At 35.8% G+C, this 288,358-nt stretch overlaps 1 protein-coding gene and 1 pseudogene across 1 annotated transcript; one reads left to right on the top strand and one right to left on the bottom strand.

Moving 5' to 3' along the window:
- Positions 1-70,390: 70,390 nt before the first annotated feature.
- On the bottom strand, positions 70,391-70,574 carry LOC129239906 (U2 spliceosomal RNA; annotated as a pseudogene).
- Positions 70,575-90,683: 20,109 nt separating this feature from the next.
- Positions 90,684-279,319, top strand: LOC129236832 (protein sidekick). The gene is made up of 15 exons (XM_054871084.1): positions 90,684-91,230; positions 126,732-126,833; positions 185,118-185,865; positions 188,041-188,168; positions 188,576-188,881; positions 236,047-236,166; positions 240,922-241,077; positions 244,902-245,330; positions 254,575-254,772; positions 260,931-262,434; positions 262,684-264,404; positions 264,470-264,748; positions 277,002-277,322; positions 277,390-277,724; positions 278,679-279,319. The coding sequence occupies exons 3-15, from the start codon at positions 185,120-185,122 to the stop codon at positions 278,919-278,921; spliced, it is 6,486 nt and encodes a 2,161-aa protein (XP_054727059.1). The 5' UTR covers positions 90,684-91,230; positions 126,732-126,833; positions 185,118-185,119; the 3' UTR covers positions 278,922-279,319.
- Positions 279,320-288,358: the final 9,039 nt, after the last annotated feature.

Genomic DNA, 288,358 nt, shown 5'->3' with positions numbered 1-288,358 from the left:
GATATAATATTTATATATGTGCATATTATGCGTATGGTGGCAATGCTTGCACAGAGGCTACCATCACACACATGAATTCCAAGAGACACACCAAGTAGAAGAGTGGTGGATAGTAAATATAACTTCTTCTGCAAAAACAAAAAAAAAAATAAAAATAAATGCGAAGAAAGAGCTTGGCAAGGAAATACAAATTAATGTACTCGACGCTCCCTGTAGCAAATATTTTGTCTACTGGACTATAATTAAGACCATTAAGACTGCCATTCATTAATTTACACGGTTAATGCAAAAAACTGCGCAACGAAGCCCCAGCGACACCCTGTAGTGAAATCTGCTTCTTCTGAGTAGCTCGAATTCTACGAAATTTAAGATATACTACTAGTTTCTTCTATAAAAAAATCCGCTGCTCTCATATAAAATTCTTCCAAAAATTCGAATGTGCGTATCTTTCGGCCGATGATCACCCAAATTTTTAAATGAATTATTAAATTATTGTATTAGTTAAATTTAAATTAAATTAAAAAATTATTATACGTACTTATTTTGGAGCACTCCGCGCAAATGGTGTATTATTACTATGGAACTATTTATTTTTCTGGATAAATTTTTTAGTAATAACGTATTCCAAATAAAGGGTGGTTAAGTTTCAAGGGCCGTTGTTGATTTTGAATAAATTACAATTTTTTTAGGAAATTATTGTCATTTCTCTTTATTATGATATTGGTATGGCTCAATTACGTGTGGAACAAAATATCGGCCAAATGGCCGCCGCGGCCTCGGCGGCACACCTCCATCCGATGGTGCAAATTTTCGATGACGCTGAGGCATAATTAAGGTTCTATGCCGTTAATGTGCCGAATTATCTCATCCTTTAGCTATTGAATTGTTGCTGGCTTATCGACGTACACCTTTTCTTTAAAATAACCCCAAAGAAAGAAGTCCAACGGTGTCAAATCACGTGATCTTGGCGCCCATTGACATCGCCGCGGCGTGAGATTATTCGGCCATCAAATTTTTCGCGTAAAATAGGCATTGTTTCGTTAGCTGTGTGACAAGTGGCACCGTCCTGCTGAAACCACATATCGTCCACATCCATATCTTCCAATTCGGGCCATAAAAAGTTCGTTATCATCTCACAATAGCGAACACTATTCACAGTAACTGCCTGACCGGCCTCATTTTGGAAAAAATACGGCCCAATGATACCGCCGGCCCGTAAACCGCACCAAACGGTCACTCTTTGTGGGTGCATTGGTTTTTCGGCAATCACTCTTGGATTATCATTCGCCCAAATGCGGCAATTCTGCTTATTGACGAATCCACTGAGGTGAAAATGTGCCTCATCACTGAAGATGATTTCCTTCGAAAATTGGTCATTCACTGTTGCCATTTCCTGCCACCATTCTGACCATTGACGACGCTTGAAATGGCCAAGAGGCTTTAGTTCTTGAGTCAATTGCACCTTGTAAGCGTGTAAATGCAAGTCTTTATGCATAATGTTCGTCAACGACGAGCGTGAGAGGTGCAATTGTTGGGCACGACGACGAGTTGAGGTGGACGGCTCTTCAACCACACTATCGCGAACAGCAGCAATATTTTCTGCAGTTCGAGCTGTACGAGCATGCACTGGTCTTTCCACATCTCCTATAGACCCGGTTTGCTCAAACTTTTCCACAATTTTTCCGATTGTACGCACATTTGGACGATTAAATTGACCGAAAATATAACGAAGTGTGCGATATGCATTTGAACGCCCCTTTTCATAATACGCCTGAATAACTTTAACGCGTTGCTTAATTGTGTATCTTTCCATGGTTCAAATTGAGTTAGTCTGAAATTGGAAAATGTCAAATGAAATGCAGAAAAAAGCTTGACGTTTAGGTGTGGTTCATATTCAACATCGGCCCTTGAAATTTAACCACCCTTTACTTTTCATCGATCTAGTTTTTTTCAATTATCGGTATGCCAATTTTATTATTGATTACTATTTAGGCTATCACTTATTTATTTAATTATCGATTCTTTACTATTATTACCGATTATTCGAAATATGTACTAAGCTGCACCACACAAAATATTTTTTAAATAAAATATTTTTTAAATTAATTTTAATCGATTTATTATGTTAGCTATCGATTATCATTTTAATCACCAATTGATTATTTTAACTATCGATTATTTATCGATTTTAACGAGCGATTCGTTATTACTATAATCGATAGCTAATATATTATCCAAAATGTGAAAAACTTCTATTTTCTGGATTTGGCAGCGAGAACTATCTTAAGAAATTCAAAATTTTCATAGATGGAAATCAACAAAAGCTTGTAATACGATTATGCGAATTTCACTAACTATCAGTGAATAGGCCATACTGGAAGCATATTTTCGTCAGGTGCAGCAGCTAGTCTTAATTTTAAGATTGATACAAGGAGAATTGTGTGCCTAAAAATGCTACCTTTTGAAATTTTTCACTTGCTGATATTGGCCACTAAATATTATTTTAAAAGTGCAAAATAAATGCTTAACCTTTTTCTGTGTTTTAGAACAGAATAAAAGTATGGTGTTTAACAAAAATTAAAAAAAAAATATTGGTAATAAAGAAGCACTCTTATGCATACACATAAATGAGTTCCCCAAATTGTTTCCCAAAAAACTGAAACTGACCAATCCTGTATATGATAAGTGCCGTTTTTTTTAATTTTTATTCCAAAAGGGTAAACAGAAGCGAGTTAGCTGAATCAACTGAGTTCATAGTCTGATGAAAAACTGAAATTGCTTTAAAATTTATTGAAACAATTTCGGCAATAAAGCACATCTTTATTAACGCTACAAAAAAATTCTTTATAAAATTCACTCTTTATGCCCTAAAAAATTTCCCAGCTGAAGTTTTTCCTGCAGGGCAGTGATCTTACTTGTATCTTCTTCTCTGCTTCAACTACGCCTATACTTCCTCTCGAAAGTTACCTCCTTCATTGTCAGCCTGCTTGCCCGACGGCAACATGCCACATTTTTTCAAACTCTTCAACTGTCTTCTACAATTGTCGCTGTCGTTTCCGCCTTCAAGCTCGATTAAGTGCCTGAACGACGATAACTCCAAAGGGGACTACCGAATTCCCATCCCTTTCATTGTCTCATTTTGAGTGCATTCCGCTGCTTATTTTCTTCGATGGAGCTGATACTTTCATATAGATGTGTAAATGTATATGTGTAAACTTCATACTAAGAGTATGTATATTATGTATACAAATTTGTGTAAAGGTACAGGCAACATACGCTCCAACGGTACTTGGTGAAGTTTTTAACTTATGTATGTCTGGCCTGCCTGTATCACTATTCGTCAATTTGTCTTACTGGTTAAAAATACATAATAAACAAATAAATGAAAAGGCAGATTATCAGATGAAAATAAATAGCAGGAGCACAGCAACAACAACTAACTAAAACTGTTGCTTGCAGCGGTGGCAATTGAAGTTGAGTAATTGTGGAATTGTCAAAAGTCAACTGCTATACGAATAGAGCTTGAGCCATGCCGCAAATTTGGCATTCTGACAGGAGTTAAAGTTAGGATTAATGACGGAATGTTGGTCAACGCAGCGGAGCTTATTTTGCCAAATGAAAGGTTACTTATTTATTTCGGGTAGAAGTACTCAGAGATGAAAGAGAAGATACCACATGGGAAATTACATGAAAATTATTACTGAGTGAATACAAATTATGAAAATGATTTCAATAATGATTGTAATTCTTATCATATTAAGCACTAGTATTAGTAAGCGTAACTACCATTCGGAATTCAGAAGGAATTCAAAATGAAGAAAATTTTTTTTAGTAGCGGTCGCCTCTCAGCAGGCAATGGCAAACCTCCAAGTGTTTTTCTGCCATGAAAAAAGCTCCTCATAATAAATATCTGCCGTTCGGAGTCGGCTTGAAACTGTAGGTCTCTCCATTTGTGGAACAACATCAAGACGCACACGACAGATAGGAGGAGGAGCTCGGCCAAACACCCAAAAAAAGTGTTTAGGTCAAGCTTCTCCTTCTATATGAAGTATGCGACTTATTGTACAAAAATGAGGACCTATTCTACTATGGGTATGTCGCTTTTGAATGGCATATTATTTTTTGTTTTTTTACAAAACGCGCTCACAGGCTTGTCATTGTCTTTCTAGAGGCAACCAGGCCCTGCTAGGCTTTTTAAAGTTTAATGTCTACATTTGAGATCGTTTCAGTTTAAATTACATGCCACAAATCATAGCTATTTTATTCTACAAATAGTATTTCTACGAAAATTCCTTATTAGCATTCCTGCTAAGAAATGTATGATTTTCTAAATGGGCAATTCTGGTCTACTCACCCTCGATTCCCAAAAAAAAAGGACTTTTTACAAATACAACAAAAAAGTAGTGAATAGTTGTTGAAAATATATTTTTTTTAATCAATGTACAGTGTACTCTCTCTTAAGCGGACAAAATTTTTTCGCTTATGAGACAAATACAAACGGAGTTCATAAAAATGTGTAAAAGTTGTATGTTTAAACAGTTTTATTTCCAAAACAAGAATATTAATATACACGACATTTTTTTTCAAGATTTAAAAAACAAAATTTATGCCAGATATTTGAATTGAATTGGCGAGTTTTCCTTTAGTTTTAATATCTTGAAAATCAGGAAGCACTTCAACACCCTTAAGGTCATTGTGGTTTAAAGAAAAAGCTTTTAGTTCCTTCATAGCTAAATAAGCCTCTTTATAGGAAGTTAACTTGTCGGTAATCTCATTTTCTGTTCCAACTTCAGACGAGATAGCCAACGATTCTTGGGAAACAGTTAACACTTCAGTATTGATATTCTCTGAATAAATAAATTAATAATTGATGGCCTAAATAATAGTAATCGATAATGAAATTTATATACCGATAATTAACATAAAAGTCGATACAAATTAATAACCGATTGATGAAAGATGTTGTGTGCTAAAGTTTAAAACATATTTTGGATAATCGATTAACAGGGAATAATATTAAAACCAAACCGATAGTTAAAATAGTAATGATTATAAAAATAATGTACCTATAATATACCGCTCCAAAACGCTCCAAGGAGTAGAAACAGGAATAGTGGGGCCTCGAGCACACAAATCCCTAACACTAAGTACAAATACCACAGTTTTCCATGCGGAGCTCTTCACCATAATGGAAACAGTGGAAATCATATCCAAGGTTCGAGAAAGTAAAAATTAAAATACTTTCAGACAGTCAATCTGTTCTCAAAGCCTTGAATAGCTCCACATTCGAGTTAAAAGTCCTGATAGAGCGTAACAATGCGCTCAACAAACTGGCCACTCATAATCAGGTCTCATGAGCGACACGAATTAATCGAGAAGACAGACTTTCATGCCAAAAGAAAGGCAGAAGGGCTGTTTATTGGGCCAACCCCATTTTTCGGCTTTAACAAAAATAATATAAACAGCACAAGCAGCCTTAATCACTCCAAAAAGTTTTTGAACTTCAATGCCAACAGAGCAAAATCTGCTCTAACCCTAGATTAAAAGGGCCTCAGATTACTCTGTAGAGTACTTACAGGTCACTTTGGCTGTACTAAACACTTTAACACAATTGGATTATCTAGTACAAGATTATGCAGATTCTGCTGTGATGAAGAGGATGATCTACGGAACACTTAATCACCAACTGTGAGGCATTAGACCACAGGAGACACAGAATCCTAGGCTCGTACCTACAATTGATCCTCCTAAGGAGCTGGTTCGATTCCTCCGTATACTAAATAATTTAATTAAGTAATTAGGGGCGCACAGTAGATCAATCTGGTAGCAGTGCATAAAGACCTTAGCCTAACCCGTAGAAACATTACCATTACCGTTAATATACCGATAACTAAAATAACTAATCGACAACAATTAGGAATTGAAAAAACGTTTTGATAATAAGATAATAATATGTTTACACTCCTTTTTGGATGTTTGGCCGAGCTCCTTCTCCTGTTTTTGGTGTGCGCCTTGATGTTTTTCCGCAAATTCAGAGACCTACATTTTCAAGTTGACTCCGAACAGCAGATATTTTTTATGAGGAGCTTTTTCATGCACTCTATCTGAGGAGTTATATTGGGTTGGGGAAAAAGAAATATCGTATTTGTGATCGAAATTTGACGCTTCATTTAACGTACTTAGAATTATCCGATTCAAGTCAAGTATGACCCGTTTTGTTCGCAAACTTGTTGCCATTTAGAAGGCAACTTCATTATCCCCCCTTTATAAAACCCCCCTCCTTATTTGCAAAAAACTCAGACAACCAGTTTTCGCAAGCCTCTTTTGAGTCCAACTTGGTATCACCAAGGGCGTTTTGCATGGACCGGAAGAGATGATAGTCACTTGGTGCCTGGTCCGGACGATATGGTGGGTGCAATAGGATATCCCATCCGAGCTCCCGTAGCTTCTGGCGGGTCATCAAAGATGTGTGAGGACGAGCGGTATCCTGGTGGAACACAACACCATTCCTATTCACCAATTCTGGCCGCTTCTGGTCAATCGCCTGCTTCAAACGGTCAAGTTGCTCACAGTAGAGAACCTAATTAAGGATCTGGCCATAGTTGAGCAGCTCATAGTGGATAATTTCCTTCCAATCCTACCAAACACACAGCAAAACCTTCCTGGCGTTCAATCCGGGCTTGGCGATGGTTTGGGCCGGCTCGCTGCTTCTCGACCACGATCTTTTTCGCTTGGCGTTGTCGTACGTGACCCACTTTTCATCCCCAGTCACCATCCTCTTCAAAAATGAGTCAAGATCGTTCCATTTTAGCAGAGAATCGCAAGCGTTGATTCGGTAAAAGATATTTTTTTGCGTCAACACGTCTGGCACCCAAACATCCAGCTTTTTTTGGAATCCAATCTTCTGCAAATGGTTTTGTAGTCTACACCTAGTTCCTGACTAATCGAGCGAATGTTTACATGCCGGTCTCTTTGGATAATTTCCACGTGAAATAGACAGCTGCAGTATACAAATGGGCAAGGAATGGAGCACGTAAAGATCACAATAAAGATGTCCATCTCTAAAAATTATTATATTTTTTATTTATGAAAAAAGTGATTCAAAAACCAAATTGGATGATTAATTTTGCGCCACCTTGTACAATGTGGAGCGATATGAATATTATATTAATGCTTTTCAATTTTAATTTTAATTTAATTAATTAAAAAAAAATATTTTTAACGTTTTCGCGCCTCCCTAAAAACCTAATATTTGTATTTACTATTTTACTGCAGTTCACAAAAGGCTATAATTTTGCTTGTCTTCTGTGTAAAAACCATAAAACCATTAATGAACAGCGCAAAGCGCCGAAGAATCATTTGAAAAAGTACGCGAAATCGTTTTGCTGCTGGCCATAAAAATCTACTGAATACTTGGGAACTCGTAACCAAAAGAATGCGGAAAGATTCGAAGCACTAACAATTTTCCTTGCGCCGATAAGACAACAGTGCAGAGAACAAACCGGCTACAGTCACAATAAAATTATTGCAACATCACCAAAAGGAACAAAAACAAATACATATAATATGTACCAAAGTATTTAGTTGGAAAAGCAAATGCATGAATGCCACGAGCAGCAATCGACCATTTAATTTGTGGCAACCTAACACTAGATACAACAATGGCAAGCGCGAACACTGCGCTAGCATAGAATTTTGTTTGGAAGCTGTCGTTGCTCTGTTTCTTTTATACTTCTATTGCTTCTTTCTTCTTTCCTATTGCATTAGCAGCCCCATGCGATGTTGCTATACAAGTTTCTGGTTGCTTGTTGCTCATAAGATTGCAATCATTTGAAGCTTGGGGAGGCTCGACGCACTTGATGGCGGCGAATTCATGTACCGCAGCAATCACTTTTGCTATTGCATTTTCCGTACAATATTTTTCTTTATCTTATGCCGCGTCGTTTTTCTTGTTTTTCAGACGGAGCCATAAAAAAATCTATTAACGCACCTAATGCCAGAATGGAGCACAATAATGCGGTTGCATTTTCTTCTTCTTCCAAAGCAAATAATGCCCGAAACGTGCTTTATTCAATTTTGCTGCCCTCGCCAGCATTTTTGCCGTAAGCTTGCCACCGTCTATGTTTCGGTTGCGTATCAATATGGAGGAAAACTGGTTACTTTTTGTGGAATGCTACAGAGTTAAGTTGAACGCCTCAGGCCAATGAAGTTTTCACAACTCCCGCCGTTGCAATTCGTTCGTTTCGTCTGAGTTGCTGTTCGCGTCTAAGCCGGTTTATGATCAGGCAAGCTGCTAAGGCCGAAGTGCGGTCATGGGCCCGATCATTTTGGCTTCGTTTTTTAATTAGCTCTGCAAAAATGATTCTACGAAATTTGTTATTTTATCTATGGCAGCTGAATCTGGTATTTTGTATTTGCGGGTGTATGTGTGTTGGGATATTATATTAACGTTCTATCAAAAAAATATCGGCAATTGTTCCCTTAAAAAGCGCGCGTTATATATATGTATGTCTACATTTTTTCGCTGGAATGCTGTTTTTGGCATTTAATTATATCAGTCAACCGCAGGTGAGCTCTACGATTTTCACTATAGGCAAAAATATCGAACAAAGAATTTTTCTTAGATTTTGTGAATTTTTGAACGGGATTTCGTGTGCCGAATCGTTGAAAATGTTGCAGAAAGCCTATGGCGAGTGTGCTTTATCAAAAACACGGATCCACGAGTGGTATGTGGCTTTTGCAGAGGGCCGAGAAGTCATGGAAGATTTGGCCCTATCTGGTAGCTCATCAACGTCTTCAATAGATGAAAACGTCGAAAAAGTCAAGCAAATGGTTCTGGGTGCTGGAAAACCATCATTTAAGTTTGAGGGAGGCGACGCTTGGAGTGTTCGAGAGAAAGATTCTGCGTAAGATTTTTGGACCTTTGCACGTTGGCAACGGCGAATATCGCAGACGATGGAACGATGAGCTGTATGAGCTTTACGACGACATAGGCATAGCGCAGCGAATAAAGATCCAGCGGCTTCGTTGGCTGGGTCATGTCGTCCGAATGGATACAAACGCTCCGGCTTTGAAAGTATTCGATGCGGTACCAGCTGGTGGTAGCAGAGGAAGAGGAAGGCCTCCTCTGCGTTGGAAAGATCAGGTGGAGAAGGACTTGGCTTCACTTGGTGTGTCCAATTGGCGCCGGTTAGCACGAGAAAGAAACGACTGGCGCGCTTTTTTAATCTCGGCCAAAATCGCGTAAGCGGTTATCGCGCCAATTAAGAAGAAGAAGTTTGAGGGAGGTAGCTCGTGACCTTAGTCCAACATTTTACACCATCAATTGGGCATAAGACGCGTGGCTGCTCGACTGGTGTCAAGAGAGTTGAATTTCTTTCAAAATATTCATCGGAAGAAGGTGGCTGAAGACATACTTGAGCAAGTGAGTTTATCCAGCGCATCATAACAGGTGATGAGACGTGGATATATGTGTTTGACATGCAAACCTGTCAACAAGCGGCTGAATGGCGCTGTCCACATGAGCCACGTCAAAGTCGGTCAAAAGTGAAAGTCATGCTACTCGTTTTCTTTGATTATCGTGGTGTTGTGCACTCGGAATTCGTTCCAAATGGTTCTTCGTTAAACAAAGAATATAATTTGGAATTTATGCGACGTTTGAGAGAGAATTTGCGTAGCAAACGACCCAATTTTTGAAAATAAAACTCATGGATCTTACACCAAGATAACGCACCGTCTCACAAGGCTCATATTGTGAACACTTTTTTGACCAAAAACTCGACAAATATCATCGACCAACCACCGTATTCACCGGATTAAGCCCCCTGTGACTTTTTCCTTTTCTCAAAACTTTAATTGCCACTCCGCGGACGCCACTTTGAGGCGATAGAAACGATTAAGGAGAATTCGCTGAAGGAGCTGAAGAAGGTCTCTTCAAACGCATTTAAAAGGTGCTTTGATGACTGGACTAAACGTTAGCATATATTTTGAAGGCGACAAAACAAATTTTGATGGTTAGTCAATTACTTAGCGTTTTATTGAACAATTCCCAGTACTGTTGAATGTATTTGTAATGGAGTTAGTTGTTATTATCGAAGTTTCAGAGCATAGATTTTTTTTGTTTGTTTAAAAGGTGCCTACCAAAGGTAGGTGAATACCAAAATATTCAAAATAATTTTAACAAATAAATATTTTTTCGTATTTAATTTTCAATTACAATTTTTTGAACTTTGTTAAATGTTTGTGAATTTTTAGATACGATTTTCATTGTAGAATGCCTCTACTTTTATAAAAAAAAGTTGAAACTTAAGTGTAATTACTTATATTTTCAATTTAGACTCAGCCCCTCTTGGTTCAAAGTATACCATATCGAAAACATTAAAGCATTTTTCTCGCTACATTTTTTAAATCGGCCGGACTCACAATTCGAACGCATTTTGACGAATCATTAATTAATGTTTCAACCGACGTGTCTTAAAAAGGCTTCATGGACAGAAAGCTGTGTAACCTGCTGAAATCACCAGGACTTTCACACAACCTTTTTCTCCTACGCAAAACTTTTCAATTTCATACAGTTGTGAATAGAAAACTATTTCCATTTCTAGCTTAATTTCAGCCATTAAGCTCAAATAATTGTACTTGAAAACACCTTTACAAAGGGAGGCGAAAGGTAACATCCGATTTTCTTTATGCATGCGATGCTTATTAATAGTTGAATACAGTCCCAGATCAGCTTGAAAATAACTTCATTGTTTTCAAGGCATAGAGAACCGCTCTGCTATCCATTGTATGTACTTAGATCGCTTAGGTCGCCCCGTAATCTGCAAACTACCCCTGATCTAGTTCTAAGATTAGTTCCTCAGCCTGAAAATCACAGTTGCCTCAGTGAAGATACTTACAGATTTATGCTGGCTCAGAACAGCAAATTTTTTTTTATGAGAAGCAACTCAACCGCTATTTGAAAAACTTTTTTTTTCTGCCTGCATATTAAGCACAAACACTCTAAACCGTAGCGGCTTACTAATAATCGAATTATGTAAACAAGAATATAATTAAATCGGGAAATTTTGATCTCGCCAATAGTGCAAAAAGTGTAATGAAATTTTTTCTTGATTTAATAACGCACCACTATACAGCATCCTTGATTGTATGATGCAAGACAATAATCTCTCTTTTCCAACAGATTAGAAAAAAGTAAAACAAAGAAAAAAAATAATAAATGAACCACACCGTTTTGTTTCAAGAGAATATTGCTTAAATATCTTTTGTATCGCTATACACACAGCAGTAAATTTGCGACCAGCACCTTTGGGAAACGCTGATTACGAGCAGACCCTCAACAAGCAACAAGCAAAAACGAGTTACCACAATTAAAAATAGTAAAATGTTGTAGTTGTGAAAATAATGTAAAAGGATGCGAGTTAATGACCGCTGGACATTTGATTCGACCTCAGAGTTGAAAAAATGCTGAAAAATATTATCGCTTGGACAGGCATTGCAGCACTTGCATGCAACATGCAGCAGCGGTAATCATAAGAAAACTAGTAAAGCAAAGCATACTTGCATGCAACAACAACAACAACAGCAGCAATAGTAAAGTCTGGTTAGAGAAAATAAGCATGCTTTTAGTTGTACACACAAACGTAGGTGTGCGTGTGTATGCTTTTGGTTTAAAGGGCTTGCCGTCACTGAGTGCAGCTACCGGACAACCAGTCACACCAGTTTATTTAGTTGATTGCTGTCATGCACTCTTTTTAGGCTGTTCTTTAACGTTTTTTTGTTTTGGTAAATTCCTCAACCTGTTTTTCTTCATTACTTCTTATTCCGTTCTTGCTGCTTTGTTTTCTTTGATCCTCGCAGTTTTGTTGAATATTTCTCCCGGTTCTATTTGCAGCTGATTCAATGTTAGCTACCTTTTGTGCGTACATAAGTGCATAACTTCAGTGGCGCAATCGAACTGCTCTCAATAACAGCAGTTAGTGAATGACCAAATCTGTAATAAAGCGTGCTTTTGTTGCTTTAGCCTTCGGCACTTCTGTTCGGCTGCTAACAGCAACGTTAAACTGATTACTTTCGCTAAGCCTAACAGCCTTTGGCTATTGCTCATCAGCTGGTACAGTGGGCACGCACAACGCCTCTGTCTATATGCCCAATTATGGACTTTGTTGTTGGTTCAGAGAGCAATGTCAACACAAAAACAACGAAAAATGCTTAAAACATTGGCAAAGCCTTCACAGAGCGCCTTGGGGTCATTCGTTCATTTTAGTGCTTACTCGTTACGCCCAGTCGAAGGCGAACTCGGAATCTGTCACTGCCGCTGTCGCTGTTAACATCATTGCGCTTTCCCAGTTTACGTTGAACGCCCGGGTGCATGGCTGACAAATTGTCTTGTTGACTGGCTATCCAACCCAAAGACTACCTTCACTGGTTAACTGCATTGTTGCTGCGCTAAATTTTCATTTTGTTGTTGTTTTTCGTTATATTCATTGTTTCAATGTTTCGTGTTGCTTTTCATGTCATGCCAAAAACAATTACTTCTTAAGTTCTTTCTGTATGTTACACCACCTGAAGCTATAGCCATAGTTGTGTTGTTGCACCTTTGTTTTCCATTTTGTAAGGTCGAACTGGTTTGTTGGGCTTGTACATGGGTATGTACATATATACATACATTGTACAAGCATACATACGAATGTGGGGCAGTCTTTTTTAATGAATTTTTAGTTTTGGTGAAAAATTCATTGTGTATTTTCATGCATGCATTTTGATAACAACTTTTTCGATATTTATTAAAAAAAATCATATATCATATCCGGGTTTTGAACGCGTAACTTCCTATACATAAAAACTGTTAAAGAAGTTTATTCAAAACTAACATTTTCGTTGTTTCGCGATATGATTTTTTTTTTTCAGATTATACAAACATTTTTCATTTTCAATTTTTGCATGAATAATTGCGATAATTCATAAAATAATAGAAAGAAGAAAAGAAGCAGAAAAAAGTGTGCTTAATAAATTTTGGAAAATATTGTTGTTCTTGTTCTAGCGCATAAACATTCCCCATACATAAACAAGTAATTCTGCTGAAGTGAGAGTCTTTGGTCGGATATAAATCCGGGTCGTTCCGTTAACGTAGAACCTACTGTCCGACTTTTTGGAAAATTATGTTGTTGCTATAGCAGTTTGCTAGGCCCTACCAGTACGGCTATTGTATACGGTTAAACTGTACCGTATTCTTGGATTCGCGGCAAGCTAAAAAAAGTTTGGTTGAGATTAACCATTTCGTTTTTGTTGCTGTGGAAGCTTACCAAGCCCTGTCTGTGCGATGTAGTCACCGGTCGTCTTCGTCTAATTCATCTAACGGTAGCCCCAAGAACCGTACTGTTTCGACAGGTCAGTTCCAGACGGATTGAGGTGCTAGGTGAGCAGGTTTGAGAGGGCATCTGAATATGGTAATATGGAATATTAGTAACGTGCGGTGTACCTTCACATGCCGGACATATATTGAGCATGCCGGGGTCTATTCTGGTTGAGTGAGGAGCTTAACCTACAATAATATCCAGGCCGTAATTGAGCCAAAGTTTTGGCCCCAGTAAACTAGTACGCTGAACCTTACCCCTCGCAAAGTAAACAGTTCCAGCAACCTGGCCCTGACTAGTGCGCTGAATCTTACCCCTCGTCGTTGGAAAATGATCGAATCACCCGCCTCATTAGGTAAATTATTTTTCATTTTATTCAGTTCGAAAAAAACGGTTTCTTTTTTTTATAAATATTCATAAAACTTATAATTTAAAAGGGGTCGTATTATTGACCTTAAAGCATAACATGGAAATAACTGTCGACCGTTTTATTCTTTACGCTCTATTCGCGAACACAACTGAAAAAAATCATATATACTCGCTCTCGCTCTAGCTCTGAGCAAGAGACTTCGTTTTCACTTGAGCGCATTGAGTTCAGCCATTCGTGTGACGCTCTTTTAAGAACATCGTGTAAGAGATACGATTAACGTTCGCAAAATGAGACTCAGTAAGTGAGCAAATAACTAAAAAAGTCAATGCGAACGGTATTCACATTAATTTGCCTTTTAGATAAAAAGAAATTAATTTTTTTTAAGAACAATTTAAATTTATTTCCAATTATTTTGCTGTTTTTTATGTATCATTATATACATATATATTTATTATTTATTAAGAGTTGAGCTTACGAACTAATAAAGCGTTATTGGGTTCATGCCAAATGATTCATAAATTGGATCCATTATTTCTCTAAACCCTTCACTGTCCAATTATTAATATTGAATAAGCAATTGAATTTTCCCTCGGGTGATACGTCCATTTTCTTTTTTTCACATTGTTGCATTTCGGTGTCCTCGTTATTGTCCCATTCATTAAAAATTTCAGCATGTTTTGTAGTTAAACGTCGTTTTAAATTTGTAGTATGAGTGCCTGACAATTTCAAACCGCATATACTACAAATTGATTTATTTTCTTGCGGATTAAATTTAAAGAATGCACTTTTTTAATCAAATCTCTTCCCATTTTGCACAAAATGTAATATTTAACCGCACACACTCAATTCACAAACGCAAATAATATGTTTAGCCAAAGCAACATACGCAAAAGACCTTTTTCTTCATTTCACCCAACCAAACGGTTGGAGAACAACCAGAACAAAGCAAAACAAAAAAAAAGAGGTTGCTCGCCGATTACGAGCGAGCTCGTTAAAGATCCGTTGCAATCGGTTACTCTCTGAGTCTTTTCTCTAAGTTTGAGTAAAAGACACTTATTTGCAGACAACGAGAAACGGTTAACAGTTATTTGCGACCTCTGCCTTAAAGTGACTTTGAGCAGTTTACTTCAAAGTTCCATAGGTTGCAGTATCTTTCAAGGTTATTAATCATCTTTTGTAGTTTGCCTGGGTGATCCGATAACAAAATGATAGTATCCGCATACATAAGAAGTCTAATATATTTCTCTTCTATGTTTTATCCTCCTTCTAAGCTTTCATGTAAGTCGTTTATGTAAAGAGCAAATAGTATTGGCGACAATAAGCATCCCTGTTTGACGCCTGAGTTTGTATTGAATGTATCTGAAATTTCTGTGCCATTCTATACAACTGTCTTTTTATCGCTGTATATAATTATATATTCTGTATGAACTTCACTAGTTTCTTTGCAAGCCCAATATGGTGCAGTATATATATGAAGGCGTTTCTTGAGACTCTATCAAAAGCCGCTTTAAAGTCGTCAAAATACACGTAAACTTTCTTCTTTTCTTCGAACTTTAAATGGGCAATAGCCGCTAAATTGTGTATATTGTCGACTGTGGTGTAATTCTTTCTGAAGCCGGTCTGATACTCGTTTAAAATACTGTTCCTTCCCTTATTCTTTCTTTAATTATGCCCACCATAACTTTAGCAATGCAGTTTAGTATAATTGAAACTCCTCTGTAGTTTCCTACTAGGGCAGGATCCTCTTTTTTCAAGATAGGAAAAACTACGCTGGTTCTAAAAGCCTCGCCTACTTTGAATTTTTCATAAAAAAATGTGTAGGCACTTGCCATAGCCGTAAACATTCCCCATACATAAACAAGGATTTCTGTGAGCCCTTGGCCGGATATAAATCCGGGTCGTTCCGTTAACGTAGAACCTACTGTTGTGGGACTTTTTGGAAAATTATGCTGTTGTTGTAGCAGTTTAGTAGGCCCTGCCAGTACGGTGTGGTCACCGACTGTTATCGTCTAATTTATCTAACGCTAGTCCCAGGAACCGTGTTGATTCGACAGGTCAGTTACAGACCGAGTGAGGTGCTAGGTGAAAATTTGTGTAAGCACTTCCCATAGCCGTAATATGAAAGTATAAGGGGGATTTATTAAGAACTTTTAAGGAATTCTATCAATCCCTGGGGCTTTGTTTAATTTAACTTTGTTAACTTAAGAGACATAAAGGCAAAACACACGTCAAGATCTCAAAAGCACATTTGTTTCGATTTGCATAAAAATACACTTAGATGGCGCACATGTGGCACTTTGATCCCTGCCTCACGCTCAGTTGCTCTCTCTCGGTAAAAGGTAAAGCACCGCAAACCACCATACAACGGCTAGTTCTGTTTTCCGTGGGAACCTCCTAATAATTTGTATTAGTTATGGCATAAGGTCAAAATGGAACAGTGTGTTATTTAAGAATTAAATTATTACTTTATTATACTCTAAGCAAAAACTGAATTTTTTCAAACCGCTGACTTCAAATACCAGTTGTTGTTGTTGTTGTTATAGCAGTTCATCCAGCTCTGCCAGTATGATATAGTCATCGGGCGACATCTAATCGTAGGCCCAGGAAACAGGAAGCCATGCTGTTTCGACGGGTTGGGCTTACAGGGAGAAGGGTATTAGGTTAATGGGTTTAGGGGGGCATATGAATCGGTGGTTAGTATCGTAAGGAGTACCTTCACATGCCGGACATATGTTGAGTATGTCTGAGTCGATACTGGATAAGTAGGTGTTTAACCTGCTGTAATAACCAGCTCGTTATTGTACCTAATTACAAGGCAGCTGAAGGTTTCGTTTGCGTTGGCTGGGGCTTGTACTCTGATGACTGAGTTAATGACCGATGAATATTGTTTAATGGCTGTTTATGAACTGTGTGATTTAGTCTGGTCTCTCTGTCTGGTAATAGTAGATTTCTGCGGTCCTGGAACTCGTCGGTGTAGTTAAAGAGATGCCTGTTCAACTACATCAACTCTTCTTCATTACTTCAAAACACCTATCATCTGAACTAGTTCAAGCAATCATTCACGCAAGTATTATCACAAAAACGAAAATGTTGTCCTGAACTGTCTGGGTGCTTTGAAATATATTAACCCACACAAAAAAAATACTCAGCAGACGCTGTAGCTATATTATATAACTAAAAAGTTGTTGTTTAGTCCAAAAAATCAGAAAGTGAATTAAGTCAGCACATTTGATTGTTGTTTATATTTCCATTTGATTTCAATTTAATTTGTCAGAAACCTGTATTCTAGTCGAATGACAAAGGAATGACTCATATGCATAGGTGGGTCAGTGCACACGGTTTGTTGCTGTTATCGTTTAAACAGCCGTATAATTGGTACTGGTATAATTGCCATTGTTTACCAACCGACCGATCGACAAGAAAAAGTGTGCCAAAATTGACGCAGAAATCACACAAACAATTACATGTGTACGCACGTGTACACACACATATGCCCAAATGCTTATGTGGAAGCAATGCACATACAGCTTTGTGTGCGTGTTCGTGCTTTTGCATTCATCGAACTGCAACTACTGTTTCGTACCGACCAATTGTTGCGCTTTTTTTCTGCACAATCACCAGGCTGCGTAGTCCACTTATGTTCTCAACATTTACTCTTTTTCTTTCAACAATCCGTATTTCCCTCTTTGCTCTCGCCATTGGCACAGCAAATATGTTCGCCCATTTGTTTGAGGTCGTTCAATGCGCTTTGGCATTTTGCAACGTAAAAGGGGCAGTCGGTTTTTGTTTCCACTTCCATTCTACTTGTTTGTAACTTTTGTGTGGTTATATGCGCTGTTTGGTGCAATAAAAAAGTGGGTGAGTCCACTTATGAAGAGGCTTTCACATACCTTTTAACAACTGCCATCAACTACATATTGGCGCTAAAATATAGGCTGCATGGCTTTTTTTCTGTTTAAAACTGCATTTAACAGTAATTGCTTTTCCACAAGACATATTTCACGGTATATAACTATTTATTTTTTAAGAATAAGCAGGATACATGTTTTTCGCCGGTCGCAGAGTGGGAAACCTATCATCGACCAACATGAAACACATCTACCCTCTCAGCTGCCGAAGCCGAGCAAGTTGTAGGATCTACAGGCAATTTTCAGTAAACGGCAGACTAATAATTGGAATATCAAACCGTTTTTTCTATTATTTTTTTTAAATAAAATATTCTCTATATGGCTATGTACGAGCAATATTTTAGCATAAAATTGTGCCTTATTTCATTATTACTTTACATTATCTAATTCCAGAAATGAATTTGGAAGTTTTTGTTCTTTAAATATTGAGTAAAAATGTTCTTTTTTACAAATATAATATTAAAATTTTCTTCTTTTGTATACATCGTGCTAAGTATAGGGTGGGCCATGTAACCTTTGCTTTTTGAATCGGCTATAAAAAAAAAAATTATTAATATTTTTTCAAACTTTTTTTTATTTTGAAGATTGAATATTGTCATTTATGAATGAAAAATAATATCGTTCAAATGACTGCCACGACTGGCTTTACAGTAGGCCATTCGATCAACCCAATTTTTAAGCACATTTTCGATTGTTTGGGCTCCAATTTCATGAATGGCAACATCGATGTCGTTTTTTAAAGCATCAATCGTCTCTAGATGGTTCGCATAGCATTTGCCCTTAAGGGCTCCCCACTAAAAATAGTCCAACGGGCTTAAATCACAGCTCCGAGGCGGCCAATTGATATCGGTTTTCAAAAACGGTAGCCAAAAGTTCGAGTGTAACTTTGGCAGTGTGACAAGTTGCACCGTCCTGCTGAAACCAAATGTCGTCCATGTCATCCTCTTCAATTTTTGGAAACAAAAACTCGTTTAGCATGTCACGGTAACGCTCGCCATTTACTGTAACCGCGGAAGAAGAAGAAGACTCATCACTTTGGAAATAGGTTTTCAATATTTCCCAATTTTGTTCAAGCGTATAGCGTCCCATTTCGTAAATGTCAAACCTTTAAGTAAATTATGAACACATTTGACATGTCATTTTTGTTACCATTCTCAGAAAAATAGGTGGTTCAAAAAGCAAAGCAAATAAATTATACTGTATATTATATGTATGTATGTGTATATATAGCAATTGTGTGTATTCTGTATGAAAGAACGGAAGAATTTTTTGCGATACATTGTTTAATGTTTTTATAATAAAATGCTTTTGTTTTTGAAGTTTAAAACTTCTTAGGCGCCGATTTACGAGCGAGAATGGAGAGCAAAATTTCAAGATCATGCAACGCTTTGGGCATTTTCGTTCCGCGAGAGAGAAAAAAGATATAAGGTAGAGGAAAAGGAAAGCGAGAAGTTATACCTTATATATATCTCAGATACACTTTAGGCTACTTTTCCTGAGTTTTTCCTTGTGGTTGCTAATTTCTAGTTAGAAATAACACTGCCTACTTTTTGGCGCTTATTTGTTGGTGCAAATTTGTAGGAAATATATTTTTGGTGCCTACTTTTTGGCGTAAGGTCGTGGAGAAATGAAGATACGTGTCTAACAGCTAGGCTACTATGGCCGCGAATAACCAAGAAAAAAACAAAGGAATTGCTTAGTCTCTCAAGAGACAATATCTCAAAGGTCGTGGCTTGTTTAACCGGTCACTGGCTGTTTGGCAGGCATTCCTCGAGACTGCGAGTTTTCTGCCATGAATATTGCAGAAGTTGCAGATATGAGGAAGAGGAAGAAACAGTCGAGCACTTCCTTTGAAATTGTCCAGCTCTAACTAAAATCAGAGCAGGTTGTCTAGGAAAATACTTTTTTAATTCTCTTACAAAACTGTCTGGCGTGGGGTTGTCATCAATACTACGTTTCATAAGAATCACAAAATGGTTCCACGAAGGAAAATGAATGAGGTTCCCGTGTAGCACAGTGGTATCACAACGGACCTGTAAGATCTAAGTGAGTTGGTCGTGCAGACCGAGTACCACCAGAACCTAACTTATATTTCCTTGGTGCCTACTGTTTGGGGGGTTTTTTGGTCCCAAGTTTTTTGGTGTGCCATTGCTGCGGTCTTGGAATCGCTGTGTTTGTGCGGGTGATAAACGCTCGGAGTAGTGCGCGTTGTTGTCATGGTTTGTGCCCGGCGTTTACCTACATCAGTCGACGCGTCTCCGTTTTTTGTAAATTTTGTCTCTGCAAATGTTGTGAATTTATTTATATATATATTCTTTCTCTCTCTCTCTCTCTCTCTCTCTCTCTCTCTCTCTCTCTCTCTCTCATTCTCGCTCGGGGTTCTCCCTCTTTCTTTGTGTGCCTTGAAAGTTTCACTTTTGTTATGTGTTCTACGCTACACACCCTTTTTTTAATGGTCAACTTTTTGTTCAAACACGCTGATTTAACGATTTACGATTAACGCCAAACACGTATACTTCTTTTCGATCTATAAATTTTCTATTTGACAGTGAAACCATTTTAAGTGTATCCCATAAAAACATAAACCATTGGAAGCTATTAATTTGTAATAACCTATTCCCAAAACCTGCTAAGTTATTAAAATTCCATTATAAGTTTTTGATTTGGATAAATTTTGGCTTTTCGCCCTTTTTCTCGAAATTAATACTCAATTAGTTACGTATTTAAGCACATATGTATATTATTATATTTATATATAACACTAAATTTAAAACGCGTTTCAGTTCATCAGGCACGTTCATTTTATTTCGCTCCATACGTAATCGAATGCGCGCGCTTTACCCTCAATAACACATCAAAGTAATTGCGTCACGTTTTATTACCGAAATCAATTTTCACAGCCCAGATTGTTAATTCACTTTTCGAAAACACAAATATGTATGCCAGGTTGCTTCATCGCCAATTCGCATGCAATATACCCAAAAAAATATTAATCGTTTGAAGTAATTTTTTTTTATTTTTAATAGAAATGCACTTGAAGTAGTTTTCAGCGGCAATATTCAGTCTTCTGAGTTTATTCGCTAAGAGCTACTGCACTTACTCGCTATCCGTTTTTTTTATACTCTTTAAAATGAAATTCTCAAAAAATAGGAGCTTATTAGCCATGGAAGTAGCTGTAGAGTTGAACGAAATTTGCGTACTTTAGCAAGAGAAACTCAACTGAACAGCAAAGCAGGTAATCGCTTCAAGTGTAAGCAACTGCGAAATAAAGTAAAAAGTAGGTAAAAGTTCATGTTTACTTTTGCACAGTTATCCTGCATGAGAGTGACTCTATGGATGTGTGCATATCTCTACTCATACTCATACCATAGTTGTTGTATATTTATATGTCTGTATGTATGCATGTATGTTTTGCTACTTCTGTCACGTTCCGGCAATACAATCAATGTCCAGCCAACGAGTGTAACTTCCGCTTGTAAACAACTCTCGAAATGCCTTTGACGCAGTCGGTTGAGTTTCTTTGCTTTTTGATGGGCGCCACAAAAGTACAGAGTCACATAACAGAAGTGTAGCAGATAGTGCTGGTTGACAGAGGATGAGCCATTGTAAAGAGCAATGACCAGCTGATTAAGTTTCGTCCTTTTTGTGTCAAACATGTCGCACTGATTGCTCAAACCGAAAAGTAGAAAATTCTAGGAAGAGTGTGCTCAGTGATTACTGAAAGTGTTCGTTTGAATTTTTCAAAACAGTGCACAAAGTTTTTGAAAGTTTAACTGTCTATCGCACAGTCACTCGCTCATGTAAAGGTTTAACGTTTATGAATATGTAGTTTCAATGAGAACGAGCTGCTGTTCCACTTAAGCCGTCGTGCATAACATTTCCTTGGAATCCATTTGCTACTGTGTGCCATATTCTGTTATTTTATTATTTATTGATCAGATTTTAATTTCCATATAACCAATTAGGGTTGCTATTCATGTAGTAAAAATAATGATAGTGTAGAATATATGAACCTACTATTTTTACTTTATTTTGCTTTTATGTTTTTCCAATGAGTTCTGTGGTTTTTCGCTACCTTCCAACTACGGATGGCTCTTCTAAGAATTGTTTCCTTTAAAGGAATGAACTCAGATGTTTGCCATTGCCGACCATGTGGCCTCTTTAATTAGATTGCACCTTGAATATTTATAAAGGGTGGGCCATGTAAAATTTGGTTTTTGAATCGGCTATAAAAAAAAAACTTCAATATTTTTTCAAACTTTTTTTTATTTTGAAGATTGAACATTGTCATTTATGAATGAAAAATAATATCGTTCAAATGACTGCCATGACTGGCTTTACCAAAAAAGAACATTTTTCTTTTTCTACTTTAAAAATAGCATAAAGCAGATCAAAAATTCCATAAATTTTTTTTTTATTGTACAAGAGCCTGATTTTATAACTCCAGCAATATTTGCCTTTAGTTTTGTAATATATATCAGAGCTCATATCTGGTCGCTATTCCGTTTCTGTAATTTTCAGTAATAAAAAAAATTTTTGTTTTTACTTTTTAGGTTTCAGGTTTTATAACCAGCATCTGCATTATCACAGGAGCGATTCCATGTCAAGTGGTTCAAGTATTTGGGACATTATCGTACATTCTTTTAATTTAGTTTCTTTGCTGGCTTGATTATGAAAACAAAGTAAACTGCGAAATTTTAAAAAAGAATTTAATAATTCTGAGATTTCATTAATTTTGAAAAGTTTGATATAGAGTTTTTAAAGTGAAATTTATAAAATTTTTTTTAAACATTTTTATGATAAAAAAATTGCAACATGTAAAAAATTAATTTTTTCTGTATTTTTTAGGATAAAATATACTTTCTAAACAATATGTTTTCTGGAAAAAAGTGTATGCTTTTAACCAAAATAGATTTAGCTTCGAAAACCGGAAAGGAACCATGAGAATAATACCAGGCATGTATGGAGATTTTAGTTCCTTAATTTTTTTCTTACCAAAAATCTTGTCCTCTCACAAAAACAACAAGACAAACATGGCCGTCGTACAACATCCAGTGGACGAATTACCTGTTAGGATGCTCTCGCCCCCAAGCATCTCATATATTACCGTAACCCTCACAGCTCACTGGAAGGTAGGGGATTATGCAGCCAGACTTAACTTTGCTTTCAATCCCATTTGTAGAAGCTGTCAGGCGGAGGTAGTGAAAGAAAGTATTTTCCACTATTTATGCGAATGTCCAGGTCTAAAGAGAGCAAGACTTCGCTCTTTCGATAAGCCTTTCTTACAGCAAATTAATGAACTCTCAGAGATGAAGATAAAAAGTTTGATACTCTACTCCCATTATGAAAAATATTGGAGGTTTCGTATCCGCCTTCAAACTAAAGTCTCTTTTGACGCATTTCATGATTCCCACTTTCAATTCCTAGAAATCATATCTAAAATGGGCTACTAGCAAGACAAAATTGAATAACAAATTTTAGGTAAAAGCGTAAAACAAGTCGGCCAATTCGCAAAACAAATGTTAGATATAAGTTGAATGCAAGTCGGATCGTAAAAATAGTCCAGCTCAAAAGCACGTTTAATACCTATTTTTTGGTAGGAATACAAATTTTGATTTGGATTTGGTTTTTATTTGGACCTTTAAGTGTAGAGAATAGGACAGTTCAGGCAGTGGTTTCAACAAGAAGTTGTTCCATGGGCTCAAGCGATTCAGCACATCAAAAGTCTTGATTCTGAATATTAATCAACATTTTTACCAAACCAACTACTTATTAAAATTAATAACTATAGTAGAATATTTTTTTCGCATACATTTTACGTAATAGGTCTCATTCCATGGACGATTATTTCGAAACAAAATACTAAAGAATTTAAAATTTAAATACTCAAATCATTTTATTTGGGAAGGCAAAAATGCAGTACAAATTTTGCACCATTAAACTGAAGTGTAAAGAAAAACAGTAACTTTTGAGGCATGAAGTTGACTGCTCCTTCATATTTGTTTTTGCCGTTGTTTTTATGTTTTGCTTTTTTTGTGTTTTCCTAGTGTTATTTAACAAGTTAGCAGAAATACAGACTTGTTTATTTAAACATCTGTCAGACACACGCAGTCGAAAAATGCTAAATCCACATTTTTGAATGCACATTAGGGTGGCCCATTTTTATATGCCAAAATTTTGCATTGGAAATTTTTGTACACCAACACTACAGAAATGCTAAATTGTATTGAGCGAGAGATAAATAATAAATAATAAATAATAAATCAAAATTGAATAGTAGCAATAACTTTAACTAGGTTCGTATAAAAATCAAGCAAGTCCTGGAATCACATATGCGGACATTAACAGTAAAGTTCTTCCTGGTATATTTTTTTTAGGTCCAAATATGGTCCATTTTATGAAAGTTTATGCTTCAACTCGTTAGCTAACGTGTGACGTGAAAAGTATAGTATATGGAATCCCATTATAAAATTCTTATGGATTACTGATCATCTTTTCAGCTATTAATGAACAATTTAGCAGAAATTTTAGGGTGAGTGTTTTTCATAAATGTTTTTCGAAACATTTTTTAAAATATATTAGTAAACCAATTTGTTTTTAATATTTTATCCTAAAAAATGCGAATATACTTAGTTTTAAAAAACGCCATACCAAAATTTTCAACATTGAATAAATCTCAAAATTATAATTTTTTTTTTTAGAATTTCTTCAGTTTATTTCTTATTATACTCAAGCCTACAGAAAATCGTAAACCAATTTTCAGACAATTTTAAGACCATCTCTAAAATACTTAGACCAAGAGGCTAGACCAACGCAAGGCAGCATTTACCCTAATTAAGTTACTCGGTTGAGTTCCGGCAAAGAGTTTTTTTTTTGTTTTTCAAAATTTATATAAGTAGATGATATCACAATGGATCGGCAACGGTCTAAGTGAGTTGGTCTACAGGCCGAGTGCCACTTCTACCTACCTTAGTAGATGATGGAAGACTCTAAAATGGATGATAAATATTTTACAGAATACAAATAGTGTAAGCTTATTGTTTTGCGTCCTTTTAGATTTAGTGACCGATATTAACTGATATTAACTGTGGGCAAAAAGTAAGGTGAATTTAGTTGTCAAACTTCGCGGGATTCAAATTTCGCTCTAGTTATTTTTTTCATGAGTTGGCAGCACTGTTAATAACATCTGGGCCAACTTTCATGTGAATGTCATTATCAGTAATATATTTACGCTTGTGTTTACCAAACGATTTTTACAATGTCTGATTTGATTGAGCAGAGAAGTGCCATCAAATTTTGTTTGCGGAATGAAATTTCGGCTGCGGAAACATTTAGCATGTTGCAGAGGGCATTTGGTGATTCGACGATGTCGCAGAAAAATGTTTGTAAGTGGTACAAAGACTTCAAAGAGGGTCGAGAACGTGTTCATGACTTGAAGCGCTCCGGACGACCATCGACGTAAACAGATGACCAACACGTCAATAAAGTGAAGGAGTTAGTGCTCAAAAATCGTCGGTTGACTGTTAAAGACCTTACTGATATGATCGGAATATCAGAAGGATCTGTGAAAACCATTTTGAAAGACCATTTGGGCCTATGAAAAGTCAAATCTCGTTTGGTACCGAAAACTCTCAATTTCTTGGAAAAAAGTCGTCGCGTTGATGTGTGTGAAACAATGCTTTCAGACTATCAGGACAAGCTCAAATGCATCATTACGGGAGATGAGAATTTATACTTACGACCCTGAAACAACCGACCAATCAAGCGAATATCGTGCTAAAGGCGAGGCCAGACCGAAAAGAGCGTCAAAGTCGTTCAAAAATAAAGTTCATTATGACAGTTTTAAATAATAGATAGAAGCTGAATCGAAGAAGGTGCTGATGGCTATACCGGAAATGGACTATTTGGCATGTTTCGGGGATTGGAAAATCGTTGGCATAAGTGTATTTCATCGAGAGGGGATTGTTTTGATGGGGATGAAATTTATTTACAAGAATAATTAAAGATTTTTAATTTTACAACCAAATTCACCTTATTTTTTGCCCACAGTAGTATATGTACTATATCCCAAACTAGCACTGCTGCTCTAGTTGACACAGACTCTGCAAGTTAAAAAAAAAACAGTCAAACGCATTAAGCCTCAATAAATAGAAAAATACTTGTGTTAAAGAAAGCACGGATAAGTTTACTTATTCTTTGCATGTACAGATACCCATAAGTACGAATATGATTTGAAGTAAAAAGTTCTCAAAGCTTTCTCGCTTTATTTCAACGATGAAGTTAACTATTATCCTTAAGTAAATGGTTCCAAGGGGTTGTTTGACAAATTCTTAAATTCTGGACAGTTTAATAAGAGTTCATTATTCCGGAATCCAAGCTTTACTGTTCAAAATACGGGTGATTTCTCATAGGCAGATACATATATACATATACCTGCGGGAAAGCAAACTTCGTTTAATGTTGATTGAAAAGTCAGTGCGAAAATGACAAACTCATATGGTTATTTCATTCCATTTTTTATTGACATGTCTTGTTAACTCAATTAAGTATCAATTATTTTGCAAGGAAAGTTCATTCAACTGCTAAAGCTGTCAAGCACATGGTGCAATGTCAATGAAGCCGGTGAATTCAACAGCGATGATATTATTAGCGTTATTGTTCAAACGCTTGAGGTTGATTCTTTCGGTGCCATTGTCTTTTCACTGTTCAATCCCAATAAAAAGCACATCTTCACACATACACGTGCATACCTTTCACTGTCAGCTTGAATTATTGAAGTCGGCCGACTAGCAATCTGCAACAAAAGCATCGCCATGCTTTCATAAGCACCATCCTCCAATCGTCACTGCATAAGTATACTCGTATGCAAATAGCGCGAAAATCACAAAATTTCTGTAATGGCAGATTCTTAGAACTCAAGGTTTTTCCATAGTGACGAAATATAATCAGCTGTTTAAGTAAAAGCAGTGGGTTGTCAAATTACTTAGGACGAAAAAGTGTATTTGCGAAGTATTACCAAAGTTTTTCATCAAATAAAGCTTTAACAATATAAAAGGATCCATTAGGAAGTCATATAATTTAATATATTAAGTAGGTACTAGACAATATTCAGTCACATTTCCGTTCGCCTCTATGGTGGCTTGTATGAGCCTGGTGATGCTTTCTATGCAATGCTTAACACATCACATCACCTCTTTGGCTATTTCCAACTCGGTTATCTAAAGGGTGATTAGGTTTCAAGGGCCGGTATTGATTTTGCATAAAATACAATTTTTTTAGGAAATTATTATAATTTCTCTTTATTATGATAATACTGGTATAGCTCAATTATGTATGGAATAAAATATCGGCCGAATGGTCGCCGCGGCCTCGGCGGCACACCTCCATCCGATGGTCCAAATTTTCGACGACGCTGAGGCATAAGTGAGGTTCTATGCCGTTAATGTGCAGAATTATCTCGTCCTTTAGCTCTTGAATTGTTGCTGGCTTATCGACGTACACCTTTTCTTCCAAATAACCCCAAAGAAAGAAGTCCAACGGTGTCAAATCACATGATCTTGGCGGCCAATTGACATGGCCGCGACGTGAGATTATTCGGCCATCAAATTTTTCGTCCAAAAAAGCCATTGTTTCGTTAGCTGTGTGACAAGTGGCACCGTCCTGTTCAAACCACATATCCTCCACATCCATATCTTCCTATTCGGACCATAAAAAGTTCGTTATCATCCCGCGATTGAGAACACTATTCACAGTAACTGCCTGGCCGGCCTCATTTTGGAAAAAAATACGGCCCAATGATGCCGCCCGCCCATAAACCGGCAATCACTCTTGGATTATCATTCCCCCAAATGCGGCAATTCTGCTTGTTGACGAATCCACGGAGGTGAAAATGTGCCTCATCACTGAAGATGAAGTACGCGATATGCACTTTCATTTGAACGCCCATTTTCATAATAAGCCTGAATAACTTTAACGCGTTGCTGGATTGTGTATCTTTCCATGGTTCAAATTGACTTAGTCTGAAATTGAAAAATGTCAAATGAAGTGGAGAAAAAACTTGACGTTTAGGTGTGGTTCCCATTCAACATCGGCCCTTGAAATTTAACCACCCTTTATTACTACCTACTTATATGTATGTACATAAAACAAATCAGGACCTTTTTTTACCTACGATTATAAAGGCGTGAAGGTAAAAGATTGTGTTTCGTGATTTAGTCGCCATTTAAACAGCCGATGAGAGAACAGCGAAAGTATGTGAAAATAAAATTGTATCAATTTTTTGTCTTTTCTTTATTTTTGCCTACTACATAAACTACTTTTATTTTTCTATTAAACATATGAAATATTTTTATATCTAATAACTTATTTATATATATGTATGTAATAGGACTATGAATAAGTTCGTGCGGTTTTACAACAGGTGGCGTAACTTGATTATTATTCCATCGATTCACATTTCCAAACATTCATTGGAGAGCTACTGTCGTAAGGCACAAACGTCAGTATAAGTTTTTTATTTGAAGCGTAAACAACAATATTTTTACCACACTTGAAAATGTCGAATTTCGTGCCAAATAATGTGTTTTTGCGGGGAATTCTTCTTCATTATTTTAATATGAAGAAAAAAGCAGCCGAAAGTCATCGTATCTTGGTGGAAGTTTATGGTGAGCATGCTCTAGCTGAGCGAACGTGCCAGAAGTGGTTTGCACGCTTTAAAAGTGGTGATTTTGGCTTGGAAGACGAAGAACGCGAGGGTGCGCCGCCAAAGTTCATGGATACCGAATTGGAGGAATTGCTCGATCAAGATCCGGCTCAAACGCAAGAAGAGGTTGCAAAAACTTTGGGAGTTGATCAATCAACCATTTCCAAACGTTTAAAAGCCATGGGAATGATCCGAAAGGTAGGCCATTGGGTGCCGTATGAATTGAAGCCAAGAGACGTTGAACGCCGTTTTATGGCATGCGAACAACTGCTTCAACGGCACAAAAGAAAGGGTTTTTTGCATCGAATTGTGACTGGCGATGAAAAGTGGGTCCATTACGACAATCCAAAACGTCGGGCAACGTATGGATACCCTGGCCATGCTTCAACATCGACGTCGGCGCAGAATATTCATGGCCTGAAGGTTATGCTGTGTATCTGGTGGGACCAACTGGGTGTTGTGTATTATGAGCTACTGAAACCGAATGAAACGATTACGGGGGATGTCTACCGACGACAATTGATGCGTTTGAGCCGAGCACTGCGAGAAAAACGGCCGCAATACGCCGATAGACACGACAAAGTTATTTTGCAACATGACAATGCTCGGCCACATGTTGCACAAGTGGTCAAAACATACTTTGAAACGCTCAAATGGGATGTCCTACCCCACCCGCCGTATAGTCCAGACCTTGCGCCATCCGATTACTATCTCTTCCGATCGATGCAACATGGCCTGGCTGACCAGCACTTCCGTAATTACGATGAAGTCAAAAAATGGATCGATTCGTGGATTGCGGCAAAACCGACCGAATTTTTCACAAAGGGAATCCGTGAATTGCCAGAAAGATGGGAAAAAGTAGTAGCAAGCGATGGACAATACTTTGAATATTAAATTTGTAACCACTTTACGTCAATAAAGTTTCAAATTTCGAAAAAAAACCGCACGAACTTAACCATAGTCCATTACATACATACATATCTCAATAAACCTGCTTTATACTAACTTTTACCTCAAGCAGTTTTCGCCCCTGCAGTTTTATCTGCTTTCGATTTTCATGTTCTGCTAACGTTTATTCTAAGAAGATTTTGAATGAAATCTCTTGGCTGCTAAATCAAGGTAAACTTCATTCGCTGCTGCTTTTTTTTAATATTTACCACCACCGTCTATGTGGAGATGAGTCGTAAACTTAACGCCTATACCGAATGATGGGGGATTTTTTTTGGGATCGGGAAAGCCTTTGGCAATGCCTGCGATTGCTTTATCAATATGCGCTCAACTCCAGTGGAAATTAGAGCGCACTTCGTTAGCTGACATTTAAGACGGGGGATAAGTACACATCACTTTCTGTACGTACTCAAATGTGTCTACTCTTATAAGTATGGACGTATGTATGTAATAATGCACATTTTGCATGTGGAATGTTCGCTCGTGCAAATGTGGCATTCGATGAAGTTTGCATTTTAATTAACAAATGGCGTGTTGCGCTCGTTAAGTAGCATAATTGCCGTCTAAGTTTGTTTGAGTGCATCGTAAGATGTTGTGGCAAATGCTACCGCAGCAACATCGAACTTCATAGCAAACAACAAAAAGCATCAGAATTTTAGAGTTGCAGCGCGTATGATAAGAATTCAGCCCCTTAAATAAGTACGTACATATAGTTTTTTTCTTGTTACATGTGTATGTGGGTATGTTATCTATGGCATTTTGATGTGTTGCTGTTACTATGTACAAATTCCTACATAAAATAAGGGGTACGACTGGAACGACTTTCCATACTTAATGTGATGTTCTGATTGTCCCTCCGCCTCAACAATGCAAAGCATTGAACATTCCTTTCGTTTAGTGTGTAAAATTATTTTATAATGCATCACGCACATTTTTATGTATGCGTATAGTGTGTACATGTGTTTGCTTTGTTTTGATTTGGAAATTTATGTTGCACGAAGTGTGTCTGATGTGATAGCAGAGAAAGAGTTAATTAGTAGAAAAAATATAAATATTAGAGTTATGGAAACTGTTCGCTACTGAGAGACTGAGCGACACTTCTCAGCGTCGAAAAGAAAAAGACTATGGGAGAGATGAGTGACACCCAATGTACAGAATATTTGATTAGTCTTACTTATTTATTAATTTAATTAAAGTAAAAATTAGTCAAGAAAAAAATGAAATACAGATATTTCTGAAAACATTATTTGATTGAATAACTAATATGGAATGTGGCGCTCTGCCAGCAGACCAGCAGACATGGTGTAGACCGGGTTTTGGTGCATTGGATTCGTCCAATGCTAGCCTAAAGAATCGTCACGTTGCGGGCGGAGGAGGATCTGCTGGTGTCGTCCGGGGCTAATAGAGGCTGCCCCCAAGGTGGTATGCTGTCTCCATTGCTCTGGTGCATGGTGATCGATCCTCTACTCACCACCTTAAATGGTGCTGGAGTCTACACACAAGCATATGCGGACGTGGTTGCCTGTTTGATAACGGGCCCTTCGCTTATGAACATCTGTAGAAAAGTGCAGAACACTCTAGATATGATTGACTCTTGGTGCTGTGCGAATGGGCTATCGACAAACCCCACCAAAACTGGTATTGCCCCTTGCCTTACCAGAAGGAGGAAACTTGATGGACTTGTTCTGCCTAAGCCAAAAGGAGTCACAATCGAGATATCCAAAGAAATCAAATATCTTGGAGTAATCCTCGATAGTAAACTTCTTTGGAAGTCACATGTTGAAACAAAAACATCCAAAGCACTGACAGCCTTCTGGCAGTGGAAAGGTGTCTTTCTCCTAGCAAGGTCCTATGGATATACACGGCTATGATAAGACCTATTATCACCTATGCATCAGTGGTCTGGATGAGTAGACTCTCTCTCGTGGGATTCAGGAGGAGGAGGATCGAGACTACAACGCACTGTGGCCATCTGTTGCACCGGAGCTTTTCCGACTACTTCAGGCCCGGCATTAGATGCTCTGATTGGTTTGCCACCACTTGGTGCTTTCATCCAAGGAGAGACCTTGAAGGTCATCTGCAGGCTGAAACACAATGAAAGCTGATACGGCCTCTATCCGGCATTGGAACACAGAGAAGGCATGGATTTCGATCCAACGATTCTCTCCATGCCATCAAGAGTCGTACTTGAAAAGAGATACAGTGTCTATATGTGTCTGCAGCGACAGCCAAGCTGCGCCCATGGCCTTAGACAGCCCCCCAACCACATCAGGGGTAGTCGACTCCTGTAAATCTAGGCTGAACTATGTCGGTAGACATAAAAGCCTGATGGTAACATGGGTCCCGGGACACGTGAATATCGTGGTTCCTTAGTAACTTCTTTGACTCAGAGCCCGTTTTGCCACTCACTTGTGCGGTCATCAAAGCCACGGTTAGCAAATGGGTTACTATAACCCACAAGCGAGCTTGGCAGGCTGAGAGAGGATGCAGATGGCATAAACTGATGTTACCTGTTATGTCCGACCAACTGTCGCAAACCCTCCTGTCATTAAGCAGAAGGGAGTGCAGACAGCTGGTTGTGTTTGATGATAGACCACTTTCTGTGGGCGAAGCACATGGAAAAGGTAGACATCTCAGACAGTGTACCCTACCCAGCTTGTGAAGAGAATGATGAGACGGCGGACCACTTTCTGTGCGTCTGCCCCGCCTTCGCTCGAATCAGGTTTGAGGTCTTTGGGACTGATGCGTTAAGAAGCGACCACCTTGGCTCCTTGGCACCACAAGATCTACTCAGATTTCTTCGGAGATCGGGTAGATTTAAAGAAAATTAAAAGGGAATCCAAAAAAAACTATGTAATGAAATAAATCACAATACGCTGTACTTTTATTACTTATAGGTATAATTAACGAGGCTTATAAAACAGCATTTTGAAGACGCAAAATGAAATTCATAAAGATTTATATATTGTATAATATTATAGTCAAGATGTCGAAAACTCGCGTTTTTGATTTTTTTTTTTTTACTTGACTTAAACTTTTTAAATTGAAAATTGCGATGTAACAGAAAATATAGCTTCAATGGAAACACAAACCTTCAGATATAAAAACAATAAAAACTTAAGCCTATTTTAATATTTGTGGATGTGTTCCCAATTTAACATCTCCACATCCATTTGTTGTGATTTCGGTTCCTTTGTTGTTAGTGAAATAAAAATATAGTGGAAAAAGGCAATTAAATGTGCGATTATTTTCCAGTTCCTACGGGCTTCCACCGTAGCCGAAAGGTTTGGTGCGTGCTATCATTCGGACACACAGGTTCGAAGTTTTTCTCAGAAGTATGGTTAAAAAATGTGACACTTAATTTAAAATTTATTGAATTTTTTTTTTTAATTTCCACAAAGTTTAAAAGTTGGATTTATATAGTTTTTATAGGAGAATGAATTACATTTACGATTTAAAGAAAAAACTTTAAAACTAAATAACAAACATATAATTTGTCAAAACCTATCTATAAGTCTTAGTATAGCTATAGTTATTTAACGCGCAGTATGTATTGCTTTTACTGCTTAAGTATCAGGTTATTTAATTTTCAAAGATTCACTCTGAAATATTTACAAATTTCTAGGTCCTTTTTTTTAAACTACCGCAATCGTATCTAGAATTTTCGCATAGTTAATGAAAATTTAGTGTTTAATGAATTTCTAATAGTCAATCAAAAATTTTAATGCAAAATTTTCACATAATTCCATCTCCTCGTTTTATGTATGAATGCATCTAAAATGCATCAGTAATGAATGCCACATTCTTCGTTAGTTGCCAACATACATATATTTATATATTTTAGTGCGAAATCTGAGCATAATTTCATTTCTTCAATTTATATGGGTTAAATCTAATATTTTATGGTATTACAATGCAAATATAAGTCAGCAAGCAAATGCCACAAAGTATGAGTAATCACAGATAATCATTTCACGGCTCATCCGTTTCACTTTGTTCGTCTGCCATCGCTCGGATGCTGGAATTTAAAACCGTCAAAATGACGTCACACCAAAAACAGCATCAACACAATGCGCTCGAGTGACTAAAGCGACAATAATTTGTGTCACCGTCGCGACACAGTGCAAAACCAGTAAGAAACTAATTCGCTCTAAACGAAAGTGACATCGAGAGAGAGAGAGAAGATAGAGCTCGGTGGTCAGCACAAAGTGCAGCAGCTGGCAACCATCCGACCTCCTATCGTGCTCATGACACACACACACCCTCATATATATGCATACACACATACTCCCATTGACATAGTAACCACATTGAACGCCACAAAAGCTTAAGCTGATTTAGCAGGAGGGACCTGTAGAGATGGAAGCTGAGCTGTGTGTGGTAATCTTGTTGCTAATGTTGCTAATTTTTTAACTGACAACAACAAGAATAACAATATATTTGAGCTGTCGTCGTTGGCTAATTACAAGTGCACATAAGCTTATAAACGCTGATAAGCATAACACAAACTGAGCACACATATACAGTGGTGTAGAAAAGTTTTCGGCCTTCGAGAAAAATAGTAGATAATGTTATTTAAGAAAATGCTTTCAAGACACTTCATTAAAGAATAGTGTATTCTAGTAGATTGAATTTAAAAAAACTTTAAAACAAGGCAACTTGGTTTTTAATTGGTCAAAATTATGCGTCATTTTTTTAAAGCTTTGAAAACGAAATTTGATTAATTTATGCATAGAAAATGTATGTATTTATTTATAACGAAAATGGTTGCAAGTTGTAAAGCATTAAGGGGTTACGCCACTGTGGGGTGTCAAAAAACAGTCGATTTTTGGGAATGTAAGTACGAATGATTATTCGAAGATCGGACAAAAGGTAATTTATTATATATATATTAAACTATGTATGTTGATGTAAATTTAAATTAAAAAATATTGAAAATTTACAAATTTATGTAAATAAAAGTAACGGGTTAAAAAAATGACGTCATCTGGTGGCAGCGATACAGCAGTGAATAATCATCTGAAACCAAAAAACCAAAAATTTTATTGATCTGCACAATAGTGGCTATCGTTGTACGTAGCCGTAGCCCAAAAAAATAGTTATTTTCAAAATTTTGAAAATCGGCTACGTACAACGATAGCCAATGCGATAACAAAAATTTTGAAAAAAAGAAAATTAAAATCAGTGCATTAGTCTTCGAGAAATCGTTGCCACCGTTTAAAAAAAGTCGTTTCGAGAAAAACGCGTTTGCAACAAAGCATCGTATTGTAAGCGCTACGGGACCGAACCGACGGGCGCTCACTTAAGTGAACATAGAATCGGGAATAAACCGAATTTCGCTTTAAAATTTTTACCACATTTTCCTGAGTAGTTATACTAACAATTTATGCAAAAAAAATCGATGTTTTTGAATTTTCACAGTGGTGTAACCCCTTAAAAACATTTATAGTCGGCAACAAATGTTAAATGATCAACACTTTGTCCAGTTTTGACTATTCTTCTTGTTATTTTTATTTTTGATAAAAGTGTAGCTCATTGTTCAATTTTAGAAAATTCCAAAAACTTTTGATCGCAATTCCACAGCTTTCAATTAGTATTGTTAGAGAAATTTTTGGTATGCAGTTTTAGAGCTTATTAAATATTTGTATTATAAAGTGCCAGTTTGAAATTTCTTAAAATACTCGTCGATTACTGATAATTTTTTTCCTTGACAGTGATGCCAATTTTCGCTATATAGCGAGTGCCAATTTTTTAATTTTTCCGCGGAGTGTATCTACGGCATACCATTTAATTTATATTTTCATAGAAATCTTTGCTTGTGTGTGACTCCGCTCTGGAACAAATTTTGTTTTTGTTTGTTCTTTTTACAAAATTTTCACGTTTTTGCGGCGTAATTTGACAATGTTTTGCCAGAACAGAAGAATGTTTTTTTCTGAGAAAAGTAATTAAAAAATTTCTGAAACACTCTCTCTCTGGTCTACTGTAAGGCCACTACTATTAAGATCAAAGCAACTATTATACTTTATCGAATTCTGTGACGAGCAGCATAATCATTAGTTAAAATTTTTTGCTTGAACGGCAATTTTTAGAGGCAATATTTGTATGGCATCCATAATTTCCGGACACATGAAATTTGCTGAACGTGTTATAACGCCTGCGTCCAAAAAAAATAATGTTAGGTTATAAGTATCCAATGACATTGTAACTTTAATACTATCTTGACTGTTGTATGCAGCTTATAGGGTTTCCTTAGACATGATTAATTAGTAATGCCAGTGCCACCTCAAATTCGATACTTTGCTTGCCAAGTAGCATCTTTCATTAGAACGCACTCAAATTTTCTGACTGATCTATCAAATAGTTTTGTTGTGAAAAAATACCTCCGAGCATTTCATAGTAATAGAAACAATTTTTCGATACAAAACAAACAGCTTGAAAATTATTATGGGAACTCTTCGCCAACACTTGGGACTACTCACTGTTAATTTGTTCTACTTCCGTGCGATATAGGCAGAAAAATCTACGGCTTAATGCTGAATGATCTGCCGAGTGAAGTTGTGATCTCCTGAAATGGCTGGAGATGCGTCTCTGATCTCAGCTTTACATAGAAATTTGCGGTCGTAGCCGAAGAAGGGTGTGACTACCATTCGGCAGTATATAGGTTCGAATCTGCATGCACGAAATACCACAATGATAGAACACTTTTTTTCGAATAGTAGTTTTCGCTAGGAAGACAATGGCAAACCTCCGAGTGTATTTCTGCCATGAAGAAAGGATCCTCATAAAAATATCTGCCGTTCGGAGCCGGCTTGAAACTGTAGAACCCTCCATTTGTGGAATCACATCAAGACGCTCACCACAAATAAAAGGAGGAGCACGCCAAACACCCAAAAAGGGTGAATAAAAATTTGAATACGATAAGATCCTCAAGATGGCACAGCGGACAATAAAACGCAATCTTTTGAGTATTTAGCAATATTTTATTCCAAACCGGATGAATTTTCGTGCAGTTTCGTAACGATTGATGATGACGTTTGGACTCAGCACAATCCACCGAATGTTAAATTAAAAAAAGAAAATGATAAAACTTATTATGGAAAAAAATAGTCAACTACGCCTAATAAATAGGATTCATAATTGAACTCTTTAGAGGTGATTAAACGCTCTTGAATTTTACTGATACGGATTTATATGGTTTTTGAAGGAGAATGAACTCTAGCCTCAGAAGAAAAAAAATTAAATAGGAAACAAAATTTAACGCAGCACTGTATATTTGAATAATTCTTACATAGTTGTAGTTGTACTGCACGATTATGTATTGCTTGAACTTTCAGCTGAACTGGGAAGAGTTTTTCATTCCTTCCAGTTTTTTGTTTATTTTACATTCTCATACACTGACACATACACATAACATAAAAATAATAATAAATTGTGGTTAATTGCTGACTGCTTGCAAGGTTTCCTTCTTTTCCCTCAAGCATGGCTGCTTCAACTTCTCCTTATTGCTATAAATTAGTCGATGCAGCAATTGCAGATAGCTGCTGCCCTCGTCAATTGAACTCAACAATATTTTCTTTCTTCTGTAGAATAAGAAATTATGATATGCACGCGCACGCATCAAGCGAGAAACTTGGGCGCAACAGTGGCTGCTATTCAAATAAATTAAAGCGTTGCATTCTGCAGAAATGGAACAATGCAACGCAACTCAACGAATTCGGTGCGCACTCAAGATTGTATGAGTGTGTATGCGTGCATGGGTGTATGCGACCGCGCGAATCTTTCTAGCAATAGCATTTATCTCTGTCTTTTTCTACCACGATTTATTAAATTTTGCTTGCAAAGTTAGTGCCTTTGCTAACGAGCACCACTTGTTACTCTTCCTTGGCTCCTTTAACTGATAGTTGCTGCTTTTTAACTTTAATTGAAGTATTTAAGAAAAGCAGGTTCAAACTGAAGCCCTCTGCCACTACTACATTCAACCCGTTTCTCATTGAGTTTTTTTCTTTTCCTGCCGCGCATCTAATTTCTATACAAAGACAAAGAAAGAAAAAAAAGCAGAAAATGGGAAAATGCGTGGGAAGAAAATGTGGCGTAAAAAGCGACAGCATAAATTAATATTTAATGTGTACAATTAAAAGTTTCTTATGATAATTCAACTTCCTTTTCACCTCGTTCTCTCTTTTTTTCAATTTAGACGGACTTTTGCTTCTTGTAAGTGAGGATTTTTTGTTTTGTAAAGAAAATAGAAACTAAGTTACCAGGTGGATACCTACATATACTGTTATAGTATTTATTAAAAAATGCACTTTTATTTGGCGATAATAGTGGAAAATATTTTATTTTAAGAGATGGCTTTTGTTATTTGCTCTTTTACTCATAGCTTAGGTACCCACAGTTTTATGCCGACTTCGATCTTTTATTATAGTCCGGGAGCCAGGGATCATTTTAACCTCATTATTTCAGGCCGACTTATTTTAATACTAAAGGCAGATGCCATCCAATGGATGACGCAGCTGACCATCATTATCATATTTTCATATGTGTCCAAAATTATGTAAAAAAATTTCAATCGGCATAAATAGTTTTACTTTTTAATTTATTTTACAAGTTCGCCTGTTCAGCTGACGTATTTTCCCCCTCTACCGCGCAGCTGACTATTTTCTTTTTTATTCTACTGAATGTCAATAATACATGAAAAAAATTTCAGCCGGTGTAAAATGAGTTGGTAGACATTTTTTTTCGACACGTTTCGTACCCTTCTACAATCACAACCACCGCGGGTGTGTCAGATGACATTAACTTTCGTTATTCATGAAAGCATAGTCAAGAATTTAACGGTATAAAAACACAGTCCAAAATCGACCCCTGGCTCCCGGACTATTATGCCTTTTATTAAATGGTAGAAAATATTTCAATTGATGTGATGGACATTGCCTGATACACATTTTTCCAATTTTTCAAGTACTTACGGTATTAAGACCCGCCAAGGAATGAACACAGCGAACGGATTTATACCAAATATTTTCTTGCTGGCTTTTGGAGATTAGTCATTAACCGCAAGGAACAACAACGATTAGATAATATCCTTCTCGAATTTATGATTGATAAGATGGGCAATACCCAGAAGTATACTTCTAACACTTCACCAACTGAATAGTAGCCATGCACAATCCCGGGCAATTGACCCGTCGAATCTGAATCTCTTAAGTGAAAAAAGTGTTGGATCAAACTCTTAATTACATTTTTTACATTTTGGCAAACCTTAAAGTGCTGCTCAGCAAAGTCGTGCCCCATTGATAAAACAAAATTTTGGAGCTCAATCTGGGGAATAAATCGCATGAAGTAATGTTTCTCAGCTAAGTGCCTCTAAAATTTATTTGTCGCGCTGTGCTCGATGCGATGTTAGTTGATGAGCCACGCATTTTATGTCTGCAGTTAAAACAAGAACGTATCGTTTTAAAGTGGAGTAGTCGTGATGAAAACCCACCTTCTGGTTAGAGGTTAGATATCCGTTACTTTTCATCACGCCCTATGAGTCGCTGCGACGACAGTTGCTCTACGATACTGGAACAACCAGGATTTATATCCTGCCAAGGACAGTCGCTCCAGCAGCATTCCCCGTACATGTTTGGGGTATGTTTCTGCTACTACAACAACAACAGCTCGTTTGTAATAAAAATGTGTAATAATTGCGAGTAAGTACTATTTTGTAAAAAAGAAGTCTCACACATTTTAAAACCGAATAAGAGAGAGAGAGGTAGACGGATGCCTCTTTTTTTAAACCACTGCCAACTGACACATTGCAATGCGAAATTTCGATAGCCCCAAATGAGCTTAGAAAATAGCCTTTATTTCAAATTAAAACATAAACTCGACTACGGTGCATCTGCCTTGCTTTTTTAGAGATGAAGTTGTGTACTCTTGCTTATTTTTTTATAACAAAGTTTTTCGTGTTTAACCCTTCGTTGAATACTTTTTTAAAACCTTCGGTTGTGCACCCAGATCTGGTCTTTTTTCATCCTGTTCGAGGATCCTTTTTTAAAGGTTATATCCATAAATCGATAGGTAATTTAATTTTAGAAAGCTACCTGGATGATCAAGTCGTAAGGTATAATTGAAATATGTTAAATTCTCATCCAAAGTCGAAAGATATGCCGGGTTTAATGGCTACAATAGGATAACAAAATTACTTTTCTAATGTGTGGCGTTTCTTCATAGACTCATCAAAACGGAGTCTAAAATGCGTTCTCTTGCACAATGGGAATAAATTTGACAAAAACGGAAATTGTTCCTTTTTCCATCAAAAAAGTTTCCAAAACTAAGTGCAGAAAAGATAGGCGGGAATTTTTGATGATCAACAGATAAGATCCTTAATAAAATACTCACATTTTACGAACGTTATGGCAGAGATTCGAGAACAACGCATGGAATGAGTTTGTTTTACTTGTTCAAAAATTGTTGGGGAATAAAAAGAGTTGTGATTATTTCCAACACGTCGAAAAACGAATGAGTCACTTTCAAAGTCTTGGATGTAGCATGAGCATCAAGTAACACTTTCTTCATAACTTTCTCGACTATTTGCTAATCATCTGGATCTAAGTGAAGAACAAGGGGAGCGATTCCACCAGGTCCATTCAGAACAGCTCTCTGCCTTCAGCTTCAAAAAGATAATCAAACAAAACAAAGAATTATTTAACTTACAAAATAAATAAAATATGATTATCTTTAAATATTAGTGTTTTTTTTATAAAAAGATTTGTGTGTCATATTTTTTTAACAAGACCTGATACTGAAATTTCAGTTACAAATTTTAAATTCTCATAAAAAATTAGACTAAGATCATGTGTCATAACCCAATCAACCATTTGGAAGTTATGCGACGTTTGAGAGAGAATGTAGGTAGGACACGGCCCAATTTGTGGAAAGAAAACTCATGGCACTCTTGCACCATGATAACGCACGGTCTCACAAGGCTCATATTGTTAACACTTTTTTGACCAAAAACTCGAGAAACATCTTCTAACAACCATCGTATTCACCGTATTTAGCCCCCTGTGACGTTTTCCTTTTCCCAAAACTTAAATTGCCACTCAGGGGACGCCGCTTTGAGTCGATAGAGGTCATTAAGGAGAATTCACTGAAGGATATCTCTTCAAACGCGTTTAAAAGGTGCCTTGATGACCGGACTAATTGTTGCCATATGTGTATTGCTTCGAATGGAGCCTATTTTGAAGGCGACAATATAGATTATTTTCCGTTTTATTTAACATTTCCCGATACTTTTTTGACAGAATGTATAGTGATTTCTGAGCGATCCCCGACCTTCTTTGCTGTTTCTTTTGGTTTCCAAACCTTTTTCTATATACTTATGTTGATTTAGTGCGACATGAACCTGGAATCATAAAATACGAAATTGGAAACGATAAGGACTAATGTGAAACAACTCTTGTCGTACGACTTTGTGCGACGTGGCACGAAGGGTAGAATTTAGTGTCGCACAAAAACATGCTGAATATGTTAAAGACTTTGTTTATTACTTGATCATTTAAACCGATAATTAGAGCCAACTTACAAATAAGGCTCAGGGGTTCCGAGATGGCAATGTGCCATCCACAAGGCAGTTAATAACACGATAACTTTACCTTATTTTGTACGCAAAAGAACGATTGTTCGATCAGCTGTATGAAATGGTGCGCCAAACTATTCTAATCTATCCGCTATTTAAAGTTATTAGTTTGCAATGTTAAACTACTGAGAACAAGTTGAACTTGTGACTTGAAATCATAAACTTTACCCACCAAAATGTCAGCTGTCATCTAAATTGGATTTCTAGCAGTATAAAAATGGAGCAATGATGTGACTCTCAACAAAAGGCATTCCTAAGTTTTAAAATTCCCAAATTTGATGAGATTAAAATTCGCCTCGTTCAAATCTTCTTTTCAAAAAGCGTGTATTTTGGGCAGTACACCATTTACTTTGGAAATAAGTACACAATATTGCTCAGAAAGAATAAGAATAATAAAAATATTGTTCAAGGGCAAAGCGACTTTTTTCGTTCTGCGCCAGTTTGATGCTGACTGAAAGTCAAAACTTTATCATCTGTTCCAGCACCCTTTATCTCGAGCTAAAATTGATATATTTTGTCCAAGATTTTTTGGTATTAAAAATGGACGAAATCGGTACATAACCACGCTCAACCGTAATATAACCGTAATTCTCACAAAGAAAAAAAAATACCAGTCTAACGGTTAGACGCGATAGAAGTGAAACTTCCGTAAAACAAACTGAGAGAGAATGAGACGAAAGCAGCATTAGGAGCGGGATAATTATAGGTTCATTATAATATTGCTATAAAGTTCATATTTTATTTTCTTCATTTTATTATTATTCATCCTCAATGTTTTCAATTTCAACAAATGATACGAGTGGCTTATGATAGCTAAAATATGATACAAATGCTTTGGTTTCGATGTTGTCAACATATCTTTGAAATACCGCGTCAATTGTTGTTTTTGATCTCATTCGCTCTCAGTTTGTCTTCCGGAAGGTTTCACTTCTATCGCGTCTAACCGTTAGACTGGTATTTTTTTTATACACATGTATGTATGCTATACTATGGCCTAGCCTATGTACGTACATACATATTTGTGTTCTGAACTTCCAGCAAAACAATGCTTATTAATATACACATATGCATCTACATACAACCGTACACACAGGCCACTCACTTTATTCCTGTAAATGCGTATGTCGTCCAAAGCTAAAATTCTATGCCTAGCGACTACAAGAACAAAATGCATTAATAGGCGCAGGCGTAGCGACCATCATCCTAGTTGCCATAGCGCTGAACAGTCGCGGCGGCGCCGAACAGTTTCAACTACCTATTGTACTGTGCAACAAAAACTCATCATCAAAAAATTGATTTATAAATTCGAGCTCATAGTTCTAAGAGCAAGTACTTTCATTCATAAAACGAGCCGCCCATATGCTAATTTTCTCGACAATTCGAAAATAGTCAATATTGGAATATTTCGCGTAAAATTATTTGCCAATATTCAATTTTTGTCAAGTCGAGTGCCAGCGGCTCCGTAAATATGTTTGCACCCATATATGTATGTAAATATATGTTTCTAAATGCTCGACAACCGCAGCTGCCTGTTCAAGGTTACTGTACATTAGGCCGGGTCGATTTGTGGGAAGGCAAAGGACATCAGAATTCGTTTTAGAGGTATGGTTCTTTCGGCAAAGCAATGCTGTGCCTATGAATGCGCGCTGGATTTCTTGAGAAATTTTACCGTATGTTTTGCTGTGGCGAGGCACATATGTACATACACACAACATATATACATATATCCGCATATATACATACATATATAAATTCACAAATTTAAATTTGCTTATGCCATCCTTCTGTGTGCCTGGTAATGCAGCATTTACTATACATACATATATATACGTATATCTTTTTTCTTCTTCTTTTTGGTGTCGCTTTTTCGTTTCACTTGTTCTCAAATCACTTCCAACGATTCTAAAGAAGTTTTCACTTCAAAAAAGTGAAATACGACGCAAGTAAAATTCTGAAAAATGGGCGATGTCACTGCCTACTTTTGCATAAATGCGTGCATCTCGATAACAACACATAAAATTATTATTGAGATCCGATAGAACCCACCAATTTTTTATGTGTTGAGACTAAACTGTTCATTGTCTGTTCGAAAAAGTAACAGCCAGAACAATTAAATTTGACGAAGATATGACGTTCTTACTTATTAATTATTTATGCCATTTAAATCCTAACATACAAGAGATACGGCAAAAAGCAGCCATTGTCTAAATAACATATTATATGATTTAAAAAGATGCCTATGTTAGAATCACCCTTTTTATAAATACATTTAGTCTAATTCAATAGAGAATTTTAAGCTATCATTCTTCGACAATCACTGCAATAACCACAAAAGCCAGCTATTGATTGTAGTTGCGGTCTGCCAAATGGTTATTTTCGGCTTTGTGGATGCCCCAGTAAGAAATTAAAAGCGTTTTTGTTAAAACTTGTTGACGGATATAAAAACACACAAAAGTATATTAATAAAATAGTTTCCTATTCTATCTGAACGAAGAAGAAGGTGTGACGCATTTTATTGGAAAGTGTCCGGTACTCACTGAGTATTTCAGAATTAACAGAAAAAGAAATTATAAGCGCATTAAATGAAGAAAGCAATGAAAATTGGAGAAACATTTTAGGTTTTTTGTATTCAGCTTTACGCTATAGAAATTATTCGATAGCGGAGTTTGGCCATTTTGTTTGACTCTATGGAGTCCAAAGTAGTACTTTATGGTTAGACAGGTTTTCTATTAGTTTTCAAGATTGATGTTCATTCCCAAGTAAACGAAGTTCTCTTCTACTTCAAAGCTATAACTAATTTGATATAGAACTATAAAGTTTCGCGTGACGCGCTGACTGTTTGCTTGATGACAGGAGAGACTTTGCCTTGCTTACGTGCAAATCCAATTTCTGAGTTTTTTTTAATCCAGGTTAGGACAGGCGAAAGTAGCCAGACTGTTGTCGAAATCCATGGTATCACTATCAATACCCTTATGATTAATATATGCCACCCAACAAAAAAAAAAAACAAAAGAAGAGCTATGCTCTGTTTCTAACAAAATAGAGCTGACTAATTTTAACTACATTTTTCGCCATGTGCCACACTAATCCTATATTTATATTGTATTTTCTACATTTTATTTATTTACATATTGTGTAAAAAGCTTATCCCATAAAGAAAATGTAGAGTGTTTAAATTGTAAGCTTTAAAACGTTCTCGACGACTGCCATCTCTGCTCTTGATATTTATTTAACCGTTGGGTTGAGTTATTTACTGGTGTACTGAGTACGGCGAACCCTGGCCACACTCCCCACTTTTTGCGGTTATTCAAGCGAGAGAGATGTATCAAAAGAATATCCAGTTACAAAAAAACTTTTTTAAAGTAAATAAAAACACTGAAAACAGCAAACGTATTTTTATTTGTTAAAACTATGTAAGAATGAATAAGAAGAAAATAGCAAAAATTTGCCATACAAAGCTTCGCATTTAACTTTTCTACCATCAACAAGAAAACTTGTTTGTTTACTTTTTCCGACACATACACATGCAATCCTTTACATGCATGTGTCCAGATATGTTGCATTTTCCTCACTATTTTCACACATCTTATGAAATAATAAAAAGTATGGCAGACATTTAGGGTTTTTGACGCCACTTTAAAAAAGTTATGACTGAGAACATGAACAAAAATAGTACAGAAAGAATACAAAATAAATGCGAAAAACATATAGAGACGAAAAGTATTTGTTTGTTTACTCTTCAACGCTCGGCGGTTCGTTCACATTCTCCGTTATAATAAATATTTCATAATGTATGTGTAGTACCAAAAAATTCTTTATATTTATATAAATAAAATGCAAGCAGTTTTCCTTGTTATTGAAGGGCTCAAAAACTATTGAATGCATTTAAATACATTTTTTTGTTTGTTTATTTCTTAGACGTATTATCTAGACATAGGCCACAAACTGATCCTGTAGGTGGAGCTGTGGTCGAGATATTTAGAAAAATCGATATATGGTCAGATTTAGTTTAAATTCCGAAAATTGCTGAAATAACGCAACTCCAGCGAAATCCAGTAGATTAATAAGGAAAAAGTATATCTTGGGTGAAATTTTTTTTCACGAAAATTGTGGTTTGCTTTTTTGTTTTTTTTTCCGTAATCTACCTATAAATGAAACGTATTGTTAATGTTGAAAATCACACAGATGGAATTGCGAGCATCAGGATTACATCGATTACAATGAAAATGTTGCGAATTGATTCGTGAGACACATTAAGGTCACGAGCTACCTCCCTTAAACCTAAATGATGGTTTTCCAGCGCCATTTCCTTGACTTTTTCGACGTTTTCATCCACTGAAGACGTTGATGGGCGACCAGATCGGGGCAAATCTTCCGCCACTTCTCGGCTCTCTGCAAAAGCCGTGTACCACTCGTAGACGTCTGTTTTTGATAAAGCACACTCGCCATAGTCTTTCCGCTCAAACTTTTTGTTTATGCTTGATAATTTTTTCCGCTAAAGATGTTTCGTAATTCGTAATTAAATTTTATTGTATGATATAAAAAAGGCTGTACGACTGCGTATCTAAATTTTTCTCAAAAATTGTAATTAAAAAGTTGAGATTTTTACGAAAATTTCTCGAATTTTTATAAATATTGTGCAAAGTCTGAATAAAAAAATAACTTAAATTGAAAAATAAATAAGTAAGTAGTAAAAATTTATGAATATGTGGTACCGTTATAACAAATTCGTCACGTGACTAGGCCGGCCGTCGCTGTAGCTGAATAGGTTAGTGAGTGACTACCATTCAGAATTCAGAGAGAACGTAGGTTCGAATCTCGATGAAATACCAAAATGATAGAAACAGGTTTTTCTAAGAGCGGTCGCTCCTAGGCAGGCAATGGCAAACCTCGGAGTGTATTTCTGCCATAAAAAGTCTCCTCATTAAAACCATTTGTCGTTCGGAGTCGGAAATATCATCACGACGTGAGGACCTCGGCCAAACACCTAACAGAAGTGTACGCGCCAATTATTTATTTATGAGAAAATCGCTATAAACACCCTGTATTAAACGATATTTAAATACTTACGTTTGTAAACATCTAAAATGGTTTTATCGTCCAAAAAGATTTCTATTTCAATCGAATATTGAATTCATGTAGTGGAAAATGTAATAAATATTTCAATTAGAAAAGTTTTGCCACAAAGCACCAAAGAGAGAAACCAAAACTAGGCAAATAAAATGGAAAGAGATAACTTTTAGCAAACACATTGAAATTTTTAGCATCTGCACATCTGATCGATCAATACAAAAGTGATAATTTAATCCATCATGGGGAACTTTGTAACGACAAACTTATTCGAGATGAATGCACTGCGTTTGAAGGACTTGTGTGCAAAGGACATGTTGCTAATCATTCTTCACGTATGTACACATGTATGTATAATATCTGTAAATATGTATATACAGTACGTAAATTAGTATCACTGGTACTTTTTAAAGGGACACAAAAAGTTTCACAGCTTTCAATAGTTTTACGGATAAATTTGCTCCATTTGCTTTTAAGTTGCATACCTTGAGGCGCACTTTGTGAAATGAAAATGAAATAGAGTTGCTTGCAAAGTCTTCTAAATTGAATTTCTATTGAACAAAAAGGCAGGTAAGGAATCTATGAAGTGCAATTTATTCAATAAATATTATTGTGTACTGAGTGCAAATACAAATAAACGCATATAGGTATGTATGTATGTGCATAGCAACATCCAATATTGTCAATGCCATAAAAGGTTCGGTTACAACTTGTTGACGGATGGCTTCCAACTGCAATATCTCACCGAATGTATATACCATAAACAGGTTATGATACAATTGTGCGAATAAAAAGTGACATACTTTTTATTGAAATAAATAAAATCAATTGGATTATTTAATTAAAAGTTATTGCATTTTAATTTGAGTGAACATTTTCATTGCTTTATGATTTTTTGCTTTAAAATGGTGAAATGTAGTGTAAGCGGCTTGAAAGATTGCAAAATGCGTTGACCACTTTCAGAATGATAATTTCTATGCAGAAGATGTGACTCTCTGTACCGCTAACTGCGGCTTATCTGTGAATCCTCTCAAGATGGCACACTAAGCCATTCTCTTTCATCTCCGAGCCATCCTCTCCGGGTACCGGAATCAGGTTTTTTCCCGCCCAAGGGTTGCCGCTCTAGTAAACTAGCCCTAACTAATCTAGTGCGTTGAACTTCACTCCTCGTCTAAATGGCATTTTTGAAAAGATAGCCTTTCATTACAAGCGAAATTGGTGCAATAATACTATTGCAAGTTGAATTTTGTTTTACTGAGTCCTCGCTCGTTAAATCGAACTCGCTAAAAAACCGGCGCTGCTTAAGCAGCTGGAGAGAATCAAGAGAGCTGCCTTCGTTAAAATCAATGAAGCGCTCAGGACCACTCCTACTGCAATCACTAACGTAATGCTCCATTTCGTAGTATGATACTTGATGGCATCGCGGATCGCAATAAAGCTGAAAAGCACGCAGCTACAGGTTGGACTTAAGTTACAGTCTCTCCAGGATTGTCAAAAGCTTCGAGTTTATTCACTCGAGTGCTGGCCAATGCGTGCGAACTAAGAGTGAACCATTTGGAACCTTCCCCACCCACAGCCACTTAAGGAAAGAGCGTTTTTTTTACGATGAGGAAGCATAACCCCATCAGTGTGGGACTGCAACCCAAACTAATCCTCTTACCGTCAAAGTACCGATCCCGTCGATACTACCGTTGAGTTTTTCGTCGTCTCTCAGCGTCCGTTTCTGTCCTGATGCAATACGTCGAAAGTTACTTGTTAGCATCCACTTCTTAAATCATTTGATGAGAGAGGGAAGGAAAGAGTGGGAGGATTGCAGCATCTGCACACAGAGTTCTGTGAACCATTAACGAATCACTCGAATTTGGACGGCAAGGTTGGTGGAACAGGTGGAGCTCATCATTAAACTTGAGCTAAGGCTGCCGAATCACTGTGGTGTGTTTTCCAAGTGGAGGTAATTGCTAACAAATAAGCTCTTGTTTGCTCGCTTACTAGTGGACCAACATTTCAAAATAGGAAGAGTAAAATAAGAAGCTACTCCGACTGATAAGTGACAATTGAGATCGCTGATTTTGCACTCGAAATTAGTCAGCGAATGCCTGACTTCGCTTTCTGTCATATATTAGTACTTTTCTAACAAGTTCGCATGGGTACTAAGCCGCGGGGAAATCGCACGAAACTACATGTCGAATAAGCTGGTTAGGCAGAGGGCCCGCGAGGTGGTTTTCCCGTGCAAAGTGAGGATAGGGTATCCATGGTCTGCACCTGGCGAAGTAGCCTACGTGTGAGCTAGCGCTGGGCAAGAACACTAACTAGTGAGCATTCACATGGCAGCCGCTTCTACGTTATCGCAATGACTCGGGGTTTTTCCCGACCAAGGGCTGCCGCCCCAGTAACCTAGCCCTGTCTAGTGCACTGTACCTCACACCTCACTAACTTTTGAGGTCACAGATTTAAATATATATGCCGTGGCCTCTAAGACCGGCTTTGTACTCATGGTTTTAAAAATAAAATTATGAAAAATATCAAACTCATATTTATAATTAAACCTAAAGTAGTACAGCAGTAAAAAATTGTGTATGGAAACTTCTGATGTCCTTTCCGCCGTTTCCTATTTCAACTGTATATGAATCAGGCTTTGATGGAGCAGAAGTGATGGTCATATACTTGTATTTATGTATGTATGTAGTAAGAACGGGAATATCCGTAAATGGAAATGTAAATAAATATATCTACAAGCATTATTAAATAATCCATTACGGAGCGAAGTGCACGAAGTTCGAAGTTTTATCGCTTCAAGCTAAATCCTTTGGTTGTTGGTACGTTTAATGAACTTTGGAATTTATTTAGGAATTAATTGGCTCAACGCAGCTGTTACTTTAACTCAGCTCGTCAACTTGTCATTAATAATTATTTAATCGACTGCCATTTTATTTCTTATCCTGCATGCACTGACCCCACCTCAACTTAAGGGGGGACCCTCATTTAGACGGTCGAAAAATGCATCATTTTTGGGAATTTTTTTCTCAGGTAAAATAACTTCAAACGTTTTGTAATTCATAAAGTACTTTAATAAATGTCTTGACTGTCTACAAAAATTTTCGGAGAAGAAAAAAAACATTTTAAGTATGGAAATATACACCTCGTCCATGGCACCTCATTCTATCTGTGTACATTCTAGCGCTCTGAATTTTTTTCTGAAATAAAAAAACCAAATTTTTTTTAAAACTTTAGGATAATACCTTCGATGTGACATTTTGATTTAAAAAAAAAAATGTCGAAATTGATATTTTTTACCCAGTTTTATGTTAAAAGTGATTTTTCATGCATAAAAATTGACTTTAAAATTACAAAAAAATATGAAAATCTTTTTTTTTAAAAAAACACTTAATGTCACATTGAAAACAATTTAATTATCTTTAAAATGAGCTATTGTAAAGCCTGATTGGTTCAATACAGCGTTCTCAATTGTGTACACAAAATCGAAAAATGATGTTTCGAGAAAAACGCGTTTAAAGTTTTGGATACAGGCGATCAGGCCACCCGTCGCGTCCTGTTAAAAATTTTGTCACTCCTTCAAAAATACAGATATCGACTTGAAATTTTGAAAGTATATTCTTAAATAGTTGTAGAATAGATTAAAATTATTTCCAAAAAATCGATTTTTTTGACCCGATAAATGAGGGTCCCCCCTTAACTCAACTTCTGCTTCTGCTCCTGCTTCTACCCCCATTATTTCACATAGTTTCATTTCCTATTTGCAAAGCATGGCCCTAATTGGATTGCCTTTCGCAAAAGTGTGCAACTCATTAATTTTTGCTTACCTTAAGAAATCAACGCCTTCAATATACAACTTTATTATTATTGCCTTTTATAATATTAGCCACGTTTTTAGTATTTTATACCATTATATTCGCCAGTTTGCATGCGATACTACTAAAAGTCATTATGCAAATAAAATATTTTATATTTACGTCCGCCATTCAATTTCGTTTTCCATTTGTTTGTTCTGAAAGTCGATTATAATGAAGTTGATGTTGATAGCATTGGCTATAATGGCGCCATTTTGAAAGGGTTAATGTGCTCATCAATAAAATAAGTTCATATTTGTTGTTGTTGTATACACACTTTAGCCACTTGGACGTTTGCATTGCCGCCATTTTTAATTACCAGTGCTTACGTCGAATTTATTTAGGCATTTAAAGTTTTTATGATTTAATATAAATAATCTATAACTGAGTAGAAGTGAGCGCGCGAATGAGTAAAAAGCGAAGGGAAATACGGAGTGAAAGTTCTTATGGTAATGCAACGAAATGTGTCATCCACTTTGCTTTGAAAAGTACTAAATCGACTTCGAGTCAATTTTACCATTTTAATTTCTTATATCAGTAAAATTTTCTAAATACAGTTTGCTTCATCTAGCATTTGGAATTTAAAGCGACAATGAATGAAAGATACCTTAACATATGCCAATAAATTTGCTTACATTTGGAAGAGTAAACCTTGAAATGGGGCATGAAACACAGTTTCAGTCAAATGACTTTCACGGCTGACTTTACAGCGACGCTTTCTGTCAGGCCAATTTCCCAGTACAAGAGTTAATTTCGTTATTTTTTTTTTTTAATTTTAAAATAAAATAGAAGCAGTGCACTAAAATTTTTTGGATGGACTCCAAATTGTTTTTGTTAAGATTATTTACAATATCTGATCAGTGGTTAAGAGGTTTTTGTTCTGTATTACGTTTCATCTTCTATTTTTCCTAATTTTTATTTTGGACGCACTTGAGTAAACAAATGTGCTTGGAAAAATAATAATAGAAACGTTAACTGTGTGGTACCAAGTGCTGAAACTCGAGGAGGAAAATGTAAAATTCTGGGAAGAGAAAACAAAAAGCTCAAAATTAAACAGTTTAGTCATCAAGCGAGCCTAAAACTGAGCTAAATTTGCCAGTTACAATTCGGACAGTTCGATACGGGTTGGTAGAAACCTGTATAACAGTAAGAACACCCAAAACAGTACCATTGTTGAGTTTACAGAACAAAACCAAAGACTTCGCTTTGCAAGAAAAAACCTCCTCCATCGCAAGTGAAAAAATGTACTACGGACAGATTAAACAAAAGTAAATATGTTTGGATCTGACGGGAAACAATATGTTCGACGGACCACCAGTACAGCATTTGATCCCAGATATACCAAAGTGCAGTAAAGTACGATAACAAATTAAAAATGATGTGGGAATGCTCTCTAGAGGAAGGAGTAGGTCAAATATTTAGGATAAAATATAAAGCGTATGCGGTGGACTATGTGAGAATATTGGATACGGCTGTGCTTGCCCTTGCAAGAGAAGAAATTATCCTAAAATGGAAGTCTACCCAGGATAATGATCTCAAGCGTTCTACCAAATTAGCAAAAAAGTGTCTTAAAAAAAGTGAATGTCTTCAAATGGCCGTCCTGACGTAAGGCTCTCGCCTCATTTGAAAAGGTGTTTTTGGGTGTTTCCTTAAAAGCGTGTAAAATGGAAAAGAAAAACGATTTTTATTTTGTTTTCAGAATTAAGTTTTTTGATTCATTGTCAAAACAGTAAAAATGTTTTTTGGAGGCTGACAACTTTTTGAAGAACCTTGTATGGTCAAAACAAAATTTTTATTTTTTAACAGTGGATCAGAGAATAAAATACTCAAAACAAAAATAAAAAATCTTTTTTCATTTCCGTCTAACACGCTTTTAAAATACACTAATTAATTCTCCATATGCAAGCATTTTTTAAACACCGATTCTCATTGATTTGTATAAATTCCTCTTAAAAAAATTAAAACAAAGCACACGCTTTTTTAATGAAAACAAATAATTGGAGGAAATAAATACATTTAATGGCACGAGAACAATAATTTGATTTCGACTCGTCGCTTGTTTTGAGCAAATTTTTCTAAAAAATTTTCCACATTGGGAATTTGAGTCTCTATAGATATACATTTTTTACACAGTTTTTAAATTTTATTCATATAGTATTTGCAATAAAATGAGATCAATAAATGACTATAAAAAATATTAGAAATTCAAAAATAAATATTAGATAACCGAAAGTAGTCAGAATACGTGAAGCTTCTATATATAATATTTTACATTCGGTAGTCATCTCTATAAAAAATATGAAATTTTTAAAATTTTGTGAAAAGTTATACTGAAGATTAGATCGGGAAAAATTTTTTGAAAGCCATACTAATTTCCAACCAACGCTTATAGAAATCGGCCAGAAGTAATTCGTCAGCCTGCAGTTTTTGTGCAGCAATAAATATAGTTTCCAGCAAATTTATAACACTTTCTACACACTCTATTCAGTTTGAGAAGGATTCAAAGATGATTAAATTAAAAAGTAATTCGGTCAAATTACCCCTATCCGTCTTTTAAGGTAAATACATTTTCCAGTCTTTCCACTGTTAATTTATTATGGAACTTTGAACTTTTTATGAAAAATACTATGCATCACAAAATAAGATATAGAAGTTCTACTATATTTTCCACACTTAAAAGTCTTAAAGTGATTTTTGAACGATTATTAAATTTACTGTCATATATTGACTTCTCTTTTAGGGCGAAAAAATAAAAAAAATTACAGAAAAAAAATATTGAAAAACATATTTTAGACTAAAAAATTAAAAAAAAACCCGTTTAAATGCTAGAAAGAACCCAACATATTTTACTTAAAAAAACTCTTTTCCAAATTTTCAACATTGAATAAATTTCAAAATTATTCATACTTTTTTTTCGATTCAGTTTACTTTTTATTGTACTCAAGCCTACAAATTAACTGATTTCCAGAAAAATGCACGACAATGCCACAAAGACTTGGATAACTTGGCATAGAATCACTCATCTGACTTTTTTATGTATTTGGTTTGCTGTAGTCATAGGAAATGATTATTTTTATTAAATGGTAGTAAAAGTCACAAAACAAGTAGTTTTTAATTGCAAAAAATAATGTGCGAAAGAATAAATTTAATTTCAATTTTTGAAGAAAGAAAGATTTTAAAGAGAAAGAAATTGAAAGAATAAATTTAATTAAAATTTGTCTAATTTTTCATAAATAAAATCAGCCTCGATTATCTGTGAAAGTGAGATAAAGAAAGAAAAGTCAGATTTATGTGCATCTATTATATAATTAAAATTTGTGTTGTTAACAACGATGACGATAATATCTATAAAGCGTTTGCCGCAAATGCAATTCCGCAGTTCTGTTTATTAAACTATTTTCTCATTTATTTACTTCATATCATCTTCGTTTACTCAAAAAACTGTAATTAAAATATTTGAATATTAAATTCGTTCGTTAATCGTTCATTGAAGCTTTAAGATTGTGATTACTTAAATTCCAATGCGAATTTTTCGGAAATTGGGTTCAGTGCAAATGTAAGCTGCATTCAATGTACGATTACAGTATTTTAATATAAACTTTTTTTTTAATTTTTGTTTTTTGAAATTGCGATAAGCATAAATGTAATCCTAAACATAATCGATGGCGCATGTATAGTAACGCCCAACTCAGGTTGCCTCCCCAAGTATTAACTGGAACTTCAAATTAAAAATAATATTTACTATTGAACTTTGTTCTAATAACCCTGCAAATATCCTGATTGATGGACCAGCTTGTTAAATATGTTTGTAGTATGTGTTTGCATACTCCGGCCGTTCAGAGCAAATAATCTCTGATTTAATACATATTTACATATGCATTTATCTGCTGCAGTAATTTCCTGAAAACAGAATAGTTATGAAAATTATCGATGTAGAAATATTTGAAGCAGTGATGTGGGCATAGGAAGGATGAGGCATCTCCATTGGCCAAAAATGAGAACTATCAAACATTTTCAATTGTACAGGGCATTTTACTCTTACTTTAATAAAGGGTACATGCATATTTTTCAGTCATTTGTTTTTTTTTTTTACTGGAAATATGCAACACAATTTCGCGGTTAGTTTGGCAGCTGAGAGCTCACGCTTTCGGTACATATTCGCGTGTTTCGAAGCTTATCTCACCAGTAGCAACTTCGATTCCATGTTTCATCTGTGAATAGTTACGCAATATTCATTTTTAAAGGCGTCCCGCAAAGAAAAAGAGTATATCGGTGTCAAATTGCAACTGCTAGGTGACCAATTGACAGGCACAGGTTCGGTATTCGAGTATTTTCCAATTTCGTTCAAGAGAGAAGTGAGACGAATCTATTAAAGGTGGTATCGGTGGTGTCCATGTGATTGTCAGCATAGAATAAAACAAGGCCATTCATTTCTTTGTTATTTACCTTACCCACACTTTGCCGTATCAATCAAACGTACAAAATATTATTGTTGCCCTAGTGCCACCACTTTAATGAATATATATACATATATAAATAATTGACGCTTACATCCCTTTTAGGTGTTTGGTCGAGCTCCTCCTCCTACTTGTGGCGTGCGTCTTGATGTTGTTCCACAAATGGAGGGACCTACAGTTTCAAGCCGACTCCGAACGGCAGATATTTTTTATGAGGAGCTTTTTCATGGCGAGGGGGGACCGCTGTTAGAAAAAACCTTTTCTACATTTTCGGGTTTCACGGAAACTCGAACCAACGTACTCCGAATGGTAGTCACGCACCAACCCATTCTCCTACAGCGGCTTTAATGAATGCGCCCTTGCGAAAAGCGATTTATTTTGTAAATGCCTGTCAATAAACTAAATTTTTGGTGTTTTTTTAGCTGGGAAGTTTGAAAAATCAATCCAAACTCCAAACGCTAGATGGACCACCGCTAATTATTAATTAGAATTTTATTATAGCAGCGATATTTTGAAACTGGGTCAACGTACACTGGTTTTTATGTCTTGTACCATACAAGCCGACTCAAAATTTTCGATAGCTTTTTTTCCGGGCGACCGAAGTTCCTAGATCCATAATTTTCTTAGTGTGCTTTTGTTTTTTCTGTACGCTTCTCAAACAAAGCCGATTTTCCTCAATACAAGTTTACTGTGACAGCTGCCGATGCACAAAACTGCTTTAAAAAACTCGAACTGAGATCTTTTGCCCAATAAATATATTTTTTTATATGCCAAAATGTGTTTTAATTCATTAGTAAAGGTAGTGATTTATTTCTGGGAAAATTTAAATGTTTAATATTTTCCAAAATAATTTTTAAATAAATTTTACTAAATTATAGATTTTTTATGACAAGTATGAAAACAAATTGAACTTCAAACTTTAGTACCATAAAACTATAAATTTTGTTATAAACATTTTTTACAACAAAAAGCCAATTTTAAGTTAACATGATTTACTTTTGGCAAAATTTCAAAAAGTTTGTCGCATTCCAAAATTAACAAAGAAGGAAAGGGTTTCCTTTTTTAAATGTTTTGCTATTGTTTAAAAGTCTTACTTTAATTTGATTTCCCGAGAATTGAATTGAAGCACCAAATGCGATATTTCAGTAACTAAGAAGAAAATTTTGCTCTATTTTATTATTGTAAATCACTAGGTATCAGATAAAAATCACGCCTGTTGTCTATTCGACAGAAACTAAAATTTCTATCCATGCGTCGGTCGATTTTTTTCCAATATTATACCTGATTGAGCACTTCGACATTAAAAGTCTGGAACTCTGTTAGCCGAAATAGGTAACAGATGATATGTCAAAATGATTCTTTCATAATTTACGGGTTTTTATGAGGAGTTTTTTCATGTCAGAAATGCATTCGGAGATTTTCCATTGCCTGTTGAGGGCAACAATTATTAGAAAAAACTTTTTATTTATAATTTGGTGTTTCATATCCAGGTTTCGAACCTGGGCACTAAAGAATGATAGCCACGCATCTACCCGTTCAACTACGACGGCTTCATACTCCTCTGAATATACATTTTTGTTTGAAAAAAGGTTTTTCGAAGTGACGCCTAGATATCAGTAGTGAATAATTCATAAGACACCTTATTCATAGACAGTACCTTTTGTTATGTCATCTTTGACATTTGTCAAGTAGATAGCTGTCCAATTTAAACCATTAAACAAATTTCGTGATTTCTTTGGTGGAAATAATCGTCCAAATAAGTCGACAATTCAAAGGTTGTTGCAAAAATTTCAAGCAACTTTTTCTGGAATAGTAAAAAAATACTGTCAAACGAAACACTAGACGTTCTGCTGTAGCGCAAAGTGTTGCTGAACAACCTCAACATCAATACCTGGCCATCCTTAACAATTAGACATTCATGAGTCGACTGTTTGGCGTATTTTTCCTGTAGACGTGCTCATGGTGGACATTTAAAAGATGATATAACCTAAGGTTTTGTTATTGGCTATGGTTTGCTATTTGGCTATGGCAAGGTTTGCTATTTGGCTATGGTGAAAAAGAAAATTGTGAGGAAACTTTGGCTGCCACGTCACTTGGGGACTCAGCAGCCGAATTCTGCACGATCATTTCACATGTATTCACACACTCGTCCAATCAGTCGTTGCTCAGACAGCAACGAACCAACATGAGTGAAGGTTGTGTTGATTTATTTTCGTATGTCATCAAATCAATCGCATTGTTTTTGTAAACACGCCTCAAGTGTCGTCAGCCCATCAGCTGATTCTGTCAAATTCGCTCACAGTCGAATAACGGTCTGTTAAAGAGCTCATTTTTGAAAGCTTTTCACCATGATTTTTTATGATATAATTATTAAGAGCCGTATTTTGAAGGAAAATGGTCAAACCTGAAATAATTTTAATATTCACATGTTTTATTTTAAAACAACATCTGGGCGCGTCTTTTGAAAGACCCGTTATTATATATAATAGTGTACGATTTGTTGGATATTAGTTGAATAGGAACTCATTCGCTTATTTCTAGACCGAATCAATATACCAAAACTTCATGGCTAACATTTTCTTACTGTTTCTGTGCCATTAAATATCTGCTTTCTTTGTGCTTTCTTTATTCGCCGGCAAAGTACAAAAAGACTCATATGTGAAGGAGGTAGAAGGCTGATATATTTCAAGCAAATTATTCTCGTGGTATTCCACATAAAATTGTTAAAGATTTATTATACTTTGGGTAGAAGTATCTTCTGACTTCATATGCCGTTTCAGTCTAAGAAAGGGTAAGCTTTTGACCTCTTTAAGGAACCTCAGGCACAAACTTTAAAAGCAATGTGTGACAGATATTTTTTTTTAGTGCTATTTATCAAAAGCGTTGAGGAACTCTTGTAATTTTTACAGTCTAATTTTGATCGTATTAACAGGCAATAACAAATTAAAAAAAAAATAAATAAATGGCGGTGTTTGGCCGAGCTCCTCCTCCTATTTGTGGTGTGCGTCTTGATGTTGATGAAGGGACCTACAGTTTCACGCCGACTCCGAACGGCAGATATTTTTATGAGGAGCTTTTTCATGGCAGAAAAACACTCGGAGGTTTGCCATTGCCTGCCGAGGGGCGACCGCTATTAGAAAAATGTTTTTATTAATTTTGCTTTCACCGAGATTCGAACCAACGACCACTCCGTGAATTCCGAATGGTAATCACGCACCAACCCATTCGGCTACGGCGGCCGCCACAAATTAGTTGGCAGTAAATATTGAAATATTTAAGTTTTTCAGATGGATGAGGTATAGATACCGCTGATGTAAATTTATTGTTGACCCCTTTTTGATGTCAACGAGCATTCATAAATACTTAGGGCGCGTATATTAGAGTTTTAGTTCCTTATGTCACGGTAAACTATCAGCTATGTCAGACAGTGGGTTTGCTGAGCTTTGCAGTCAATCGAGGAGAAATACAATATTTAATCAGACAAACATACATACTTACAACAAAGAAGAATAAAAAAACGCATGACTTGCATGCTTACCTAAAATTCTATGTTTCTACCTTCTTAGGTGTAGCAAAACAGAAAAGCCGCCGGTACATGCCGAAAGTGGTAAATTTAAGAATTTTAAAATGTAAAATATTTTCTGAGTTTAAACAGTTCAATTGTGAGTTCAGGCATTCGTGTATTTTCTAAGTTGCACAACCATATGTATTTACATATGCGTCTAAATGTGGTGCGCATACAGCAACACACCCATATCCCAAGACCTACGTTCTTCGTGCCATCCCACTGACAAGTTGAACATTCTCTTTCCGGATATTTATTCATGCATTTATTTCAAGCTTATTTGTTTGTTTACATTGTTTTGGCATATGCTGCATGTGGCAAGTTGCAATCGTGCTGTTACCGGTACGACAACCGAAGCTACTGCAGCAGCGATATATCAATTCATCGAAGCATGCAGATGATTGTACAACTGCGAGTACATATACAGTTCAACTTGGATAAAACAGCATCTGTTACTCGTTTATGGTAGCTGTGGATTGGTTTTTCCCATATAAAGTTGAATTAGAGGTGCCATAAATCTGCTAATAGAACCAACCTATGGACATCACTATAATCAATTAGAGGTGACATGCCATAATGTGAATTGATGTTTGGTTTTTGTTTGTAACCATAAACAACTGATTACGATTAGCTGTCATGTGGTATGTAATGCCTTTAAATAAATTCCTAATTTCCTCCTCACTTCTCAAGTTTCTGCACTTTCGAAATGAACAAATAAATGAAGTTGCATGTAAATATCGGCTGTTTATGGCTACGTTACCAATAATAGATGACAGTAAATTTCGTTATTGCTAAAAGCACGGTTATGGCGTTATGGTATGGCTCCTCTAATTTAACCTTTAACGAAGTTCGAAGAATGCAGAGAAAATCCTATAGCAATGGATCGGCAAGGACATAAAAAGATTGAGCTTATTAAATGTAACTGTACACTCAATTGGTAGAGCGTCTTAATAATGAAATAATGGTTATGTTCTACAACCACTTATCAAAAATTCCAAAATCTGTTATAGAAGTGCCGACGCTCTCCTATATAAATTTCTACATATTTTCACCTCTAGAGATTTTCGAGGATTAATTTGGCAGGATGTCAACTTTCGGTATTTTATTGTCCCTAGGATCTTCGGAATTGTTTTTTTGTAATCCCGGGATTCTGAAACTGTCCTGAAATTAATTATTTTTCTATGAGATTTCAAACTTTCTATGAAATTTTTCATGGTAGGATGCTTCTTTTTGCAAGCAAGAAAATTTCAAGCAAAATACATGCTTGCATGGAAAATGAGGTGTTGTACCTCAGGCAAAAGAAATTGTCAAACATTAACGCTATTTTTTAGTCACTTGAAACATGCACAGGCTAGATTTCAATGTGCTACAAAATTGCATACCCAAAAAAATTATAAAAATTTTGGTCTTTCTTTTTGTCGGGACAACTAGCAAGTGCAGACATTAATTAAGTCCATTGTATAATACTACACTTGGATTCCCTTTTAATTTTCTTTAAATTTACCCGATATCCGAAGCAATCTGAGTAGATCTTGTGGTGCCAAGGAGCTTCTTAACACATTCGTGCCAAAGACCTCAAACCTGATTCGAGTGAGGGCGGGGCACACGCACAGGAAGTCGTCCGCCGTCTCATCCTCTTCACATGCTGGGCAGAGTACACTGTCTGAGATGCCTACCTTTTCCATGTGCTTCGCCCACAGAAAGTGGCCCATCATCAGTCCAACCAGTTGTCTGCACTCTCTTCTCCTTAATGACAGGAGGGTTTGCGACAGTCGATCGGACATGACAAATAACATCAGTTTAGTCCATCTGCAGCCTATCTTAGCCTGCCAAGCTGCGGAAGGCCATGAGCGCAGGTTGACTATCGCTGCAGACACATATAGATTTGCCTCTTTATCTGTATTCCACTACAAAGTTCATCGCTTCTTGAACAGCGTACACCTCCGCTTGAAACACAGATGCATGCATTCCAAGAGCAAAGTGCAGCTTTGTCCTGCTGGATTCCACGTAGACCCCAGAGTCGGAGCCATGCTCGGTCTTGAAACCATACGTAAAAATGCGAAAACAGTGTTTGCCGAGCTCATTTTCAGAGTTTGACCACAACTGAGCCTCTGGCAGCACTAACTGTATCTCTTTTCAAGTACGACTCTTGATGGCATGGAGTCAAAGGGGCATGGAGAGAATCGTTGGATCGAAGTCCATACCTTCTCTGTTTTCCAATGCCGGACAGGTGCCGTACCAGTTCCCATTGTGTTTCATCCTGCAGATGATCTTCAAGGGCTCTCCTTGGATGAAAGCGTCAAGTGGTGGGAGACCAATCAGAGCATCTTATCTCGGGCCTGAAGTCGTCGGAAAAGCTCCGGTGCAACAGATGGCCACAGTGCGTTAAAAAGTTTAAAGTTTTGAAAAATTTGAACAAAGTTTCAAACATTAAGTGGAAAATGTGAAAATCAAGAGCGAACTCAATTTTGTGTCTTAAAATATAAAAGGTGATCAATTTAGAGGTATCGGTTTTTAAATAGAAATAAGACAACGAAAATTCAAATTGATTGAACAATATTTATTATTTTAGTGTAGAACTATTTATGACATTTATGTTTTACCTTTGAAATGTTGGCCGTAAATTGGTCATCCGCAAACACCAATTTTTAATGCTTCGCTGGAGAGCTTCGGCCGGTATCTTGTGAATAACTTTAGAAGTTTTTGCTTCCAATACCTCAATCGAGGCTGGTTTATCTACGACGCATTTGGACTATACATACTTCCTCCAATAAAAGTCCAAAGGTGTGGTATCACACGATCTTGGTGGCCAATCCACTCGTCCGAGACGAGATATAAATTGCTCACCGAAACGACGACGCAGTAAATCCATTGTTTGATGGGCTTTAAGGGGTTAAGTGGGTTACAGAGGTTCAAAAAAAGGGTATTTTTACTATTTTTTTTTAATATATACAATCATATATTTTATTTAAACAATTCAGCATATCAAAGATACATATTTAAACAGTATTTTGTGAAATTTTTATTTAAAAATTCCGAAAACTCAGCCGTTGGTACCTCATCTCCCTTAACGTCTCACAAAAAAATGCTCTTGCCGTGGACAGCATAACTCATTATTGGTTCATCTAAAATCAAAAAACCAAAAATATTTCGTTAGTCCATGGATAAATCTCGTTACTGGACGAAGGAAAAAAAAAAATTTAATTTGAATTTTTGACAGACTTTAAACAAAAAACACATTTTTTGGTCAAATTTTCGTCATGTGTTGGCTCGAAAAAATTAGTTGTAATAAAAAAAAAAAAAATCCTTCGTTCAATAACTTGATAATATTATTCCAAAGATGTGTGCAAAATTTGAACAAAATCGCTTCATAACTTTTCGAGAAATCGTGTCCACCGACTTAAAAAATCGAGTTTTGAGATAAACGCGTATACCTGCGAAACGCTGCACTGACATGGCCTGATGGGCGGAACTTCTGGAGGGTCTATCTCGTAGAATTTTACTCGGATCAATTTGAAATTTTAGGAGAATATTTTAAACATATTATACTATTTAATAAGACAAAAAAAAATCGATTTTTTGAAATTTTCAAACCCACCTAACCCCTTAAAGCAAGTAGCGCCGTCTTATTGGAACCAAATGTTGTGGGGATCACGGGCTTCAAATTCCGGCCTCGGCTTTGAAGAAATATGAGTCGATGATTTCTCCAACCCATAGGCCGCACAAAACGGTGGTTTTCAAAGATGAATGAATGAATGAGGTTTGCACCTCGATCTAATGATCTTTTGTACCCCATTCAATAGATGTGATGGCTGTACTTGAATACTTTGGGTTGCACTTCAGCGCAAATACGCCAATTTCTCCTATTGGTGTAGCCCATTAGCCAAAATTGGGTTCATCGCTGAACAAAACTCCTGGGCTGAGCGCGCGAAGAACACTTCTCACAGAGTTCGATTTACGTTATAAAATTTTGCAATTTGTAAACGTTGTTGAAGCGTAAGTCTTTCCATGATGAAATGTCAATGAATACTGAAAAAAATTACATGTTTAGTTTGACAGTAGTCACGGGTCATCTGTCAAAAAACAAAACACTATTGGAAAAATTACCTCCGATCTGATCACCCTTTGCATATGTACATGTAATTTCTAATAAAAAGAGTTGCAGTTGTTTATATAAGAAATAAAATTGCAACTAAATTATTGAAATATAACCACCCAGCTTATCAAGAGCCTGATACTTTAATCAACGTTCGTTGCACGGAATTAAACGAATTATGCTCTTTTTTGTATTTAATATATCAACGAATTACTTCTTTCGACTAAATTACTGTTTTGTTTTGTATTAAAGTGTGTTCGTAAGGAAAAAAGGCATTGTGAGTGTTGTTCTTCAAGCATAATCTAAATTTATTGCTTATAAAGCCAACTCAGAAGCACTTTACTGCTTCAAATTAAAATGCTTTATGCAGTATATTATCTCTAGTACCACCCATAACCATTAGACTAAGAAAAATATCAATTTCTCTAAGCAAATATACGACTTTCTGTTAACCCTGAAATTTGCCAACTTCTAGCTAAAGCCCTATGCAATTTATGCTAACTGCTCTGCGTGAAATTTTTCCTAACTGCTGCGAGTGCCGGTAATTTTTTGGCCGATATTTTTTCGTACTCTTCAAACACAATTCTCCGCGAAATACAAACTCAGCTGTTTTATAGAAATTCGGCATTACAGGCGTCCATATCTCCGCCAGTGTGGCAAATAAAACTTTTCGCTCCTCAAAAAGGTGATTTTATAAAGAAAATTGTATCCTTGGCCTCGGGACTCGCATCCTTATTGTATTACTTAATTTCTTAGTTCACACTTATAAAGGTTTGACTGTACTAAAATTCATCCGTTCGTATGTATGTATGCTTTTATTCCAATTTCGTAAAGTTCCAACTTAGCAATGCACAGGATGCATATTAACATATATACACCCATACATACATACTTGCACATAAGGCCAATTGAATCGATGCGTACACGCGTGCCTACTAATAAAACAGTGAGCCAACAAAAAACCCACACCCATATGTATGTTTGTATAAAAATTTTGTTCTTTGTTTTTCCAATGTTTTCAATTTATTTTCAATTGAAGTACAACCGCAAATGTTGTAGCCGCCAATACCAAATCCCGCTTCCCCTAGTCACCTCACTTTTGAGCATAGTTCATTCGAAATCTACAGAATATAATATACATGCATGCATACATACATACATGAACATAACATAAACCATTCTGAAATTTCGTAAATCAAATATGTTGTGAGTTGGGGGGCATGTGAATGTTTTCGGTTTTTTCTTCTTTTGAATACTAAGCTCCAGAAATGTTGTATTGCATTAACGCACGAACTTTTCTTTAGTAAATTTCCAAATAATGTTTTTTTTTGGTTTTCTTTTTTTTCTGGTTCTAATTATTCATTATTTTATTGGTAATATCAGCCTCAGAGTGGGCGGTAAACTTGTGTACTCCCTCTATTCCAGCGAAAACGTACTTTTTGCAAATAGAAATCACCGGAGTATATTTTGTGATATATTATTATTTATTTTTTGTTTTTTTATTAATCAATCATGACCCTTCCAAGTTATGATGGCAAATAAGTACATTGTAGTTGTTGTGTTGGCATGGTGCTTTTCAAACGCCCAGGTTATTTGCATTTAATTACGAACTGTACTGATATACTTATTCGCCTTCCTGTTAGCTACAAAGTTTGGTGCGATTTGCAAATTATCCAACGAGCCATTTACAGTGACGCGACTTATTGAAAAGTTTTGACTATTTTTTTTTTCTAAAAATATAGTTCGTATTCCAACAAAAACAATATAACTCAAAATTTGAAAGTTTGTAAAAAATTTGGAAAAGTCCAACAAAATTTCAAACTTTTTAGTCAGAATTTTTAGAAAATTCTGGTTATGATTAATACGCGTTCAATTTTGATTAATACTGTGCAGATTTAAAGTAGCTCAAAATTCGCGTTGATTTTTAACAATTTTTTTTTCTGGATAATGCTGTGCATTTTCTTCCATATAAGCATTCGTTATAGGGATAGTAAACTATTGTGCAAAACGTATATATGTAGGTATGTCGCACTGCTATTATTATGACCGCTATTGTATGTTTTTTCTGGGAATATTATTTGGGACACGGGTCACAGAGTGGCACATGGATACAATTGATTCATGACGCTTTTCTTTCATTGCCAAATCAGGCAAATACGCCATATGGTGGAACGAAATGTTTTGCCTTTTTGTATGAAATTCACTCACACCATTTGAAGCATGAGATTGATGGCCAGCTTGGTTGTGTGACACAAATTTGAATTTAACTTATGAAGACCTAAGGACTTCATCAAAATGGGAGTATTCAGCCAGACTTCAATAACATTACAATTTGGTATTTGGTACAACTTTCTAAGTGGACCCGCTCTTACTTTTTCCTTTTCTGAGTTGCTCTTCAAAGACTATTTTAAAGATATCGCTGCACTTTCCGGAAATAGGTAAGTAGTTGCCCTTTTTCGGGAACTCCATATTAGTTTATTCGTAACTTATCGAAGTCGGTCTGAAGAAGCCTATTATTTTTAATGAAATCACGCACTTTATGGTTATTTGTTCTGGGCATAATCTACTCTGTGGACGACCTAATCTTTTATTCTCACTTCCCGATTTTTCTACTCATTCGTTTCTTTACCCGATCGAAATCGCTTGGAACACTCGTGAATTGCTACATCGGATAAGCAAACCGAACAATGGATTATTTTTAAAGCTTTTGGAGCGTTTCAGTACAACATTAACCAAGTTTAACACAAAAGTCAGTCGTAGCTCTTTCTGCTAGAAACTCATTTTTACCCCAGCACAAATCAGATTAACACGGATGACACAATAACTGAAGTCATTTATAAGTATCTGCTCGTATATACAAGTGTCACATTTATTTCATAACATGGCAATACTAGACTGATGTACCGAAAAACAGAAATTTTTCAAAAATATGGTGCCATAAATTCTTTTTTAATTTAAAAAAGTTTCGCCTTTTTTGTAATGGGGGCGTACAGATCTGGACTAAATGCATAGAGCTGCTATGGATTTTGCTGGATACTATTGGGTTTTTATTGAAACGTCATGAGTTGTATTTCATAACTGATACCCACCACTAAATTCATATATATCCTTGCTTCTCACTTACCAGTATCCCGAAAATGGTCTGTTAGCTCAACTGAACGGTAAATTTAAATTTGAACTTAAATTTTTTAAATGACTGCATACTACAAAAATCACACACCAGTTCCCAATATAAAATCTTAATCTAACCCTTCCGTCATAAAACACAAATACCTTTAACAGTCGTCCCAAGAGCAGAGCTGGATTTTTATTTCTCAAAACAAAATTTTCTTCACTAAGGGTGACAAAAATTTAAAAATGAATTGTTATAAAGACTGTTTAAAAGAATCATTCAAAAAAATAATTTATTTCATCTTAATTCACATTATTGACGGGTTTTTGCCGAAGTCATAAAAATTTCTCGGCGATCACAAATTCCCGGACTTCAATGAAAAATAAAAAAATATAATAAAATCGATGCTGAGTTTTGTAAGTGATGTAAATGGAGAATATTGTCGTTGTAGAGTTTGAAAAGGCATTATCTGAGGAATATTGTGATTGCAGAAACAAGTTAGTTTTCAAGTGGAAGTGTATGCCACAGCTTTACGCAAATGAAAATAAAAATCCGCAGATACTTTTTCATTACTAAATCGAGCGCAGTGAAACACTTTCATTCATACACCTACGTATATACATAAAAAATGGCGCAAAATTAAAGATCTTATTTTGTTTTTGAATTACTTTGTTACTAACTAGAAAAAAACAACAATTTTGAGTGATGGAAATCTTTATTTTTACCTTTACGTGGTCCATTGCTTGTCTGTTTGTATTCTGCAGCTGTTTTAGTTCACAAGTGTCAAAAATGATTAGCATTTGTGAAAATTATAAATTTTGCTATAGGGTCCATACAGCTATGTTTCAAATAATAGAAGCGAGACGAATTAGCAAGTTTTAACTAGTTTGTTTTTTTGTAAAGTTTTTTTTTACTTTTATTTTTGTTTTATAAAAGTTTAATGCATTCTATTTAGATAAGGAACTATTTGCATTTGGTGGTCTTTTGAGGTGCGCCGCCGAGGCCGCGCCGGCCATTTGGCCGATATTTTGTTCCATACGTAATTGAGCCATACCAATATTATCATAATAAAGAGAAATGTCAATAATTTTCTAAAAAAGTTGTATTTTATTTAAAATCAACACCGGCCCTTGAAACTTAACCACCCTTTATAATAAAAAATACATGTCTCAAAGCTTTAAGCTTTTGCCACAATTCACAAATATTTAACAAATTTACAAAACATTTTTCAACTTTTCAATCAGAATATTTTGAAAATTTTAAAGTATAAAGTTCTATAGCCAGCCCATTCAGTTTTAGCAAAGTGTAAGTTTGAACTCGCTCACTCATCGCTTTGATTAACAAATTTTTTTCATCGTTGTTGAGAATTTTCTTTCATTCGAAACATGTTTTCGAAATGACTCAGCCACAAGGCAATTTTTTTATTTTCACAAATTTTGTAAATTTGATTTATATTGGAACATAAACGATATTTTTATAATTCTAATTATTACAATCAAAAATAATTTTTTTTGAATCCATTTCTTTATTGCGACTTGGTTTTTAAACATTAAACAATATTTTTACTTAAAGCTATATTATTTAATTCATTTAAGAGAAAACACATTTATGGAATCCACCCAGTAGTGCAACCATTTACTAATTTTATTATAAATAATAATTAAGACTAATTTATGAGGTCTTTTGATTTTCTCAGATTTTCTCTGAAGTCCGGTGAATGTTATGGGATTTGCAATTACTCCTGTGACAAGAGGGTTTGAGTGCGATTGTAGTCGTGTGTTGTGTGATGTGGCATATTTTCTTATTTCTTCAGTTATTGTGGGTACTTTGAGATCACGATGAACTTGTGCATTTGTGACACAATAAGAGGCGTTTGAGATCATTCTGAGGGTTTTCGACTGGCATCTTTAAAGTATTTAGATGTTGGAGTTAATTACAGTGGTTTAAGTTGAATGCCAAATATCTATATCGGTTTCAAGATAACTGAGCAAAGTTAGATCTTACTTTCAAAAGAAGCATGGGAATTTCGATGTACTAATCAATTAAGTTTTATTTGTAGAGCCTTCCGTTTGGTGAAAATATGGGTTGTTTTCCATGTGAGTTTGCTATGAAGATGCATGCCGAGATATTTTGTGACGTTAGTTTGGGGGATGATTAAATTATTGAGCTCAACTGGTGGGCAAGTTTTCCGATTTAGTGTAAAAGTGAGTTGGAAAGATTTCAATCAATGAGTTATTTTATCAAGTCCTTTCTGGAGTTTTTGGGAGGTCACATAGGGGTGGGGGTCAATTGTGATTACGGCAGTGTCATCCGAGAACGTTTCAACTATTGGTTCTTCAGAAGCTGGTAGATCGTATGTGTATAGCAAGTATAGAAATGAATAAGAAAGAAATAAATTTTCAAAACTCGTCGATAAGGCCCAGAGCTACAGTTATGTAAAGCAGTATATATTAGCTTTAAGATGACCAGTTGGAAATTTTAGACTGTAAACCCCGTGAAAAAATAGTATTTTATTTGCTGGATGAAATTTGTTTACGATTGAATAATTGAATCGTTTTCTATTAATATATATTTATGTAACTACAGAGAATAAATAAATTCCAAATAACTCAATTAGCTTAGAAATCTTGCTTACAAATAATTATTTTGCTTTTTCTTTACAGGTAATTACTGATGCTGACGTGCTGATGTTACAGGCATTACAGTAGGCAAAAGGCCAATAAGTTCATAATTGTAACGTATGTATGAACAAATACTTGCTTAGTATTAAATTGTCTCCTCTAAGCTTAGTATTTTATAAATTTTCCGCGAAATCACTTTTCTCGGAACCAGTCACTTTATAATCAAAAGAAATCCCTTGTAAACAGCGTGAACTATTTCCAATCGTCTATCTAATCGCTTGTTTAAGGTAATAACTGCGACAGGTCGACGGCATAAAAGAAATAAAAGAATATGATTCAAAAACGCAATTCGTTTCAAAATCTAAAAAGATGTACAGGCACTCATACCGTATTTGATGCAGAAACGATTTTTTTTTTGTAAAGTGTGGAATCAGTTTCCGACCTTTCTTAGCCAAAGTTACGAATTATTTAAACAATTAAAGAATACATGATATTATGTGAAGTAAGTGTCATTGGAAACTACAACTTTACTCCATCTTTCAGGCAGCATACGAATTCGTTCCGCTGACGATAAATTCGAGGTCTTTTCACTTGATCCATTCATTGAGCCAATTTGCGTTGCTCTCGTAAGAAGTGCATCGCTCTCCATTAAAGGCTAACTGCACTGATCGGAACAGATGGTAATCCGAAGGTGCAATGTCTGGGGAATACGCCAAGATTTCCCAATTCAGCCCTCTAAATATTTCTGGACCAATTTAGCAACGTATAGCTTGGCGTTGTCATGCAGCAAAATCAGGTTGTCAAATATACCGTCCAATTCCGTCCGCTTTTCTTGGAGAGCTCGAATCAAACGCATTAGCTGCAGTCGGTAACTATCAGCAGTGATGTTTTAAGAAGTTCATAAGAGGTGGCACTCTTCTGATCTCACCAGATGCACAACATAACCTTTGAAGCACGAATATTTTTTCCCGCTGTCGATGAACCTGGTTCACCTGACAGGCTCCAACATTTTTGGCGTTTAAGATTATCATAATACATCAATTTTTCATCGGAAGTGATGATGCGATTCAGAAAACCTTTTCTTTTTTGCTGTTCAAGAAGCATCTCACACGTCACCAAACGTCTCTCGATATCCTTCTACTTCAATTGTTGTGGCACCCAGTTACCTGCTTTCTGAACCATTCCCATCGCGTGCAAACGTTAACCGACGGTTGATCTGTCAACATCCAACTCTTTAGACATATCATCAAGGGTTCGATATACATCTTCATCCAATAACTGTTGCAGTTGAGTATCTTCGAAGTTTTTCGGTGCCCTTTCGAGATCTTTATCATTCACGTCCAAATTTCCACTTTGGAAGCGTCGAAACCGCTCTTTAAAATTTGTATTTGATGGAGCGTAATCACCGTAAATATTGATCAATATACGACACGTTTCAGCTGCTTTTTTCTTTAAACGGTAATAATGAAGCATGACTTCCCGCAAATGCTGGGTTTTCGGAGCGAACGTAGACATTTTTGATGTCAGATGTTACGCTTGAAACAAATGTCCTCTATTGCGATCGAGACCTCACATAAACACCTTCAAATCACCAGTATATTACTGAAGTGAATACAAAAATAGTATCAGCAGCGACACCTCTTTTACGAGGGCGGAAACTTATTCCCATACCCAATATTTTGCGCACATGGAAAAACAGAATATGTAAGCATCTTATTTTTTTTGTTTTATTCCATTTCTCAACATAAAATACAAAAAAGCGTTCACACATTCATTGTAATGCAAAAACAACAAAAACATACAGAGAATTTACGCCGTAGCATAAATGATACTGGTACAGTTAAAAAAAATACCAGTCTAACGGTTAGACTTGATAGAAGTGAAACCTTCCGTAAAACAAACTGAGAGAGAATAAGACGAAAGCAGCATTAGGAGCGGGATAATTATAGGTTCATTATAATATTGCTATAAAGTTCATATTTTATTTTCTTCATTTTATCATTATTCATCCTCAATGTTTTCAATTTCAACAAATGATACGAGTGGCTTATGATAGATAAAATATGATACAAATGCTTTGGTTTCGATGTTGTCAAAAAAAATACCCAAACGGACCGAAGAAACAGACTTACAAATTTCTTCCATTTTCGTCTACTTGTATTCATATAAAAATTTATGTCTCTTCCCACCAAAGCTAAATGTATTAGTATATTTTTTCTTGTATTTATTCAAGGCTGAAATCCAAAAAACTGTTTTCAATAAATAATCAGAAATGTCCTACAATGCAAATTTCAAAAAAAAAAAAAAATTTATTTCTTGTGATTCGAACCAAGAATTTTGGATCGGAAGCTCACATTGCTAGCCGCTCGGCAATCGCGCCATACTGTCGGTGTTGGCCTAAAAGTTATTTAGTTCGTCGCTACGTTTATATGTAATTCGTTTCACTTTTTCCCAAATCACTCCCAACGATTCTAAAGAAGTTTTCACTTCAAAAATTAATGTACGAAATATTTATACCGATTCACTTAAACTGACTTTCAGTATCTAAACCAAAAATAGAAAAGCCAAAAAACTGTTTTCAATAAATAATCAGAAATGTCTTACAATGCAAATTTCAAAAAAAAAAATTCCATTTTCGTCTACATGTATTCATATAAAAATTTATGGCTCTTCCCACCAAAGCTAAATGTATTAGTATATTTTTTCTTGTATTTATTCAAGGCTGAAATCCCGGCGGTACTGCAATACCGGGTCAACCCGTGGCAGAGGCGGAGCAAGCTCATAAAACACTCCGCGCATTTCCAAAAATTAGTTTAACATTTGTTGTCCTCCGATGGAGGATCTATCAGATGTTAAGCTGATAACCACACTACCTAGTCAATACATTTTAAATAATAAACCTAATAAAACTTTTGAGAATTACACGCTCACAAAAATTATTTATATCAACATATAATATAACGCTTCGTAACTAAATAACTTTTAGGCCAGCGACGACAGCATGGCGCGGTAGCCGAGCGACTAGCAATGTGAGCTTCCGATCCAAAATCCTTGGTTCAAATCACAAGAAAAAATAAAAGTTATTTTTATTTATTTCGTCGCTACTTTTATATCAACATATAATATAACGCTTCGTAGCCAAGTTGGTCGCTTTTTTCGTTTCACTTTTCCTCAAATCACTCCCAACGATTCTAAAGAAGTTTTCACTTCAAAAAGAGCAACTATTTATTTCTAATTTTTAATATTTGAAGGTATTTACGTGATATGGAGTAAACCAATTTTTTGGTGTATTCTGGACTTATTTAGTTCCATTCTTCAAGTAGCGCCTTTTTACTATCATATTATGATACTATTTTTGCAAAATATTGTGAAATATATAACACTTTACCAGAACAAAATCGATATTTCGAGCCTTGTATAATTAAGCACAGATGGGAAAGATTAAATTGCGGACATAAAAACTCGCATGCCATATAAATATAGTTAGTTTTTCTCTATTACTCAGTCACATGCGAATATTTTGATGAGTTTTTCAGTTGAACTGTAGGACCCTCCATTTCAAAGAAAGCATAAAGACGCACGCTATAAATAGGAGGAAGAGCTCGGCAATATACCCAAAAAAGATGTCAGCGCCAATTATTATTACTATAATTTTTTTCTTTTAATAGTCACGTGAAATATTTTATTAAAAAAGACAGATTCACTTACATTTGCTTTACATTCTCAGTTGGAGATAGAAATAGATTTTTGTTAGAATTTACATAACTTGGCCTATATTAATACAAAAAAAAAATAAATCCATCGTTTGGGAATAGAAGATATGCTAAAAATAATTCTATTAATGTTTTATCGTCCTTTCCTTAGCTTATATAATATATGACACCTTCTTAATTGCTTTTATTCACGGAGATGAATAATTTTGTTTTGTAGTGTGAAAACAATAGCGTCTCGGCATTTTTGTCTTGCTAGCGACACCGCGACACATTGATACAGAGCTGACCTGCAGCACTGACCAATTGCCAATTAACTAACAGTCCATGCGGAAACAGATAGATATTTTAAATACTTTTTTTTTTGTAAACAAAATGCAGCCAGGAATCGAAGTCGCAGTATTCAAAAAAAAAAAATTCACAAAAACTAAAAATTTATACAATTTTTGAACAAAAAAAACTAAAAGAGTGTTACGCCAAAGTTTGCTCTTTTCACTGCCGAAACCGAACCAAACATGTGTAGCCGACGTCGAAGTTTGGTCGCTATATAGCAAATTTCTGAAGACTTCCATGTATATACGCTTACACTTTTTGTTTTGGTGTTTGGCTGAGCCCCTCCTTCTCCTATTTGTGGTGTCCCATTCATGTGTTTTTCATGGAGGGACCTCAAGTTTTATGCGTCTACGCCAGGTCGTTTTTTATAAGCTTTTTCATTGCAGAAATACACTCGGAGGCTTGCCATTGCCTGCCAAGGGGCGACCGCTATTACAAAACAGGTTTTCTCTTTTTCGGTGTTTCGTGCCGGGTTTTCGAGAACGTGCACTTCTGAATCGTAGGCACGCACTAACCCATTTTGCTACGACAACCGCCTATACGGTGTAGAAAAAATTCTATATTGTGTACTTAACATTTTGGAGAAATGACAGAACGCAGAAATAACTTGTAAAACATTTACCATTGATATTGCTCATCAGTCTATCGCATTATGCCATGCCCTGATATTATTGCACAAAACTCAATGTTTTTAAAATAAAACAAGCATATGGAAAATACGACAATTTATAATAAAGTTCTTCATACCTCGCCCATTGTAGACACTGGGCTAGACTAAACAAACTATTTTTGATATCCACGAATGCAAAATTTATAGGCAGGCATTAAGCGACATTCATCGCTTGTCTTTTACCACCTTTCTAAACTCCCGACCCTGAATGTTGTCTTCGGAGTCCAACCACCACCCAGCGCAGACGAAAAGCTTCAGCTGTCTCGTGAAGTTCGCGTTATCTAGGCACAATTACGTTCGACTCCGACATACCCAACATATGTCCGGCATTTGAAGGTACCCCGCACGATACTAACCACCTATTTGCATGCCCCTTTAAACTCACTAACAAAACACGCTTCTCCACCCAACCCGTGGAAGCAGCATGTTTCTTGGGGCTACCGTTAGATGTGATAGAGGATGACAGCCGGTGACAACAACAACAAGAGATAACAGGCAACAGGTATAACAATAATACATTGAAATTTTCAGACAGAAGTTATTTTATTTATTTGCTAAAAAATTAATTATAAGAATTGCCGGCTCTAGACCCAATTACATTTGAAAAGTAGATTCATATTTTATAAAAACTCTGTGGCTCAAAGATGAAAAGAAAACCGAAACCAAACCAAAACAACGCCAAGACTTACTATACATACATATGTACCTCTATGTAAAAGAGCTCTGAAAAATCCAAACCCAGCAAACGAAAAAAATACTAAACATGCAAATGCACTCCATAAAATTTTTTATTATAAAAAAGTGTGGTGATGGAAAATAAGAAAACAAAGTCAATGTACATAAATGTTAATACCGCATAAAAGAACGAAAAACGTGAAGGAAAAACAAACAAAAATGTCAGTCGAGAAACGTAAGAACACGCAACATAGGGCGTATAAGGCACCACACAACATTAAAGTATCCCTACAAATCTACATATTTACAGACATGCGTATGTCCATAAAAAACCTTCTAGTTTCACTTGCCGGCCTATGTAAACTAACACGTGAATGAAACAGTACTTCGTGCATTTATGTGATTTTTAAATAGTAGATATTAACATCTGGTGTAATCAGGGAATCGACTCATGCACGAGTGACCACAAAAAGTGAAGAGTCGAGAGTCGAGAGGCGCAAAGGCGCTGAGTAGCAGCTGGTAGTACTAGTATTAAAAGGCAACCGAACAGGCGATGAAGAAAGAACATTATAAATACAAATAAACATGCAAGAATAATAATCACGAGTAAGTGGCACAAGCAAAAATAATAACAACATCCATGTGCAGCCAGTAGCAGCAAAATTACCGAGCAACTGTAGAAATTATTTATAGAGCGGCATTATCATAGCACCAAAACGCGGCTAAGAATGGAAGTACTAGACGTCAGCTTTTGAAAAGCAGCAGCAGGAAAAGAAACACATAAACCAGAATCAAAGAATGCACACATATACATATTTACATACATACCTAAATACATGTGTTAGGGAGATGATGTTCTAAGAAAAGCGCCATGAAGAATGCGTATTTTCGAGAGTTACGGCGGCAGCTCAGCTTCACCCCATATGAGTGCTGCTTCCAGCTATTTATGCTACAACTCAGCTTCCTGATGCATGATGCCACAATTTCAAAATATTGTATAATATATTACAGCATCTGTTTGTTTATCATATTTTTATGCTTAATGAATTTTTAGGGTATTATACGAGCTGTCACTGAGTGTGCTGAGATTTACATATCGAGTTGGTTCTTTTTTGTTTGCTTGTTCTGTTACAAAAAATAATATAACACATTTGTGCATAAAGGTGTCATCAGACGTGGCAAGAAAAAAGTGCTGAAGCAAGTGGATCGAAATCGTGAAAAGTCACGCCAAGTATGCATGCATTGCCAATTAACTTTCTGAGACAAATTTTTAGCAGCGATTGCAACTTTTTTCCTTTGTTTTTCCCATCTATCTAAGTCTTAAAAAAGATGCGAAAAGGAAAAATATAATTTTTTAATAAACGCAAGATTACTAATTATACAGGGCAAAAACATTTAATTTCTCGAAAACTCTATAGCAGTTTTTACAAATGGTGCAAAATTAGCCACACTAATGGCGTTGTACGTCAATCATATTTGACACTTGTGAACTATAAATACACAGCTGTAGCACACAAAGAGGCAAGCAGGGGAACGCGTAAAGATGAAATAAACGAAAAGAAAATGAATGATTGATCCTTAATGTTGTTGCATAAATGGAGGCACCTACAGTTTTAAATCGACTTCGAATGACAAATGATTTTTATAAGGAGCTTTTTCATGGCAAAATTAACTCGGAGATTTGCCATTGCCTGCCGAGGGGCGACCGCTACTAGAAAACACTTTTTCTATGATTTTGGTGTTTCAACCACGGAGATTCGAAGCTACAGATTCGCGAATGGTAGTCACGTACCAACCCATTCGACCACAGCGGCCGGTAAATTCTTTTTACGAACAAGAAAATGAAACTCCGGTTTTTTTGGTTTTCAGTTTGCCCATGCCTCCAAACGCCTTGGAAATTACCATTGAATTTCCATGGGGAGAAATTAAACTTTTCCGTAAATTTCGTTTAAGCTGTTTACAGATCCTTATTAGTTATCTCCTCTTTTAATTTCTATTCCTAAATGTCAAAGACAATCATTTAAACTATTTTGATGGGAACCATAGAAACAACGCAAAGTTAAAAAAATGGCAAAAATTAAAAAAAATGTATTTAGGTTTGAGAAAGAAAGTTGTAGGTTTTATAAGGAAGTTTTCCGTGATCGAAATACACCCGAATGTCTGCCATTTCCGAAGGGCAGGTTTAGAAAGACAAATAAATAATTGGGTAACAAAGTACGGCTATAAGGCGAATGACACATTATTTTTTACCTTTTAAGTATGCAAAAACTCTTTTGTATCAGCCAATACGAGTGCGTTACTTTACCTATGCATCACTACTCCCGACGGAAATTCGTCTATAAAGGAAAACAATGAGAACTAGCGAAATGTTTGAACAATCGTCAAAAATGGAACAGTTCAGACTCGCCCTTATGCATCTTTTAATTCCACCAGCAACACATAATCACTTTTTGCCCCATGCATATTCAGCTTCTAAGTCTACGCGCCAGCATTTTTAATGCACTTTTTTAGTATTTCATAAAATAAATAACATTTTTAGAGTTTGATTATAAAAAAAACGATTAAGCTGATTTTAAGTTTAAATTAAAGATCAAGGGTAAAGGCATAAGCAAGATTTGAAAATAATATTTATAAATATTTCTAAATACTTAAGATAAATATTTTCAAAATTTATAAATATTTTAAACAGTTTTGAATGATTTCAGATATGATTTTTGCCACAATACCTCCGATTTCATACATGTAAAATAAGACCTGTAAATTTTGAGAATTAAAATTACAGAATTGCGTTAAAATTTTTTAGTAAATTACATATCGTATTATTTTCCATAACTTATCGGAAAAATGCTACAATTTTGTTTTTGAACAACTTACAACTTTACAAAATAAAAAAATGATTTTGAGTGAAGGAAATATTTTTTTGTGGGAAGGAAATATTTTTTTGACTATAACGCGCTCAATTGTGTGCCTGTTCGTATACTGCAGCTGTTTAGTTCACAAATTCCAAATATTTGTTTGGGGAAAAAGAAATCCAGTTTTTTGCGCAAATAGTTTAAAACTGTTTCATGGTCGATGTTTAGGTCCTGGCCGATGCTACGACTACTATCGCTAAACTTCGATTACTTCTGGGATTTTATCGACAATTTCGACCACGGGCCTGGCTGTGCGAGGCGTGTCTTTAACATCAAAAATGCCTGACCGGAATCGATGAAACCCAAATTGCACGTAATTAGCTGTTACAGTATGGGCACAATAAACAGCATTCATAATTTCAGCGGCCTGGCTTGCATTTTCGTCTTTTTCAAAGAAAAACTGTGAAATGTACCGAATCGTTTTTTTTTTTTGTACTTACATTGTTAACACCATGTAACTCTTGACAACGAGCATGGACTTTAAATTGTTTGATCGAAACCTCAAACACTACTGCCATCTACCGAAAAATTAATGGATTTCTTCTTCTCCCAAACTAATGTGATTGGCATACGACGCCATTTAGAGACACTCCAAAGATTACATTGTTACACTGTGTTTTTCATATTTTACCGTAAACTTTTATTGGCACTCCACATTCAGTTCCAATTCGCCAACAATGTCACCCGCTAGTGATGGTATGCTTTGCAAGCACTTTCCAAAAAAAATGAGTAGCGTGCACTAAGCAATGCCAAAAAGTTGAAAGCAACTTTTTCAAACTTCTTTGCAAGTGCATGCAAGTCTCTGCCACACAAATAAATGCTGAATGGTTGAAAAGAATTTTCCCAAAATACTCACTCGATGAAAATTGCAGAATTTGCCAGGTCTGACCTTATCCTAATGTGGTAAATTTTAAAGCCTTATGTGACACTTAAATTTTATGTGTAAAATGCTCGTGAAATATGAACACATGTGTGAGTATGTTTTACCGCATGTGTTCATGGTTATCTAATGCTCACAGGAAGCATGCCGGAAGCCAGCAAGCATAAAAAACAGTAAACTTATCCCTCGCTAATTACTCAAATATAATATGAAAATTCAAGGCTAATTTTATTTCAAGTCAAACACACACAGACTACTTTCTTCAAGCAGCTATGAAACTCAAGTTAAACTCCCACATACATTTTCTAGTATTTAGCACACCAGAATAAAATGAATACTCAAAATTTTCACGGAAATACCATATACCTCGTAAATGTCTTTCTTATGAAATTTTCATCACACAGAGATGCCATCAATTAGCTGAAGATTATTAAATTTATTATTATTAATTTAACATTATCAATTTGTCATACATGCCTCAATTTTCTTTAGTTAATTTTGTATAAAAGCAATCAATCAATTAGTGTCATTGTTATTCAAACCCGCAAAACCTCTGGAATCGGAAGTAATCAATTGCCAGTTTCCTCCAATTGTTGTTAATATGGTTACAAGTGAATGTATAAGTATATGCGTATACATACACACATCCATACACATAGACCGTATTCCCTACCTGCTTTCAATCAAATCAATCATTACTGCAACTTGCATATTCAATGATTTCGTTTAAGTATCCACACTCGCATATTAGAAGCTTACCAACTATTTGACTGCAATGCAGGATAAGTTAATACTTAACATTTTAGGTTCACTGGCATTTACGATATTTTAAAAGGAATTATGGTAATTTGCATGCAACGAAATATGTACGAAGAAGCGAACAGGTTGTTTAAGCCATGGCGCATATGTTTATACGTACATATGTATATAGGTGTTTGTACAAACCTACACATAGATGCATGTATGTGGAAAGCCGTTGCATGTTTGTACGCGTATGAAGTTTTTAATGCAGCCATAAAGCTATGCAACGAAAAGAAGACAAACGCCAACTACGAAAGCTTTGCCGGCAGAATGCAGAAGTTGGCGAAACAAACACAGAAAATGTAATTTGTCACGAAGAGCACGTCGCGTATATCCGAATATTAAGGTATTGTCAGACGTGCCAAGGAAAGTGTTTTGTGAAAGCCTGCCAAATATAAGATTTAGAGTTCGTAAAGTAAAGTTTCCAAAAAGCGATTTTCATGTTTTCAAAACTGCTTTTTGGGGGTTTAATCATCTTCTAAAGAGCTTAGAAAGTCGCCTTGGTCAGTAAAACTTTACTGCTGTATGATATTTCACGTGAAGTACAATAAGTTTTAGTGAATCTTGCGCGAGTACTGCATGCGCGCACTTTTTCGATTGGAGTCTCACAAGTATAGTAAATAAACAAGATAGAAGTCCACTTAGTAGAAATCAACACGCTTACCAGAGTGGAAAATCAAGTGAATCAGCCTTACACGATCTTGTTAGCAAGATTGAAGCCGGGTTGGGAGCTGACGAATACACAATGGGCGTGTTCGTGGACACTGACGGGGCTTTTGATACTGCCACTTTCGGCTCGATATGTTCTCCTGCCGAACGGCATGGAGTTAATGAAACCATTGTAAAATGGATATATTCCATGCTCTCTGAGAGGCTGTTAACCGCAGTGACGAACTAATCACCGTCAGGGCTAAGCAAGGATGTCCCCAAGGAGGTGTTTTTTCTCCGCTGCTGTGGTGCTTCGTCTTAGACCCTCTACTAACGGAGATGCAGGAACTCGGTTTTCATGTCCAAGCATATGCGGACGATGTCTGTGCGCTAACATCGGATAAATCCTTAAGGAGGCTTTGCACGAAAGTGCAGAGGATTCTTGACAAAATCGATGACTGGTCTTTCCGTTAATCCGAACAAAACAACCATAGTCTTGTTTATGAGGAAACGGAAATTGGATGGACTTAGTCTTCCAATACTGAAAGGTGTGCCACTTGGTCTTTCCGACGAACTTAAATATCTAGAAGTTATCTTGGATAAGAAGCTGACTTTGGAGACACTCGTTTCACTGAAGGTGAATCGCGCATTGAGGATTTCTCAGCAATGCCATAGAGCCTTTGCTAAAACCTGGGGTCTGAAATCTGCTGTGGTCGTATGGATAGACACAGCACTTATCAGACCAATCATCACTTACGCTTCTGTGGTCTGATGGCGACGGAGCATGGTTAAGTCTACAATCCGGGAACTATACAGGCTACAAAGAAGTGTATGTTTATGTACCATGGGTACTGGTGATACCTTAAATGCTATGCTTGATTTTCTTCCCCTGGATGGGTCCAAGAATGAAATAGGGTCTGGAGCCGGATGGTACTTAAACGATAGTAATAAATATCACTATGCTATGGGGGAATGGCAATTGTTTTCCATCCTGAAAGTAGCCGAATGGATAATCCACAGAAGATGGAGCGGGAAACAGATTGGAGTTTTCAGTGACAGTCAGGCTGCACTGAAGGCCCTGGAGAACGCGGAGCAAATCTCGAATTTGTCGCCAGCTCATAGAAAATTTGTTTAAAATATATTTCGAAATTTAAAGCTTGGCCCTACGCTCCATCCGGAGTTAAAGGATACCATATTATATTTAAATCTAAATTTATCCCGAATAGACAAGAACGAAAACAACCTAGTAAAATCATTTTGAAATATACTTTATAAAATCACAATACTTATAAATATGTAATATTTAGTTCCTGAAGATTAATTTTATGAATAATGCGGTTGTTTCCTTAAACTTGAAGCCATTTCAAAAATTACGAAAACTTCGAACCTTCCGCTACCTCAAAATTTGTATGAAAGGTGCATTTCTCGAGCTTCAAAGGCTTGTCAGGAAAATTGATCGCGAAAACGGGCTCGAAAGTGGTCTCTTGTAAGTTTCAGTGTTGCAGTTACACTCTTAAAATCACAGAAAACTATTTAGAACATGCTAAAACAAAAAAAAAATATTAAAACGAACTTTTCTTGCCGTGTCTGAATGCACCTTAAAGAAAGTCATACTCAAATTACAAGTGCATGTACTTACGAATACTGCACATGGATTGCCATTTAATATATAATTTACATGGCATGCATACAAAAGCAGCAAACTTAGCCCACATTCTTAAGCGAATAAAGAGCTTGCGCGGAAAAGAGACTAGTTGCTCGTTGATTGTTTGACTAGTGTATTGTAGACTAGTTACATGCTTCACCTACACTCAATTTTACTAAAGTTGGCGGTTATGTACTCAGCGTATTCACCAATATTTATGGCTAGTTTAGAATATGTGATTTTGAACTAGTTTTTTATGAACCAGTGTATGACTAGTTGCTTAGAAAAAGCGTATATATCATGCAAAATTAATTAAATTTGTGTAACTCAATTTAAAATTTAGAAGACTTTTTATTTAATGTGCATATTATACTACTGCTACAATTTGGCGTCGAACATCTGCCGCTTAAGGCTTGCAATATTAAAATTCAAACACTTTGAAGTATTGCTTTAGCTATTACTATCGCATATGCTCAGCTGCGCCAAGTCTTGAACTCATCACAAATATCCTTTCAAACAGAAATGAATCTATTTAAATCAAATGTCACCTCAGTACTACTATGCGAGGCCTGGCTGGTACCCAACCATCAAAAAAACATCTGAAATTGAAAGTTTTGTAAAATGACGTCTTCCGCATATTCTCAAGGTATGGTGGCTAAACGTCATCAGCAATGATGAGTTTATAAAAAGAGAAACTTGCAGCCAATGGCCAGCTATACAAAATAACGAAAGCGGAGGTGGATAGGGCACACACCTCGAAAAGATGCAGCGGAAGTCTGTCGACAAGCTCTTGATTGATTGGAAACCCCAAGAAAAGCCCCCCGAGGGCTAAAGGGCGGAGATCGTCGATTAATGCGGGAAATCGTGGAACGGACTAAAATTGCTACCCAGAAACGGTACCAGGTGGTAATGCTTTATTGAAGATTTATGCTCCAATGGAAAACAAAGGAAATGATGTTGATGACATTGCGTTGAAAAATGTTTTATTGAATATATTTTCTACAATCTAAATTTTTTACAACTCGGTAACTTATAACATATATCTGTGTACTTTTAACAAACGCACTTAAGTCGACTTAGCTCTTTTTTCTGTAAGGCTTTAAATCTACTGCTTTTGCTGAAATATTCAATCCATGAATTCCTCATAGCCATTAGTTAACATCTAAATAAAATTCATTTAAAATACTAAATTTGTCTATGATAGATAAGAACTAATTGGTCTTAAAGCAAATCCTGTTAAATTCACATAGGTACTATAAGTTCTTTTGCCTAAAGCCATATTTATTTTTTATTTTTGTTCTGATCCTAAGAAATTTTGAGCTCTTGACAATGATACCATAGTGTATACCTATTTATCCTTACCAAAATTGCGCGAACTTACACTTATGAGCAGTAGGGGGGATCTATGGAACTTATGCCCAACAGAAGACCCATCAACACATCGTCGACAATTCTTCAAATTTGCGTAAAACATTTTAACCTCTTAATTGATTTTTTTTCGACCTTTCATTCTAGTTGTGTTAAGAGCGGTTCAAAAATGTCCCGGCAAATATAAGTACGTGCTAGAGCTTTAAAATCTACTAAATAAAATAAAACGATAAATTCTACTGTAGAAGTCTGAGAGCGGAAATTTTATTTGGAATATATGTTCAATAAACTAGTTGCACTTTCGGCCAAAATTTTAAATCTTTAAACCCCTGTTGAAATAATATCCAACCCTCTCGACTACTACTGTTTTTGGCAAAGTTGGTCAGGGAGGCCTAGTCCTTCATAATTATTAGCGTTTGTTCGTGTTTGCTAACCACTATTGGACAGTATAATTAATTTTTTATAATAAAGTGTTTCCTGAACAATTATGAGCTTAACTTTTCTTTCAGATATTTTAATAAAATAATAATAATGCTAATAAACAGGCGCATGCATCCGTCAAACTTATTTAGACTTCGCTTTTCATCCAATAATTAAAGTTTCATTTAAAGTAATACCTAATTGGTACTGATCAAGAGTATTACTATCTTACGGTTATCTATATCACGATAAGATCATGCTGGAACATTTACAGTGTCGTTGCTTAGCATTTTGCAGACAACGATTTTTTTGTGGTGGGTGAGGAGGATTTAAAATGCCTTCACACTTACAGCGACCGTCGTCAACTAAGTCGAATGGTGTAGCCACTAAAACAATCCCTCCTCCTCTTCTGGGGAGACTCCTTTCCCGGAACTACCTTGCATTACTTTGGGAAGGCCCAGAACAGTGTCCATTAAATGGACCAATACTATTCACCCATGTCTGGGTACACCATATTTGTAGCCAGCTTCATGCTATAGCCTCGTTTTCTAATGTCTCAATGCCGTCATACCAGTGGTATGTGTGGCATGCTATCAGGTTTCTCTCCCATGGGCGTATGAATGTTATACGCTATCGAGGTTTCTTTTGGATCTGCAGCAAAGAAGATGTGATGTTGTGGTAATATTATACCGTCATGAGCACGTGACTCGACCGTCTGTTATTTGTCGTCAGTTCGTAGACAGTCCACTTTCTATAGAGGGCCGATTTGTTTTTCCCCTGCGTTTTGCGCTGCCACTTCGCGCGTTGCAGGCGCAGCATAATCCTCTTTGCAAATTATTGTATAGCCAAGTTTGTCGATTACATATCTGTATGAGGTTTTAGGATGCCCATTTCTGTACGAATTGTGCGAATAATCGATACAATAATAAAAAACTTAACGTTCCAATCAGAACCTCCTTTAAAATTGCTGTCTAGTGAAACCAAAAGAAGCAGTTAAAAGTTGAGAGCCAGTACGTTCTAATCAAGTTTGGTGTCAACTCTACACTTGGATTACATCTTACCTATGCATTATGCATGGCTACTCTCTTCCAGCAGCAGCTATTTATGGTATGTAACCAACGATTTATGTAACTCGAATTCAATGCATCAATTTCTGTATTACCATTCACTTTGCCTTAACCTTTGGTTTCTACCTTTTGATGTCGGTCGTCTACTTCACTCTTGTCAACCACCTGTTGTTTATGCTTGACGCCACTCTGGCTCAAGGCTGCAACGCTAGCTGATATTTAGCAAAGATAGCAAAGCCAATTAAAATACAAAATGAGCTACGTACACCAACATGCAAATCAAGGAGAAGGATTCGTACTCACCGCTACCTTTTTGCCAAGTTGAAGTTTCAGAATGAGGGAAGTGAATAAAGTGAAGTTTGCATTGAAATTCTTGGCACGAAACATGCGAATAAGACACAGTAGCAATGACAGCAGACATGGAAGACAGTAGCCAACGAAAGCAGAGATAGCCAGCCGGGTGTTGGTTGCACAGTGCCAGAGTAGAGGTCCAGCACAGACAGACATCAGCTGACTGGGGCAGCACAAGCAAAGTTCAAAAGCCTTCGTAGTGCAGCGCATACTTTTAATATTGATTTTCAGCATGAACAGGAATGCGAGAGAAGCACATGTCTGCATGTCTAAGCATTAATGTTGAAATTAAATCTGCTGTTGAAGCATGCAGTAGCCAATTTGGTACATGTAAATTCATTAGGGTGCCCTACCAAAAAAGTTGATATTTTCCTACCGGAATTATAAAATCTTTTGTACTCTAAGACTAAGACTTCTGCTAAAATGTTTCGGAGAAATGTTAAGATTTACGTGAGCTGAACCGTTTTGAAAATACTGCAATAAAGTTTGTTTTTTATAATAAAATTTGTTTCTAAAGCATTGAATATTTTTTTTGTTTTTTTCAAACAGACACAAACAGAAGCATTAAACCTTAAAAGGTCTGCATAAAATTGTTCAAAAATTGTATCAATGGATGGAAAATAATGACAAATTTTATTGGTACCCTTAAATCTGAATATTTTTCCGAAATATTTTCACGCAGATCTTAAAATATAATTAATTTTTTAATTATAACGGAAAAATAATACCGATTTTTTAATGTAAAGTGATTGCACCCTAATTTGTATAAATATGTACGTATATCCAATATGAGCTGAGCTGAGGAGAGAAAGACCACTTCAGGCCTAAAGTTGCTTAGGTTACATATGTAATATATTTTTTGTATTTAATACTTACATGAGGCACAAATATTTGTTTTATTTTTATTAATCATTATATATATAATTGTCGCGTACACCCTGTTTGGGTGTTTGGCCAAGCTCCTCCTCCTATTCGTGGTGTGCGTCTTGATGTTGTTCCACAAATGGAGGGACGGACCTACAGTTTTAAGCCGACTCCGAACGACAGATATTTTTTATGAGGAGATTTTTTCATAGCAGAAATACACTCGGAGGTTTGCCATTGCCTGCCGAGGGGCGACCGCTATTAGAAAAAACTTTTTCTTAATTTTTTGATCTTTCACCGAGATTCGAACCAACGTTCTCTCTCTGAATTCCGAATGGTAGTCACGTACCAACTCATTCGGCCACGGTGGCCGCCATTCCTTCATTAGCCTATAATTTTGAGGCTTATAAATGGAATACCCAGGAAGCCAAAATCAACATTTTCGACAACTGCTCTTCTTTGCTTTTCATCGGGGTCACAAAGCTACCGAAGCAAACCGAGATATTTGCGACGTATGTATATAGAGAAGGTGTCATAGGCGAGTCTATAGCATGGAAATGGTTTGCAAAGCTCAAAAATGGCGACTTTGAATTAGCGCAAAAATGAACTGCGATCATAAAACGATTCTCAATCACCTTCGTTCAATAGGATTTACCGAAAAATTAAGAACCTGGGAACCTCACAAGCTCACCGCCTTCAAATTGCTTCTCAGCATCTCGCCCACCATCAAGCAACACGCGGTCATAAACAGCGCGTTTGTACCGAATCGTCACGACAGATGCGAAATGGTGCCTATACAATACAATATGAAGCAAAGAAGGGAGTAGGTGGCTCTAGGAGATACGCCAAAGTCAAGAATCAAACCGGATCTTCAGCCAAAAAAGGTCATGATATGTGTTAGGTGGGTCTGAGAGGGCATGGTGCACTAAGAAATGCTCGAAAAGAATGTCACGGTCACCAAGGAGTTCTACATTGTCCAGCTACACCGCGTGAATGAGGCTATTCGACTGAAAAGACCTGATCGACATGGTCAAATCATACTCCTTCACTAAAACGCCAGACACCATGTTGCACAATTCGTCAAAGCCGCACTGCAAGAGCTCGAATGGGAATTTCTTCAGCATGCATTGTATTCTCCTGAACTTGTATCGGCTGATTACCATCTTTTCCGCTCCCGGTTAAACCATATGAAGGGCATTACCTTCCATAACGCATTGGTTGAAAAATCTCCACTTTTCAGGGCAGGATTCTACACTTACTGTTTTGAGGAAATGTTTCAAGTTATAAATGTTGTGAGACACAAATATGTTTCGCATGTGAGGTGATAAATGCTGTTCATCATCTTGGCATTACAGTTCGGGGTGGACCATTGCCTTCTCTACAATACGCCTTCATTCTTCTCGACATCCTACTTTCGCTCTATGTTGAGAGATTCTCACCTTTCGAATATCGTCTTCTACGTCTTGCAACGTCTCCTTGGCCGGCCTCTCTTCCTTGCTTCTTCAAGATTTGCTTCAAATACTTTTTTGATCTTTCTGTCGCTGTGCATTTCCTCCCGCGATTAAAACACTGAGCTCGTGGTTATGCCGTATACGGTATGTACCGTCTTCTAATCGTATAGGACCGAATATTCTTCTAAGAATTTTTCTTTCAAATTTCGTCCGTAAATTGATGTCATTAATTTTAAGAACCCATGTTTCACCACCGTAGGTGAGAACCGATCTTATTATAGTTTTGTACGTCTGGAGTATTTGTTCCTTTGAATGAATGACTGGTAACTCTGGTATAAAAAATATCAAACAAGGTATTGTACATTTTATGTTCCAGGTCCAGGTCACAGTTTTTTAATAACTTTTAAATGAACTACAATTTTGTGGCGCTCTCATCGATTGATTGCCACGTGCAACGGTGTATTTGTCCTGGAAAAATTTCATACGCACGTGAAACTATAGATTTTATATGGTAATGTTGCATACTTAGTTTTTCATTTGCTTTTGAATTAAATTTTTTGAAGGACTTTAAATTTCGAAGGGCAGAATTTTCCAAAAATTATTTTAAATACTCATTCACTCTATGTTATGATATTAACTCGGGCATCAAACAAAAGAGGATAAATGCAGCTTTAACAAAAAATATTTGTTTACTTTTCAACTATGTTCGACTTGCTGTTCTATAAAAACGCAATAACGTGTAAAATAAAATATACGCAGTGGCTACTATAAAAATTTATATTTTTCCTGGCGAAAAGTAAACAACAATTTTTTAATATAATATATCCTCTTTCCTTTGATGTTCATGTTAATATCATGGTTTCAAACCTATTCGTTGTAAATTTAGTCCTTTGAAAATTTTATTTAAAAAATTACACTGATGAGAAAATGAAAAACTGAGTATGCCGCATTGCTATGCTAAATCTCTAGTTTCACATTCAAAAGAAATTTTTTTCTCGATAACGAAAAAAGTTGTTTTTGTCACAGGACGTTATATGGCATTATATGGCATTTCATATTTGCCTTTTCCTTTGGACGAAAACCTGCGGAACTCTCAAATAAGAGTAACTGGAGAATTGCTATTAAAAGGTAGAGAATCAAAAAAAAGTAACTCTGGGCTGTCAACAAAATATTTTTAAAGCATTTTTACTCATCATACATATATTTTTATTCATTCGTAATGCTATCACTCGCTTAAATTATGTCCGCATTGTTGTTGTTGTCTTTGTTGCAGTGGCATATCACCGTCAATGTGGCCATTACTACAGTTAGCCGCGTAATTTTGTGGCAGATTTTTTTCACTCCCATATTTTCAAACTGTTTGACGCTGCGGTAATCAAAACGCTTGTCATACCACAACCTTGACAGCCTTACTGGTAGTAACTCCTAACTCACAAATACGCACGTTTAGCTTAGCCTCAAACGGCTGCGTTATATAAATGTGGCACCTCCCATTCCCAGATATGCTTCGTCAGTTAAGCGCATTTCTGGTGTTCAGGTGTTTGCGCTTAAAACTTTATCTGTGCCGTGACAACAGCTGGCATTGGCAATTAAAAGCTCAAGCGCCTTTTTTGCATTTCCTTTTTATATGTATGATGTGTGTATGTATTTGAGTTATTTGTTTATATGGATGAGCTAGGAAAGTGTTCAGAAAAAATTCTAGTTTTTAAATGGAGATATATGTTTATGTGTATGTGTGTAAAAAATGGTCATGCTAAGCACACGAAATAAAAGTCGAAAGGTATTTTTTTAGTCAATCATTTTTTTCATGACCCGGAGATTAATATTCGATTAAAATTAGAAATTTATGATCAAAATGTAATTTAATTATAATTACTACTACTTATTGTATATTATTTCTGGTTATTCGTATAACTTTAGTAAAATAATTGTAAGTTTTAAGCGGCTGAAAAATCGCATTTAATTTTAATAATTTTTTTGCTGACTGCCTTTGGTCCTTTATTTCATATGAAAATGAGTGTTTTATGGAGAAAATGCGTAAGACCATTGGAAAGCAAAAAATTAATAAATATTAATTATTATTTTACTAAAATTTCAAAAGCTATAAATTGCACTTCCTTTTCTTAAGTGATCATCGTACAAATTTTCTTTTACGCCGGTTAGACAGAAAAAAAGGCAGCGGAAATATTTGGTTTTTTAAAGGATATTCTTGTATTATATAATATAAAATTTAGTTCTCTCTTATTTTTTCTTCTGAAAAATTTTTAGGTAAGCTTTTTGTTTAATTGCCACGTTTTTCTTCTTTCATCTGATACCGCGTGGAGTTTAAACCATTTTTTTTTATTAAAAAATTTTGTGTCAAAAACTAGAACAATGATAACAGTGCATGTGTTAATCACTTTAGATTCATTACTTCAAGGCCTATTTCAACTATGGCTTTCTGTGACATTATGGGCGAGTCTTTAAGGACTCTTATACTATGAAAATGCTATATAATTCCCTAAAAAGTTAAAAATGGGAATATGCCTTAGTCATTTGGAAGCCAACTTATCGTATACTGTTTACTTCCGAATGATCGAAAGAGTTCAACACAGCTTTGTCTGGTTTGCTCTACAATCTCTTCATTTTAGCGAGCAGCGTCCGTGTTATAGGGTCCGTTGTATGTTAGTAAAATTAAAATTACTTTCCTCAATGCGTATTTTATACTCACTAATGTTTATCTATGACATTGTCCGTATCATTGGTTGCTCAGATTACTAGAGCAGACAAGCTTCAATATTCCGCAAATTGTTTGCGTTTTCACTTTCCATTGTATGTCCACATTTTTAAATCAAATTAGTTAGATTAATTATGCACCCATTACAAGGTTTCTTTATAAAATTAAAATAATTTTTAAAAGAATTGATCTCGCCCTTCCTAGATCTTTGTTTCTGAATGAATTTAAATAAAAATGTTTTGTGTGCTCTAGTGAAGATGAAACATTAAAATTTTGATCCTCTTCCTGGTTACATGGAAACTATTCTATACTATAAATAGTACACCTATTGTGAAATTTTCAACAACTTTGAATATGCCTTTAAAAATTGCTGTGATATTTTCTTCGATTTTGCTGCCTCTCACAAACTTACATAGATACGATAAAATTCTATGAAAACAATTTATTAATTATTAAACATCAGTAATTGCCGTGAATTCTCTTTTATATCTTCAGCCGACTTAAAATTGGTACTTTAAAATCAGGGTGCAATCATTAAAGCTGATGGCACTAGACCAACAAAAACGTTTTGTACATAGGAACGCCACGACAGAAAAAGAAGAGAGCGAACTGCGTTGGACAACTGACGTGCATTTGAACGGCTTTTCGTCATTTAATTTTGTGCGGACATCCGAATATACGCTTCGAAATATATACCTATGTATACATACATATGCCTCATGATCTGAAAGTACCGAGATTGTTTAAATAAAACAAAACAGAGTTAAATTTCAGGCAAATGTATTTTATCTCCTTGATCCGTCTGAAGCAACACACATATGCCAACGTTTAACCCAATCCTCCATGCACCCCTGGTAGGGCGACGAAGGGGTGGCCTTCAACTCCTTCGTCGCATTATCTTTGATTTCCTCTATCGACTGAAATCTCCTTCCACGAAGTGTTAACTTCGACTCGGGAAACAAAAAGAAGTCGCACGGGGACATATCAGGTGAATACGGTGCTTGCACGATAGTATTTTCCATACTTGGTGTTTGGTTAAATAATCCAGCACAATTTGGGCTCGGTGCGATAGCGCATTATCAACATGCAAATCCAAGAATTGTTTGCCCACATTTCCGGCCGGCCAGGCAGACACTAATGCTCCGAAGGCGCCCAAAAGTGGCAGATGTGTGTCTTACAGTCTTACCAACATAAGAAAAATTATGGACCGGTTCCCACGTGCGCGGTTCGTTTTTGAATTAAACATTCCCGGTACTTTCTGATCATAGGGTATGTTTTCCTTTAACTCCTTATGGGGCATAGGGCGCAACTGCTTGGAGGTGTAGTTAGTTCGTTTAACTATCACCAAGCTAGGATAGGCGGGCTAGCAATTTACTTATTCAAACCTTAATTGCTAACGAATCGCCAAAACGCGGCGAAAGAAAACAAAAAATTAGCTAGTCTACTGATATCGGCTTTAATATTATAGATAGCCTTGTTAAATAGTGTAATTTGAGTTAAAAAAAAAACAAAAATTAAAATTAAAAAATAAAATAAATAATTGGCGCGTACACTTCTGTTAGGTGTTTGGATGAGCTCCCTTTCCTATTTCTGGCATGCGTATTGATGTTGTTCGACGAATGGAGGGACCTACAGCTTCAAGCCGATTCCGAACGGCATATATTTTTTATGAGAAGCTTTTTCAAGGCAGAAATACACTCAGAGGTTTGCCATTGCCTGCCGTGGGACGACCGCCATTAGAAAAACCTGTTTCTATCATTTCGCTGTTTCAGTCACGAATATTCAAACCTACGTTCTCTCCGAATCCTGAATAGTACTTAACCATTCGGCTACGGTGGTCGCCGTTTGTAAAGAAAAAAAAAACAGCCGGAGCCGAGACACAATACATTGAAAGGGTATTATCAGGAATACAAATGATTTTTTTTTTATTTTTTGGACATGGAAACATCAAGAACTGTTGGCATTTCATTGTTTACGTTTGCAAATGTGAATTGGACGCTTAAAATAAAAGAATATGAGTGTTTTCCCCCACATAAAAAAATATGGAGTAAATGCACAAAGCAGCCAGAAAAAATTATTTAAAAAAACCAACACGGTTTTCAGGCCTTTTGCAAACTGTACTTTATTATACAGAATTTAATATACTATAAAACTACGTACTCGATTTGCTTTTTTTTTCATTTCATTTTTAAAAAATTTCTAGAAATTAAAAAGTTGAAAAATGTTGATTTTTACAAAGTTTATGCATCAATTATATTTCCATACAAACATTGTCAAAATTTAATAAGAAATTAATAAAAAGTGTAAAAACTTGTCAATAAGTACTTGTGTTATAGTTAAAAACCGCACTGTTAAAAACCGGATTTTAAAGAAATAGTCACGAAGAATGCATACAATTTTAATTGAATTTTTTACTGTTCAAAAACCAATAGTTTTTTCTACAAATGTCGTTTATTTTTGGAACTCGTTCTCTCACAAAATCTCTTGCAAAAAAAAATTTTTTCCTTTCAAACTTTGACAACCGATTTAAACGGAAATTTTAAATTATCAATAAACGAAAAAACGCACAAAAAATGGAGAATAATAAAAGCTACAGCGATAATAGAAATACCGAGGCTGCTTTGAAAACGCAAAAACTAGTGGAGCGGCGGTGGAAAAATCGTTAATGAACCACAAAACCAACCACAGCTAAACATTAAGGACAACAGCCACGGTTTTCTGTATTTCAGAATTTGTGAATCTCATAGTTTTCTGTAGCCCACCGTCACCCAGATTTCGTGGATTTGCTGGAAAAAGAGGGTGACTAAATTGAAATTATTCGGTTGTTATCATTTGATTGTTTCCGCAATTTAACAATTTGCTGTTTGCTTGTTTACCGCACTTTATGGAAGAGTTGCAAAACAGAATGCCGTTAGCAATGATACTGACATGTCTGGAAGGGTGAGTTGCATTTCGTGAGGGTGCTTTTGCTTGCTTGCTCGTTTGCTGGTAACTCAAATGCTGATAAGCATTGAATTCAGAGACAACGCTAAGTATTTATGGTAAGACATTTTGCCTGATTATCGATTGCACACCACATTGCACCCAAAATACACACTGGTAATGGCAGTGGCCTTTATTGGTAGTCGAAGGGATGGTGATAACGATGCCCGTTTGTTTGCTGACGAATGCGCTTTGGGTTTTTTTAGGAGTAGAGTACATAAATAGTAAATAGATTATTCTGAGTATCTGTACAACTACAATTTTACGCAAATCTCTAAAGCTTATTTTTGAAATAAACTCCACTAAATTTATTTTACACTCAGTTTAACAATATTGACTGATTCGGGTGTATCGTTCGATAGAAGGGACTGTAAAACTTTAGTTGATGTACTAACAGTATCTGGAGCATCTCCTATACTGTTGTTTGGCACTCTCGAAAACTAAACTATGCTACCTGGGTGCTCTCAATTTTGAAATACTGGAATGTATCCCTGAACTGGAGCGTAAGCGACTCGTAAAATTCGCACATCTTGATCGACGCATGTTTTCGCAAAAAAGGCCTCAGATTTGGTATCGTTAAAGGTTCTGCGTGGATGCGGCCAGCCAGTATAACCTAACCTAACCTAACAATACTGACAATACATGTTTTATTCAAAGGGTTTTCCAATCGGTACGCTCGAAATTGGAGAATGTATAGGGACCATATTTTTCATTTTTATGGCGGCCAGCTTGATGCAGCTACAACTGTCACAAATTTGGCGGAGGTGTTTATTTAGTCTTGAAATTTAACCATGGAACGCTACACGATTTAACAACGCGCTGAAATTGCTTAAATTGATAATTAAACTCAGTATTATGTATATTCGCCAAACGTTTCTAGCGCTTACTTTAGGTAATAAATCCTTTTGAGGAATAAGCCTAATTTTGGGTTAAGTGACTTCGTAAAGAAGTAAATTTGAATTGAAGCTACAAAAATCCAAAGAAGATTCATCAGGTGCCACTAAATTCAAAAAAACTCTCTCTTTAGCTAGGATTTTGATCGGACTCAATTATTAGGCCTTATTTCTTTGGAGATACCTTAGCAGTTGACCTCACTGTCAACAGCAACCAATATTGAATGATAATAACAAGTTTTTTGTAGTCTAAGATAAACGGTATAGACCACACAAGCATGTGCTTTAAACAGAACGGTGTCACTTGTGCATGGGAAATATCGAATTTATTGGTTGGGAAGATGTTGTTGTTGTTGTAGCTGCATACAAATTCTGCTGAATACGCAATCCTTGGACGGATATAAACACGGGTCGTTCCGATTACGTAGAACCGACTATCGTGGGAACGTGGTTGAGAAGCTCGAGGGCTTCGCTATTTCTCGTGGTAGCGGAATTCACTGCCCTTCGAACTCGTGCGACTTAATACCACCCTACTACATGCAATCTCTAGTCTATGCAAGGAAACCAACAACCCTAAAAGCCAACATAACTCGCGTTTTTATGAAATTGAACCCCATTTGGGCGATTATGTCATCTAAATGTAGTTCAGTAGCATGCGCACCTATAGAATCTACAGCGGAGCTGCGGCGATGCTTTGCTCGAAATTATATGCCGTACATAATATCAGGAAACGCGTATGAAACCTATACAAATAGCAATACCGCTCAAAGTATTTATTTTTTTAATACAAATTTAAAACCTGATTGCTCTTAATGCAAGACCATTTGTTAAGTGCACAATGTGAGTATTATAGCTATTTTAGCGAAACTAAATACTTTTATATCTTTTCGAGTCTAAAAGTTTCACGAAGGTATAAAAATGTTCATTAGACCTCAAAACTTCTTAGAAACAACTCAAGGACGACTCTAATATTCTCAGCTTGGTGCAGATTTATGGCATCAAATGTAAGTCATAATTCACTCGTAGCGCATGTGTTGCCTCTAATTTTATTAGTCAGATATACTCGTACACACATGGCTCTTCTACGCGTTATTTCAATCGTCTACTCACTGCCAACCTTTGAAACTTAACAAATTTCCACGAAAGCTTACTAACTAGTAAAAAGTACATTGTTAACCTCAATATACCTCTGATTTCTAAATTGCGGCATTACTTAGTTAGCATTTTGTACAACAATGCTTGCAAAAGGCTTCGTTGGAATTACCGGCAATAACCGACAAACAGCCATGAAATGCCAAACTTCAAGTAGTTTTGCGTGAAAGGAACTGTAAAGGAATAAAGTTCTGCTTATCAGCAGGAGGTGGAACAAAGGTGGTAGCAGCGGCATGCTTGCCAACACTTTCATAAATAGTAAACTCATAAATAGTTAAAAAGCCAAGCAATAAACTTTGGCACTTTGAGCGAGTGCAGTTTGCTAAGATTAAAGATTTTTCAACACTCCGGCTACCAAGAATGTAAAACATATTTCATAGCTATAAATCTGTTAAAGGTGCGAGCCAAATGCATAGTAATATGCCTTTGAAGGTAATGCCACATACAGACTAGGCATGCCATTTTTTCGATTTTTATGATCCCGAGATTTGTGGGATTTCGGTTAACGTAATCCCGTGATTTCGAGTTTAGTCCCGAAATTTCCATAATTTTCAGCAACTTAACTCGAAAAAAATACAGCAATATTATTTGTGAAGCCTTTCTATCAGATAATAAATATTAAATAAAATAGATTTTAAACATATTTTTTTTTATTTAAAGTGAAAATTATTTCATTATAAACTAAACAAAAGAAAACAACTAAACGTATATGTTTGTAATAATATTTGGGCTGTACATTTCTGCTAAAGCTACTTAAGAAAAAAAGCTCGATGCAAACAAAGATCTTAGAAACGGAGAGGAAGTCCTCTAGCTCCGCTTCGTGCTGGACGAACCCTGTGTAATATGGATTGCACTTGAAATGGTAAAGTCAGAACTTAATTTTATTATGTACATCGTGTCCGGTGGCAGAATTACGAATTGAAACCTAAATTAAAAGGGAATTACTAATGATAAAAGTTGATTTCAAAATAGATATTACGAGGACAAGTAGGAATTTCTTTTCTTAAAACCGGATCCCTAAATCGGATTCACTCTTAGAATCTTGCCTCCGTACTTCGTGGCGCTTGCTGGAAAAGTAATTGCGAGAAATAACATACCCTAGACGGTTATTAAAAAAATGTGGTCCAATTATTCCACCGTTTCACAATGCAAATCAAATCGCTACTTTGAGGCCGTGAAGTGGCTGCTGATATTTTGATAGTGGGTGACCAATAACTGAATTTTTTTTTACTTATAATGCACTTCTCTTTAATCACTTATCACTCCAACATTGTCTCACAGAAAGTCTAAAGCGTTTTGATTTTGAAGAGATGAAATCTTCAATATTCCATGAATAATAGTTTTTTAGTAGTCCCAGGGCATCAAACTTGCAAACTTTTATCAGAGAGTTCAATATTTTTATTTATTCTCGATATCCGGATTGACCTTAGCCGTGGTTATTTGCCACCGATTTTGTTGCCCGGAACGTTCGCACCCTTTAACGAATGAAATCGTCCCTGAGGGCATCACTTAAACATCGAATATTGTAACATGAGCAAAATCTATGACGTGCAGGCAGTTAGGTAAAATACTACTCTGGCACTCCCCAAGTAGCACTAAAACGCCGTTTTGATACCATTATGAATTCTACAAGAGCAAGATATCTACAGCCAACCAGAGCTGTTGATGTGACCTTAACCAGTGACCTTAATCATCTAACTGGCAAACCCGGACCCCGTTTATTGTTTTGGGACCAAAGAGTTTTCAAAATAGCACATAAAGAATTGGTGCTCCGTCTCTTCTAAGCTTTCTTGCGAAATAAGTTGTGCAATCCCCCTTTAACAACACTCTGGGGAATGCCGATGACCAAGTAGGAGGTTTCAGGGACCAATTTAGTCCTCTTTCTACGAAACTCATCAGCAATTTCATTTCCCTCTATATTCATTTGTACTGGAACCCAGATCAGAGAAATTTTACCTATGCACCGAAAAAATGTCGATTGGATCTGCACCATGGCGTCGTCAGAGCCTTGATCGCGGCGGCTTGACTATCGAAAAAATATGTTAATATCTCCCTTCCTCCCACGTTCCCTAAGTGTTTTGCATGCCTGCAAGATCGCAAAAACTTCTGTCTGAAAGAGAAGAAGCAGAATTCGGTAACTTTAAGGAAATAGATAAATTGGCTGATTTTGAGAAAACCCCTGCTTCGACTCCCCATTCCATCTTGGTCAGTGAAGACAGAGCTTACAGCTTCGATGCAGATGCTCCCCTCTTTTCAGTCCTGCCTACTTGGAAAGATTGCCTTAGCACGACCCTCAAACTCCAGTTTGCAGATAAGGAGATCGGTCCCAAGTTCAGAGAAATGCGGTATTAACTGCCTAAAAATGCTACCGTGACCCTTGAGAAATTGTCTTCAGAGGCCGACTTCCTTTAACCTGATTGCACTTTGAGCAGCGATGGAAATAACGTAAAAGTCGATGGGAAGTAAGTGCAAAACGAAATTCAGAGCAGCAGTGGGGCAAGACGACGTAGTTGCCAGCGAATCATTGGCCTGAATACGTTTCGATTGCGAAAGCACGTTGTTCACCCATATCGTGAGGCTAACGCAGTCTCCTCCCCACACATACGCTCAGCGGTTAGGTAGAAACTCTAAATTTAAGACCTAATTTTGCTACCGAACCCCTTTATATAGCACATCCCTGAACTGCATGTGCATCCACTCATATTATTTAAATTGTTTTTTTTTTCCTTGTTCACTCCTCTCGGGAGCATAGGGGCTCGGCAAGACTTGTCTTGCATTGATTTCGTTAATCTATTTTATTTCTGACAGGGTAGGTGATTAGCCTGCAGTTATCAGTCCTAAGTAGTGGGAATGCCTACCTGTCATTGCTTAGGAACAACGCCTTCTTACTGATTGGAGCGCCATCTGTGTGTGAAGTATTTCTGGCAAAAGGATCCCACAGATGGTTGAGGACTTCGCTAAATTTGGTGTGTATGCGATTGCCCGCTTCCTCTTGCTGGCGCCACTGATGCATTGTGTAATTCTGTGTTTTTCTTTGTTTTTGCTTGTTTTAGCAGCCACAATGCAAAATGCGCTGACCATTGTGCGGGAGTAAGGATGAGAAGAATAAGTTTTTGGAGTTGAGGAATGAGTTTTTTTTCCTGTTTGTTTTAGAAAGAGGAAAGTAGGTGCTTTACGTGGGGCTGTGGTTTACGTGGGATTCGACCTCTCTCTGGAATGGCAGGCTAGTGCGCTTACGCTAGACTACCGAAATATTTAAATATTATGTATTATTTTAAAAATTACTTGCATCGGGAAAAAAGTATCGAGTATTTACTTGCAAGGTATCATTAATTATTGACAAATAATCCCGATATATTTGGGACTCAAAAATACCAGAACTAGCACCCCTAATACTGGCATATATATAATATATATTTATGTATATCAAAGTCACCGGTTCAACTTGAGAGCCTATTCCAAAGAAACATATTAATATTAAATTCGCTATGTGCATACATATGAAAATAAGTATTCACATACTTTTATGAATATCCAAAAGTTTTGCTCATGAGTACAAGAATTGTATTACTTGTATATTAACTCATGTAATTGTATGTGTGTCATTAATTTTCGTTGTAGTGTAAATCCAACGCCCTTCTCCGCCCACCTGTGAAGGTAGCGCACGCTACTCAAGTCATAATGCCATGCATTGGTGGTATGTATGAATGTAATTGAGCTTTGCAGCACTAAGTTTTGTGTGATTTGCCTCATTTGGCAATGCATCAAAATTTAACAGCCCTCAAAACACCGCCCAAATTGCAAATAACGAAAGAAATTATATGACTTCAGTGAGCGCTTTACGTTTGGGACATTGTGTGGGATTTGAGTTTTCTAAAGTACTACTTTATGTAGATGTATGTATGTATATGCACGTAAGTATATCCCTGAAGTGGGGTGTTGGTCATCATATTCTGCAAAGGAAGTGTTTGAACCGAATCCTCTTAAATGCAGGCCTTTTACCACAAATCGCAATAAGTAGAGTTTGTCACGAAAAGTGGTGCATAATTTGTATACTTAGTTAACTCTAAGTAGCCCGCTTTACACACCCATATAGTCCCTTGAGAAAAAACGTGAGGAATTGCATTTTGCTTTAATGCTTTGCACAGTGTTTGTGACTGGGAAAAAAATTGTGCAACTTTTGTCATTGTAGTTTACCATTTTGTTATAGTTGATAGATAACAACACAATCACGCAAGTAATATATTTAATAATAAATATACAAGGTGGCACAAAATTAATCAACTTTTTTCATAACTTTTTTACTAAATAAAAAACAACCGATTTTGAGTGATGGAAAGTTTTATTTTGACATTTACGCGCTCGTTTGCTCATCTGTTTGTATAATGCAGCTGTCTAGTTCACAAGCTTCAAATATGATTGACGTATGACGTCATATGCAAAAAGTAGAAATCAATCACCCTCTGACTTTATGTGTTTGCTGCGGTACAAGCAACAAAATTTTATACATTCATTGCAATTTAAAGAGAACGAATAAAAAACGTTATTTATTACATATTTCATGATATAAAAAACATAGTTGCATTTAATGACAATAGCAACCATGTTTGCCATTTGACTTTAGTTGGTACTTTGACATCTTCATCGAAATATAACTATCAGATTGATAATTGTAATTAATTTTTTTTTTCAACTGTCTTCAATTCAAGTCAAATACAATTTTATAAACTAAAATAGAAGAATAAAATAAGTTGCGCGTTTGCAAGCTCCAAAAAAACAAGCTGCCAATCCAAGGAACTCGCTGTACAGTTTTTGTTACACAATTTTCAGATTTATTTTCAAAATTTATTGTTAACTATTAACAATGTGGGAGCTTAGTATATGAACAAATTATGAACTTTTGAAAATTCTTTGTAGCTCTCAAAAAATTTAAAGTGAAACCTCCTTCTTTTTTATAACTTTATATATTGTGGATATTTTATTTATATGAAACATGAATTAAAAAAAGAGAATGTTTTCACGATTTTGTCAACCTGGGATATGTTTTAAGAAAAATTGAAGTCCAGACACGATTTTCCCGTAACAAAAAACACCTTAAAACAAGTTTTGATCAAAAATCTCTAGCACCTCTTTTCCACTTTTTAAATAACAATTTTCGCGATTTAGCAAACTCGAAGTTACTTTCAGACCCAAGTTTTTTTGATAAAATTGCCTAAACTTTTACGTAGAGTACAAAATAGTCATAGTGCATAGTACATAGTCAGAACAACTTTCCAAAGAAATTGGCCAACAGTAATATGACACAGATACAAAATTAAAACAGCAGCTCATATAAAGGGTTTTCCAACAAGAGGTGTTATTCAATGTTAAGATCACGTAGCGCCGTCTTGTTGAAAATAAACGTTGTCCAGATCAATACCATCCAATTCCGGCCATAAAAATCGTTAATCATCTCTCGATAGCGCAATCCATTCACCGTAACTGTTGCTTCAGCTTTATTTTCGAAAAAGGAAGGACCAGAAACAGCACCAAACAGTCACGCGTTGAGAATATAGAGGCTTTTCAACAATAACTCTTGCATTTTCTGAGCCCCAGATCCGACAATTTTGCTTGTTGACGAAGCCACCGAGGTGGAAATGGGCCTCATCGCTCAAGATGATTTTTCGATGGAATTCCGGATCATTTTCATACATTTCAAGCAAAGACACGACGTTGTTGATAATCGGCCGACTTGAGTTCTTGTGTTAACTGGACTTTATAAGCCTTAATACCCAAATCTTTATGCAAATACGGTGTAATGACGTTTGTGGAATGCCTATTTCCAAAGAACGACGAGGAATGAACAAACCTGGGTTTTCTTCAACACTTTCGTCTACAACAGCAATATTTTCGGCTGTTCTTGGCGACGTGCACAGGTTTTATTCTTCACATCACTAACTTGTCCCAACAGCCCGAATTTTTTCACCATTTTCTGTATTGCGGTACGACAAGGTGCTTCACGATGACCCAAAAAAGTTCGAGTTTTAGGATCCGTCACTGCCAAATTTTCACCATTTTTCTAGTGAATTTTAATAATTCCAATGCGTTGTTTAAGTTTTATTTTTATGATGGATCTTCGAAGCTTCTTAATTGCTAAAAAAGTGATTAAAAAATTGAAAGCAAATGTACTCAAATGTGGATATTGAACAAAAAAGAAAGTAAAGAGCGAAAACGGAAAAAATTCTTACACTATTTTGAGGGAAAAAGAGCCACAAAGTGTAGTTAAAAAATTAATCCTTGAGTATTTTTTTTCGAATAAAAATTACGAAACTTTATATAACTATACCCCATTCTCGATTTTGCCATCGCATATTAATTTTAATTTTCACACCTCTTTAAAATTTTTAATATTATTTTGAGGAAAAAAGAGCCACAAAATATAATTCAAAAATTAATCCTTGAATATCGAAATTAAAAAAAACACATTTCAACCAAAAATTATGAGCTTTTATGTAACTGTACCTCATTTTCGATTTTTCCATCGCCTTTGAATTTTTTTCGTTAAGTACACGTGTATGTGTCTCAAACTATGTAGGAAGGTTTTCGAAAGTGGCAAAACTTAATTCTTTTGTTATTTTGCGGAAAAAAGGCTCCAATTCAAAAAGATTTTCTCGAGTAGACTTGAAGAAATTCCAAACTTCACTTCGAATGAAATATGCGTCAACAGCTTATTTTTTTCTCTCGCATATCCAAAAGTTTCAACGAATGTGTGAATTTCGTGTGATTGTTAAAATAAATTAAAAATAACTTTTTCCCAAAAAAATTTATATAAAACCCTTTTCAGCATTACGACTCAGTTTGAAATGTAAAACGATGCGATGTCTTCCCTTTGCTCTGTTGGTTTCATAAATTCTGAATACGATAGAATTCTTCTCATTCCAACGACTAAGAGGCAACATTTTGAAACGATTCGATCGTATTCAAATTAATGAACACATTTTGCGAAACCGAGAAGCAGAATAGCCCTGCTATTCTTGCTTAAAATGTGTTTGCCTGCATGGTACATCCAATAGTTTCGTACATTCGTTGCATGGAGAAAATGCGCGACACCATCACGGAAGAAAATTATATGTAAGGAATCAACAGGATTTTAAAAAAACCTGAAACTTGCCCTTTATGGTAGTTAAATTCAATAAGCTATAAAACTGCATGCCATTAATGTTTCTAGAAATTCGAATTAAGAACCGAGGAATTGAGATGGGAAAATTGTAGATTTTTCTAATTTTTACATCAAGTTTGAAACTTAGGTTTATGTGGTTTTTCCTAGAAAAAAATAATGAAAACTCAAACAAAATATGAAAAATAGCCAAAATTGGTCAAATGGTTTTCTGCTCTATTATTTGTTATTTTACATACATCATTAATGGTCTAGGAAAGTCTAAGACCTTTTTACCGCCGGATGTGAAACCTAATTGACGATTAGATTTCCGGTATCAGTTCTGTTCCCTTTCTTTAAACTTGAGCTTCTTTCTTGAAAAAGCTGCAGCTATTCCGCACCTTGCAAAAATAGAAATAGGACGTACCCAACCATTTTCAGTAATTCCTATTATTTTTGGGCCAATCTCTAATCCTATAATAAAAAATTTAAGTTAATTTTGTAGTTACTTTTTTATATAATATTTATTTAAAAGCAAAATTTGATTTAGGAAAACTTTACAGTTGTTATTAATATCATTTCCGCTATTCTGTTGTCTTCACATTATTTTTGAATACTTTTTGACTCACTGACGACACTGTACATCACGCCTAACTAATCCACGGAATCCAATAGTAAATATCAGCTCAAGATTCAGTAAGACCCTTAGGTATTAACTGAGCACTAGAAAACTACAAGTGCCTTTAATAAAAAAATGTTGAAATTATATATGTCTACTTTTTCTTTTTCTAATGCGCGGAAAATTAGGTTTTCATTTCTAAACACCACGGCTCTAATGGGCCTGTCAAAACCACCAATTAATGTGGTTTACTTCTTGCTTGGGTGAGAGTATTAGCTCGTTAAGCTCTGAGCACAGCCATTTGCTATAGATAACGTGACGAAATTTAGGGTGGATAGGCTGGCTGGGTGTGGCTATAATCCGCTTAGGTAATCATTTAAAATTAATTTCTTTTGGCAATACATAAAAGGAAAATATGTCATCTATTGCAGTAGTGATAAAGCGCAGGCTGCATTTGCGCTCTACATGTTCGGGTACTACTTGTATTTTAGTTGCCCACATATACCAATGTACTTGGTATTACAAATGTATGTACATAATTATATGTATAGCTGCTAGCAGATATGAGCACCACGCCAGCAGGGAAAATCTGAAGCAATGAAATAAGGTACTGACTTTTTGTTTTTAGAATCTTTTACAGAATTTTTTTAGAATTTAAAATATTTGAATTTAAATTTTATTTGAGGTATATCGATAAGGGTAGTACAAATTTTTGAGTGTTACTATAATTAAGAATACTGAAAAATAATTAGAAATTATGAATAATAATTAGAAAATCTCTAGATTGTGGCGCAAAACTAATCATTGATTTTGTTTTTAAATACCTTTTTTACTCAATAAAATAAAGTTATTTTAAGTGATGGCAATCTTTATTTTGACTTTTACGCGCTGCTTTGCTTTTCTGTTTGTGTACTGCAGCTGTTTTAGTACACAAATGACAAATATGATTGACATATGTATGTAGGACTCCATTTACATTTATAATATAAAAAAAGAGGTTGTCTGTAAAGTCGGCTTACTGACGATAGTTTAACGTGATAACGTCATAAGAAAATACTAATTGAATGGTTGCATTTTTCAAAAGAAAATTTTAATTTTATTTGTTTGATAGATATTTTGTATGGATATAGAGAATGAGTTAACATTAACATAACATAACATAACATAACATAACATAACATAACATAACATAACATAACATAACATAACATAACATAACATAACATAACATAACATAACATAACATAACATAACATAACATAACATAACATAACATAACATAACATAACATAACATAACATAACATAACATAACACAACATAACATAACACAACATAACATAACATAACATAACATAACATAACATTACATAACATAACAAATTACCCCGTATTAAAGCACTTATCAACAGCTTTCATTTGATACCCATATTGTACATACACAACCAAAGGTTACCCGGGCCCACGTTTTGACCTATATCTCGAGACCCCAGTCACGGAGCGGCATGAAAAATACTTTGTACTAAAGCATTCACCAACAGCTTTCATTTGATATCCATATTGTACAAACACATTCTAGGGTCCACGTTTTGGTCTCTATCTCGAGACCCTAGTCACGGAGCGGATGGAAATACTCTGAACTAAAGCATTCACCAACAGCTTCCATTTGATACCCATATTGTACATACACATCCGAAGGTTACCCGGGTCCACGTTTCGATCTATATCTCGAGACCCTGTCTACCAATAGGTATCCAAACTATACGGAAACCATCTTCAATACCTCCTTAATAATGTGTGTAAGTTTGGTTTAATTCGGTGCAAAGACACGGCGAGTCCACGTTTTGGAATATATTTCCAGACCCTAGTCATCAATAGGTATGAAAATTACCCCGTATTAAAGCACTTATCAACAGCTTTCATTTGATACCCATATTGTACATACACAACCAAAGGTTACCCGGGTCCACGTTTTGACCTATATCTCGAGACCCCAGTCACGGAGCGGCATGAAAAATACTCTGTACTAAAGCATTCACCAACAGCTTCAATTTGATATCCATATTGTACAAACACATTCTAGGGTCCACGTTTTGGTCTCTATCTCGAGACCCTAGTCACGGAGCGGCATGAAAAATACTCCGGACTAAAGCATTCACCAACAGCTTCCATTTGATACCCATATTGTACATACACATCCGAAGGTTACCCGGGTCCACGTTTTGACCTATATCTCGAGCCCTATTTCCAAAATAAAATATAATCCATGTTACTCGCGGATGATGTAGCTTTCGAATGGTGAAAGAATTTTTAAAATCGGTCCAGTAGTTTTTGAGCCTCTTCATTACAAACAAACAAAGTTTTCCTCTTTATAATATTAGTATAGACAACATATCTTATAAGGTATATGGTAAATATTACCATACATTTTTTCCTTCATATATAATAAAAAAATTAATAATAATAACATTAAAAAAAACAGGTATTATTAACAAACTTGGTTTTATTTTAAATTCTTCAAGTGAATCAAATTAATAATAATCAATAAGAAGGCATATGCAAATACAAATACGTGAATTTATATATGTACATATGCGCATATACATACATATATACGCTCACTTAAATAGGAGAGAGCAAGATGTCGAACGTTGCCGTTCGTTTGCTTTGTTTGTTTTGTCGTTCGTTCCGTGCTTTCGCTTGCAGTTCATTCAATGCAATGAGCAAGGTAACTAATTACATATGAGCAAGGTAACACTAATGAGCAAGGTAACACTAAAGAGCAAGGTAACACTAATGAGCAAGGTAACTACATATGAGCAAGGTAACACTAATATGAGCAAGGTAACTACATATGAGCAAGGTAACTACATATGAGCAAGGTAACACTAGTATGAGCAAGGTAACACTAATGAGCAAGGTAACGACACATTTTTTCGTGCGTGCAGCCTGTTAAATCGAATTATAAGACGTTATCACGTCAAAATGATTCGCAAAATGTGTTGGTAAGCGCATAACTCAACAACGCATGGACATGTGTGCGTGTTCGCGTTGGAAGATCTAATGCGTTCACACAAAAGTGATAATATCGTGAACCCGACCAAATTGCAAAGTCAAAAAATGTAAAAGCTATGGATTTGATTGGCCTCGCAATATTCTTTCTTCTGTTTTAGTTTCGGTAATAATTTCATTCACAAATAATAAATAAAAATAGTTAAGGGGGTGGTAGGGTTTAGCGCTAAAAAAAAACACTTTTTTTTGAATTTTTTACAGAAATATGGCTTAAGATACTGTAATAAAATCAGTTGCATGTTATTGTACATCTTTTCAATAAGTTTTTAAAAAATATTAATAATAAAATATTGACAAATAAGCCCATGACAGAGTTTTTTTGGAGATATGTTTTTCGAGAGGTGTTCTGCGGTGCCAATCGGCATTCGTCGTAGAATCATCTGAAACTAAAAAAGTCGAATTTTTCAGTTAAAGTATGTCGTAAAATATGTCAACATTTCTTGCACCTATTGACACGAGTGATTTCTGAGCGATCGTAAATTTTTGCGGCATCCAACCCAATCAAATTTGATTGGCTATTAAAACGTTTATGGAACATTAAACGCATGTCAGTAGAACTAATAGACCCATCACCAAAGGTCCGTTGCGAAATGAATTTGACTGACAGCAAAATAGATTGTGTTTATTGGAGTCGAAGGCGCCACATGCGTACCGTACGTACGCCGTGCCCGAATGCACAAAAACTGCCGAAAATGACAACTTTTCAAAACTGTTTTTTTTTTACATCAAATTAAATGCAGAAAATAAATGGAATTTAAATTAATTGAGTCAATTATAATGCTTGAAAAATGAATGTGCGTAAAGATCTCGAAGTTATGGTCACACCCACTGTTTGCGACTACCATAAAGTCTATTAAAAGCCCCTTTCTCTTCAATAAGCATAAATTTTATAATATGTTTAACAACCAACAAAAACCTGTTTATACACAATAAAATAAAGGGTTCTTTAATAAGAGGTGTTATTCTGATGTTCAAACAAGAATGCTATTTTTTAAAATAAATGATCGGATCGGATGTTTATCTATACTATAAAGGTGAATGTCTGTACGTTGTCCGCGCATCACTACGAAACGACAACACCAAATGACGTAAAAATTTTTATAATATACATTCATATTTTCACCCAATGAAGGTTATAGGCATGTTTTTATGATGCAACTCCCTTCCCACAGCCCCCAGGCCGCGCCACAACTCTCATTCGTCACTAATAATCGAATATTTGCTTAAATTTAATCTAAAATTTTTTTTCTATTTCCCAGTATTTATAACACACTCTAGACTTCATAATCCGCATAAGCTGTTCAACTAAGACCCAAATGCCAAGTTCAAAAACGGTTTGAGATAGCAAATTAATAGAAATAATTCAGCTTGATATTTTTCTGATTGGTTGTTTCGATTTTATTCAACGAAGCATAGCAACGGATGCCGGGTTTTGTAATATTATGGTTATTAAAAAAAAATTATTTTCTATGAAATTATTGTTTGTAATTCTTTTATATACATATCCTAAATCCCTCAAAACTACTCCTACGCGAGCGGGGCCGCGGGTTAAAGCTAGTTTCATTATAAAGAGGAAGGTATGCCGTTAATAGTGGAGGTTTGAGGTTTTGAATCGACCCTGTGCTGTTGGTGTAGACCTACTCTTTCATGTGGCCCCAAAGAAAAAAGTCACAAAGTGTTAAATCACAAGATCTCGGTGGCCAATTGTGATCACCTCTTGGAGAGATAACACGGTCCGCAAAGTTTTCCCGTAAAAGATCAATGGTTTCGTTGCTTGTGTGGCAAGTAGCGCCGTCTTGTTGAAAATAGACGTTGTCCAAATCAATTCCATCCAATTCCGGCCATAAAAATCGTTAATCATCTCTCATAATAGCGCCGATAGCGCAATCTATTCACCAATAACAACTGTTATTGGAAAACCCTTTATAATATATGCTTTCACGTTCTTGTTTTTTGTTTGTTTATATGCGGCAATACTGTCATTGTGGCACCACAGTACATTTTACATGGCACGTCAGTCAAATACGTTGCCGCAACGGGTCCATGGTGACAGACCTACAGTATAATGCTTACTCATACCTCATTTTTATGGTGAGCGATTCCATGTCAAGTGATCCAAAAACTATATTTTAGACATTGTCATTTTTGAAAAACACCTCCTCCTCAGGTTTATATTTTTTTTTATCAATACATGGCTGAAACTATGCTCCTTATTCCCTGACTTTTCCCAACTTTTCCAGTTATATTCAAATATAAATGTACAGCAAACCAGCGAAAAATCAATGCAAAATACTGAGGGAGCGTGTTTGCCGAAAATGAAAAAAAAATTTTCCCTCGACAAATTTTTGAAAACAAAAAAAAAAATTTAGAAAAAAATGTTTAATAAATATATTCTGCCTTAAAAAAATAAAAAAATTTCAATTTGTTAAAGAAAAATGAAAATACTCCATTTTAAGAAACTCTATCGTAAAATTCCATGTCCAGCATTGAATAACTCCTAAAATTATAAAAATTTGTTTCAAAATTTTTCGGATTTACTTTTTTTTGTACTACAATAAAGTTTTAGAAAAATTTACGGCAATGTCCCAAATGCTTGGACAACTTGACATGTAATCGCTCAAAATTTAAGCAGACAACGGGCTTCGAGAACGAGTTCTAAATTCGTGGAATTCCCTGCGGGGCTGGTATAAGTGCTTCTTGTATGAGTTTGTGACCAAATAAATTCATTTGTCAAATTTTGAATTTAAATTGCAGTTAATGCTGCGGTTAACGAACTACATCACATCATCGGCTGTAAGCGTATTTAATATAAATCCCACAAAGCAAAGCAGCAGCACGTCATAATTCGTATGCATGTTCTCTCATCCGCTTACGCAGATTGTGTTACTACACCAAGCCCGCTTTGTATGCACATCTGCAACTGCGATGCACGTATGAGGATATTTCATGCGAACACTAGCAATAACCATCTGCTGCCTGTAAAATAGTGAAGCAATAATCACTCACGGAATAGTTTATGCCATCAGCTAATTTTCTAACAGCATGCACGGAGTCATATGCTGCAATAATTACACGATGCAACGAGGTATATATGTGTGTGTATGCATGCGTGCACTTGCGTACAGATGGTATTGTATTCCGTAAATACATTTATTTTGAGTGTTGTACTGAAGTACCTACCGATTATAAAATATGCAGCAACTTTTAAGTTTATGAAAAACATTTTCATTTGCGCAGGATCTTTCAAGTTCGAATTTGTTTGTTAGCAGCTTTTTGTTTTGAAAGCACCGTAACAGCTCGATGGAGTCTCATTTGAAGGATGTTAAGTAGGAAACGTATAATTTGTAATACTAAAATGAATTCGATTTAGTTCGTGAGCGCCATAAAAGTAGTTAAAATCCATTACCTATAGATTAGCTAAATTTTGTATCGCTTAGAGAAAGCTAACTTCCATTGAGTAGTTCATAATCAAGCAAAATTACGGTATTTGTTACTGTTTGGCACACTTTGTGTACTGACTTATTTGCTAATTCTTATACGAAAGTGCTGCTGTGGAAATGCATTTACTATTAAGGGATTGCTATTATGCATATGAAACAAATTTTTTTTCAATTTTAGTTTTTGCCTCCTAATGAGACACTTTTCACTACTTTGCCAAGCAAACACTAAAACGAAACTCGCGGGAAGATTTATCGGTATTCTATAGCACTCAGGCCTACAAAACCATTCGCTTTGATGCGATTGAACTATTCTTTCTGGTATCATTTCAAGGCGTTAGATACCATCTATTGTGAATAAACCTGAAACAATTGAAGTTTAATGTCCGAATTGAGCCTAAATGCCTGTCGAGTATTTAAGAGAAGACTAACTTGAAAGATCCTGTATGTTTTCATGTTCAGTAGCTTTTGTAGTATCAATGTTTGTATATGTATTTTAAGCACATTTTCATGTTTTATTATTCTTTTTGACGAAAGTACTTAAACTCAATTTGAGTTCTTAGCCTAAGCGCAAAATTTATTAATCAAAATCAATCAAGGAATCATTCCGCATGATCAACAAAATAAGTTAAGTTAGATTATATGGCGCTTTTGCTCGCTAACCTAAATACGCCATTTCTTGGGTTAGGATAGCCTTGTAACAATTCCAGTTAAATCTACCTAATCTACCTGAACTCTACTCAACCTAAGCAGGTTTTCAAAGAAGGCATCTCGAAAAAAGATAACGATTGGCTGTTATTGTTCTTGTTGTTGTTGTTAAAGTGGTTCAGTATTTCAACTGATTTAGTCCTAATTAGTGACTAGCGCCGTTTTACGTGAGATCCAAGTATGGTATACCAGAAAATTTTTTATCTCTATGTCTGTGATTTCATTAATTTGCTGTAGGAAAGGCTTACCGAAAGAGCTAAACCATGCTCTAGCCAGACCTGGGCATTCACATAAACAATGGAAAAGACTTTCCTTCACCCACTCCGCTTCACAGCTTGTAGAGATGGAATTGAAATGAAGGTTCAGTCTGGCTGCGATCCCCTACCTTCAAGTGACTTGTAACGGTTGCAGTGATACGTGAAATGTTTGGGCGAGAGCATCTTAACAGGTGAATCGTTATTGTGTTGAATGGGGTAGCAACTGTCACTGACTCTATTATGTCTGATGCCGAACCTTTTCTTGCTAGCTCATCTGCTATCTCATTACCCTCTAGGTTCCTATGACCGAGAACCCATATGAGAGTAATTTAAAGCCCACGACTAAGAAATTCTAGTACCTCTCTGCACTTTAAAACTACAGAGTTCCCATTTCTTTATAGTCTTTTAGTGATTTGCATGATTCTCTGATTGCTAATAGATGATTGCTGGTACAGTCAGAAAGTCGAATTAATTTGGATAAATTGGGCGTCTCCGACATGTATGGGACATGCTGCTGAAGTGACAGTCCTTGGCCGGTTGTAAATTCGAGTCGTTTCAGTCATGTAAAACCGACTGTCGTAGGAGCGCACTAACGATTCGTCAACGTTATCAGTTACTTTTCCCTTGAAGGATCGTTTAAACTCGTTCGGAAACCTTTTTTAGTTTCCAGTTTACTTTCACTCATAGAACCAACCGCCGTTAGCCAAAGTTGGCTAGGTAGGAAGTGTAGTCCACTTGCCGTTGGTTACTACTGTAATTTTTATGGTGACTTATGAATACAGAAAACACAATGACACGGAAATATTTAAACCTGATTTGCTTATTTATTTTTTATTAATTTTTTTTTATTTCTGTTTTTAAATATAAAATTTGTAGTTTATGTTCAAACAAAACCACCTAACTGAAAGTTTCAAACGTTGTAAAATAACTTTACAAATTCAAAATTTAAAACTTTTTAATGAGAATTTTTTGAGAAATCCTGGATATGCAGCTTTGTAGCGAATTAAATTTTTTTTTTGTTTTGCTGGCTTTTTTGCGTGCATTGTTTACTATATGGAAGAAAATGCAAGACATGTATTGTATTTCTCTAATGGGATCTAATTTCATGTTTCAACTCTTGAATCTCGAGACGGTTGGGGCAACATGTACATATATTTAATGCGCCTTACAAATTTTCGAATTAAGTCAAATCGCAATATTGACATCTTATGACAATTGCCAAACGCCAATATCGTTTTAGCTGATTATTAAATATAAGAAGGCAATACGCAAAAATCGAATGTAAGGTTGATACCGCCCTGCTATTAAAACCAAATACTGTTTGTATTGAAAAATAAGAAATGACACAGCAAGGCTTTGTAGCTTCTTGGCCATTATGAACAATGATGAGTTCCAAACAAAAATTTGCACCAAACCCTCACTCGTTGTAATAGCATCGGCTTCTTCATGACCAGTTATAGATTTTTCTATTCACAAAAGTTCTGTTTGTTAGTATAGCCGCCGTGGTCACATTATGTTTGATGTAAAAGGATCATTTTTGGGTAAATATGCTCAACTCCGCTGTATTTAATCGAAAATCAACAGATTTTGTAAATGCAGGCACTTCATGAATGCCCTTTGAGCTGTAAAAAAAATTGCTAGTTAATATTTCAAAAAGTTATATGGGCTACCCTGTATTATCACCGAATAGCGCTTACAATAATTTTATAGTTTTGTGAAAAAAGTGGACGCAGTACTCCATTGTGTGATCTACCAGCTAGATAATTTATATATATAATGCGGCCACCATAGCCGAATGGGTTGGTGCGTGACTACCATTCGGAATTCACAGAGACAACTTGGCTAGAATCTCGGTGAAACACCAAAATTAAGAAAAACATTTTTCTAATAGCGGTCGCCCCTCGGCAGGCAATGGCAAACCTCCGAGTGTATTTCTGCCATGAAAAGCTCCTCATAAAAAATATCTGCCGTTCGGAGTCGGCTTGAAACTGTAGGTCACTCCATTTGTGGAACAACATCAAGACGCATACCACATATAGGAGGAGGAGCTCGGTCAAACACCCAAAAAGGGTGTACGCGCCAATTATATATATATAATAGCAATTTTTGGGCAATACTGCTGGAGTGACAGGTATTGTTTTATTATATAGGGTAGGCCATGTACAATTTGCTTTTTGAATCGGCTATAAAAAAAACTAATCAATATTTTTTCAAAATTTTTTTTTTATTTTAAAGCTTGAACATTGTCATTTACGAATGAAAAATAATATCGTTCAAATGACTGTCACGACTGGCTTTATAGTAAGCCATTCGATCAACCCAATTTTTAAGCACATTTTCGATTGTTTGGGCTCCAATTTCATGAATGGCAACTTCGATTTCGTATTTTAAAGCATCAATCGTCTCTGGATGGTTCGCATAGCATTTGTCCTTACCGGCTCCCCACAAAAATAGTCCAACGGGCTTAAATCACAGCTCCGAGGCGGCCAATTGATATCGAAATTCAAAAACGGTAGCCAAAAGTTCGAGTGTAACTTTGGCAGTGTGACAAGTTGCACCGTCCTGTTAAAACCAAATGTCGTTCATGTCATCCTCTGCAATTTTTGGAAACAAAAACTCGTTGAGCATGTCACGGTAACCGCGTTTACTGTAACCGCGGCTCTTCGCTCATTTTCGAAAAAAATGGCCCGATGATACCGCCAGACCAAAAACCGCACAAAACAGTGACTCGTTGTGAATGCATTTGCTTCTCTACAGTAACGTGTGGATTTTCTGAGCCCCAAATCCGACAATTTCGCTTATTGACTTAGCCACCGATGTGAAAATGAGCTTCATCAGAAAGAAGAAGAAGACCCACCACTTTGGAAATAGGTTTTCAATATTTCCCAATTTTGTTCAAGCGTAAAGCGTCCCATTTCGTAAATGTCAAACCTTTAAGTAAATTATGAACACATTTGACATGTCATTTGTGTTACCATTCTCAAAAAAATAGATGGTTCAAAAAGCAAACGCTATATGACCCACCCTGTATTATAAATATTATACTTGCCATTTCTGTAGCATTGACCCAAATGTTAAGCCAAAAGTCACTATGGATGGTTACATTGATAAGACTGTCAAAAAAAAAAAAATTATCAAAACTCAAAGCGAATTTTGAGTCACTTTGAACTGCATGCCCAGAGTTTTTCTCAAATTTCTAACTAAAAGGCTTCAAAGTTCTTTAAGATTCTGTAATTTTTCTTTTTACTTTTGTACACAGCATAGAACTTTACGTTGAGATTTTTGTTGGACAAGTTGGCGCAAAACTAAATACACCATTTTGTTTTTTGAATAACTCATTTACAAAATACAAAAATGATTTTGAGCGATGGAATACGGCGCCATAAAAATTATACATTCTGTCAAAAAAGTATCGGGAATTGTTCAATAGAACGCACAATAATTGTTTAATCATCAAAATTTATGTTTCGCCTTCAAAATAGACTCCATTCGAAGCAATACACATATGCCAATGATTAGTCCAGTCATCAAAGCATCTTTTAAACGCGTTTGGAGAGATCTTCTTCAGCTCCTACAGAGAATTCTTCTTAATGGCCTCTATCGACTCAAAGCGGCGTGCGCACAATGGCAATTTAAGTTTTAGGAAAAAGAAAAAGTCACAGGAAGCTAAATACGGTAAATACGATGATTGTTCGATGATATTTGTCGAGTTTTTGGTCAAAAAGGTGTTCACAATATGAGCCTTGTGAGACGGTGCGTTATCAGGGTGCAAGATGCATGAGGTTTCTTTTCACAAACTGGGCCATTTCCTACGCACATTCTCCCTCAAACGTCGCATAACTTTCAAATAATATTCTTTATTTACCGTAGAACCATTTGTATCGAATTCCAAATGCACAACACCACGACAATCAAAGAAAACGAGTAGCATGACTTTCACTTTTGACCGACTTTGACGTGGTTTTTTGGGTTTCGGCTCATGTGGATAGCGCCATTCAGCCACCTGCCCCTGTTGACTGATTATTTGCATGTCAAACTCATATGCTCCCGCCTCGGCACCTGTTATGATGCACTGGATAAAAGTTGGGTCCGAATTCACTTGCTTAAGCATGTCTTCATCCGCCTTCTTCTGATGAATTTTTTGAAAGAAATTCAACTCTCTTGTAACGAGTCGAGCAGCCACGCGTCTCATGCCCAATAAATGGTGTAAAATGTTGTAAATTGATTCATGAGACGCGCTAAGGTCACAAGCTACCTCCCTCAAACTTAAATGATGGTTTTTCAGCATTACTTCTCCAACGTTGATAAGCGACCAGATCGAGGCAAATCTTCTACGACTTCTCGGCCCTCTGCAAAAGCCTTATACCACTCGTAGACCCGTGTTTTTGATAAAGCACACTCGTCATAGGCTTTCTGCAACATTCTCAAAGATTCGGCACACGAAATCTTGTTCAAAACACAAATTTTAAGACAAATTCTTTGTTCGATATTTTCATCCATAGTGAAAACCGCAGAGCACACCTGCGGTTGACTGATATAAGTAAATGCCAAAAACAAGATAATTGACAGATCACGCTCAAACTCTGCGACACTATAGAGGACAGTTGTACCAACATTCAAGCAAAAAATTTTAGACATACATACACATACTCGTATGTGTAACACGCGCTTTTTAAATGAGCAATTCCCGATATTTTTTGTCAGAGTGCAACTCTTCGGTAATTTTGCGCCTCCTTGAATGACTATAGGACTATAGTATGAACTGTATTATTATAAAAAAAAATTACAATAATAAATACTTAAAACTTTGCCATACGTCGCGCTGCTATTGTTATGCACATAGGTGTAGATAGTGCTGAATATATTTTCACACATCATGCATCTTCACTATAGCAAACCAATTTTATTCCATACTGTAATTGTTTTTACGATTGTCTTGCTCATGTGAAAACCCTCACGACATAATTTCCACGAAGAAATTATTCGCAATTTTGCACATTCATTATTAAGTGTAAAGTCCGCGTTCCCTTTTGAAATACTCCGAATTGTTCAGGTAAAAGCACACTTAGGTAAATGGTTTTACATTGCGGAGGTACAATGAATTTAACGCACCAGTTACGTGCGTTAATTAGCAGTATATTGACGAGGCTTCTTCGTTTCCCTTCCTCAGAATTTCATAGTTATTAATTTTATGCAAAATTCAAATTAGCATTTTTTTAAATTTCACACAATATGCGCCCCATCCACTTAACACACAAATATGTTGTGTATATGCACAAATACATATATATGTAGGTATGCGTGTTAAACATCGAAATTGGTGATTTTTTTGGGCGCACCAGTAAATTGGAATATTCGTGAACTCCTTTCGGTATTCGGTCTGTTGAACTTCGTTAACAAGCACAAAGCAACTGCCTACTATTCCCTATCCTATACAGGGTACTCAGCACAATGTAACCGGATAAGTTCCAACAATATTTGCATATGAAATTGTGTTGACGATGCCAGTTGATGTTACAACGAGTACTACTGTTGCTTCTGCTTTGAATGCTGTTGACAATGCCTGCCAATAGTTTTATTTTTTCTTCCATTTGTGGCTGCTGCTGGCAATTGCTCGTTCGTCACATTTGATGTTGTTTCTTGCAAATATGTACTTTGTTGTTGATGCTGCCGCAGTGAAATGCAATACATCTTGTGCAAGCAAATGCTATTACTAACACAGTTACTTACTTACATATACCAAGCAACATATTGCCCTATATACGAATGTGTTCATACAAATAATGTTACACTTCGTTGCCTTCGGTTTACCTAACTGGAAATTAGTATAGTTGACTAAAAAGACATACGTACGTGTGTATGTGCTCGTATGTTGCTGAAGAAGCTCATAAATGGGTTATGCAGAAGTAGCTACTTCATGGAGCACTTCAGCAATTGCGCATTTCTGTAAGTACTCGTCCTAGTGGTAAATGTTGCAAACATACATACATATGCAACATATGACTATCAACTCCACATATCACTTACTTTCATGCGTATACTGTACACTTCATGTGGGTTATGAATATGAAATTGAAGCATAACATTGTCCTAACAAAGTGATCACACTCTGGCACTTCGTCTTCTCGCCTGACTGTTGCTTTTGCTGCAACATATTGTCTTGGGCAAACAAATTATGATTTTTCATAATAACAGAGGTGCCGTAGAACAGCGTTAAGGGAGCGCAGTTAAAAGAAAGCAGCCAGTGCTTGGAGTTGGCAATATGTATGTATGTAAATGTAATAAAGTATTTTGCTGTTATAACCTCAAGTGTGCGGTATATTTAAGTCGAAGTTCAGCAACAAGGTTCTCAACATTAACATTTTAATCAATTTTGGCTATTTCTCTTTTTTTTAATGTCCATGTTTTTGCTTAAAAATATAGCAAATTGCCTAACAAAAACCACTTCAATCTAATTTTTAATTTTTACGCAAAAATTAAAAACATTCCGGAAAATTTCATCCCAACTCGGCCAACTCGGCCATCTTCGTTTTAGTTTTATTAAAGGATGTCGGTGTAATAAGAAAAGCCGCCCTGTTGAAATCATGTTTCGTCTTTCATCTTTATGCCTTCCTCATAAATTTGGGAAAACGAAAAATGGTTATCATGATGCAGTAAGTTCGCCATGGATTGCAACGGCGGTTTTTATCTGATTTTCGAAAAAATAAAGATCAAACTTATTTGATATATATATATATTTATCAACTTATTTTCAAGATCAAGACTATTTGATAGAAATAATTTATAAAAAATGTTGAATTTACGTTCGTCACTTTAATGCTACAATCTATAGCTCTCACTGTCGATGTGTTTGTTTTATTTGAAAAGTAACAGCCGAGCCAAATTAAACTTTACTAAACTTTGCGCGGTTGTATAACGTTGGGTCCGGACTTTTTTTAGCTTTCCTACTTCATTATGTGTTTATTTCATTTGCCCAACCACTCAGTCACAGTTTGTTCAATGTGCGAAAAGGCAGACCTCCGATTTATTGAATTTAATGAAACCGCTCACACTTCTTCGCAAAGTAAAAGATCCCAGAGTATGGCTAGAACTTGCAGTATTAGCTTCCATAAAATTAGTGTACTCTATACATTGCCTGAAATCTAGCCCAAGAAAGGGGGCACCTGTTGATAATGCGCGCAATTTTTTTTGTATGAACATCAGTTTCAAAATGCATCTGTTCGTTGAAAGTGGCGCATGATTCTTATTAAGAATAAAAAGTTAATTATGTGAATTTTCAAAATTTTCAGATTTTGTTGAGCAAATAAGGTGAGTTAGATTTTATTTGTGGAATGAAATTTATGTAGTAGAAATATTGAGAATTCCTAAAATGCCTGTGATCAATAGATACAAAATAAATATTTACAAATAATTCAAAGAAGATAGAGAGCGTGTTGAAGACTATGTTCGCACTTGGCGACCAACCCCTACTATCGGAATCAAAAATCGTCAATTCGCAATGCGAGTCTATCGCTGATACTGTTAACATTTTTTTCTGAATCATGCCACTCTTTGGAAGGATATTTTGCGCCGGAAAAAGAGAAACCTCGTTTGCACCCAACATTGCACTGATTCTTCGAAAGCACTTCCCTAAAAATTAAATATTACGTATTGTACTTTATCTATTTTCTTTTTTTATATTAAAATTTTGTTTTAGTTTAGTTAATTAATTTTTTTTTTTTTTTGCTGAACTATGTTTTGATTTATCTTTTGTTATTGTATTTCTTATTTTATTTTATTTAAATAAATTTTTTTTTTATTATTTATATTTTTTACTTATTTGAAGTTAAAAAACTCTATATTAATCTAATTTATTATATCGTATTTTTTAGTTTTATTCTTCCATTTTATTTCACTCATTTTTATTTCATTCATTTTTTTATTTTTATTTTATTTATTTAATGTTACTAAATTTTATTTTTGTTTTGTTTCACAATTTCTTTTTTGTTAAAATTAGTTTTAATTATCTCTACGTCGAACGGTTTGGTGCGTGACTACCATTCTATAGTATGTAGGTTCGAATATCCGTGCATGAAACAGCAAAATAATAGAAAAAGTAGTTTCTAATAGCGTTCGCCCCTCGGCAGGGAATACCAAACCTCTCGATGTATTTCTGTTCGGAGTCGGAACAGAGGAGGAGCTCGGCCAAACGTCTAACAGAAATGTACGCGCCAATTATTTATTTATCTCTCAACTAATTCTGTTTTTTTTTGCATTTACTTTTATGTTATTTTATCCTATATTTTCGTTCATTTTATTTTATTGGATTTCTAATTTTATTTGACCTTTTTTATTTATTTTAATTTTTATTGTTTTTTTTTGTGTTTTTTTTTTAATTTTAAAAATTTTTTATTTTTATTTTGAGCCTGAAAAAGTAAAACCTCGTTTTGTGCTAAGCATTTTATTTTAATTTATATATATTTTTTTATATATTAATTATTTTAGTTTATATGTTGGGGTTTTTTTCGTTGCACTATTTAATTATTTTTTTTTATTTATTATTTAAACTTTTTTTATTTTTATTTATTATATTTTTATTTCAAGTATTATTTTTTGTATTCTTTTATTTTTTATACTTTTCTATTGTTTTTGATTATATTTTTTATTATTTCAGTTTCATTTATTTTTATTTTATTCATATATTCTTCTTACTTTATTTCATATTATTATATTTTATTTAAGTAAATAAAAACTTTTTTTTTATTTATTTATTTTCATTATATGTTTATTTTTTTATTTTATTTATTTATTTTTTCATATTTATATTTTTTTATTATATATTATTTGATTTTATTCCATTTAATTCTATTTATTCATCTTTTATTTGGTTTATTTTCTGTATTCAAATTTTTTACTTTTAGTATTACCTCAATTCAATATATTTGCATGTTCATTAAATTTTCTATGCTTATTTCAGTTTATTCTATTTTATTTTTGTTTTTATTTATTTTTTTTATAACTTATCTCATTTTTCTATTTTATTTTCTTGTCGCCCATTTTAACTAATTTTTTATAGTTTTTATTTTTCAGTTTTTAATTTAAATGTATTTTTATTATAGAATAAGTTTTTATTCTTATTTTGTTTCAAATTATTTTCATGTTTTATATGCAATATTTTTTTAGAGCTTTATTTAATTTAATTTTTTCGATACTATATTTATTTTATTTAAAGTTCTATGTTTTTCTTTATGATTATATTCTATATATTTTATTTTTTTTTTTTAATTTTATTCATCATGTTTTGTCTTTAATTTTGTTCTAGACTATTTCAGTTTGTTTTAACTTTTTTTGTTTTAATAATAATGGTACTGTTCTATCATGAAATTCTTCGTGAGCTTTTGTAACCTAAGTTTTGACAGAAATATTTTAGTCCCAATATAATATGAATTGAAAGCAATTAAAGTAGTTTTAAGTCGTTTCTAACTGCATTTGCAACCGTCTACACAAATATTTTTAAAAGTTTAATCACTTTGGATGTCCCACTTTCGATGTGATTAAATAATAACTTCCCTATCCTAACTTATTCAAGTAAATATAAATATCTGAATCTGCACCTATGGGCATACATATACGCACTAACAAATCTCCGCGCCATTATACCCGCCACACCAAAGGGAGCAATATAACAACAGCAGGGTAACAACTGAATACCCTTAACTGTCCCATTTTAGGTGATATTACATTTTCTCAACTCCCATTTTATGCATAGAGAATGTAAAATAATGCAAGCGTTAAATTGGTAACGTGTGCAGCTGTTGCAGCCTCCTCAAGAACATGGTTTTATTGCTTCCACGGTTTTTGCTGTTCCTGCTGCAGTTCTAGCGTTTGTTGTTGTTGCATGCTTTTATCTTCTCTATTTCGTTGGCAACCTTCTTGCGATACTCTCGAGTGCTCAGCGATAATGGTGTCACCGTGATTGCTTTGGTTAAGATGGTGTGTGTGTGTGTTTACTTTCCAGTTGATTGCAAGTTGTTTACTTCAGATACATTACATTAAATTACGCTTAACGCTTACGTTACCCTACAGTCGAGTGCAGACGCCCCGTTTCCCGCTTCAGTTGAAGATATACGTTACCTTTGGTAGCTGCTTCCACAAGTATGTTCTGTGAACAGCAGGCGGCGCACAGCTTTGCGGTTTTCCAATACATCTGCTTTGTGTAATGGGCGGCGCGCTTGCGCAACTTCCAACATTGAGCAGACCTTTTCCCCAAGCTCGAATGTGGCAGATTATGTTGCCATCGACGATTAAGGCGGGTTTCTTCGCATGCGTTTATTTATATAATAATCGTTTTTGTATGCATTGATGTATTATCTTTTTCTTTTCTTTTATGTTTCTTGTTGCCCCCTAGGTTTTGTTTCATCATTTATGTGTCATGGCTTTGCGTGATTGCGTACGTGTGGTACGAAATGGTTTCTTGTTATTTCTTTATATTATCTTTCAGTTGGTGATGCATTATTTGTAACTCGATCGCTGCAACTGATTGCAACGCACTTTTGTTTTTGATTATCTTGAAAGAGCTGAAAAGTTTATCGATGTCCAATCCGCTCGCTTATTCTAAAAATAGAGAAAAAACAGTGGTTTATTTATTTGAAACTTTCTAGTGCTTTCCTTGTAAGAATAGTAAAAAGGTTTAGTTTTTCCTTAAAACAAAACCACTAAGAAAGATCTTCAACGATGCCAAATCACATGACTTAACAGTTAATTCACATCCTCGCGGTGCAAATTAAAAGTGTTCCAATTCCAACAAACAAGCAGCAAAATCTCGTTCTTGCCGATCAATTGGGTGTCGATTCGACTATGTTCTTCTTCGGCTGTGTTCTCGTATGGGACCAATTTTTTCTTGCCAGTTACCATCCGCTCCAAAAATAAATCAACGTCGTTGCGCACAAAGAATTTCCGGGCAAATAATTCGGTCCATTATTATCTCGGATTATTTTGTGTTACCTTATGCAAATGGTTCCAAATGGTTTTCTAGTTAATTTTAATCTTCCTGGGATTCTTCATTTTCCATGTTTTTATCAACGTTTTCGACGATTCATCTAGCAGAGCGTACCTCTGCTTCGACATCCATATTACATATGCCAGAACTGTATCGTTAGAACCACCGCTGTCTTATTGCATTCGATATTTTAGTGAAAGATGGCGTAATGGACGGAAGCACCTGCAGACACTCAATGCTACACTCATAGAATCTTTGCTAAGCCAAAATAAGCTTAGTTTTAACACACTCATTTCCATTATAACGGGACAGTACTTAATAGATAGACACGCCTAGAGGATGTTTTACTCTATCTAGACGTAGATTCACTAATTTGGGTAGACAATTTTGATTAATGAATTGGAAGATCTCTGTACTGTAGATATCGGGGATCTTCTAAAATTCTTCTAAAGCTCACACTGATTTCAGGAGATATAAGTTCCCTACGCGGCATCACAATGGGCTACGAGCCTGAACGTGTCCATAATTAACAACCGCACGAACCTAAATATAAAGTAATCAGATTGTATTCGAAATATATTTACTCCATTCATATAGAACTGCTCACTCCAAGAGAACATTTATTAATCTTAAGAAAAAGTCGAGATCAGACTGAAGAGGAAAGGAATCAGTCTAATCTATTAATATAGGAGGAAAGAACTACCATCATCATAAATAATACAATATAATAAAAACAAGCCTGAAAAGAGATCCGCTGACCAGTATTTATCACTTAAATAAGATTTAATCCGCGCCAAAGAATCAGAGTGAACCCCCATACAAGCTAGTTTTTTGAGCAGAATTTTATGAGAAACTCTGTCAAAAGCCTAAGCAAAGTCACTGTAAACTGCACCGTTTTGATACCTAGCCGCTAAACTTGCCAGACCTGAGATACTGTATATATTGGTATGGGAATAAGTTTCCGCCATCGCTGCTAATACTATTTTTGTGTTCACTCTAGTGGTATACTGATAATTTGAAGGTGTGTACGTGAGGTCTCGATTGCAGTAGTTAACATTCATTTGAAGCGTAAAGATCTCTTTTTATCTGACGTCAAAACTGTCAGCGTTCGTCCCAAAACAGCAGCATTTGCGAGAATTCATGCTTCATTATTACCTTTTAAATTAAAGTGCAGCTGAAATGTGTCGTATATTGATCAATATTTACGGTAATCACGCTTCATCAAATGCAACTTGTAAAAAATGGTTTCCACGCTTCTAAAGTGGCAATTTCGACGTGAGTAATAAAGATCGCGAAGGAAGACTGAAAAAATTCGAAGATACTCCACTACAACAATTATTGGATGAAGACGTATGTCGAACCCTTGATGATATTTCTGAAGAGTTGGATGTTGACACGTTGGTAAATGTTTCCACGCGACGGTAATGATCCAGAAAGCAGGTACCTGTGTGGCACATCTATTGAAGGAGAGGGATATCGAAAGACATTTGGTGACGTGAGAGGTGCTTCTTGAACGGCAGAAAAGCAAAGGTTCTCTGCATTACATCGTCACTGGCAATCTACTATGATAACTCTAAACGTCGAAAATGTTGGAGCCAGGTCCATCGACAGCGAAAAAAATATTCATGCTTCAAAGGTTATGTTGTGCATCTGTGCTGTGACCTGGCGACTGCAGCTAAAGCGTTTGAATCAAGCTCTAAAAAAAAACGGCCGGAATGGGACGGTACACTTAAAAAACTGATTTTGCTGCATGACAACGCCAGGCCACACGTTGTTAAATCAGTTCACAAATATTTAGACGGACTGAATTGGAAAATCTTGCCCCACCCACCGTATTCCACCGATCAATGCAGTCAGCCCTTAATGGAGAGCGGTTCACTTCATACGAGAGCATCGCAAACTGGCTCAATTCATGGATCAAGTTGCCAGAACTCGAATTTTTCGTCAGAGGAATCTGTCTGCTGCCTGAAAGATGAAGTAAAGTTGTAGTTTCCAATGACACATACTTCACTTAGTATCATGTATTATTTAATTTTTTAAATGATTTGTAACTTTGGCTAATAAAGGGCGGAAACTTTTTCCCATACCCATTATATAAGTATATAATTGGAGCATACGCAATTTTTGGTTGTTTGCCTCCTTCTCGGTGGTGGTGAGCGCGTCTTGAAGAATGGAGAGGCCTACAGTCTTACGCCGCCTCCGAATGGTGGAGGGTTCTTTATGACGAACTTTTTCAAAGCAGAGGAGCCGAGGAGCGACGGCCAGTAGAAAAACACTTTCTATCAATTGGTGTTCCGTGATTGAGGTTTCGAGACTTCCGAATGGTAGTCACGCACCAATCCATTTGGCTACAGCGAATATCAGGGAATATCTCCACTCTTTTGCCATTATTAAAAACAATAAACATAGTGTTGCCCGCTAACACGCATGAGGTTAAGAGAAGTGAATTGCAACACTTTTTCCACCTCGAACCTTTTTCTACCACCTTCTAAAATTTTCGAACGGTAGCATGGCCCTGGTTATACTATACACAAATGAAAGTGTTAAATTAGATTTGTACGTATTGCCTTCTTTGTACAAAAGTTTGCCAAATAACAAAATAATTAAATACTCAGTATTTGCATATTTTTCTTTTCACAACTGTAATACTACGAGGACGACAAATTTAAGAGGCTATTTTAATAACTAAGTTTGTTATCCGGTTTATAAATCCAATTACATAATTCAATAATAAAAGGTTGTGTGAAGTTTGATAACTGATTGCCGATGCTACTTAATCCATTGATGCAATTTGGCAGTAAGGGGGAAAAAGGAAAAAACTGTATCCCATTTCTGAAAAGGTAGCAAAAATTTAAAAAAGGTCGATGTAAGCCATGGAATAATTTTATGTTATTTTATGAATGGTACTTAATTATTTATATTTCTAACTGAACCATGCCGGTGGCTTTTTTCACATATACTTATATTGCTTGTAAAGCTTTACTTTAGTAACGTTTCACAAATTTGGTATAAGATGAGATAAATATCCTAAATTCAAAAGCTCGTAGATTGACCAACAAAACCATGCAGAACTTTAATACAATTGAACTTAGTATTTTCAACTTTATTCCTGGATTTTAAATATTTCCGCAACTTTCTATACACAAAACGATATATTCCCATTCCCATTCCCTGTACGTATTTTGGATATTGCCTGTGTAATATCGTCCCAAGCCCAATGAATTGTTTTGGTTGGGTCTTCCAACTTTTTAATATGCCCCTCAGAAAGTATTTGACTAGCGTGGGATTTGAATTTATCCAGTTTCACAAGTCGTTCCTTAAGAAAAGTCAATTTTTTCCAGATGAAACACACGAAAATCAGGACAAGATCTAACTCAAAATTGGTTTAAAGAAAACTACACTTTTTAAATAAAAAGTGGTCAGATTGGAGATACTTCTTCCCACGCGTGACTACTGTCAAACTAAATGCATCTTTTTTTTCAGCATTCCTTGACATTTCCTCAAGGAAAGACTTACACCTCAATAACGTGCAATTGTATCACGAAAATTGACGCTCTCTGAAAAGTGTTCATCCCGCGCTCAAACCAATTTAAGTGGTACAGCGATGAGGCGCATTTTTGGCTTAATGGCTAAGTCAATAAGCAAAATTGCCATATTTGAACTGAAGAACAACTCGAAGCCATTCAAGAACAGCCAGCCATTACATCCATTGAAAACAACCGTTTGGTGCGGCCTATGGGCTGGAAGAATCATCGGCCCATATTTCTTCAAAGAGGAAGCTGTCGCCAAAGTAACAGTGAATGGCGCTATCGATGAATTTTTGATGCCGGCAATTGAAGCCTGTGATCTCCACAACATTTGATTCCAACAATACGCCATTACTTGCCACACAGTCCATCAAACAATGGATTTACTGCGTCATCTTTTCGGTGAACAATTTATCTCTCATCTCAGACTGGAGCATTCGCCACCAAGGTCATGTAATATCACACTTTTGGACTTTTATTTGTGGGGGTACGTGAAGTCTAAATGTTTTGCGGATAAACCAACTCCGATTGAGGCATTGGATGTCAGCATTACTAAAGTTACTCACGAGGTATCGACCGAAGTCCTCCAGCGAGTCATTGAAAATTGGTGTTTACGGATGGCCGAATTACGGCGCAGTTGCGGCCAAACCAGAGACTATTAGACAGCTGAAGCAAAATATTCGAGACGAAACACCTAGCCTTCAACGAAAAACATTATGTGGTGTAATGAAAAACGCGTTAAAAACAGCCAATCTTTTTATCGAGAAAAATGGTGAACATTTGTCTGACGTAATATTTCATACATAATTTCCATAAAATATATTCAATGTATAAAAACAATTAACCAAAATAAATCATTATTGCAAAAGTTATTTGTGTAGTATTAGTAGTTATTTGTGTAGTATTAGTAGGTCCTATTCGGCCCACCCTGTATTTACTTCGTCGCCGTTGCAATTTATCTCACGTCTCTGACAAGTGGGTTGGCCACCAAGATCGTGTCATATCACACCTTTAGGCTTTTATTTGCAGCGTTATATATAGTCTGAATGCTTTGTGAATAAACGAGTTTCGATTGAGGCATTCGAGGCCAACATTACTAAAGTTATTCACGAGATACCGACCGAAGTCCGGCCAGTTGCGGCCAGCATTTGAAAAGCATTATCTTTAAAAAATAAATGCCGTGAATGGTTCTACACAAAAATAATAAAAATTGCCCAATCAATTCGAATTTTCATTGTATCATTTCAATTTAAAATCCGATACGTCTAAATTGATCTTCCTTTAAAAAAGGATTTATTCTGCTCGAGTAGAAGCATCAACCAAAGGATGTGCCCGTTTCGGGAATGCAAACTTTCGATAGTCATCGAAAGCGCATTATTAGACAATTTCGCCCGTTTGTGATAATCTCGAATTTCGTTGCCGAAACATGATACACGCAAGTGATTTCGCCTTGTTTCAGAGAAGTACCGCGACATAAGCAAGCTTAACACCCACTTTTGCCCACGTGTTGTGGCACAACAAAAAAGTATTGCCTGATATTGTTTTTAGCAAACCTTTTCCTTTCTATGCTTTTGAGCATTTTTTGCTTAGAATTTTCTGTGAAATAAAATTTAGCTTTTCCATGACGACATCACGGATTTATTAGTAAATAGATATAGGAAATTAGATATCTTACATCCCCGTTAATTATTGGTTCATGAAAAATGATATACATTAAAAAATAATAATTATTAAATTTGTCGAAATGTGTATGTTCAATTGTTAGTTGTATTCTCTGGCAACGGCAAACTTTTATATGTAAATAAAAATGCTGGTTAAAACTCGAAGGTCAAAGGTGGTGTTATAATTGTGAAATGGCTTGTATATAAAGGGTGGTTAAATTTCAAGGGCCGATGTTGAATGTGAACCACACCTAAACGTCAAGCTTTTTCCGCATTTCATTTGACATATTTCAATTTCAGACTAATTTAATTTGAACCATTGAAAGATACACTATCGAGCAACGCGTTAAAGTTATTCAGGCTTATTATGAAAATGGGCGTTCAAATCAAAATGCATATCGCGCACTTCATCTTCAGTAATGAGGCACATTTTCACCTCAGTGGATTCGTCAATAAGCAGAATTGTCGCATTTGGGCGAATGATAATCCAAATGTGCTTGCCGAAAAACCAATGCACCCACAAAGAGTGACTGTTTGGTACGGTTTATGGGCCGGCGGCAGCATTGGGCCGTATTTGTTCCAAAATGAGGCCGGTTAGGCAGTTACTGTGAATAGTGTTCGCTATCGTGAGATGATAACGAACTTTTTATGGCCCGAATTGGAAGATATGAATATGGACGGTGCCACTTGTCACACAGCTAACGAAACAATGGCTCTTTTGCGTGAAAAATTTGATGGCCGAATAATCTCACGTCGCGGCGATGTCAATTGGCCGCCAAGATCATGTGATTTGACACTGTTGGACTTCTTTCTTTGGGGTTATTTGAAAGAAAAGGTGTACATTGATAAGCCAGCAGCAATTCAAGAGCTAAAGGATGAGATATTTCGGCACATTAACGGCATTGAACCTCAATTATGCCTCAGCGTCATCGAAAATTTGGACTATCGAATGGAGGTGTGCCGCCTAGGCCGCGGAGGCCATTTGGCCGATATTTTGGTCTATACGTAATTGAGCCATATCAGTATTATCATAATAAAGAGAAATGACAATAATTCCGTAAAAATGTATTTTATTCAAAATCAACACCGGCCCTTGAAACTTAACCACCCTTTATACATATATATGCCGGCATTGGAATGAGCAATACTTCTGCCATTGAACATTCTTTTGTTTAATACATTAACAGTAAACATCAATAACAATTTACTCAGTGAAAAAGTACGTTTTTATAATGCATGAAAATCGACACGTTTGTTAATTTTTTTAAAATAAATTATTTGATTACTTGCCTTTGTCGATTCAAACTGTTTTTTGTCATATATGATATTATAAAACTGGTAATAAATAATATATATATTTTTTTTGCCATTATTATTTTTCGTTTCTTTATTAAAATAAATTTTATTACCGTTTATTTTGCTCTCATAAATAAAAAACCATCTATAATTTATTTGGTGGTTTCTTTCAATAATACATGAGTGGTTTCGTATTAATTGCTGAAATTAAATTTTTACCATGTACATATGTATGTATATGAATGTAGTCATATTTAGTTGTAGTCGCCGAGTTTGCAAACCGATGGTGTCACCTCAATGCATTCGGAGAAAAAAATTTCGAGCTATGTAGTAATTATGTGTGAGCAAAAAATTTGCTCCCGACAATTGTAATAACCCAAATACGTCAGTGTATTTAATGGAAATACAATTTCTGAAAAAAAATAAAGCAATCGTAAAGAAACAGTGCAAATAAATAGCACAGAAAAACACAGTAAAACAAATTTCACCGCAAAACAGTTTGTAAGCTTATCAAACATTTACGAAATTGCTTTTACTTTTTACCCATTGAACTCAACTGGAAAGTATTAAAAGGACACTCGTATGTTCATGTACATGTACCTATATAGTTCAAGTGATTTGTAGAGATATATTTCAACCGCAATTTAGCCATAAAATGCAGCACCTGCGCTCGCTTCACTAAGTTTTGTGTCAAATATTTACTTTAGTTGATTTAAAAACAAAGTGCCACATTTTTCCTTGATATTTTTAGCAACTGCCTTTTGCTGCCCTGCAACCAAGAAAATATTTTCTTAATGTTTTGCTTTTGTTTCCTTTGTGCTTACAGATAGCCCACAATTGCAGGCGCCGCGCTTTACCACACAACCCTCGTCATCCGGTTCGATAGTGAGTGAAGGACGCACGAAAATCCTCCAGTGTCATGCCTTGGGTAAGTACTGTCCGTTTGCCAACATATCTGCGTGTACGTATGTATGTATGTAATAGTATGTTATAAATATAATATTGTAAGTATGTGTGTAATCCACTAACATCACACTGCGCCATTGATAAAATCCCTGGAATGCCATTCAAAATGTTCTCTATATACATATGTATTATAGTTCTTACTTACAAGCAGCTACTTCCCCTTTCAATTTCTGCATAGTGTTACGGTTGTCGCATTCTTTTACTAGTGTTCAAGGATATTCGTGTATATTTGATTGTTGGTAAGGGCTGCTTTTAGTTAAGCCCCTCGCAACATGCGTCCATTGAACGAGCATCTACCAGCTATTTAACTGTCCAAATATCCGGGCGGATGAAAATAAGCAGTCGTTTACTGGAATTCCTACTCTTCAACTGCACTGGCTACTTTTACCCGTCTACTTATAGTCACACTTTTACTGCCTGTCGCACTGCCTGATTTTGCCATTCTCGTGCTGCTTGGGACATTGTAAGTCGATAGCCGTAACCGCCTCTTCATCTCGCTACTTTCTTTACTGCTTCATCGTTTTCTTGCAGCTGAGTTGCTTAAGAATAAGCCAACCAATGATTTTCGACGACAATATCCATGCCAGAGCAACATTGTTCTTTTTTCGGATAATGAAGTGGAAAAATAATAACTTTTTATGAGGCTTCTTGTGGCTGTTCAATACATGTTACCTCCTACCTTACTCTTGTTTCGCTTGCTGCTTTTTGAGTTCGAAGTGGCCACCCACATTTCATTTGTGTAAGCTTCTTAGTCATTTTTGCAGATACGTACCATATAAGTATATGTATTACACCCTTTTGACATTCGATATCCAATTTTTGATTACTTTCATTATCTCCATTAATGTATTGATGTGCACAAGTAAATATAATATAATACAATATTTTCAGTCAGTTGAAAGATGAGGTGCACTCGTTTTTGATCCTATACAAAACTGCTTACATGTGGCCTCATCTGAGTTTAGGTTTTCAGTAGTTTTCTGTTTAATAGAAAAGAGACTGGCGCAATTCAGACAGACTACCGTTGTACAAAAATGTAAATGCCGTTAAATAGGCGTATCCTTCTCGCAATACGCGTTGTACTATTTTCAGTTTTGTGAGAAATTTAGAAAGCGTACGTTTTTTTTTTGTAAAATGAGCCCCGCGTATAAAAGACGCTTTCAAGCAATCTTCCTATGTGCGCATCCTAACGGTCTAAAAATGTCACGCGCATCTGCAGCAAATTATTTGAAAAAGTGAAGGCGTTCATAATTAAATAGATGCAACTGTATACCAAGGTTAAGGGGTTTGGGGTAGTCAGAGGCCCGAAAAAATTATGATTTTCAATAATTTTTTTTGCTAGTCAATTGCTTTATTTTACACAAATAAAAAAATTACAGTAATACATCATGTTTCGGCTTGACTTTAGCAATATTTAAAAAAAATATCAATAATTGTAAAAGTTATCGCTGTTTGTGTGGGGCCCGTTTCTCCAGAAGTCACTCGTGGTGGCCATCACAAGTGCTCATCTATAATCAATCGGACAAGAGAAATTAGTTTTATTAATAGATAATCTTGTGCCTGATCAAAGCTTTTTTTTTTTAAATTAACAATATTACGGCCTCAGGAATATTTTTCAGATTTTAGAGAAAAAAAACCGACAATTATTTATTTAAGAAAAACGGAAATTTTTGAAAAAAAAAAGAATCCTTCGATTAGGTACGAGTTTTTTATTTTTTTCGAAAGCAGTATAAATTTTATTGAAATGTACAAAGTGTTTTTTAAGGTGCAATGATTACCATTTCAAAAAACATAGTTTTGCTAAAAACGCATTTAAAGTTTTGCTATCGTTTTATGAGCGCCCGAGCGCCTTTTGTTAATTGTTGAATAACTCGAAAAGTATTTGTCGGATTCACTTCAAAATTTCACACAATATTTTTAAGATATAATATTTTAAGGAAATGCAAAAACAAAAATTTTGAAAATTCTGACTACCCCTAACCCTTTAAAAACGTTAACAACTTCACACGACGAGACCCAAAAAAAAGTCGGTCCTGGTGTACTGCTGATCATCGGCAACTTTAACGAACTGAAATTTAGCCGTTATTTATGTTTACCGCCGTACTATAGGTAGGTAGGTAGGTTAGATGGCAAGAGTACCTCAGGTACACCACAAGTAGTACTAACGTTTTGATACCATAATATGGACCTCCTGCGAAAAAAAAAAATTAGGGAAGAAAAAAACCGTCTACAGCCATCCAGTGCTATTGATGTAGTGGAGGAGAGAAAAGGGATCTAGGCTGGAGAATTTCTTCAAGCCATCCCCAAAGGGCACGCTAAGGAATCTCAAGCGCTTAGCTGCCAGAACCGGACATTTGCAGAGGAAGTATTCAACAGTCTCTTTCTTTGCAGGATCCCCACAGCTTCTGCAATAGGGGTTGTACGCAATTGCAAGCTTCTCCGCATGAGTACCGATCACCCAGTGACCAGTGAAAACCGCAATGAGTTTGGAAATTAAATAGCGGGGGATTCCCATCACCTTAAGTGTTCTGTTTTTATCGTATTGGGGCCATAGTGTTTTCGAAACAGCACACGATGAGACAGACCTCCATCTGTCTTGCGTTTTTGTTAGAAAGAAATTGTGTAGTTTCCCTTTAACAATGGCCAAGGGGATACCGATGTCTGAGAAGGGGACAGCTGCAACCGGTTCTGCCGACCCTTTCCTGGCAAGCTCATCGGCAATTTCATTTCCCTCTATATTCCTGTGCCCAGGAACCCAAATAAGAAATACTATAATCAATATATACCTATAATATACTAAATTACTATAATATACACAAAGTTCCATTCTTACTTGGCTTTTGAGAACTATGAAAAATTTTGGGAAAATTCAGCAATTTCATTATTCTTCGGCTAACATTTTATTTGGTAAAATACAATTTATTGAGTCAATGGCCGTAAACAATATCGAGAAGATGGTCACCAATTCCAATGACGCATACTTCGGCGCTCTTTTCAGCATTTTTCGCGAAATTTTAAGTGTTTGAAGTTTATTAGTGGACACCTTTCCCTTCAAGTATCTAGTTCCACAGGAAAAGGTGCAACGCTGTGGAATCGGTGAACGAAAAGGCTAGTCAAATCAACTGGTTTTGCAGATGAGCCAATGAATAATTAACCATAAAGTGGTTTTCGGTATGTTTAATCGCGGCGAGCAATGGCGCAACAAGGTCCAGCCGGTACTTTTTATTTGCCATTTTCGGCTTCTAACAATCTCATGATATTCGGGATGTACCTGCAAGGTACATGAAATTAGGAGGGCCGCTCAAATTTAGGAAAAAAATTTAAAAATTTTAGTTTTTTTTGTCTTATTTTACAATATTTTTTTGTATTAATTTTGCAGAGAAGAAGAAGAGAAATTAAAAGAATAGTATCGATCTGTAAACATTTTATACAAAATTAACGGAAAAGTGCATTTTTTTTTTCAAAACATATTGAATGATAATTTCCAAAGCGCTGGGTAAATATTAAAGAAATAAAAAATAAAAATATAAGTGACTCATTTTTTTGGCCGTGTCTCAAAATGCTACCCCAATCAAGAAAAAACATTTTTTTGTACGTTCCTAGTGTACATGTGTTCTTCCATTTCATTTTATCCAAACATTCGTACATAGCGCAATTATGTGCATATTTCGATTTCCATTCAATTTTCTATCCCTTTTGACAGAACTTTAATAGGATTATAAAATTGCTACTTAAGTAATGCGGATTCAATACAATAATACCATATTTTTTACATGTTTATGTGCATACAGTTAGGACGACTTTAGAAAGTAACTAATATTTCACTCAAATATTAATGTGGTCAGTGTTGGAAGTAATCAGAGGTCGGAGCCGCTTAGTTAGCTATTCATTAATCCTTAGCAAAAATTGGTCTCTCTGTCTTGGGTACTAAGCTTACCTAAAAAGCAATGAGATACAATGAAGTGTTGTTGTACTTAGGAGAGAGAACTTCAAGGATCCTCATCCAACTTCACATTCTAATAATCAGATTTCTTGAAAAAGCCGGGTATTTCGATAAGTTAAATAGATGCACTGCATGACCGCTTTGACTTCGCTTCGTTTTCTTAATCAGTTCCCTGCACGAAATGAACGAACAATTAGGCACTCGCCTGGGCGGTGAAGATATCGCTGATGTGACAGAAGGCATCAGAGAATGTTTACAAGCATCGACGAGACAACGCTGCACATAATTTGGCATGATTACACTATCGGTGTGTCGAATTTCACTTCAAAAGCTGAAGATCTTCCCTTACAAATGCATAGCATTACTAATTGTTGTCTGCTCACCTTCAATCGAGGTTTACTTGCTCCCATGCTATGTGTTACAGTCTGTGTCAGAAAAAAGGAATCACGATTATTCATTAAGTGTAGAAGATATATATTTAAACCTTTTTTTACATGAAAGTATGTACAAAACTACGTGTCGCAATTACTCAATAAGCCGAGTAGTCTCCATTGTTGTTGAGTATAGCCTGGAATCTTCTCGGCATGCTTTGCTCGTCGACAAAGGCGACCATATTTTGCGAACTTGATGCATGAGGTGCTTTAAATCAGTGACTGGCTTTCCGGCAAGATGCGCTTTCCTAATTTCCTACACATTTTCAATGGAGTTGGCGTCTGGGAACTGAGAAGGCCAGTCAAATAGCCTTCCTCCTTGTCGGAAAAATAAACGTTTACTGCCTGCCTTGAGCTGTTGTGCGTCAGGAAAATTTTTTTTCCACGCAGATGTTTCTTTAAATTTGGGAACAAAACGAAATCAGCAACGGATCAGATCTGGGCTATAAGGTGGGTGAGTGATTTTTTTGAAGCCGCAATCTCGAGCAGCGGCTTTCGAAAAACGCGTGTTTGAACCAAGGCATTGTTGTGATGAAGCAACACAGTCGTAATCAATTTTCCCTCTCCACTTTTTCTTTAAGAGCTTCCTCTGAAGCCCTTTTCGGTGTACGCAATAAAAAAATTAATTTTAATGGGGTCTGAACCCTTCTTATACCACGTCCTAAAATGTGGGTTACTTCCGGACTCAGAGAGATGAACGCATTTTTCTCATCTTTAGTACAAATACGATCGAAAATATTTCTTGAATTTTCCCGCAGAGCTCCAAACGCTCCACAGCATTCCACTCACGCTTGATTTTTTGTTTTGTTTTTTGGAGGTGCCGTGAGTATTCTCGCTCCCCACCTTGCACTCGCTTTTGAGAAATTAAGATGATCTTAAAGAAGAATGGGTTAGTCTTATCTGATAATAATTTAGCCTTTAATCGTCCTCTAGTACAAATATCGCAATTTTTTTACATTTTCTGCTGTAGGGCCGATAACGGAACCGGTTGAGCGAGAGTTATCTTGAAGATCCTTTTAATTAATTTCACTACTTTTCAATTGTTAATAACAAAGCTGTAAACAGCCACCGTTTGTAACAAAATGTTTTTTAACACATACTCAGATTCGGTACCCGCGCTAATAGTCTGATTTGACATTTATATTTGCCGAGTACTAACCGATAGAAAATGATTATATTATATTTTTATCCTTTCTTAAGACTCCTAAGGACATGTATGTTTAGCTGAAGGCAATATTTTCTATATATATTTACGTTCTACGTATATTTACCGCCACCAAAATTCTAATACATAGATTCCACGTACCATGAGCTCAGTGCCGCTGTAACCAAGAATGTTTATTTGTTTCATAATGTCCGAATATTCCTGGTTCGATGTTATCAAACCTGCGTCACGCAAAGGTGAATACATATATCCGTTCCGGCGATAGTCAATTCTACGTTACCGGAGTGACCCGGATATATGTATATCCGACTAAGGACGGTCACTCCAACAGCTTTACCGAAATATTTATGGCAAATGTTTATGCTGTTGAAACAACAACATATCCGAGTATAAATCTTTCTATAAGGCAGTCCCGTACGCATTGCAGTGGAAGCTTGGCTTGCTCAACTTTAATGGATATACTATATGACCAAGTCTGTTATTTTTATATCACTCGTTTGCTGAAAAGGTGTTTTATGCGGAAATGGAATATACAGAAATAATCACTGGTATTCGTTTTATATAAGGTGTTTTTCTAAGAGCTTTACACTTAAAATAATAATATAAAACAGAAGTATTTTTGGAATATTGGTGTTTTTTTTTTTTTTTTGAGCAAAAATTCATTCGATAGCGCTCGCCATGCACCTTAACGGTCATTTCGGTCATTGCGGAACAAATAAGGAGCGATGATGCCGCCAGTACCCTATGAGCTTTGCGAATAGTTTATTTATTTATTATTACTTTTTTTTCAAAGTAAATTTCCACAATTTGGAAGCATTGTTCTGGCGTTAAACGTCTAACGATGACTTGCCAAAACTTGCATTACTGAACAGAAATCTCAACACAGTTTGCCTTTCGCAGCTGAAACTATCTTAGTTGTCGATGCCAGTAGTTCTCCTGCAGCTAAAAAATACATACAAAATGTATCTTCTCATTTGAGCAAAATGTTTTTGGTTATTTTTACTTAGAAAGATAGTTAAAATAGAAGTTTTAAAAGCAATTTCCTTCATATTTTTTTATATGACGTTTTTCCAGCAAACACGTGTTATTTTCATTGCGGAGGAATGCGAGTATGCTTGGCTTATTAATGTCAAACAATGAACCCAATATCTAAAAAAAGTAATTGGTAGGATGTCAGGGATAATTAAAAGTTCACGCGCCTCTTCAATTTTCCAATAAAAACTAATAAATACATAATACATGTAAAAAGTAGCTATAATTACAATTAATAACTTTCTATCAACCAGTTATTGATTACTATGTGTTTTCCCCTATAATTATCATTATACAAGAAAAGTTCGAATTTTGATTTGTTAATTTTTTTTTTTTGTTTTTGATGCCTTTTAACACAAATTAGCACTAACAACTTAATTATGAGAAACATATTGTGGTAGCAATTACCAGATTACCAATCGTGGTCAATTTATAAAATTATATTGATTGAAAAATTTGTTTAAAAAATGTGAATGAGATAGTTAAATATAAAATGAGTTGAATGTCTATATAGTCATCTTGTTTCAAATTTTTTTCGTTCTTTTTTTTTTACTTATAAGTGAAAAGTATGCACGCCAATATTGAATTTACTATTGTGATTAAATTAAACGCTCCAATTAGTGGCAACTGAGTAACTGCAACTGCATATTGACATACATATTTATACATACTCGTGCATACATATACATACATATTAATTATAAAATTGTTAAACGATATAGTTGCGGAATACTTCAGAGCTGGTGGAATTTGCAATACATGAAATAATTCATATACGAATATGTAAAGGGGAAAACTATTTGGCGCTGATTAACGAGTGAAGTGCACATTACAAACATGTCTCTCTTTAAATTTTCCATTATTATACCACGAATATGTTGCATTTCAAACAATTCACAATCAGTCAAACACTAACTTAATCACTACTTAATTAAATCAGCTACGTGTGAATGCACAATGAGCATTTTCTCCACAAATGAATAATGACAAAAAGAAAATGCATTTACAATTACAACCAAATGAAGTTTGAAGAATAACGTGTCACAATTTTGCTTTAATGCCTGCTTATGTTGATGATTTCGTAGTCAGGCAATGCATTTCTAAAAAGTTACTCATACGCCATGCAGCACGACGCGCGCTGACTACATATTCAAGCTTATTTTCTGATTTAATGAAAGTGCAGATCTCTTATTTAAATATGCATATCAAAAATTAGACAAATATAATCACTGAATGCCACGCTTTATAACAAACAAGCAAATAACTGCAAAGGAAAACAATTAGTATATGAGTTAGAAAGTACTAAGTAAAGACGTGTCTAAGTAGGGGCGGAAACGAAACGGGGCCTCAAAATCGATTTTAGAGCTATGCTCCAGTGTACCTTCTTTGTTAGAATTGTATGTAAAATCTACTTAAACGTAAGCAGAACCACATCTAATTACTGCCACGTCTCTTCTATACTCATCCTTTTTGGACCGAGCTCCTCTTCCTATTTCTGGCATGCGTCTTGATTTTGGTCCACAAATGGAGGTACCTACAGCTTTAAACCGACTCTGCATGCCAGGTATTTTTATGAGGAGCTTTTTCATGGCGGAAATACACTCGACAGTTTGCCACTACCTGCCGAGGGGCGACCGCTATTAGAAAAAAACTCGGTGTTTCACGGAGATTCAAACCTACTTATCCAAATGATAGTCACGCACCAACCCACTCGGCTACGGCGGCCGCATACATACCATAAAATTACAAAAAAAAAAATATACAAAATTAAAAGAACTTAAAAAATAAATATGTTAAAATTATGAAATTTTAAAAATTACGTTCCTAGATAAAATGTTAGTCCGTTTCGAGACCGAATTTTTAATGTCATCCCATAACGGCTGTGGAGCAGCATATATCCTGAGTTGCATTCAAATATCTTATCCGATCGAACCGACAGACATGGCTGAATAGATTTCTTTCATCATTTTGTATATTCCTAGTTCACATATGTTTGTATACATCTATTCCGATTTCTCTAGACAATAACCAACAACCGTACACTGGCGTATACAAATTTTAAACGAGAAAGAACCAGCACACCTCACAGGCCCGACAAAACTACTTACTAAAGAATAATAAATTGAAAGTAAAAGCAGGAAGTACGAAAATAAGTAAAAAAACAAAAACATGTTGAAAGTCTGCTTAGTAAACTGCCGCTGCTGTTTGCATCATTGAACTTCCTCCTTTGTTTAAAGACAAACAACCGGCGGCAACAGCAGCCGCAGAGTAGCGCATTCTCGTGCAACTTGCAGCAGTCAACAATTGTTATGAACATCAAAAAAATTGCCAGCGCTCTTCATTTTCCTGTCTCATATATTCGCACAACTGCGGTGACTATTTCCTCCGATGTGTCAACGCTGCAAAAAAATATTTGCAAACAAAAAGAGCGAACAAGGCCAGAGGGAAATATGAATAGGTGCAGCTCGTAGTATTAAAAATAAAAATTTTACATTTAAAAACTTTGCAAACTGCATATAAATAAAACTCCCTTTAAAGCCTTTGGCGGAAAAGTAGTTTTGTCGCAGCAAATCACACATTGCCACAAATAAATAAAAACTTACACGTGCTCGTACAAGTTACTTTTAAAAACTCTCGCGCCCATAAAAAAGGCAGTCAACTTGCAATATTCTTTGATCAATTCGACTGCTGCTATGATAAATATTTCACATATTAAATATGTAAATTTCAACTGCGCATAATTTCAAATTCACTTTATCAGAAGCAATGCTGCCAACAAATGATGCCACGAACACGCGTAGACGACAACAATCACGCAAACAGACGTACCACAGTCCCACCCTGAGCCATTCAAAGTCTAGAAGTTTGTGCTCATTGATATAGAAAACAACCGTAACGAGTTAAAGTTGGCAGGCGCTCAAGTTTTTCGCGTTTTGTGTGTAGGAATATGCACTCACTTTTCCGTTATACACTGTGGAGCAAAAATGAAAAGATAAATATATATAATGAATAATAAATGGCTTCTTAGAGTTAATAAACAAAATCTCGAATAATTATAGTTTTAATAATACTTAGCTGCTTGCTCCCATTCGGTTAAAATTTACTTTTCTTAACTTTTTTCTTTCATGGCATTTATCGTAAAACGCATTATTTATGCTGTTAAATTTGCGAATTTAAAGTAATAGAAAATGAGTAACTCTGCTGAATATTTAATGAATATGGGAAGGTTTGCTTAAAAATTTCTCCTTGTTTAATTTTGAGCATTTATTAAAGTAAAGTACGTGCAGTTCAATTGTCCAAAAGAATCTTTAAGATTGCCATTATTTTCTTCCTTATCTCAGGGAATTTTTGAATTCCTTAGTGAAAAATAATCTGAGTTTTAAGCCACATTCAGTAATTCATGAAGTGAACGACTTTTTTCTGTCCTCGAAAGGACGAAAAGGCGACCATCTAAACCCACTTGGCTTCCCTCTACCTCGAAAAAAAAACCGTAGCTACTATCCTTATTGAAACTTCAGCATCCCTAACAAGAAATATAGTGGTGTTCTGTGAAAATGAATCACCCCATCAGAATATTTATAAATTTTGCAAATGGCAACGTACATCAATCATATTTGACTCTTATAAACTAGGCAGCTGCAGTATACAAAACACACAAGCAATGGAGTGCGTAAAGGTCAAAATAGAGATTTCTATCACTGAAATATTTTCTTTTTGCTAAAAGAGTTATTCAAAAACAAAATTGGATGAATAGTTTTGCGCCAGCTTGCACATATATATGCCATGGAGTTTCGCGCACAAATTGTTTTTCACATATATTAAAAAAAATATGTACGACATGCTGACACCTGCAGAGAAGATCCTTAACTCCTAAATATGCTGGAGTAATAAAGATAGAGCGATGAAATTTAAGTTGGTAATAGTGCGTAGAATAGTTCACAAAATATATTTTTGTTAATGGATTTCAATGAAAATCGTCAGAGATACTTAAGGATAAAATCTTTAAAATGCTTTTTGAAATTTTTTACCATGGAGTAACTATGTGCAAAGAAATTCTTAGGATTTCGAGCACTGTCCTCTTTAGTTGTTAGCGCCTAATCTAAGTTTCGTGCAGTAACTTCTTATACAAATAATTAGCACCTACACCCTCTATTGGGTGTTTGGCCGCGCTCCTCTTCCTATTTGTGGCGTGCGTCTTGGTGTTTTTCCACAAATCTAGGGATCTACAGCTTTATACCGCCCCCGAACGACAGATGGTTTTTATGAGGTGCTTTTGACAGAAATGCATCGGAGGTTTGTCATTGCCTGCCGACCAGCGTCTACTATTACAAAAACTTTTTCTGTCATGTGGTATTGCGTGCCCGGGGTTTCGAACCCGTGAACTTCCGAATGGTAGTCACGCGCTAACTCATTCACCTTTATACACTTAGATTTTGACGAACCATCGACAGTAATAGAAATACCAACCATCCAAAAAACAAAATTACCTGGGCGAAGCGCAGGACTGCAATTAGAGAATTTTAGGCAGCGGTTCGAAATATTTGCGTAAAATGAATAGGAGCGCACCAGCACTTAAAACTCTAAATCGGTAAATTGCAGATGAACTCGTGTTTATTAAATACCAGAGAGGACTTACTCGTTATCAATAAACTTTTTTCTTATATTTTTCTAATTTTTCAATATTTGTAATAGGACTATGAATAAGTTTGTTTGGAAATGTGGATCGATGGAATAATAATCAAGTTACGCCATCTGTTGTAAAGCCGCAAGGAACTTATTCATAGTCCTATTAATATATATGCCATGAATAATATTTGTTTGGCTGCATCCCAAGCATTTTCAGCATTTTCGTGAACTGTAACCATTCACTTTTGCTCCATAGTGTTTACAGCAAACAAAAAACTGGCTAACCGCACAAAAATTCAGATTTAACTCTGTAAAATTGCCAAAAGCCATATCGATGTACGAGTATTTCAAAGATTATGCAAATTCCATAGATAATCGCTTCTGCTCACTGTTGGAGACATTCGATAATATTATATTTATGTAGTTTTTTAATAATTTTCCTTGCGCACTGATATGAGTTGTGATCTTTTTTTTTTGTAGCAATTGCGATATGTGACTGAGTTTGGGCTTATGTATGTGCATTTGCTCCCAGAGCTCCCCTTCAGGAGTCATAATCGTGTTACATATCTGGCTGTAAAACATTCAGTGAATCGGTCAAATGGGGCAGTGAAGTGTAACTAGTTGCCGTCCTGCAAGTTTCGAGCTATGAAAGTAGTTTGTGCCAAGATACATAAATAAAGGCTAAGGTGCCCCAACAAAAACTTAGTTCCAAATAAACTCTATTTCCCAACCATCGTAAAATCATTATTCGGTCTTTCCTATCGCAGAACATAAACCAAAATAATTCTGACTAAGGTCAACTCCAAACATGGCCGTTTGAAATGGCTTCTTTCAGGTGGCGAATTCTGGTGATGCGTAGGCCTTCACTGCTTTATAGAATATAGTAAAACGGCTTTGCCTTACATCCTCGTGCTGTGAAGAGGAGAGCGATGGTGAAAGGATTATTTTTAGCTTGCTGACACCAGGATGGTGTCGTTTTATGATTGATTATATCTTCGGAGCTGGAATCGTTTCGAAAACAGATCACTTTCAACTGCCTCTCGGGTGTGCTGCCTTAGCAGTCTACTGTTGTCCTAATCACGAAATTTATGACTTTAAAAGAGTACTTCAATGGAATTAATGAAAGAGACTCGGTTAAATGTATAATGTTCCTAGAAGAAGGCCATTGTCACCGAGAGGGATCGGGCGTGCCATCCATTCTACCGAATTCTCGTGTTCAAAACTCACTGAAACTCCGTGAAACACCAAATAGTAGACAAGCTTTTTCTAAAAGCGGACACCGCTCGGCAGGTAATGGCAAAACCCTAAGTATATTTCGGTCAAAAACAAAGCTGCTCACAAAAAACCATCTACCGTTCGGAGGCGGCTCAAACTGTAAGTACCTCCATTTGTGGTCAACATTAAGACGTTTTGGAGGAGGATATCGGCCAAACACCTATCAAAGGATATAATCTCAGTTCCTAGAAGAAGATGATACTTCGTTTGCAGATTTACAGATTTGCATGTCCAATCCTTGACCGAATAAAGTTTTCCGAGAGGACGACCTTCATAGGTACTGATCCCATGGGCGTCTTTCGAGTGGACCTTCTTCATTCTGCGAAAGCGGCGCTCCGTCTAGTTGAGCTTTAGAAATTTTGAGAACATGCAGGTGAGCGATTTCGTCAGCAATGATATACGCCAATCTGAGATGCTTGTTTGACAGGATAGAGAAACTTTGCCGAAGTAAATTCAATGGGCAAACGTTTAAGAGCCTGTTACTCTGTAGTGCTCCTAATCTCTAAAAAAGCAAAATAGTCGGAGGAATACTTGACTCCCGGTTGTTTTATAAGAGAGTACTCAAAAGCACTGTGACAAATAGCACGAAATGAGTATCTTAATATTGAAGAGCCGTATACAATCGATGGTTTTTGGTTAACACTGAAACCCAATAAAAAGAGCTACTTAATACTGATGTGCAAAATGTCGTTGAACTATGTAAATAACTCTTTCGGAATTGGGAAGAGTTTCTCTAATAATTATAGTTCGTGTCATGTTAGAATTTCGTGAATAGTTGGAATTTGGAAGGCATGTGTGCGCTTTACTGCCTCGTAGACCTACTGCAATGAATGAAGATTCAGCAGCAGCGCTGGCTAGGTTTTATCATACGAATGTATGTATACAAATACACCAACCCTGAAAGTACTCGAAGCGTTACCTGCTATTGGAGGCAGAGAAAAGAACCAGAGGGCTCTTCTGTTCTTGAAAAACCAAGCGAAGAAGGATATGGTTTCATTTGGGGTGACTGTCGTGGTTTGTTGAGCCCGGTGATGCTTGCTTAGTCCATTATTGCGCCACTCACTTAAAAATATACCCAGTATTCTTTACATGGAAGAAAACACCTAACACCCCACACCAAACAAAAATTGCGAAAAATCAATGCAGTTTTTAAGCTACTCGAAACTTCTACTTTATTACACTAAAGCTCAATGGACTATAAAATTACGGCCTTTTTCATTGGTTACACTTCGAGTACCGCACCCTGTAAAGCTCAAATAAGGATTTCCATCACTCAATGTAATTTTTTTATTTAGTATAAAAGTTATTCAAAAACAAAGTTGGATGATTAAGTTTGTGCCACCTTGTACGATGCCAGAATAAGTTAAATTTGTCATTGGTTTTCAAATGTGCAATTGCCAAACCGTGAAAAATTAATCCATACTTACATAACATACACACACACATCGTATGCATTGGAAATGTACATATGTGTATATGATATTTCAAGCAGAAAACTGAAGAAGTGTCCAAAACACACATACACATATACATATATTTATTAGAGGCACATATACTAAAGCTGAAGCAAACTGTATGTATTCGGTACTGAGTAACGGGTGCGCTCTCTAGTACCGAGTAACGAAACGTTACACACGAATATATTCCGTTACTCAGTTCACGTAGGTAATAAGTTTATTCCGTGAATGTTGGCTCTAGTACAAATTTGAAAAAGCATCTCATGAAGAAACACAGACCAACATGTGAAACCATCATTCTGTGCCCGAATCAAATGCGCTAGCCCTGGAAGGTCCTATACCACCAACTTCAATAAGCGCAGAGTCTAATCCTGAAACTAATCTTGTGATTAAAACAAATGAAACCAATTCGAAACAGACTTATTTAAATGCCTTTATTAAACTGTCCAATAGGTGTAGTAAGAGGAAAAAGAATTAATGAATTAATTTTTAAAATGATAGTTAAAGACATTCAGCCTTTTTCTGTAGTTGAAGACGCGGGTTTTAAAGATCTTATTAATTACTTCACCTTCTACCTTCAAGATATATATTAAACAATACTTTGTTGGATTCTTACTACTCCGAAGTCCAAAAAAAATTAAAACTAGAATTGGAGCGTGCTAAATATGTATCGATTACCACCGATGGCTGGACTTCAAGAGCAACAACTTGTTACCAAGCTGTAACAGTCCATTATTTATTAAATTGGGAGATTAAGTCTGCGATACGAGGATGTTTTGAATGCCATGAGTGACATACGACCGAATACATCAAAAATGAGTTGCATAAGTTGCTCTGCTATTGGGACATACAAAATAAAATATTTGTCTGCGTTACAGATAATGCAGCGAACATGAAGGCTGCTATACGATTGACAAATTATGAGCATTTACCGTGTTTTGCTCATACTCTTAATACTCTGATAAAAAAAATAAAAACTATTGTGGAACATTTCCACAAGAGTCCAATAGCTACCAAAAAGCTAATTGCCATGCAGGAGTACCTGAGGCCTAATTAAAAACCATTAAAGCTTAAAATGGACGTGTGACCAGATGTAACAGTACCCTAGATATGATTGAGAGGATTTATTCACTTCAAGAAACTGTAGAAGCGTCTCTTGGAATCTTACACAACCCAGTAGAAAATCTTTCAGAAGGCGAATGGCAGACGCTTCCAGAAATAATAAAAAATCTGAAGCCATGCAAAAAATTCTCTGAAGAAATGTCTTCAGAAAAATAGGTGACTGTTTCAATGGTCCTGGCTTCGACGGAAGGTATGACCAGAATTTTGGTTAGTTTAACTACGAATATAATAACAGATACAGGAAAGAAAGTAGGTTTAAGAATTGTTACAGGCACCCTGTGTTATCTAAAGCAGCACTTTAGTCCCGCGTTTTAAGAAGCTGGCATTTGGGTTTGATTTATCAAGTTATGAGTCTGCGAAAGATGCATTGAAAACTGAGCTGCAAAACGAGTTCAACTTTCATCAGCAATCTATAGAACCTACTGAATCAACTACTAGCAACGCTGTGGCGACGTTAGTGTCAGCTTCAAACTCTGTAGTTAACAGCAGTATTATTACTATGAGGCAATATTTAGAGGAACGAATTATATCTCGAAATGAGTGTCCTTTGAAATGGTGGCAAGCACGGACAATTCTATACCCGGAGCTCTCGAGCTTGGCTGATAAATATTTATCAGTTATGGCTTCTTCTGTACCATCTGAAAGGACTTTTTCGAAATCGGGCCAAATATTAAGCGAGAAGCGCAGCTCTATTCAGCCAAAGAGAATGAAAAAATTTATTTCTTAATATGAACCAAAGATTCTTGCAATAATTTTTTTTAATATATTAATAATTTAGTTTATCAAAAATATTTTTTGTTTTGCCTAAAATATGTTTTTATTTAATGTTTAATTTCAGTTCAGGAACGAAAGATTTTTGTTATTTAAATGTTATTGTCAATAAATCATTTTTGACACCTATTTGTTGCTTTGTCATTATAATTTAGGAGATTCTGCCAATACTTCATTTGCAGTTCTACACTTTCTTGTGACGTCGCAACGTCATACTATACGCGTACCATACGATACAACAAATTCGATTCGTTACATTATGGATAAGGTATCAAAAGTACCGAGTAACGTAACGATACGATAGTAACGAGTACTCATCGTTATAGTAACAAACAGTTTGCTTTTTTCGTTACTTTTACACCTCTAACATATACATAATAGGTACACACATTTCTAAACATGCACATATTTACATATCTCTAAAAAGCAAAGAAATAAGAAATATATTTTTGTTAAGAGTGAATATCAGTCAATGATAGAAGTTATTACAAATGTATGTAATGTTATTACAAATGTATGTAAATTTCGATAAGCGGATTTTATCATTATACAATTGCAATTTCGTTATAACTGTGCGTTGCGAGTATTCTCTTACTCAGCGCCGGTAAATGGAATGGAAGTAACGATTTGTCACTGTTGGCTTATTTAATTCCAAAGAAGCCACACTAAGGCAACATAAATACATTAGTAGATGAACATACATACATACATACTTACATAATAAATATTGTAGATGGTGGCGTTGTGTGTAAAGTAGATGATGAGTATGTGACCGTATTTCACGTGCGTACCCAGTAGAAATGGGAATCGTCGTTCGAGTATTCCTTGAGTACTACGATGCGAACAATAAGAGGGCACAAAAAAATACAATTAACCTCTAATAGTAGTAAAGAGTTGGTAAATAAAAACCTTCATTGAACACTTAAACGAGCAATAAGGACTACTCCTAGAAGAAACAACCCGTGAAACGCCTAAACGCGTAAGAAGAAACTACTGAGACAAGTCCATTTATTTATAGATAATATCCTAATCTATGGATAAGTTCGTGCGGTTTTACAACAGATGGCGTAACTTGATTATTATTCCATCGATCCACATTTCCAAACATTCATTGGAGAGCTACTGTCGTAAGGCACAAACGTCAGTATAAGTTTTTTATTTGAAGCGTAAACAACAATATTTTTACCACACTTGAAAATGTCGAATTTCGTGCCAAATAATGTGTTTTTGCGGGGAATTCTTTAATATGAAGAAAAAAGCAGCCGAAAGTCATCGTATCTTGGTGGAAGTTTATGGTGAGCATGCTCTAGCTGAGCGAACGTGCCAGAAGTGGTTTGCACGCTTTAAAAGTGGTGATTTTGGCCGCGCCGCCAAAGTTCATGGATACCGAATTGGAGGAATTGCTCGATCAAGATCCGGCTCAAACGCAAGAAGAGGTTGCAAAAACTTTGGGAGTTGATCAATCAACCATTTCCAAACGTTTAAAAGCCATGGGAATGATCCGAAATTCAAATTTCGAAAAAAAACCGCACGAACTTATTCATAGACCTATTATATTATTAAATTAGCTTATGCAATACTAAGTATCCGCCGCCGTAGCCGAATGGGTTGGTGCGTGAAAAACCAAAATGAAGAACAAGCTTTTTCTCTGAGCGGTCGCCCCTCGGCAGGCAATAGCAAACCTCGGAGTGTATTACTGCCTTGAAAAGGCTCCTCATAAAAAATATCTGTCGTTGGGAGTCGGCTTGAAACTGTAGATCCCTCCATTTGTGGAGCAACATTAGCACGCACGCCCCAAATAGGAGGAGTAGCTCGGCCAAACACCCAGAAAGACTGTACGCGCCAATTATATATATATAAAATTTTAATGTATAAAATTTTTAAGTTTTTCTTTAAACCACCGATTTTGCCTTATAAAAAATAATCTTAAAGCTTTTTTTTATAATCTACAAAAATAAATCTTTGGAAACTTCTGAGAGAGTGCAACATTTTTTAAACAAAAATTAAAAAAAAGCTCAATAATATACTAATATTTCTTACCAAAAAGGAACTTATTCGACAGGTGAAATTTTTTGTGAAGACAAAGTTGAGTTGCATGCCTCTTTGGCAAATACTTACAAAGATGATAATGGCTAGGTGGCTGATTTGAATTATACAGCGAATGCTATAGAACGTCCTGCTCTGAGCTTAACGATAGCCAGGCGTAGTCTTGATGGATCGCAGCAATCTTTCTGTTCTCCAATTCTGCTGTTAATGAATATTTTAAAGTCCGAATTAAACTCTTGGCCTGATAGGAGTCGCTGGTAGTGCAGGATCCCTTTTCAATCCCACGAACCTTACAGCAAAACTTTCTCTATCGTTAATCCGGACCTAGCGATCATTTGAGCCACTTCTTGTTACCATCTGATTGAAAAATTGGGTCGAGTTAGTTAGGTGAGAACCCCCTTGATAATGGAGGGCCACCTAAAATTTGGATGCCCATTGTGATACCAATATTTTGTGGTTCAACTTCCCCCTCCAATTGGAATATCGTTACATGTATCAAATCTGTCAGACATTCAAACGAGTAACAGTTTAGAGAGCGATGTCACATTTTGGCAAGAACGGGGCAGTGGCAGAGAATGTGTGCAACACTCTCCACCTTCTCCTCGCTCCTGCAGCTGCAACAGAAGTCATTGGAGCGAAATCTCACACGTTCCTCACATATTCCCATTAGGCGCAGTGATGACGCCAACCATGGGTCTAATGGAAGGTCGATCTAGATTGATGCGTCATCTAGTTCCGGGTTCACTCCTTCTAAGACAAACTTGTCTAATTACCTCACAAGCGGCGTCCGTGGTCTATCTACAGGTGGTATACGCCATGTAGACCAACCTGTCCCAATGCTTGCTTGAGGTTAAAGGCATGTCCTCTTACCGAGTAGAGTTGACTGATTTAAGATCAGTTTCCTTCTTTGGCAGCTCCCCCGCAATAAAATTGGCACAGATATAACTGTCTCCTAGAACTCAGACAACGTTCGCGGTGCACCGCTTAGCCAGCTCGTTTAGAATAGAACTGATGGTATTCACTTCATTTCTCTAAAAATATCAAGGCGCACACCACAAATAGCAGAAAGAGCTCGGTCAAACACCAAAGAAAAGGTGTAAGTGCCAATCAAATTTATATATCTGAGTCAATGATCGATTGTGCTGCAACGAACGAGCCCTTAACCTTCAATGCTGCCTCTTTTGTAGATGTTGCCTCAGCTTGAAAGGACTCCCCGTAGTGAGGTAGTCGCAGGCTTAGGTTCAGCAGCAACTCTACTGAGTGGATGCCACTCTCTGACGTACAAACATCGACTTTCTTCTTCAGACTTGCCTTCTGTAAATGTTTCGAAATATTAACTAGCTAACAGTCAGTTTTTCGGCAATGGATTAAGAGCTCACCTAGCGATCCAACTTCACGGTTTACATGGTTTTATAGAAATTTTCAACGCTTGGTTTACCTGATCGTGCCTCTGCTTCGACGCTCACATTACCAGAACGGTATTTATTGACTTTGCTCTTGAGGTCGTTACTGTGTTAGGTCCATGAATAGTACACATGTTTTACGACCTGCTTTGACTTTTCACCTTGATCATTGTAATTCTGAAGAATTTTTCGAATTTTCTACTTTTTACCTTTATTTTGGAACCCTATAGCACACAAACAACCGACTTCATCCAACTGTTTTGTTTTTTTAAAAAGTTGAATGCCACCTTCAATTGCCGCTTAGTATGGTCTAATGCGACTTACCGCACATCGTTAGATATGGCTCACTAAAGATATCTAGCGAAAAATGGTCAGAAGTTATTATCTCACCTCCAAATTCTACCTCTTATCCCATTTTCTGTGCCAGAACGAGTAATAATGGAGTATAAAAAACAACTAATTTCGGCTTTGATTCAAAATCATTTCAAAAGAATTAGACTCTATTCAAACTGCCCAATGACTACTCGTAAGTTTTAAATTGCGTCCTTGAGTTTGGTGTTCACACACATACGATTTAGCTTACGTAATTAGTATTAGAAAACTGAAATGGTTTCGATTTGGTTTACGATTAAAATGGAGAAAACTTAACTTTAGAACTAATTTTATTGGTCTACGAATGACATATGTATAATAGATGTACGGAACTTTCCCAATCATAATCGAGTTTCGATTGCAGCCTGGCTCTGTTCAGAAAAAAATAGAAAGGTAACTTGCTAATTTCTAAAAGCTTAAAGAGGCAGCAGCTATTACTTCTTGCAGCATTAGCAAAATTTAATTCAAAAGTCGTTCGTTGCGTAATGAAATATAATGAGTTTTGTGTATTATCGAATTTGTTTAAATTTACTTTTCATCAACCTTGTTTACCATCATTGTTTTGTTTTTCTCTATTTGACTTTAATGTCTTTAGTTTTTTGTCATTTCGTTTTCGTTTCTCGTTTTCTCATTGAACAGATGCTTTGTTCTTCTCATTAAACAGCCGTTTTGTTATTCTCATTAAACAAACTTCAGGGGGTTGCATAGAGAATATGGCACAAGTTCATTTTCAATGCAATATTAATGGGTGAGTTACAATTAATTATAAAATTGCTGAGATATTCGTAATAGGATAGATACCGATTCGAATATAGTCTTACTCTCTTAGTTCTCGGTTTGGGCGATCAAAACAAATAAATCTGGTTTATTGCTCCGAAATCATTTCAAAAGGAGTACTCTTTACTGCTTGCTTTCGGATATCTGTTTTCGGGTTCAACTGGGTAAATTCAATAAATTTTGCTTTAGCAGCTGCGAATTATCTTTTCCAAGATATTTTATTTAACCAGCGACTTGCACGCATAGCTGATAACTTACGATATTACTAAAAGCCATATTTATGGCTGATTAAAATTGATTGAATAGAAATTTACAACACAAATTATTGTCTGCTAAAACTGTATGGTATTATAATTTTTTTATACTAGTACATACATACACATGTGTCTATTATATTTATGTATGTATTTTCTTTTTTATGTACTAGCTGCCATTGATATTTAACATGGCCTGCTTTGTAAATATTCACTTATTTTCTTGCTTTGCTCATTGCCTTATTTATGTGTGCAGAAGTATCATTGACCTGCCCAGATTTATTATTTTTTATTATTTATTCTCGCACATATTTTACGAGTTAAACCTTAAAGGCTTTAAATCATTTATGTATGTGCATACATATGTGCGCTTAATCCTCAGTTGTACGTACTTGCAATGTTTTTAAATAATATTTTACTACATTTTTCCTTCAACTTCACCATCACACTTTAGGACAACAGCACCTTTTTACTATACATAGTATTTTTCGCTTATTTTTCTACTTTATTTATTTGGTTTTTATCCCAACTCGACATCAAAGTACTTGGCAAATATTTACTCTTTTCTCGAATGCACTTGTCACCAAGCAAAACAACGTCTTTACCGCCAGTCACCACAGCCCAGCTGAGCCAAGTGCTTTGATAATGCGGTGGCATTTGGCATACAAACAACAAACATGCATATGTAGATATATATGTATATAATAGTGTTCATACATACATACATACATACACTATATGCGGCTCGTACATTCTTTTGTGGATAGTGGCATATCGTCGCGGCAAGCGAATATGGAGTAAAGACACCATTCACCACAGAGTTTTGCTGTTGAAAGCATTTTGTGGTGCAGCCACCTTCGGAACTATGAAAAATTGATATCCCTAGCACTTTTTAAAGCATTCCGTAATATTCGTAGTATTCGCTGAAAATGTTTGTCTGTCTTCTTTCACTATTTACACCAGCAGTGCCGTTACTTATGCTTCCGTGTGTGTGTTGTGAGTTTGTAAACATATCTCTTTGGTATTTCTGATGTTTATCCACTTTCAAAGAATGTGAAATTGTGAAGAGATTTTCTACTTTTCAAGGAGTTCTAATGCTATTGATTTGGAAAAAGCTGGTAAATTTTGTTTTTTTTTTTTTTGCTGTAATTTTGAAAAAATGTGAGATTTGTTTGAGTTTACCTAATGTAGTGCATTGAATTATTAACTTGAATCGATTGATACTAAATTGGAATCCATTAGAAGCAGCACTGCTTAAAATATCAAACTGTTCAGAATTGTGAGAAGATTTAACTAAGCTCATTGAAGTATGTACGTATGTATGTATGTATACACGTTCATTGTGTATGTTCATATGTATCTCCGAAGCGAAACTTAAGGAGTCGTAGGTTGATTGATTGATTCTTGTCTTGTTTGAAAAAATTTTAGTGGCTAATACGAAATAGTTGATTGGGACTTGCATAAGTAAACTTAACTTCAGAAATTTTACATTTATGAATATTCGATTTAGATAAAGAAAAACAATTCTGTTTAACTTTCAATATTATTTATTTATTTATTATTATTATGTTTTTTATATTTTTTTTATAACTCTTTTCAAATTTTTTGTATTTTAAAATAAATAATATTTTAGTTCTTTTTGGTTCTTTTTACCTTGGCAGAGGGGCAGTGAAGAATGTAATTTATTATTTTTCTCTATTTCACTTTCAATTTAAAACACTGTATTCCACAAATGGCCTTGAAAATGCTCCTCATAAAAGCCAATTTGCCGGTCGGAGACGGCTTAAAACTATGAGTACACACCACAAATGGGAAAGGGAGCTCGGTCACACACCCAAAGAGGGTGTAAGCACTAATTCAGAGTTTTCAGACAGAGTAACCTGATATGGTGTAGCTTCTTTTACCTGGTGCTGGAAAAGATCGTGCGTGCCGCAGAACTTAATCGCTCAGGTACAATTTTTTATAAGAGCGTACAATTGTTGGCGTATGCCGATGATATTCATATCATCCGCGCTGTTAGTTCTGTCTCACTATTGACAGTTATGATTTCGAGTTTGTAAAAAACTTCGTGTATTTAGGAACCAGCAATAACACCGATAACAAAGTCAGCCTGACGTAGAATCTCTCCTGTCAAGAAGTGCTATTTTAGACTAAGCTGGCAGTTGAGTAGTAAAGTCCTCTCATAACGAACAAAACTCACACTTTATAAGGCTCTCATCAGTTCCGTCCTAACCTATGGCGCAGAAGCCTGGACTATGACAGCATCTGATGAGACGTCCTTGGAGTGTTTGAGAGAAAAATTCTGTGGAAGATTTTTGGACCTTTGCACGTTGGTGACGGCGAGTATTGCATTGCTTTGTTAAACTCGGCCAAAATCGCGTAAGCGGTTATCGCGTCAACCACGAAGAAGACGATTTATTACACTTGCAGAAGAAGATTTATTACTATGCATACTTAGTCTTGCCATAAATTATGTGACAAATTCGCAGAAAAAAATTGTTCCAAGGGTTCAGCGTGGCCCCCATCCAGCCTTCGTAATGGTTTGGCGGGAAGGGTCTTGTAAAGGCGTGACATCTCTTCTTTTCTGCAAAAAAGGAGTTAAGACCAGGGCAAACGTGTATCAGGAGGATATCTTAGGGGACATGGTGAAGCAGTTGAGCAATAATCTCTTGGAGAGCGTTGAATCTTCCAGCAAGACTCCGCTCCAGCCCATAAGGTAAAACCCGCCCAGCATTGGCTAAAAAATAATATTCCTGGGGTATGTGAGAGTTCGGCTATGAGGGAGTCAAGTCCATATCGGAATCCATTGGACTACAGTTTGTGGTTTGGAGAGTCTCAAAGAATCTTTGGTTCGAGGAGCGACGTCAATATCCATAGAAATCGTACGTGGTGCAATAGCTGAAAGGCCGAATCGTATATAATTGAGTAAAAGCAAATAGTGACCATTTCGAATGAAAATTAATTTCTTATTTACATGATAGATTTAAATTAACTTCAGAACTTATGGCAGTACCAAGTATATATTTTATATACATATATGTACATATGTATATGCCTCACAACAGGCTGCACCAAACTGAAAATTATCATAGAATCCTAATGTGACTTTAAATCGCCCTTTAATATGGACCGAAGAAAGGTATGGCTCTCTATAGACATCTAGCGGAAAACTTAGAGCTTTTTCACACAACATATTTTAGTTATAAGTCGTCGCGAAAAAAAATTTAAAGTTACGAATGTTGCTGGAACTATGTATATGTATTTTTGTTAGTAGTTATTCAACTAAATTTATGAACACTTATTTATTAAAAAATGAGGTTCATATTTTATCAAACTAAATTAAATATCTTAGAATATGCACAAAAATATAAAAAACATTTCTTAATTAGTTTTTATCGTACCTTTTCTTGTGATGAAAATTTTCAGTGAAATCTGAAATTGGTTCTTTCAATTGCCATTACTAGAATTTGCTAAAGGCGAAGCATGCTTGAAAATACTCAGCATCTGCACTGCTGCAGCTACATGGTATTGTTTGTACAAAGCTATTCATTACCGCCGATAGGTACTCGTATAAATGTAGAATCAGCTATATACTGCTGGTATTGCGTACATATGTATGTTTGTATGTATTTTTTAATAATTCACTTAGCAACTTTTGGGAACACAGATTTTGCCGCATACTCATCAATTATTTGAATGACTAATTACCAGAGCGTTGCGACAATACATTAAACTCGTATGTCTCTGCATGTTATAGGCGTACATACTACATGCAACAACAATAATTAAACAACAAACTTGTGCTCAAACCATATGCATCAATGAGTTTCACTGAGCGTCAAGATTGATTTAATTGCAAATTAGAACCCACTTAGGGATGTCAAAAGTGCCTATTTGTGTCAATATTGTTGTACGTTAAAAAGCATCTACGCTATTCTGGTCTTACCTAACAAATACATACAAATAATGTATGAGGACTTACACTTACGGACAAAAAAATGGGATATTTTGGCCAGTTTTGATTCCTTTTTTTTCTTTTTTTTTTTTCTTTTTTATCCATTTTTATAAACCTATTGCTTATTCTACGACAAGTATCATATAAATAAAAACTCTGAACCTTGTATTAATACAAGTTTATAAAAATTTTATTAAATTAACAAAAGAAGTATGTCTTGCTTTTGTCACATAGAGAAAATTCCCAACACCATCTGGGAAAAAAATTATCATAAAGTAAAGAGAAATTATCAAAAGTAATTGAGCAACTTCGAACTTTCATTTTATTGCACTGATATTTAATGGGCTATAAAACTGTGTACCAATATTTTGTTTCGTAAATTCCGGTTAAAAAATTATAAATTTTTATGCATTTCTTGCATTTTTTTAATTTGTACAAAGTTTGAAACTTCTATAGGCATTGTTTTTGTATTTGAAAGTACTGCAGTTTTATGAAATAATTATTAAAATGAAATAATAAACAAATAAATTGTCAAATCGTGTCAATAAGTCCTAGTGCTGTAGTTATTTAAGCAGTAAATATATATTTTTTTTTGTAATTATTATTATTATTATTTTTTTCTTTTGTATAGAAAACCCGAATCTCGAGTTTTATTTAAAAAGAAATTTATTTCATATGCAATATCGCAAGACTGAAAAGACCCAAATGATAATGTGTAGTACAACGTGGCACAAAACTAATCACCGTATTTGAAACTTATGAACATCTGAATAATACAAACATGAACATCTGAATGCATAAAGATTTCAATCACTCCAAATAATTTTTTTATTTAGTAAAAAAGTTATTAAAAAAAATTGGATAATTAGTTTTTTGTATAGATGGCAAACGTTCTGCTCCTCATCACAGTTCAATAAATATTTTGATTCTAATACACTTTAAAACTTCTAGCCATTGAAATGATAGGGATTTTCTGAAGAATATATCATTAATAAATTTATGTGTCGATCTGATATGGAATACAAGTGAAGGACATTTTGAATAGAAAATTCAGGGGCATTTGTTCAAAAATTTGTTTAACATATTGCATATTTTTTGGTCATGTCACAGTAGTGGATTTATATCTATAGATACACATAATAATGCATAGCTTTACAATATTCTCTTTTCTGTTTTATTTAAATTTTTTCTTTATATATACGAGCCTTGTTTCCGATGTATTTTTGTGCGCTGAACACGATTTTCCGATTCAAAAGTACGCATATTGAAATGATTTTGAAAAGAAATATGAGTAAAAACCAATAAAAACTTTTTCGAAGGTTTTTTTACCTATCCTTTTCCCAAAAATTTAACGAGCTAGAGACTTAAATGTACAAGGTGAAGTCCAAAATAAACAAGACTGGCGTCATAAAAATGTTTTTCGGTTCAGTGGAAGCGAAGTTATTGGGTGTAAAGTGTCAGTTTGTTTGTGTTATCGGTATAAAAATGAGTCTCGATCAAAGAGCTAATATCAAATTTTGTTTTAAAATCGGTAAAACTTTTACCGAAACATTTGAATTGATGAAAAAAGTTTATGGCGATGATTGTCTATTTCGTGTCAAAGTTTATAAGTGGTTTACACATTTCAGAGATGGTTGTGAGGACATAAATGACAATGAACAGATGAGCCCAAAATCAGTAATCTCCGAAAACTCCATCGAAATTGTTCGTAAGTTTATCAAAAATTCATGGAATCGGAATTGAATATCTCCAAAACATCGATTTATCGCATTTTAACTAATCATTTCGGCTTAGGGAAGGTCTGAGCACGTTTCATTCCGCACAAGTCAACTGAGAACCAAAAATTGCTCAGAATTCAAAATTCGAAAGACCTCATTAAAGAGGCGAGGAAAGACGAGAACTTCCTCTACAACAGTGTAACTGGTGCTGAAACGTGGAGTTTCCAACATGAACCTGAAACTAAGCGTCAAAGTGCCGAGTGGAAGCCCCAGACGAAACACCACCCAATAAATCGCCTTTGAAGAAGTCAAAAATCAAGTCGATTCTCATTTGTTTTTACGATTCCAAGGGAATTGGTGTTCATGCTAACGCTAATCATCAATGCAATTTTCTATCTTGGCGTTTTGAAGCGTTTGTTGCATCGCATTCGTCGAATTCGCTCTGAATACCGCGAAGGAGGAAGCTGGCGCTTATTGCATGATAATGCACCATCTCATCGATCCATTCTTGTGAGTGATTTTTTTTGACTAGAAATCGCATTTTAACCATCAATCACTCACCGTATTCACCTGATATGGCTTCCTGTGACTTCTACCTATTCGGAAAATTTGGCCATGAAAGGAAAAGGTTTTGCGTGCGTTGAGGCCATCCAAAAGGCTTGTACCGACATCCTGAAGTCAATGACCTGAAACACGACAAGCTTTTAGATGGCGCAAAACAGTGTATCGAGGCCAGAGGGGACTATTTTGAATAAATAAACTCGAAGTTATAAGAACAAAGCTGCTGTCGTTTCTATTTTAGCTCAGTCTTGTTTATTTTGGGCATCACCATGTATAGTATACTTAAAATTAGATCTTGAATCTTACACTACAACACTATAGCCATCTATTCAAGTTGCAAATAAAAAAAAGCTTTGAATAAAATGGCGTTACTTTTATGTGTGTTCAGTGACTACGATACTAAAAATTACTACTAGAAGGTTTCCAGGATCGCTGAGCACGAGTTCGATGTCAGTTTTTCAAAATTCAAAGTGTCGGTTCTATCTGATTAGCTTGGCATAACGTTTCGAGTATCCGAAATTCTTGATTTTTGTTTTGCTTAAAATTTCTATATTGCATGTCGCATATAATTTTTTCTAGTTCTATATTCGCTTTTAATTTTTTATTTTCATTTGTTTAGTTTTTATTTTATTTTATTTATACTTTTTTATATTATATTAGTTTTAATAATGAAATTGATTATTTTTTTTTTGCTTTTACTTTATTTTGTTTTGTTTTACCTGCTTTTGTTGTTTTTAGTTTATTTTTATTATATTGCATTTTATTTTGTTTTACTTTATTTTTTATTTAATTATTATTTATTTTCATCATTATTTATTTTCTTTTATTTGAATTTTTTATTTATTTTTACTTCATTTATTTTAGTCCACTTTCTTATTATTCATTTTAAGTTTCCAATTTCATGTTATATTTTTATTTGTTTCATTTCACTGTATTTTTTATTTTGATCTATTCCACTTTTATTAACATTATTTTATTTTAATTTAAATTACGTTATTTTATTTTGTCTTATTTTATTTTTTGTTCTCTTCTTATCTCGTTTCGCTTTACTTTATTTTATTTACTTTTTATTTTTTTATGTATTATACATATTTTTATTATATTAGCATTATTTTAAATGAATTTAAAGTATGTTTTTTTTATTGTATTTAATTTTTTTTTTATTATATTCTTCTGTCGTTTGCTTTACTTTATTTCATTTTATATTTTTTACGTTATTTTTTCTTTTTATTTCTTGTATGTTTTTTTTCTTAATTTTTCTTATTTAATTTTTTTTAATTACTTGTATATTATTTTGTTTATTTATTTAATATTTATGCTACTTTATTTTAATTTATTTCATTTTCTTTTTATTTTACTCTTTTTGCTTTATTGTTTTATTTCATTTAAAATTTTTGTCTCATTTCATTTTACTTTATTATTTATATTTATTTATTTATTTTATTTGGGTTTGGTTTTTTATTTCTTATTGTTTTATTTGCTTCTTACTTTGTTTCGGTTTACTTTATTTTATTTCACTTTTTTTTCTATTTATTTTACTTCCGTTATTTTATTTCGTTTTACTTTGATATTTATTTTTAACTTACTTTATTTCATTTTTTTCTTATTTTATTCGTTTAACACAATTTTCTATTTGAAATTAATTTGTTTTATTTTTTGTTTCATTTCATTTTACTTTATTTTTGATTTTTATCAATTCATTTTTATTTACATTATTTTATTTGAGTTTATATTACGCTATTTTATTTTGCTTTATTTTATTTAACTTTGTTTATTTCACTTCTTATTTTGCTTTGCTTTCATGTGGTAGATTTTTTTAAATTGGTTTTGTTTTAATTTATATTGTTTTATTTAATTTTTTATTTCATTTTACTTAATTTTTTATTTCTATTTATTTTGATTTTCTGTTACTTTGTTATACTAATTTTTATTATTTTATTTTATTAGAATTTCGCTTTACTTAATTTCTTTCTGTTTTATTTTCTTCTCACTCTATTTCGCTTTACTTTTTATTTTTATTGTATTTTTTTATGTTACTTCGTTTTTATTATATTTTACTTTTATTTTTATTTACCCTATTTTATTTCAATTTATATTACAATATATTATTTTATTTTCTCTTTATTTCATTTCATTATATTTTATTTTATTTCATCTCATTTTACTTTACTTCTGTTTTCTTGATCTCCACTATTTCGAGGCGATATCCGTTAATAATTTATGTATTAAAACAATCACAGCATCACCAAGAGTCTAATCACTCAGGCATAGCATAACAAGTGAACTGCAAGCAACCTGCCATTCAACACTTCTCCTTGCATTGTTTATGCCTATGTATTCCTGTGTTTGTTTCAATTTGCAAGTGATTGCCTATATGTTATGCTATGCTGTGTATGCAAATCAAAATGTATCGAAAACAAATTTACACATTTCAATTCCCAAAGGAACAAATTGATGTGATTTCCTCTGCTACCTTTACAATGAACTCCACTTAAGTGGCGCAATGTAGGTAACAAGCACAATCATACCACTACATAGGAGGACACTTTTGTTCATACTTACATAGCATGAGACTGATGAAGTTAGGCATCCATCGCCATATGCTTACGAAAAAATGCGCCTGAGTAGAAATTTCGCACTGTGAGTCGATTGAGTCCGGAAGTAAGAAGGACTTTACCACATTTAACTTTAAATGCTTCTACAATAGTTTCGATACTATCAGCTCAACGCAACCAACACCAGCAATTTGTGATCGCAGTAGTCAAAATAGCAGCAGCAGCATGCATGGAAAACCTTTACTTGCTCCTTACAAATGCTGCTGCCACAATAACGAAAACAATAATGCCAAGCTGTTAACACCAATAACACAGCCAGTGTCCTTATAAGAAATTTATTATAGCCACTTTATCAATTTTACCCACCAGTTCATGCTCGTCCAAAGCTGCATGCCGTGACGTTGCTGCTAACATAACTTTGCACTGTGAAGTGTTTCTCACTTATGCAAAGAAGAAGTTATGTTTGCTTGTTTGTATATGCACCCCACGGCTCCTGCCGCAATGCAGTTCAGTCAGCTCGTAAACACCATAAACGACAAGCACAACAAACAATGCGAGTCACTTTGAGTCAGTTGGTAAACTAAGTAAGTGGCATGGAGAAGAGTTGCTGCTACCCATTACAAGCAAAAGCTACCCAGCGAACATTATTTTGTAAAATTCGCTTGAATTGTTTTTCATCCAACAGAAATTACGTCTAATCAATTAGATTCGGGTTCTAAGAATCAGAGCAAATTTCTAATAATGAAAGAAATGACAAAAAGGTTTTTTACGGGTTTAAATTATTGTAGTATTTCTAAAATGATTTTTGGTATGCAATTTAACGGTTTCTTCAATTTCCTCCATACTTATAACAAAAATCCTTCCTACTTATAACAAAAAATTTAAATTAAAAACCCATAGAATGGTGATGAAAAGTTTCTTGTATTTTTCAAATTTTTATATAAAGTTATAAACTTGAATTCATATCGTTTTTGTTATGCAATGAGATAAAATAGTGAATATTAAAAAAAAGTTAAACAATCAAAATTGGTGCAAATGTTGATCCACTACCGTTTTGTTGCGGAACGTACTTACACATGTCTTATATAAAAAAGACAATAATATTTGCTATTTTGTCTCATAAACAAGAAATTTTCAAATTGGGTTAGGCATAAAGCTGTATACAAAAAACCGGACTCTAAATGCCTGTCGGTCTTCCAAACACTTTTCTTTTGGGAAAATTACGTAAGCAAACTTTTGCTCCAAATGAAAGGAAAAGATCAAGGTTTAGCGCGTTAGACAGGGCAGTCTGTTATTAAATGATATTCATCAAGAGTCTCGTATCGCCTTCTCAAACTCCAGACGCCGAATTTCCTCACCGGAGTCGAACTACCACCCGTCGCAAAAGAAGAGCATCAGCTTCCTCATAAAAGCCGCGTCATCTTGGCACAATTACGTTCTGGATAGTGTAGCAGATTAAACTCTTACTTCTCCAGAATCGAACAAGTCATACTCAATATATGTATGTCCGACATGTGAAGGTACTAACTACCTTTTCAGATGCCCTATTAAACCCACTCACCTAACACGCCTCTACCTTAGACGAGCTAGACGATGACGTTCGGTGACTACACCGTTCTAGATGAACGGCTATAAAAAGAACAAATAAATTTTTCATAGAACACCTTTTGCGAGCACAGATGGTGGTAATTTCAGATTAGTCCAAGTTTACTCTGAATTTGATCAGAAAGTTATAATTTTTTTAAACTGTGATTGGTCAAAGAACTACCTCTTTCCAAAAAATTGAGTTCCAATACTCTGAAAATTTTATAACAAGCTTTGAGTAAAATTACTCGACTCATTTTTCACCCTTTTCTAAAAATTTGCGAAGTAATTACTAAATTTAAGAAATTCGTCTTTAAAACCATTCGTTTGAGGTATCGAAGAAATGAGGTCGCTTTTGAATATATAGTATACAACATGAACATCCAGCTCGGGTTTCAAGTTGCTAGAAGTCGATACATAGCCATTAAATTAATCAGTAATATAAAAGCAATAGCTAATGACTTAGTGGCCACGAAGAAGCTCGCCCATTAAGAGGGGATTACATAAATGGGGACTGTTAAACTAAGGGATTACATAAATGGGGACTGTTAAATATGATTCTTAATTAATCTGTCTTAATCAATCCCGTCTAAAAGTGTTCATGGCGGTACCAGTTGGTGGTAGCATAGGAAAAGGAAGGCCTCCTCTGCATAGAAAAGATCAGGTAGTGAAGGAGTTGGCTTTACTTCTTGTAACAAACTGGCGCCGGTTAACACGAAAAATAAATGATTGGCGTGCTTTGTTAAACTCGACTAAAACCGCGTAAGCAGTTATTGCGCTACTCGAGAAGAGAATAAATTTGTCTTGAATATACATACAAATTTCGAAATCCCGAAGGTTAGGCGCGGCAGAGGGCAAGGCATGTAGCGAAGATGATAATGAGGAGTGGCGCAAAGATGTAAATAAATTTTATATTGATAACTCGTCTGTAGTCTCCGAAGAATTGCTTATAGTGCAATCGTAAGGAACATTGAATCCTTTACACGCCACTATTGTCATCTTTCCACAACACCTTTACGGTGCTACATGGCTGGACACAATGTGTCTGCAAAGGGGAAATTTAGTTTATGGTAAGTAGCGTAACGAGTAAGCCAAGTGAGCAAGCGCCAAGCAGCCTTGCTGCTGGAGTGAGTGCTGCAGTGCGAGAAGTCAAAGTTCACTTGTCATCCTGTTAACGCGGCAGACAAGAAATAGACAGCCCGGCCAACTAGCAATCGTTTATTCTAGCAACTGAATGTACAGGTCACGTCAGAATGTGGCCAACTGCAACCCATAGTAGAGTAGGTGATTATTTCCGTAGAAGAGTCCTTTGCGTGCGCCACGGAAATGGGAAATGCGGAATGCGGGCACAACAACTTAAAATCGAATGCAGCCTTACAGAAAACATAAGGTAGCAAGCATGTAGGAAGAATAATATTAAAGTAAGAATTTCAAAGAGTGGGACAAGCCTCAGCAAATTTGAAGAAGAAGAAGTTATACCTAGTAGGGAAAGCGTATGCCCGCACCTATCGGAATAAATCATCTTGACATTTTTATGCTTAAAAGGCGCAACAAAGTTGCAACTTCACAAGTTACTTTTCCACACCAACATAGTTCAGAAGAAACTGTGAAAGCAATAAAATTCGTGAAGATAATTTTCGTACACAGTGAGTTCAGGCAGAGCTCACCAGGAGCAATGTTAGTCAGTCGCACTCTGAAATGCATAAATGAAAATTCGCATGATTGGCAAATGGAAAGAAAATTACATTCGAACTGGTTGCACAACCAACTACTGACGCGTTGACGCTTCAAGAAAAGCTTGGGCACTTCAAGACAATATCTTTTAAGTGATTTAATAAATTTGACGTTTCACGCACATTTAACTTTTACTGCGATTTTTTTCACTTTGCTGCACTTTATTTCACTTAAATGAAACTTTTTTGGTTATAGAATCGCAACTATTAGAAATGAATATGCAGAATAAGAGTGTAGCAACATAACACATCGGTCAATAAGTCCCAGGCCTGACCTCTAAATGGCGCCACTAATAGCATATCGATTTTGTTATTTAATAGTGCTAACCTCTAAAGATAAACTATCACAATTTCAAGACATTTGGTTTATTATTTACCAAGTTACAGTGCCTTTAGTGACGCTACTTTTGCTATTTTTAAAAACAATGAATTCAAAGCAATTTCGCGTGTTGATTTATCATTGTTTTCTTATGAAACAAATACCGCTCAAGCAAAACAATGGCTGGATAAACGTTATCCGGACTCTGCTCCATTGGAAACAACCATCAAACGATGGTATGCTGACTTTAAACGTGGCGATGATGCTGGACGTCCTGGTTATCCAAATGAGGCAGTTACTCCAGAAAATATTGAAGAAACCCTCAAAATCATTATGGGCAATCGCAAAGTGAAGTTGCAAGAGATAGCTGACATCCTGAAGACATCAAAAGGCTAAGCGTTTACTGTTTTGCACGAACATTTGGATATGAAAGAGCTGTTGTCGAAATGGGTGCCGCGTTTGCTCATGCCGGAACAAAAACAACAACGAATTAATAATTCAAATCGCTGTTTGGACATTATTAAGCGGGATAAGTCTAAGTTTTTGCGTCGATATGTAACAATGGCTGAAACATGGATCCACCACTACACACCAGAGTCGAAACGGCAGTGATCTGAGTGAACTGGACCCGGTGAAAGCCGTCCAAAGCGACCAAAGACGCAACGGTCAGCTGGAAAGGTTATGGCGTCGGTATTTTGGGATTCGAATGGTACAATTTTCATTAATTATTTGGAAAAAGGCGAAACAATTAATTCTGGTTATTACTGTGAATTATTGGAACAGTTGAAGCAGAAAATCGCAGAAAAACGGTCCCATATGAAGACAAAAAAATCCTCTTTCACCAAGACACCGTGTCACAAATCGATGAAAACGATGGTCAAATTGAACGAATTACGTTTCAAACTGCTTCCACACCCACCGTATAGTCCAGATTTGGTCGCAGCGACCACTGGCTGTTTTTAGACCTCAAAAAAATACTCCGGGGAATGAAATTTCAATCAAATGAGGAAGTTATCGCTAAAACTGAAGCGTATTTTGAGGCCAAAAATAAATGTTCCACAAAACAGGCATAGAAAAGCTACAAGTTCGTTGGAACGAAAGGGGACTACATTGATGAATAAAGAAGAATTTATGAAAAAAAACTGTTATTTTCTTATCCAGGTCCGGGACTTATTGACCGATGTGTTACTTAAGTAGAAAAAAGTTGTATCTGTGTGAAGACCAAATACAGTTTTCTTGATTTGTTTCCTTTCATAAAATGTAGTTTGTACGCTTGGACACCAGAGGCAATGCACATGGTCTCTTGGAAGGCTTCTCTTCTCACCGCCGTATCCGGAAGAATAATTTCTTTGAGTTCTTCATGGAAGCGAGAGACCTATTTCGGAAGATGAGTCCAGTGGTTCCATAACTGCACATCGCAACATACTGAGACTGATTATACGTGGGTTGTTACTTATATTTCTGGCACTGGACACTTGCACTGTTGTCGGGCGTCATCTGATGTTTTCATGGAGAAGTTTGACATATTTTACCATGAACGCACCAGAACATTTTGATGTGTGAGCCATATTAGTCTTATTTATAGTGGCTTTCAAAATTAGGCAACAAAATAGAACTAAGCCTTGAACAATTGTGTGCGATTAATTTGTACAACTTTTAACGTGGATTAACATCAATAAACTAAACTATTTATACGGCAAGCAAGCATCATCCTTTAGCACCATAAAAAACTGACACAATGAATTTGCTCGTGGTCGCTGCTCGCTCGTCGATGAATTCTGGGAAGGTCATCCTTTCGTGTTGTGCCCGAAAATATCAATGCGTGCTCGAAATTTTGAGCAGGAACATCAGGTAGTATCGTGAAATTGAGAGAGCGTCACATCTGTAGCTCAGAAAACGTGGAGTACATCTTTGAGTTGAAAGCCTAAGGAAGATCTGGTGAGCTCTATGAGTAAGATGACCAAATATTCTAACCGCTCGAAGCACAAGACAGACACTCTAAGCCAGACGCTGCGAACTTCGGGAGGATTTCTAATTGAGACCAATAAAAATAAATCAAGTACAATATTACTGCTGAAGTTTCGAAACACCGTTAGATGGAATAATATGATGCATATTAATTTTCGAGTCTTCACTTGAATTATCAAAAACCCTTGTGGTTACTTTAATAACCATTTTATTCCATAAAAGTGATTGCCTATAATCAAGTGAACCAGACTGTACGTATGTATACACGTCTGTTTAATTAAAATAAATTGAAAAATATTAAGACTTAGCAACACAACAAAGCCAGCCGCAATAACTTCAATCAAAGTTCAAAAAAAAAAATCTAAATATTAATTGTTTTACGTCCTTATGACAAGCCTTTCGCATGATAGTGGTTATACACATACATTTATACTTACATATATCACAATCTCAAATCTCAACAAGGCATTCCAGAGAATAATTGTGGGAGGTGTGATGCACACATGAAAAGCCAAACAAAAGTCAAGCCAACAAAGGATTAAAAAACATAAAAGTTGGCTTGGCTCTGAGCGTTGAAAACAAATGCATAATTCAAATAGTTACATTGTACGTGTATGTGTATGTATGTGCGCTTATGCCCTTCCAATAGTGTTAAATGCACGCAAGCCAAGGCAAAAATATGTAGTATATGTGTTCATATATAGAAATATTTGTTCTATTACTCCTTCTGGTACGTTTATTTTAAAATTGAAAAAAAAAGAAACACACACACGAAAAATCGCACAATTACTGCCATAGTCAATAGAAGCAATTCTTTCGCTGCCTGCATACTTTGCACGCTTCTGTATCGCTTCAGCCAGTGAAATGACTAGCAGTTGCTACAATTTTGTAAATGTAATTGAAGTGAAAGGTTAATACCAGCTTCCATTGCTTCTGCAAGAATTTGCTAAAAACCGTTGAAGGCTATAGCGCTCTAAATACGCTAGCTCTGAACTGAACTTTGACTGACTGCAGAAATCCCCGTAGACGTTTCTACGCCGCCTATCTTTTCATCTCCAATTTTCATGCCATTGCAGCTTCTATTTTTTCATAAAGCTGCAATTTTCTCTTTTTCCTTCTTTCCATCTTCATTTCGGTCTTATTACGCGTTTTCTTTTTAATTTTTTTTTTCTTTTTTTTTCTTTTTTTTTCTTTTTTTTTGGTTCGTTCCACACAACCCCTTTTTAAATGTTCTTTGCTCCAAACCACAAAAATTGTATACCACTTGGGTGAAATTCTCAACACGCTATCATGCACACATATGAACTCTCAGGTGCAGTATGAACCAGCAGCCGTGTGTAACTGCAACGCAGAGAAATCCATTCGGCTGTTGCTGCAACATGTGCGACTTTTCGATTACAAACTCCCACTAGCAGCAACAGCCTTAGAGTCACAGCTTCCTTCCTTCCAGTCGGTTAGCTTGCTTCACTGCCTACTTGGTTGGCTGCCTTTTTTGCCAACTAAGTTGCTGGGCTCCATGTCGCTCCTGTCTTCCACATGAATTATTTTTATTCAGCTCCTATTCGCAGTTTTGCTTTTATATTAATTCTGTAAGAAATCGGTTTAAAATAGAAAACGTGCAGCATTCAATGCTTTGGCTCACATACGTGCACGCGTGCGGAGTGTGGAAGTTGTAGGACTCGCACACCTAGTTGGTGTGACGCAGTTGCTGAGATGCACGTGAAATGGTAGAGTAACCCCGAGAGAAACTAAGTGCGCACCTTCAAGTGGTGGCATCTATGTAAGGGAGACCTGCTTCTGGCTTCGAGGTCTCTTGAGGTAAGGCGGCTGTGGTTCCTAGTAGAATTCTTGCTGAATTTGATGGCTATGAAAAAGACGTCAGTTGGGAAAGGTATGATTTTGTAGGAGTACTTAGCACTGCGCCAAAAGTATTTCTCAGGAATGGTGGGGTTAGCGTAGTCTCAAATTATCAGTGCTAAAATTCTATTTTCGAAAGAAATGGAAATTCAGTAATTTAACATAGCACAAAAACAAATATTCCCTATAAGACAAACAGATTTTAATAGGAAGTTTGAAAATGGAAATTACCGAAGACTGGATGCAGTATACGAGGAGTGCCTTTTAAATAACGAGACTGACGCTGTAGAATATTTGAGTTGGATTTCATAAACGCCGGATGATCCATATAGTGTTTTAATCGCATGTTATTTTAACAATGACAGCCCTTTCCTGCTTAATTTTTTCTCTTTTTTTGCACTTTAATTTTTCCTGCGAAACCAGAAAGTTTCAACTTCTTCACAGGTGTTATGCACGTATCTGTATTTCAAGAGTAAATGAATGCTGTTCAAGAACGATGAACTTTGTTGTGGAAAACAGATAGAGTGGCAGATCTGTATGTGTCTGCAGTGGCCTCAAAGCTGCTATTTTCTTCTGCTACTTCCTTCTGAAACCATCAAAGCCACGGTTAGCAAAGGGGTTACCTTAACCTACAAGCGAGCCTGGCAGGCTGTGAGAGGCTGCAGATAGACAAAGCTGATGCTACCTGTCATGTCCTACCGACTATCGCAGATCTTCTTGTCATTAAGCAGAAGGAACTGTAGACAGCTGGTTGGACTGATGACGGGCTTCCTTCTATGGGCGAAGCACATGGAAAAGGTAGGCATCTCAGACAATGCACTCTGCCCAGCATGTAGAGAGGAGGGTGAGACGGCGGACCACTTTCTGTGCTGCGTCCGCCCCGCCTGCGCTCTAGGCCCAGGTTTGAGGTCTTTGGCTCTGATGTGTTAAGAAGCGACCGCCTTGCCTCCCTGGCACCGCAAGATCTACTCAGATTTATTCGGAGATCCGGTAGATTAAAAAAAAATTAAAAAGGGAACCCGAGTGCCGTGCAATGGACTTAATTGTGTCTAAGTGGTGTACTTGCTTGTCTTTCCCGAAAAAGAATGGTTTGATTTTGTTGTAGGACGAATCGTTTCCCTAATAAAAAATTCAATACAAAAAATATCCCTACTTGTGCATTGTGGTTGCTCATAAACGATCAATCGTTTCGTTGCATGTGTGGCACGTAGTGCCGTCTTGTTAAAAATAAACGTTTTCCAGATCAATACGATCCAATTCCGGCCATAAAAAATCGTTAATCATCTCTCGATAGCTCAATTCATTCACCGTAACTGTTGCTCCAGCTTTATTTTCGAAAAAGTAAGGTCCAATGACTCCGCAGGGCCATAAACCGCACCAAACGATGAGGATAGAGAGGCTTTTCAATAATAACTCTTGGATTTTCGGAGCCCCAGATCCAACAATTTTGCTTGTTGACAAAGCCACCGAGGTGGAAATGGGTGTCATCAGTCAAAATGATTTTTCGATGGAATTCCGGATCATTTTTATGCATTTCAACGACCCAATCAGAAAAGATACGAATTTGTTGATGATCGGCCGGCTTGAGTTCTTGTATTAACTGGACTTTATGGTATAAGCCTTAAGACCCAAATCTTTATGCAAATACGGTGTAATGACGTTTGTGGAACGCCTAATTCCAAAGAACGACGAGGAATGGACAAACCTGGGTTTTCTTCAACACTTTCGGCTACAACATCAATATTTTCGGCTGTTCTTGAGCGACGTGCACGGGTTTTATTCTTCACATCACTAACTTGTCCCAACACCTGGAATTTTTTCACCAATTTCTGTATTGCGTTATGACAAGGTGCTTCACGATGACCCAAAAATGTTCGAGTTTTACGAACCATCTCTGCCAAATATTCACCATTTTTATAGTGAATTGTAATCATTTCAATGCGCTGTTTAAGCGTGTATCGTTCCATTTTTATTAATTGCGTAGTTTCTACTTGTCAAATATCAAAAAATGACAGCTTCACAAGTGACATCTACCGAAATAGCGGGCTATTCAAAATAACACCTGTTATTGGAAAACCCTTTACAATTCATTGCTTGTCTGTTTGTATACTGCAGTTGCTTAGTTCATAAGTGTCAAATGTAATTGATGTTCATCGTCATCTGCAAAAATTCTAAACCGTCCAATAGAGTGATTAATTTTGTGCCACCATCATTTAGTTTTATGGCGTATAAGCCTTTATCAAATATTCAGCTATTTCTCCATTTTCTTATATGCGATTGGATGTTGCCGCCAAAAATAAGGGCGCTCTAAAATGGGATAATTGGCATTTATGACAACATTTTTCACCACTTAAATGCGCACCGAAAACACATTAAACTCATTTTCTATTAGGCATTTGTGCATTACGAATCTTTAGTTATTTCCATTAGGGCCACCTCAGCGGCCTGGTAAAAAATATGCCCTACCTGCTGCCCCAGCTGTACGGCGTAACTGAAAGCAATCGTGTGCGCATCACATGCATGCAATCACTGTCATCCCTATTACAACCATAGTTTTTGCTGTTGCATGTGGCACGTATCAAGTATCACTTAAAGCATTTGCCAGTAACTCATTGAAAATCGCCGACAAACTTTCCCATACAAATATAATGCAATGCTGCTAACTAAATAGGCCGTAGCGTTTAGCAGCAGCAAACCATCAGTGCTCATAACACAACCATAGAACGATAGCAGCATCAACAGCATACTTACAACTACCTTATCCTTAATCGTAACTGCAACAGAAATGGCTGCTTTCAGCTGAAATTGAGGCGATATTCGAACTTTTTAGGTTACCTATGGATTAATGCGGTCGTAGGTAGCGTAGAATGTGGCACATGGCAGAGCAGCAGGTGGACGACGGAAATGGAGTAGACGTAGCTACATAAGCGCCCGATGACGGTGGACTCTTAAGAAACCCATTCAAAATTACATTCGCCTGTAATGAAAAGAAATAGAAAATAGTAAAAAATATATACATATAAAATGAAGAAGTAAAAAGATAAGTACGAAAGCTAAAGGAACGCTTAAGCACAAAAGTTGTGAAATTTGCCAGGAAGATGCACACAGCAACAGCGACGAGGCCAGAACAAGTCAGGTATTGAGCAGCAACAGGAACGGCAATAGCAGTAGCTAAGGAAGCAATGGCGTAGTAGCAGCTTAGCAAACCTTATATTTTATTCATGTCTTCATTAGGCAACTACAATGTACGATCAAATAGAGAATACAAAAAAAAAAAAACTCAACGCAATTCGCCCGCGCCCCAAATAACTCTACTATTCCCACGTCCATGAATCCACCTACTACCCACACACTCGCACACACACACCCATCTCATTTGGATGATACTGAGTTGCAAATGGGCACACTTGTCGTCTCCGCCTCCGTTGCATTTTGTCGCTAGTCGAGTCTTTTATGCACGAAGCCGGAAAATGTAGTGCGAAAAAATATATCTAGCAATTTGTGTTTAAACTGAATGCATTGAAAATGCAAAAAAGGAAGTTGGTGGTGCGATGCAGGAGAAAGTGGGAAATAAAGGTAGACAAGGAACTGACAAAGTCATTGTGATGGTTTCAAAGTAAAATAGAGTAGCGTGTACTAAAAAGTGAACAGCACACACACACACACATATGCACATAACTAAACAAATACTAAAATTTTGTATAAATACTACATTTAGTATACGAATATTTAATGGTTTCGACAGGAGACCAAGGAGGCGCCTCTCTGCTGATTCGATGAGTGGTAAAAGAAAAATGGGTTTGTGGCGTTCAGATGTGAAATGACCGGCAGCTGTGTCTTTTAATAATGGCTGCTGCCATGAAATACAGCTATTGCTGTGATATGTATGTATGTATCTATATACATATGGATGCACATAAATGGCAACTGTGCTCATCTGGTGTATGTGTTTGTGCTCACGGAATAAAGTAAGCTCCCATTTATTTCGCATTTTACCTGTTCTCGTAATTACACATTAAATTGTATTGTTCATTTAATTTTATGTTGGGCTATTTTGTGGTCACACTACTTATATATACGAATACTTGTACTGTACCTACATATGTATGTATGTATGTGTTTTACATCGCAAAAAAATGTATGCATTTTTTATAATTCATTGTATTTTCACCCATACATTCGGTACTTGTAGAAGTTATGCGCGTGTGTCCACTAAATAGTTACGAGTAGGTAATGGTTGCCTTTAATGTCACGTTCACTAGTGGACAGATAATATGAGTTCAGTAGTACATAGTAAAATAACATAAGTGTAGGGAAAAGCAGAAGCTCCTGTATCGGCCCGCTCAGTTGCCTTAGCTCACCTAACCTATTTCACCACGCAAAAACTCAATTCATTGCGATTTTAATCTTATTCTATTTGAACGAAGTGGCTTTTCGCGTTTGTAAAATAAGCTAAGGAAGTTAAAAAAACGTATGAAATATGCTGCAATCGTCGGGGTGGAAATTTCACCACACAAAAAATTAATTAGTTTTATGTTGTTACAAATTGATTTCGCTCAGGTTTTTTGTGCTGGAACTCTCTGGCCATAATAATGCCGGTATTCAGTAAGCAGCAACTGGTATTTCAGCGGTGAAATCTCGTTTTTAGACCAGTTGCTATTCAGCAAGCAGTTTCTAATCTCAAAAAATAGTCTACACCTAATCCATGACCCTTTGAAAATGTGAAAGAAGATATACCACCTTGATCAAAAAGTTCCCGGAATATATTCAGAAATTTCAAAATGAAAATTTAGTCTTCAAAAGTGGTATTATCGCCTTAAAGGTACTCCCCATCAACTGCAACGCACTTATACTAGCGTTTGATCCAGCTTTCGCAACATTTCTGGAACTCTATTTTCGGTATATCCCTCGGAGCCGTCTTTAATTTTTCTCTTACTCCCTTTCGGCTGTTAGAATCCATTCCACGTAGTGATTTTTTGACTCGATCCTGCAGGAAAAAAACGCAGGGCGCCATATCAGTTGAATTCGATGGCTGGTATTCGTTTCGTTCTGGGTCAAAAATTCACGCATAAACATGGCACTGTGTTACGATGCGTTTTCAAAATCCACGAGTTGTTTTCCCTCAAACCCCTCTTATTTGGCAAATTGCTTTAAGTACATAAATGTCCCATAACGCCCAAATAATAGTTCTTATTAACCGAGTCGGACTCAGCCTTGAAAATCATGTCTTTTGCCATATCAACGCGGTTCTTTTTGGAATGAAAATCAGGTTCTTTGGGACTAACCCAAATAATTAACTAAAATGTACTGAAAGAATCCATAAGCAATGTTCAGCTCCTCTGCCAGCTCTCTGATGGTTAATTTGCGGTTATTGAACAACTTTTCTTTCACTTTATTGATTGATGCTTGATCAATGTGGTTATTGCATTTTATTTGATATAACAAAAAACACGAAATATGATAGAAGTAAGGTAATCTTATCTTTGATATAATTTTTAATGAATATGAATAAACAAACATTTGTTTATCTAATGGAAATGCCCATAGGAAAATTCTGACTGCTTTATGAAGTACGGAATACCCATTTTTGCTAGAAGAAATATGTTCAACGTTTTTTTTTTTGTTTTTTTTTTTATATTTCCAAATTCATTGTGCTGGGACTTTAATCAAGAATTGAAATCGCACAACAACAACACTGGGAAATTTAGAATTCAATTTTTACTGCGAGTTACTTAAATATTTATACACAGAAAGACGGCGCCGGCGGTGTGGTGCATTTTCTCCATATCACGAATCCTAAAATTTTTGTATGTGGAAGAAAACACCCAACACCAAAGTTGTTAAAATCCAGTAGCCAAAAGTTGTCAATAAATGTCTGTGCTATGATTTTTTAACGCAATGTATTAATTTTCAACAAATGCTGGGTTCTCAAAAACCCACTTCGATTGTCGATTAAAATCTTGGCTTTAAATTACTCAGGTCGATAAAAATTACTTTACGTTCAAAACCAAGAACGGTTTGAAATTTGACGAAGGTTCTTAATTTGTTAAATCCGAATCTGATCATAGAAGAGCACTTCTGCTGTATTTCGGTGTTTACTTAGTTACAGTTCCTTGAATTCTTACGAGCATCGCTAACACTGTAAAGTGTCAACAGGCGATGCCTCAGCGGCCAATAAATTGTTCATTCTAATCTAAATGGATGGTTCTTTGAAATACTTTTACGACACTAAACAAATATGACTCATGATTTGATATAACCTCAATTATGACTAAAAATAGGATTTTTTGCGTTTTTAAGCCAGAATAATTATGATATATCAAAAACCTGACGTGCGAAAGCAATTTTGCGGGAGTACGTCAAAAACTTTTGGAAAAATGTAGTATGGTTCTGGTTTGAAAATTTACCTTTACCTTTAAAATAAAAAAATATTTACCAGGCGAAATAAATCTTCGATTAATTACCTAACAATAATTATATAACATATCTATGAGCTTGTGCGAACAAATTTTTATTATTCTTTATGTTTTTTTATTATTTTTCTTTTATTATTTTATGGTTTTATTATTTTTTTTTATTGTTCTTTTATATTTTTAATTTTTTTAAGAGCTTAAATAAAATAAAGTTGTTAGATAATCAAAGAAAAAAATACGCAGCGAAGGCTTTCAACAAAAAATTTAGAGCAATCGATTCAGTCGATGATGGGAAAGGAAAAAAAAACACGCATTAAAAGCACTTTACTCTTATTTCGAAACATACGCTCAAGGTCAAAATAATGAATACCATATATTTTTAACAGTTTCGACACCTTTTCTTTTTTAATTTTCAGTAACTTTTTATAAAAACAAAAGTTCGTTTTTAACAAATTTAAAAAAATCGTGATACAAATTCCCAACATTTTAATCAAAATGTTTAGAAAAATGTATGAAAAAAGTATGCAGTTTTATAGCTCATCGAATTTTAGTATAATAAAGTGCAAGTTTGAAGTGGCTAATGTTTTCGCCTGGCCGTATTGAACAACTTTCCTATATACCTTTTTTATAGAGAATTCGCGCACACGAAAATATTGTTTTTGTAGGTAGTATTTGCCTAACTCCGTATAGTCCTTTAAAATACTTAAGATACTATGGCAACTTGACCAAGTTTGAACTCTCGTTTATCCAAGGTGGCGCAAAATTAATCACCCTATCGGAAGATTTATACTTTTTGCTAATGACGCTGTACGTCTATTATATTTGACACTTATGAACTAAAACAGCTGAAATATACAAAAATGATAAAGACTTCCAGAACTCAAAATCATTTTATTTTATTTGGTGAAAAAGTTGAGTGATTAATTTTGCGCTACCTGGGATGCATAGAGATTTTATAATATTCGTTATCTTGAAATAGAATATGTATATATTTTATTTTTACTTTATTCTTTATTGTAATAACATTGATTAAAGAAAAAAGATTTCGAACACTTCAAATGATTTTTTTTATATTTAGTAACAAAGTTACACAAAAACAAAATAGGTTCTTTAATTTTGCACCAATTTGTACTTGCATAATATTTAGTTCACTCTAGAGATAGAAAAAAATTAAATGCTAGTTTGTTTCGACCTCAGCCAAATAAATTTAAACATAATTTTCGGTGTCTGTTAGTTGCGCCCTTTCTCTTTTAAGCTTATTTCAAACGCCGGAAATTTAAATGATTTTACAAATATTTCGTTGCACTTCATTTTCTAAATTTGTACTGTTACATCAAGCCTTTTGTTTTCATATAGCCATCGTTTAAAAATGTGTTTCACTAGTTTACGTTTTCCCTGCAGGGTACTTATGTGTGCATGCCTAGAAAAGGCATGCGGCAAATGCAGTAAGAATTGATTGCCCAGGGCCGCACCAAAGCCAACAAGGATAGTAGTTTCAATTGCAAACATACACTCACTTATTTGACACAAATTTGTATTTAAACATGTTTGGCATGTTTTGACATTAACAAGAAATATTTTTACAGTGAAATTGAAATTTTCAATTTTTTCAATTTTAATAGTTGGGAAAAGATGTTCTACTAGCTCTTGGCAATTTAACTTTAGCTCTCAGTATATGGTATACGATTATATACGTATATACATACATACATATGTATACATGTATGTATATGCATATTCCTAAAATAGCTAACATACACCAACTTAAAATGCTCTTTTAATACACTTTTATTGTGTAATCGTCTCGAATTATTCAATGGTTGTCTCAGACGACGGAAGTCCCAAACAAATATTGATAGTCCTTAATCCGACTACATTCTACATAACTGTTAACACATATGTACATGTGTATGTATGTGCACATGCAAATGTTTGCAACACTCCGAAGTGTAGGTGTAGGTATAGGTGTTAATGTAGACAGTTGGTAATATCCGTTCTCTCCAGAGCAATTTCGCTTGTCCCTTTTCTTTCTCGTATTGTATTTCCCTGTATTCGTTCAGTTTTATTATTTTCAATTGATTGATCGGCATTTAAACTAGCATTGTGTATACTTGCACATACATATGTACCGTATGTGTTTGAATAAATCGTTTTATAAATAAATTTTTAGCAGACGACAATAAATTCCACTGAGCTTTCATTATTTGACATACTCTTACATGAGAAGGCACTCATACTGAATTTTCTACATAGAAATTCAAAACTGGCAATAGTTGTTTGGATATCAAACACTGCATATGAATACGAATATATATTTATTTATTGCACACTGGTGCCTACAATACGAAATTTTAAAATTGAATAACAATAGAATGGAAAATTTGCTTGCATATGTGGGAATTGTAGCTTGCTTGATTCTGTCAACGTTGCATTTTATTCCTAACAAATATTTTTATGGAACTGATGGGTTCATGAGGATTATGTTTATATGTGTATGGATATGTGAGTAAATTCGTTGCAAATAATTTTTTTATTAAGTAACAAATGCGTTAAGTGGGGCATATCACCTCTTTCTCTTTATAGTCGCTTATCTGCTCGTTTGGGCTTGCAATGTTTTCCAAACTTTCTAGTATGGCTATAAATAACAAAAAATAGTTTTCGCAAATTAATTCAACCAAAATAAATTCAGTATGAAACCAGCAGAAATTAGAAAAATGCAAAACTGTTTTATTTGGTTTTTCAATACAGGTGTGCTGAAGCGGAACAAAAATACAAATACGAAGTTATTTTTATTTTTTTAAGTTCATGTATGTAAACCATAATGTGTGGACACTTTGCGACCTCACAGGAATGCGCAAATCCCAAAAGACGAATTTTCAAAGAGTTCGCTTTATAGCTCTGGCTAAATTTCAGCCTGGATTGTGGTGATTTTAAGAACATCAATAGATATCGACCTAGATTAGATTAGGTAGTGATGGTTGCCTAAAGAGTGGGCCCACTTGGGCGATAGAAGTTTGGTTCATGCTTTGTGATACCATTGCAAGAGGGGAAAAAGAGGTGAAGGAAAAAAGGACGAAAGAGAAAGGGCTGGGGAATGTTGAGTGTTTGTGGACTACGAACAGTTACTAGTCTTCGGTTCATGAGATTTTTGTTTTCAAGACCTGCTATATCAGCAGGCGCAGAAAAGAAGTGAGAAACAAGATGTTTGGATCTTAGTCCCGCGAAAGCTGGTCAGCTGAGGAGCAGGTAGTGAGATGATTCCACCTCATCCTCCATACAGCTGACGCAAAAAGGACTCGAAGTAATTCCGAGTCTCACGGCATGTATACCCCGCGGACAGTGCCCTGTGAGGATGCCCACGAAATTTGAGAGATGAGATTTTGTCATCCTCAGAATATCCCTCGAACGCCTCCTATCTAAACGTGGCCAGAAGGGCTTCGCGACCTTACACGTTCGTGTACTTGCCCAGCGCTCGCTGAGTTGGTGCAAAGCCCATCCTTCCAGAAGTAGAGCGCAGGTTGTCAAGTGGATCCCGAACCTCTCCTTTCTCGGATACACTACCTCACAGGTCCCTTGTCTGGCCAGCTCGTCGGCTTCGACCAATAATGTCACTGTGACCAGGTACCCAAATTATCTTTATATCGATGAATTCTGATGTAATCTAGGTCAGGTCAGGCATTCCCTGACCAGTTTCGAATGCACCATAATATAGCCTAGGGCCCTAATTGCCGCTTGGCTATCTCGACATAAGATTTTAAAAACCCTAAACACATCTCAATGGAAAGAATTTAAATGTAGCGGCTTTGTCAACTAATTTTAGCAATTTTTTTGGCAGATTGCCAATTATTTCGAAATGTATTGGGTAACACTTTATCAACTTCTGCCGATTTATGCTTGTCAAATGTTTCTAGAAATTTCGTTGATATTTTTATGTCTCCTCATCACACGTTACACCCCTATTTTTAGTTGATATCTCAATTTAGAGATTTTTCTTGTGAAACAATTTTTTGATTTCATTTTTGAGAAACTCTCTTAAGAAAAATCTTAATGAACTTCAGCACTTTATGGTGTAACGTTTTTTTTGCGTAAAATAGCTGGCTTTGATAAAAGCATGCAAAAAGCACTTTTCATATGGTATGAGATATAAAGATGGGAGAGAAGCAACGTAAGTAAAATAGAAGATTTTTATATGTCAAAATGTTTCTATTGCTGCATTAGTTAATTTCTACACCCTCTTCCGCTCACAAAACTCGAAAAGTGACTGGTTCCGAACTGGCCCTAATTAGTCCTAATTGGTTTTCTGGGTTGTGAGATCTCCTAACCTGGTTTTATGAGCGGGCTGTGAGTGGCATCTTCTTGTCCTTATACGTTCATTGGAGAACGCCTTTTTGGCCGATAAAAAAAACGGTTAATGAAATTGCCACACTAGTATAGGTACAGTGATAGTCCTTTTCTTTCGCTTATAAAAGGAAATAGCTAAAATAAAGCAAATTGGAAACTTGTTCTTTCCAAAATATTATTTCATATTAATGGTCTATTTTCATCAAAACCTTCACTGCAGTTAAGAAACGAACTAACACAGAGAACTTAAGCTAATGATTTTAGTTAACATTTGAGAGTAGTGACAACAGATGGCTAACAGAGCTGTCTGTATTTTTGTGTAAAGAGTGTTTGCTAATAACAGATGACTAACAGAACTATCTGTATTGTTATGTAAAGAGAGTAATCTGCATGCGTCATGTTTTTTTAAGTTTTTTTCTACTTATTTCGAACATATAATTCATTTATTTCTATTTCGTTAAAAAATTCTACTACACAGAATTTTATTAGTCATGACCTTTTTGTCTCAGTGATTTCGGATCTGACAGCGCTCGAAAGTCAATGCATACATATGTTATGTCATCTGTTGAGACAGCAAAGTTAACTTACATATTTCCGTTCTAGCACCGAGTTTACGAGCTGTGATATAAAATCAATTACATGAGGGATTGGACATTTAAATGCGATGCTTATCCGGAGCGTAAACTGCAGTTGAGGGTCGATGAAAATACATTTCGAATTACTTATATGACATCAAAAAGAGAATCAACCTTATCGCTTGAACATATGAGTCCCTTAAATTACAATTTAGTACAAAAATATCTAAATTTATTATTATTTAAATAACAGTCAAAATTAATTATTATATTGCAAATTCACAAAGTTGTATTAAGTTTTTCAAAGCTAAGTAATGACTATAATTTGTTTATATGTAAGTAATACTTTAAATGTCCATTTGTATAATTGGCAACTTGTTGTAAGTTCCGAGTACCGGCTGAATATTCTAAGCTTAAAAATAATGGATTACAAAAAGGATAACAAGAGCTAAGCTTTTGCTATAGAATTAAGTTTCTATGCATGACCCAACATACATACATAGCTAAACAAATAAGTTGTCCTTCTCACGGATTACAGTGACAGTATAACTTTATTTTTAGCACAACCCCAACGCACGGCTTTGCATTATCTGGGGAAAACCTAATTTCCATTCAAATACCACATAAACCCAATACACAACAGCCTTTGTATTGTGCCAAGTAATTAGACACTTTATTTTCCTGTCCTTTTCAGTTTTCATCTCTTCTCCGGCTCCTTTTTATTCACAGCACCCAGAATGAGCGCATTGCTGTTCTATTTTAATTCAAATGCTCATTCAATTGCTGCTCTATTACTTTTTACTAAGAATAGTTTTTTATCTATTTTATTTGCAGGATATCCCCAGCCCACATATCGGTGGTTAAAGGATGGCATACCAATTGGCGATTTCTCTTCCAGCCAATATTATCGACTGCAAAAAACTCGTCGTGAGGATGCCGGCAGCTATCAGTGCATAGCAAAAAACGATGCTGGCTCGATATTTAGTGAAAAAATTGACATCGAAGTTGCCTGTAAGTATACAATACATACTTTTGAGTGTGCTAGAAAACATTTTAATATGAAAACGGAAAACAAAAGAAAAAACATTCTGTGTGACAAAAGCAAATCACTTCAAATAATGGTTTCAATAAAAAATACAATTTAGTTAAGGAAGAAGATTTTCTATACGAATAGGTAAGAGAGTAGAAATAAAATATTTTCATTAAGGCTCCCGTGCTATTCCACGGGCATAGATAACTTTTTATGTTGGAGTAAATGACGTGGCTTCATTGATTAGTTATTAAGTTTCATAAGTTCTTTTAGTAGCGATATTTTATCCAAGGCTGGAGTAGAGATATCGCCGCTGAAATGAAATGTTGTACGTCTTTGTTCAAAACTAATCTTATAAAGCCTTCATTTTAAATTGCATGGCATTTAATGTATTTGTTTTCCAAATATTACGGATTTTTGTGAGAAATTTTAACTATTTAAATAATAAGAGAAAATATGTGTGCCGGGTTTGGATTAAATATTGCACCTAAAAGTTATTGAAAAATGCACCACATCTGCCCCTTCAATGTGAACCGTTAAACGTTTGCGGTTATTATTGCTGTAGCAGTTGATCGAGCCCTGCTAATACGGTGCAGTCACCGATCGTCATCATCTATCTCATCTAACGGTAAGCCCGGAACGGGTTTCGTTCAAAGGGAGAAGGGTGTAAGGTGAGTTGATTTGAAGGGGTATTTGAATAGGTGGTTAGTATCATGCGGGGTGCCTTTACATGCTGGACAAATATTGAGAATGTTGGGGGCGATTCTGGATAGGTAGGAATTTAACCTGCTACAATACCCAGAATGCAATTGAGCCAAAGTGACGCAGTCCGTCCTCTGCGATGGATGGTGGTTGGACTCACCACCACCGGTCTCCTGATGAATGTCGTTTAATATCTGTCTATATATTGCACGATGCCACCTAGTTCACCTGGGAGGTGGCTCTGGCTCTAGCAGAAATAGCTTGCTGAGCATCTTGCTGTACTCTTTGACTGAGAGCATGGGAGCCTTGCAATGTTGCACTGCTGCAGGGGAGGGGAGATATAGCTTTATCCACTGTAAATCACTCATACTAGGCGGCCAGACAAATACAGCGTAATTCAGAACAGACCGGCCAATTGCCTTAAATGTCGCCACAAACATGTGTACTCTAAATGTTACCGGCTTCCGATTTGATGTATTTGTCACAGTTTTAGACCTTAGCGACAATTTCGGTTGTATGCGCCGAGAAGGAGAGCAATCTGTCGAAGATGACCTCCAAAATGTTGCGGTTGTTGCTGTTGGCATTGGTATGTCGTCGACTTTCATCCTTAACTCTGGTTTGACCTCCTTCATACAGGTGGTAAAAAGTGTCGCTTTAGTGGGGGAAAGTTGGAGGTTCCGCGCAATGAAATAGCGGTTTTATATACCACCATAATAATAAAAAATTCCAGTATTTAGCAGTTTTTGTAACTTCGAGATTTCAATTGCCTTTGCCAAAGCGTTCAAGCCGTCCAGAATCAAAAAAGCAAAAATACGAATGCGCAATGCAATTCAGATTATATCAAGATATCCTTTAGACGATTTTTTATCGTTTCCAATACAAAACTGTTCACTATGCAGAAAATGTTGATCCCGATAATGTAGGGAAAATGTCCTTGATCGCAATCAAGCAACGCTTCCAATGAACTTTTAGGCTGCATTATTTCATTCAAATTTTTCATTCCACCAGCCCATATTTAGCTCAGTTTGCAGCAGAATTGTCGGTAAAACTCGTTAGTTTTGATGAAATTATCATCTATTTTTTGTAGACCTTAAGCTATTTTTGACATATTTCCAAAGTTAATGAATCACTTTCCTATATCGCTGATGTATATAGTTCTTCAATAGGAGATAACACAACGCGTTCAGAGCCCAATGGAAGAAGTATTGACACTTCAAATGATGAACAATTTTCACCCCCGGTGTTAATTTTATATTTTAATGGTCGAAGCCAACACATCTTTCCACACAATGTTGGCTGAGAATTTTCCAGTTCCTGTGAACGATGTGGGATTAACTGATTTAGCTCATTTTAAATTTCGACCGGTAGTTTGTCTCACTGGTACAAGAACACTCATTACTAAATACGAGTATTTTGCTAATTAGTTTGTCTTCTATTGCACGCATAGTCTGTCTAGCGGGACGATTATTACGATCGATTTAAAATGGCAACCAATTTGCAATCGTTCCTCCTTCAAGAACTTCACCATAGTAAAAATGTAATCATTAAGCAATATTTTGACAGTGTCAGATCATAAAAAAAAACTAAAGAATAATTTGCTATTTAAATAAATAATTTTCATGCCCCTATTCCGATATAAGAAATCCGATAAAAAAAAACCTGAATTAAATACCGTCACACGAAAACAGCTGCAGAACAAAGTACTTGGGTCTATATACTTTGTTCTTGAGGAATTTCACGAATCTTTTGCCTACCGATTATCCTCTACAGTTCGCAAGTTATCATTGCTCTCAATGATGTTTGATGCTCTCTCAATGCACTATCGTTAATATTGTTTGTTGGTCTTGCTCTGACTATTATACTAGTACTGATTTTTTTTTTTTCCGCTAATCTCGCAATTTTTGTCTTCACAACTGCTAACAATGGCTAGAAATAAATTCTTAGATATTCCATTGAGATTATCTTGGTACCTGGTATAGGAAACTCCTGTTGCGGGATGTGGTGTGGGTGTTTGAGCTAGGTTACCTGTGATGGGGTCTCCCCGCGAAATGAGAGTATTGGTAGTCTGCTCCTAAAACGTTGGACTTCGCGTAAACTCAGCCAGATATGAACAAATACACAAACTTCTAAGATCGCGAGATCCTTCTGGCCAATTGTGAGCTCTAGGGAACTTCAGCACTCGAGTTTTGGGAGTGAATTATGCATGCTGTAAAACTCCGCATTACTTCGAGTCCTTCGTTGGTTTCGACGATCGTTAGTTTGCGAAATTTACCTTCTCATGTATTTTCTCTCAATGCCAACTCATTCGCCTATACGGTTGTAGGCCTCTGTCATCCCTTTTAGCAAATATAACACTTGGAAGGAAAAACGCTAAGTAAGCCAGTAAATTGAAAGTATCAAGTTTTGATCGTCAAACTTTTGTTGTAATGAAATCGCATAATTTTTAACTAACTCAACTGCTGTCATTCTCTTAGTCGAAAGTTAATTCGAACACTCCTTTGGGTTTAGACTTCACAAGATCAGTTTGGTTTCAATATTCTATATATACATTTTCTTTTTGTTTAGTGGAAAGGCTTAGAACATTTTCCACACATAGTGCCCCAGTAGAAGTTTCTCGTTTGTCTGTTCTGGCTGATGAAGTTTAGAATTCGAAGAATCACAAAGTGGTTTGATTAGCACTAAAAATTTCTTCATTTCCATGCAATAATAAAAGCGCACGGCAAAAAGTGTGAAGTACTTTAGTACGGCTGTAAAAAAATAACTAGCCAGCATTGACATTTCGGGCTTTATTATTAACTCGTACATGTCTCTTCAATTTACTGGAATTTAATTAAATGTGCTGTATGCAAAGGAACTCAATTTAAATGCATCATGTTCACAGGAAATTAAATTGGTTGCTGTGTGCAGCTGCGTCATAACATAATTCTGGGAATTTCTTTAGTGTGACAAAGTTCTTGTTACACGCAAAAACAGCTTTGGTCATTTAATAGCTAAAAAGGTAGTAAAACTGCATAATAAAGGGTGTGGTCAGATAGTTAAGGTTTAACAATAAATAATCGCAAATCTCCAAATTCCTAATGCGGGAATACGAAGTCTGCCTTTTATGTATTGCTCCTTTGCAACACTGAGTGTAATTCAATATTTTTATACTAAATATTGGTATTTTTTAGTGTAAACTTACATCTAACATTTTGACTTACAAATTAAAAAAAATGTAATCTTGCGATGATTTATTATGAATTCCTAAATGAATTATTGAGTCAGTAGTATATTCAGGCGGCCGCCGTAGCTGAATGGGTTGGTGCGTGACTACCATTCGGAATTCACAGAGAGAACGTATAATTCCCCTTAAGCCCCACTAACTACAATACTACGTGCTATGCTGTAATATAAATTGTCTTGATATGCTACCGCAACAGTGAGCTTGCAATGAAAATCAAGCAGAATAGATTGAGAGGTAACATTAATTAAAATACCGGATGCAGCTAAAGTTAATGTCACAATGTAAACGAGCCTTAAATTTACCAAATGGCGTTGAAGCTCATTGTGTTTTGACTTTTATATTTCACATAGAAAATTACTTCGATACGATTCAAACTATTTTCGTAATGTTGTTTTAATTTCATAACCGGCCAACTCCATACTGTATGTTAATCTCAAATTCGGGAGAACGTGAAGAGAATTCAAATATATATATATTTATATTATTGATGTTTTTTTTTTAATATTTATAGTTAATCGCTATGGTTCATTGTCCAGTTTTGGCTTTGATGATCTCTGTGCGCATAATAGGTTAGGTTAGGTTTACCTGGCTGGCTGAAAGCCATCACATGGCCTATTGATCCTTAGTGGTACCAAATGGAGATTGACCCTTACGTTTCCTTGTAGTAGGCTTCTTGTAATAAGCTTGCGTCTTTTGCGAGTCTAACCCAGAGAGACATTCTACCCTCTCGTATTGTAAAGCTCCATAACATTTCATTCGGGTTATAGCTAATGCAGGGCAAGACCATAAAAGTGTTCTAGCGTTTCCCTCTCTTCTAGTTCATTGAAAAATCTTCAGCTATCATTGTTTGCAATTCTCATCTTGTATGCGTGGGCCGCTAACAAATTGTGTCCTGTCAGTATACCTACCATAGTTCTGCTTTCCTTTCTAGACAAGGCTAGTACGAATCTGGCGTATTTGTCCGGATTCTCTGTACACATGATTTTCGCGGTTTTGCAAGAGGCTAGATTATTCCAACTCCTGTCTATCCTTGCTTTCATGTCCTTAGCGATGTCATTGTATACCGTATTTAAAGGTTTCGGTATGTCGTTTTCTTATTCGAATTGTATGTAAACAGCGCTTTTGGCAATCTCATCTACAATTTCGTTTCCTGCAATGCCCTTATGTCGGGGTGCCCAATAGATGTGCAAACGTCTGTCTGCGGCTAGTTTCTCTATGGCTTAGCTGGTCCCATGATCGTCTTTAGATGAAATTTCTTATGAGTTTATTGCCTTTATTGCCGCTTGACTGTCAACGTATATATTTATGTTGGAAGCGCTCGATGTCTTTGCTAGTGCTATTTCTGCAGCCTTTCCTACCGCAAAGACTTCTGCTCGAAAAATACTACAGTGGTCAGGGAACTTAATTGGACGCCTGATGTCCAACTCTGCGCAATAAATCCCTGCACCAATTCCGTACATCATTTTCGTGCAGTCAGTAATCAAACTACCAACCTAATACTTTTCAGAATTTTAAAACTAAGGACCAAAGTGACCCACGAAAGTAAGAAATTATAGGTTAAAATATTTCACGAAAAATATGCGCCATTAAATTTTATTATAGACCTTTAAAGACAATATTAATAGTAAATGAAGTTGATTACAAATAATTTTTAAATAATTTAGATCAACTAAGACCAAGACGTGACGTTAAGGGACAAGTGGTACAATATTTTAAAGCTCTTTCTCTTTCTTTATTAGCAATACTGCATTCTTGTCTTTTGATGGCTGCTACACAGTGTTATTGGCTAACATTACACAAATAAGAGTAAACACTCAAGTGCATTTATGGCTTCAAAATATTTTCAAGGTACGCAACAATCGTCTTAAGGAATGCTGCCAAAAGCTGGTATTTTCATAATAAGCTGACTGGAAAACTCAAAAAAAGGTGGCAGGCAGAAAAGCTGCATAGAGTTTATCCGTAAAAAATACTTTTAAAGTCAAGGTTATTCTGCTTGTGTTGACTGATCTGCAAACGGTTGTAGCTATATTTAGCTCTTTGGGCTGAAACCCAGAAATTTCCTCTCTTCTGTGGGAAACTTTCGTCCAAGGCAGTTCGCTCAGCGAATTAAGTTTGTTTACACTTTGGGATGGGCAAATTTCTCTGATAGGAGTACCAACTAGTTGAAGCAAATTTAGTTTATTTGTCCCTTAGTGATTTAAAACAAATATAAGGATATGAGACAACATAGGTTTATTGTGTTTAATGGTATGGCTTTCTACTGATCCCGGAAATATTTCCTTTCCCCGTTAATGACATACTGCCGATGGCGGCACCGACTTTTATGAAGACTAGCGAATACCGCCACTGTGGCAGAATCATTACACTGCGTTACAAAAACCAACTTTTTTTCTGTCCTATGAACCAAATATACTTTTTCGGAAAGGGGAGAAAAAATAAAAATACACGTGTATCGGCGATTTTCATGTACACGTCAGAATTTTTTTTATGTATAAAATATAGAGCTCGTAGTCCGCCGGTGTGAAAAACTTTGGATCAATTTTTAACCCTTTTTCCGTGATCCAATCGCGCTGAATTTCTGCAGGCAGACTCGTGGAAATGTTTTTATTATGTAAGATCAAAAAAAAAAAAAATTATCAATTCTCAGATTTTCTTAAATTTTTTTTTTTTTTTTTCTAATAAAAAATAAAAAAAAAATTGTTTCTAAATTTTCGGCATAACTTGAAGGGACTCCAAACTTTTAAACAACTTATTAACCTTTAATTTATTGTTTCATACAACACACTCTGTGCCGTTTGTGTGTTTGTTACAGTTCCGGAAGTTCCGATCATCTGACAGTTGCGCTACTAGGAGACGTATACTTTGACAATTGTTTTAAGTTCTGTTGCGCGAAAACGTCTTTCTGTATATTTCATCTTAAGAAAAATGCAGTGACCGACTCGAAATAACTTTTGTTACGTTTGCGGTTTATCCGCACGAAGTAAACATTTTAAAAATATTACGAAAACAGTGGTTAATTCGTTTCAGAAAATATTCAAGACAGCTTATGTTCCTTACTTGTTGTATACTCCGGAAGTCGTGTGCGACTATTGCTATAGAAATTTATGCAAGTTTACTGACGGAAGGTCAACAATAAAGTACTCTGTACCAACAATTTGGCTACCACGTCCGGAGCACTGCAGTGAACTGTGCTACTTTTGCGTAACTTTTACTCAAACTAAAGGGTACCAATACTTTCGCCGCAATAAAATTCGCTACGCTAATGTAGAATCGGTTATTCCAGCGGTTCTGTGCTCACCAGAAGAACGTATAGCGACTTCAATGGAGATTTTTGATGATGTTCCCGAATTAAGGGACCAACAGAACCAACAGTAGCACCAACAATGCTATCAACATTTCTTGCATCGAATGCGAGATGCGGGGAACCAGAAGTATCGGAATTTGTACCAACACCCAGTGAACTTGGGACTGCAGTTCCGCATTTAGTAACGCAAGCCGACTTCAATGGCCTTGTACGAGAAGGAAATTTGTCAAAGAGAACAGCCAAACTCTTTGCATCACGTTTTAAGCAGTGGAATATAGTGGCGGCTGATTTTAAAATAACAGCCGCTCGTGATCGACGTAGCAGTATTCCATATGACGCGCTTTAAAGGACAAGACATTACGCATATGCTTGGCGAATACTGTTGGTCTATTTGTCGCGATACTGATACAAATGCTTACAAACGCAAAAATAAAAGGCCGAAGTTTCTGTAAAAGCATTAAAATTTTTAATGTAACAATTTTTAATTTTAATATGTATAATAAAATTAATAAAAAAATTGGGGGTTTTATATCTCTATTGTAATGCGGAGTGAAATACCTTTCTTTTGATACCCACATGGGCATATCTCATGGAATTTTTTTTTTTAATTTCGAACAGGTGGCAAACCTGTGAAACATTGTCAGTGGCAACACCTAGGTGAAAAGTCTAGAAATGTGATACACTATCTGTGTGCCCAATTTCATTCAAATCCGATATCCGTAGATATGCATACAAGAATTGCTCGTTTAAAGTTATAAAATACAAAAAAAAAATTGTGACGTGTACATGAAAATCGCCGTTACACGTGTATTTTTATTTTTTATCCCCTTTCCGAAAAAGTATATTTGGTTCATAGGACAGAATGTGTGTAACGCGGTGTTATCATAACCTTATGAAAATATGACTTGTTATGGTTGTTCTAAGGTCAGATTCGCATTCAGCAGAACAAGAATCTTCGGAAAATTATAGTCTGGGTCTTAGAGCTGAAAGTAAATATAATTTGTTCAACCAGTTATTATACGCATAGAGATCATCAAAGCCAAGACTGCACAATGAGCTCTAACGATTAACTATAAATATTAAAAAAAAACTGTATAATATCTGTACATATGTATGTATATGTCTACATTTGGTAATTAATAGTGTCAAAGGGTACCCCGAGAATTAATTTTTAGGCAGAGTTACATACTATCTATCTTAACTAGCTATTTCTTTCTTAAAAGTAAAGAAAGGCATTGTGTTGATAACCGCATGACACTTAAATTAATTAGTACACTCTTCTTAGGTTTGTTCGTTTGTATGTCACATAAATGGATTTGAGAGTGAGGTTGGCGGCAGCTCAAGTTGTCAATTTAGAATGCAACGAGAAGAAAAAACTGGCAGACTGATTACATAAGCAGCCCTTGTTTTATTGTATGTATTTCATTTACGGCTTTCGTCTTTTTATGTCCCCAATTTTTTTCACTGCCTTAATAAATTCTTGGAAACGGCGACCTTTAATTGATTTCGTGACATTAAAGTAAAGCTCGTTTCTCAGCGTTTGTTTTGTTTCTTTTGCTCTTGCTAGTTTTATTTCTTGTTCGTCTTATCCCGTCAGTCAACATCCGCTCACGAATTAAGCGATTCCGCTGACATCGTTTGACGGCTACAAGTAACTTAATTTTCTGAACTTCTCCCTATCATGCCTCACTTTATTCACTACTGACAATTTCTTTCTTTTACCTTCAATTTCAGATATGGGCATCTTCGAGAACACTACACTTGGCCATCTCACGGTGACGTCAGGTCATCCGGCCATTTTTGATTTACCACCTATCGAATCGCAACCGCCACCTTCGGTGATGTGGCAAACGGTTGAAGGTCCGCTGAACTATGACATCAAATATGCCGTAACAAAATCGAATCAATTGATAATACTCAGCGCAGACGAGGACGATCGCAAAGCATATCGTGCTCGTGCCATAAACACACAGTTGGGCAAGGAGGAGAATAGCGCTTTCATACAATTGAACGTGAGTGGAGATCCGTATGTTGAGGTAGCACCTGAAATTGTTGTGCATCCGCAAGACATGAAAGTGAAACGTGGCGAACAGGTGGCCGTATTGGAATGTATCGCGAATGCGCGACCCCTGCATGAATTGGAGACTCTGTGGCTAAAGGATGGTATACCCATTGAGAATGCTGGTGTGCCGCACACACTCAACGATCCTTGGAATCGTTCGCTATCCCTGCTTGCTGCTAATTTAACACATTCGGGCGAGTACACGTGTCAGGTGCGGCTACGTAGCGGTGGCTATGACACAGTGACAGTTAGCGCCAAAGTGGAGGTGTTGGAAGCTCCCACCTTTTTCACACAAATGCGCACAGAAACGTTTGGTGAATTTGGTGCACTGGTGACGTTGCCATGTGACGTGGTAGGCGATCCAATGCCGGTGATGAAGTGGTACAAAAATGCCGAAATCATCGATACAAATGATGGAAAGTGAGTATGGGCACGTAAGAATGCATAGTAAGAATAATAACTCATCTGTTAGAAATAAATTTAAACTTAGTGTAGACTACGTGCATTGTGTGCATTAAGTGAAGCCGCAATAATGCTATACGGGGTCGATATATAAGTAGGATTATATTTTTGTTTCAATCATGTGTTATTGTGACAATGACAACTCCTCCCCGCTGAAATCTTACCAGAAAATCAGTAGCATGTCTCCGTGAAACGTAAAGGATCACTTAACGCTTACACAACTTTAAGAAGTATTGCAAAGTAAAGTTGTTGCTGAATTAATGGGTTTGTTTAAAGGAAGTCAAAATCAACTTTTCCGGCGAAACTCATTTTCATTTTGACGGCTATGTTAACAAGCAAAAATTTGGGGATTGGAAAACCTGCATGTGATTCTTGGGAAGTCATTGCATCCTCCAAGGTTGCCAATTTAGTGCAAATTTCGGAGCGGTGGCATAATTGGCCAATTTTTCATTCAAAACGCTGTTGGAAACGCCATTTCCGTCAACGGTGTAGTGTTCACGGGCATGACACACATCTTTTCTGATCGTAAATTGAAGATATGAACTTGGACGATCTTTGGTTTCGTCATGTCATACAGCCCAAATTTGTGCCCCAAATTCGGTAATCGTGTTATCAGCTATCTCTAAGTTAACAGGATGCGCTACTGCAAAGCTTCCCTATCCTACCACAGGAATAAAATCGTGGTCCATAGGTTGGTTCCATAAGGGGAATGTTTGCTCTTTCGAGTATATAATATAATATATATAATATAAAGTATATAATAGAATATTTTTGGATGTTTGGCTGAGCTCCTCCTCCTATTAGTGGCGTGGGTCTTGATGTTGTTCCACAAATGGAGGGACCTACAGGTTTAAGCAGATTCCGAACGGCAGATATGTTTTATGAGGAGCTTTTTCAAGGCAAAAATACGCTCGGAGGTTTGCTATTGCCTGCCGAGGGGCGACCGCTATTAGAAAAAACTTTTTTTTTCTTAATTTTGTCGAGATTCGAACCTACGTTCTCTCTCTGAATTCCGAATGGTAGTCCTGCACCAAGCCGGTCGCCTTGCTCTTTCGAATAAACCAATAATATACCGAAAATGATTTGATTTTTGGCTTTTTTTTTTTGATAATAACAGGTGGCGCTAAAGTAATCCTCCTATCAAAAAATGCTATAAATTTTGCGATTAGTCCCTAATGTCAGTTCTGTTTTGACATTTGTGTAGTAAACACATGCGAAATACACGTTAATAAACAATGTTACGCTACACTGCTCCAGAACGCGGAATATTGCTGACTATTTATTTGATCAATAATCGGTCGGTGACTTTGGCACAACGTGAATTTCGTCGCAGATTTCCTCGCCGTCCAACGTCTACTGGTGATATACTGCGACGTTTAGCCGCTCGCCTCGAAGAGACTGGCACAACACGAGATATGGCAGACCCCGGAGTAGCCGTTCGGTAGAGAATATTGCTGCTGTAGCCGAGGATGTCATGGAAGCGCCGTCGACATCGACCAGACGACGTGCCACGCAAATGGGTATCAGTCGACGGTATTTACAGCGAATTTTGGTACAAGATTTGAAGATGTTTCCGTACAAAGTCCAGACGGTGCATCAGCTGTTAGCTGCTGACCGCCAATCGTGTCTAACATACGCTCAAGCCATCCTTAATCACCACCAATGATTTTTCATCAAAAATAATCATGTGTGATGAGGCTCATTTCCATCTTAGCGGGTACGCAAATAAGACTTCTTTTGTGGGGCTTTTTGAAGTCGCGGGTTTATGTCAAAAAGTCCTAGACTCTTGCAGCTCTTAAAGACAATATCCGTCAAGAATGTGAGGACCTATCGCCGCAAGTTTTGGCCAAAGTGATGGAAAATGCCATAAAAAGGGCTCAAATGGCAATCAAATGTGGCGGCGGCCATTTACATGACATCATATTCTCGACTTGATGTAAAAAAAATTAAAAGACCAAATAAAAATAATCCACAAGAAGAATCAAAGTTTTTCATTTTTTTTTTAATTAGAGCCAAAAAACATCGCAAGGTTACTTTTGCGCCACCTTGTATAAGAATAAACTACTATATGGACCACCCTGTATAGCTTTTATATGTAGGCGGGTAATTGTATTTCAAAAATTTCTTTTTCAGATACACACTTCAGGAGGATAATTCACTGATCATCAAGAAACTTACCCTAGAAGATGCAGCCATGTTTCAATGCCTCGCCAGCAATGAGGCAGGTGAAAAGAGCGCCTACACTTGGTTGCGTGTCAAATGTAAGTACATTCAAAGCCAGTGAAATACCTTTAATAATAAGAGTTCAATTTGTGGTGCATTGAGTACTCATACATACATATCTACATCTAAGAAACATCAAACATGAAAATGAATACATCCACAACTTATTCTCATTCTGTACATAAATATGTATATATATGTAGTATAATATGTTTGTCCAACACGAAATGCTTTTCATGCTTTCCCATATACACATACAGATATTTCATATTTCTCTCATACGCTCTCTCTTCTCTTTCTTCCTCGTTAATATCTTGCATATGTTCATGTGGGAAAACTCTAAAACAAAAAATAAAAATTAACTAACAAATAATTTCCAAATATATTTTCCTCATACTAAATGCTCGAACAAACTAATAATTCCCTTCGATATTCTCAACGGTAGCTGCAATGGATAATCATGATAAAGGCTTACTACCACCACCACTCAAAGAAACCGCAACTACTACAACTTCCACTACTAATTCAAAGCATAGTGTACGGCGCATGTCTACAGCTAATAATAATCGACCGAATGCAATTCCGGTGCATTTTGTTGAAAAGTGTAAATCATCGTCATCGCAAGGGTACGTGCGCAGTTTGTTGCAACGCTTCAAGCGTCTAGCACAACCGCGTATTATCCAGCGTGTAAGAGCATCATCATCGCATTCTGGCATGAGTACTGGCTATCGCCGCAAGGATTTTCGCTTTGGTATGGGCGCTAAAAGCTATTTATCATAATTCTATACCTGCACATCCATACTTTCCATTCATTCATTCGCACGTTCTATTATTTGTAAGCAGTAGTTGCGTCTTGTTCTGCACAAATTTTTGTATTTATATGCTTTTGTTTGAAAATGGCGTTATACTTTTCGATTTCACTGTAGTGAGTTGGATATTAGTTGCCCGGTTGCATGCACAATAACGTTTAGTTCTGAAGAACTTGTTTTGGTTTTTTATAAATTTTAAGCTTAACATTAACAAAGTAGCAATGGTGGAAGAATTTAAAAAACAATTCACATGCACATACATACATACATACATATGTATTTGCCAAAATGATAATTTATACACTTGCATTTGTTATTAAATATTATGTACAAAGTTCAATGAATGTACAACTATATTTTAGAAATTTTTTTCTAGCTTTGAGTCCATATTTAAAAAATGTTTACAATGTACGAGTATTTTATACAAAGTTGTTTCTACCAGAACTACAATTTTTTCTCATCTTTGAGTGTGCGCAAAAACGCATCGATCCAATTTCCGATATCATCAAGTAAAGTGAAGCATATCAGGGCATAGCATTTTGTATTGATCGAAACAAATGGTAGTCAGAAGGCCCAATATCCGGGCTGACCTGAGGGTGAAGTAAGACTTGCCGTCCGCTATTTTTAAGATTGGTTTTAGCGGGTTACGTATCATACAGCCAAGCATTATCATGATGGGAAATATGACTCAGGTTTGGTCGCCCCTTGCAGAAGCTCGCTGCTCGCTTTAGTCTAATGAGTTGTCGGTGTCGTTCCCCATTAATGTTTGCATACCATTCTCATTTAACCAAATACACGGCATCAGCTTCGAACCACGGATATTCGGCTTCGGAGGACTTACAATAGCCCCAAGCGAAACTCATACAGTTCAAAAAAAAATTATTTTCATAAATCATAAGTAAAAAAACGGTTCAAAAAAGTTATTGCACATTTTATTACTACAGTGATATCAATCAAGAAAAAAATAATTAAACCCAAATTTTTAATTCAATTACATTTTAAGTGAGGTGAAAAAATAAAATTCATGTAATTCAATGCCAAACGCGTGCATTATATAAAAGTAAAGTTAATGTAAATATTAATATTTCGTATGCGCGCCTTTGTTTCTGATAACCATTTGTAATCTACTTGGCATACTTTTAACAAGTTTTCCACAAAAGCTGGGCTCAATTTTTTGCCATTTGTCTTGAAGGACTCCCTTCATGTCATCCTTTGAACTTATGTTATGCTGGCGAACTTTCCCATTGATATAGCTCCACAGTTCTCAATGGGGTTTAAATCTGAACTGGTGTATCTAAGATATGCGCGCTATTATATAGCAACCATGCTTATGCTTCGGACCATTGTCCTGATAAAAATACAAATCTTCCCCCAGACCAAATTTTTCTTTACAAAGAGGCAATTTTTCTTTTAAAATGTTAAGATGCACAGCCTGATTCATAATACCCTGCAATTCTTCCGGCCCAGATGTAGAAAATGAACGCCACACCATTACTGAACCACCACCGTGCTTTCCTGTAGGGTTCATATTTTTGGCAAGTAACGCTTCATTTAATATTCTCCATATATAGGATCTGCCATCTGAACCAAAAAGGTTGAAGTTTCTTTCATCAGTGAATAGCACGTTCCGCCAAAATGAGAAATCTTTTGATTGATCTTGGCAAATCGCTTCTTCTTGCTTTACGATTACGTTCGTTGATATATGGTTTATGCCTTGCTTTTCTGCCCTTGATATTAGCCGTACTGAGTATATTTCTAATTGTCTGTGGGCAACATTTTTCCCCCAAATCGTTTTCGGCAATTGTTGCGAATTTCGGTGCACCTAAAAATGGATCCTTTTTGACTTGCTGTAAAATATATTATTCATCACTCGGAGAGAAAATTTTGTTATTTTGCAACTTTTAGTTTATTTTTAACTCTTTTATCTGTTTTGTACCGTTTTATGAGGTACTGTACGGTGGATCGGCTTCGATTTACAATTTCAGATATTTCCCGAAGCGATTTTTGTTGTCTGATCAATTAACACTGCATGAGTTTGACTTTTGCGTTGAAAATGGCCACTTGATAAATAATTTGTTTTTATTTTAATAAATTTCAAATTTTGCTTTTGCCGTTTAATGCACTACTCAGTACACTAATTAAATAAAACAAATTAGTTTCTAGCCCCCTATTTAATGTAAAACCAAATATCTAGGTGGATGTACGAGTTTCGCTTGGAGCTACTGTAGGTGTGTCGGTTTGGCCGGGCTTCACATGAATAAATTGTTTGCCCACGATGCAAAAAATACTTGTCTTTGTAATTAATTTTGCAGCATTATAAATTAGTATGATTTACCTTTTCTTCTTTAATCCAAAACCATTGTTTACCGACATCTCGAAAACTACGTTATAAAAAAAAATTATGTAGATTTTCGTACTCAGAGACCGACTTTACATAGTGAAGGTCTCTATCTTGGGTGATATCATTAATCATAAGTAAACCTGCACCATTTTGCTGGTTTTAAAATGTAAAAGAAGCCCGGAGGCACTAAATTTCTTAGGAATTAAGGCTGCAGCCGTATAAAATCAAACTAACCCAAGAACTTAACATAACAGATCCCGCCGGGTGGTCGGTGATTGAGTCTAACAACAGTTAAATGTTGGCCTAAATTTTGCCAAAACAAAAATCATATTTAGCGATAAGGCTCGCTTCGATAAATACAAATGAAAACTAGCAAAATTGTTCACTTCGAGGCGATAGCAATTTGCACGAGATACTCTGACCCTAAATTCATGCCCATAAAATGACTATTTGGTGGGGATTTTAATAATTGAGCGGCACATCCTTTGAAATGAATCGGGTGAGCCCTATTGATTGATGATAAGTAAAAACTTTTCGAAGAGTGAACACCACAAAATTTTTCTGAGTTAGGTTAGATTAGAGTGCCCACTTGGACGAAAAAAATCAAATCCCTCTTTTGTGATACCATTGCACAGGATAAAAGGAAAAAGAGATAATAGGACAATTAGAAAAGAGGGGCGTGGGGTTGATTTGTAGATGGCGTCCAAATTGTGACTGAATTGCGGTTGCGTTAACAACTTCATGCTGCTGATGAAATTCATCAAATGGCTAATACCCTGGCCTGCTATATCAGCAGGCACAGCAAGGAAATGAGAGCCAAGATACTTTAAATTTAGCTGCGTGAAAGCAGGGCAACCAAGAATAAGCTGCTGAGCTGAATCCACCATACGGCTGATCCTCAAAGTAATGTCGAGTCTCACAGCATGCATACCTCGCGACAATGTTCTGTAAGCGCGCTTCCACAATTTGAGAGCCAAGGCTTTGTTAGCTTTAGAACCATGTGGTCAGAAGGATCTTCTGACATTACAAATGTGTGTACGTGTTCACATGGTGTAATTACCAGGAGCAGACCACAGGTAGTCAAGGAGATCCCAATCCTCTCATTCCGCAGGGAAACAACCTCAACCGCTAAATAGCTGGCTCATCTGCCCCGCAGTTTTCTACAATTTCACTGGGGTCAAGTGCCCAGATGAGCGTAATATCAAAAGATTTGATAGTAGTCCGATAGTATGAACTTTTCTTAGTAATATATAAGTATATACTTTGAATTACACCCTTTGTTGGGGGTTTGGTCGAGGTTCTTCACCTCTTTGTGGTGTGCGTCTTGATGTTGTTCCACAAAGGGAGAGGCTTCCAGTTCTAAGCCGACTCCGGACGACAAATGTTTTTTGTGAGGAGTTTTTTCATTACAGAAATTCATTCGGAGACATTCCATTATCTGCCGAGAATCAACCACTAAAAGAGGAGAAAACTTGTTGCACTTTCTAATCGTAGTCACTGATTAACCATTCGGCAACGGCGGCCGCTTACATGTCTTACTTGCATACATTTAAAAACCCAACGTCTTTGTTATTAGGTCCTTCGTATTAGCGTATTACTTTTATGAGGTGAGCAATATTTCTAACCATAAAAGAATATTGCATACAATTTAGGTGATTTATTATTATCACAATTTTTATTTGCCAGAGCAAATTAATTTTTTCGGAAAATTTGGTGCATGAAGCGTGTTCGTGAAGGTCGTTCCAAAATTGCTGAATTTTGACCAAAAATAACGTCTGAATGACGTCAACGATGATACCGATTTGCTTAAAAGGGTGACGAATCATGGGTATATGGTTATGACATCGAAACCAAAGCCCAATCGTCCCAATCGAAGAGTCCAAGAGAGCTAAGTGTCGATAGCAGAAAATCACCGAACACGCAAAACACTTGTCTTATTTGTGCCTCTCACAAACAAACTAAACCTGCTATGTTGCTAAAAGAAAATAATAATCGAAAGTGGAATGTACGTAGCCCACGAAATTTGAAAATTCGCCTTTTATATCGAACACACCTCGTATTCAAGGTGGTGCGAAATTATTAACCCTATCGGAAGATAGTTGATTTTTGTAAATGGCGTCGTACGTCAATCATAATTGACACTTAAGAACTACACAGCTGCGATGTACAAACAGACAAGCAGTGGAGCGCATTACGATCAAATGAAAGGTTTCCACCACTGAAAATAATTCTCTTTTTATTTAGTAGCATGCACAATTATATACACAAAAAAAATTAAAACCAAGAAGATATTAAAAAAAAAACACCAGTCTAACGGTTAGACGCGATAGAAGTGAAACCTTCCGTAAAACAAACTGAGAGAGAATAAGACGAAAGCAGCATTAGGAGCAAGATAATTATAGGTTCATTATAATATTGCTATAAAGTTCATATTTTATTTTCTTCATTTTATTGTTATTCATCCTCAATGTTTTCAATTTCAACAAATGATACGAGTGGCTTATGATAGATAAAATATGATACAAATGCTTTGGCTTCGATGTTGTCAACATATCTTTGAAATACCGCGTCAATTGTTGTTTTTGATCGTGTTGTCGATTCAGTGCGATTGTTACACATTTTTAAATTGAGTGTTGTATTGAGAGATTAGAGGAACCGCTGTGTCCAATGCAAAATTTACGTTAAAATCGCCACTTAAAATCATTGGAACTTTATTGTAATCTTTTCTAAGTATCCGCGATACTTCTGGTGTATACTTTATTAAATTTTCGTGAATGAAAATATTTACGAATATAAAAATACACACGCGGTTGCTATTATGAGCGTCCCCAGCAAAACCTGCGTGACCGAAACTCTAACACAATTACATTTTTTTGAATGTTACAAACACATATGCACGCAGGTTTTGCTGGGGCGTGACCGAAACTCTAACACAATTACACATATGCACTCGTATTTGTTTGAAAATCGACTTTTTTTTTTGGTTCTCCGTCACCTTTGGAAAATGTGTAAACAGTAAGCAAACTTTATTCATATATTTTTCCTCATTTTTGCATCAGTAAAATTAAACAAACGCCGTAGCCGAATGGGTTGGTGCGTGACTACTATTCAGAATTCACAGAGAGAACGTCAGTTCGAATCTCGGTGAAAACACCAAAATTAAGGAAAACTATTTTTCTAATAGCGCTCACCCCTCAGGAGGCAATGGCAAAACACCGAGTGTATTTCTGCCATGAAAAAAAGCTCCTCATAAACATATCATAAAATAAAATAAAATAACTGTATAAAAAAAATTTTTTTCTTGTGATTCGAACCAAGGATTTTGGATCGGAAGCTCACATTGCTAGCCGCTCGGCTATCGCGCCATGCTGTCGGCACTGGCCTAAAAGTTATTTAGTTCGTCGCTACGTGTATATGTAATATTCGTAGCCAAGAGTGTCGCTTTTTTCGTTTCACTTTTTCTCAAATCACTCCCAACGATTCTAAAGAAGTTTTCACTTCAAAAATATCCCTAATGCAGTTGCTTTAATAGAGAAATTCCATACACTTTTTTAACATAAGATATAATTAAAGTTTTTGGCATAAAATCAAAAGGTATACACATAAAGATTAATATTTATTAAGCAATTAAATTCCCCATAAGTTATTGTCATTTTACTTCATCTTCCAACTTTTTTTGCGCGCTTTATGGGCACTCTCCTGTGAAAACAGCACCACAACGCCATCTGCTCATTAATTAATAGTTAATTGCGATAGTTATACAGTGCCACATGAATATACCTGAAAATGTGCACAAAATTGCTGCTCTTCCTCCACTCATAGCCACTAAAACTATCCAATAGGAACTTACTCCGAAAATTGCCTACAAGTGGCTCGTAATGAAAGCACAAGTCACTATGGTATGCCACACAAAATCACATGGCTACATTTTCATACATAATGAGATAGGTTCACCCGCATACACGTGGCCACGAAATTACCATATAATGTTACTCACATTTCGTTGCACTCATTTTATTTGCTTGACTGTCACTTAAGGACATTTTCGCTTTGTCACACAAATTGTGCGGCACAATACTTCGGATATGTTACTTACGGTAGATAGGTAGGTAGGTTGATGTGGATGGCGGTTGACAGTTTGTCTACCTTAGCATATGAATTTTCATATACTCGTTTGCTTTGTAGCTGGAAATGCTTTCATTCCACTTTCCGTTGCTATGTCATTGTCGTTTTAAGAGATTTAATATGAAAATTAAGAATCAGTACAATGCGGGATGGTAAATTATCCGGATAAGTAAGATCCTGAAAATATATCTCATGTGCATGGGGATGTAAATTTATTTGGGAGATGATGTGACCATATTTTCAGCTGAATTCATGCACACGTATTTATATACACACACATGCATACATATGTTTCAACCGGTTATTGGCTGCAGTCATGAATCTTCTCCTGCGTTTCGCCTCGCTCATATATTTTTCTCTCAACCGGATTCATTCGCCATTCTCAGCACCATCTAGCTTTAAATGTTTTATTTAAATGCAGCATGAGTGCTTCATCCGAAAAGAATGCAGTTGAACGTGAAGCATTGACCACGTATGCACACATTTTATTCTCTGTTACTTCCTTGCATTCATACATAAATACATACATACCGTATGTGTGCCCTCTACCCAAAGGATGTGCAATTCACAACTCTCAGTTCAGCTCAGCTCAGTTCAACTTATCCACCTGAGATAAATGTGGCGCAGCACATGGCAATATTTTCATTGTCTTTCTTTCGTCGCCAATTGGCAACAGTTAAAGTTCATAAACTACATATCATACATACCTTGCCCACCCGTCGTAAGGCTGTGGCATCTCAAACTATTCAGACTCAACCATGCTTCGCTTAGCTCTACTTATCCTTTAACTACGTTTTTTACTTGGTATGCGTTGCTGCGTCACACTTTTAACAATTACTCATACATGGCTTTCTGGCATGAAAAATGTATAAGTTTTTCAAGAAGCTGCCATTTTAAGAATTACTTTCCATTTTTCCTTAGCTTTAACTTTCCTAACACAAACTTATGTTGTCTCGTAATACATGTTGTTGTGTTGTTTTTAACTTCTTACAGCTCGTGTTGAATATATACGCATATGAATATAAATTATTGGCAGGTTAGGGCCTCAATTTTTCGTACTTATATTAGTTTAAGGTTGTCCCTAAAATAATATAGAATAACTCACAAATGGAGTGCTTCTATAGCACAAAACTCGTTTCTAAGCAAACGTCGTAGAAATGCTTTCAGATTTTCGCTGCCTGTGAATTAGCGAACGTTTTGTAAATAACCTTTTTGTTGGGATGAAACATGAACACACTATTTTTAGCTAAATTGCCAACATGCCACCCCAAATTCACTCAGCCACAGAAGTGGCTTGTATATGTAGAACCCAAAATTCCAAAAGTAGCTTTTAACTAACGATTACCTATCGCCACGTTCACTGTTTATTAATCGGCGAAATTTCCATTTGAAAGTTCACTTTTCACAGTACAGATTTTTTTTACAAGGGATTTTCTGTCCAGGGTTGATAGTGCGATTTTGATCGAAGGATATTCATTTAAATTCCCTCACTAATGATAACCTGAATATATATCTCACAGACCCTTGCAGATTGTGCAGTCATCTGCACAGGATTCGGATATGGTCCACTGACTCTTGTCTTTTCTGCGACCAATCCCAGAGGTCTCCAAGACATCTTTTCCTTAAATGCGGCGTTATAGCACGGAGAAGGTTGAGACAAATCGATCAATTGCAGTCAGAATAAAGGCTATACGCTAATCCCAACCCAGTTCTATCTTAAGTTTAATATGGGAACTGGGAGTAGAGGATGAGGTATTGTGATGAGTAGAGGCCACGCAAGAGGCCACACAGGGCCATGAGGTCAAAGCGCTAAAAATCTATCTATCTATTGATTTAAATGTCTCCCTATCTGAACTATTCCCATCACAAATCAGATTCCAACTGACATCTGAGCCTAAATAAACTACCAGAGCATCAGAATAACACAGGGGGGCTGTGATTTCGGATCGGTGCTATTTGATATCCCGATGTCGGACGCCCCAAGAAATGCTGAGAAATTTTCGGTAGCCTCATTCGAAACAGTCATAGCATCAGAAGGCAGAAACTTATGACCAACTGCTGCTAATTTTTGCTGTGTCAACACCTAAAGAGTCGCCTCCTAGAGAGAAAAACAAATATTTCACTGTATCGCTCAATTATTATTTCCATGTTACTATAAGGTAGGGAAACGTGGACACTCAGAGATGCGGATTAACAGAAGCTGCTGATTTTTGAGAAGAGAGTTCTAAGAAAAAATGTTGGTGCCATATGTGATAAAGGCGAGTGGCGGAAACGCTACAATCATCAACTCGGAAAACTATATGCGCACTCATCTATGATAACCACAATCATGATCAATCTGTTGATGGGTAGGTCACATATTGCGGTCTAATACGGATTACCCACCTCTACAAATACTCTTCGGTAAATGCCACAAACAGAGAAGAAGGGGCCTGCCCACCGCTTAGATGGATTGACGATGTAGAAGAAGACGCAGGCTTATTGGGGCTTCGGGCATAGGGGACACAGGCATGAAACCGAGACAATTGGGGGCATATGCTACAGCAGGAGAAGACCCGACCAAGGTTGTCCAGTTAACAATGATGATGATAATAGGCAGAAACTAGCTCGTACACGCATAAAACATATGTTGAAAATTCTCATCGTCTTCCAGATATAGTTAAAATTTTCGTGGAGTAGAGCTATACTGCACACAAAGGAACACTTTTCATTATGACTCGTGAGATTAAGCTCTTAGCAACTTTAAATTGGTACCCCGAAACCATTTTAAGTTAGTCCTGCAAGTTTTACCTGACTCAGATCCACTATTATTATTACAACACCCCAGATCTTACTCACTCGTATATCAGTCTCTTAGACGTAGACCAGCTAAGACAACAAATCGGCTGCGGTCTCAGACGAGCAATGAATAAACGTCATCTGGTCAGCTCGTTGGCAGCCTTATTTTCTGCAATCCCGCAATGGCCTACATGGAGTTACTATCTTTCTGCTTGCCAGAAGTTAAAAGATCTCATAACAGAAATACGAAAATCCAGTTAGGAAAGTCTTTATAGCCGCTTGATTAACTAAAGAAGTGGCAAAAAATTCGACGTTCTTCCCTTTCACGGTGTATTCTGGCGCTGGTTGAGAATGTTAGTACCTGAAGCTCAGTAGTCTAAGTTGATACCGTGATAGGGAGTCTAGTTTCCAAGTTCATATACATCTGCGCTACTTTCGTGCTGCATATTTAATTGTACAGTCAAGAGTTGAAACTCTATTTCTCGAAACCAGAGCTTTGCAGAAAAAGTAGTTTTTATAGTTATTAAATCAGAAATCAAGCACCTTTCTCAGCCAGCAACTAGAACACTTATTTGCCGTTCACGTTCTGGAAAAAATTCATCAGATGTCCCAGTTAGAGTGTCACTTAGAAATATTAAAATACAAGCCTTTCTGTAGATGTGCAGACACATACCTATGAGCAAACATCGAATTAAAAATTCATTAGATGAGTTGCCCCAGCAGTAAGTTGATCTAACTTAAAATCAGTAAATAAATTGCCTCATAGGGAACGGTATGGGTCTATCCTCATGTCATGGTCTCAACTTTATTCATTTACATAGGGGCGATTAGCACCTTTTATATGTATGTAATTGAAGATTCACCATACGTAGTCTTGCAAACAATGTTGTGACAAATATTACAATGCATACGGCGAGAACAAATTCTTAGAAAAATTTCCGTTATTTTTGCTTTTGTGCGTATGCATTGTCTACTCATAAATTATACTCAGTTTTGTGGCAAATTTCGCTTGTTAATAGTAGAATGGGGAGCTAAGGAAAATCGCATTGCAGTGGATTGCATTTCATAAAAGTGGTAAACGTGCAAGTGAAATTTACGAATTGCTGAAAATAAAATATAGTAATTAATATTTCGAGAATGTTTCTGTACCGCACGATCATTGGTTTTCCTAAACGTCTGAACTGACAGACGAAAAAAGAAATGGTCGTCCTCGCATGGTTCGAACCAGTGCAGCCATTAAAGCCGTTCGGGAAAGAAATCGTAGGAATCCTCTTACAAAGCAGAAAATCATGTCCAGGGAAATGAATGTATCCACCAGATCCATGTCAAGACTAATTGGAGATGATCTTCACATGAAAGCCTTCCGTCGCTCAACTGGTCATCTTTTGACAAAGCGCTTGAAGAAAATTAGACTCGACAGATGCAAGCAGCTTCTTCGCTGACATGCGGCCATGAAACAATTTTTTTTTTCAGAGATGAAAAAATGTTCACTGTTGAAGAAGTTTTTAATAGGCAAAATGGCAAAATCTATGCTAAAATTTCTAAAGACTCAAAAAATGTTGTACCAAGAGTTCATCGTGACCACCATCCAGCCTTCATAATGATTTGGTGGGGAGTATCTTGTAAAGGCATTACATCTCTTCATTTCGGCGAATAAAGCGTGACGCGACGAAAGTGTACGAGGAAGATGTGTAAGAAGGTGTGGTAAAGCAGTTGAGCAGTACTCTCTTCAATGGAGAGCGTTGGATCTTCCAGCAAGATTCCGCTCCAGCTCATGAGGCAAAAACCATCCAGCAGTGACTAAACACAATATTCCTGGGTTCATAGCCGTAGACGGTTGGCCTTCTAAAATTCCAGATCTGAATCCATTGAAATACAGTTTGTGATCAGAAGAGTAGAACATGCGCTGTCGAAGATTTCACAGAAATTTGGAGGGTGTGAAATAATCTTTGGACGAGCAGCGACGTCAATATCCATGGAAACCGTGCGTGTTGCATAGCCTAATCGTTTGAAGGCTTGTGCAAAAGCAAATGATGACCATTTCGAATGAAAATTTAAAATGTTTGCTGTGCTGCTTTTGTAGAACAATAAAAGGCATGCTAAAGGGGTTCATTACATTAAATTCTGCCGGGTAAATACAGGCTTTAGTGGGCGCTAACTTCAGTGCTACGGTCGATAGGGCAGGACCTAATTATTTGCCGGACAAGCAGGTTATTATATTCAAATCTCGGTTCTTTAGAAGCACAGATAATTTTAATCTAAATTAATTTATATTTTTTTTATATTTTTTAAAATATCCGTAGATTTAATGTAAGTCTAAAAATAAATTTTGTTATTATTCAAAAATTTTAAAATGTAAATGTAAAATGTAATTGTAAATTTGTTAATATTCAAAAGCCACACAATTAGCATTTATTATCTTCAAAGAGCCACTTTACTTACGAATCACAAATGAAACCATCAACTTACTCCATAAGAAACCCTAGTCAACTTAAAAGGTCACTATCGTCATTGTTTCTTTTACTTTTCGCCATTAAGCGCCACAAATGGGTAAGTGCAGCGGGTGAGCGGTGCTCAAACCCATTTTTCACTAGTTCGAATTCAGTCATGATGTGCATATTATGAAAATTTAAAATTAGGCGACCGTCCCTACTTTTGGCTGCAGGGTTAACACCGCTTTTAAGTTTATTAAAAGCTGACCCACCCACAAACTTATTTCGTTATTGAATTTAAAAGGAAGATCTTGCGCAAAACACTTACACTTACAAAGGGTATGTCATCTTCGTTTTGACGAGGGTCGAGAAATGGGAAAAGAAAATGTTTTCCTGTAGATTGATATTGTATATTTGACATGGTTTTGGGGCATTAACGAAAAGGCGTTCGAAATACGTATTTTTTTAACTTTCCACTTTAATGAACTGTGAATGTCTTCGCCTAACAAATACCTTTTTGGACGCTTGCGATTTTACATTTTTTTGTTCATGTTTAAAAATCATCAATCAGTTTTATTTTGCAGTTCATTACTTTTATTACCTTTCGTAAAATACTTTCCAATTTGTAGCATTTTAAGCATCAAAAAAAGTATATACACCACACGAAAAAGTTATAAAACCCAGATGATTATAATGGTATCTATTAAATCAATAATAAAAAAATCTCTGAATATCGTTTCGTTAACTGTATGTTTAAAACGGTATCTCATAACGGAAATTATTACGCATTTATTACGGGTATTTTAGTAACGCGCAAATGCTTGTTCTGTAAAAACGAAATCATTATTAGACCAAAAGCGTTTGCTTTTAATTTGAAAGTGTGCAATGTAAATTATCACGTCGCGTGGAGAAGCTTTGTCTGAATTTGAGCAGGCACAGATTTTAGCATAGAAAGAGAGAGGCCTTACAATGCAAGAGATTGCTTCAAAATCAAAAAGAAATAAAGCTGTGGATGTGCATTTGCAATAAAAGTGCGAATGTTTCCAAAACTTAGCGCTAGAGATATGAGGGGCATCAAACGATTAGCTATAAATAATAGGTCTATGAATAAGTTCGTGCGGTTTTTTTTTCGAAATTTGAATTTCGGATCATTCCCATGGCTTTTAAACGTTTGGAAATGGTTGATTGATCAACTCCCAAAGTTTTTGCAACCTCTTCTTGCGTTTGAGCCGGATCTTGATCGAGCAATTCCTCCAATTCGGTATCCATGAACTTTGGCGGCGCGGCCAAAATCACCACTTTTAAAGCGTGCAAACCACTTCTGGCACGTTCGCTCAGCTAGAGCATGCTCACCATAAACTTCCACCAAGATACGATGACTTTCGGCTGCTTTTTTCTTCATATTAAAATAATGAAGAAGAATTCCCCGCAAAAACACATTATTTGGCACGAAATTCGACATTTTCAAGTGTGGTAAAAATATTGTTGTTTACGCTTCAAATAAAAAACTTATACTGACGTTTGTGCCTTACGACAGTAGCTCTCCAATGAATGTTTGGAAATGTGGATCGATGGAATAATAATCAAGTTACGCCATCTGTTGTAAAACCGCACGAACTTATCCATAGACCTATTAAATCAAATAGCCCTGCTCAAATTAGGCACACCCTTAATTTGGAAGTTACTACCCGTCGTGTGCAACAAATTTTGTAAGCGGATTTTAGTCTAGCATATAGTATGTAAAACTAGGTCTAGGTACTAAGTTAACCACACGACACAAACATGCCAGATTGGCATTTGCAGAAAAATATCAATTTTGGGAAGATGAATGGGAAATAGTAAATTTTCCCGATAAAAACAAAAAATCAATCTGGACAGATGGTTCTCAAAAGTATTGGCTTGATAAACGGAAGAAGAAGGAGAGGAGGAGGAGAAAGGCCTGCTTGCAGCCCTGATTAGATTATGTGTGGCAGCCGCATCGCAGATAGAGACAACGATGCCACTTAGACCACAAAATGGGTCCGTTGTGTGCCGCGGGGGCTGGGCTACATTTCCCTCTCCATATTAAACCATCCTAAGCTTTTGACAAAGCGTTAAGGGTTGTTGATACCTAAAGTGTATAGATCATAGATGACGTTAAAAAGTAGGATTTTAAAAATCGGCTCCTGCTTCTGCCCAGAGCTGGGCATGTGCAAAAAAGGTGTTAAATTGTTTCCAACTTCTCATTTCTGCAACGACAGAAGTCATGAGTGTAAATGGCTTAGCCATCTCATTTAGAGATTGGCGACAATGTAAGACGCTCCTTGATGTTGTTTGGAATGCATCCAGGGATGGTAGGGCAGCTTGGCTGTTTGATAGAATGCAGATATCTGTTGATGATATTCTGTTTATCTTTAGCCATTTTAAGGCTTCATGAATAGCGTTTACTTCCGCTTGAAAAACATTACAGTGATCCGGTAGTTTAAAGGATTCACTAATAGAAAGCTCTTCGCAAAATAACCCTGAACCTACACCGGTGTCCATTTTAGAGCCGTCCATGTAGATCTTAATGCGTGTGATCGGTGTTGGATTTTCTTCAAGCCATTCCAGTCTAGAAGGGATTTTCATTAGGAAACAAAGAATGGGAGGGTGATAATCACAGTCACTGGGTATATCCGTGTAGGAGTCTAAGATGGTTGAATGTCCATGTGTGACAGCCCTCCATTGTGAGCTCGCTTTGAGCCTTAAAGCGGAGCGGGCCGCTGAGTATTTGCAGAATAGACCTAGGGGTGGCAGATATAATATGAAGCCCTGACCTTCACTTAAACGAAAATATATGGAGAATACTTGCTCAATCGGTTTTCAAAAATGGAAGAAGTGCAATTAATGTCGAATGGTCAAAAATTTTATCAAAAATTGATTATTGTATCAAAAACTTAATCAAATCGATGCCTCGGCGATTTCGACAAGTTATAATCAGAGAAGGATTCAACATAAATAACTAAGTTCCAAATTAGAAACCAACTACAAGAATTATATTTGTTTATTTTAAATATTGTATAATAACATCGGTCTTAAATTTTTCCGTTCTATACAGTTTACTTTTCTTAATAATTAATTTAAGTCTCTTAAAATGTGTGCTTATTCCTCGATATTTTTAAAACATTTATCAGTAAAAAGCATTAAAAACTAAACTGATAATGAAAATATATAAAATTTAGTTTGTTTTTTCGTCTGATGTATATCCCGTTAAAAAATTATAATAGCAATTTTTTAACTTTTCCCCCTTTTTTTCGTTTTTCCTATATTTTTTATAGCAATATAAGTTATACCACATCAAAAACCATATAATTTAAACCTTCAAACTTAATACCAAATTCAAAAAATTTTCATACTAAATTAAAATTTTTGAAATATTCTGGGTATTGAACCTTACCTTCACCACCAAAAAAAAAATAAATACGCATATGGCGCATTCAAAAGTGGGCTATATAATTTCTAGTGAGTCATATTTTTGATAATTAGTAACTTACTATAGAGTCCCTCAACAAGAGTAGTAAAAACTATATATTTTGAGAGGGGTTATATAGAGGTATAAAAAAATCATATTAAAATCATCATTGAAGAAGTTAAGGGTAAGGCCGAAAAATGCCCTTCCTCGTCAAAAACGTATGTCAATATCGAAAAAAAAAAATAATTCGGTCGATTTCAAAACTTTATTGGATCCCTGAATCCTAAACAATTAGACAGCATTACTAATTCCACATTATTGCAGAACTCCATGAAAGAATAAAGAAAAATGGACAAATTGTAAATGGACAAGTCAGAGGTGCTCCACAATGCCTTGGCTAAATTCGCATTATTTATGTCTGAATATCTTTCTAGCCAAATGCATCATACTATTTTGTAGTGCTTCAACATTTTTCTTTATCAATTAGCAAAGCAGTTCAAAAACAAACATTTAGTGTATATTTTCAAGTACTTGAGTTTCATGAAGGCAAGGTTATATTAGGGGGTTCAACTCTGGATAACGTAAAAACTATATGTGAAAACGGCTTCGGAGCTCAAAAGGGCTTAAGAACGAAATATAAATGAAGTAGCAAAAAAAAATTAAATATAAAACTGGAAAATTGAAATATTGTTTTTTTGAAATCGGATGTCAGATAACCAAGTTACAATAAAAACAACGGTTTTCACGGTTTTTATTAGGGTAAAAAATGTATTTGATATTGACGAAATTCACTCAAAATAACCTTAGGTACAACCTTTGCGATTTCCTTTTTCGTTATGTGAACCGACCCGGTCTAATGCTGTGCTACGAATAGAGGGAAATACGTTTTAGAAGAAGCTGATTGCTATAAGTAGAAACTTTTCCAATCATTTGATGATGCTTCGTTGCCAAAATGACCATCGAACCTAGTGCCTCTCGAATGATAGTGACTAACAAACTCACCCGGCCGCAGCCAGTGGTTAATAGTGGTGGCGGAAATTTAGATTTCTTATTAAAAAAATGCGTATACCGCTGCATTGCTAATTAGTTGGCCGGAGTTTGAACAAAGTTTGAACAGTTCAGCCGAACACAAAAAAGTTAGATTGGGATTATTTAATTGACGTTGGCGGCTATACATTTTACAAATTGTATCCTACCTGTTGTTTACTTATTGATGAATGATATATATTAGTATGCAAAAATATGTATGTTTACACGTATATATGTATGTATATATGGTATATATATTTATACATATAGAATATAAAGTTAGCAAACCCATTTTCAGCCTTTTAGAGCTGTAGGCAAATTTCCCAAACGGAAGCAAAACTACCCTACAAAGCACGGTAACACTCATACACAAACACACATACCTATATTATTTATAAACATTTTTATTGTGCAAACTTTTTCCGCACCAACCCTTTATAGCACAGGCTAGGCTGCTTATCAGTTGTCCAGCTAGCCAGTTTTCTTTTCAATCACTTTTGTGAATTTTCCTTGTTTACCGAAAGTTGGTCCACTCTGAGTTTGAAAGTGTCTTCATATTGGTTGTCCATCTGAGTGCTTTTGGCGCAGATACAACCCACAGCCCGCAAAGGGAATAGCAGCAGCAGTAGCAGCTTCATTACGTTAGCTCTCAAACCGGCAAAGTATACCCCCTTACTGAGACAAGCCTATAAGCTGTTTGACATACTTTATATTGTAATAAAGTTGGCACTTCATGATCGATTTATTTTCAAATAGCATCAAAGTTTAATGCCTTTTAACCAATTTGATTGTTTGCCAAATAGGCTTAAAAACTTTTTATTACTCATTTTTCCTGAGTGCTAAACTTAAGTATGTAAGTTCGTATTGTCGCAGCGTTTATACTCATCGCATTTAGTTTAATGCGTGAGTCAATAATGTTAAGTTCTCCTTAACCAGATCTACTTTAAATATCTGTGAGCCATTGCTAAAGTGACTTGTGCCGTCTTAGCACTAATTTGCTAGTACTCGCATCTAATAAAATATTTAAGCTATTAACTTTTCATAGCTGTGACTTAAGAAGCCATCGCAATAAAAAGGAATTTAAAAATATAAAGCTTTTCTATGAAAAGTCAGTCAAGTATCAAGCAAGTCCCATAAGTTTTATTGACAAAAATTAAAAATAAAACTTAAATCACAGAACGGACAGGAATGCATGCAGTGCAGTAATAATAGAATTTAAGGCCACTTCTCCTACTTTAGCTATGTAGTTAACAAAGCTGCTGGTGGCTATTTGCACGTTTGGCACCGTCGTAAAATAAATCGGAACTTAGTGTAAAGAAATTAATAAAAGGTGGTTAAATTTCAAGGGCCGATGCTGAATGTGAACCACACCTAAACGTCAACGACACCGTTGGACTTCTTTCTTTGGGGTTATTTGAAAGAAAATATGTACGTCGATAAGCCAGCAACAATTCAAGAGCTAAAGGATGAGATAATTCGGCACATTAACGGCATAGAACCTCAATTATGCCTCACCGTCATCGAAAATTTGGACCATCGGATGGAGGTGTGCCGCCGAAGCCGTGACGGCCATTTGGCCAATATTTTGTTCCGTACGTAATTGAGCCACACCTATATTATCATAATAAAGAGAAGTGACAATAATTTCTTAAAAAAATTGTATTTTATTCAAAATCAACACCGGCCCTTGAAACTTAACCACCCTTTAGAAAAGCGTCTATTTTCCATTAAGTTTCGCAGCTGCGAGGTTGCTAATTGCCATCGCGGAGACGAATAATAAAAAGGTCAAAGGGCTTGATGTGCAAAAAAGGGATTGCGACACTCTCTGAGGATGCACCGGCTTTTTCACGATCACGTCGGCCATGGGGTTCAAACCCCAGATGTGGCAGTTTCGCTTGTTAATACTAACTTCTCTTAAATAAACGCTTTATTTGGTCTGCACCAAATGGGCTTTGAAAATAAGTTTGCAATACTTCCCTACGTTGCGTAAGACAATCCATTTCGTTCGGCGGATATACTCGGATGAAAAAGAATTTCATTTAACTTTTCAAAAATAAAAAAACAAGTGTGTAGCTAGAAAAATCACAAACTAAAAATCTACTTACAAGTAAGAACTTTAAACTTAGTTTAGGCGGCACAAGAGTTAAACTTGCACTAACTGGTGCTAAAAATAAATCAACTTGGAATTACATGAAACTCGTTGGTAGTGGGAGTGAAGTAAAGCTCTATACTGAAGTCTACATTAGCTAAGGTTAAATAATTCCCTCCAAGGAAAATATGGCTCACTTGGGCACTTGCATTTTAATTCCTCCTTTATAAAGGAGGATAAAGGGAAAGAAGAAAGTATGCAGCATTGAGATTTAAATGGCGACTAAGTAGTTAGGGCTAAAAGAAGCTCTTCAGGTTGATAATAAAACTATCTGCGGCTTAATATTCAAACCAAATATCTCAGCAGGCATTGGGAATATATGAAAGCCATTAAATCTGACTTTTAGTCTTGTGCAAGAAGAGCAACTTTGGATGTTGCACTTCAACCACCAGACATTTGAATTTGTTACTACCCGGTTGGGGCACGCTTCACTCTTGAGAGTTGTGACTTTTAGAGCTCGCACCGGTGCCTCCTATCCACGCTGAGCCAAAAAGACGTCGTTATCTTCAAAGCTAAGGTTATTGCCCACCTCCCCAATGGCAGACCACAGTTAGCCAAAGGGTTTTGTATCCGTTCTGCGGGAAAACCACCACGCATCATCAGTTACGCAGTGCCCTACAATGATTGTCTGACCTAAATGATTGTCTGACCTGTATGTAAATTTGAAATCGAACTATTTAAACGCGGTCAAAAGGCGAGTATCACGCATTTCTCAATTAAATTTAAATTATATTACCTTTTCGAATTCCTACTGCACCGTGTCCATTCTTACTTTAAGGGGATGTGGATGAAGGAGATTCTGCCAGAATCTAGTGGGAGTGCGCACTTGTTAGTAGCTGTGAAGTAAGTAACTGCAAAGTTCCTAAGAATCCTAGATTGCCTTTAATTGAAATGAAGCCTCTCGGCAGCAATTTTGCCTACAATGTACAAGCAAACGAGAATACAATGAGTCTTATTGTGAACTTGATATGAACAAATCATCTCTTCTAAGTTACAATATAAAATAAGAAGATAATAAGAAAAACTTTTTAAATCATGTATACTTTGTGTGCAAATTCATTGCTTTTATCAAGAACGCTTTCGGGCTCAAAGACTGATCTTACCAAGGAATTGGATATAAAGTAATGTTTTTGAGGAAAGTACGTTAATGATTTTCACCTACACGAAAACAAAATCTTTTTTATTTCAACCAACTTCTAAAATTACTATCCATATATGTATATATAGTAGAACTATAGGTACGAGCTTATCCAAGAACAGCCTAGAAATCAGCACAAGAAAGGGACACTGTATATTGCAGGCTGACTAAACTGAAAAATTATTCGTGCGAAAGCCGCAACTTCTGAGGAATAGAAGACGAAACTGCATGTTACATGCTTTAGCAATGCCCTGATATGATGCAAAACAGAATTCTGGGTCTGGGAACAGGGGACTTTGGCTCCTAATAAAGTTTTTCTCTAAATAAGGATGTAAGGTGACTCTCTTAAACATTTAAAAGGCACAACAGGTTCTAGGTTTTTAATAGGTGTGCCAAGTTAAATTTCCACCCTACCAGCCCAACTTTGTACATTATGGAAAAACACATATGCTTCTAAGAACTCATATATACACCTGTGTTTACAACAATAGCAGACTTTGACTTTTTATTAATTTTTAATTTATTTATACAATCATGCCATGAAAAAGCTCCTCATAAAGAACCATTTGCCGTTCGGAGACAGAAGAGGAGGAGTTCGACCAAACATGCAGTAAAGGGTTGGCGGCTGCCGTAGTGCATAGGTTCGAATCTCCGCGCATGAAACACCAAAAATGATAGAAATTTCTATTAGCGGTCGCCCTTCGACAGGCAATGGCAAACCTCCGAGCATAGTTCTGTTATAAAAAAAAGCTCCTCATAAAAAACCATTTGCCGTTCGGAGTCGGCTTAAAAATGTAAGCCAAAAAATTGCTTTGACTTTTGAGAATTTTTTTCCCTAGCGATGTAGTGAAGTTCCTCCATTAAACGAAGGCACGAAATTTTTGTACATGGAAGAAAATTATTAAAAATCAACGCTAATTTTGAGCCACCTCAAACTGGTAAAACAAGGCCCAAAAACCTGCGTGCCTAGATATTTTTTAAATGCCGACAAAAGGGTTTCGAAATTTTGATGAATATATTTTTAATTTTTTACAAAGTTGGAAACTTTGATTTATATAGCTTTTGTGTAATTTAAACTATATTTCTGTAAAACAAATAAAAATATATAAATAAGTTGTCAAAACTGTACAAGATGTCGCGCCGCTATTATTGTGCGCACACGTGTATGTATCAATGAATTGCAAAATTCAAAACTAGAATATAATTTGTTTGCTTTTTCAATAAAATACTGATTTGTGTGTACAACTTCAAAGCCCGATTAGCAAAGTTTATTACGTCAATCAGCACGTAATACATAAATCATTCGTTACCACTTGAATGTCATTAAGTGTGCAGCAAGTCAGCCGGTTTTCTGACATTTAGAGGGTTAAATTGCTTATCAACACCCAAACACTGGAGACTAAGTTGAGCAATTATAAGCATTTAAGCCGACCACTCAGGTCAACTAGCCACAGAACCACCCATAAATACCCACCAGCTGGCTCTGAAGCCACTTGCGATGACTGCATTGTGCTCTTCTTACCTCCTAGTTATTTACATCACGCATTAATTATACATATAACAAAGTCTGAGCGAGGATTGCAACAAGTGTCTTGCTGCTATGCTACACTTCATGCTTTGCTATTTTAAATGCGCTGCTTGAAGCAAATAGCAACGAGCACAGTACATAACATACATACAACAACAGCAGGAGTGGAGTGGCGTACGCTTACTGCACAACTAAAGACCAGAATAAGAGGCAGACGGACTTGAAGATTATGGAGGGTGGAACATTTAAGGAGTGGAAAGTGAAAAATAAGTGAATGCGCATTTTACGCCAAACAAAGAAGTGCCATAGAATAAAATACGTAGCTTTTCACATGACAAAACGATTTTCATAATTCAACAGGAAGATGGAGAAACGTTGTAATATTGCGCTATAAATTTACAATTGAAACGTATAATTTTGCAATGTTACCTATCATGTGAAAGTAAAGTCAAGTGAAAGTGCATAAAATTTCTAAAATCGTATTTTTTTTTAGACAACATGCTTCTTGCAATGTTATTCATAATACAGGGTGTATACGTTATGTGTCCATAACTCTCCGAAGCCCTTATTTTTCTTTTTGCGCTTTTTCAGATAAGACATGGAAGGTTACAATTTAACTCAAGAAATGGAGAGGCGTGCAGTTGGTTAATGTTAATGGTAGTAAAGGGTTAAGGTATGGCCCTTTAGCACTGCGACCATATTGATCTATTGTGCACCCTATGCTGTCTATTGACTGTTAAGTATGCTTATGAATTGTACCAGCTCCTTCTGAGGGAGTGATTGAAGGTCTTCATCTGAAGCATGGACTTGTTTAAAAACCTTTCTTTCTATGCGTCAACCCCGGACATTCGATAATGAGATGTTCTATAGACTCCTCATCTTCGCAGCAAAATCTGCAGGTGTTTGTGTTAGTTATGCCTAATTTATGTAAGTGTTTGTTGCAGGTGAAGTGACCCGTGAGGGCGCCTGTAAGAGTGCGAATGCTCTTTTTGTTTAACATGAGGAACTTTTGGGAGTGTCTAAGACCCTCTACGTTGTTCCAATGCTGATTTAATAGAGTTTTGGCACAGTATTTTACTTTTTGTTTTAGGCTGTTTTTGTTGAATCCGAACATCGGACTAGGTCCGATGAAGTTTACATCTGCCCCTTATTTGGCTTGAAAGTCTGCCTTTTCGTTGCCGTCATATCTCTCATGTCCTGGTACCCAAATAAATGAGACATTGTTTTTGGATGCTAGGTTATTGAATGCCGTATGGCATTCTAAGAGAGTTTTTGAGTTGTAGGTATAGCTATCTAAAGGCGTGCAGTTATCGTCGCTATAAGAGCAAATTACACTCGTTAATACGGCTTGCCATGAATTAGAAGCATCACGCAGAGATGGAAAATCTATTGCAAAACGCAGAAAATACAAGGTTTGTTTGTGACGAAAAAACTTTTGTCATGCACACGAAGTTTCAAGCCACTCTTATGGTTTTATATGTTATGAGCAGCAAAGAATTCGAATGAATTCTGCTGCATATAGTATCGAAGCTCATGAGACAGTAATGAAACTCTGGATTGACAGTGTACGCGGTGACAGTTCATATATCTTTCTGCAAGACTTTGCTCCTTTACACAAAGCGATGGCGACACAAGTTTGGATGGCTGAACAATTTCACGAGCACATGACACCGAACTTATGGCCGCCTAACTCCCCAGACCTTAATCGCCTGATAACTACGTATGGGGCGTAGTTAAGCGTGAAGCCAGTAAGCATCCTCATAAAACCATTTCTTCTCTGAAGGCTGCAATTAATGCCATTTTGGTTAATATGGATAAGGGGCATTTGATTAGGACATGAAATCGTTTAGGGACCCGTATCGAGGATGTTTTTGCAGCTAATGGAATGTGGCTAAATGGAAAGTTAATGTTGTGCAATAAATTCGTAAAGTTTCATTGAATTTTCTTCAAAATGAAAGCTAATAAGTTGTACTGTCAAGTTATCCTCAAACGGACCCTGTATATTTTAAGACTACAAACTATTTTTTAAGACTATTTTTTACGAAAGTTGCGCATGGCTCCCAAGTATACACTTGCGCACCATAAACTGTAATATTCATGGAAAGAAATTATGAATGAAAATTGTTGATAATAACCTGATGCCCTAATAATAAGACCAGTTTGTTTAACCATTTTTTAAGTACCAACTTTAGCGATGCGATGCTAATAATGACTGAGTGCGCTTCTTTCTATTCTCTTTAAAGTTATTTCATCTTGTTTATTTTTTCTTTATTTTTCACTTTGTTTTTTGTACTTCGCAGTAGCAAAATCACGCATAAATATGAATGCATATTACAGCGATGGCTGCTTGCAATGTATTTGTATGCACGGCTGTTGCAAATGCAAGCCACGACATTACCTTTACCCACCCACCCTTCACAGCTAAGTGCAGTCTTCAAATCGTTTATGTGCCGGTAGAATCACATAATTTCGTAATTTTCGAACGGAAAATAATTTTATCGTACTCAACACAATTTACTCCACAAACCCAAACCAACGTGCCGCTTTTCCTTCCATTCTTATTCTTCTTCTTGTTTTTTAGTCCACTATCAGCTCCATATCTCACTTGACGACCGCTGAGGCATGAAGAGCATTATTTTCCAGTCTGCTACAAGTACGCGCCTTCGAGCTGCACAATTATTTACATAAGCACGTTTTCACTTTTGCTCACGATTCGATTCGATTTCATTTGCCACTGTCGTTCAGGCGCAAAGCGGCGAAATTAAATGAGGCGGGCGTGTAAGCACTTGGAAAATGCAATCAGACGGTGCCGGTAGGAAGTAGAAAGTGGGAAGTAGGAAGGATGCGCATGTCTGCGTGTGTGTAGCGGGTACACAAAACGAACGTCGAAGTTCGCTTGACTGCACTTAAGCTATTGAATTTGAAACACTTGAAGGGTTCAAGTTTCATTTCAAGTGATAATTAAATACACCCCATGGCTTCATTCGTTATTTTCTTCTCTAATGTTTGTGTGCTCTTTTATTTCCTCTAACTTTTCTTCGGCAATGTTTTATTGTTGATTTTCTCAAGTCAAAACTCATTGCTGTGCTAATTTCGCAAAAGCACGCAGACGGACTGTGATAAAAATGTGTAGAAGCAAGTGTGCTTTATAAACAAGAAAATGGTAGTTTCGGTATTGAAGTAAAAGAAAAAGCCACAAACAAACATCCCGTTAAGTTCAATTGCAAAAGAGGAAGCAACTATTAAGTGCATGCATCTGCAAATAAATATATTATAAAATGTGGGGGCAGTCGGTATACATACATACATTCATTGCTAATTGAGCACTAACTGTGGTATGAAAAGGATAAACTTTTCTTTTGCTGATGGAAATTTTATTTGACAGAAAGAGCGTTCATTAAGGTACTTGACCACCTTATAAGTTTCAAAAAATTAAATTTTTTTTTTTTACATTTTTTCAATCCTTATACTTTTAAAAATTATCACCTGAAACTGTTTTTTTAAATTCGAATTCTAACAAAGTGAAATCAGTGAAAATGTGCAGGCGCATCCTGCACTCATTACTTGCTGACTCAGCGGAAAGAAAATAGCAAGTTTTAACTTTAAACGCGTTTTTCCAGAAATTACTTTTTTTCGAATGGCGGACACTTTATCTCCGAAACTGCTTAGCCGATTTTAATGATTTTGGTCTTGTTTTATTTGTTAAGATGTTTTGTATGCCAATTTACCACATTTTGCAAAAAAAAAGTTAATAAAGTATTGCTTTTTAAGCATAACATTGTGAAAAACAGGGGTGTTTTCTTAACTTTTTTTCAAACATCCGCCATTTTTTTACTATTTTTTTTTTGTCAGTTTGTGGTAAATTCTCACGCAAGGAACCTTCCTTTTGAAAATTTTGTTTCTCTCTTTTGTTTTAGAATTACCATTTCTAAGATTAACTGTCCGCCGCAAGACATGATTTTCATCAGGCCTCGACTTTGGCGCCTCCTGGATATATGTTAAAAAAAGAAATTTTAATAAATCAATTTTTTTTTGTATTATATAAGCTCTAAATAAAAATTAAAAAAAAAATTTATTTTAATATATTATACAGAACATGAAAAAAAAATTATTGAATATGTTGTACTTTTTAGCTTTCCAAGGTGGTCAAGTACCTTAATCAGATAGAAGCACCAGGCATGACTGAATAAATGGACAATAATTTGAGAAGAAGGCAATAAAATAGGGCCTGTGTTTTTTCTTATTTTTTATAGATTTTCACAAATTGTACAAAAATACTAAACACAAAGGCTTAAATCATTTTTATTTTTAATGGATAATTAAATTAGTAATGGAAATTGTTTTAAATTAATTCCAATACAGTTGCATAACTAACGAATTTTCAGTAGCTATGAAATTAATGAAGAGGCTTAATTTCTCCAATTTGTGCATATTTCCACTTTTCACTCTGGGGTGAGTATCGGCACTGATGCGTGTAGTCAGGGAGCCATCAAAGCAATAACAACCGCGATGGCCAACTCGCAGATCCCACGACAGTCTGTGCAGCGTTAGCGGAACGACCGGGATTTATATCCTGCTAAGGGCTGTCGCTCTAGCAGCATTCCTCAGTCAACGGAAATGTTTATGTTGTTACAATAACAACAACAGCACAATTCGCTTTATAAATGAATGTTAGGCCAAAACCGGTGCAAGCCTACCATCACCGTCAAGTCGGTATCCTCATGCAGGCATTAACACCTTGAACGTCAACAAAAATTAGGCCGTGCTTATACAACCCGAAAAAAAAATGCTGCGCGTGATCTGGAACATATTTTGTGGCACCACTGGGCTTCTGCGAACTAAGCTGTATTGGCGCTGGGCTTTTCTCTTTGCTAAGAGATATTACGAATGAGGGATCAACAATTTAGTGCAACATGTATTGTGTCTAAAGCTTACCTTTTAAGGGAGGAGCCTGCTTTAGAGACTTCAAAAAATTATTTTTTTTTTGTTTTTGCATAAATGTCTTCCCCAACTATCCAAGAATGTGTCCTCAAAATTTCAGAAGCAAATTCAAAATATTTTCGGAGTTACAGAAGAAATTGTGAGCAAGCGTCGAGCAGGTATACGAGCGTATATATTGCCTGGCTGCGTCGCCAAATTAGAAAAGACTTTTGAAGTATATAACAATAAAGCCTGAATGTTTCGTTTCAATTGAATATTTCTTTCCTTCCTAAAAAAATTCACGAAAAAATCTATTTTTTGAAGCCTCTAAAGCAGGCTCCCCCCATAATATGCAACATTAGAGACCAGTTTTGGTCTATGTGTAAGCACTGATGAGCTGCCCTCTTAACTTAACTTCATTCATTAATTCAAAAATTAAATGAACTTAAATTAATTAAGGAAAAATAATTCACACTTTCACACCATCATCGCCGACCATCGCTTATGGTTGAAATTGATTGAAGTACTAAAAGTATTTTCACTAAAAAACCTTTTACTTTTTTGTCTTAAAATTACGAGTATGCAGTTTCATAGCCCATTGAATCAAGTGCAAGTTTTAAGTGGTTCAAAACTTGCGTTGATTTTTTGTATATATATTTTTTATGGTGACGATGTTGGGTACTCATGTAAGTCAAGCATTCGTTATATGGCAGAATGGGCTATAAAACTTTTTAATCGAAATTAAGTATGGCGTTTGGGGTTTTTCGTTTGGAGTTTTATTTTTAATTTTTTCTTCTGAGAGAAATAATAATGCTGAATAAATGAGTTTTATAATCGATCAAATATATAACTCGATACATAATTGTGATTTATTTTCTGAACGATTAATTCAAAATATAAATATTATTCTTAATGATATTTTTTTTAGATATCGCTCAAAATTTTTTAATTCGTAAAGGATTCATAAAGGGCATACAAAAATATGAACCTACATATATACAGATATATAAGTATATTCCAGCTGTTCCCTATTTGGTAGCTTCTAATTTTTTTATTGAAAATTTTAAATAATGATTATTTTTGGTCCCTGGCCTACAGGCATAAAGGCATAATTTTTGTAAAAGCAGATCGGGAGTCTTGTTGTTAAGCATCGCCTTAACATTTGTTATTTAATTTTGTAATGTAATTTCTTAAAAATAACTTTAAACATTAGAAAAGTCATCTGTATATATATGATAATAATATATCGGCCAACATTTATTCCCATCAATTTCAATTCAATGCAATAACAAAGTGTCAATTAGGACAATTATTTAAAGAGTTAAAGGAAAAAATCTGCCACTTTTAGTTCGATTTTCATGCTTAGAAATGCTGGAAATGAATTCTTTTTAGTAAAATCAAGCCCGCCGGGGCTACGAGTTACATGGTACATTCGATCAATCTAATAAATCGATTGCTAAGCTCACTGAATGGTAAGTCTCGGCTTATCTCGATAGCGCTCGCTATTCACCGTAACGGCAGCTCCTTCCTCATTTCAAAAGAAATAAGGGCCGATGATGCCGCCAGTGCTCTATGAACTTCGCGAACACATTAATTATATTTTTTTTTTTCGAAATTTCAAATTTCCACAATGTGAAGTTTGCCCACGTTGTTCTAGCGTTAAACAATTCATGACGACTTACCAAATCTTACTGAACAGTTTGCTATTCTCAACACAGTTTTCCATTCTCAGCTGTCAAACCACAGTTATCGATATCGATAGTTTTCATTCAGCTAAAAAACACCCGATACAAGTATGGCAGCCTTCAGGTTAAATCAACCTTAACATTTATTCAAAAGTTTTATTTATACCCTCCATTTTTAATAAGAGAAAACCTTACAAGAGGAAGTCCCTTGCATATACATATATGTAAATGCTTGGGTTATTTCTAAAGGGTCTTTCAAAAGACGTACCTAGATGTCCAGTTTTTGGCCTGCCAGTACTTTTGCTATCCTCGATGGAACTAGTTTCTTGATATTTTTTGCTAACTTTGAATTGTCGACTCATTCGAATGATTATTTCCAGCAAAATAATCACGAATTTTGCGATTTGTTGTCCTGAAAGATCGACCATTCTCATTATAAGTTTCAATAATTTTAATTGTTCTATCGTGTAAAATTGTATGTCAGTCTACTTGACAAATGTCAAAGATGACATAAAATAATTAGCCTAAACGCTATTCATTCACTACTGACATCTAGGCGTCACTTTTGAAAGACACTTTATTTGGAGCATTTATGAAACTATGGGCTAGACGAAACTAGTATTCACATAGGTATAATTGCCTAATAGCAAAGTAAACTGTTCGTGTGCAAGCTGTGGTAAAACCTTCCGTGTATAAATCTATTGGGTTGTTGAATAAGTGTATAGCGTTTTTATAGTTTATTTTATTTCATAACGATATGTTTGCTGTCCAATTGTTGAATTCGATGAAGAACGTCTCAAATCACTTTTGAAGGAGAACGCTCGGTCGGTAAACCAGTCGTGAGTTGGGGGAAAAAATTAACTGCGATCATAAAACGATTCTCAATCGCCCTCTTTCAATGGGATTTACCGAACGAGCTCAATGAAAAAAACAAAGAAAGTCGCCTCCAAATTGCTTCTAAGCATCTCGCCCGCCATCGAGCGGTTATTGCACCGAATCGTCACGGGAGTTCAGAAATACTGCCTATACATCAGTGTGAAGCAAAGAAAGGAGTGGGTTGCTTCAGGAGATCCGCCAAAGTCGAGAGTCAAGCCGGATCTTCATCCAAGATCATGGTATGTGTTTGGTGGGACTAGGAGGGCACGGTGCACTGAGAAATGCTCGAAAAGAATGCCACGGTCAGCAAGGAGCTCTACATATTCCACATAGTCAAAGCATACTCCTTCACGACGACAACGCCAGGCCACATGTTGCATAAGTCGTCAAAGCCGCATCCCAAGAGCTCGAATGGGAGGTTCTTCAGCACCCACCGTATTCTTCGGACCTTGCACCGACCGATTACCATCTTTTTCGCTCCCTGTTAAACCATATGATGGGCGTTACCTTCGATAACAAAGAGGTCCTTAAAAGCTGGCTCAACAATTTCTTTGACACCAGATCAGGCGAATTTTAGCAGAATTTGGGGGAAACACGTTACTACTACTCCACAAACTAATACTTATAGATACCAGTACCATGAATATCAGCAAAGCCAGCCGAGTAACCTAAACTCGTAACTAGTAGAGATTTTTTTGAAAGTTACATTTCAGTGACTGTAACTTGAACTCGAAACATCTTCGATATTCGCTTTGGAATCATTTGTGATGTCCTTTGACTTCTGTAGAAGGAATCAGACATCAGTTCCCACACATATTAGTCTTAGAGGCCGTATATTACGTGGCCATCCTTGAGTTGGGTTTAAAAAAGTGAGCAGACAATGTTTCCCATGTAAATAATTGCATTGCTAAATATCTATAGTAGAAAATAATTGGTTCATATTCCACTCGCTATAAAATTATAAAGTCAATCTCTGCAACAAATTGCAGAGTACTTAAATTGACATATCATGAATATGCATTAGGGTGCGGTTATTCCACCGGCATGAAATCGAGTATTTTATAAATAAAATTAGTTTTGAAAAATGTTTTTTTTTTCAAGAAGTCACCTGAGAGGATTAGAATGTTTATGCTTAAAAGGTATGCATAAAAATGTTAAATAATTTTATCATGTCAATCATATATCATCATCATCATATCAATGTTAATAAATTTTTAAATGATGAAATTTTGGGAGGTACAGGCCGCCACAAATGTTGGCACATTTCACCAATTTGCTACTACTTTTCTTCTCTTATTGGTTTAAATATTCATTATTTTTTTAACTAGAAAAGTAGTACTCATTTTGTAAACAAAGCCATATAAATCTAATCTTAACAGTTAAATCAAAAATTTTACAAATTCGGCAAATGGGATGCACAGCCATTTTTCATGGTTTTAATTAAAATTTCTAGAAAGATTTTTGCTATGCAATTGTGTGGCTTTTTAAATTGCATCAACATTTTGGCTTATTTTGCCTATTTCTCTCTTTTTTTTTTGAATTTTCATTATTTTTATATGAATTGAAGTCCCAAACTTTATTCAAAAACTAGAAAAACTCTAAAAATTTCCTTCTAATTTCACGGTTTTTCTGGTAAGCAGTTTCATAGCTTATTAAATTTAAGTGTAAGAAAGTGAAAATTTGAAATTGATAAAAGTTGTCAATTGTTTTTTGTTTTTTAATTTTTTTACCGCCCTGAATATGCCTTTGTTATAAGGGGATTATGTGCAACCCCGCGGAAGAAAAAAATTATAAAAAATCAACAGGATTTTGGACCTACTTCCAATCGCACTTTATTGCACTGAAATTTAATGAGCAATGAAATTTAGTAAGAATCTTGGTAGAAATTCGAAATACAAATCGTGAAATTAGAAGGAACATTTTTACAATTTTTCTAGTTTTTGTATAAAATTTGGGGCTTCAATATAAGTATAATTTTTGTGAGGCAATTCGCTGCAATTTCATATAAAAATAAGGAACCTTCACAAAAGAAGATAGAAAAATAGGCAAAATTGGGCAAAAGGTTGATGCGATAATTTTGTCGCAGGGTGTATTTTCAATTCAGTCCAGCTCACGTGAATATGAATATTTTTGCGAAGCTATCTTAGTTCACAAATGTGAAATATGATTGACATACAACACCATTTGTGAAAATTATAAATCTGCGAATAGAGTGATTCATTGTGCGCCACCTTGTATTTTGGCGGAAATCTCAAAATTAGTCAATTTTATGATTCTGTGGAAAAACGGTAACAATTTTTGTTTTTTTGTTTGAAGAGTGTTGCACCCTAACGTACATATATACATACCCCAAGGCACAAAATGTTTACTACTTTTACTGTTAATATCCTATAATATCCACACACTATAGACATGTTTACATATAAAAAAATGTGTGAACAACACTATAGTCATTCCGGCGTGATCGGGTGTGACTACTGTCGTTAAAGCGGGCAATGTGTTGTGGTCAATTGACCAGCTGGGGCGTTGCCCACTAAGTAACTGAGAGCGAAAGGGCAGATATGGCGGTCGTTTAGAATGATTGCACGTCAAAGTTGAATAAACTGCTTGGCATAACAACAACAAAAATGGTGCATTACATGGCAAAGCATTGTTCGCTTCTCACCAACGTAATAAAAATTTATGTTTAATATGTGTAAGTGTAAGTTTGCACACACTCGTACATATATAAACGTTAAATGGGTCCTTTGCGAGCAAACATGTTTACACACAATAAATAAAGTTAATTCCATCATAAACAAAAAGAGTTGCGGGCATAAATTCAAATCGGTTTTTCAAAAACCCCACCTGCATCTACATCCCACATCTGAAGGAAATGACGCAAAATGCATTCGTCGGTCGGTTGCTATGCACTCTCAAAACAGCCAGTTTATCGTCCGCCTTTCGACCTTATTTGGCCCCTGTAGCGTTATTGCAGCCATCAATTGCTGCAGTACACCAATGAAGCATAAAATTCGAGTCAATTTGTTGTTATTTGCTAGTGTTTGTTTTTGTATTAGTTGTGTGGTATTTACACGCCACCGTTCCATCGTGTATACAATGATTAATGCGCATTTATGCGGACATGCAAACAAATGAACGTACATATGTAGGCATACACACACACCTACATACACCTGTGTAGATAAGAACACAAATATGCCGGTATCCAGTGGGTGTAGTTTTACCGGGAAAACTAGGCGGGTAACTGTTTAAACGCCAATGTCCCTTTGATGCCTATGTGGTTGTGTTCCCAAGTGTTATGTGTAGTTGAGTGCTTGAAATGCTCTCTGCTAAGCGCTTTCTACCACTAATAAAAACTTCAAAAGCTGCACGCTGCGCCGACAAACGACATAACAAAACCCATTCATTTACCAACGACACGTTTTCCAACCAGGAAAACAACTCCAGAGGCAAGATTAATTTGCATTGAGCGTGGCTTGCAATCAAGCAAAGGACTCTAAAAATTAAAAGCGTGCAATTTTGCTTTACGCGAACATGTACTCGCCGCGTTCGCCGCAAAGGTCCATTAGACAACTAGGCTCTATACCGACGTTGGGCCCACGTATAAACCAATTGTAGTACCTGATGGCTGCCTGACGGTCTAGCTGCCCATATGCTTGGTTAGCCACAATAATTTAGGTCATTCGACTGACGCGCTCTGCTGGTGTCCACTGCGAATGGAGGCATAATTAAAATGCAACTGACCAACATCAATGGCAAACAATCCTGGACAACAATAGCAGTAACAACTACAGTTAACTAATCTAAACTGTGGCGAAACAATAAAAGCGGTAAATTGCCAACTCAACAGCATTGTCAAGATTTAAGAGAAAGACCTGAGAAAAAATTGTACTGAATACTGAGGAATAAAATGGTGTCCAGAACATATTTATAGGTATATTTGGTATATATAATTGACGCTTATACCCTTTATTGGGTGTTTGACCGAGCTTCTTCCCTATTTGTGTTGTGCGCCCTGATGTTTTCCCTTGCATAAAGCGACCTTACAGTTTAAGGCTTTATACTTTGTTTTTTTTTTAATTAAATATATTCGGATTTAAATTTTTAAAGTGAATTTTTAAAGTGGATTTGTTAGTAAAATTTAAATTTTATTACACCGAGACTCTATCACTTAAACAGGGGCATCGGAAATGTGATCCAAAATAGGGCTAGCAAAATGCATAAGTGCGGCGCTAGCCGAGACAGCAATTTCTATGAATTAAATTTAACTATTGATATTTAAATATTAGGTGCCCAACTAAGTTAAATATTGCCGCCAGCAGTGTGTGCTAGTCGATTCTAACATAACCTAAACGTCATAAACCAAGCTTAGATATATGGTAAACAAACTGCTTGGACACATTAGTGATTTTGTTTTGGTTTTGTGAAAATGTCTGATTTTGTGCCGAATAATCGTCATTTGCGGGAATTGTTGATTTTCCTCATTCATTAAAAAAAAAACGGCGGCTGAAGCGCATCGCGCATGGAGAGCTACAAAAAGTGTATGGAGATGCTGCTTTAAGTGAAACAACATGCTGAGACTGGTTCCGTCGCTTCAAAGACGGTGATTTTAATGTTGACGACCCTCCATGAGTTGGAGGAATTGTTAAATGAAGATCCGTGTCGAACGCAAGAGAAGCTTGCTTCAGTATTAGGAGTTACCCGCCAATCGATTTCCAAGCGAATTTATGCTTTGGGAATGATTCAGAAACAGGAGACTTGGGTTCCTTATGAATTAAAACCAAGGGATGTTGAACGTCGTTTTTTGCCTGTGAACAACTGCTCCAGCGGCAGAAAAGAAAGGGGTTTCTTCATCGCCTCGTGACGGGTGATGGAAAATTGATTCATTACAGCAATCCAAAGAAAAGAAAGTCATGGAGACTACCCGGTCATGCTTCTACGTCATCGCCTCGGCCGAATATTCACGCGCTGCGAAGGTTATGCTATGTAATATATTTGGTGGGACCAAATTGGTGTTATTTATTATGAACTGTTAAATCCAAGCGAAACCATTACTGGGGATCAGTATCGACTTCAATTAATGCGATTGAGCACTGCGCGAGAAGCGGCCGCAATACGCGAAGAGGCATGAAAAAGTAATTCTACAGCATGACAACGCTCGGCCTCACGTTGCCAAACCCGTTAAAACCTACCTGGAAACACTGAAATGGGAAATCCTACCCCACCCGCCATATTCTCCAGATATTGCGCCGTCCGATTATCACTTGTTCCGCTCGATAGCACAGTTCCATTCATATGCCGACATCAAAAAATGGCTTGCTCCGTGAGTACCCTCAAACGATGAACAGTTTTACCGTGACGATATACGAGATCTACCAGAAAGATGGGAAAAAGTAGTAGCCAGCGATGTGCAATACTTTCAATGATTCACTTGTAACCATTTTTTCAGAATGAAAGCAGCGAGAACTTAGTTGCGCACCTAATAATTGAAAAATATTAGGCGAGGCTTTCATAGAGTTTTTAAACATAAATCGATGTATTGTTCACCCTTTATTAGGGGGGAAAAATAAATAAAAAAAGTATATTATGTGTGAGCAAGGAACAAAATAAGCTAATGTGATGGCTTAGATAGATAGTTTAGAAAAGTGCTCTCAGAATAGATTATTTCTTTATTTTTGTTTTCCTCCCAAATTGAAGCTTCTAGCATTTGGAAATAATTTCCGTTACATTATATGCATTAGCTTTAATTATTTGCCACAATTGAGGGATATGACAAAGCTTTTCAACTAAGAGATGAGAGATCGCCTAATGTGATGGCATTCGCAGTATTCTTGTCAGATTTCTCCGTGAGAAATACAGAAAAGTTCATCTGCATATTATCTCAGCAAATTATGATACTTGCTCTGTCCTTATTTTTTAAAATTGTTTGTACTTTTAGTTTAGAATACACATGCATACATATGCACATCTAAGTATGTGTGTGTCTTATCGAACGTAAGCTTCGATCTCCGAATATTCGTACACGAAATAGTAGAAAATGTGAATGCCCAACCCGTTTTTTTTTTCATGAGATAATGATTTATTTTATTTGACAATATTTTATTTTCCTTATAAAATTTGTTGTTGTATTTTATTATTTGTTTGAGCTAACTACATTTGCTTTATTGAATCAATTTATTTTATCTTATTTTTTTCATGTATTATTTCGTTTTATTTTTTTCTTTTAATTAATGTTTTATTTTATTTTATTATTTATTTTAGTGAATTGCTTGTATTTTATTATTTATTATGTTTTCCTTGACCTTATACACATTTTTTAAAATTTATTTTGTGTAATTTTTGTTTTATATCCCAATTTAATTTGAGATATTATTATATCCCATCTTACTTTGTTTGATTAGGTTCGAATCGCGGTGAAACACCAAAATGAAGAAAAATATTTTTCTCATAGTGGTCGCCCCTTGGCAGGCAATGGCAAACTTCCGAGTGTATTTCTGCCATGAAAAAGCTCCTAATAAAAAAAAAACTATCTGCCATTCGGAGTCGGCTTGAAATTGTAGGTCCTTCCATTTGTGAAACAACATAGAAACGCACGCCACAAATAGGAGGAGAAGCTCGGCCAAACTCCCAAAACGGGTATACGCGTATATGATTATATATATATATACTTGTATACATATAAACATTTTTTTTATGGTCTGAAATTTGTGTTTCTCGTCCAAGTGGGCCCTTGGGCATGGGTAACCATGGAAACTAACCCATTGGGAAAGGGTCTTATTCCGCAAACAAGTTAGAACTTCTAACTAATTGAGTTGTGCTACATGCACCGAAATACATAAACACGATCGTTTTGAGTGTTTATGAACTACTCAATTGGAAAATTTGTTTCATCAGAAAACACAATGTTAGGAAATTCGACACGTTCGTGCAAGCGCAACAACTCCTTTGCTCTTTCGCACCGAACTTTTTTTTGCTGGGGTGAAAGATCGTGTGCTTTTTGGCCATTTTTCTTCCACTTCGACGTAGATTTCGTTGAAGTCGAGCCTTCACTTTTCGAACCATTTCTGGCGTTGTTGCGTTTTTTTTTTGGTCCACCTGCATAGCGTTTTGCAATGCTACCAGTATCATTGTAACGTTTTATAGTGCGATACACAAACATTTTATTCACTTTGAGGTGACTGAGCTCACGAACAATTGCTGGTTGTGATTTTCCAGCAAAATATAACACAATCACACTATTACGTTTGAATTCCATCACAGAAAAAAAAGGCAAATGCTTTTGATAGCTTATAAAGAATATATTGAACTGTCATTAGAACAATTTTGACGTTGATGTCAAATTTTTTTTAAGTATTTGGTTGATTTCATTGCTTCACTGTTATTTCATTTAATTAAATTTAAGTTTTTCATTTTTGATTTTTATTTGCTTAGATCACTTTTGTATACTTTTCGATTTATTTCATTTTTTTTAGTTAAAATTATTTTATTTTACTATATTCATTTTTACAATTTACTTATATTTATACTTTTAATTTTACAATTTAATTAATTAATTTTTTAGTTAATTTTTTTATTATTTTAACTTTTTCATTTTATTAAATTTTTTTTCTTATCTTATTTTATTTACTTCATTTTTTATATTTTCATATCAGATTACTTTATTTTAATTTTATTTACTTCAATAATATTATTTATTTTATTACTTTTTATTTTATTTATATTAATGATTTTTAATTTATATAAATTTTTGTTGTAGATGTATTTATTTAATTTTATTATTATATTTTTTTATTTCACTTTTTTTTGTTCATTTTTCAGACTGTATTTTATATTATCAACTTATTTTATTTGATTTTATTATATCACAATTTTTTCATCTTTTTATTTAATTTTATTATTTTTATATTTTTGTTTTATTTCTTATTATTAGTTAATTTTGTTCTTATCTTATTTTATTTGATTTTTTGTTTATTTCATTGGTTTTATTTCATTATGTCTCAACTTATTTCATCTATTTTATTTGGTTTTATCTTATTTTATCTCATATTTGTTATTTTTATTTAATTTGTGATGTTTTTTAATTACTTCCATTTGGTTTTATTTGCGTTTTTTACTTTATCACAAAATTCAATTCAATTTATTCTATTTTATTTTTTGATTTTTATTTGTTTGATTAATGTTTATATATATTTTGCGATTTATTTTCTTTCTTTCAGTTAATTCTTTTATTTTGCTATATCTCAATTTATTTTAGTTCATTTATTTTTTTATCTTTTTTTTTAGCTTATTTTTTGTAATTCACCTCGTTTTTATTTTAGTCTACTTAATTTTAGTTTTATTTACTTCATTAATATAATTTACTTTATGTCATTAATTTTTATCTTATTTGATGTGGTGCTTTATTCCATTATATGTATATTGCAGTTAATGGATTTTATTTTATTATATTTTTATTTTAATACTTTCATTTTTTTATTATATTATATCTCAGTTTATTTTATGTTATTTTAATTTTTATTTATTTTAGTTTAGATTACTTTATTTTAACTTCTTACTTAATATAATATTATTTTATTTTATTTCTATTTCCTTTTATTTAATTTTTTTTATTATTTCAATTCAATTTATTTTATTATCTTTTATTTTATTCCTTCATTTTTTGCTTATTCCCTTATGTGCCTTTTTATTAAATATCGCAAACACCACTGTACATTTGCTCATAGTGCGCCCTCACGCACATCTGTTAAAGGAAAAGGCGTAACAGGACTGGTACGCGGAAAGTTATTAAGCACGAGCACAAAGAGAATGGTTACTACGTTATATATCATACATTCTGTCAAAAAATAACCAATCAATAGTTCGTGAATAAAGCAAAATATTTATCATTCCTCTAAGTTTAGTGTGTCTCCTCAAAGTAAACTTCTATCGAAATAATGCTCAACACCAACGAATAACCCTATATTCAAAACATTTTTTAAACTTTAAGTGATAATTTGAGTTTTGGAACGAGAAAAAAGTCAACGAGAGCATTAACACCACCCTAATCGCTATATATTCGTACCCCTACGATTTTATCTGCAAAGTTGTATGCAAACGCACCATTATTTTTTTCATTCATATTCTTTAATTTTTTTATAAAAAGTATAAAACCTAACCTAAACAAAAACCATATAACGCAGAGTATCAAACTTTGTACAAAATTTTCCAAAATTTCATCAAACCTTTTAACTTTTTAACTATGATATATAATATTTTTAAAATATTGGCATACGGTTTTATAGCTCTTTACATTTTAGTACAAGAAAGTGCAAATTTCAAGTGACTAGAAAAACCCATTGATTTTCCGCAACATTTTTCGATAGGTGTGGCGCCTTTTCTTACATTCAAAATATATGTTCGAATATATACTCAATACCAATACTACAATGTTATACCAAGAGTATTTTCCATCAACAGTCTAACCTTTTTCTGCAAATACCGAGATATTTTTTAATTTTTTTTTTTTTAATTTCGCCCCTTGATCTGTTCCCTTTAAACGGGCTTTTTCAATTATCAATTCTCTATACCTTTTTGACAGAATGTAAATAACGTCAATTCATAATGAAAATTCAGATTTATACTTGGATATGTCCATTTGTATGTTATTCACTTGCTTCATTGACCCTGCCGCTTTATAGCTGCATTTCTGATGCTTGATACGCAGCCATCCATCCGCAGACAGTCAATCGATTGCGCTACACTGCCAGCTTATTGTCTGACAAACTGTTGTTGCGACTCATGAATCGTCACAAATGATCAACAACGTTTATTCACTTAATATGCCTGTTTTGCATTCTTGGTATTTTTTTTTCGCTCGCTCTCTCGTGTTCATAATGAACTGTAAATTCAATGAGTTATTCCATTGTAACCACAATTTAAGTTTTATTTTGCCGTTTTCCATAAATTTTGCCCTTTGCCACCGTGCCGAGGACAAACTTTTCTGGAATTCCTGCCCAAAGTTTGCGATTGCTTTTATCGTTGCTTTTGTTATTGTTATTGCTGGCGGCATTTCATTCATTGTTCACATTATTATTGACGCTGAAACAAAGGTAGAGGAAGGGCAAAATGCAAACTATTCAGGTGCTCATTAAGGGCATGTAATATTGTTAATTTGTACCCTTCGCTTTTTGACACACCACGCATCAAACGGATCTGGCCTCGCTAACGAACGTTGGTATTTATCAACAACTGTATGGAAAAAGTATTGATATGCAAATGAAGTGCATAAATTTTTAACCAACTTTCGCGCAGTAGTGAAAAACAAATTCATATCCATACATGCACATATGTAATTGTATATGTATGTATAAATATTTTTAAATAATCCTTATGTGCTACAAACACACGGAGCTATAAAAATGAGCTCGTTAAGACAATTGCCCCAGTTGTGACTTCGTATTTTTACCTTAGCCTTTATTGTTTTGTCGTCCATTCATTTCGTTCGAGTGCATGTTTTACCACGGTTTTATAAACTGCTGCTACGTGCATGCATACAAATAAAATACATATATGTATATGTGCATATTCCTTTGTTTTTTTTCGCTACACTCCTTTCACGAAGGTGTGTAATTTGCACGCAAAACTTCTCCACTTTGCCAACTCAAGCGTAAGTTGATACTTATTTAAATTAAAGGCGACATTTTTTTGGCATTTTTCTTTGTTTTATTTTTTTGCACTTTTCCCGAAGAAAATTTATAGTAAGAGCGTACACGCAATTAGCGTTTGTCCTTTGAGGCATTTCCTAATTATAATTTCATTTGAATGTTTTCCAATCTACTTTTTTAATCTTTTTATTTTTACTGATTTGCGTATATTAAGGCACCTCATACTGAAAAAGTGTTGCGGTTGAGGGAGAAAAATTATGTTTTGGTTAATTGCAACACTTTTTGCAAAATAATTTAGTTATGCAGGCACCACTAGGGAGAGGGAGACTTTTGTAGTAGTCTCAAAATGTTCTTTAATTTGTTATTACAAATTTCATTATGCAATTCCGGGTCAAGCGTCTAATAAAATATATTGAAACAAAAAATATATATTTAAACTGCGTCAAATTGAGAAATTTTGTAAATTTTTTCGAGTAAATTTTTTTATATGCTTTTAATTACTCCATTTATCTATTTTTTTGTTTCGTTTATTTGAAGTTTACAAACCTATTTCTAAGCTATCTAACATTCTGTGTCAAAACTCTTTGAGTTGTATTTGGCGTCAAAATTTCAGATTTCGCCAAACCAGCATGACTTTGTTTCCCGATGTTAATTGATTCACAATTTTGAACCTTTTAGCGAATACTGTATTATTTTTTTTTTTTTTTTTTGTTTTGGTTAATTGCGTCCATACTGATTTCTGTAAAGCCTTTGATACGGTTTCGCATTCCCTGCTAATTTTTAAGTTGTCTTGCATGGGTTTCCTTCTGTATTTCTAAATTCAATTAAGTCTTACTTATTTAATGGGTGATTAGATTGGAGGTATGATATTTTTTTCAGTAGGATTTTTTTGACAGATCACTCGTGAACACTGTCAAACTAAATATATAATTTTTTCAGTATTCATTGCTATTGCTATTCAAATTAAATTCGATATCTCTAAATAGATTACTCCTTACATATATAGGGTTTTTCAGTAAGAGCGCTTCAACTTTTGAACTTTTTTGAATAAAACACAAACGGTTTGACTTTTTTAACTAATTTTTTTTTTATTATCGAGTTTGAACATATACATTTAAGTATGAAATTCGATTTCTTTTGCATGACCACCGCGTGCACGTTTTACGAAGTCGAATCGTTGAACCCAATTTTCGACCACTCTTTTGCATAAATCTGCCGAAATTCCAGCAATTTCACGTTCAATATTGGCTCTGAGCTCACAAATCGTCGCCGGCTTGTTACTGTAGACCAATGACTTCACAAAACCCCAAAACGGGACGGCTTGTTAAATGGACCGTAAAATGGCCGTAATGCTCTTAAAGTAGCAGCAACAGAACGATTATTTTCATAAAAAATTTGCACGATTTGCAATCGTTGCTCAAGTGTGTAGCGTTCCATGATGAAATGTATACTAATGAAGTTTACAAATGACAAGCGAAAAATAAAAAATATTGCGTCGTTCGCCCTCCCTATCGGAAAAAAGTTGAAGCGCACCTATTGAAAACCCCTATATTTTGTATCCAAATATGAACAGAATCGCAAATGGAATCGGAATTTCTGTCGATCTCATTTGGAAATAACCTTTCAGGTTCCATGGGAAACAAACAATTTTCTATTAATTTTATAAACAATTTTAACAGATCTGTATTATTTAATTTCCCTTCTCAAATTGCACGACTTCATACTTTATGATGTATTAAACAAAAAGTTAAACTATTTTTTATTGGCGCCTGGAAACACTCGAAGATTCCAAAAAAATCTTAAAACTTAAGTCTATATGTCGTTTTTTTGTTTTTTCGTAACATGAACCAAGTCGAACAATAAATGCAAATTTTCGCAATTGTCGACCACAGCACGGCCTAGCCTGCCTAAACGCCACTCGACACATTAACTTGCAGCTCGCCAATCGGTATACCTATGATCCTATCCTCTATGATACTTTAAGTATCTACAGATGAACCAGACATAGCATCGAAATAAATTCTATTTGACTGAGAACGGCATCTAAGAGGATTCTTCTGCCGAAGCACAGTTTTCTTATATGTACATACATAAATTCAAAAACTGAGCATTCGCATATGTAATGCAACATTAAATGGAAGTTCAAAAGATTTTATATTAAAAATGTGGCTAAACAAAAGTAGATCAGCGTCTAAATAAGTGTCGAATTTAAAAATACTGCATGCACACCCTAATATGACAGCCATACTTAAGTATACGTAGGTATTATTATTATTGCGCACGGTTGGTTGCCCTCACCTGCATTTGTCTTATTAAGCGCAAGCAATCTTCATCACTAAAGCGTATTTTCCACTATGTGCACCCACGCTTAGGACAAACGTTTTAGAATTTCCATTAATTAAATCATTTCATAGAGTTTTTAGCAACTTCGCTTAGCGAATATTTATTTGAATTCTTATATTTTTTTGTTATTTTTTAACACCACCCAAAGCTAATTAATTTCAACGTTTTGTGCTATGCACTTACAACTTCCTTGCAGTTTCTGTGGAATATATTTAATAGAAATTGCAAGCATTTTGTACACTGCCGTCGCCGGTCGCCAGTTTTTCACAGGAGCCGGGTGATTTCATGTCAAGTGATCCAAGATTTTGAGCACTCAATTCTTCTAAAAATTTCTTTTATTTGTACGCATGAGTAAATAAGAAGTAAACTGGATAAATATTATAATTTTAAGATTTATTAAATTTTAAAAATTTTGGCTTAGAGTGTATCTGCTTACTAATATACGTAGCGGCTAATATACGAGTACGGGTGCTTAAGCTAGCGTGTCGCTAGAGTAATATTTTGTACTGAGTTTTCACTCGTTCTCGGTACGTATTTATATATTCATAACTCGGATCACATTATCAAATTTTGCAGGGTTTACTGAACATAATCTGAGAGAGGGTGTTAAAAACAAAAAAAAAATTAAATTCTTTTTATTATATTTATCCTAAAACATTAAACAAAAAATTATGAAAATGTTAACAAAACTAAAGATATTTTAGTTTTTAACATTCAAAAAAAAAAACAAAAAAAAAGTTTAATAAATAATATTATTTTTTTTTAATATTTTAAGTGAATTTTAAATTTCACTTAAAACATTCAAAAAATATAAAAAAGTTAAAAAGAACCGAAAATATTTTATTTTAAAAACTCTTACCGAAATTTCCAATATTAAATAAAACCATTTTTTGTAAAATTTTGTGTAAAATAATTTTTTTTTTATTTTTTTAAAGTATATTTTATCCTGAAACTTTCAAAAAATATAAAAAAGTTAAAAAAGACCAAAAATATTTCACTTTTAAAAACTCTTACTGAAATTTTCAACATTGCTTAAATCTCATAATTATTAAGTTTAAAAAAAAACAAAATCATTTTTCTTATTATTTTACTCAAGCCTACAAATTATCCAAAATTTAGTACAATTTACCCCAATGTCCAAAATACTTGCATTACTTTACATGGAATCGCTCACAAGTCGCATATGCCATATGTCGCATGAATATTTAAAAAAGTGTAAAATACTCTTTTTTGCATTTCGACAATAATCGCATTTCAAATATACTTACATATACGACTTATAATTTAATTAAATCATTTTAATCGTGCGTACTTATTCTATTTCAGTCAGTCTCGTTAGTTAATTATCAATATGTGAATAGCCATGCATAAGAGGATTATCAAAAAAAAGGTGGCTTTTTATTTTTGTCGAATAATATTCATTTATTCATCAGCAATATCTATTTTGCGCCCTTCAAAGTTATTCTGTATCCAAATATAATACAAATTTTGCAGCGCTTTTTCCAATAAAAGAGATGGTGTCTAATGGACTCTTCTGCCTCCTTATTCTTGCAGCTTTTTCTATAGTCGAAATGAGGTGCATTCAATCTTTGTGCATGTCGACCTTCGAGTCAGGGGCGATTAACTAGCGCCTTTGAGCGCTTAGCGTCCCATTTTGGCCAAATTCTTTTTTGTAGCATTACATGTCATATCAAATGGATGCGGATATATTCCGCCATCTCGTTAAGAGACGACCCCACCAGAAAATTTAATCCCCGCTTGGCTATCGGAGTAAATATAGATTTCTCTGAAGGTACTCACATTCTTGCCTAACCAGACAGCTACCTCAATAATGGCTAAAATGTTAGCCTGAAATACGGTACCAAAGCCAACATTATGGTCAAGCTTTGAGCCATCAGTAAAGAACCGTAGGCAGTTTTTCCGACGAGGTTTGTTATATTGTTGATCCACTTACATCTAGTTGGAATTCTGGTACTAAACAACAAGCTGAAGTCCAAAATAAACAAGACTGAGCTAAAATAGAAACGTCAGAAGCTTTGGGGTGAGTGAATGATGGCTAAAATGCAATTTCAAGTCAAAAAAGTCAGTCATAGGAGTGAATCGATGAGATGGTGCATTATCATGCGATAAGCACCAGTTGCCTCCTTCGCGGTATTCAGGGCGACTTCGGCGAATGCGATGCAACAAAAGCTCCAAATCGCCAAGATAGAAAATTGCGTTGACGGGTTGGCCCGTTGGCACGAACTCCTTGTGGACAATTCCCTTGGAATCGTAAAAGCAAATGATTATCGACTTCTCCAAACTCGATTTTTTGGGTGGTGGCTCGTCTGGGGCCTTCCATTGGACACTTTGATCAGTTAAAATGCGATATCGAATGATCAGTTAAAATGCGATAAATCGATGTTTGGGAGATATTCAACGCCGATTCCATGAATTCGAACATGATTTCAGTTCATTTTTAATAAATTTACGAACAATTTCGATGGATTTTTCGGTGATTACTGCTTTTGGGCGGCTCGTATGTTCATTGGCATTTATGTCCTCACAACCATCTCTGAAACGTGTAAGCCACACTGAACTCTGTCATGAGATAGACAATCATCGCCATAAACTTTTTTCATTAATTCAAATACTTCGATGAAAGTTTTACCGATTTTAAAACAAAATTTGATATTAGCTCTTTGTTCGAAACTCATTTTTGTACCGATAACACAAACAAACTGACACTTTAGACCCAATAACTTCGCTTCCACTGAACCGAATGTCACCATGCTTTCACTGGAAGTCAGCTAGAGATACATCTTCTAAGGCAATAACCCATTAAAAAGATGGCGCCATTAAAAACATTTGTATGACGCCAGTCTTGTTTATTTTGAACTTCCCCTTGTATAAGCGCCATACGTTGAACTCTCTGAAGCCTGTTTCTAATCATTGTCTTGTCGAAAGCCGTCCATCAGACTATAGTCCCGTAAAGGAGAATGTTTTTTTGTTTCAAACTAACTTCTCGATGAAGTAGAGACTCGAAATTTGCATAGCAGTGACAATGCAACAAAAAAAGGGCTTATGAATAAGATTTATCAAAACCCATGCAAGTGAAATTCGCTGATAATAATAACAAAGCCAATAATAATAAGCATTACAATGGCCCTCCTCACGCCCATATGACACGAGGAGGCAGTTCACATGACGCACCGGCAATTTTTGTTTTGACCTCAAGACAAGAAAGGTACGAGTTTGCTCTTCTACAGAGAAAACATTAGCAGCTGAATAAAAATATAGGTATGTGTAAGTAAATATCTACCGCCGTCAATCATTTTTGAAAGTGGATGGTATTGTTTTCTTAGCAGTGAAATGCGAGTCCCGATATATCAACGGCGCTAGAATGCGAGTTAAAATTGTTGGGAAAATGTTTCGAATGGTTCATTTTTTTGCTTATTTTAAACGACTTATTTTCGAGTTACAAAAAAAAACGATACGAATTCATTTGGATTTAGTTGTGTCACTTTTGCATTCATTTAGCTTACTTATAAGCAATCAGGCAGATTTTTGCTTTTCGACTCGTTCATTTTGTGTTTCCACTCACCTGTTTCTACTGTTAGTTTCTGAAAATGTTTTCTCTACTTATTTAAAAAAATAATACGCATTTTTGCGTTAAAAAAATTTGTGATTGGCTTGTTGGCTGCAATTAAGCGATGTGTGTGCCTATAATTTGTATGCAAATTGTGCTGTCGGTGCCCATGGCGAACAGCACACTTCACTTAAACATCTCAACATTTATTTTTTGTACACGAAAGCAAAAGCCATACATATGTTAACACGCAAATATCAACCCAGTCAAAAGTTATATACATATTTATATGTATTTAAATATAATATTTATGCTACTCCAACATACGGGGAATTTCCACAGATATGCCAACATTTTAATACCTTCATCACCACTTGGTACAAAATTTTCCCACTATCATGCTATATTTACGTATGTATATATCACTTTAAATAATATATAGTAGCTTAAATATAAATATGCATATGCACTTAACACATACATATATACACAAGGGTGGGCCGGTTTGTATGGAATGGTATTTCCCGACATCGTTCCTGGCAGATGCGGATTCTGCATGGAATTCTAAGAAAAAAAGTTTATTAGAGCATAACTCTAAGATCGGTTTCGAGCCAAGCAAATTTTAAAAGAAACTATCTTTAACTAGTAGGAAAATTGAGAAAAAGTTGGGGCACCTCCTGTTTAAAGTTGAGAGGACATAAAATCAAAATAATTGTAAATACTTTTTTAATTGAAAAAAAAGATTAAAAAAAAATTTTTTAATTAATTTTTCAAATATAGTAAAATTTAATTGTTTTTTGTTTTTTGTTTTTAAGTTTTAGTTTGGTATACGCACGAAAAATATACATACCGTCACTTTTTCTATTATAATAAAGATTATTTCAAAATACGCACCTAGATTTTGTTTTAAAATAAAACATGTAAAAATGTATATATATATATCAGGTCTTTCTAATTTTATTAAAAATATGGCTCATAACCAGATTTGAGTTGTTGATTCATTCGGACAATTATTTTCTCCAAACAAAAATCACTAATTTTGCAGCGATATGTTGTTCTTAAGGACCGATAATTTTCAGCCTAAGCTTCAATAATTTTAATGCGTTGTCTATCGTATAAAATTTTACATTTGGCTACTTGACAAAGATAAGAAGAATTCACTACTGACATCTAGGCGTCACTTTTGAAAGATCCTTTATTAAAAAATTACATATAATTTACTTTGTAGCGCCGTCATTGGGTTCTTGAAATAATCAATAGATGTCAAAAATAAATTCTTCGCACCAATAAATCCCCAAGTGTACAAGTTTGTTCGGAAAAAAATAGCATTCATACTTTGGTCAATATTAATCTCCATATTAACTTCGTATTAACGATTTGCCTTCTTCTTCTTTTAAAATTTCGGGGGCTCGAAATTGCTCTCAAGCCAACTTTGCTCTTGTCAACTTTCTCTTTGAATTTTATGTAGACTCTGAATCTGCTGGAACGATGTGAAAAAAAAACATTTACCCACCCTAATAAACACTCAAACAAAACTACCTGCCAACTTCATATAGCATACGCTAGCACCTGTACTCATATTTGCCCAAGGATTGTCCCTTTTTGCATATTTACTACACTAAAAAACATTTCATACAATTTGAGTGGCCTGCCTGCCTGATGACGGTTGAAGTAAACTCTGCAGCATACTGAGTAGGCACACAAAGCACCTAGTATGTTTTTATTTGCACTTACACCTTTTTTTGCCTATGAAGCTGGCCAAAGTTCGTAAATGAATAATTGGCCCGACACTGGTCTGTTAGCTGCCTGCCTTGGCTGGCTTGCTAGCTTGCCGGTTAGCTGACCAGCTGGCACCAGCATAAACCACTTGATTGTACACCCTTGATCACCCCCAACCTTATCGCACGTATGAGCTCGTTGTTGTTGTTTTTTTTCACTGTGCTTGAACACTATTTGCTTGAATTTTTTTTTTACCATAAAACAAACACTGCGCGAAAGTTATTTTTTGCATTTTTGGCGCTCTCGTGTTACTTTGTGTCGTTTTAGCTATTTGTTTTTGTTGTTTTGTGCTAGCCCAACTCTTTTAACTCTGTTTTTTATTTTTATTTTTCTCCCATAGCTTCTGCACCTGTGATGGAGAAACCGCCACAAAACGTAACCGCATTGGATGGCAAGGACGCGACTATTTGGTGCCGAGCAGTTGGTGCACCAAATCCCAACATCACATGGATTTACAACGGTAAGTCGACGCGAAAGCTGAGCGTATGTGTATTTGTATGGAGATATGTGTGCATAAAAGCTGCACTTATCGCCAAACAGGCTTATAACACACACACACATACACGGGTGTACCTTAGCATTTAAGTTAATAACTCGGAAAAAGCGCACAAAATATTTTCATACCTACATAAATTTATATATGCAGGTTATTTTAGCGCTCGTACGTTCTTATATTCACATATATATATATATATGTGTGTGCGCATGTACATATGTATATGAAAGTTTTATGTTATTTCGTCTATTGAAGTGAAGTGCCGAAAGTTTTTGGACGTTTTTGGCTAACATTAGAAGTACAACCACTCAGACGTTCATTAGACGATATTTTTCATCTTTACATGAATGAGCAAAGTTTTGATGGGTTATATATCATGTGCTGAGTGGATGTACAATATTTATGTGTTATTAGAGGGAAAATTGTATGCCAAAATTTACTTAATTTTTTTGAAATAGAAATAGAACTATATTTTCTTTTTCAAAAACACACAAACACATTTTCGTAATTTTCATTAGAAAACTAAATAGTAGATATTGCAATACAAGCAGAGGGAGCAACACTGCTTAATGAAGTAGCAACGATACTACAGAGTTCCAATAGAGCCCGTTAGAGCTCCCAGTAACCTAGCAAAGCATTACATGCTGCCGAAACAAAGCAAGGTACATAAATAGATAGACATTTCGGCGAAGCTGAATAAAGTAAACATTACTACTTATAAGTTCTTTTGCCCTGTTTGCCGCTTCTTCAGCCTTCCTAATGTAAGTATGTACTCGTATGTTAAAATATCTATGTATCTATGTTAACGTTCAGAGGCTCGATTTTAAATAAATAAAGGAGTTGAAATGATTCAATATTTATCTGGACTAAACTGGATTATCTAGTGAACAAACGTGTAATCGAAAATGAAAACGAAAACGAAAACGCAGTCAATTGCGGCCTATTAGGGTAGGGGTAGCCAGTGCCCAATTAATTCACTCAATTCAATGAAAAATGGCATATTTTTAACGATATTTTGGCGATACAAACAGCTACAGCTATTTTCATATTTCATATAGTGCGATTAATCTGTGTACACTAGTAAAGCCGACCTCTGTTTCATACATTGCATATGTACATATATATGAACTTTCGATAAAACCACTTAAATCGACGTGGCACATTCTATCGGTCAAGCATTAAATCGTTGAAGTTTCATGCAATACAAAGTACTGCTCACATCTATAGTTTCAGAATCCTTGTTAATTAAATTTAAATTAAAGTAAAAAATGTTCTATGCAAGTTCGAAATCGATTAATCCGGAAGCACAAGCTACCAAATGGCGTGCAAAACTAACACTCATACGCCCCAACGCACAAAACCCAGCACTATTAAGCAATCGCAGTTTGAAATGTTACTCATACGCCATAGGCTATCAATTATAATATCATACATTTTTCTTTACCCGCATGATAAGGACGGTTATACTATTTGAATATAGCAAATTTTAATAGGCGGATGCCGTAGTCGAATGCGTTTATGCGTGACTACCCTTCGGAATTCAGAGAGAACGTAGGTTCGAATCTCGGTGAAAGACCAAAATGAAGAAAATGTTATTTACTAATAGCGGTGGCCTCATAAAAAATATCTACCGTTCGGAGTCGGCTTGAAACTGTAGGTCCCTCCATTTGTGGAACAACATCAAGACGAACGCCACAAATAGGAGGAGAAGCTCGGGCCAGCACCCTAAAAGGCTGTACGCGCCAATTATATACATATATATAATATTTGAATATAGCTTAACACAGGGTGGTCCACCTAACGTACAGGATTCCATTCAACTTGTCCATAAAGAGTAAAAGCGAAAATCTACCAATTTGGTAAATGTCTAATAAAATTTCTGACACATCACGCATGATACTGTGGTTCTCTAAATTCTAATTTCAAACGCTGCGGTGATGGTTGTTGAGTACGAAAATACACTCAATAAAAAAAATATGTCGTAGATTCATTATATATTATATGTATGTTATGTTATAAATAATCATCTGATTTTGTTTTTGAATAACTCTTGCACTAAATAAAAACAATGATTTGGAGAGATGGAAATCTAGATTTTGACCTTAAGCCTTGGGTACCCAATTCTTGTCTGTTTGCATATTGCAGCTGTCTAGTTCACAAGTGTCAAATATCGTTCACGTACGACGCCATTTGAAACATTATAAATCTTCCCATAGGGTGATTCATTTTGCGCCACCTTACATGTTGGGCTGTTTTTTTATTTGACATAAAATTTTTGTGTTATTTTTACTCTATTCGAAAACATAAAAAACTACGATATTTTTTCGCATTCTCAAATAACCTAATATTTAAGAAAGCTAGCAGGAAATGAAAAATTTATAAAAGTTGTTTTAAGAAATTTTTGCTATTTATTTATCAATTTTTTAATTTCAATTAATATAGTTTTTTTATAAAATGAGAAATTTAAAAAAGGTATTTTGAGAAATTTTGTCTATTAATTTATTTATTTTGCAATTTTAATTCTTTGTAAAATGGAAAATTGTAAGAAATTATTTCCAGAAGTTTTGTCTATTTATCTTTTAATTTAAATTAGTTTTTTTATAAAATGAAAATTTTTTTTAAATTTTTTGGGAAGTCTTTACTCTGTATTTGTATCTTGTAATATAAAATTTTTTTTTTCATAAAATGAAAAATTTTAAAAAGTTATTTTGCAAAGTATTGTCTGTATATTTATTTATATTTTAATTTAAATTAGTTTTTTATGAAATAATAAATTTTAATGAGTTATTTTGAGAATTTTTTTCTATTTATTTATTTATTTACCTTTTAATTATTTTTTTATGAAATGAAAAATTTTAGGAAAGTTATTTCGTCAAGCTTTGTTTATTTATTTATGTATATTTTAGTTTAAATTATTTTTTTATAAAATGAAAAATTTTAAAAAGTTATTTTGAGAAGCCTTTAGCATTTATTAATTTATCTTTTAATATAAATTATTTTTTTTCGGAAGTAATAAATTTCAATAAGTTATTTTGAGAATTCTTTTTCTATTTATTTCATTATTTATTATATTTATTTAATTATTTATTATATTTATTTAATTATTTATTATATTTATTTATTTATATTTTAATTTCAATTATTTTTTTATAAAAATATGACTCATTCCATAATAAAGATCATATTAAAGATAAAACTTGTCGAATTTTCGTTAAAATATCAAAATTTTTGATCAAAATTACTGTCAGTGTTTGCGGAGAAAGGCACAATAACTAACCGCTACGTCAGTAAACTCTCAACGGCATTATTTATTACATGTGTACAATTAATTCAAGTGTTTCGTATGGGATAAGTTATAGGAAAGCATAGTGTTAATTCATATTTGACATATGGTAGAGCCGACCCCTAAACCACAACCAAAAAAACAAAAACATTTTAAAACTCACGCATCTGCTATTTAGCTGATGGCATAATGAACTGACGCGGCTATTTTTAGAAAGTTGGAAAATAAGACGCATCCTAAATGCTACCCCTATCGTAGCGAAATGTGAATATAATCTTTAAAGCTATAAATTAAATTATCACTTTTTTCTACTTTCAAATGTTCACTCAAATGGCCTCTGAAAACCTCAAAAATAATAAATGAAAACGAAAAAGTGTGCCAGTGCAAATTTTTCATTGCGCCACATTTACGATTAAATTTTAGAGCGCCACAAAACAAAAGTGTGTGATCAAATCACATTATGAAATTTGCACCGCAATTATAAGTGCTTAATGCTATAATATTTATAAATATTTAATAACAAAATTAGCCAATAAAAAGTTATTTAAATGTGCACGCCTCAATATTGTATGTCTACTAATACTAATGAAATATTTGTTTTTATTCTCCTTTTCTAATTTTGTGTGTTCCCTTGCGACTAACTACCAACCAACCAACCAACCAACGCAACCAACAACATCAATAATGCCGCTAACAACAACTGCTACAATCACAACCAAAATGTGGCAATGCGTATTTTAAAATGCTAAAATTTGCTGCTGAAATCCTTTTTACCACATAACCACCGCATTAATTTCACGAATACCAAACAAAAAACAAAACAACACAACCGAAACCGCAATAACACCAACAATTGGCTGTACATCAAAACGTATATTACTCGCACTACTTGCCACCTGCTGTCCGTGCCCGGCTTGGCTGCCTGCCTGACTGCCTGACTGTTGTATACTTGTCCTGTTCGATGCTGACACAACTGCGGGACTTGTGCGCTTTTATGCTTGTTATGCTTTGCCAAAATGATAACAACTACAAAATTATCGCACACACTATAATTGCAATATCCTTCCACCTGTGCAACGTACATCCCCGCTCGTCCAACATCCGTTTCATCCGCACTTTGAATACTTAATGCGCTCGTGAAATTGTGATTATGATCATGACTGTCTCTGTGCCCGCCTTCGCTGACTGCCGTTTAATTGGTTTTTTGATACCTACACGCATATGGTTTGGTTCGCAAAAATGCTTGTACCATTTTAACTACGCTAACAATAACAATGCACTGCGTACTGTGCACTATTCTGTAAATGCATAATTTGGTTTTGCTGCCGCCTCCAACAAACGCTCATCATCCGCATCATTATTTTGCCTCCTTTGTGAATATTATCTGTACACATGGCTGTGATTTGCATCAATATAAACAACAATAACAACAACAGAAACACAACTTGTTGAAATATCCAGTCGTATACAAATTCTCGAATCGGGTGATTTATTAATGTCGAATGTACGTGAAACGGACGCTGGCCTTTATACGTGCGTGCGTTCGAATGAGGCGGGCACCGTCAATGGCGAGGCATATCTAAGCGTTTTGGGTAAGTATGCGGTATGTAGAGGCAGCGGCAACAATTAAATGCGCTAACCTCAGCAAAATGTATGACTGTATTTTGTATGTATTACGATTGCGTTTGTATGCTTATAAAGTAGTTTGCCGATATCAACTTACAGCCTGCATTTGCTCCTGTTCCTGCTGCACACCTAACAAACTCCCTGCTTGATTGCGCTGCTCTTGGTTCTAAATAAACATTATTGCGAACTTTATTTTTACCTTGTGAATGAGAAAACCAAGCAAATTGTTTTAGTTGTCATAACTACTGATTCCGACGGTTTTAATTAGCGACTTTAACACAGCATGGGCGTGATAACTTTTTTTTTTGGTTTGTTTGTTGAGGATTTTTGTTAATGAAAAAAATGTATTTAATGTGAATGATAAACTGTGTCACTAAGCTATATTTGAATAGCATGGGCGTGAATAGCAACTTTATGTGTTTAAATTTGATTTTAAATTTAGGAATAATAGGCAAATGTACAGTATCTCTGTATATACATAAATTAGACTGTCGAAGTAATCCATATCATTTGATTGGATTTGTATTAGAAAGTGTCTGAATGTATGCAACATTGTAAGCAATTTGGACCATGGTAACCATGGCGACGTGTAGTGAAATATATGAAAACAAGCTTTGTTCCGTTCTCGTGTTTTATTAATTTACTTATTTTGCTTCTGCATAACACAGTATTAGTATACTCCCTTCAGTATTAAAGCTGATTTGATTTTTTACCTGGTGGTCAGCAGTTTTTCTAATAGAGCATAAATTATAATACTAATCGCTCATTTACTACAATAAAGTCATAATGCAAGAAGAAATTAGATGAGTATGTAGAAATGGCCACCAGTTCTTCTTTTACGCTATATAAAAAAATCATGGCGATATATATTAAGGAGACAAGGAAATTGAAAACTTAGCAGCCGTTTTTCTCGAAATATATAGGCATAAATTAGAAAAAGAATTCGAAAACATTCGATTTCAATTATCCTTTTGGAACACGTCTAGAATGAGCTTTACAATATTATCATCCTAGAGTTTTGATTTTCAATGTATTTGGAATAGATCGGAGGATGCCAAAGGATACAAATTTCAATATTTGATTTGGGGTAGTAATTTTCTCCCAGTATCGTTAATACCGCCATAGCCAAATGTGTTGGTGCGTGACTATCATTGGAATTCGCAGAACGTAAGTTCGAATCTCCATGAAACAATGAAATGAAGAAAAAGTTTTTTCTAATAGCGGTCGCCCCTCGGCAGGCAATGGTAAACCTCCGAGTATATTTCTGCCATGAAAATGCTCCCCATAAAAAATATTTGCCGTTCGGATTCGGCATAAAGCTGTAGGTCCCTTCATTTGTGGAACAACATCAAGACGCATTGCACAAATTGAGGAGGAGCTTGGACAAACATCTAACAGCGCCAATTATGTTGTTTTTTTATTATTAAAATAATAAGTTAAATAATAATAATTAAAATAAAATTAAAGTTTGATTTTTACACTACAATAACCATAAGTTAAAAAAGGAAAATAAAAGTCTTGTAGCAAAATGGGGTTAACCCTTTAAGGCCCAGTGCAAATTATTATGAGCTAAGCTCATAAAAATTACTACTCACTGCTTTTTGGGGCCGCTAATTATATGGTCCAGCACTCGAAGTTTAACCAATTAAAACGTCCATAAATTTAGTTTAGAAACTTACTTTTACTCAGTTCAAAGTAAAACATGTGTGAAAATACAAAATTAAGAATCAATTTACTTTTGCTCGATATGACCACCTTTTGTCTTGGCTATGGCCTTGAGGCAGTCCAGAAACGAATCGAAACCTGTCCGATGTGACTTGCAGGTATTTTGGCCCACTCGCGGACAATGGCTTTTTTCAGCGCCTCGAGACTGGTGAACCTTTTAGTTCCGACTTTGCTCTCCAAAATGGTCCAAAGAAAATAATCTATCGGCTTCGCGTCTGGTGAATTTGAGAGCCATTGTGTGGACGTTACGAAGTTCGGAATGTGGTTTTTTAGCTATTCTGCCACCAAAATGTTTGTCTGCTAACGGCTTCAAAGCAACCTCCATAATACTTTCCAGATAATATTTCACATTAACCTGAACGCCAGGCTCGATGAAAACGATTGGAGAGCGCCCATTTGCGGTTACAGCGGCCTAAACCATTACCAGTGGCGGGTGCTGCCTCCTGGTGGTCAATCGATGACTCAAATTCTCGTATGAACGTTCGGTCAAATAAACTCTATCGTTTCGAATTGCTCAATTTGAAAAATTGAAAAGGAAAACAGAAAACTCGGTCAAACATCCAACAAGGGATCTAAACGCTAATTATATTAGCTTGAGGAAAAGGAAATTCATAATGGTTGCGTAATATTTCTAAGCAAATTGTTTCATAGTCAATGTTTACCTCCTGAGAGATGCTACGACTACTAACACGCCGGTACACTTCGACTATTTCCGTGATTTTATTGCCATTTTCAACATTATGGGCATTTTCTTTAACATCAAAAATGCGTAAACGTAATCGACGAAACCAAAATTGCATGTAATTAGTTGTTATAGCATCGGCACCATAAACGCCATTCAGAATTCCAGCGGTCTGGCTTGCATTTTCGCCTTAATCAAAGAAAAGCTGTAAATGTACTGAATTTTATCTTTGTTGACTTCCTTTGTTAACACCCTGTAACTCGCTACTGAATGAACTGAACAAACAAAAAACAGCAAACGAAGAATTTTAGTGTCAGATGTCGCCTTAAGAACGAGTATAAACTTTAAATTGTTTGATCGTTACATTACGAGATATCGATCGCTACAACCATCTACCGGGGCAATATACTCGTAAAACCCTCAAAAACCCATTATTCATGATAATTAAAAAATGAAGATAAAATTTCATAGCGCAGTTCCAGGAGTCTCCCGCTTTATTAATTATAAAATTAAATTTAGACGCTGGATGAGCTATTTGTAGTTAAATAAATTTAGCTCGAAGACTTCTAGGGTATCATCAAGTTCAGGAATTTCTTTAACTAAACTGCTGCTCTATTCATTCCCTTAAATATTTTCAAAACACTATTTTTATTTTAACGGTAATCGGTTTTTCATTAATATACAGCTATAGCTGTAGCTTTTTGCTGCAGCCATCAACGGAATTCTAAATGGCATAAATCGCTTTCAAAGCCACCTGTCAGCCAGGCGGCAAATCAAATTTGCACAAACTCTATTCAACTTTCATAACTTCATGCCGCTGGCAAAATACTTTCACATGCAAACAGCTTGCATTGGTATTGCAAAAGCGCAAATGGAAACAAACATGCTTCACCTCATCGCCAGAAAAATCTATGTCTCTGCCATCAGGAAAGCAACTCCAACACCCACACCAAAATCTGTGCACTTGCAACGGTAGTTTGCAAATACATTAAACTGCATATATGTGTGCTTATACGTTTGTGGTTGTATTTGAAGCTAAATGCATGCATGTACATACATACACAGTAATGGTCACAGCCTCAATCCAAGGGGAACAAAAGAAGGTAGAAAAAGGCCTAAAAATCTTGGTAAACTTTGCAAAGCCGCTGATAGTAGAATGTACAGGATTGTATGGTGGACGCAGAGCAAACAGGAAAATGCCAAGGCGTGCAATTCAATTTCCTACCATCAGCAACGTTTTCACATTTCCATTTAAATTCGAAGAGGCAAAACCGCTGCAAAACTTTTCTAATATTTTTTTCCATTACTTTTTCTTTTTTCTCTTTTTCTTATTTTTACTTCCATCGGTTGTTTGTTGGCAACCGCATTTTTATTTACACACAGTTCGCACACAAATCATCCAGCCACCGGTTGACACCACTGTTCTGCTGGGTCTCAATGCGACACTGCAATGCAAAGTTTCCAGCGATCCGACCGTGCCGTATAACGTCGACTGGTATCGCGAAGGTCATCCGACAGCAATCAGTAACTCTCAACGCATCGGCGTACAATCGGACGGCACACTCGAAATACAAGCTGTGCGCGCATCCGATGTGGGCACATACCAATGTGTGGTGACATCGCCAGGCGGCAATGAGACGCGTTCGGCGCGTTTAAGTGTCATCGAATTGCCATTCCCGCCGAGCAATGTGAAAGTGGCGCGCCTTGACGCGCCCAACCAACGAACTATCAACGTTTCATGGACGCCGGGATTCGATGGCAATAGTCCAATATTAAAGTTTATCATACAGCGGCGTGAAGTCTCCGAACTAGGTAAGTCCGCAAATATACTAAAAAGTAAATAATATTATGTACCATAAGTAAATAATGTCATGTGCTATTTGTATATACATATATAACCAGTTTTAAGCATACCATATTTAAATGCAGAAAAATTCATTTTTATATATATGAGTTTACCTACTTCAAAGTGGACTGCAACCTGATCATTGTATAGGGTGATGGCCTATTCATATGTATATATGTTTAGTAAATTCAAAGGGTATTGCAAAAATATCTCACAAAAATACACATAATTCACAAATACATAGTCAAACAAGTGCAGATACTTATGTATATAGTTGTCTAAGTTTAAGTTCATTTGGTTTCGCAAATATGTGTGAATATTTCTGAATGTGTGTTGACCATGATTTGCTGGTATTTCAATGGGCTGGAATCAAGAAGTTCATTTAAAAGTGCCGCTTGAATAAATAAAGAATAAACTGAGTCGCTAAAGAGTAATGCAATACTTCGAAGATATGTCAAAAACTAGCCGAGAACCTTGAAAAGGCTTATTGGTATAGAAGTATGTATTTGTACGCTTTCCTTTCCACCCCTTTTTTTAAGCATACTCTGTAATTATAGAAAAAGTTTATAAATTAACTCAAAACTGCAACGCTAAAGCCCACGAAGGAACCAAGCAACCCAGAAATTCTTCTGGCTAATCGAGAGCAATGGCAATGCCAATGGCAAACCTCCTGCTATGAAAAAGGTCCTCATAAAAACAATTTGCCGTTCAAAGTCGACTTAAAGCATAAAGTTTAAATTGTTTAATCGATACTTTATGCGGTTCTTCCATTTGTGGAGCAACATAAAGACGTACACCACAAATAGGACGAGGAGCTCGACCAAACACCCAATGGAAGTATACGCGCCAATTATTTATTTATTTATTTAAAATGGAGAGCAAACGTTGAACTGTAGTGCATTGCATTTCGTATCCGAAACAGGGCGGTCCTTTACTCTTTACATGAAGAAACCAAAATTTCATAGGAACTTAATAAATGGAAAAAAGCGAGGAAATTTCTAAAAATGAATGACGACCGAACAATGAATGAATTACGGTCGTGTAACCGTTTCATGCTACTGATGAAATTCATCAGGCGGCTAATATCTAGGCCTCCTAGATCAGCAGGTGTAGCACAGAATTGAGAGCCAGGGTGCCAAAATCTTATCCCTGCAGGAGCTACGGAGATACTTCCAACTCATCCTCCATACAGCTGACGCAAAAAGGACTCGAATACATTTCGAGTCTCTCACATCACGTACACTTCGCGGACAAAGTGCTGTAAGGTCACCCACAAAGTTCGAGTGTTGAGGCTTTTTTAGTCTTAGAAACTCGCTCGAGCGCTTCCGATGCACCCCAGAGCCAGAAGAATCTCGCGATCTTACAAGTTTATGTACCTGCCCACGCTCGCTGAGCTGACACCAAACCTACCTTTCTAGGAGCTGACCACAAGTAGTCAAAGGGTCCTAATACTCTGATTTCGCGATATATGCAACTCATCAGATCTCACCTTATTGCGGTTTAAAGGTAAAATTCTCTTCAAAAAAGGCTTTTTTGAAAGTTTTATATAACTTAATAAATAAATCTTCAGGTCTCAATGGTCCCATTTAAGGACTTACACCTTCGTTTTGTAAGACCGATCCTAACTATCTTTTTTTGCTTGAAGCTTGCTCCAAAAATTCAAAGCTTTAAAAATAAATAGAAAATATAATACTTATGTACATGATACAGGAATCATTAGAGAGAAAGCCTATACCTTCCCGGTGTCTTCCCATGTGATGATACTAGATTAATGAGGGATTTTATTCCGTGGTCTCTCATGCTTGACTCGGCCTGTCTAGTTACCTCGCAAAGATGATAAATTATTAGGTTTGGCAAAGCAAAATTGTAAGAATAACTTTGACTGTTACGTCACGGGGATTTTGCCGGCAGGATTGTGACTATTCATTTCCCACGTGTTTCTACACGCTTCCAATCAGTCGTTGTTCAAACGGCAACAAAATAATATGAGCAGTGGCTGCTTTGAGTTTTTCTTAGATCACCAACACAATTTCAGTTTTGTTGTAAACAAACTGCTGTCATTATCCCTATTACGTCAGCAAATCAGCTAATTCCTTCAAATTGCATACTCTCCATTATGGATTCGCGCCCATCTATTATTTGCCTGCGCGATGTAGGCCGACTTGATTCAACGCTTGCTTGAAGATAAAGGAACGTCCACATACTGCGCAGAATTGGCTGATTTGAGATCACTTCCCCTTCTCGCCAGCTCGTCCGCCATCCAATTCTCAACAATGCTTTCTGTGCAGGGACCTAGACAACGTTCTAGGCGCACCGTGTAGCCAGATTATTTAGAATAGCCCTAGCAGGCCCTTCATTAATTCGTCTAAATCTGAGTTAATTTCATTTGTGGTGGATTGGTCGGAATTTGATATTAAAATGAAGCAAATATGTAATAATAAAAATAAAAAACGAACTTATTTTATCTGGCCTTAGACCATAGCCTCGAGATTAAAACTGCTTCTTTATTCCCCTATACTTATTCCCCAGTACCTATTCTTTGGGCCCGTCGATAAAAAAGCAAGGTTGAAGGTTGAAGTTTTATTTATTTGATCCATCCGTGAAGAATACAAATACAATACTGTGTCTAAACTGCTCACTTTCTCTAAGAGTTGATCGTACAAAAATTTTAATCACATTATTTAGAGTCACAGATAAATTTTCCCATGATAAGAAAAAGAACGTAGTTTCACTTGAATTTTTGACGGATGCAGGGGTTTTCGATACTTCTTATTGCTAAAAGCGTAACCTTAAGCTTAATAGTTAAGTATAAATTATAGCATTTCGGGATGGAAATTTTTTTACATAATTCAATTTAATATTTTTTTAGTCCTCTCAGTCGACTAAAAACAAGTTTAATACACGATATACTTGTACATATGAATTAAAAACCATATAAAAATGTAAATTTACTTCCATCAAATTATTTCAAAGTCAATTAAAAAAAATGTATTACAATTTTCCATCTGTTACTAGATTTCATTTAATGTGTCATAGTAACAGCAAAAGTATCTGCTAATAAATAATAATAATAATAATAATCTGCTAATGTCACTAAGTGGAACTACCTTCATTTTTGTATCGTGGAAGTTCCCCCAATTATAGTAGATGATAGAAGTAGAATATTTCTTTCGAATGTCCCTGACATCGTCCATGTTAATGCGCCATACAATATGAAGTTTCGGCATACTTAGCTTTTGTTTGTCGAGAGTGTATTCTACCTTTTAATACCCATCTGAGACCGAAGTACCAGAATCAGTGGGTAATAATTATTATTTACATGATTTATAGGTTGCCATAGGACATTCCTCACATACTTCACCACTTCAAAAAGGTCTGAAAATTAGTTAGCTTTAGTTAATTTTATTGGGTCATAGTGCACTGCGACCTCTGATGTGGTCTACTGTGAACCTACAATTGGATGCTGTTACTTACGAGATGTTTTTAATATGCAAAACTTCAAATTCTTATCAGCACATCACACACAAGGATATCTCACGGTCATCGCCTCATTATTTGGAAGAACATGTATACGTGCACACACTTGCATGTTTATTTTTATCATTTCGTTTCATTTCAATATCAATTTGTAACTTCACATCGCATAATACCAAATTACATCAGAAGTTCTCAGAAAACAGGCATTACTTTTTATACACTGATACACAATTTAAATACTGAATATTAAAAAAATATATCTTTTGCCAAAACAGGAGCAGCACATAAAAACGTTTCCTAGCGAATTTCTGCGATTGAGAGAAAACGTAAACTCTCACGAAAGTGCTCTCAGTTACAGCATTTTTGCCTGCTGAAATTTATTTTCTTGTAATTTCTGACTAAATCCTGATAAAACGGCAAACCTTACTCCCACGGGAACGCACCTATATACTTTTAACAGGATACTCTCAGGCGTGGCCGGAGCAGGGACTAACTTTACAACCAAAATAGTGACCATTAATTAAATTTTGTGTGTTCGAATTTTCATACCGGAAATTAGCTTTTCCTTTATTTTCAACAAAAATATTATACAAACGAACAGAATAATACGCCCATTATTTCAGAATAAAGATGCTAGAAAAGTAAATCAAAAATATGAGGTTTGCATATGACGCTCTTTACTAGGGTGGTCCAAAAAAAATTTGTATGCTGCCGCCCCCCAAAATAGTAAAGAATGAGAAATAAAAAGACCCGTATTTTTTTTTTTTTTAATCAGACCATTTTTAATGGTGCCGCCGGGGCTTTGAAATATCCCATGTATTTTGCATGGGAAAAAAATACTTTTTCGTAGATTTCATGTAAAAACCTGGAAAATGAATATATTTTAACCGGATAACTCAGTTTCTCTTCATAATTGGTCAGGGAATAACAACCAATTATGAAATAATTAATTTTTTTGTATTAACTATTTTTTATATAAAATATTGTTTTTCGATTTTTTCTTAGATTTTCGTTTTATGGGGGCTTTTTGGGGTTCTATAAAAAATAGTTAATACAAAAAAATTAATTATTTCATAATTGGTTGTTATTCCCTGACCAATTATGAAGAGAAACTGAGGTATCCGGTTAAAATATATTCATTTTCCAGGTTTTTACATGAAATCTACGAAAAAGTATATTTTTCCCATGCAAAATACATGGGATATTTCAAAGCCCCGGCGGCACCTTTAAATATGGTCTGATTAAAAAAAAAAAAATACGCGTCTTTTTATTTTTCATTCTTTACCATTATGGGGGGCGGCAGCATAAAAATTTTAATATAAATTTTTTCCCATGCATTTTTGGACCACCCTACTCTTTACATAAATATACACACAGCTCTGTTAGCCATCTGTTGTCAGCAAAGCTCAAATGTTAACAATCATCGTTGCTTGCGTTCATTGTTTTTCGCTTCATAATGCTGAAACTTAATAGACCTGTTAACTGCAGTTGAGTTCTTGGTGAGAAATAACATAATAACTGTAAAAAAATTTAAACCAAATTTAGCATAAAAGTCGAAGAAAAAGTATCGGCATCGCTAGTTTCCGAAAAAAGTATAAATGCCCATCAAAAGTGTAAATTAACAAAAGAAAAATATTCTTAATGAAATTTCCACATTACGTATCTATGTATTTCTCATAAATACAAAGGTTTCTTCCAATTTACCTAAAAAAACATTAAAGTTTTTAAATTTTTCGTTTTGCAAAGATAATAAAACTAAGTTGCATAGGCTTTTTTGAAATTCAGCAACAATAGTAAGGAAATGAAGAATTCTTTTTAATACCAGCAGGAACTTTCATTACTCTCAACTACCTCTCTTTCCATTTGCGTAGTATACAAAATTTTTAAATTTCAGCCTAACACACAATACTTTTTCATACTTAGATTACTATGTACAGGGTGCGCCATCTTAATCTTAATTTATTTTTTTATTCTTTAATTTTTAAATTGTGTTATTTAAGTTTTCTTACTGCAGGGCAGCACAAAACGCGTGCGATAATCAGAATATTCTCAATCGATTTTTCTTAGCTCCCAGATCACCCAAAAAAATTTTAGTAGTCACTTTGAAGTTTTTCGGACATCACAAAAATTTAAATCTTATCTCCAAGTTCTTCTTCTTATTTGGCGCAATAACCGCTTACGCTTATTTTGGCCGAGTTTAACAAAGCGCGCCAGTCGTTTCTTTCTCGTGCTAATCGGCAACAATTGGACACACCAAGTGAATCCAGGTCTTTCTCCACCTGATCTTTCCAAGGCCTTCTTCCTCTGATACCACCAGCTGATACCGAATCGAATACTTTGAGAGCCGGAGCGTTTGTATCCATTTGGACGACATGACCCAGCCAACGAAGCCGCTGGATCTTTATTCGCTGCGCTATGTCTATGTCGTCGTAAAACTCATACAGCTCATCGTTCCATCGTCTGCGATATTCGCCGTTGCCAACGTGCAAAGGTCCAAAAATCTTGCGCAGAATCTTTCTCTCAAACACTCCAAGCGGCGCTTCATCGGATGTTGTCATCGTCCATGTTTCTACGCCATAGGACGGCATGATGAGCCCGTAGAGTGTTAGTTTTGTTCGCCGAGAGAGGACTTTACTGCTCGTTTGCCTAGTTAGTCCAAAGTAGCACTTGTTGCCAAAAGAGGTTCTATCTCCAAGCTGTGCAAAGTAATTACACTACACTGTTGGGGAACGTAAAAATGTTTAAAAGGAAAAAAAAACGATTAAGACCGAAAATAAAAATAAAGGCTGAAAAACGTGATTAACCAAATAAAAAACAAACTATTTTTAAAAACACCGATTTTTTCCGAACCTTCCTAGTTTGAAGGTTTTGCTTCAAAATCTTCCACTGTTATTTGACATCTGGATTTCCGATAGCACTTTCCTTAACAGCTTAAATATATTCATTTTAGGAACGCGGACTTGGTAACGCGTGTTGGTAGTGATCTGCTACAGACTCGTTTTCGAAGAAATTTGATTAAAAATTACGAATTAAGGTAACAGCTTTAACACAATAATTATTTTCTTTCGATGCGTTCAGATGGGCGAAAAACACCGTAATTTCGCCTATTGAGAAGCAAGCACACTCAGAAAACAATTGAAATCAAAAATTTAGTATTTTCAATAAAAGCTACAATTCATTATATGTTTATATCTATTTAAAAAAAAAAGATTTCAAGTTTTGCCTTATTTACGAAAATAATAATTAACTGCTTGTAGTACCAATTTTTTTTTTTGGACAAAATCGTATTTCATTTATGAGAATTAAAATTGTTTTAATAAACTGTATGTTCGCCATTATTTTTTATAACATCTTGTAAGCTTTTCTGCATCGAATGTACCGGCTTTTTTGCCATTCATCCAGAAGTGTTTGGCTTTTTTCTAAGTACAAAAAAAAAGTACAAGATCCACCAATTTTCGCTGTTTGTCAAGCTATTCTATGCCTAATTTTTGAGAACTTTTCTACAACTTCTCTTGAAGAATGTTCAGATACAGTGTCCTTTCCATTATGTCTTCGATAAATACGACCTCCCTGCTAGTCAGCCGCTGACATACACCCCCACACCATGACGGCAACCTCTCCGTGTTGAACTGTTGTCTGAATAGTTTTCTCCTGTAGTGCATCGCCTTTCTGCCTCCGGATCAAAACAAATCCATCCGATTTATAAAACCAAAACTTACTGTCATCAGAAAATAGTACCTTCTCCAAAAAATCGGCTGTCTTGCTTGTATGCTCCTGTGCAAAAAAAATGTCGCTTCATTAGGTTCATCTTGCTTACTAGAGGTTTTCTTCTAGGTTTTTCTTCTTTTGAAATATGTTCAGAAATAAAGTTGGATGAATTCTAAGTACTAAATTTTTTGTTTCAATTATTTCCACCGCGTGGTCGTTTCTCAAATATTCATTCAAACATTCTCGTTATTCTCAAAGTTGTTGTTGACTGCAAACTAGCAATTGTGTGTGAAAATTACGGAAACATTAAAAGAAAATTCGCAAAGTGGAAGCAACAAAAATTTCCTTGCAAGAATGCGGTCTAATGAAACTTGCCAATACCAAACTTGCACAATAACTTTGTTTTTTGTTTTCTCATGCAAATTTTTCGTCGAGGGAGCAGAGCCCAAACATAGCGAGCAGAGAAGTGATGAGGCGCTTATTGTACAGGGCATTTAACGGTGACTTTTGTTCAACTGTATATATCTCTATATCATTTAACACTAAACCCACCGATACTTTATGTATTTATTCCTACCAAAGTGGGTTAAATGACCCGTCTTTAAAATGTTATATGCATTACTAAGATCACATATATTTCTAAGTCAAACAATTAGCAAGAGAGGAGTTAATCTCGAAAAATACATTCGATATATTTTTTTAATAAAAGTCGTGAAGGCAAACGGTGATTTAATAATGTTATTTCTAAGAAAAGTTTAAAATGGGTCATTTGACCCTTCATGGTAGATTTAGTGTTAAAATGTACGCAAACGGCCTTTCAAAAACGCGGTTGATTACCCATTCGATTGGGAATTGTTAGATGAGATAGTGCACCCTGTAGTTATATAGAAAATGTATTAGTGTAGTAAACCAAAAATTGGAAGCAAAATACAGGCCAATTAAAATCAAACTTTTCATTATTCAGCATATTTGCCTTTAAACAAGAACTCATAACACACATACATACTCGTACACACAAAAAAAATACATGAGCATTTTATGCGTGTATGACTTAGCCGTAAGCAACCATTTGTCTGATTTGTTCAGAGAAGGAGTCTCATATATTTTCCAAAAGTTGCAGTTGCCACAGTAAAATGCTTCGTTTTTAATTTTCATTTTCAATTATACCAATACAAGTGCATAAAGCAGCAGGTACATGTGAAACAGCAATTTGTGGAAAAGTTCTGAGAATTGTTCATTAAATAATATAAACGTGTGCAATATTCCTTTTACACAAACAACAAGAAAATACAAAATTTTCACAAACCAAAACTATGTTTTTATTTTCTCTCTTTCTTTTGCACAAACAAAACATACTTACACCACTGCATACACACGCGCGTACTCTGGCACGCGTAATCACGACAATGCATTTCTACTTTCGAATCGCCTATAAACTCTACTGTATGGACATATACACACACAAATCTGTCATCTGCGTGCCTCTGCTGCTATTGGTTTTCTGGGTCAAAAATGCATTTTACCAAATAAAATATACCTTCTCTATCCTTGCAACCGTTTTGATTTTGATTCTTAACACCGTCCTACCACTTACCTATACACGTACACACATACTTGTGTGTATTCACAATGAAATTTATGATTTTTCAATTGGACTTAAAATGTGTACAAACTATATCCTGAAAATTCGTTCACCATCTACACCCGTTACATGTTTTTCATATTTTTCAAACCATCACTTCACTGCGTTATCATTTGTAAAAATATATTGGCACATTTCATATTTTTTTTATATATAATTATTTTTCTTTGGGGTTTGGTTTTTTTAACTTTTACACAAAATTGTATAATTTCTATTCCACAATACTAATACCTCTTAATATCCAAACAACAATCCTTTTTCTTTCAACACATTTCTTTCTTCCTTTCTTCTTTCGCACACCGCTCGGTCTGTTTCTTTCTTTCTGCCACACCTGTCATTTTCTCGCTCGCTCTATCTCGTCTTTAAATCATTAACAATCACAGAAAAATTCGTAGGTCCAGTTCCTGAACCTTTACTCAATTGGGTGACGGAACTGAGCAACGTCTCGGCGGAACACCGTTGGACCCTGTTGAAGAACCTCAAAGCGGCTACAGTATACCAGTTTCGTGTGAGTGCTGTGAATCGTGTTGGTGAGGGATCACCATCAGAACCGAGCAATATTGTAGAACTACCGCAAGAAGGTGAGTTTGTATACTACACTTATATATAGTAAATAAAAAGAATTAGAAATTTTTGATTTTGAAAATATGTACATACATATGTGCATATATATATATTTTTTTTTTAATCACTCGTATAGATTTTTATAATTTTTCCTATGTTTTTCCGAAGGATTAAATTTAGATTGAATAATACACTTATAGGTATATGTATAAATTAATCACCAATTACCCATTTCTCCAAATTTTTGGTAGTATTGTGTTACTACATACACATAATGCATCAAATACAATTTGCATAAAAACAAAAATTTTTGAATTTTTTGATTTTAGTTTTTGTAGTCTATATATTTAGCAACGTCAATATTTTTGTTTAAAGATGACGGCAAGCAATTAAATTACAGTATGTCACATAAGAGCGTAGTCATGTTCAACGGGTGTACTGTAATTTTTTTTCATGCAAAGGGAGATACTTTCGTTGATATTTTTGTTCTATAGCTGTTTGTTCGATTAACAGCTGTATAACTCTACTAAAAGCTGTGTCAGTCAAGATTTAGATAAAACTTTACGTAACTTAGGCCAGCTACTACAAACTCTATGGTGGTAGAACAAAGTAGAAATAGTCTCACCACCTTGAGTGTAAACCATAAAGTTACCTTAATCTGAGTGCCGGGACATCGGAATATTGAAGGTAACGAAAAAGCAGATGAACTGGCAAGAAGAGGATCTGCCATGAATAACGCTCTTGCAGAATCGGTATTCACACCTTTAGGTGCAGTCAAGAATACAATTTCCCTAAAATACCTTCGAATCGCGGATTGTATGTAGATGGAGAGACCAGACGAAATGCAAAATCAGCAGAACGTTATGTCCCACCTACAACCTCAAACAATCGTCAATATTATTAAACATGAAACGACGGGATGCCTGGAGACTAACGGCAGTCATAACTAGAATTTGGTCTGTCGCCTGTCTGCCTAAAAAGACATACTGTCACAGTTGTAAACAACCGGAGAAAAAGGAAACAATCTTCCACTTCCTCTGTGAATGCCCTGCCCTATGGAAGGACAGAATGTTAACCCTGGGCAGGCCGGTATCCGAGAGTCTCGAACAACTGTCTGGCTTAGATGTCAACAACCTAATAAGGTTCTTAAACCGCACGGACTGGATATAGTCATGCCGTAAATTACTGGGAAACAAGTTGGTAACGAGGATGTGGCAACAAAATGGTGCGGAAGCGCTAGTTGGATTCTGGAAGAATCACCACAAAAACTAACCAACGAACCTAGGCCAAGCTATCATGCCAGCTATACGTGTTTCTTGTTAGCCAAAACTCAACTTAACTTAGAAAACTTAGAGCATTGTAGATTTTAGATTCCTAAGTTAAGTTTCGAAGTGCAAAGAGAGCCGTTCGATAATCATGCTGCCACATAATTTGTTCACCTATTATTAATAAGACGCCTAAAAATATGCCATACAAATTAATTTTTCTTGCAAATGTAAAACACGTGGTAACGCATCAAAGCGCAAATAAAGAAAAGCAAGCAAATAAGCACAAAATTGTAAACATGGACAATGAAAATATCGCTGGTAGAATCGTGATGATGTGCTGAGTAACGACTCTGAGTTTAAACGAAAACTAAGTTAAGTCTAATGCTGCGCACACTCACCGACGTAAACGCAGGATCGGGACAGCTGTTACGATAAAACTAATCAGAGCCCTATGTAAATGGAAAATTACAACGCTTCCGGATTGTAGTATCGTAGATTTTATCGGAGGATTTTGGAATATTTCGTAGAATCCTGTCAGCTGATTGTTCTCTCACCACACAGTGTTGCCAAACAGTACATTTCGAAATCATTTACAAATTAACTTAGAAAAATTATGATTTTTATTAAAATAACTTAAAAACAATGTTGGATAATGTTAATTATAGATAAATGAACTATTTGCATTTGGTGGTTTTTGGCTTTGATTTATTAAACAATGAAAAATGTTAGCTTATAACGCTTATGTGTGAAAAATTGTGTATATCAATACCGACATTGTGTCAATACAACCAAACACAAAAAACAACAAACCAATGCGTCGTGTAAATATGTAACTAAAAGAACGCAGTTGTTTCCAACGGGATAAGTTTGGCTCAATTTTCTGTTCTCTACGGGCTGTGGTGGAGGACTGCGATACGTCGGTCAGTGTGCGCACTATAAGTATGTATTGATTAACAGAGCTCTAAGTCAGATTGTGAGCATCTCGCGCTTTAGGATAGTTTTTTTTTACAGAAACTCAAAATGTGGCAAACGGCTACTGCCGAACATTTTCGTAAAAAAAAATGAAAGTCTAGTGCTAATGTTGTCCTATTTTTCCCCGAACACTATTTTCCACTTCATGGAAATGACACAAGGGCTTGAAAAGCATTTATTATGGGAGCTTTCGCAGTCGTCTGGAACCATCTGTCACTGCTTCACTCAATTTCGATGAAGGCGAATTCATTAAAGGTGGTGGCAATATCCAAGCTACAACGTTTTTTACATTAGGATTTCAAAACATAATAAAGTAAAAAAGAAACAGAAAAGGTCAAACTACGTGGAACGGCTGACATCCGACAATAGTGTGAATGGAACAGTTTTTCGTCATTTTCTTTTGTGCTGGTAACCTAATGTACACGGCGAAAGGAAATAAACAAATATACTGCTAAGAAAAAGAAACAATTTACTGCTATCACCTTTAATAGATTCGCCTTTATTTTCGATGCACAAGTACCGCCGATAGATCTGCTCGCACACCAGAAATGGTCGAAAGAGACCTTGGCATGATATTCTTTGATTGGCAACTGAACATCTCGTGAATTTTTAAATGCTCACCACATGAATCAGTGATTTTAGATTTGCATGAATAATTCAATATCAAAAGGGTATCTCACGATTGACAACATATGCAATATTTTCACAAATTCTAAAATGTATTTGGCGATATTCAATCGCAATCCGAACAAGCTTTTGTGCTCTTTTGGCAACGAACGTTTTCTAAACTGACGAAGGGTGTATTTATCATAATACACCGAGGAGAATGAGCACACCGAATATCGAAGCCGAAATCCAACGAACAATGTCAAGGATACAGATTTTTTTTATGCACGAGGTATTATTCAAATTCATTACCTAAACAGGGTTAAAACCACTGTCGATTGGTCGATTCAAATACAGCAGCATTTGGCGAAGTAAAAGTTATCTTTCACCAGAACATTGGCAATACATTGGCAACAAGTCCGCAATCGCACTGGCAAAATTGATTTAATTATATTACGAACTGCTGTTTTGCTTTTTCCAGCATATTCATCAGGCTAAGCACTCTACAACTTATCAGCAACCTGTTTCATAACTTGAAGGAATGGTTCGGCGTTGAAATAGAGTTTAATATACATAGAAAACAGATGTCTATTTTGATGGCCTCGATAAATTAGCGTATTTGGAAGGGATCAGCAAATTAGAGTAACGTTAGATGAAATGTGTTAGGCTAAAATTAGAGGTTTTTGAAATATTTCAGATCCAAGGACTTATTGGCTCAGCCCTGGAAATGCTTTTTGTGAGCAAGTGGGGAAATGAATGGCATAGGTTTAAAAATAGTTCTGGCTCATAGTTCAGATAATCCGCCAATAACTTTACGAGAAGTTGAGCATTTTGCGTTAAGTAACGCGTTCTTTCAAACAGCCATTGCTGAGTGAATATGCCATTGCTCATTTTTAGGCTCTAATGAAGTTCAAACTTTCTGAAGTGGTTCGTAAAATGTGCAGTAGCAGTCCGGAGAATTTTTTTAGCTCTGTAGAGAACTAGGAGTTGAAATTGTGGAAAGCAACATCGAAGATGAAAGGAAATACTCGTTTCTTGTAGAGAGATTGACCATACTATATATGAATATTTTTGCAACGAAATTTCAGTATCGATAAGTCAATATATTGGGTACATACCGTATATTATACTCGTATGTAAGATTTTTTTTAATTTTTTGTCTGCGACTACGTGCTTATGTGACATACTGTACTCGTATCCTATGAAAAATATTGTTTTAAACTTTTTATAAAAGTTGTTTTAAAAATTAGATAAGTTTTTTTAACTTTTCAAATTTAGATTTTTAAAATTTTTTTTTGTCTAAGCAATTCATCGAAGTACTTAGTAAAACCATTGTTCCACTTTTCTAAGCCGGTCAAATTAAAAAAGACTCCTAGATTAAATTCATTTGAAATACTCAAAAAAATGGTCAAGAACAGTTGTGATATTTGGAAATCTCGTGGAAGCAAAAGAAAGGAAAAAAGGGAACGATGCCATTTTTCTTTTGAGTAATAATGAAGCCTGCAGAAGGCGATTATATTAAAGGTGGTGACACAAGATCAACAACAACGTTTTGTAAATAAAAATGCTGCTACAAAAGAAAATAAAGTAGTGTAAAATAGAATGGCATTTTGTGCTGACATCTTAATTTACAAGAAGAAAGAAACAAAACAAATCAGTGGGTCTACTGCTTTCACCAGTAATAGATTGGTTTTAAGGGGTTCCATGGGTTTCATGGGTTCAAAAATCGATTTTTTTGGCTTATTAATTTCTACAACATCTCAAGAATATTATCCTAAATAATAGTTTCGGATATACAGCCTTTGGGAGGTGTGCGCTTCAAGCCACTTGTATTGTTACTCAAAACTTTAAACGTGTTTTTCTCGGAACCGTGTTTTCAAAGTCGGTTGTCAAATGTTCTCGAAAACTACTCAACCGATCTTGATGAAATTTTACACAGGTGTTCGAGATACAATTTACTCGTGCTTGAACGAAGGATTTTTTTTTTCAATTAGAACTATTTAAAAAAAAAAAATGTCAAGCAAATTTGACCGAAATTTTCATTTTTTTTGGAAAAATGTCTACCAAAATTCCAATTTTTATGGTCTTAACTAAAACACTAATTTTTATTTTTTTCATTTTCGATGATCCTGTCAGGAGTTATGTGGGCAACGCGAAGGGTCACGGGAAATGACGTCACAATGGAAGAGTTTTCATTTTTTGTTTTTGAAAATTTCAGAAATTATTCTTTAAATATGTATCTATAAGACAGAAAAAAGTTTGAATTAAATAAATAATTTTTTACATAGAAAAAAAAATATTGAAAATAGGCCTTTTTTTATCCGACGAAATCCATGCAACCCCTTAAGCACACATATATTTTTGTTGAAAACCCGGACTGTCTTGTGCTCTTTAAAAAAAAATAGTAGTTATAAGTGTGGCAAAGTTATTAAGAACTGAAAACGCATAAGAAAATTTTACACAACCAGCTTTTCTTGAGCATTTTTCGAGTTTCTTTAACACATATGGCATATCAGTTGGTATTTGAGCGACCAACTAGGCACAAAAGTTTATCATATTGAAACTAGAAAATAAGAAACATTTTAGTTCACATAAAACTTTGCTGTCAATTTCAGACCATTGCTAGCGTGAACTAAATTAAAATATTGTTTAATTTAAATACTATAATTGTGCTCAATCTTAAGAATTATCTATATATGTAACTATGAAATTTTGATTAAAATTTGATGGTATAATGCTTATATAGAGAACACTGTAGACCTCGGCGCACAAAAGCTTTAGTTTGTGTATTTACAAAAATTTTTGTGAACATCCTTTAAATCTTCAGCGCTAAATATTTTTTTTTTTTACCAAGAAAGTATAATATTTATTATTATTATTATTATATTGATTTAATGAAAATTTGATATTGAAAACACGCTGCAAGTTTTTATTTGCCCCAAAATATTTTTAGCGGTGGAGATTAAGCAATAAAGAATTTGAAATATCCTCGCTTCATTTTTCAATGTCATACTTATTTTTATTTTTTTATTTCATTTGTTAATTGTTTTTAAATACGCTTTTGAAATTAGATTTTCTGTTCGTTGTATTCAGATTAATGTGATTTAAAAATAACTATTTTCAAAAAATAACGCTAACATTAATGTATTAACGCTATTGTATCCCTCTTTGTCGTTATGCGCCTAAAAAAATACCGGCTGTGTAAAATAATTTGTAGAATTACCGCTTCACCGAGGTACATCAAATAAACCACTTTTAAAATTTATTTTCTCTATGACTTCTATCTTTGTAACGATACTATTTTACAATACTTTCGCTTCCACTCACAGCGCCATCGGGTACGCCAGTCGGTTTCGTCGGTTCAGCGCGTTCGATGTCGGAAATTATTACCCAGTGGCAGCCACCACTCGAGGAGCACCGTAATGGGCAAATACTTGGTTACATACTACGTTATCGGCTTTTTGGCTACAACAATGTACCCTGGACATATCAGAATATAACCAATGAAGCACAGCGGACCTTCCTAATACAGGAGCTCATTACATGGAAGGACTACATCGTACAAATTGCCGCTTACAATAATATGGGTGTTGGTATTTACACAGACGGCGCCAAGATTAAGACTAAGGAGGGTGTACCCGAAGCGCCACCTACCTTTGTTAAAGTTAGCGCAATAAATTCGACATCGGTACTTGTCACTTGGACGCCACCCAATCCGCAGCAAATAAATGGCATAAACCAAGGCTATAAAATTCAAGCCTGGCGCATTGAAATGATTGATGGGGAGGCACGCGATATCGAGGAACGCATGATTACAGTACCGCCAAGTTTACTCGATCCACTGGCAGAACAGACAGCAGTAATGACTGGATTGGATAAGTTTACGGACTACAACATTACCGTACTATGCTTTACCGATCCCGGCGATGGTGTGCCTAGCTTTAAAGTGCACGTGAAGACGCTGGAAGATGTACCTGATGAGATAATGGCATTGCACTTTGACGATGTATCAGATCGTTCGGTGAAGGTGCTGTGGTCACCACCAAAGAACTCAAACGGCATTCTCACTGGCTATAGCGTGCGCTACCAAGTAAAGGATCGCCCCGATACATTAAAGTCTGTCAATCTCACGGCCGAAGACACCGAACTGACAGTCACACAATTGCAGGCCACCACACACTATTGGTTTGAAATACGCGCCTGGACTAAAGTTGGTGCAGGACCAGCTAAAACGGCCACTATTCAATCGGGTGTGGAGCCAGTGTTGCCACACCCACCAACAAATTTAGCACTTTCAAACATTGAAGCGTTCTCTGTCGTACTCCAATTCACACCCGGTTTCGATGGCAATTCATCAATCACAAAATGGAAAGTAGAGGCACAGACTGCGCGCAATATGACTTGGTTTACAGTATGCGAAATATCCGATCCTGACGCGGAAACACTCACCGTCACGGGGCTCATGCCCTTCACGCAGTATCGTTTGCGGCTGAGCGCTACAAATGTGGTCGGCACTTCGCACCCTTCAGAGTCTACTAAGGACTTTCAGACGATACAAGCCCGCCCAATGCACCCACCCTTCAATGTAACAGTGCGTGCGATGAGTGCCACACAACTTCGCGTGCGTTGGATTCCTTTACAGCAAACAGAATGGTTTGGAAATCCACGTGGCTACAATATCACATATCGTCAAGTGGAGAGTGATAACCGTGTGCAAGCTAAGAGCGTCATGATCGATGATCACACTGCCAATTCACATGTTTTAGAGGGACTAGAAGAGTGGACGGTATACGATGTGGTTATGAGTGCTTGCAACGATGTGGGATGTTCAAAGTAAGTAATATTTTTAGGTACCACTTGATTCTTATTCTAGTAAAGGATTAAAGAACTTCAACTTATATATGCAAAGATTTATTACGTTGTGAAATGAACTGTAGTATATTTTAAGAACTATATAAAATGCGCCCAACACATGGCTTCAGTCTTTCGTTGTAGTGTTTCTGTAAAAAAACAGCTCATGTAGTTTTTATGTTTCTTATATTTTTCTACATCTCTATTTTAAATTATTTTTTTCATTCCTAGGCACAGCGCCATAGCTACTGAGCGTACGCGCGAGGCTGTACCATCGTATGGTCCACTTGATGTACAGGCTAATGCCACTTCTTCTACAACCATCGTAGTGCGTTGGGGAGAGGTGCCGAAACAACATCGCAATGGTCAGATCGATGGTTTTAAAGTCTTCTATGCGGCCACAAATCGAGGCGGTCAAGTGCTGCACAAAACTATCTCCAACAATGCCTCCTTCACCACCACACTTACCGAATTGAAAAAGTTCGTCGTCTATCACATACAAGTACTCGCTTTCACACGTCTCGGTGATGGTGCCTTGAGCACACCACCAGTACGAGTGCAAACCTTTGAAGATACACCCGGCGCACCATCTAATGTCAGCTTCCCTGATGTTTCTTTCTCGACGGCGCGCATCATCTGGGACGTGCCCGACGATCCTAATGGCGAAATTCTTGCATATCAGGTTACATATTCGCTAAATGGTAGCGCTAACTTAAACTACAGCCGCGAATTCCCTCCCTCGGACCGGACATACCGCGCGACTCAGCTGCTCGCCGAGCGTTATTACATTTTTAGCGTTACTGCACAGACGCGCCTCGGTTGGGGTAAAACCGCTTCGGCACTCGTCTATACAACAAACAATCGCGAACGCCCGCAACCGCCTTCGATGCCACAGATCTCACGCAGCCAAGTGCAAGCACATCAGATTACCTTCAGTTGGACACCAGGACGCGATGGCTTCGCGCCACTGCGCTACTACACCGTGCAAATGCGTGAGAATGATGGTCCTTGGTCGCTATTACCAGAGCGTGTAGATCCTGCACTCACCTCTTACACAGCAACGAATCTAAAACCTTACACGACATATCAATTCCGAATACAAGCTACCAATGATTTGGGACCCTCTGCTTTCAGTCGAGAAAGTATTGTTGTGCGTACATTGCCTGCTGCGCCGGCCTCGGGCGTGTCCGGTTTGAAAGTGGTGCCCATCACGACCACTTCGGTACGTGTGCAATGGTTTGCTTTGGAGACTTCAATGTGGAATGGCGATGCAGCCACTGGTGGCTATCGCATTCTGTATCAACAATTGGCTGACTTCCCAACTGCACTGCAAGCCACGCCCAAGACTGATGTAATGGGTATTAATGTCAATAATGTGGTGCTTTCAGATCTGCAACAGGATCGCAATTATGAGATCGTTGTGCTGCCCTTCAACTCACAAGGTCCCGGGCCTGCTTCACCGCCTGTAGCAGTATACGTTGGCGAAGCGGTACCAACCGGTGAACCACGTGCAGTTGATGCCGCGCCCATATCTAGCACAGAAGTACGTTTGCGCTGGAAGCCGCCAAAGCAAAGCATGCAAAATGGCGATTTGTTGGGCTACAAAATCTTCTATTTGGTCATCGATTCCCCACAAAAGCTCGAAGAGGGACGCAAGTGGGAGGAGGAGATTGAGGTGGTCTCAGCCACAGCCACATCGCATAGTTTAGTATTTTTAGACAAATTTACTGAGTATCGCATACAGCTACTAGCATTTAATCCGGCTGGCGATGGACCACGCTCGGTACCTATCACTGTTAAAACATTGCAAGGACTACCGAGTGCGCCACTCAATTTGCGATTTGAAGAGATTACAATGCAAAGCTTGAAGGTGTCTTGGAATCCACCGCGATTTCCTAATGGCGAAATTCTAGGCTACCTTGTCACCTACGAGACCACCGAGGAGAACGAAAGTGAGTTTCTGAGTGAAATTGCAATTTGTTTTTAATTCAATTAAAACTAATTAAAATTCTTACAGAATTCAGCAAACAAGTCAAACAAAAAGTATCCGGCACAAGCTTGAAGGTGCAAAATCTCGAGGAGGAAGTCACCTACACATTCACAGTGCGCGCACAAACGATAGAATATGGGCCGGCTGTTAGCGAAAATGTAACGACTGGCCCGCAGGAAGGGTCACCTGTGGCACCACGCGATTTAATACTAACAAAGACCTTAAGCGCCGTAGAAATGCATTGGATCAATGGTCCATCGGGACGTGGTCCAATACTTGGTTATTATATTGAAGCGAAAAAACGAGGTAAGTGGATTTTTTTCCTGTGTTGGGAATTGTTGTGAATTAGTGGAGTTAAGTATGCATGACGATTAGCTCGCCGGAGAAATTGATTAAACACAAAAGTGAAGAAATATGTAGTTAAAATATAATAATGTGGAACAGGTCAAATTTGAATATTAATAGAGATAGTGTGTACGCTTCGCTTATCTGCTAACCGGAAAAATATTACATTTTATTTTTTGAATAACAATTAGTTGGAAAAATGACTAATAATTTCCTTTTAATAGCGCGGATAGAATGGAGGATTTTAGATTAAGAAGACAAGAAATTTTTGAATTTAAAAAGTATAGCCTTTTAAAAAAGTATTTTGTGGGAAAAATTATGAAGATAATAAAACCGAAATACTGTCTGACTTATGGGATTAGGGGTAGTCAGCGACCCGAAAAAATTATGATTTTCAATAATTTTATTTGTCAAACTAACTCCAAATTTTCACACAATATTTTTAAGATATTATATTTTAAGAAAATGCAAAAAACAATCCAATTTTTTGAAAATTCTGACTACCCTTAACCCATTATAGCACTTCCAACGATACCCTACTTATACAAATCGGATAAGAAATTTTTGATTTATATAAGGTTTTAATACATCTTGTTATGGATTTTTTTATTTTTGCCACCTCCATAACTTCTGTGCGAAAAAATCCAAAAGTCCATTTCCGGCCGTTTGCGCAACTAAGTTCCCGCTGTTTGTCATTAGATGCCGCCAGCAGTGTGTGCCAGTCGATTCTAACATAACCTAAACGTCATAAACCAAGCTTAGATATATGGTAAACAGACTGCTTCGACACATTAGTGATTTTGTTTTGGTATCATATACTTTTGGTTTTGTGAAAATGTCTGATTTTGTGCCGAATAATCGTCATTTGCGGGAAGTGGTGATTTTCCACTTTCATTCGAAAAAAACCGAATCGAGAGCTGCAAAAAGTTTATGGAGATGCTGCTTTAAGTGAAACAACGTGCCAAGATTGGTTCCGTCGCTTCAAAGACGGTGATTTTAATGTTGACTACCGTCCGCGTGAAGGAAGTCCAAAACCTTCGTAGACGCTGAATTGGAGATATACCAGAAAGATGGGAAAAAGTAGTAGCCAGCTATGGGCAATACTTTAAATGATTCACTTGTAACCATTTTTTCAGAATAAAGTTATATTTTCATAAAAAAAAAACAGCGAGAACTTAGTTGCGCACCTAATATATAATTTAATTATTAAATTTTGCAACTGGCCGGTTACTTTACTAACAATTTCCGCAACTTAAAAAAAGAACTATTTTATCTCAGTTGGTGGGGCTCACTGAATAGCGAATTATTCGATACTGTTGAGAGTTGTGCTGCTTACAAATTTTTTACAGCTTTTCCTGAACTTGCCTGAATTGTACACAGATGCCTCAATCTCGTGCACTTGTCTAGTCTGTATAAAAGTGATCATTAAAAGTTTGCCGGAAACTTGATCATCTAACGAACTGCATCACCTACTTCATATAGTGAATGCTATGAGTAAAGGGTGGTTAAATTTCAAAGGCCTATGTTGAATGTGAACCACACCTAAATGTCAACGACACCGTTGGACTTCTTTCTTTGGGGTTATTTGAAAGAAAAGGTGTACGTCGATAAGCCAGCCACAATGCAAGAGCTAAAGGATGAGATAATTCGGCACATTAATGGCATAGAACCTCAACTATGCCTCAGCGTCATCGAAAATTTGGACCATCGGATTGAGGGGTGCCGTCGAGGCCGCGGGAGCCATTTGGCCGATATTTTGTTCAATACGTAATTGAGCCATACCAATATTACCATAATAAAGAGAAATGACAATAATTTCTTAAAAAAATTGTATTTTATTCAAAATCAACACCGTCTCTTGAAACTTAACCACCCTTTACAAAAATATGGCATACTAATGTAATGATGTAGAAAAATATGGCATGCATATAATGATATACTAATACAATAACCAATCAAACAGGAGCATATATAATTTAAAAAAAAATGGCATGCCAAAGAAATTGTTTGTAAGAGGTTTATTCAAATTATGTATTCACAGTTAAATTAAGGATGTGTTAACTAAAATTTTTCCATAGAATTTATTAGTAGCAATTTTGTATATTTGGTGAACTGGTTTTAATTTGCAAATATTCTATTCTCTCATTCCTTTAATATTTACTACGAAACCTATACGAAACGCTTAAGTAGAAAGAGGAGAACCATCCTTTATTTGTAAGTATTCCCGCGGAAATAATTGTTTGTATCTAACTTTTTTTATGTAAGTGTTTTTCATAATCACCATCTGCGTGTGTAAATAACATTGCACATCAGCACTTCTCATTTAAAGTGCAATACTTTTTTAACACTATTTAAATTCAAGTCATATTATTTATTTTCAATATTTTGTTTATTAATCAATCTGTCCAACAACATTTTTACAACAGAAAATAAATTTAGTATATATTTCTGAAAAAGGACTACGTGCAGCCCAATATGTTTGTTCACAAACTTATATTCCAGCAGGTCTGAGTATTTTTCGACATACTTTCATTCATATAGGGTATACATGTATATGTAATAAAATGTTTTACAAAAGACAGGCCTAGACGTTATTTTAAAATTAAACATGTCAAAACGTAGATTATTTCCGGTTTCACTCTTTTAATTCGAAATACGGTGCTTAAAAATTTTATGTGAAAAATTACATCATTTAAATGTCTACCATGAGCCATACGAGAATTGAAATTTCCATGGACTGAAACATACATAATCGAATTGAGGTTAGCTATCTCGATCCGAATGTTGTGTTCCAACTCCAGAATCGTTGTTGGCTATGTGAATAATATAGATTCAAAAAACCTCAGTCTCCAGGCTTTCAGTCCTTTTTCTATCCTCAACAGAGCCAATTTCTTGAATTTTCTTCACCAACCTTTGTATTGTCGACTCATTCGGACTATTATTTCCAACAGAAACATCACGAAGTTTACGATATGTTGTTCTTAAGGGGTTAGTCAAATGCTTTATTTTACAAAAAAAATAAAAACATAGCATTAATACAGGATGCGCCATATTTTATGTCGGTATGAAAACATTGAATAACTTTGAAAAATAAATAAAGATTTTTCATTTTACAACCAAATTCACCTTACTTTTTGCCCACAGTAAAAAAAAGAAAATATTAATCCTGGCAATCGTAATAAGGATAATGGAAAATTTTTATCAAATTATTGCATTGTCATCGGTCCTTGATAGGTGTGCAAAATTTCAAGTCGATCAGATTTTTAGAAGCCAGTGAAAATTAAGCTCAAAGATTCCGTTACATACATAATACAACCCGACCTAATAAAAGTGTGTTAAAAACAACTGATTTGTATAAGTTAGATATTTTTGTTTCGTTTGGTTAATTACAATTTATTAAAAATAATTTTTGAATACAATATCAATCAAGTGGCCACCTTTATTAGCAATCACAAACTGTGATCCTTTTTCTGTGCTTGCCATCACCTTGTCAAGCATTTCGGGTTTTATAGCGTCGATTTCGGTTGTTTCAGTGTAAAGCTATCCATGATTGAAATTGTACTGAATCGACGTATCGAAATCATGTATATATGTACGTTGAAGTCGATCTGTTGGTAAACGACAATTATTCAGCGTTTACATACCGACATAAAAGATGGCGCACCTTTTACATCATGGTTTGACTTGACTTAAGCGTAATTTCAAAAAAAAAATATTAATAGTTGTAAAAGTTATCGTAAAACTTATATTGTAAAGTTATCCAGAAGTCCCTTGCGGTGATCATTACAAGTTCTTGGAGATTCATCTAAAATCAATCGGATAGAGAAATTAGTTTTATTAATAGATAAGCTTTTGTCCAAAATTAACAATATGGCGGCCTTAGGAAATATTTTTCAGATTTTTGAGAAAAACACCGACAATTAATTGATTAAAAAAAATCGAAATATTTGAAAAAAAAATCCTTCGATCAGGCACAAGTTTTTAACATTTTTCAAAAGCGGTATAAATTTTATTGAAATCTACGTAGCGGTTTTTAAGTTACAGTGATCAAAAAACATAGTTTCGAGTAAAACGCATTTAAAGTTTTGCGAACGCTCCGGAGCGCCCTTTATTAATTGTTGAATAACTCGAAAAGTATTTGTCGGATTCACTTAAAATTTTCACACAATATTTTTAAGATATTATAGTTGTTTGAAGATGGCAAGCCTTTTTGCCACCTGTTAATAATAAAAACGAAGCCGCGACTGCTCGCCTTTACTCCAATATTTCAAGTGCCGTATTTATTCAAGCATAACTGAATTTATACAATATGTGTACATACAATTCCAATAGACTCTCTTTAGTTCTTAGAACTTTACATGTTAGTTAGTTGTTGTTACATATTTGTCGCATATCGGTTTGCTTAGTAAGTAGGTAAAACTAATTTCAATACATGAGTGAGCGAGAAAAGTAATGGTAAGAATTGAGCGAAATGAGTAAATTTGCAATAACGTTATGCAAAGGCAAATTCCAATGTGCAGACATAGCGGTCGCCTTCAACCTTTAGGTGAACGTATGCGTTAACCCTTGGACATGCTCCCCCCGTTGAGAGCCTTGAGGGTTTTCAACTTCCTCTACTGGTAGTAGGCATAGCTTTGTGATTGCCCGCCGGGTGACACCTGTGCTAGTTTTGATGACTGCAACACGAACCACATCATCTTTACCCTTGATTAATTCGATAACTCGTCCCATTTGCCATTTCATGGGTGGAAGATTATCATCCTGAATTAGAACCAGTGCATTAGGTGGAATGTTTGGTGTCTTCGTACGCCATTTTCCGCGCTCTTGTAATTGCGTTAAGTAAGCAGTGCTCCAAGATTTCCAAAAGGATTGTTGTATGCGACAAGTCTTCTGCCACTGACTTAAACGATTGCAGTCGATACTAAGCAAGTTCGGCTCTGCCATGGCTGTGAGTGCTCCACCAGAAAGAAAGTGAGCAGGAGTCAAAACTTCCAGGTCGTCTGGGCTTTCTGAAATTGGACAGAGAGGTCTTGAATTTACAATAGCAGTAATTTGACACACCAGTGTCCGAAGCTCTTCAAAGCCGAGAACAGTAGAGCCAATGGCTCTGCGAAGGTGATATTTTGCGGTCTTGACCGCAGCTTCCCACAGACCGCCAAAATGCGGGGATCGGGGTGGTATAAACCGCCAATCAATTCCATCGTCAAGACATTGTTTGTGAACTTCGCTAATATGTTGTTCACTAAGAAACAGCGCACGAATCTCTTTCAATTCATTTTTTGCGCCAACGAAATTGGTAGCATTATCTGACCAGATAACCCTAGGTTGCCCACGCAAGCAAGTAAATCGCTTTAATGAAGCCAAGAATGAATTTGTCGATAGATCTCTGACTAGCTCCAAATGAGTAGCCTTTGTTGCGAAACATATGAAGACGCAGATGTAGCATTTCGTTGGTGGTCTGTTTCGCACTTCGGATTTGTAGCTGAACGGGCCGCAAAAATCTACACCAGTGGTGTAGAAAGGGCGTTGACTCCGGACTCGCTCGGCTGGTAGATTACCCATTATGTGCCTCATGAGTATTGGTTTTGCGCGAAAACATCGCAAGCATTTGTTGAGTACAGCGGTCACGCTTTTTCTTCCTCCAATAGGCCAATACTGCAAGCGAATTGTTGCAAGCAGTGCTTGAGGACCAGCATGAAGCAGCTTCTGATGAAAGTATTTAATGATACCATTTGTTAGTGGATGATGCTTTGGTAGCACGATGGGGTGCCTTGCATTGAAACTAAGATCTGCATTCTGAAGACGTCCACCAACTCGTATTAGTCCGGTCGCGTCCAGAAATGGGTTTAGCGAACGAAGATTGCTTGAAGAGCTGACTGCGCGTCCAGCCCTCAGCTCGTTGTAGTCGAGGCTCATGGCAGCTTTCTGCACCATACGAAGGAGCAAATGCGTTCCTGCTTCAATTTCTTCGAGGCTTAGTTGAGGCGATTCCCAGCGAATATTCGATTTAATTTTTAGAAAACGATTCACATACGCGTAGATCCTTCTCATAGAACGAAATTTATGTATATGTTTGCAGTCAATTGTATAGTCGATGATTTTAGGTGTCAAGATCAAAATTGTTTTCTTCCTTTCAAGTAATGCGTTGTCTACTTGCCTTATTTTAGGCCATTTGGCTTCATCCTGTTTCAAATATGATGGTCCTTCCTTCCATAATGTAGCTGCATCAAGTTCCTTGGGAGAGGCCCCTTTTGATAAGATATCTGCTGGATTGAGTTGGGTTGGCACATGCCTCCACGACATACCTTGAGTTAGTTCTTGAATGTTGCTTATCCGATTGGCGACAAATACATTAAAATTAGCGGCAACACTACTTACCCACGATAGGGTAATAGTGGAGTCTGACCAGCAGAAGAATTCACCCTTAAAAGGACCTAAAGTTTGGATAGAATTTAGCAACTCGGCTAACAACATTGCAGCGCACAGCTCTAATTTTGGAATTGAGAGTGTTTTCAATGGTGCAACGCGAGATTTGGAGCAGAGCAAAGATGTGCGAACTTCGCCGCCAATTTGTGATCGAACGTAAGCGCAGGCTCCATAGGCTGCCATACTGGCGTCGCAAAATCCGTGTATTTGAATGTTGTCTGCATCCAGCCCAACGAAACGAGGGAAGCTCATTTTTTCCACAAAATTCAAATTCGCACAGAGTTGAATCCAAGCAAAGTGTAATGACTGAGGAATGCTTTCGTCCCAATCTAGCTTCTCTTTCCACAAACTTTGTAAAAATACCTTAGCCTTTAGCACAACGGGACCAATGAGGCCAAGTGGATCGTAAAATCTAGCAATTACTGATAAGACGTTTCGTTTCGTTGCTCGTGCCGGTTCAGGAAGTGGATCCCAGAGGAAAAGAAAATGATCGCGTTTAGGGTCCCATGCCAGCCCTAAGGCTTTAGTGATATCAATGCCATCCCCGAACTTTAAAAATTTCTCACGGTGTGCTGGGTCAATTTTTCGCAAAATGTTTACACTGTTTGAGCACCATTTTCTTAGTATGAAGTTACCCCTTTTTAAAAGCTGCTCCGTCTGTGTCATTATTTGCAACACTTGTTTCTCAGACGCTCCGCCTGATATTAAATCATCGACATAGAAGTCGCGCAAGACGATTTCTGAACCAAGGGGATAGTTCCTTGCTTCCTCAATTGCGAGCTGCTGCATTGCCCGAATGGCCAGAAATGCAGCGGGCTTGGTACCATAAGTGACTGTATCTAGCTTATATATCTTGAACTCCTGGTTGGGTTTATCGCGCCATAATATGCACTGCAAAAAACTATCAGATTTGGATATCTTGACGGCCCGATACATTTTGCAAATGTCGGCTGTCAAAGCGAATTTGTGCGATCGAAATCTTAACAACGTGTCAATTAATCTGGATTGTATTGTTGGACCTGACATCAACAGGTCGTTCAACGAAAATCCAGAACTGGTGGGAGCGGACGCATCAAATACTACGCGCAATTTAGTGGTGGTGCTGTCTGCCTTTATCACGCAGTGATGAGGTAGGAAGTTTGTGTGAACACCCCTGGGAATGACTCCTACCGGTGACATATGTTTAAGTTGAGCATATTCAGTTATGAACTTAGAATATTGTTCCTTTAACTCGGAGTTGTGTGTGAATCTTTTCTCGAGATTTTGAAAACGACGTACTGCTTGCGAATAAGAATCGCCTAATTGCGAAATACTTGATTTAAAAGGCAAACTAACTAAGTATTCTCCTGAAGTTAATCGGCAATAATTGTTGATAAAGTGTTCTTCACAGGCCAAATCTTCCTTAGAACGCTTCACATTTTCCATAGTGTGTCCCTCTACCTCCCAAAATTTTTTAACTAACTCATTAAGGTCGCAATCCATTCGATCAGATGTGCATTCCCTAATAGCAACGGAGTGTACAAATTTAGTTGAGGAGCAATCGAAATTTCCTGACACGACCCAACCTAACCTTGTTTTTTGCAGTACCGGTAGGCCTTTGCTTATGCGAATTTGTCCTACGCATAGCAGCTCAAAAAACAGACTAGCTCCGATCAAAAGATCAATTTTCTGGGATTTGAAAAAGGTTGGATCCGCTAACGAGATATTGGATGGAATCTTCCATTCGACGTTCGAGATGTTTGCTTCAGGTTGATATGTGGTTATTGTTGGCACAACAACGGCCGAAATAGGTGTTGAATATGTACGATCTACCGATTGTAATAGCGTAGTTGCATACTCGCTCGAGGTTATGTCTGATTGACCGATTCCCGAAATATGTGTAGTAGCCTTTGACTTCTTAATTTGCAACTGATTAGCCATATTTGCTGTTATGCAATGAAGTTGAGAAACGGAATCAAGTAGGGCTCTGCACGGTATGAAAGTACCTTGACGACTTTTTAGCATCACAATGGCAGTGGCTAGCATTACTACACCTTTAGGAGATGGGTGAAAGGTCTGCTCGGGATGCTCTACGACAAGGGATGTCTTGGCACTAGGAGGTGCACCTGTGTCTTGCGCAATTGTTTGCGGAGATTGCGAAAAATGAAGAAGTGTATTATGCTTAGCTGAGCAATGCTTGCAGCTGCTTGACTTACAATTTTTGACGACATGTCCCTTTTTTAGACAATTAATGCAAAGTTGATGCTTTTTAACTTCTTGAAAGCGTAACGAAGGTGAAAGGTTTAAAAATAGAGAACAAGTGAAGATTGTATGTTGAGTTGCATTGCAAAATACACAATTTTTGATGGCGCTAGTGGTAACAAACGATTGACTACGATTATTTTTTCTACTTGTCACCTGTTTTGTGGGGGCTGCAGTAATTGTATTGACGCTTTCCAATATGCGAACTCTCCTTTCCAAAAAATTGGCAACAAGATCCCACGAAGGCAAATTTTGAGTTGGTGCTTCTTCTTCCCATTTCGCTTGAGTACCAATGTCTGCCTTGCTGATGACTAAATGCGTGAGTAAACCATCCAGCAACTCCTCATTTGTGGCGATGGTTTGTAATGCACGCAGATGACTAGTGACCTTGTCGCTGAGCTCCCGTAAGCAAACTGCTGAACCATCGGGCACTTTATCCAGCCCGAAAATATCCTTGATGTGTGCCTGAAATTGAACTCTCTTAATGTCAAATCTTGCCTTTAATAATTTTACCGCTTTTTCGTAATTCGCATCATTTATTTCCAAGGAACGGACTACATCCAATGCGATGCCGCTTAGGCATGACCTCAAGTGCTGGAACTTTTCGATGTTGGTCAGTGTCGATTCTTGACCTACGATAACATGAAACATGGCCCAAAAATCCGGCCATTCTGTAACCATTCCGTTAAATTGGGGCAGCTGTAAAGCCGGCAAACTCGATTTATTTTTACGCGATGATGTGTGCCCACCTAGTTCGTCCACCATAGAGTAGTTGCGCGTAGACGATGTAGCACATGATATTGAACGCGAGCTAAGTACCTTGGTAATGTTCGCTTTGATGGACACATATGCCTCCGAAAATATCACCCTTGCTTCGCCTTCAATTTCCGCGATGTCTTCCCTCTCAAGTTGAGACTGCGTTTCTTCGAATTGAGTCTGCAGTCTGTCAAGTTGCTCCAACTTCACTGCCAGTGTTGAATCATCAAGGCCTTGAAAGTTATTCTCGTCCGCTTCGCCCTTCAATGTGCGGATTTGTTTGAGGAACCATAAGCTCTTTCGTCTTAAGAACATATCGCTCGAGTTTCCTACTGGGACGCTTGTATCACGCTGTTCGTGTGTTTTTGGCATTTTACTGTATGCAGGCTTCAAGTTCCGCTGTCCACCGTTCGTATGCTTGTGCGCCGCAGCGTAAAGAAAACTTTTACGAATAGATCCACCAACAAAAAAACTGTTACCTGAGATATGCTTCGACTGCCTGGTGCCTGCGCTTCCGAAAATACGATGAAATGTTAGCTATAATGATTGTGCTGCTGCCAAATGTGCAAATGCGCAGCCCGATATCCGAAGAAAATATATTGTTGCTACTGACGCTTGCGCCTTCCATGTACAACGCCCCAGCAAGATCTTCACAGCTTGGCTCACGATTTGAAGGTCAAGCGAGACTTCCAATGAACGCCCAATAATATAGCTGTGCCAATTGCGCCTTCAAATGACGAAAAATGTTGATTTGATAGCGATAAATAAAATGCGATTCCAATAACGACAAATTAAACGGTTCGATATAACTGATGCTAATTTACTGTTCGAATAACAGGTAAATGATGCGTTATGCGACGATGTACTATAACGTGAAATTAATCACGTCGGGGTCACCAAATGTTTGAAGATGGCAAGCCTTTTTGCCACCTGTTAATAATAAAAACGAAGCCGCGACTGCTCGCCTTTACTCCAATATTTCAAGTGCCGTATTTATTCAAGCATAACTGAATTTATACAATATGTGTACATACAATTCCAATAGACTCTCTTTAGTTCTTAGAACTTTACATGTTAGTTAGTTGTTGTTACATATTTGTCGCATATCGGTTTGCTTAGTAAGTAGGTAAAACTAATTTCAATACATGAGTGAGCGAGAAAAGTAATGGTAAGAATTGAGCGAAATGAGTAAATTTGCAATAACGTTATGCAAAGGCAAATTCCAATGTGCAGACATAGCGGTCGCCTTCAACCTTTAGGTGAACGTATGCGTTAACCCTTGGACAATAGTTTAAGAAAATGCAAAAAACAAACCAATTTTTTCTGACCGCGGTAATGTATGTTTGTGTTAAGAGAAACAGGTATAGAGAAACGGCTTGGTGGAAATGGGCACACTGTCGTCATGGTACTAAAATTTATTGAAGAAGTTGGGCTCAGAGTAATGCTTTGAATCCACAAAGGGGGCACAATAGGTCTTTCTAATTCCCTTCATGATAATAATAATTAACAAGTAACGAGTAGATTTCTTTCAATGTATTATACATATACTTTCGAGAATATATGTAGGTGGCTCACAAAGTGCCATCAGTGTCGTATTTATGCTTATCGTAAACTTTAAACGGCTAAAACTATATTAAGGGTTTTCGCAAGTTACAGTGCAGGTCATATTATTAATCTTCACGTAATTAAAAAGTAGTTGGTTGTGATTTGAAGTTATCGAAAGATTTATATAACAATTAGAAACTTTACTGCATACCATAAATCAATGCGACAATAACGAATGTTGAACCACCTCTATGTAATATATTGAAAAAGTATATATGTTTATCCTTTGTGAATAGTTGTGAATATACACTTAAAATTTCAAATCGGTACTCATTACGTTACGGTACTCATCGGACTGAAAGGACTGGAAAGGTTTTCCTGCCGAGAAACGACCGCTACAGAAACAACTTTTTCTATTATTTGGTGCTTAATACCCGAGGTTTAAACCCGTTCATTACCGATTGGTAGTGATGCACCTACCCATTCGGCTATAGTTTAAGTGTACAAGGATAAAACAGGAGCTAGCATGAAATAAGTTATATAGATAATACAACTTTTTCAACAATGTTTTGTTATCAAATTGTTAAATGTGATTCTATATACAGGGCTATCGGAAAGTTGTCTTAGATACTTAAACACTTTATTCTTTAGGTCATTTTTATTTATTTAGGTTTATGACATGATGTTCATGCCTCAACCGTTTTCGAGGTATTCAATTTTAAAGATTATAAAAAAAAAAACATTATTTTCTGCTTACGACCAGTCTCTATTTTGAATTAAAGGGTATGTCAAGTTATAAGAATCATGAATAAAATTAGAATCAAACCATGACAGTTTAAACTTACTGAGTGATAAAATATTGGGTTCACGATTTTTCACTTAGTGCTTCCTACTTCACGTAATTCAAAAAAAAGTTTGTGTGGTGGGTCTTTTTGACTGTTCAGTACCTACATAATAATAACCTTAAGTATCTAGAACGACTTTCCCGTTAACTTCGTATGTTATATTCATGGTATCTAACTTCGGAATTCTGCTGTAGATAAATACAAAATAATTAGTTCTTCATCTATGCAACTTTCGCACACCAATCTCACATAACATATGCTTGTACATATCTTATTAGTGCTAATCTGAAACATATAATTTTTTGTTTACTTTAAATACACATTTTTCAAACCGTCACTTAAAGCTGCATTTATTATCATCAATTTTATATAAAAAACAAAAATTCTCTTTACCCTAACAGACGACTCCCGCTGGGAGACAATCGAACAAACGAATAGTGGCACCATACAAGATTTCACAATCAGCTATCAAATCTTATTGCCATCCACCGCCTATACATTCCGCGTGATTGCCTACAATCGTTATGGCATCTCTTTCCCCGCCTATTCCAAAGATTCCATTTTGACGCCATCGAAACTGCATCTGGAATATGGCTATTTACAACACAAACCATTCTACCGGCAAACTTGGTTTATGGTTTCTTTGGCGGCGACTTCCATTGTCATCATCATTATGGTCATTGCGGTGCTATGTGTGAAGAGCAAAAGTTATAAATATAAGCGTAAGTTTTATAAATTTTTTTAATAATATATTTTTCATAAAATTAAAACTATGTTTTCCGCCTACAGAGGAGGCACAAAAAACGCTCGAGGAGTCCATGGCCATGTCGATTGATGAACGGCAGGAATTAGCGCTAGAATTGTATCGCTCACGGCACGGTGTCGGCACTGGTACACTAAATAGTGTAGGTACATTGAATCGTGGCGCCTTGGGCACACTAGGTAAAAAATCCTCTAATCGACCGCCAACAAATTTACAACTTGGAAAAAGCCCACCGCGTCCTTCGCCGGCCTCTGTGGCATACCACAGCGATGAGGAGAGCTTGAAGTGCTACGATGAGAATCCCGATGATAGTAGCGTTACGGAGAAGCCGTCAGAGGTTAGCTCCTCCGAGGCATCACAGGTGAGAATTACACATTGATTTAAAGGAAGTAGTAGTGTTTGATTAGTTGATAAGTAGCTGCTTACACAGTAAGTTTTTAGAAGTGACAGCTTTTGTTTTTTGTAGAAGATGCTCTGCTTCAACGCAGCTTAGGGTTGAGTTATGAAAGAGTTCGCACTTATTTTTAAGTGATTTTTGTCTGACATGTCCGTCTGTGTGTTATGTTGTTGGTCTAATGAGGCTATCAAAGCTACTTAAGGAGGGTTTTCAGACAAATTTGCCACAAGTTATAAATTCTAAGTGATAAATCTTATTGGAAACAATTACGAAAGGCACATATTTTTACATAAATTAGTCTCAAATAAAAATAATGATAGAAATCGATTTCTTATCCCAAATGTGAAGTTATGCGTCACTTATATTTGACGTTTTTAAAAATGTGATTTTCAACGAACATTTAATATGTGGTTAAAAAACGTATTAGCTAGCTTATTTGAAAACATTTACAATATGATCACAAAAGAGCTTAAAACGATCAACTAGCATTCACCTGCCCAATACACTGGACTCCTCGCATGAAATATCCATTCAACTAAACTTTCTTCATATCTATTTATTTTTCAAGCTGAGATTGATAAATCCTTTGGAAATCAGATAAGTATGTACATATGCGGTTTAGGTTATTTAAGCTTTGGCAACAACAAATGCCCAACTTCACTAGCTTTACAGTTGAATGCGACTATTTGCCGATTTATAAATTTAATGTTTATTTTATTTTTGTTTCGGTTTTTAGAAAATTTAGAATCATTTCATTCAAATAACTTATAAATATGTATTTGTTTAAGAACGCCACTTAACGCATTTTTAAAATTTTCTTTTCTTTTCCTTTCATTTCACCTCATTAACAATGCTTTTGTTTTCAACGTCGTTTTCGCACACTTGCACCTCTGTGTTTGCTGATCTATATTTTTGCAGCACTCCGAGAGTGAGAACGAGAGCGTGCGCTCCGATCCGCACTCGTTCGTCAATCACTATGCCAATGTGAATGATTCGCTGCGACAATCGTGGAAGAAACAGAAACCGGTGCGCAACTACTCCAGCTACACCGACTCGGAACCGGAAGGCAGCGCAGTGATGAGTCTCAATGGTGGTCAAATTATTGTGAATAATATGGCCAGGTCGAGGGCTCCACTGCCTGGCTTTTCCTCCTTTGTCTGACAATCAACGGAGTTTTAAATTAAAAAATAAATATAAATTATTAAAATAGCGAGTAACAAATAGCAAAAAGTAATAGGCAACTAAAATGTTGATCAACTCACAAAACAAGCTGAGCGTGTGTATTTAGTGCACTGTTTTTTAAAACACTTTTGAATCAAACACACACAAGAAACTAGTTATTAAAAAGAAAACACAAAAAATAAAACAAAAACAAAAGAAAAACTTAAAAGACTACTTAAGGTATTTTAAATTTTATGTATGCGTAATGAAACTGACTGGTCTGTTGCAATTTGAAAGTGTTTTGAAACAACAGTTTTAACTGTTAATTGTATAGTTTTCATGTGACCCGACAATTTTAATTTGTAAGAAGCAAAGTGTAGCATTAATTAGTTCATAGTTAATCGTTTTTTTTTAATATGTATACATAGCATAATTTGTGTAACTATATAGTTTAAGTTTTTTTACTTTTTATTTGTTAATTTTATTTTTAAATTACCACTTAATTTAGGCTTCGTGTAATAGATGTGCTTCTGTGTGCAAATGAAACTGTGTAACTATTTATATAAATAAGTTGATTTCCGCCGATATTTTTGATACAATAATTTATTTTATTAAAAGTACCACTAAATAGTAAAATCAATATGTAGTTAGTAATGCGCTACATAATTGCTTTAGCTCTTCTCATTTGCTCCCCGCATAACATATTACGACGCTGGGCATACAAATCGAAGAATTTAACTACATATATTTTAGAAAACTCTAATGATAAATTGTGATAACAGCGTAACTTTGCATTTTAAGTTAATAAAAATACATATAAAAAAATAAAAATAAGTGAAGGTTAGACAAGGTTTCTTATGCTATATTAAAATCAAACTCAATAGATCGGAGGGAGTGACATGAATTAAGTATTTGCAGTTGAAGGTTATGTAATTATTATTGGTATATAGAATCGCCCGTGGTCGATGCAATGCTCGCTGTAAGTAGTTGGTTTCATCCAATTACAGTTGCTTCTATTGATAAAATATGTCAATTTCTTTTTTTAAACCCTGTTAACGATCCATGAGAATTGTTTTAAGATTTTTAAGTCTCCATTGATTCATTTATTATTTACCCTTTTGCATCATTCGACGGAATAATCCGCGAACGAAAATTCTCTCTTATCTCTAAGAGCAGAATAGTCCGCGCGAACAAAAACTCTCTCCTATCACCAATAACAGAATAATCCGCAATAAATTGTTTTTGTTTGAGTTTGAGGAAAATAGATAATTTTAGTAATCCTGTAACATTCCTTTCCATTAGAACAAACAGTAAAAGTCTCGCCGACTCAAGGTATTTTGAGTGCATCGCGCATTTCCAACGGTGATGCAAAAGGGTTAAGAGAGGTGCCTCCCCACCATTCCCATTACTTAATGCTTTTCGCCCTAAGTACGGCATTCGTTGTTATTGTAGCAGCATAAACATCCCCATAAATAAAGGGTGGTTAAGTTTCAAAGGCCGGTGTTGATTTTGAATAAAATACAATTTTTTTAGGAAATTATTGTCATTTCTCTTTATTATGATAATATTGGTATGGCTCAATTACGTGTGTCGGCCCTTGAATTTTAAGCGCCCATTATTTAGGAAATACTACTGAAGCGGCAGTCCTTGGTCGAATATAAATCCGGGTCGTTCTGGTAACGTAGAACCGATTGTCGTGAGAATATACGGCATTCGTAATTAATTGAACTGTATGGCATTTGTTGTGGCGGCCGCCGTAGCCGAATGGGATGGTGCGCGACTAACATTCGGAATTCACAGAGAGAACGTCGGTTCGAATCTCGGAGAAAACACCAAAATTAAGAAAAATATTTTTCTAATAGCGGTCGCCCCTCGGCAGACAATGGCAAGCCTCCGAGTGTATTTCTGCCATGAAAAAGCTCCTCATAAAAATATCTGCCGTTCGGAGTCGGCTTGAAACTGTAGGTCCCTCCATTTGTGGAACAACATCAAGGCGCACACCACAAATACGAGGAGGAGCTCGGCCAAACACCCAAAAATGGTGTACGCGCCAATTATATATACATATATATGGCATTTCGGTACCATAGCATAAGCAGTTCCAGGAAAAAACTGTATGAAGGGAGATGTACAAGAGTGCGTAGCACCTTCTCCTTTTCCAATGCCTACCACTTTTCACCGCAGGTACTTACGGTATATCCAATTTATGCATTCGCACTAAGTTTTAGTTCCTTAGCTTAATTGGTTTTAGAGATGCATTGGTTTTTACTTTTTGGTCTATATATTAGACGCCTCTTCCTCTATATAGAAGAGTTAACATTTCTGCACTAAAGAAGTTTTCCCACCAAATCGGTGCATGTTTCATTGAAGTCGGTTGAACAGTACACTCAAAAAAGAGGTTAAAATATTTTGGATGGCGTATTAAAATAATAGTTTACTATAAAAAATATTCTTTTTTTTCATACAGTGAAATCTGAAATTTTCAAATATCGATATTAGGTTTTGGGATTTTTATTCCATATCTCCGAGAATTAATTAATTTCACTTCGCTTATTTGCTCATTTGGTGCAAAAGTCAAAATCCACAACAAAAATTTTATAAAAATATGTATGAATAAGTAGCAACTCTACTTTATGCTGTATAAAAAATTCATTGGCATATCTATTAACAGAATATTATTGCATGAAAATGTGTTTTGTTGTTGTTGTAACAGCACAAACATTCCCTATACATGTACAAAGAGTGCGGCTGGAGTGAAAGTCCTTGGCCGAATATAAATCCGGGTTATTCAGGTTTTACATTTACTTGAGGAGACATAATAAAATGAATGAAGCCGATTTCCTCGACATTTTGGTTTCTGGATTAGGCGACTATTCCAACAAATTAGCGGTTTAATGGGTTCGCCGATTTAGGTGAATTTCGGTTTACTAAAAGAAATTCCAGTTGCACATTTGTTCCAGTGCACATTGCGCTTAAATACGTTTTTAGCGAAATAAGTTTTAATAATTTTTTTTTCAACATTTTTTTTAATAACTCATTTTAACTGCATCTCAGTGTAATTTCGATCTTAACCGTTTGAGTACCAAGGGGTTTTGAAAAAACAGGGAGTAAAAAAACGAGTTAAGAATCCCAAACAACGCAAATTGGTAATGCACCGTTAGTCGTTCACAATCTTCGAAATGCACTGGGTTTTTTCGACATAAAAGCGCAACAGCGTAATCGCACTGCTTCAGATTTGGGTACGAGTTAAGTAGGAGATGCTTAAATTTTTGAACGAAGTATTAAACAGCTGTGAATGTATTTCCATTTCTTCACTAGGCACTCTAGTTCTCATTTTCAATTAAAAATTCATAACCAATCAAAAAAAAATGCATTACTACTTATTACGCATAGACCCCTTTTTAATGAACCAAATAAATCATTATGCTTAGGCTCTCATTCCTACTACGAATCGGACCCACTTTGCCGGAACGAGCCAAATTTACATCGCACAAATAATTGTCAGCTTTTCCCAAGAGGATAAGAGTATATGTGTACGTATGTTCACAATAATACCAACACGACATGTTGCATAGCGTTGACTATTTATTTATTTTTAATAAATTTCTGTTTTTTGTAATATAAAATTTGTATCATATCAAAATTGAATGGGCTACAAAACTGCATATCCAGAATTTTTCTAAACACTCTGAATAAAGAGTTTAAAATTTTAATGAAAATTTTTAAAAGTAAAATTTTAATGAAAATTTTTTTAGAAAATAATTTTTTTTAATGAAAATTTTTTAAATTTTTTTATAAATTTTAAAACTTTAAGTTATATAGTTTTCGTATGAACTATATTATATTTTTATATACAAATAAAAAAAGAATTGTTTATGCTATCTATTTTATAACAAGAAACACTAAAGGTATTTTTCTTTTAAGAAAGATATTAAAAACTTGCATATGGCGAAAAAAACTTCTCTGTATTTTTAAACCTTCTCATTCTGACTATAAATTTATAAACGGAGTTGCAGAATCCTACAATTTAATTCACCTTGGAACAGCAGATAATTTTCCTTTCATATAATTTAATTCAAGTCTAAAGCATAATAATCGTTTTTACAGACCTCTTAAAACTAATATGAGCCTCAATTTTTACAGATAGTTAAATAAATTATTAAAAAAAGAGTTTAGAAATTCATATAATTAATTATTTACACCGAAAAATGAAGCGGATTAGAACTCGAGTTCTCATTGAATTCTCTTAGTTCGCGGATAAAAGGAGCAAACGCGCATAATTCGTGTTAAGCAATTTAAGATGAAATGCATAAGAGTTACGGAGAGCTCTATAACAGAGATGCTCCGTAACAGAGATGCTCCATAACAGAGATGAGCAATCAATTTCTGCTTGAGTTACACTAAAAGCAAAATACAGTGAGAATATAGACCTTCTACTCTCTAGAGACTTTAAATTATTTTAAGGGGGTATTCTAGTCTAGAAATTTGAAAAAATCGAAAATTTTTTTTTTTCAAAATTCGATAGTCTAGGTATTCAAAAATATCTCCCTAAGAGGATTTTGCAAAATTCGAATTATTTTCGAAATTACAACTATTTTAGTGACGCGACAGCTAGACTGGTTTGAGCGGACGGCGAAATTCAAACGCGTTTTTCTCAAAACTCCTTTTGCTGAGGTGGTTGACACGATATCTGAAGTTCTATCTGACCGATCCCTTTGAAATTTGGTGAGAATCTTTTTCATACATCTCTTTATCACTGGAGCATTGGATTTTGAAAAATTTTAATTTGAAGTATTTTTAAAAAATTCGTAAAGGTCAAAAAACAGGGGTAAAAAAAAATTTTTTTTTTCAAGTAGGCGCCATTTTGTGAATTTTTATTTTTTTTTTCGGCCGAGGCTCAAGATGTAGCGACATCTTTACTAATTAAGAATTTTCTTTGTTTGTTCGATTTAGATCACTACAAGGGTTGGAATCATGTCAACCAGGGAGCACTGTTTGACTAGCAACCCCTACTTCACCGACCTGTCACTGGATGAATTTTTGACTTTTTTTTTTTTTAATTTTTTTTATATACCTTAAACATCAATAAATATTATATAAAAAAATGGATAGTAAAAATGTTTTTAATTTTTCTTTTATCCTAGTTTGAAAAATACCCAAAAAGTAGGGCTCTAGACCAGAATACCCCCTTAAATCAAACGGGAGTTATAGTTGTGGGTGGGGTTTGAGAATTTTAACGATCTGAGAGCATATTTATTTTAAAAACATGTTTTTCTTCTCGGAAAAATGCACCGATTGTTGGCATTGCTGACGAGGAGAAAACAACAATTTTTTTCTTGTTTTTTTTTTTTAAGAAAGTTGTACTTACAATTAAAACTTAATCACAACAAATATCTAAGCTATGGCTGCGGTGGCCTCAAAATTTGATCTCTATAATTTTGAATATGTCCGCAAATTAGAAACCGAACCAAAAAGCTTCGACACGCCATAAATTTATAGTAACTTCAGCTCAAACCTAAAAACATCGCTAAATATTAATGTATTGATATTTTACGCTCAGAGTTTTACATCATGGATTTTTTTATTATATGTGCAACAAATAGCTAAAGACATTTAGAATTATAAAGTCTTGTAAATTATTTTAGTAAAAAAATTTAAAATTTCAAAATTGTATACCATACAAGAACGTGAATAAAAATGCTTAAAATAATTCTAAAAAATTACAAAAGCTATTTTCCATGTATCTAGTGTTGAGAAACGGCTTACAAATTAAAATTAATATTAAATTTTTATAATAATCATATATATAGGGTATGAGAACAAGTTTCCGTCCTTTTCTAGCCAAAGTTACGAATTATTTAAACAATTAAATAATACTTGATATTATGTGATGTATGTGCCATCGGAAGCTGCAACTTCACTCCATCTTTCAGTCAGCATACGGATTCTTCTGACGAAAAATTCGAGTTCTTTTGACTTGATCCATTCATTGAGCCAATTTGCGATGCTCTCATAAGAAGTTAACCGCTCTCCCATAAGGGCTGACTGCATTGATCGGAACAGATGGTATCCGAAGGTGCAATGTCTGGCGAATACGGCGGGTGGGGCAAGATTTCCTGACGGTTGATCTGTCAACATCCAACCCTTTAGACATACTATAACATCAAGGGTTCGACATGCATGTTGGATCAATAATTATTGTAGTTGTGTATCTTGGAATTTTTTCGTTGCCCCTTCGCGATCTTTATCATTCACGTCGAAATTGCCACTTTGGAAGCATGGAAACCACTCTTTACAAGTTGATGCAGCATGATTACCGTAAATATTGATCAATATACGACACGTTTCAGCTGCACTTTTCTTTAAAAGGTAATAATGAAGCATGATGCGGGAATGCTGTTTGTTCGGGACGAACATAGACAGTTTTGACGTCAGATAAAAAAGGGTCTTTATGCTTCAAACGCATGTCCTGTGATCGAGACCCCGTCTATACACCTTCAAATCACCAGTGTATTACTAAATAGACCGAACACAAAAATTGTATCAGCAGCGGCAGCTCTTTTACGAAGGCGGAAACTTATTCCCATACACAATATAATATTAATATTATTTTATAATAAAATTTTTTGATATAATATTTTAGAATTTTTTTGAATAAAAGTCAGATACATAAACATAGGTTTTTAAATAAAAAAGTCAATTAAATATGTTTTTGAAACTTTTTTTTCACATAACAAACTTAACTCAGTAAAATGTGAAAATTTTTCTTCTTTTAAGCATTTCTTGCATGGCAGCGATTAAAGAATGAGCCTTATTCGACATACATATTTTTAATTACAAAAGTTAAAAATATACTGTATATACATACTTAAATAAACAGGCTGCAAATATTTCATTCATGTCACCGAACTCCGATGTACAGAGTAAGCTAAGCTCAAGATCAAGTATGTAAAATATTTTTGTTTTACCTATATTATATTTTATGCATGTAATGTGCCGGGCGGTCGCCGTTGCTGGCCATTTTTGCGTGACATGCCAGTAGTACATACATACGTGAGTGTGTGCTTGGTACTATGCGCATTGCATTAAGCACAAAAAGTTTTTTCAATGCCAGTTGCCTTGGGCAGGCAAGTAGCAAATCTCCAGTACATTTATGTCATGAAAAGCTTCTCAAAAGAAAAAGGTCTGCAGAACACATTTATTCTGTAGTGTCCTTTGTTTGTAGAACAATATCAAGACACACACTACAAATTGCAGGAGAAGCTAGGCCAAAACATCTTTGAATGATGTAGTCTATTAATATTAATGTGCTGCTGCTTAGTTATTTTTTTAATTTTTTTTTTTAATTAATGATTGGCATATATTTTTAAGTGAATGTAATCTCATTAATTTAGTGACTTAGACAGCTGTAAATACGAGTAATCGTTAAGAAAAATAATATTTTTTTTTAATGACTTTAATTTCACACAAAGTGCATCTCTAGTTTATATGTATGTTCGCCAAGTGCTTTTATTGTCATTACATAATTTTTCATATGTATATGAACTTACATAAATAAGTGTATCTTAAGTATAGATGCTTTCGCTTCTACTGTTTTTTTAATGTTAGAAAAAATTGTTGTAGCTAACCGCGAAATCATCAAAATACATTCGCACTTACTTACATACGAAGTGGTATGTGAACATTTTACTATACTTATGCTTATATATTACCTTTCGACGCATTCCAATGGAATCTGTTGGCATTTGTATAGGATACTGTACTATTTTTATATAATACAATTATTTGTCTATATTTCGGCATTATTTTGAAGTGTTCACTTTATAGCTGTTTACTTGAATGAAACTTGTTATTCTTTACTTTGTAATTAAATTATAGTAAAATCTCTAGGGCCATATATGTAGGTATGTATACACACACACGTAGGGAGATATACACGCAGGCATTCACATATAAAAATCAAGCTTCATACACACATACATACACACATACAACTTACAGATGTGAATGCAATCCTCGTATGTAAAATGAAATGTTGTAACAAATAAGCTGAAAGAAATTAAAATTAAAATTAAAAGAAACAAACAAAAGCAACTAAGCGAGTTTAGAATTAAATGAGTATTATGGTATCACATAAGAGCACGTAAACATATAATAAATGTGAGTAAGCAAATGATATGCTAGATGTAATGTTGTAAACGTTAAACCTTCGAATTTCTCATATATGGATGTATTTATATAAGAACACATACACACACATTGAGAGCCACGAACGTAGGCCACGCAAATACAGTATGTCAATTAATTGTTTGCAACATGATAAAATCTTCTATAATATATTTTAATAGCTTTATTTTACCAACTTAAATAACATTTTCGAAATTTTAAATACACATTATTTTTGTCACTTTTATTTTTAACATATTTATGGCAGCAAAACTCAAAACTTCAGGACAATAAGTAAAAAAAAACATAAAAATCTGTAAAAAAGTTCATTCTGTGCTGTCAATTAATTGTTTACATTTTCAAATATTATGTGACTTTTGTAAGGAAAATAAAGGTGTGTGATTTTAATATTTAGTGTGACGGCCTTTAGCTTCCATTACAGAATGCAGACGACGGGGCATGGAATGTATAAGGTTCTTCAGGTCGTAAGTCTCTGGTATTTTCTGCCATTCAACCTGAATGGCGTTGATGAGAGCGGTTTTATTAGTTGGGCCGTGTTTGCTCACTTTCTTCTTTAAGTACGCCCACAAATTCTCTATCGGGTTCAAGTCGGGACTCTGGGCTGGAGTATCAATGACTTTACTGCAATTATAAAGTAGCCAGGTCCTGCAAAGCAACGACTTGTGTTTAGGGTCGTTATCCTGGTATATCTTGTATTTTAGTTTATTAGGGTTTTCTGGGTCAACAAATCCAAACTTCATCGCGCTTCTTGTCAACTCATTTTTGAGAATGTCAAGGTAATACTCCTTTGTCATTATATCATTAAAAATTCGCAGCTCACCCACACCATTCGACGAGATGCAACCCCATACCATCACTGAAAGTTTGCCAAATTTTACTGTGGGTATTATATTTTTTTGTTGCAGAGCTGTGCTTGGCTTTCTCCAAACTTTACTGGGTCCATCATGACTATACAGCATAATTTTTGTCTCGTCACAAAAAATTACGTCATCCCAATATTCCAATGGCTTGTCTATATGGGAAACAGAAAAACTAAGCCGCTTTTCTATATTAGCTGCGGACAGTAATGGTTTTTTTCTGGCTATTTGCGAGGAATATTTGTGCAGTCTTAAAACTTTCCGGACAGTCTCATGACTTACAGTTTTTCCACAGTCATTTTTTATATCAAATGCCAACTGCCTCAGACTCGTTTGAGGGCATTCGCTGATCTTTTTTAAAATTTTCGATTGATCTCGTCTAGAAAGCTTTGG

Source organism: Anastrepha obliqua, chromosome 2, assembly GCF_027943255.1.
Source record: "Anastrepha obliqua isolate idAnaObli1 chromosome 2, idAnaObli1_1.0, whole genome shotgun sequence".
Lineage (NCBI taxonomy): Eukaryota > Metazoa > Arthropoda > Insecta > Diptera > Tephritidae > Anastrepha > Anastrepha obliqua.
This window is presented reverse-complemented; position numbering and strand designations above follow the sequence as displayed.

Coding starts and splice junctions, on each gene's coding strand:
- LOC129236832 (XM_054871084.1), top strand. CDS start 185,120: ATGGGCATCTTCGAGAACACTACACTTGGCCATCTCACGGTGACGTCA. Junction 185,866..188,040: donor ATCGATACAAATGATGGAAA/GTGAGTATGGGC, acceptor TTTCTTTTTCAG/ATACACACTTCAGGAGGATA. Junction 245,331..254,574: donor GCGTGAAGTCTCCGAACTAG/GTAAGTCCGCAA, acceptor TAACAATCACAG/AAAAATTCGTAGGTCCAGTT.